The sequence below is a fragment of the Eretmochelys imbricata genome, chromosome 13 (genome assembly GCF_965152235.1).
Source record: "Eretmochelys imbricata isolate rEreImb1 chromosome 13, rEreImb1.hap1, whole genome shotgun sequence".
Taxonomy (NCBI): domain Eukaryota; kingdom Metazoa; phylum Chordata; order Testudines; family Cheloniidae; genus Eretmochelys; species Eretmochelys imbricata.
In genome coordinates this window covers 25,638,686-25,881,208 of record NC_135584.1, presented here as the reverse complement: position 1 = coordinate 25,881,208, position 242,523 = coordinate 25,638,686, and the positions used below count along the sequence as shown (strand labels likewise).

Genomic DNA, 242,523 nt, shown 5'->3' with positions numbered 1-242,523 from the left:
TTGAGCACTCAAGATACCTGCCTTCCATTCCTAGCTCAACCATAGACTTCTTGTGTGACCTTAAGCAAGTTGCTGTAAAATCCAGATAGCACTTCCCTATCTTACTGGGATATTGCAAGGATAAAATCTCTTAATGATGGTGAGGCACTCAGGTACTAAGGTGATGAGGATCACATGTGTGGAGAAAATTTTTTAGGGGACAGCTCCCCACAATGTTTATTCGTATTACAAAATCCTGCATGTATATCACCGTGTATGGTCTGTTACACGACTGTTACTTGAAATGACACGCATTTAATCTGATCAAATGTTTCTTAGCAGGTCCTTATTGAATACAGGACTTGAGGCACTCAAGAAGGAATGTCCTTTAAAATAGAAAATGTGGGGTGAGTCAAAAGGAGTTCTGTCTGTGTCCCAGTTAATTCAATCAGACACCCATGCAATCAATCTGAGGCCTGCAAGGCACATTCCAGCTCCAGAAATCATGCTGCTGGTTGTATCTGCAATTAAAGCAATAACCGGAATATCAATTGGGTCCTAATAACTTGGCCATTATTATATAATATTCCTGCTTTACGAAAGCAACAGCATTAAGCCTAGATCAGTTGTATTTCTCGAGAAAGTGAGCTGGGAATCACTTTAACTGCATCCCAGTGGAATAATATGGGAATAATAAACCGTCCTTGGCTGACCTATATTATGGTTGATTCAACTGAAGATTCTCTTTAGGATGTACTCTGCATCCTCAGGCAGTCATAAAAGAGGCTGATAGAAATTGTTGGGTGGAGAGGGATTGCAGATTTACATCTGAGCTGAAAGCTATGTCCACAGCCACAGACCAGACTTGCATGGTTTGGGTTTGTCTTGACTAGGAAAAGTGCTTGAGTTTGTGTCAGGTTTAGCTCAGATATGCTACTCAGACATGCTAGTCCTCACCTGAATTTGACCTCTTTTCCTAGTAGAGATGCAGGGTAACTGCAAGTGACAAAGTGTTACCTTGCATCTACAAAAGGAAAATGGACAAGTTTAGTTCTGACTGAGCTAGCACATGGCAGCTAAGCCCGGTCCAGACTCAACCACTTTTCCTAGTCAAGACAAACCCTTTAACAGAGAGGTGTCTCTCTGATACCTGAATCCAAATGTCAAACCTTAAGGGCTGATTGGGGATGTGATCTGGCCCTGAAGCATCTAAGTATGCTTTTCAGCTCCAGCAAACCATAATTTGGTGACCAATGAGAGCAGCTGAGCTAGCTCAGAGGGTTTCACATGCATCGCATCTTTGCTGTTGTTAAGGCTTACTAGGTTTGGGGAGGAGAGGGGCCCCATTAAGCTTGCTTTTTGGCCCATAATGGAGCATGCAATATGTTTATAAACTATATGGCTGGAGAGAGAAATGTATATGGTTCTTCCATTGATCTGCTTATATGACACTCATCACCATAATGTCTGAGCACCTCACAGCACTCCTGGGAGGCACGAAGGACACACACAATCTGTGGCAGGCCAAGGAATGGAATCCAGATTTCCTGAGTTCCAGTCTGGCACCTTGGCCATGAGATTATCCTCCCTGTTTTTAGCAGGCCTACCAGTCTAACTCAACAAAATGTCCAACTGGTCTAAATGGTCTTGGGGTTAAATCAGAGGACTAGGAGTCAGGAGAGCTGAGTTTTATTCCTAATTCTGCCAACTGCTTACATTGTGACTTTGGGCAAGACATAGAGTCTCTGTACCTCTGATTCCTGATCTGTTAAATGGAGATGATGACACACATCTGCCTGGTTGATGCTGGGAGTTACTCTCCCACTGTGGGGAGAATCAGGCCCATGTGACCTGTGCGTTACTACTATCGAGCAGAACCCATTTGTCCGCTAGATGGCAGGAAATTTACATCTTTAGCTGCCTGTTCCGCTAACTGCTCTGCTGTCTCACCCTGGGAATTTCTTTCAGCTGGGATCCGACATGCAGTCATTAGAGTAAAAAGATACCCTGGAGTCTGCAGTATTTGCTTAAACTATAGGTCACGCAGTGAGAAGGAAGCTGGCTATACCTCTGCCATACAGATCAATTAAATGGATTAAGAACTGGCTAACTGACAGATCTCAAAAAGGGGATGTCAATGGGGAATCATCATCAAATGGGGGTTTTCTAAGGGAGTTTTGCAGAGATCAGTACTAGGCCTGATGCTAGTCAACATTTTCATTAGTGATCTGGAGTACATATAAAGTCACTGCTGGAAAAATTCATGGATGACACAAAGATTGGTGGAGTGGTAAATAATGAGGAGGACGGGGCAGTCATACAGAGTGATCTGGATCGCTGGGTAAGCTGGGCCCATTCAAACAAAATGCATTTCAGTGCAACGAAAATGCAGAGTTTCCCACCTAGGAACCAGGGCTACAGGCCACACCTACTGAATGCGGGACTGTCTCCTGGAAAGCAGTGACTCGGAAAAAGAATGAGGAAGCAATAGTGGACTAGTAACAGAACATGAGACCCCACTGTGCCGTTGAGGCAAAAAGGGTTAACACGATCCATGGAGGTATGAACAGGGGAGGAGTGAGTGGGAAGAGGGAGGTGATTTTACCTCTGTATCCAGCGGTGGCGAGACCAATGCTGGAATATTACATACAGTTCTGGTGTCTACGTTCTTAAAAGGATGTTGAAAAATTGGGGAGAGTGCAGAAAAGAGCCACAAAGGTGATTCAATGGTTGGAAAAAATGCCTTATAGTGAGAGATGTCAAGAGCTTAGTCTGTTTATTTTATCAAAAAGAAGATTGAAAGGTGACTGGATTACAGTGTAGCAGTACCTTGATGAGAAGGAAACACTGGGGTGCTAAAGGGCTCTAATCTCTCAGCAAAAGGCATATCGAGAACCAATAGCTGAAAGCTGAAGCCGGACAAACTCAAATGAGAAATTAGGCACATTTTTAACAGTGACGCTCATTAATCACTGAAACAAACTCCCAAGGGAAGTGGCAGATTATACAGCACTTGATGTCTTCAAATCAAGATTGAATGACTTTCTGGAGGATGCTTTAGCCAAACACAAGGTATTAAGCTCAATACAGGGATAACTGGGTGAAATTTAATGGCCTGTGTTATAGAGAAGGTCAGTTTAGATAATCTAATGGTCCGGCCTCACCTTAAACTCAATGAATCTATAAAAACAACACTGCTTTCAGGTACTGTTAAAATGCCAAATATAAAAGAAATGAGAAAGCTGATCTTCCTACAGTTTCAGGCAAATTAAAACCATCCCCCTGCATTCTGTGTGATGGCCTCTGTGTGCTGAAGGAGCTGCAATAATACAAACTGGAACATGTCAGAAGCTCTTTGATGATTTAGGATTAAGGGGGGGAAGGACAGAGTGTGCCAAGGCTGCATCGGCCACTTGCCAGGAGCCCAAAGTGTACCTACATTTTACAGTAAACAGGTGCACATAACTAAGATTTTTGCTTCCCTTTGTAGCGTCCTTGAGAGATGAACAGAAAGAGTTTTGTGTTTGAATTCACCAGCCATAAAGTATGTTATGCGTAGGGTGCTCAGCTGTAGAACAAGCTACCTGGGGTGGGAAGGTGAGACAAAACCAAAAATGATCTGTCCTCAGTGCACACTGCTAAATATAGGAATTGCCAGACTGGATCAGATCCAAGGTCCATCTAGCCCAGTATCCTGTCTCTGACAGTGGCTAGTACCAGACGCTGCAGAGGAAGGTGCAAGAACTCCATTGGAGGCAGATGTGTGATAACCTGCCCCTACACAAGTATCATCCTGGTCTCTAATAGATAGATTTAAATGCACCTGTCCACAATGGCTTTCCCACCCGAACAAAGACAAGGTACTTCCAACACTCCCCATAACTGACCCACAGGAACCAAAGCCTCCCAGTCCATGCGAGAAGTGAAGAGCAGAACCCTCTGAGGTCCTCTATAGAGAATGCTATGCAAATCTGAACCCCTGTATTTAACGCCTGGATACTCTGTTGAGGGGCCCTCTATAGATACTGAGGTGCTGAGCACCCAACCTCACCCAGCTGGGATGCTAAACGTCAATACTGCACCATTTGTTTGCTTTCTTTGTGGTTCTTTTTGTCCATCCACCATTTGTTCAGGGGGAGGAAGACAAGGATATAAAAGGCCAGGCCAAACTGTGAACCGGGGCCTGATTTGCCACAGCACAGTGGGATCACACCATTGTCAGAGGAGTTAGACCAGCATAGAACCCCTGGAATGCAGGAGGCCTCAGGCTCCAGGGTATTCTTATGCTCACCTCTTACTCGTGTTCCTGTCTGTCTCAGCATCAGAGAGGCCCTCCAAGCCACCTGCCCATCTTCCCTGCTCTTCTCTGAGCTAGGCACGGTTTAATAACTGATGGGACTGCTCAGGTCTTATGTGCACTGGTCTGTTTTGGGAGCACCCCTTCCCTGCACGTTTGCACACACACACCCCCCCTCAGTTCACTAGCAGTACTGCAGCTCCACCAGAAGCAGCAGCAGTAATAATCCCCAGCTCTTACATTGTGCTTTTCACCTGTAGTGTGGATGGGCCTGAAGTGGCTGCATGAGCTTTACCCCTGTGTCACCTAGGTCTGCCCTGAGCAGGATTTGGCGACATGGTGAAACAAACGCTGGTGACTTCTCTACACTCGTTCTCCCACCTCCCTGGCTACCACCTGTGGAGATGCACAAGCGCTAGTGTAAGGCTCCAGCGTGTGCAGTGCACTGCCTATCAGTAGATCTCGTAGCAGGTCAGTACCATTATCCCCATTTTAGAGATGGGGAAACTGAGGCACTGGGAGGCAAAGTGACTTGCCCACAGTCACCCTGCAGGACAGTAGCAGAGCCAGCAATAGAACCCATTTCTCCTGAGTTCCGGTCCATTGCTCTATCCACTAGCCCACACTGCCTCTCCATGACATTGGCCCATCACCCTCCTGACTCTGGCCTTTCACTACTCTGTATTTTGCAACTGAAGTCAAAGCCGTCAGACTTGTAGCCTGGAGACCAGGGTACCTTCTGTGCAGATCAGAGAGGAAAAGTGGCCCTGTGGGCCCAGTCCTTAAATCCTTACTTCTGTAAAACTCCCCAGGAAGTCCATGGATATGTTGTTGGAGTGATGCCTTTGGTCTTTTCTGGCTGCCCTGGCTTCACGAGAAGCAACAGGATGTCTCAGAATGACCAGTAGGTGTCAGCATTGATTTTCATTTTCCCTATGATGTTTTTAAAGCCAAAAGCTAATGTTATAGAACAACCACAGGACAGAGCTCAAATGTAACCGAGGCTCTGCAGTGGAGAGAGATAAAGTCTGGATCTCTGAGTCGCTGGCCTGAGCCAACGGATAATAATGACTAACCACCCTCTGGCTCTTCCTGCATCAGTCCCCCACACTGCAGAACCATTGACATTTAAGGGCAACATTTCCTGGAACTCCTCAGGCTTGTGTTTCATTGATGCTTCTCCTGGGGGCCGTCCATCTGCAAAGCCTGGCTCATCTTCCAGCCAGGCCTCTTTCATGGGAAAGGATACTGTCGAGCAGAGCACTGAATTGTTTTCATTTGTCATCTGCTTTCCCTCTCCGCAGTTCCTTGTGCTTTGAATGAAGCCGAAAAGAATCTGTTTGCTTTTCTTTAGCAGCAGCTTCACCATATGGGGCATGAGCCATCCAAAGGCTGCCCCCTCGGGCAGCAGTCCTGTCAGACTTCGCAAGGGATTCAGCATCAGGCCTTGTCATTTCCTGGCTAGGAAGCCTCCAAAGAAAACCCAGGGTTTGGCAGGAAGTGGTTGTAGTGAGTCAGTGAGCAGGGCTCTTCCCTGCGATTCAGTCAGCCCTGAATCACTGGCCCTGTGTGCTGGAGATGGTGTCTTTTGTCTGAGACATAAAACACAGGCCCCCATCACTGCTCATTGAAGAGAAAATGGTTTGGTTTTTGTTCGCTTTTTTACACAAGAGTAAAAGTGCTGAGCACAGTGTCCTATCCAAATCCCTATTTATTTAGGTAACTGCATTTTTGCTTCTCTAAAATTCCCCTGGCAGTGTCAAGAGTGCTATACTATTCTCAAAAAGAAAAGATGGACTTGTGGCACCTTAGAGACTAACCAATTTATTTGAGCATGAGCTTTCGTGAGCTACAGCTCACTTCATCGGAAGCTTATGCTCAAATAAATTGGTTAGTCTCTAAGGTGCCACAAGAACGCCTTTTCTTTTTGCGAATACCGACTAACACGGCTGCTACTCTGAACCCATACTATTCTCAAGTATTTGTATCAAGGCAGCACCAAGAAGCCCCAACTGCGAGAGGGTCCTGTTGCACTAAGCACTGCACAGACACATCGTGAGAGGCAGTCCCTACGCCAGAGAGTTTATAGCCTTACAGCTCTGATCCAACAGTGCATGGGTGGGCTTGCGGCAGACAGACAGAGTAGCATTGATGTCAGTTTCAAAGTTGGGGGGGTGGGGGGAAGGAATCTAAAAAACCCCAAACAAACCAAATCTCAATAGCATGTCCCCCTTGGCTCCCCACATTTTTCTTCCGCTCTAATTCTGGTCCTATGAGGCGCTGAGCATCCTCCACTTCCATCAGAGTCAAAGGGAATGGAAAGACCTGCAGCTGGCAGGATCAAAACCAAGAGGCCTGATCCAGCAAAACCACCTGGTGCCATCTCAGTGGCCGTACCCCTCACTGTGGGCGTTTGCAGGATCGGACCCCACATTCCTCACTTTCAAAATGTAACCCAGTCTCTCGGGTTGAACGGCTGGGGCTGCAGCAGAGCAAGCCAGCCAACAGGAAGGGAATGTGGGTGACAAACTGCTGCCATCTGGATCTGAGTCCACTAACCACCAGCTTCGCACACCCTGCCAGTTTCTCTGAGCTGTAAACAGGAGTGTTGGAGCCTGCAGTGCAATGGGAAAACACACCAAAATCAGCTCCACTGGGGCAGGACTTCTTTAGCACTCCCCAAGAGTTGCCTTGGAGGCCTGGACAGCACAGCACTCCTCAGAGGGGACATGGGCCCGTAATAACATTGCACATGGACTGGAAATACATAGCACCAGGACCAAGTTGTCAGAGGCAGATTAAGGTTTCCTGGGGCCCTGAGCCACAGCAAGTGCCCCCCATTCCACATGCAGCCCCATCCCTGTTCCACCCCTTCCGCCCGCGGCCCACCTCTTTCTGCCCCTTCCCCGGGGGTGAGGCCAGCTCCTGTTCCACTGAGGGTCCCCCACATTCTGCCCCCCCCCGCAGACCCCCCCAACCCCCTCTAGTGGTCAGGTCACTACAAGAGGTTTATGAGTAGGCCTGGAAGGATTAGGTTTTTATTGGTAAATGTTGATAAATGTCAATTTCAAAGTGTGCCCAGTGAAAAGATATTTCCATCTATAATAATTGAAATTTACAGATAGGCAAAGTAAGAAAAGTGAGAACCTTGAGAACCTATTAGAGTTTGATTTAAGGATGTTAACTTTGTATATTTTGCCATGTGATGTTGACAATTTGTGTTGTAGTTATAAAGTTTTAACTTTTTTAATCTCAACATCTACTCTCATTAAATAATTATTGTCTAACCTCCTCCCCACATCATTTCCTGCAACTGTGAAAATTTAAATGGATACAAATAAAAAAACTATGAAAAATTATATCGATAAAAATTGGGGGGAAATGCTTAAAAATAAACATCAATATCTATCACAATTATTTTAAAAATGAATTCTGCCAAGCCTGTTTATGAGTCTAGTACTGTCATCAAGCTAACACAGCTGGTCCGTTAACTCAAGCATGAGAAGCTTTCAGATCCAGACATTTCAAACAGGGGCATCAGTGCAGTTTTAGAGGAGTCTATAGCTGAACCAGGTGTTTAGCGCAGCTATTAATGGGGAAACACGTGCACATAAATAAGGTGTATTTATGTACCTCTACGTACTTAAGTAGCATTCTTCACTGTAGTGTCTCTCACTCATTAATGGATTTTATCTTCACATCTGTACAATGCAGGAAAATATTATCCCCTTTGTAGAGATGGGGAAACCGAGGCACAGGTTAGTTTAAGTGATTTGCCCATGGTTTCACAGGAAGTGAGTGGCTGAGCCACAAATGGTACCTGGATCTTCTGAGCCCCAGTCCTGCGCCCTATCCACTAGATCATCGATCCTCTCATAGACCAGCATGAACATGGAGAGCTATATATCGCAAATAAAGACAGGCTGCTGACCTGCTAGGGAGCAGAAAACTTTCTAACAGTCTGCAAAAGCCTTTTCTACACCAGGTTTCTTTGCTCCAGATTTCCCATTGTTAGCCTCAGTGGTTCAACTCCCCTGGAGGTACCAGCAGTTCCAGCACGAATATAGACAAGGTACTGGCAACAGCCAGCATTTTGACCACTGTGTTATGTAATAATGAGAATACCTACCTCTTATACCACACTCTTCATCAATAGATCTCTGAGTGCTTTACAAAGCATCATTGCCATTTTATAGATGGGGAAACTGAGGCACAGAGCAATACAGAGACATGCCCTAGGTCACCCAGAAAGCCAGTGGCAGAACTAGGAAGAGACCCCAGGTCGCTTGAGGCCCCAGGGTCAGATAGGGAGGTCACCCATCTGGTTTTAACATGGACAGTCTTCTTTTTGGGTAGCTTGTCCCCACCCAGTACTCAGATAAAAGTGGACATGGTGTTGTCCGGTATCGGATGGGGGACACCATTTGAAAGAGCACGCTGCTCTGCCGCCCCCACTAGCGTAACTTTGCATGCACTGTGTGTGTGTGAGGTCATGCCACGGGGGAGGGGGTGTCATGCTGGCTGGGGAGGACCCATGTCATTCCTGGAACGTCCGGGAATGTGAGAGTGGCCACCCTAGGCTTAGAGGACTTGGTGCTTTAACTCCCGATAGACACCAGGAATCTTATCTATGGGGAAGCTCGCAGCTACTCCACTCCCAGTGTCTCCCAGCAAGAGTCGCTGCAGGTAACGGAGCCGGAGCACTAGCTGTGGGGCTAATATAAACCTGACCTTTTCTCAACAGCACCTTTACTGTGCAAGGAAACAGCTGGAAGACCCTGCACGCTATCTATACACTGGAAATACCTCTCCGAGCAGCACGTCCTTTTATTTTTGGACTTTTGTTTAAAAGTCCCGTACTAAAAAAACAACCTGAAGTTCTCCTTGCAAGCCCCTTATAAAGGAAGCTGCATCTCCCCCGAGGAGTTGGGCTCTCACTGCAGAGCATTGCTCACCAGGCTGCCTGCAGGCCCTCTGCTGCTTTTTCCGTCAGCATTTCATCTATATAAGGCAGAATCATCTCTTTCCCTGGAGCCCTCTTTCCCCCCCTCCACTCTTGTTCTCATATCCCAAACTCCAGCGTCCCACAGCTGGGCTGCTGCCACAGGCTCGCAGCATTCTTTTGCCTTGTATGGCCAAATCCTTGGGGGTGGGTGGGAACAATTTAGGTAAGCTCCATTCTCCATTGGCTGCCTTTCCCATATGACCCAGCTCCTTCCAGCCAGGGAGATTAAAACAGCTAGTTAATTTCTTCTATTTGCAGGAGTCAGAAACGCCTTTGGGATCTCTGGGTTTTTAACTGTTTCTGACACAGGTAAGAGCTTTTTCCATTGATTCACTTTCCATGTGGTGTGGTTTCCTGGGGGCAGCTAAGGTGTGTCACGGATTAAATCAGAGGGTGCGGGAAGATTCCCAGAAAACTGAGCGCTTACATTTTCCGGTCTCAAGTTAAAAGCTTCCAGCAGTTTTAGGGATGAACGCAAGTTAGTGGACCAAGACCAGAGCTCTGTAGCATCAGAACCTCTCAGGGAAAGAAGTAGGATCCAGTCAAGAACACCCTCTTTGCTGAAATAGACTCTGATATCCTGAAATGGGTTGTGCGAGTACTTGTCCTCCATCACAGGAAGGGGTATTTTGGCAGAGGGTTCCTGGTGCTTTTAGCATTTCACTGCAGAAAAGGAAAGAAAGTTGGAGTCAGATAAGAAGGCTGCCCACTGTGCTGTCAGAAGTTACATGGGAGGAAATGCATCTGTGCCGTGGCTAATTGTTTATCAGTCTAGGGAGCAAATACACATGCATGGAAGGAAATAAACCCCACCTATGTCTGAGTTCTTATACAGCTGGCATGGTCTGGGACGTGGGCAACACCCTGGAGCAGAGCCCTCAGCAGGGGATGGGAACTTGAGGAGTGCAGACACTTTGCTGGTTGTCTTCTCACAATGCCAGTTGCCCGGTAGAGAGATTCACATTCCATGCAGTCCTGTCTGAGCCTGCATGAGAAGGGAAGGAAACCTCCAGATCTGTATTCCAGCTGCTTAACCTCTTACCTTTCCTCAGGCAAGATGTTGAAGCAAGGTGTGCTTTGGGGGGCAGGTGTATGGTCTTGGGTGCTGCCGTGGCGGGGTGTTTGCCTACCAACACCTGTTACGGCAGCAAAGAACCCTGGCAGGCGTCCCCAGGGAGCGAGAACAGGCGGGCGAACCCACGCAGCACCGTCACCGCTGGGATGTGACAGGAGGGAGACAGTGACAGTAACAGGAGGAGCTCTCCACTCTCACAGCAGGGCCCTTACCCTGCGGCGCACTTGGCTCCCCCAGACAGTCCCACTGACATCAGTGGCACTGTGTTTGGGAGTAACTACTTGCCAGAGTAAGTAAAGGCTGCGCAGCCTGGCCCCGTAGCCGTAACAGAGATGAGATGAGCAGGTAGAGCATTGATGACAGAGCAGGACACAGCCGTGGTTACTGAACCGCTGACATGCGGCCTTGGCAGGCGTTGACTGTGCTCTCTCTTGGGGACCGTGGAGCGCTCTATTAGTCAGGGGGGCTTCTCCCAGAAAGCGTCAATCTCATATAAGCAAAACCGGGCCTGGAATCAGAGCTGTTGTGAGCACACTGCAATGCACTGAAACAAGCTGGGCTTTTCCGTCTGCTTCCCTGCTCTGAGCTTGCTGTCGGGGCCTGCCTCTGGGTTTCTTGGGCAAGATTCATTTTTGTCTGGAATGTTGTTTTCTCCCATGTCCTTCTGCAGATGGCACAAGACAAGATCCTGGCAAACATGTATACTGCCCTCTCTCAGGTGATCCCCTAGTGATCTTAGAGATCTCCTTAGTGCTCTATTGAGTGATCTGATGTTAGTGGCGGATTAGCCACTGGGGCAACGGGGCCTTGCCCAGGGGCCCCAGGCATTTGGGGGCCCCTGGAAAAATGGGTGCCCCTGCACCCCGACCCCACTCCCCAGCTGGAGCGCCTGACGGGCGGAGTAGGGCAAGCCCCCAGGCCCTGATTCCATTTCCCCAGCAGGAGCATGCTGGGGGGGGAGGGAGGGAGGAGGGAATGACTGCAGGAGCAAGGGGTGGGGAGGGACCCTAGCTTGCTCTGGCCCAGGGGCCCCACAAAACCCTAGTCCAACCCTGCCTGAAGCAATAAATTCTCTTGCGTAAGAAAAACTTCATTTACCTCCCTTTTGCTCTCTCAACCCTAAAGCCTGATCTACACCTAAAACTTCAGACAATCTAGCTAAGCTGCTTAGGGCTCTGAAAAACATTGCACGCTGAGCAGTGAAGTTAGGTCGACCCAACGTCCTGTGTAGGCACAGGTAGGTCACTGGAAGGATTTTTCCATCAGCTTAGCGACCCCTCCTCGAGGAGGTGGATTTACTGCAGCGACGGGAAAAACCCCTTCGCTCCACGGCAAGTGTCTCGCGGCGTTGCTGCAGCTATGCTGCTGGAGTGCTTGTAGCGTCCACCGCGCCTGGGGTAACTTTTCTCCTGTTCAGACAAAGCCCCTCAGAACCCGAGATCAGGCGGCTTCCTAGTCCCAGGTGCTTTCCACCATCGGGCCCCTTGCTGAGTGTCTGTATTTGCGGAATGTTAGAGGGGTGTTAAAATAGCGTTGAGAAGGCTCTGTAGCATGTAACCCTGGGAGGAAGAGGAGGCAGGGATAGCGTTGGCCAGTGTGCGGTGCCTGTATGAGACAGCTCCAGGAGTGAACAGTCACTGGTTACCAAAGATGGCTGTGTTTCCTTGGGCATTTAAATTCTTTACCCATTGCTGTTGGCATTTTCTGTCGCCAGTGGGAGGAGCTAAATATCTCTCTGTGCTCCCAAATCAGTGCTTAATTTGTACCAGGGCTCTGGGCCTGGCCGGTCACAGCCCCGGCACCTCTGGGCCTGGCCGGTCACAGCCCCGGCACCTCTGGGCCTGGCCGGTCACAGCCCCGGCACCTCTGGGCCTGGCCGGTCACAGCCCCGGCACCTCTGGGCTTGCCGCATCAGTTATGAAAGTAAAAAAGGTTGCTTGAGCCCCGGCACCTCTTTCATTATAAATTAAGCACCGTTCCAAATCAGCCCTCTCTCTCATTTGCCTGGGCCAGGTTCCCCTCCCTGGGCGTAGCCCAGTATTTCTTCAAGGAGGGAATAAAAATCCAAGTTCAGGATCTTCTGCATGGCAAGGACAAGGTCAACAGAAGCCCCTCCCTTAAAACCCAGGGCAAACCGGTTGCCCTCCAGAGCTTTAAAAGGAACATATAAAAGGTTATTTCAGACTGTTCGGAGAGTGGCCAATAGCACACACCCATCCCCCTGCTCCCAGGTACTACACCCAGACCCTCATGAGGTGGGCACAGAAATCCAGCTTTGGTTCTTGGCTCCCAAAGATCTTGCCCAGGAGCTGGCTGCATGAGCGCACAGAAAAGGTAGTCGGGGCCCTTTCCTTCTTTATTCAAAAAGAATTGACCGTAGCGCAGATGCCTCCTGCTCAGCTGGCGCTGCGACTGTGGGGGCTGTTCCTTATGAAACAGGCACAGGAAAAGCCCAGACTGGTCTATTTTGTGCTCAGCTGGAATCCGATTGTGGCATCCCACACAAGGATCGTAGAAGGCGAAGGGTCCCAATAGGCTTTCGTACAGCAAGGATCCCCAAGGGAGGGGGGTGGCAAGGGCAGTGGCGTTGCTGGTGAGGAGTTCCTGTTGATTTCTGGGGTGGCTTCTATCAGGTGACACTCCCCGCAGCAAGGATGATCGGGCCCTCTGAAGACACCGTTTGTGTGGATCATGAAAGAGCCACAGTCACGCTCTGGCAAGCTTTGACTGGTGTATTATTTTATCAGCAACCCCATTAATCTGCCCTGAGTTTCCTTCCCCGAGTGGGGCTGGCAGCCTGCAAGCTGGGGTTAGCGGTATTTTGTACCTTTAAAGTGCTGCCTACACAGTAGTAATTCCTCTACCATCTCCCCGTTTTACTGAGCCACAGAGAGGGGTCACATCCTGACCTGGGGCTACACAACGAGCTGGGATTAGGTTTTTGGGGTCCAGCTGCTCAATCCTGCACTCATCCCATGCATCCACACAGCCTGCTTTGAACACCTTCATCTTCCTACCCTGCCTCCTCCTGATTCTCACTGCATAGTTAGCCTGGGCACTTACCTTGGTGTTGCCCCTAACCCTCTTCTCGTCCACACACAAAACCCTCTTACCCAAGTTCGATGGTGCTTTCAACCTGAGCTAGCTGGCCCGGCGGGGGGTGAGTTAGAGCCTGGGTCCTGCTTTCGCTCAGAGCTGGTAACCCGCCTGCTTTGCAGTGTGGATGCAGGCTAAATCGTTGGAGGGCTGGGTGTGCTCCTGTGCCTTCCCACAATTCCCTGTGTGCCCAGAGGACAGACAGGATCTCCCACAGTTCACTGGGAAAGTGTCAGAGAATGGCTCAGCTCATTGCAGCACAAAGAAATGTGGGAGAGGCCCCCAGAAGCCCTGGCTGACACACACACGGGAGCACAGCACCAGTGAGGACACAGTCGATCCAGACGGACTTTGCAGTGTGGCTGCTCACACCCAGGCCAGGCTAGCCCTGGTGCCAATCACCCAGTGAAGACACTCTCTCAGCGACGCCACGTTGCTGTGGCTGATGTCACAGTCGTTTGCCACAGTGAGGGCAGATTGTGGCATCAGTAGCTGGGGAAGGAGAGGAAACGACTGGTTTAAAAAAAAAAAAAGGCAGGGAATGATGCGGGGGATCATCTTGGTGCCCAAATACCGTCCTAGTTGGGTCTGTGAGAGGTGTCTCACTGGAGCAGTCAGCAAAGCATGATGGGAAAAGAAGCACATCTCATGTGCCCCAGCAGGTCACACGTGGTCCCCACTGCCGATATCTGAAGCTTCAAAGGACAACAGGAATCCCCCACCATGCAGCTTTGGGGATAGTGCTCCCTGCCATCGTGCAACTCAGTGCCCTGCAGCATGACATCTGGTGACCCCTCTGTTACCTGAAGTTACTTGTCATTACACTTTACAACCCTGTTAGAGTGGGTGGCTCAGACCTAGGGCAGCAATGGGGCTTGCTCACTACGGCCGATCTGACAAAATACTGCTTGGTCCTGGTTTTGAACGTTCTGGCCACAAACTTCATTGATCTGCTGAGAGTTTGACTGGGTTTTAGTAAGAGACCAGATTGTTTCCCCCAACACTTAGCCGAAAGTGTCACTTACACTGCAAGAATCTAAGCTTGGGTCATCCCGGTCGTTTGGTTATTTATCCTCACTACCCCATGAAGCCCAGTGGAAAGTTAGCAGAAAACAAACCCTGCCTTCCACTGGCTTTAGATGCCGACTGTCCAGCCTAGCCAGGCGGAAAGGGGCTTTCAGCAGCACGTGGCAGCAGAAAGAGAGGGGCTGTCAGCAGCGACGTGCAGAGTGCTGCATGCAGGCCCCAAACTGCTGGAAGCCCACGGTCAACATTTTCAAAAGGGAGCCCGGCCTGAGGCTCCTTACAGAGGCCTCGTTTCCCAGAAGAGCTGAGAAGCTGCCCACAGAAAAGCAGGTGTTTAAGGTGTTTCACATTGGGCACACAACCTCACTAGCCGCTTGAAAATCTTGACCTATATGCCTATATCTGTGGGCCATCTACACTCCAAGTCTCACGGTAGCAGGGCACAGCTGCCTTGCAGTGCTAGGGGTGCCCATGTTCTAACCTCCCTCTTTGTTTGTAGCACCGATGGGATGACACAGTGATAGGATCAGGGCAGCTTGGTTGGTATTACAGCTCAGTCCAGCTGGGTTGTTAGACTGCACCCCAAACCCACCCTCTCCCATAACTGTGTTGTCCCATCCACTCCACAAATAGAAACTCTGGTAGAATAGACCCCCCGCCCCAAGGCTGTGTCTACATTAGAGGTTTTGCCCTTTGAATTTCCCACCGTTGCAGCCCCAGAGGTGGTAGCAGTGGCTGGCGCCATAGTGTAGGCTAGGCACTGCTTTGATTGACAGTAGAGCTATTCTGAGCTGGGTTAGATGACTTGGTGTTAAATCCACCAGTGGCAGCCACTAGGCCACCTACCCTGGGGCTCTGAGTGTTGCTTGCACTGGTGGAGCTGAGCCAGCGCTGGCAGAAGTGGGAAAGGTTTGCAACATTTCTCTAGTGTAGACAAGGCTTGAGTGGGTCCAGGTCCAACCCCAGCTACCTTCCTCCTCACATCATCAAAGCAGAGGGGGGGAAGCAACTGAATTACTGCTGGTGGCTTTCTTCTCCTCCCCTTCCTACCTTTGTGGGTGTTTGTGATCCTAGAGAGACCTCCACCTTGGCTTCCTAGAGGACCTGTACACCTGACTGCAAATATCAAACCGCTTTCCTGAAAGGGATCTTGTAGCCATTGAGCTACAATATAACCAGGGACGACAGAAAATGGGAGTACACATGGCAGACTCTATAGCCAGGCCTACTGACACAGTGGCTCTCAGAGGTGTGAACTCCCCTGCTCTCTCATTCATCACAATGACACATTAACACTGCAGCCCACTTATTAACTTTACCTCTGAAACACTAAGATTGTTCACCATTAAATTGCTGATCCCCATAGGAGGAATGCTCAGCTCAGGGGCTTGGCAATTTAGACCAGATGTCGCCATCATATTTTGGCCTCCTTGGTGCCTGGTCCACACACTCACCTCCCGCATCCATCCGTCTGTTTTGTTTGTTTAGAGTCACTGTAAGCTTTTTAGGTGCTGTACAAACACAATGCCCCAGCGTCATGGGGCCTCCATCTTGGCTGAGGCCTCTAAGTCTCTCTGCAGTGCAATTAACTATTAACAACCGCAGCAAAGCAATAACGTTGCACATTTGGACTATGCCAGTAAGCAGACACTGAGTATTCAGATAGCTGAGATCTTCACTACTGCTCTTAGAAACTAATTTACAAGCTTTTGAGGCTCTAGCTCCTGGAGTTGGAATGCTCGGTCCTAGTAATATTAGGAGCAACGTCTCCATGGGTTGCTCCAGCGTGGGGCCCTACTATTGAGACAGAGATAACATACTGCAGAGGGAGCGAAGCTCCCACAAAAGAGAAGAGAATGATGGCTAGATACAGTACTTTGGAAGTGCTGCTCACAGAGGAAGCATGGTCAAGCGGATTATGCATAGGGCTGGAGACGTCTGCGTTCTAATCCCACTCAGCTGCTGACATATGGCTTGACCCAAAGGCCACTGAAGTCAGTGGAAAGTCGCCCTTTAACTTCAATGGGTTTTCGATCCTTCCCTACCATTTGGCCGACATGACTTGTCTATTTTCAAGCCTCAAACTGGGCACCCAAAATCAGTGGCGACTTTGGAACAAGTTAGCCTTCCCCTGTCCAGCATTCACACTGGGTGAGAAGGTACTCTATTGTAAATAATACCCCACCAATTACAAGCCCTTCTTCGAAGTCTGGACATCACAGTTGTCCCAGATGATTAGCAAGTGCTGCTTGTACCCACTGGGCACAATACCTGGGATGAGGGCTTTTGTTCAGGTCTGGCTTAGTGGGTGGCATCTACTTCAGTTTTTCCCCATAGTGAATGGGAAGCCACAGGGTTTACGGCTACACCAGTTCATCTGGTCCCCTTAACTCTGCAGCGCAGGGTGTTTGGAAATGACTCAAAAGTCCCTGCTCCCAGACACAGTGCTGGACACTAGGAAAAGAGTCCCCGAGAATATCGGTACAGACACAGTTGGGCGGCATGTGGACATGCCAAAAGAGGGCTGTTGAAAATCTCATTGCTGCATGGATGTGTTGACACAGTCCAAGAACAAGCCAGACAAATGGCACTTCCCTGCCATCACACCCCTCCTGCTTTAGGAAATTGACCCGTTTATGCCATGTGATGCTTAGAACTACTCACCCAGATGGCACCAGGTTTTCAACACCGGTACAGAAGAATGGTCTTCTGCCAATTTCCTGCATGCATGAAGCTGTTTCCAGCACTGGTTCAGGAGAACCCATTATTAATTACCATTGCCAATAGCAGGCTCAACTTCCTAGGGTAGCTGGGATGACAGCGTCCCATTGACTGCAACGGTTTAGATGCTCTGAAGTGCAGTTGAGGTAAGCTACTTGATCTTTCCCTGCTCAGCCACATCATTTATTAGGTGGGTCTGTTTGCAAAAACCCTCCAGGAATTTCATTTAAATAGCTCTATGGAGACTTATGGTGTTGTTTTAAAAAGCTAGAATGTTGTGAGTAAGCCAAGCCAGGCCCAGATATTGAGCATTCTGCCAGGGAACATTTTGGTCTAAGGCCCCTGAGGAACAAAAATCTGTGCCATCAAAACCACGTTCCAGCAACATAACGAGAACCATCAAGCAGGGAAAACAATCCAAGTTGTTCTTTTGTCCCCAAAGCACCAAGGGTGCAGGGTAAATATTTGGATAATGTTAATTCACAAGGTTAGAGCACAACTGGTGTTTATTTTCCTAGCCTTTTGCTACTTTTTGCAGTGTATTTTTAAGGCCTGGTCCAAAGCCCGTCATAGGCAACAGAAGCCTTTCCGGTGACTTCACCAGGCTGTGGATCAGGCCCCAGGTGATTCGTGCATCTCAGCTGAACTCTCCTGTTGGCAGACTGGAGTCTCTGCAGCCATCTGGACCTCCAGTTATTGTTACAGGGACCCAGCATGTCCTGGGTGCTCTCCAAGACATGCAGATTGACACTGTCCGTACCACAAAGCGCCTGACAATCTAACTGGGGCATGACGAGCAGGGGCATCAAGCGTTGGGAAGAGGGTGGGATGAGGAAGGAGGAGATCAGATGTGAACATGTTAGTGCTTCAGTTATGTTATCATCTCCCCGTGGGCCTTGGGGGAGGAGCAAGTGTTCTAGGAGGAATCTGAGTGGACCAAGGTGGCAGCTGGGAGGACTTGGTTACTGTCCCTTATTCATTCTGCGCCATAGATTTGCATGGTGCTAAGGGATGACCGCAGCCAAGGAGTTTGCCACTCAAGGGAGCCCTATTCCTACACCTTTCCTCCCACTGATTAGCACCCGCTTGCCTACTTAGTCCCTCGAGTGCAATGCATTGCTCATTGTAAGTGAGGGCTGCAGAGTCAGGCCCCGTGCTGGGCACCACATCCCGAGGTGACGACAACCAGTGGGGAGGGTGGAATAAGGAAAGGGGAAGGGGTTACCTCCATTTGTGAGCCTCCAGATCGTTAGCAGCAGGAATGCAGGATAGTCTGTAAATGCTACTGCGCTTCCTCCAGCTCGCCCCATGGAGAAGGGCTCCTGGTACACTTCCCGCTGCCCCCCCCCCCCCGCCCCCTGCAGCTCTTGGCATTGTGGGTGAACACATGTCTATAGCAGGAGTGTATTCCCCAGTGCCCAGCCAGAGGGCAGAGAGCTTCTCCTGGGAAGTCACTGTTAGGTGCTCCAAGTCTTCTCCCTGCAGTCAGTGATGTTGCACCGAGAAACATACCCCCACGTCGCAGTGGGCATAGGGCAGCCCCCAGGCCAGAGATGAGCCGGCACCTCTCGGAGGGAAGCTGTGTTACCGGATTGGCACTTAAATGTGTCATTCCTCTGAAAGGGGCTAACTCGCAGTACCATTTCCCTGGTCGGAGCCCTCCCCAGGCTGTCCAAACACTAAGGTCTCTTGTAGCGTTTCCTCAGTCTAGAGCTGGGGCCCGGGGCAATAACGGGTGCTCTTCATGTAGCAGATATAAGGGGCAAGAGCACCAGAGCACGGTGGTAAGAGGCAGGATGAGCAGATTGGTTCAGGGAAGCAGCAGCAGGAGATTGCTGCAGTCACGACAGCCCTGCCCCAATGCAATACTCAGGGGCACCCTAGCCATGTCAGTAGGTACTGGGGTGCAGAGAAGTAACGGCGGTAAAACAGCGGTTGGGGCTCGGAGGCCTGTTGCGCCACGTCGGTGGGGCCGTCTCTGGCTAACGCAGCTCCAGCGAGAGGAGGCTGCTCCCAAAGGATGTTCGTGTGAGGCAAGGGCCAGGCAGCGGGGAGCGCTTTCAGGCTCCGTGGTGTGGTTCACGCCCCTGCACCCTGACTGCCCTCGCGCCCCCCACCAATGCAGCTTCGCTGGGAAAGGGAAGGGGAACAGGAGCCGCGAAAGAAGAAAGAAAGGGGGAAATACACCACAAACGGAGGAGGAGAAAGAAAATAGAATGAGAGAAGAAAAAACAGGAGTGAGGGGCTAGGCAGCGGCAGCTGTGCCACGGCATGGCAGGAAAGGCAAGAGAAGGGTGCCCACGTGCCAGTCCATCACGTGGGGACAGGCTCTCCTGCTCTGGGTGCATCCTGTCCAACCTTGGCTTGCAGACTCTGAGGAGATCCTGGTCCTATGGTTGTCCCAAAGGCCTTGTTAGGTTTGTCCGTAGCAATGCCCCAGTTGCAAAGCGTGGATGGCCTTTCCCAGAACAGCTCACATGAGGTGGCCAAAACAGCCGGGGTGTGTTTTCTGGCACATAGCACTGAGCGACATCGTGCAGCCTAATGCAACATGACATGGTGCCTTAACTGCTTTGTGTCCCATGCCACATAAGCCAGGAATGCAGGTGGGCGTGCTCCCCAGCCTGGCATAGGGGGCACACACCAATCATAACAATACTCTACACTTCCCCCCATGGAGCTCAAAGCACTTTCCAAACAGGCATGAATTCAGCCTCACACCTCCCCCCGCACAGCAGGTGCGTGCTAACATCCACGCTTCACTGATGGAGAAACTGAGGCACAGAGCAATGATGTGACTTGCCCAAGGTCATCGCATGGAAGGCTATAAACAGCATGCAGATCTCCTGACTCCCAGTTCTGTGCTTTAACCACTAGGACATTCTGAACTTGATCAGCCAGCAGGCCTGAGGCACAGATCCATGCACAAGGGGCTCGGAACCAGGAGGCCCCCAGTTCTCATCCTGTCTCTCCTGCTGGTTGTTGAGTTATGCTAGGCAAGTTGCTTGGAAATGTGGGGCTAACCATCCGCATTAACTCTGGGTGCCCCACTTGAGACATCTTAAAGGAAGCAGTCTGGCTTTCAGAGAAGCACCCTAGTCTCCCGCTGAAGACAATGGCAGTTGTGGGTGCACAGCACCTCTGAAAATCAGATCCTTGACAACTCAGTTTGGGCACCCAGAATGAGGGAATGCTTGGAAATATGGGCTCCCGCCTCTGCCTCAGTTTTCCCATCTGCAAAATGGGGGTAAAACGCACTTGCTGCAAAATGGGGTGATGATACCAACCTACTTCCCCAGAGGCGTTGGGAGGACTCAGCTGTGTGAAGCACAATATAAGTGCCTGGTATTATTGCAACTAATCAGTTAGTAACATTACTGGGTTATGGTCTCCTGCGATGACGGTGAGGGAGAGGAAGCAGTTGTGACTCATCAGTGCCATCCTGTGGCAAACATAACAGTGGATTCATCCCTAGCTGTGGGCTGTTACCTGCATGTAGTGAGAGGCTGTCGCAGCCTTAAACTAAGTCTCTACCTCCAGCTGCTATGAGATTGACTGAATGAGCCTCTCCTGGAGCCCTCTTGCTGCATTAGGCAGCTGGGCTTTGAACTTGCTATTGCCGTGGGCCTAGTGTTTGCTCCTGCTGTACAGGCCTAGCAGCCGCCCCAAGGCCTTGTCTACACAAGAATGCTGCACTGGTTAGTAGGTGAATTTGTTTAAAAATTAGGTCAGTTAAATAGGTGCCAGGTGCTGGGTAGATGCTCATGTCCCGGTTTAAGAGTGGCTTACTGCAGTTTAGCTGAAGTCAATAAGGAAGACATGTGCTAAGCGGATATACAACACTCTTAAACTAGCACCAAACCCTTTTCAGTATAACAGAGTCAGTTTAAAACCACACCTGTAACCAAACCACTGCAAGTTTGTGTGCAGACACGAAGGTAGAAACCTCCAGGGGTCAGGAAGTTCCTGTGACCTTTGGGATCATTGACCTTCCCCCACCCCAGCAGCAGAGTAATGAGTTTAAGCTCTTTTGACAGTGCTGTGCAGGTTTCCTTTGCAGCCGAGGACTGAGAGGTTTATGGAGAGGTTGCTTTGTGAGAAGTGCTCACCCACAAATGATAGGGTGTTTGTGTCTTTTATCATGGCCCATGTGAGTTCATTTGGCAGCCACAGTAACTCCCACTCTTGTTACAACAGCCACTGCGGGGTGCTGGTATTCCCTGGCCATGATTCCTGCACCCACCCACAGCTCTCTGTGGAGGTAATGCATAGGCCCCCCGGAATGAAGGATTTTTCCCTGGAGAGGCAGGTGACACCTGTCCTACCTCCCCTGTGCAGGAGCCTGAAAAGGGGCAATGATGATTCGAGTCCCTCAGTTGGCAGGTGAGGTGCAGCCATGTGGGAATCAGTCAGTTAGGGTGGGCTGATGATGGTACCCTGAACTGAGCCCTTGGGCGGTAACTGACCAGGTGAAATGGACCAGGTAGGTGGGGAGTCCATCCAGCAGCAAGATGCGTTGCACCATTAGGGCATACCAAGCAGGTGATGTGACTGGAACTTACCAGAGCAATTAAATCCCTAAGCAGATGATCAGAGGAAGAGCCACAACCAGGCTACAGGGAAAAAATATTCAACTATGTAGCAGACTGCGGACTGTTCACCTACTGAAGATCTGGGGAGAGCAGCCTGTTCCCACCCAGCTGATACAGTAACAGGATAGCGAGTCACGTGACCCGTGCAGGAATGATGGGCAGGCACCTGGCTGGGGGCAATCCCCAGCCAGGGGAGTTGCTAGGAGACTTGCTGGGGTTTAGAAAGCAGGCCTGGCATGATGGTATCAGCAGCCCCCATGGCAAATGCTCAGCAAAGGTGCTGGCATGAAGGGGCCAGGCCTCTCCCCTGCAGGCTGCAATGCCACACCCTGCTTAGGAGCTGGGAGACATAGCGGCTGTTCTCTGAGCTGAGCTCTCATGGCCTTGCTAGGGGAGGGGATGGGGGCAGCGTGAGTGAGCTCAGGGCCAGGTGCTCTGAGATCTGTAACTGTTAACCCTCTCCCTGCCGTGACAGAGCCCACCCATGCAAGAGTGGCTGCTGCTGTCCTGCACGGGGCTGCTGGATATGCTCATTAGGCCATCCTGGGTGTAAATCAGAGCCCCCCCCCGTCCCCTGCCCCAGATTACAGCTCAGTGTGCTGGAACCCCCTAGCCCTAGGTCACAAGCTGCTGCTGCGGGGGTGAGCCCAGCTCGGCAAACGGCTTTCTGGCGAAACAAAGAGGGCAGGGGGCGGGGAGTGGAATGCTAGGAATCTGCAAGGAGCAGATAACCAACTTCCTGCTTGTTCCTAACAGGGCCTGCACTGGGAAGGCAGCCCAGAGCCCAGGTCTTCGTTTGTGAGCCTTTCTTTGTGTGTTTAAAGTGTACAAGGCAAGCAGATCACTGCAAGGCTTTGTGATGGAGGGGAGGATGGCCGGGCTCTTGCCCTGGTATTGGGAACTCTCTGCACATCTATAACCCCTTCCGTGCAAGAATCCTAAAGACGGGGACACTCTGCCTGACCTGAGGGGTTGCCCTTGGGCTCAGGGGACTGGGGTCAGTAACAGGTAGCTCTGCAGCACGCCATCTGCTGGGCCCCCTCTGACCAGGGAGCCCCCCTCTCCCCAGTATCCTGAGAGATGCTTGTCTATTGCACAGGGCTCTTCTGGTTAAGGATGGGCCAAATTCTGCTTTCAGGCACATACACTAGGGGTGGTGGGGTTACACCGAGCTTACACCCGCAGCAAGTGGGGCAAAGTCTGGCACACTCCAAGTGCCCATAGCGTGGAGTCCCTCCCTGGAGGGGCGATGGGGGATTTGTCACATAAGCCCCATGACACTTGAGACTTGATCCAGGACCCTCACAGTCCCTAGCAAGCTGCTCTAGCAGGGGAGGCGGGTCCCCATGGCGGAGCCAGGGGCAGCTCTACCAATTTTGCCGCCCCAAGCAGCCACCGCTGAATCGCCGCCTCCACAACAGCAACGGAGCTGCCGCCGAATTGCCGCCGCGGGACACGGACGGCCTCCCCATTCTAAAAGCCGCCCCGAGCACCTGCTTGGAAAGCTGGTGCCTGGAGCCAGCCCTGGGTGGAGCTGCTGGATGCTCAGCTAGAAGCCTCTCTCTGCAGACTGGGCTAAAGAGAAAGGCCCCAAAGGACAGTTTGGAGTCTGAGACCAGCGGGTACAGCTGGTGGCCTGGTGACTGCACACCAGAAGCGGCTGCAGGGGCAGATCTCGGCCGAGAAGGCTGCTAGCTCGCTTCCTGGAGTATTTTTCTCTTCTCACATTCTTAATGTCTTACATGGAGGGAGCGTGGGTGGGTCAGTGTAAGAGCGGACTCTGGAAAAGGCCTAGAAAAAGGCCAGTGTCGATGCAGGCAGAGGAGCGGCTCCGCCTGTCCATCAGCAGCTGTAGGGCCTAGAGGCGGGCATGCTAGTCCCGGCTCCTCACAGTGCTGTCACCATTAGCCCTGCTCAGCGTCAGCTCAGACGGCCCTGGGGCCTACCGAAAGCAGCGCTGCTACCAGGGCTCGGACTGGTGCTGGTGCAACCACGGGGAAACTTATCTCCAGTTCGCTGCCCTGTAGGAACCTCACATCAGGCTGTGGCTGTTCACGTTCACGGCACACAGAGAAAAAATCATAAATACTCTTGTCGGAAGGTTGCACCGTAGCACGACGTCATTTCTTAGAATTTAGAATCCTAAGGCACACGAACCAAAACCAGAGCGAGACAGCGCAGAGAGCCACCACTCACCTCCACGCTGACTCTCTGCAGACTGCACCAGGAAACCCAGACCACCACATGGCTTCCCTCAGAGACCCCTGGGCTGCAAGCAGGACCCGGAAACCCCTTACAATTTAAAGTGATGTCTTGTCATTTTAACAATTTCCAATACATCACAATAACTAAACTTCCCTGCCACATACAAGAGCAGTGGAGCTCACCCTCTTCCATACCACCCCCCCATGCAACCACAGAAAACAGCTTCAGCCCCACCCCACCCCAGAGCTATGAGGAGACAGATGGTCAGGGGGAACCCCATTTTGCAACACAAAGGGGCATGAGCCGCTGAAATTCACAAGGGACTGTTTTACCTGCCGGGGTCAATGTCGGAATTCAGGGTCTTCTTCGGGGGGGAGGAAACAGGTGTTTGCTCTTGCATCCATGCACCAATTACAGCAAAACTGAATCTAAGGGAGTAGTCACCCCTAGCTTCCCCTACAATCATCACTTTGCAAGGATCACAGGATGATTTACCAGCTAATTAATTAAATCACCCCCCTCCTGTGTGATGAAAGTTAGGGAAATATGATTATCCCCATTTTACAGATGGGGAAACTGTTAAATGACTGGTCTGATTGCAAGGCCAGCAGCCAAATCAGGAACAGAACCCACTTGGCCTGTCTCCCAGCCCTGCCCCTGCTGAAATCACTCAGATAGATTGCTCCACTCCATTCCTGTTGAGTCTGTCTGTTCCCCTGGTTGGTCAGTCTCCTTTCTGCTTTCCCTGTCTCACTCAGGAGGTAGATCACCAGCTGCCAAGATGTCCAGCAAGAGAGCCAAGGCCAAAACCACCAAGAAGCGCCCCCAGCGTGCTACTTCCAATGTCTTTGCCATGTTTGACCAGTCGCAAATCCAGGAGTTCAAGGAGGCTTTCAACATGATTGACCAGAACCGCGATGGCTTCATCGACAAGGAGGATCTGCATGACATGCTGGCGTCTCTAGGTAACAAGTGCCAATCCAACAGGGTGCCTGCACTGGTCAGCTGGTAGGCCACAGGGACTGTGCTTGGGGAACGGGGAGTAGCCCTTTCCTCCTATAGGTATTTGACAGTTACTCTATGTTGAAGGTCTCTGACCTCTTCAGCCCTCTCTTCTGCTTCACCCTCCTATTGAAATAAACGATCCCCTCAGGGAAACTGGCAGCACAGTTCAGTAAAGGCTGGGGCTTGTCTATCCCAGGAACCCTTTGTGCTGGGGAAGCAACACTAACACTGCTCCACCAGTGCAAATCCCTAGTGCAGGTGAGCAACACAGGTGAAAAAAGTGACTTGTCACTTTTCACACTGCTGCAGTGTGTCTGCACAAGGAATCTGTGCTGGTACAGCTACGTTGGTGCAGAGGTAACCTGTAGGTTACCTGTAGGTAACCTGCAGGTACCCTGCAGAGGTAACACTGTCCCTGGGTTGGTGTGTCTTTGGGAATCAAACATGGGACCTCTGGGTCTGAAAGCAGGAGCCTTTACTCCTTGAGCTAACAGAGCAGAATCAAACTGCTATTCACACGATGGCCACTGGGGGGTGACAGCTACCTGTTCGTTGTGGGTTATGTAGGTGAACCGTTGTTCTGCTGCTCCACTTCCAGCACCATCACCCTCTCCAGGGAGAGACCCTCAGGAGTAGGGGTGGGAAAACACTCCAGCCCAATCCCTGTCACAGTCCCCTCTATGCAGGGAAATGTGCCGAGTTCTGGATCCGCACCCAGCTATTGAAATCTATTTGAGGCCACCCCAGGGTGCTGCCCCCCAGGGCCAGACAAAACCTTTTACCCACCCCTTTGGTTGTGTTAGTCCAGCACTCGTGATCTCTCCCTCCCTCTTCCACCGGCGGGGCTGGATGGGATGTGACTCAAAGCTCCGCTCCCTGCCTCCCACGGACCCGAGGCCCGACTGTTTATAGCACAGTCTGAGCCACGGTGGCTCTGAAGACTGTCCCTGGGTTTGGTTTACTCTAGGATCTGCCCTGACTACGTTGGCTCCCTGGTTGTGGCCCAGAGGGGGTCATTGGTCACTGAGGCCAGTCTGGGCTGCAAATCACCTGACTTCCCTTGCAAGAACCCTGAGGCTGAGTGGCAGCACCCTGGGGTGGGGGCCAGTATCTCTGGGGCACAGCAGAGCCCTCATTGGCACAGGGTTTCCCATCCCTGTCCCAAAGAAGTGTGTGTAAATGCAGCCCCCAGGCTATGCTAATACCTTATGGGTCCTGATTCCCGCTTGTTGCTAGCACGGGTCAAGCTGCAGGGCAGACAGGGCTCTGGGCTGTAAAAGAGAAGCCAGGTAGGCTGAAATACAAATATTCTGGCTGTGGTATAGAGCCAGCGCCCTGGAAATCTCACCACATGCTGCAGGGGTCTCTCCCCTCCCAGGGCATATAGAAAGTGGCTGATTATTGTTTACGTTTCTACTGCAGTAGTGTCCAGAGGCCTACAGGTTGGGCCCCCCTGTGGTTGGTGCTGCACAGACAGCTCCCCAAAGAGCTTCCTTCCTATCCCCCTCCCACTGGGTTTTGCCCTTGAATGTCTTCCCCTTCCCCCTTCCTTTGTCCTGTGTTAAGGCCCCCCCCCCCACCAAATATGTGCTAAACCATTCATCCCTATGGACCATCCTTTCAAATCAACCTAACCACGTGGGGGGAGCGTAATAACTGGAGGCTTCTCCTTAAAGTGCCAGCACTGAAATAGTTAATGCAGCTACTTCTCAGTTAGACCCATGTTCGCACCCCTTTGGTGTGGAAGGAGCAGGCCCCACCTCTCAGCTGTTTGTCTGTGGGCAGACGCAGGCCCAGTCAACACTTGAAAAGTTTTACTGGCATGGCTCTGTTGGGCAGAGGCGGGCAGCACACACACGTGTGTTTTTGCCAGCACGGTTATGCCAGTAAAGCTCTAGCATAGTGATAGTGGTATGAGGCTCTTTATGCCGGCTTTGCTGAACTGCAGTAAGCTACACTGGTCTAAGCACTTTAATAACAGTATAATTGCACCCACACTTGGATTTTGGGTTTTTTTTCCCCTTTTACTATAATTAAAGTGGCAAAACATAATGTAGACAAGGCTGCAGGAAAACAGCATTGCCTTGGGCCATGTTCTGAAGGTCTTTGGAAGAGCTAATACTCCTCCTCCTCCCTCCCCCAATTGCTTGCATTCAGCTAACAATAAAGGAAATGCCAATACTCCACAAGAAATCGCAGTGGTGGGTATTTCCAGGACACCGGGTGGGGAGACCTGGGTTTCTATTCCCAGCTCTGCCATCAAGTTGCTGTGTAACCTTGAGCAAATCCCTTCCCTTCTGTACCTCAGTTTCCCCATCTGTAGAAAGGGGACAATGATTCCCCTGCCTCCTTAGTAAACTGCACTGAGATCCATGGGCGAAAAGGTCTGCGTAAGCACAAAGTATTATTACTGTTTGTACCCTATTGCTCATTACTTCTCCGCTCCGCCCGAGCACTAAAGTTCACAGCCACAACAGCCTGAGCCGAAGAGGAAGGAGGGTTATGGGACTGTTTTCTTTGGAGACGCTGCTCTCCAGAGCTTTCGGAAAGGTGTACGTGTGTGACTGAGATTCCCAGCCAGCGCTGCCCTGGCTTGTTTAGCAGGTCAGCCAGCACAAAAAAGGCTCTCTGGGGATAGGAGCAGAGCCCAAGGCTCCAGCTCGTTTTGACTTGCAAGTTTTGCCAAGTTCCCCCACCCAAAGTTCTTTCTGCTTAGCTGCAGGCCAGGTAGATTTCAACCTCCTCTCTCCTCTTTCCTTCCTGCCTCCGCAGTCCCCCCCACTACCCAGGAGGTCTGTCAATTATTGACCTGGCTACCAAACCTGTTCTGAAGTCCTAGTGCAGCCAGGAGGCAGAGCTCCCCCCATTCCCCACCTAACTGCACACAAAAGCGAGGGGAAGAGGGGCTGGGCTCAGACTGTAAAACGTGTGTTTTGAAGCCGGGCACAAAGAGAGCTGTTTGCAGCCGCACCCACCAGAGGGCACTGAGCTGTACAGGCCGGCTCCCGCTGAGGGAAAAGCGGTCTGATGGAATGGGAAGAGCTGAATGAAGGGGTCTGGGTGAGGAATAGATTGTCAGACAAGGTTGCCCCTCTCTCTGGGCAGCAGGCAGGGGCAGACTGGGATTCTCTCCACTCTGCGGGTTAATCAAACTTCCTGGGGGACACGTGTCAGGAATTTAGCTTCCCCGGAGGCCAGCCGTTCCGAATTTGCATGCCAGCGCTCCAGCCCTCAGGCTGTCGGCAGTCGTGCGGTCCATGTCCTTGAGCGGGCTGGCGGGAACCCTTATGGTCCCGTACCTGTGGTGAACCCTGCTGGAAAGCAAGTGGAATGCTGGCACTGCAGGGACACACGTGCTGGCACAATGCAGCCTTCTGATTGTGACAAATGGATGCCCCGGGTGTGTGAACATGGCCGAAGCGAGCCCATTTAGAAGTGAAGACAAATATTCATGAGCACTTCTTTGCACTACTCAGCTGGCCGGGATACTCAGCGAGAAAGGCGAACCCATAATGTTTTCAGAAGGACCTAAGGCCCAGATCCTCATGGGCGTTAGGGAGCTGGGTGCCTTAATACCTTTGAGGATCTGGGCCATTGACTTCCAGTGAGACCCAGGCTGCTGAGTGCCTCAGTCACTTTGGAAGATGGGACTCGGGTGCTTTTGAAGAACTTAAATAGGCCCAATGGCCTGTGATGGGCTATTAGATGGAGTGAGATCTGAGTTACCCAGGAAAGAATTTTCTGTAGTATCTGGCTGATGAATCTTGCCCATGTGCTCAGGGTTTAGCTGATCGCCATATTTGGGGACGGGAAGGAATTTTCCTCCAGGGCAGATTGGAAGAGGCCCTGGAGGTTTTTCGCCTTCCTCTGTAGCATGGGGCACGGGTCACTTGCTGAAGGATTCTCTGCTCCTTGAAGTCTTTAAACTACGATTTGAGGACTTCAATAGCACAGGTGTGAGGTTTTTTTTGTAGGAGTGGTGGGTGAAATTCTGTGGCCTGCGTTGTGCAGGAGGTCAGACTAGATGATCATAATGGTCCCTTCTGACCTAAATATCTATGAATCTATGAACTTACCTGCTGCTTTTGTCCAGTCAGGACACATGGGGTTTAGAACAGGGGGGCCAGAGAAGATACAGACTGGGGGATCCTCCAGATGCACCTGGAATGCAGGCTGAGGGCCAACGGGACCAGCTGCTTAAGCTCCCCGTTTGTCTGACTACCCAGAAAGATCCAGTGAGATCCTGGCCCTTCCATGCTGACATTTCTGACCAGCGAACAGCTGCCTCCCAAAGAGCGAATCATTTCTGCCTCCCAAAGAGCGATTTTGGTGTCCCCGAGCCATGCGCTTGCCTTGGGTTTGGGTCTAATCTAGTGATTAGAACAGGGACCTGGGAATCAGGACTCCTGGGTTCTAGTCCTGGCTCTGTCACTGACTTGCTGGGTGATCTTGGACCAGTTGCTTCACTTCCGTACCTCAGTTTCCCCACCTGTAAAATGGGGAACAATCATTCCCATGTGTCATGAGGCTTTAGTCATGTTTCAAGTACCCACAGCCCCTCAGCTGAGCAGGCATAGGAGTGCAGCGGCTCACCCTGCGCTGGTTCTGTATGGCAGGGAAGAACCCCACTGACGAGTACCTGGAGGGCATGATGAGCGAGGCGCCGGGTCCCATCAACTTCACCATGTTCCTCACCATGTTCGGAGAGAAGCTGAACGGCACCGACCCAGAAGACGTCATCCGCAATGCCTTTGCCTGCTTCGACGAGGACGCGACAGGTATGGTAACGGGGGCCAGGCTGGCTGCTCAGTCAGCCCCACGCCAGCCAGAGATGCTGGGCTGAGCCAGCCAGTGGAGCAGGCAGCATTGCTCCCCCAGTGCCTGGCTCCCAGGCAGAGGTGTGTGGGGCTGGCCAGGGTGGCTGCCTTTAACCCGGGGCTGAGGGCCCAGAAGGGAGAGAGGCTCCTATGTATCATTGAGGATCCGGGCCTAAGCCAGTTTTCTGGGGCCCATCCAATGCCCAGCCCGAAGGAGGAGCCTTTTGCTCTAGTTCAAAAGCCTGGCAAGCTCATAGAGTGGGACCCAGCATCCTTGTCCTCCCTTGGTTTGTCTGCAGAACAAAGGCATGATGCTGCCTTTGCTCAGATCCACCTGGGAAGGGAATAACGGGGGGTCCCGAGAGCTGCGATTGAGGGGCACTGTCCAGGCTGCAGGATCACAGAACCACTGACTCAGAAAATGCTGTCTGCTGAGGGATACCCTTCCTGCAGGGGATGCTGATCCACTGAGCTCCTTCTGAGACTCACGCTCTCCCCTTCAGCCCCTCACGAATCCCCCTGGCAGTGTGAATCCCGGGTGCGGGCACTATCCCACTCTCTGTGGCCTCCAGGGTCGCTTTGCATACTGCGCTGACTGGGAAGAGGCCATCCTGTTCCTAAGGGGCTCAGATTTGAATCTCCGGCCACCTGTTCACGGCAGCTCTCGTCCCATTGCGGTGCCACTGTTAATATTTGCAGCCCAGTGTCCTGGGTCCCTGGAATCGCGACACCATGTAGCAAGGGCTGCCAAATCCTTGGACCAGTCTCTTTAGAAACACCCCGTTCTCCCGGTGCTAGGTCATCCTGGGCTCTCCCTGGCCAGTGCTTCCCAGGAGCCAGTTCAGAGTTCTGTTCCCCGGCTCCATTCGCTCGGGCACTCCAGCTGCATTAACTCCACCTCCTTTATCTTTCCTCTTCCCTGCCATTCATTGCCCCCTTGCAGGTTTCATTCACGAAGACCATTTGCGCGAGCTGCTCACCACCATGGGGGACAGGTTCACAGACGAGGAGGTGGACGAGATGTACCGAGAGGCCCCCATCGACAAGAAAGGCAACTTCAACTACGTGGAGTTCACCCGCATCCTCAAGCACGGAGCCAAAGACAAAGACGACTAGAGCTGAGAGGCGCCCGTCCCACCTTCTGTACACATGCTGTGCCCCTCCTCCCTGAGCACCCGAGCTGCCTCTGGCCCAGAGTCCCAGCAGGCCGACCCCATGGAAAATGCCTTAAAGCACATGACATGAGGTGTTAACCCTGCTCTGCATTAGGGACGAGCTGGCCCCTTCACAAATGCCCCTCCGAGGAGAAGATGAATCTTCACACTCCCGTCCCTCAGCCCTTTGAGCATGTCAACCATTCCTAGCCTCAGTCGATCCTGTTCGCAGCAGGTCAGTCCAGATGGCTCCCATTCCCCCAAAGATCTGACCTCCTGAATTCAAGTGCTGTGTGGAGGAGGTGACCAGAGGAAAGGAGGATAGTTACCATGGGCTCAGCTCACCAGTGCTGTAGCATCTGGCAGTGTGCATATGATCCATGGCCATCCAGAGTGTAAACCCCTGAGGGGGCCTGTTGAGGTTGCTGCCTACCCCCTGGCCATTGACTCTCTTCCCAGCGACGCCACCCCGACTCTCTCCCTTTATTTCAGAGCAGGCTTATACTGGAGCTACAAGTTCTGTTCTTCTAACCCACTGGGAATCCCTCCTTGCCCTGGCCCTGCCTGCCTGGCCCCATTCTGCACTCATAATAATTTGCACTTAGATAGCACCTTTCATCTGAGAATAGCAGAGCACATGGACCCCTGCGTATTTTCCCTGCCACGCTCCAGCCTGTCCTTGCAGTGAGGTGGACCGGGAGGGGTAGGGGTCCCTCTACTGGGTGGTGCTGGTGGTCGTGGTGGTCAGGGCTGCATGGCAGATGGAGCATTCACACAAGGCATTCTGGGGGGTGGCTTTGCCATGCAGAGATCTTGCAATCACACCAGCTAAGGGTGGTCAAACCATTCTGCTGGGGATTAACATTTGTGCATCTAATTAGCCCCTCTCAATGAGGAACAATAAAATCCTGCTCTGCATTTTACCTTGTTGACAATGTTTACCCATAATCCCCAGCAGCTAGCCTGCCATTTCAGAGCTGACTTTCTCCAGCGTTGCAGTCCATAAGACAAGAGCCCTCTCCACATTAAGCCAGTCACAGCTGCTGTCATCAGTATGGGTCTGTCACCCACTGGAATGAACGAATGGAAGTTCCCGATGTGCGCGCTACACTTGGACTCAAGAGACAGCAGAACATGGGATTTGCCAGAATGGATATGAGCCTTGATCCATCCAATCCCAGGTCCTGCCTCCCATCTCGGCCAATATCCAGGGCTTGAGAGGCAGGTGGGACCTACCCAGGACACACCTCACCAGCTGTGCCATGCTGGGTATGTAAAGTAGAAAACTTCCTGCATTCCACTAGACAGCCATTTTTCACCCTGACACACATGCTTTGATCACCCCCCTCTCCTTACACACATACCCTCAGATATTACCCAGCCTGATTCCCAGGGTATATTACGTAACATGCAGCGGATCATAAACCCATATAGACCATCTCCATTCATTTTCCAGCAGTTATTATCCAGTACAAATCCAGATCCTAAGAACATTGACAAGGAAAGAAATATACAACTGCCCCCTCTTTTTAAAAAAAAAAAGTTTCCTATTTGAATAATTGTGTTTTGTGGCTTTAGAATCTGTGATTTAAGGGATTCAGAAAATTGAAATTACTTATAAAATATAAAGGGTATAATACCAATGAGTGCATGTGCACAGTTACCTTCTTTACCAGGTCATCTTCTTGTTTTACGGCACATGGTACATTTCTGTCCTTGATTAACTTGTCCTAAGCAGTCATCTGTAGCATCAGCCGGGTTGGAAGAGCCCGCTCTGATGGGTCATCCACTGCGTCCTCCCAACGCTGTGCCCCAGTTGGCAGCCTCAATCCTGTGCTGTCCTGGAGAGATGGGTCTGCCCATGACTTACACCAACAACGTCAGCTTCACCTCCCCTCATGGCAGCGTGTTCTGTGGCAGAGTTGCTTCTGTACTCTAGCTGTGAACGTCTTCTGAACATTCACCCCACATTTTTGCTCCTGCAGCTTAAGCTGCGAGGTCCACCCTTGTCAACCAATGGAGCTGGTCACTCCCTGTACAACACACAGCCCATTGCAGAGGAGAGGCCGTTTTTAAACACAGGGAGCTGATTTGAAAAGCTGCCAGTTTAAATCAAGAGTCACCAAGGCGTGCTGAAAACTGGCTGTGAGACACAGACCCATCTCTACAGCTATGAGGGTTCCTAAGTGCTGCACCTGCCACCCAGCCAATTAGACGCCTCTATCTTAAGCTCTATTTCAGTGTCCATGGTTTCAGACCTGCTAGAATATTTGCAATAGCAAACGCCTTGTTAATGTCCAACAATGGTCTATAAACTGGATGCTAAGGTGATAGGCACTAGTGTGTCAGCCTGGATGGATGCATGCATGCAGTCCTTAATTTGTAATGAAAAAGCCATTTTTTTACATTCATAACTGATGCAACAAGTCCAGAGATCCTGAGGCTATGAACTGCCAGGCCTAGAGGTGCCGGGTCTCAGCCCTGGCAAGTCCTGGCACAAAGTAAGCACTGGATGCATGCCAGATATATGAACGTAGATAGCCCTGACTGTTTGCCCCACAGGGAGAAGACGCATTCTATCTCCTCTTGCATGACAGTTCCCCATAGTAACAGAGAATACACCCTAACTGTTCTTGCAAACCATAGGGAGATTATTTTCTGGGGCATGGTGAAGCACAGGGCTCACAGGGAATAATCTGACAACAGTGATGATAGAATCCACATGAAAAGCTCTCACTAAACACAGCTGCCTTGAGATGCCAGATCACAGCTTGTGGGCATTGAACTCTAGATCTGGCCTCCTCTGGACCTCTGCTACAAATTGTGGGTGGGTATCCTGAAGGGATGGGAGGCCACAAGTGTTTAGCAGGCAAATGTTCTTTTGCACCTCTTGGTCTTTGCAATAGCAGCATGAGCTCAAGCTGTAAGAAGACAAGAATCAGGTGACGTCAGTAACTCCTGTTAAAATAACTACAGCTCTCTTCCTTTCAGCAATTAAGACCCTGGACCTGCAAGGACTTATGCACATGATGAGTCCCATTAACTTCCCTGGGACAACTAACATGTTAATGGCCTTGCAAGATCTGGACTTAAGTCCCCTTCCACACTACACATCACCAGTTTGTGACCCCAGAGACTTGAAGTGTAGAGAAACCCCAGCTCTGTTTTAACAGCACCTCTGCAGCATGCTGAAGCCTTCAACATGTCCAGAGCTTTGGGTCCCACAAAATGAAGTCATATGGTTGCCAACCTAGGAGACGACAATGTTGTAACTTGGTCTCCTGGCTCAGCTGGAGTTGTGTAGACAGGGTCTAAGGGATGCAACTACAACTTTAGAAACAAAGTTCACTTTACATGCTTGGGGAGCTCCTGGGGGGTCTCCTCCTTTTAACGAAGCAGAGTTGTTCCACGTTAGATTAGCCAGAAACCTGCTGGAGGTTTCAGCACTGCACCTACGCAGATGCTGGAGTGCAGAAGGACGTGTTACCCAGCCTGCAGTGCCATGAGATGCCGGGATGTGGATTAGCCCAAGCACAGAAGTGTCTGCCCAGGACAATCCCCATGGGCATCAACTGAAAGGCACAGGCATTCCCTTGAACAAACACTCCTTCTTTTGACCTGCTCACGAAAGGACCCCGCAGGCTCCCTGGGACTGATTGCTGACTCATGGGCCCAGGTGTGGGGGAGGGGCAGAAAGGGTTCATTTCTGAGAGGTCCTTCCCCACAGGTATCTCTGTGTGAGAGCATGTGCATGAACTCAAGCCTTGCCTATAGTCAGAATTGCACCATTTTAGCTCAATTCCTTTTTTACACTGATTGAGTTAAACTAGCACAAACCCCTTTGGGGGTGCGCTTAGATTGACTTTAGCCTGGTTTATATTGATTTTGATAAATCCCGTCGCTTTCAGGCTATTCCAATTCATGACATTTTTACCTCACATTTCACACGCGTCTTCACCAGCTCCTTGCGTGTGCTTCTCGGGACCCCAACATTTCCAGGGCACAGGAATTCTCCATATCCCTCTCACCACCAATCACTTTGCAAATCTACTTCCAGCTCAATATTGCTCCATTGCACAGCTTGCAAATTTCACCCAGAAGCCCCCCCCCTTAATAACAAAGACTATTGTTTTGTCCTCTCTGCTCAAAGAGACAGGCAGCTGGTCAGAGTGGCCAGGAGTTGGTACACGCTAGACAAGGGGCTGTCTCTTGCTATGGCCCTGCCTACACTACGGGTGCTATTGCAGCACTAAGACTAATGAATACTAAATGCACTGTGGTCCCACCTCCAGAAGCAGCATGGGAGTCTGTGCTGGGCCGTGCACCCTCCTGCTGTGGGACCCTAAACTGGATATTTTGGGGAGGCCACAAAGGGAAAATCAAGATCCTCTTCTTCCCTGATCAGCCCTGCCCCTGCTCCTCCTCCCCCTGGTATCTGTGGCTCCCCACGCTGCTGTGCCCAGAGGGGTAGCAGAAAGCCAAGAGCACAGGAGCAGCCCCAAGGGGGGCCACTAGTGGCTAGAGGTAAAAACTGGCCAGAGAGAACTTTTATTTTTTATTCCTTCACTCTTTCCTCGGCAAATAAGTCCCAGAGCTGAGCGCTTCACTCTCACCTCTTCTCTCGGCAGGGAGTATAACTTGAGCAGAGGGTGGCCCTGAGAACCGGGCAGGCAAGGACTTCGCCACTGAGAGCAGTGCATCTTGTTAGGTCCTGCCTACACTGCGGCCTGTCACAGGACCTGGTTGCAAGAGTTAAATGAGGGACCGTAGCTGTAAATAGTGGGTTGCCAGAACCTAGGTTAAACCCCAGACAACCCCACTCCCACCCAGGTTTCCATATTGTGTCCATCACCCTAACATACATGGGCCTGAATGGTGACAGCTCACTTTACTGGGACGTAGCTAGGTCCTGTGTAACCTACAGTTTTGAAACTGTTGTAACCATGTCCCCAACTCGGGTATAACTGTAGTGCAGATGGAGGCTAGCTATATGTCCTCCTGTCTTCGCTGCTGCATCCAACAGCACCAGATAAGCCCATTAGCTGGAGGTTTGTGCTAAAATTAACAGAGACAGGGAGTTAAAAATATTGATGTTTAAAAATCAGGCATCTGAGCTAAAGACACAGTCAACTGAAAATAACCTCACTTCTGTTGATAGCATTGAGCCCACTGTTGATACAAGTAACCCTTGAAAACCCTTAGAACTGAAAGGGATTAGAAGGAAGAATATTTCTTCCCCCCCCCCCTCCCCCAGTTTGTTTATTTAGTGCATTTGACAGCACTTTGGCCTGGTCTACACTAGAAAAGTTTTGCTACTATAACTATGTTTGTTGAGGGGGTGTGTGATTTTTTTACTGCTACTTATATTGATATAAGCCCTAGTGTGGAAACAGTTATACCAGTATAGTCTTCAACTGAAATAAACTATACTAATATAAGCACTTCAAAGGCATTCGTACAAGGGTATTTTTAGTGCCTTAACTACACTGGTTTAGTTAAAGTGGCAAAAATTTTAGACACGCCCTTTATGTATAGTCAGTTTCACCGTTCCGCTTGTAGGGTAAGTTTCCTTGAGGGAGTGAAAAACACTTATTTAAAAATTAAGAAAATGTGATTGTAAAACCACAACAATTGGTCGGGGCTGCAGAGCTGGTTTAGTACCTGAAATACTTTGAACTCATTTATTAAATTGACTAGATTTCAAGGTGATGCTGTCCCTTTGACACTCTGTTGATATGAACGAGATAATTAACACATCTCAGAGCTACTGTTTTTTAGATTGTCTACATGGAACATAGTCATTCTATTTCCATTCTGGGTTGCACTCAGAAAGCTAGAAATTTAGGCCCAAATTTTACAAAGTATCCCCTGATTTTAGGTGCCTCCGTTTTTGTGTACCCTTGAAGCAGGAATGTGTCAACTTGATTTTATAGAGGGGAAACTGAGGCACAAAGAAGTCAAAGGATTTACAGACGATCACAGTCAGTGCCATAACTGGCAATGGAACACAAATTCCCAGCTCCTAGTTTCTAACGCCTACACCACACTGCCTCCCAGAAACAGCTAATTATAAAGTAACCTAATTCAACTACAGGAGCATCCCAAAGCAGGAAATCTCCTCCCATTCCCTCACTCCACCCAGACACTAGAGTGACAATATTCTCAACCCATGAAACACAACATAAAAGAGTTATATCCTCAGAAAAAACTCCCAGTGGATGAAGATAGCATGAGGATTGGACACTGTTCCATAGTAACTTCTGAGATCACATTTATCCAGGCATAGCTGTCACATACACCAAAACCAAAGCAAATATTTTACAGTCAATCCAAGGGCAGGGTTGGTTCATCCAAAACATTATGTTTTTAATTACAAAGCGCTCACATGGCTTTCTTTAGGCAAATGGTTAATTTACCATCTCCACACAGAAAAAGATCTGCAAGAACAAAGGGATCTCACTAAATTGGATGACTGGACAACAAAGTGGCAAATTAAATTCAGTGATGATAAGCACAAAGTAATGCACATTGGAAAAAAATAATCCCAACTATACATGCAAAATGATGGGGTCTAAATTAGCTGTTGCCACTCAAGAAAGGTCTTGGAGTCATTGTGGATAGTTCTCTGAAAATATCTACTCAATGTGCAGCGGCAGCCAAAAAAGTGAACAGAATGTTAGGGACCATTAGGAAAGGATAGATCAGCAATTCTCAAACTGTGGGTCGAGACACCATTTTAATGGGGTTGCCAGGGCTGGTGTTAGGCTTGCTGGGGCACAGGGCTGAAACACAAGCCCCACTGACCGGGCCCAAAGCCAAAGCCTGAGAGCTTCAGCCCTGGGTGGCAGGGCCCAGGGTTACAGGCCTCCCGCCTAGGGCTGAAGCCCTTGGGCTGCTGCTTTACCCCTGCACCTGCCTACTGGGGGCAGCAGGGCTTGGGCGAGCTCAGGCTTCAATCCCTCATCCTGGGGTCATGTAGTAATTTTTGTTGTCAGAAAGGGGTCATGGGGCAATGAAGTTTGAGAACCCCTGGGATAGATAATATAAAAGGGACAGAAAAGATCATAACACCACTATATAAATCTATGGTCTGCCCATCTTGAATATGGTGTACAGCTCTGGTCACCCCATCTCAAAAACCATATATTATAATTGGAAAGGGTGCAGAGAAGGGCAACAAAAATGATTAGGGGTCTGGAACAGCTTCCATATGACAAGAGATTTAAAAGACTGGGGCCGTTCAGTTTAGAAAAGAGACGACTAAGGGGGGGATACAATGGAGGACTATAAAATCATGATGGGTGCGGAGACAGTGAATCAGGAAGTGTTATTTACCCCTTCACATAACACAAGAACTAGGGGTCACCCAATGAAATGAATAGGCAGCAGGTCTAAAACAAACAAAAGGAAGTATTTCTTCACACAACGCACAGTCAACCTGTGGCATTCATTGTCATGTGATGTGATGGAGGCCAAAAGCATAACTGGGTTCAAAAGAGAATTTGATAACTCCATGGAGGCTAGGTCCATTAAAGGCTATTAACCGAGATGGTCAGGGATGCAACCCCCATGCTCTGAGTGTCCCTAAACCTATGACAGGCAGAAACTGGGACTGGACAACAGGGGTGGATCACTTGAAATTGCCCTGTTCTTTTCATTCCCTCTGAAGCATCTGGCACTGGCCACTGTCAGAAGACAGGATATCGGGTTAGATGAACCACTGACCCAGTATGGTCATTCTTAAGTAGAAAGAGATCAAAAGAGCAGCCTAACCAGCCTCAGAACAGCTTAAAAAACAAAATTTTTCTCAGCTTCTCTGCAGGCTTATACACAGGCGCAATGTAGATTATATGTTACAACAATGCATCACCTTTGAATGTCCCTGGGTGCTTGTAGCCAATCGGAATACAGTAGCACATATGAATTTAGTCCATAGGCTTCCTCTTTAGAACTCATTAACTCTTCAGGTGCTTGATTAAAACATAACGTTCTGCAAAGCACCTTTTTAAGCAGGTTTCCTTGCAAGGGAAACTGCTTTGAAAATGGTAGTGCATGTTTCCCTCTGGGATCTATACAAAATTCACGGACACAGCTAGTCGGGGTGGCTAATGAATGAACTGAAATTATGATGATAATAATAACGTCTAGCTCTTATTAGGCATTGTCTGTACTCAAAGGTTGCACCAGGTTAACAATGAATTTAGTTTGGCCATAGCAACCCCTTCTGTGACACACTTAAATCAGTTTACACCTGGTTTAAATCCATTTAACTTAATTCAGTAAATTAAATTGATTGAAACCAGGTGTAAACTGATTTAACTGTGTCTACATTGGAAGTTTACACCATTTAAACTGCAATGATTTAGGTCAGGCTTGTCTACACTAGAAGGCTTTGCTGCTTTAACAATACTGGTATAGTAAACCAGCAAAACACCTCAAAGCTATGTCTGCACTACAGCCGGAAGGTGTAATTCCCAGCTCCGGTAGATGTACACATGCTAGCTCGGCTCAAGCTACTTCACTAAAAAAAGCCGTGTGGCTGGAGTGACCTGGGTGTCGACTTTGGCTAGCCACCCAAGTGCAACTGAGGGCACGTCTACACTACAAACTTAAGTCGACCTACGTTAGGTTGACTTACAGCCACCACAGTATTCGCTGCGGTGGTTCATGTCCATGCTGCCCTCCTTCTGTTGGTGCGTGTCCTCAGCAGGAGCGCTTCCACTGACTTAAGAGGGGTGGCGGGGGAAGCCTGGGCCTTCAGCTTCGCGTAGCTCCCTGCTGGGAGCCCAGCTGCACTGAGGGAGTGCAGGGAGAAGAAGGAGCTCAGGCAGCAGCTCAGCAGGGAGCCGGGACCCCAGGGGCAGCCCGGCTCCAAGTGGGGAGCCCAGGCAGTGGGCAGCAGCTGGCTGGGAACAGGGAGCCAGGATCCAGGAGCTGGGGAGGGGACAGCTGGGCTCTGGCTGGAGCCCCCCACCTATCCCTGGCTGACAGCCCAAGCGGAGCTGTGAAATTGACAAGAATGACAGCGAACAGCTGATGTAAGTAACTGGCAGCATCTACAGCGACACTGCGTCACCCTACCTGCACCAACATAGGCCCTACGCCTCTCGCGGAGGTGGACTTATTACATCAGTGTAGAAGGGCATTTACATCGGTGGGAGCAGGCCTTAGTGTGGACACTGACATAATTAGGTAGACATAAACTGCCTTACATTGACCTAACTCTGTAGCGTAGACCAGCAGTTCCCAACAGGGGGGCTGCAGGGCCCCGTGGCTAAAATCCAGAGCCTGAGCCCCAGTACCTCCCTCAGGGCTAAAGTCAGGAGCCGTGGGGCTGAAGCCCTGATGCCCAGCACCCTCCGTGGGGCTGAAGCCCCGATCCTCTGCACCCCCCGCTGGGCTAAAGCCAGGAGCCATGGGGCTGAAGCCCTGATCCCCAGCACCCTTTGCGGGGCTGAAGCCCCGATCCTCGGCACCCCCCGCTGGGCTAAAGCCAGGAGCCACGGGGCTGAATTCCAGAGCCCTGGGTGCTGGTGCTCCCAATGCGGCAGAAGCCCTTAGCCCATGGGCTGAGTTGGGGGGACATGGGGGTGTTCCCCCCCCAACTCCATCTCTCCCTGGCCAGGTCGGAGGCAGGAAGCCAGAGCCGGGCAGTGCAGGGCAGCTGCTGCTCTGGTTGGTGCCATGAAGCAGGCACCCGCAGGGTTCCCTTGTCTCCTCCTGGTGCCCCGGGTTGAAACTGCTCCTCAGCTCCCAGCCCCCTTCTCTCCTGCAGCAGCGCAGAGGCAGCCAGTAAGAGCCTCCTGGATGGGGAGACCCAGCTCCATGGCTGGCAGAGCCCCCGGGGAACAGGGACCACAGGGGAGCCCTCCTGGCACACAGCCCCTAATACCCCTCTCCCTGCACCCTGAGCTACCCCCTGCCTGCACACAGCCCCTAGCTACCCCCTCCCTGCACCCTGAGCTACCCCCACTGGCTGCACACAGCCCCTAGCTACCCCCTCCCTGCACCCTGAGCTACCCCCTGCCTGCACACAGCCCCTAGCTACCCCCTCCCTGCACCCTGAGCTACCCCCTGCCTGCACACAGCCCCTAGCTACCCCCTGCCTGCACCCTGAGCTACCCTCCTGCCTGCACACAGCCCCTAGATATCCCCTCCTTGCACCCAGAGCTACCCTCCTACCCCTAGCTACCCCTTCCCTGCACCTTGAGCTACCCCCTGCCTGCATACAGCCCCTAGCTACCCCTCTCCCTGCACCCTGAGCTACCCTCCTGCCTGCACACAGCCTCTAGATACCCCCTCCCTGCACCCTGAGCTACCCCCTACCTGCACACAGCCCCTAGCTACCCCCTCCCTGCACCCTGAGCTACCCCCTGCCCGCACACAGCCCCTAGCTACCCCCCTCCCTGCACCCTGAGCTACCCTCCTGCCTGCACACAGCCCCTAGCTACCCCCTCCCTGCACCCTGAGCTACCCCCTGCCTGCACACAGCCCCTAGCTACCTCCTCCCTGCACCCTGAGCTACCCCCTGCCTGCACACAGCCCCTAGCTACCCCCTCCCTGCACCCTGAGCTACCCCCTGCCTGCACACAGCCCCTAGCTACCCCCTCCCTGCACCCAGAGCTACCCTCCTGCCTCTAGCTACCCCCTCCCTGCACCCTGAGCTACCCCCTGCCTGCACACAGCCCCTGGTTCCCCCCCTCCCTGCACCCTGAGCTACCCCTGCCTGCACCCTGAGCTGTTTTCAAACTTTTTGAGTTGAGCCTCCCACCTTTGAGTTATAATTTTTGGTTTATTCCCCGTCCCCCGCCCCAACCCAGACAGGCTGGGTGGCCTGCTGAGGTGAGTCAGGGGGTGGAGGTCGCACTCCCTCCCTGGACCGTGCCTTGCGGAGCTGGCTCGAGCCCCACTGGCCCCTGCCCACCCAAACTAGAAGTCAAACTACACCTCTGCCTGGGCCCCCGCCCCATGCTGGGCCCTGGTGTTTTTATAGCATGTTGTGGGGGGCCTGAGGAAGAAAAAGGTTGAGGACCCCTGGTGTAGACCAGGTCTGAGATCCTACATACTTACTTGGGGGCTAGCCCAAGCCTCTGCCTGTACCTGCATGGCCACACTGATATTGTTAGCAGGCTAGCTTGAGCAGAGCTGGAAATTACACCTTCCGCTGCAGTGTAGACATACCCCTAATGTGGCCAGGAATTTAAATAAGTTCTACCGGCATCAGGCACCTTTGTACTGGTTTAACTGTGTCTACACTAGGGCTTTTCCCAGTATAACCACGAGGACCAAAGAAACCACGTCCCTACTGACATAGTTATACCAGTAAAATATAAATGTGGACTGCCCCTTAAAGTGCGATTTATGTTTACAGACAAGGCCATAGGTTGGAAATGCCCCACTGGCAGGACTGAGTCGAGGTTCTGAAATACCCTCCAACACAGTGTCTGAATGGTGCTGCAATCCAAGCAGCTCACTGTCAGACTGATTCACCTCTGTTCTGTCCCGCAGTCCCGCTTCAGTCACACAGCTGTGGACGCCTCCTGTGGCCACTGAGCGAGGGTTCCTTTTCTGTGCTCGGTACGGACATGCTCAGCACATCACACCCTTTCATTCGGTTCTCCCACTGCTGTCTGTGAGTCACTGTCCATGCACCCACCGTCTACCTGGAATCCCCTACCTAACCTGATCCACCACAGCTCTGCCCTCTAGCACACTTCCCGAAATTCACTACTGCCAGCAGGGTTACAAGCCTGGGCCCACCCCTCTTAGGAATGGTACCATTACAAATACACTAGTTCTGTAATCTTCCTACTGAGGATGGATGGTCCAGTGGTCAGGACGCTGCTTAGTATATATGGGATTAGTTCGCAGCTTCCTGGGTGACCCTGGGCAAGTCATTTAGCCCTAGTCTACACTACGGGGTTAGATTGAATTTAGTCGCGTTAGGTCGATTTTAAAATGGATGCGTCCACACAACCAACCCTATTCCGTCGACTTAAAGGGCTCTTAAAATGAACTTCTGTACTCCTCCCCGGCGAGGGGAGTAGTGCTAAAATTGACCTTGCTGAGTTGAATTTGGGGTAGTGCGGACGCAAATCAACGGCATTGCCCTCCAGGAGCTATCCCAGAGTGCTCCAATGTGACCGCTCTGGACAGCACTTTGAACTCCGATGCACTAGCCAGGTACACAGGAAAAGCCCTGGGAAATTTTGAATTTCATTTCCTGTTTGGTCAGTGTGGCGAGCTCAGGAGCACAGGTGACCATGCAGTCCCCCCAGAATCGCAAACGAGCTCCATCATGGACCGAGAGGGAGACACTGGATCTGATTGCTGTATGGGGAGAAGAAGCTATGCAGGCCAAACTCCGATCAAAAAGAAGAAATGCAAATATATTTGCCAAAATCTCACAGGGCATGATGGAGAGAGGCTACAACAGGGACACACAGCAGTGCTGCTTGAAAGTCAAGGAGCTCAGGCAAGCCTACCAAAAGACAAAGGAGGCAAACAGGTGCTCCGGGTCAGACCCCCATACATGCCGCTTCTATGATCAGCTGCATGCTATTCTAGGGGGGGACCCTACCACTACCCCACCACAGTCCGTGGACACCTGCAAGGGGGGAGTCTCACGCAACAGGAAGGAAGATTTTGTGGATGAGGAAGAGGAAGAGGAGGAGGAGGAGAAGGAGAATGCACAGCAGGCAAGCGGCGAATCCTTTCTCCCCGGCAGCCAGGACCTTTTCATCACCCTGGAGCCAATACCCTCCGAATCCCTGACCCTGAAGCCGGAGAAGGCAGCTCTGGTAAGTGCACATTTGTAACTACAGTACAGGGTTTAAAAACAACAGTGTTTAATGTCTGATTTGCCCTGAAGAATTGGGATGCATTCGCAGCCAGTACAGCTACTGGAAAAGTCTGTTCACATGTCTGGGGATGGAGCGGGAATCCTCCAAGGACATCTCCATGAAGCTCTCCTGGAGGTACTCTGCAAGCCTTTGCAGAAGGTTTCTGGGGCGGGCTGCCTTATTTCGTCCTCCATGGTAGGACACTTTACCACAGCAAGCCAGTAGCACGTAGTCTGGAATCACTGCAGCTCAAAGCATGGCAGCGAATGGTTCTGGGTTTTGGTCACATTCAAGCAACATTCGGTCTATATCTTTCTGTGTTAGCCTCAGGAGAGAGATATCATTCATGGTCACCTGGTTGAAATAGGGGAATTTTTGTAAGGGAACAGTAAAAGGACCCCATTCATGCTGGGCTGTTTGCGGTTGGCTAAAGGGATCATCCCGGAGAATAGCCATGCGGCGGTGGGAGGGGTGAAGGAATCATCCCAGAGAATAGCCACGTGGTGGGGCGAGGGAGGTGCGTGCTGTGCATCCACCTGAAAACCACAGCCCCTCCTTTTAAATGTGAAACCCAACCCATTGCTTGCTATGGGAAAGGATGGCGCTGCAGTTTGAAACCATTCCCACATGTTATGCGTAAGAAGCCAACCCCGCGTACCCTGTTCCTTACCATGGCTGCCTGGAAACCAAATTCTGTTGCCCAGCCATGTGTGATGTGTCACCATACCGGCAGGCGGTCAATATAAAAGGCAAAATGCAACCTTGTACCTAAAGCACATGTGCTGTCTGCTGTGAATTGCTTGATTCACTGTGAAAGTGTCTCCCTTTTGTTCTCAGAAATGTATCATATTAAAATTTTACTCTCCTTTTTTATCTCCCCCCCAGATGCAAATGTTTCTATGCTCCCCCTAGCATCTCTGTCCCTGAGGTTATTGCAGATTAGAAGGTGAAAAAAACGCACTTGCGATGACATGTTTTCTGAGCTCATGCAGTCCTCCTGGACTGATAGGGCACAGCTGAATGCATGGAGGCATTCAGTGTTAGAGGCCAGGAAAGCATTACGTGAGCATGAAGAGCGGAGGCAGGAGCGTAAAGAGAGGAGGCAGGAGATGATGCTAAGGCTAATGGGGGAGCAAACGGACATGATGAAGCATCTGGAGCAGCTGCAGGAAAGCCAACAGGAGCACAGACCCCCGCTGCACCCATTGTATTACTGCCTGACCTCCTCCCCATGTTCCATATCGTCCTCACCCAGACACCCAAAAACATGGGGGGGAGGCTCCGGGCACCGAGCCACTCCACTCCAGAGGATGGCCCAAGCAACAGAAGGCTGTCATTCAAACGGTTTGATTTGTCCTGTGGCTACAAAAAGCAATGTGGCCTTGTCCTTCCCTCCTCCACCACCCCACCCCACATGGGCTACCTTGTCAGTTATCTCACTTTTTTTTAATGAATAAAGAAAGAATGCATGGTTTCAAAACAATAATTACTTTATTTTGAAGGAAGGAGGGAGGGTGGTTTGGTTACAGGGAATTAAAATCAACCAAGGGGGGCAGGTTTGCATCAAGGAGAAACATACACAATGGTCACATCGTAGCCTGGCCAGTCATGAAACTGGTTTTCAAAGCCTCTCTGATGCGCAGTGCACCCAGCTGTGCTCTTCTAACTGCCCTGGTGTCTGGCTGCTCAAAATTGGACACCAGGCAATTTGCCTCAACCTCCCACCCCGTTATAAACGTCTCCCCCCTACTCTCACAGATATTATGGAGCACACAGCAAGCAGCAATAACAATGGGAATGTTGGTTGCGCTGAGGTCTGACCTAGTCAGCAAACAGTGCCAGCGAGCTTTTAAACGTCCAAAGGCACATTCTACCACTGTAGCTCACAAAAGCTTATGTTCAAATAAATTTGTTAGTCTCTAAGGTGCCACAAGTCCTCTTTTTCTTTCTACCACCATTCTGCACTTGCTCTGCCTATAGTTGAACTGCTCCTTACTACTGTCCAGGCTGCCTGTGTAAGGCTTCATGAGCCATGGGAGCAAGGGGTAGGCTGGGTCCCCAAGGATAACTATTGGCATTTCAACATCCCCAATGGTAATTTTGTGGTCTGGGAAGTAAATCCCTTCTTGCAGCTGCTCAAACAGCCCGGAGTTCCTAAATATGCGAGCATCATGCACCTTTCCCAGCCATCCCACATTGATGTCGGTGAAACGTCCCTTGTGATCCACCAGTGCTTGCAGCACCATTGAGAAGTACCCCTTGCGGTTTATGTACTGGTTGGCAAGGTGATCCAGTGCCAAGATGGGGATATGCGTTCTGTCTATTGCCCCACCACAGTTAGGGAACCCTATTGCAGCAAAGCTATTCAGTATGACCTACACATTTCCCAGAGTCACTACCCTTGATAACAGAACGTCAATGATTGCATTGGCTACTTGGATCACAGCAGCCTCCACAGTAGATTTGCCCACTCCATATTGATTCCCGACTGACCGGCAGCAGTCAGGCATTGCAAGTTTCCAAAGGGCTATCGCCACTTGCTTCTCAACGGCCAGGGCAGCTCTGATCTTGGTATTCCTGTGTTTCAGGGTGGGGGAAAGCAACTCACAGAGTTCCAGGAAAGTGGCCTTACGCATGCGAAAGTTTCACAGCCTCTGTGAATCATCCCATACCTCCAACACTATGTGGTCCCACCAATCCATGCTTGTTTGCCAGGCCCAGAATCGGCATTCCACTGTATCAACCAGCCCCACTGCTGCCATGATGTCCCAATTGCCACAGCCCATGCTTTCAGGAACGTCTGTGTCCATGTCCTCATCAAAAATCCTCCTTGTGCTGGCATCTGTTAGCCCGGTTCTGCATATACTCCAGGATAACACGCAAGGTGTTTACAATGCTCACAACAACAGCGGTGACGGTGAGTTGAGTGGGCTCCATGCTTCCTGTGGTATGGCGTCTGCAGGAGAGCAGGAGAGCACAGTTGCAGCAGAAGCGGTGGATGACGACGGTTAGCAGCACCCAGGAGGACCAGAACAGATCCCCCGAGCTGCAGGAGAGCAGAGTTGCAGCGGAAGAGGTGGATGATGACAGTTAGCAGTTGTAATGCACCATCTGCTGACAGCAGCATCCAGGACACAACAGCAGCAGTGATGGTGAGCTGAGCTGAGTGGGCTCCATGCTTGCCGTGGTATGGTGTCTACACAGAAAAAAAGCATGAAACAATTATCTGCCATTGCTTTCATGGAGGGAGGGGCGACTGACGACATGTACCCAAAACCACCCACGACAATGTTTTTGCCCCATCAGGCATTGGGAGCTTAACCTGGAATTCCAATGGGCGGTGGAGACTGTGGGAACTGTGGGATAGCTACCCACATTGCACTGCTCCATAAGTTGATGCTAGCCACGGTAGTAAGGACGCACTCCGCCTACTTAATGCGCTTAGTGTGGACATACGCAATCGACTGTAAAAAATTGATTTCTAAAAATTGACTTCTATAAAATCAACCTAATTTTGTAGTGTAGACATACCCTTAGGCCTGAGTTTCTGTACTGATTTCACTGTTTTGATTTGGGGCATGATTTTGATCTGGATAGAGTTAAATCAGTACAACCCCTAATGCATTAGCTGCACTAGACTAAAGGGTACTTATATCAGGATAGCTTACTCCTAGACATTTCAGGACATGAGCTTTATATCACATCCCGAACTGACATCTTTATACCAGCCTAAAACGGTGTGCAGATCAGGCCTAAACTGATATCGTTAAAGCAGTACAAAAATAGATGTCTATGGCTCAGTTCCCCACGTGTCTATCAACCAGGATAATAGATAAATGGTCAGGATAAACACAGTAGATTGTGAGTCACTTAGTTACTTTGGTAATGGGGGACCAAGAGGGAGCGTTAGTAATGAAAGCAATTGTATGATCTTATTGCTGTTTCCCTGAGCTTCCCTCTCCAAACTTGCATCCATCTTTTTCTAGAGGTGCTCAGCTCCCATGGTATCCCATGGTATTCCTCCCATGGTATTGCCATGACAGAGACTCGATTAAAGCCTAGGTGGACAGATTGGCTCTCATCTTTTAGACTGTGCACTCTTAGGGCAAGAACATTGTGTCCCTTCTCTGTAATGTGCCCTACACATTCAGGGGGCTTTATAAATAATAATCTCGTTAGGTGTATCTAGAATGGGAAGTTCCACCTCCTATTTTACCAATACCAGTAGCCTCCGTGAGGCTGTAGTGTAGACAGGGTGCATGCATTTCCCCCCTGTGGTATCTAACCCACAGAGCTGTAAAAATGCCCGAGCCCTTTTTGTGTTACTTTTCCCACCGCTGTAACCAGCAATGGATAACGATGGGGTCTGATCTTTTTCCTGGAAAAGATCCTGATGAAAGCCCTTACAATCCAAACCGGGCCCAGAAGTGGAGTCACTTGACTCAAGTCACAGGCACAGGGCTGCCACTCGAGCTCTCCTGACTCCTATATGCAGAACTCCTAGTGCAGTGACTACACCACACCCCACTTACACCTCCCAGCCGCTCTGCCTGTCACTAGTGCTAGCAGCCAATGGGAGCCCAAGAGCATTCTCATTGGCCGATGGCACTGTGACCCACTCCTCAAAGCCCTAGGATGCTGTCATCTTGAAATACCCCTGGCTGTTTACAAGCCAGTCATCAAGGTGGGTTATAAACTGTCTAGGGCGGGGCCAGGTTCCTTTTATGTCCTACCTAGTGCAGAGCATATTGTCTGCACTTAAATAACAACAATAAACAATAATCAAGCTGCCCACACTCCATGCCATCTGCCTCTATTTATTTCAACTAGTTACCATTCCTCCATGCTGTTCATCTCAAACACTCCCCGGGCCCCAGGATTTCTATGGTGTTACTTGATGTGCCCCATTTCCCTCCCTGTACGCTAGTCCTAGCATTCCGATGCCAGCTGGTGTGTACAAAGAACACAGGTGCCAACCTGCCCTTTTCCTGCCAGGTACCCATTACTTTTTAAACACTTTTCTCTTTCTGTCCTCATGTTATAATAAAGACCAGCTGCTCCCAAGGCTTTTCAGAGGGAGCTAAATCTGTGCCCATTTCCCCTCCCAAACACCCCTATTAATTGCCATTCAATGTTTGGCATCTGTGCCAGCCATACGGGCACCCCTGAGGAGTTTATGGAGCGATGCTGCCAAGTTTGGATGGGCTCTTCCTTACCCCTTCAACGCTCTTTTGCCTCTCACCTTTCCACCTCAGGCCTAAAGTCACTCATTAACTCCTCAATCACTTAAGTCTGGAGCCCAATCTCCCCCTACCCTCAGGAGATCAGAAAGCAAACAGGGAGCTCTCAGGGGGCCATGATCTCCCAGCTCCTCAGTACACACAAAATGAATGAGCAAACAGAACCGGGGAAAACATTTGATCAATCCCATCATGGCTGTGGCATGGGAGGAGGCTCTCAGAAAGCTTGGGTAAGTCACTTTGATTCCCATGTCTCTGAACCTCTGGCTGCAAACCTGGTCCAGTTGTCACATGTGGACAGGCCTTCTCATGAGCTTTCTGTCACCCTGGCCCCTGCTGTAGCTGGAGCCAGGAAACGAAGAGGGGTATAAAATGTGGGCCCAGGCAGTGCCGAGAGGCAGAGCTAGGTTAGGGGGAGAGGAGAGGATTTTGGTTCAAGGGGGAATTGTGACCCAGGTTCAGGATTGGATTCAACAGAGCCGAAATGCTGCTAGCTGCTCTTAGGAGATGTCTGCCCCCGAATGGTGGAAATTTCCTGGCTCTAGCTGATCTAGCAAGGTCTCCGCCAAGTCAGATCTTGCAAGGTCAGATTCCCCTGCAACAGTTCTGCTGTCTTGGACCGTTCTGACGAGATTTCAGCCAGATCTGAAACAGAACCAGAAAACAAGCCTTTTCTCTTTGTGGGGCTGCCCTGGACAGGACCGTAACCAGGGCGGGGCAAGTGGGGCAGCCCCCCAGGGCGCAAAGCCGCCGGGGTGGGAAAACGGGGTGCAGTGCAGGCAAATGGGGTCACATGCCCCCTCAGATTTCTGCCTTCCATTTAGCACAGAACTTTTCAAACTGAGGCGTCCCCGACAGTTTAAAAACCATCTCCGCCTGCCAGGAGCTGGTAGATCAGAAGTCGGTTAGAGCTGTGCGGCCCACTTGGATCCCTGGCTCTCCACACTGTGAGAGCTGGTTGGCCCCCTAGCAGCCCTCCCTGTCACGTTCCCTTAGCCGGGCCAACCCTGCACTTCCGGGCACTCCCCTGGCAAGGCAGGTGGCAGAAATCTGAGGTGCGCCCCCAACACGCTCTTGCCTCTCCTTCGACGGCGCCCAGTGCCAGCCAGTGATGCCCCCTGGAGCTGGCCCTGGCCTGGCTGCCGTGAGATGCTCCCCGAGGTGTTCATTTGCTGCTGCCCTGGCACTCCTGGCTCTGCGGCTGTTCCTCAGTCCAGAGGCGACATGTGGGGTGGTCACATGCCCCCTCCTGAACCTTTAAATTGTGTCCCCACACCCCACATCAAGAGTTATTCTTCAGTCAACCTGGCTACCGCCTGTTGAGGGGGGTGGATTAACTACAGTGACGAGAAAGACCCTTCCCCTGCTGAAGCAAGTGTCTTCACTACAGCAGTGCGGCTGCCGCTGCAGTGTAGACACAGTCTAAACGAACAGGACCAACAAAGGGCGGGAGGGGAAACCGAGGCACACAGGTTCAGTGACTGCCTTGCCCAAACTCACACAGCAGGTCAGGGTAGGCTCTCATAGCGGCTGACCTTTTAAATACTGTACAGAGACCTGCTCTCAGTAAATATGCCCAAGTCCTCCCTCCACTACAGCTCTCCACGCCTGTTGCTATCACCAGTGGGGAGTTACGGGTTCCAGTAGGCCCAGAGTGGACAAGAACCTAAGGATGCTGCAGCCCAGCCAGTGTCCCTCTCCAATATCCCTTTTCAGGTGCCCCTTGACCCAGCTGGTTGATTGTTTCTTCAATTGCCTGGTCTTAAGGGCATTCGCATTTCAATGAGCCTCATTAGGCTTTGCACTGAGGTAGACAGGGTGTGGGAGGTGCTATTGTTTACTGGAGACTGTTTTCTGCAAAGCTGGGCTCAAGGCAGTAGCCTGCTGGTTTCATCAGGAGGACCCTGAAGAAGCAGCAACATCCTTTAAAGAAAATCCAGCCTGAAGATTTATATTCTGTGCCACCCTGGAACCCTGGGAAAAGATTGAATCTTCATGGCTCTTTACCAACATGCTTTGGAAAAGACCCTCCTTCTGCCCTCTCCTCTGAACAGGAAACTCTGACATGTCCACTGGTGAACATGCCACTCAGTGAGAGTCTACAGAAGCACAAGCCCTGCCCCAACTCTAGCTCATATTCTCCATCACTCAGTAACAAAGGTGCAGCTCAGCTTGCCTTTGTGACACTCCTTATATTTTCTCATCCGACTGAGATTCCTGTCTTCTTCTCCTTGCCCGTGCAGCACATAGACACCCGGCTTTTGGAGCTGATAATTTTCAAAGGCAGAATTGGCAGCTGGGTGCCTGGGCAACATTTTCAACAGCTCTAAGTGACTTAGGACCCTAAATCCCATTGCAAGTCAATGAGGTATGCGTTAAACATCTCCTTCAAAGTGCCTAGGACCCTGAACTGAATTGTAGGAGTGCCTACAGGGTCCACGTAACGGGTTATTAATAATAAGCAAAAGCTCTCAACCTAGCCACTTTGGGTCAGATTTTTAGAGGTATTTAGGCACCTAAAATGCAGACAGGCCGCCACTGAGATTTTCAAAAGCTTCTTCCTTCCTACCTAGATTTTCCCATCCTACCTTCTGTCAAAAGTTCTGCTGGCTGGAGCTCACATGATTGTGGTAAGGGCTAGGTAGAGCTCAGGAGGCTTTTGCCACGGCTAGTCAGACAGACATCTTTGGGTGGCTGAAAATTTCGCCTCTAATTTTTCTCCAGGTCTGATTCAATTTAGAAAACAAAATAGCTGGGGGAGGGTCGTTTGCATTGTAAGGAGAGTGGTCACTTTGGATAAGCTATTACCAGCAGGAGAGTGAGTTTGTGTGTGTGGTTTTTAGAAAAAGGGGCGGGGGGTGAGAAAACCTGGATTTGTGCTGGAAATGGCCCACCTTGATTATCATACACATTGGAAAGAGAGTGGTCACTTTGGATGGGCTATTACCAGCAGGAGAGTGAGTTTGTGTGGGGGGGGGCGGAGGGTGAGAAAACCTGGATTTGTGCTGGAAATGGCCCAACTTGATTATCATACTCATTGTAAGGAGAGTGATCACTTTAGATAAGCTATTACCAGCAGGAGAGTGGGGTGGGAGGAGGTATTGTTTCATGGTCTCTGTGTATATAATGTCTTCTGCAGTTTCCACAGTACGCATCCGATGAAGTGAGCTGTAGCTCACGAAAGCTCATACTCAAATAAATTGGTTAGTCTCTAAGGTGCCACAAGTCCTCCTTTTCTTTTTGCGAATACAGACTAACACGCCTGCTACTCTGAAACCTGCCAGCTAAAGAGAAAACCAGTGCAGTGATTAGAAACACGGGGCTGTGCCTGCTACAAGAGATGGTTCGGGGGGACTTACGGCCTTGTCCACACACCAAAATTGTGCTGCTTCAGCTACAGGGGTATAGTTACAGCAGTACAATCCCCTGGTGTGGATGCAGTTATACCAGTATAAATGTGCTTATTCACGAAAGTAGCTTTATACCCGTATGATTCTGAGACCTACGGACAGATTTCACAACGCAGGACAGACAGGGGCCGTGAGCGGGACACACTGCAGTGCAGGGTCAAAGGGAAGGAGCTGTGGAACGCCTGCCACAAGGCGCGGGAGGCAAACCACCGCTCCGGTGCCGCACCCAGGAGCTGCCGCTTCTACAAAGAGCTGGACGTGATACTCGGTGGCGACCCCACCTCCACGGCGAAGGCCACTGTGGATACTTCAGTGGCTCACGTGCCAGTCAAGAGTGGACCGAGCCAGGAGGAGGAAATCTTGGACAAGGATGTGGAGGGGGAGGGGACCCAAAGGCAGAGGAAGACTCGGAGGTCAGAGATGCATGCAGCCAGGAGCTCTTCTCTACCCCGGAGGAGGCTAGCCAGTCACAACAGTCGGAGCTTGGTGAAGGGCAAACAGGAGAGGAGGCCCTTGGTAAGTGGCTGTGATTTTGAGAATCGCTGAGGCGAGTTGTCAGAGGCAGGAGGGTTGCAGAAAGCAGGCTCGTGTCTGTATGATGCATGTACCACCTAGTCTGAGCGGTGGAACAGGGTGTTGATGGACTCCCTCACTTCATGGGAATCTGCCTCAGAGATCTCCATGAAACTCTCATGGAGATACTGGGCAATCCACTGCTGCAGGTTCTTTGGCAGAGCTGCTTTGTTTCTTGCCCCATTAAGGGTAACTTTCCCGCACCACTCTGCTGTCACTGGGAGGGGGGGACAGGACCATTGCTGCACACAGGTGAGCCGCATAAGGGCCAGGGCAGAAGCCACAGTCTTGGAGAAGACCCTCCCTTGAATCCCTGCTCACCCTCACCAGCGAGATATCTTCCATAATGAACACAGCCTGTGGAAAATGTGGGGACAGTAATGATTATAAGGCCCCCCCCTACAGTGCAGGCTCTCCCCAAGAGCCGTGTGCCCAGTGTACAGTACGGTCCTGGAACACTGATTTCCCCTGCCCCTGCGGTCACTCACCATTTGAGGGGGTCTTGTGGCTCATGTATGCTTGCCTGGGGTCAGCCAGTTAGTGACAGGTATGTGAATAGTGGCTGTGTTTTAAATCACTGAATCAGTGGTCTATGTGTTGCAAACAATACTGCTTCTGTAAAATGTTGCATTTTGGCTTCACAGATATGACCTTGGGAGCCCAGCCTCCCTCTTTGTTATCGCCAACTGAACTGCTTTACAGAATTAGAAAGCAGCCACAAAGAACTAAAGAGGACTTTCTGCATGAGGTTATGATGCACTCTGTGGCTGAAAAACAAGAACTGAAAGAGTGGTGGGACAGTGAGAAGAGGGACCAAAAGGACAACACGGCATGCAAGAACGAAGTCACGGAGCGGCTCTTAAATGTTATGGTGCGCCAAGTGGACATGCTCCAGGCCCTACTAGCATTGCAAACCAAGCAGCTCCGCACCTGCCCTCCCCTGCAGCTGCTGTCGCAAAACTCTTTCCCATGCGCCCCCCAGACACCGCCAACACACTCTTATCAACCTCCTGGCTCCAGTCTGTACCTGCTGTATTCCACTCCTGCCCATCACAGTCCAGCCCTGCAGACTCCCAGGACCCACTGCACTCAAAACCCATTGCTCTGCAGTTTAGCCCTGCTGAAGTACAGTACCTGCTGCACTGTACTCCAAAGGACAAGGTTGCATATGATACCTGGACATACACAAATTTTAACTGTCCCGGGACACCACCTCCTCCTGGAACCCTCCCTTCCCCCATCCCCCACAGTGTTCGTTTGTTTGTCTCTCTCCTCTGGTTGTTGCTTTTTAATAAAAGAATTGTTTTGGTTTGAAAGCAATCTTTATTCCATTAATTGAAAGCAAACAGAGCCCTGCAAACCAACAGGCAATATTCTTAAACCTTCATAGTGCATCGTCTGCACCAATCACAGTCACCTCCTGGCATTACAAGCACTGCACTCCTGAGGATAGCAACAAATATTAGTGAATTTCAGCTTCAAATTGCTGCCTCAAGGCATCCCTGATCCTTATGGCTCTGCACTGCACCCCTCTAATAGCCCTAGTTTCTGGCTGTTGAAATTCAGCCTCCAGGCACTGACCTCAGCGGTCCAGTCCTCAGTGAAGCTTTGACCCTTCCCTTCACAAATATTATGGAGCGTAGAGCACGCGGCTATAAGCATAGGAATATTGTCATCGGCCAGGTCCAGCCTCCCATACAGGCAGCACCAGCGGGCTTTTAAATGGTCAAAAGCACACTCCACAGTCATTCTGCACGTGCTCATCCTGCTGTTGAACCACTCCTTGCTGCTGTCAAGGTGCCCCGTGTATAGCTTCATAAGCCATGGCATTAAGGCAGAGTCTCTGAGGATCACAATGGGCATTTTGACTTCCCCTACAGTGATCTTCTGGACCGTGAAGAAAGTTCCTGCTTGCAGCTTCCTGAACAGGCCAGTGTTCCGAAAGATGTGTGTGTCATGTACCTTTCCAGACCAGCCTGCGTTAATGTCCACGAAACACCCATGGTGATCCACAAGCACCTGGAGAACCATAGAGAAATACCCCTTCCAATTAATGTACTTGGTGGCCTTGTGCCAGAATTGGAATATGCATCTGTTACCCCTCCGCAGTTCAGGAAGCCCATTTGTGCAAAGCCATCCACAATGTCACGCACGTTGCCCAGAGTCACGGTCTTTCGGAGCAGGATGTAATTAACAGCCCTGACACTTCCGACAACATGAGTCCAATGGTCAACTTTCCCACTCCAAACTGGTTAGCGACCAAGCAGTAGCAGTCTGGAGTATCCAGCTTCCACAGTGCAATTGCCACGTGCTTCTCCAGTGACAGGGCAGCTCTCATTCTCGTGTCCTTGCACCACAGGGCTGGGGCGAGCTCATCGCACAGTCCCATGAATGTGGCTTTCCTCATGCGAAAGTTCTGCAGCCACCGCTCGTCATCCCAGACGTGCATGACGATGTGATCCCACCACTCAGTGCTTGTTTCCCGAGCCCAAAAGCGGCGTTCCACTGTGGTCAGCACAAGCAATTTCGTGTCTAGCTAGTACACGTTGCGAGATCAATGTCGAACTCCTCTTGCCTTTGTAGTTTAAGGAATAACTCCACTGCCACTCATGACGTGTGGGTCAGAGCAAGCAGCATATTGGTCAGCAGTGCCGGATCCGTTCCCGCAGCCCGAAGAGGCAGAGCGCGCAGTGCACAAACCGTTGAAAGATGGCGCCAAATGCGGACGGAAGCACAGGGACTGCTGGGATGCGAAGCAATGCACTGGGACAGGACCCAGGATGCCCCGCGATCCCCTCCGCCTTCCCACAGCTCTGAGAGGCAGAAGAGGAAGAGGTGCTCGGTGGGATAGCTGCCCAGAGTGCACTGCTCCGAATACCGCCGCAAGTGTGAACACGCGATTGCGCAGGCAGCTGACAGTGTGAACACACAACAGCGGTTTCCCTTCAGCGCTCTCTGAGCGGCACCGTAACTGCCGGTGCTGTAACTCTGCCAATGTAGACATACCCTAAGCCAGTGGTTCTCAAAGCCGGTCCGCCGCTTGTTCAGGGAAAGCCCCTGGCGTGTCGGACCGGTTTGTTTACCTGCCGTGTCCGCAGGTTCGGCCGATCGCGGCTCCCACTGGGCTCAGTTCGCCGCTCCAGGCCAACGGGGCTGTGGGAAGGGCGGCCAGCATGTCCCTTGGCCCGCGCTGCTTCCCGCAGCCCGCATTGGCCTGGAGCGGCGAACCACAGCCAGTGGGAGCTGCGATCAGCCGAACCTGCGGACGCGGCAGGTAAACAAACCGGCCGGCCCACCAGGGGCTTTCCCTGCACACCAACCACTGCCCTAAGCTACCGCACTACAGCTGTGCTGCTGTAGCACCGTAGGGTAAAGGCTTCCTATGCTGGCCGAAGGGGTTTTTCCATCACTTTGCTAACCCATCTCTCCGAGAGGCAGTAGCTCGGTCAACAGAAGAAGAGAACAACCACCCCCCACTTGAGAGACAAGCTGTCCTAGTTACAACACAACTTTATGTTTCAGGACTTTACATTTCTAGGGACTTTTTTTTGTGATGTGATGCAACAGCTGGAATTTCCTTCTCTCCCCTCTGCCGGTCACTGCCCATCACCGCCCTCCCTGACTCACTAGGACTCCTCAGGAGAAGGCTTTTGCTATCTTCTGGTTCCCCTTCCAGACCTTCTCCGTGTAGCCCTCAGTGAATCACTCAGCACCTTCCCCACTCCCAGACTGACCAGTCAGCAGCACATTCAGGACAATCAGCTCAGTTTGCACATCCCTAGGCAGCCAAACTCCAGACTAGGGGCCGGGCCTCAATCTTGTTCCCACTGAAACCAATGGCAAAACCCCACTGTCCTCAAAAGTGCATGGTTGGCTTTACATGAGCTGCTGCCCTGAACAAGCTTTGAACCAGACCTTCAGAAACAGCTGCAAGTTTACGGCTTGTCCATTTTCACTCTTTCCCTAATGAGCCCGATCCTGCCAGGTGTTGAGCGCCACAGACGGAGGGGAGCAACATTGTGCGGGATTAGGCCCCAAACCACTGAGGTCAGTCTCACGCTGCTGCTGCTGTGGTCAGCCCCCTCAATCTAAACTGAGCTCTAAACAGCCCGCTACAGTTCTGAGATGTCCCAGTGGCTGTACCATGCAGGGAACTCAGACCATCGCTGGTTCTCTTTTTTGCTGAGTGGCAGGAAGGTGGCAAATGATAATGTAACAAAACCTCTGACCATCCAGGACTTCAACATAGTTGCTATGCTGGCCACTGGACACCTAGTACAAGAGCAGGGATAGAATCCCAGGCCTCCTGGTTCAAAGGGTACAAGCAATTTAGGCCCAGATCCTCAAAGGTATATAGGCACAATGGGAGTTAGGCGCCTGACCCGAAGATCTGGGCCCTAGGCTAAAGGAGAACTTCTGCTTGCATAGCAGAATAGTATTGTGTGGAGATGGTCTTGTATCTTGGTAGATGAGGTTATGACGATCCATGTGTGTAGCCTGTCAAAACATACGTCTTCCTTTGGGCTGCTCTACGCTGGAGAGTTACACTGGCAGAGCTACGTCTCTCAGGTGTGTGAAAAATCCACACCCCTGTGAGATGCAATTAAACCGACCTAACCATGGTACAGACAGGACTAGGTCAACGGAAGAATTCTTCAGTCAATATCTTCGGGAGGTGGGTTAACGACACCGACGAGAGACACCCCTCCACCCCCGCCATCGCTGTAGTAAGTGTCTACACTGAGGTGCTTCAGCAACACAGCTGCAGCGGGGCCACTGTAGCATTTTAAGTGTAGATATGGCCTTAATCTGACTGCTGTCGCAAGGCATAGCAAAACTTGCAGTGATCGCTTCACCTTTGGGTCTCTATTTATTTTTTTATTAAGCTACCATAAGAGAATGCCCATTCAATACTCTGGGGGCCCTTAATAATCTTTTAAAAATATCGCAGTAATTAAACAGACTCAACATTTATCCCAGTAACAAATCAAATAATCCAGGGACAGCATAACTAGAATGAATCAGCCCCTCCACGCCATCACCATCGGAGTGCAACACCAAAGCTCGCCCGTCCTACCCACCTCCTCCTGGGCCAGGGAGAGAATGTGGGCATTGCAGGTCCCGTGATGACTGTCACAGATCTCTGGCCAAAGTGAGATCCAAAGGTCTCATATCCACATTCCATTCCATAATCCTGTCAAACATCCATGGCTAACAAGTGCCTACTCTTGAGTCTTTACAAAAAGAAAATCATCTCCACCCCAGCTTTGCTAATGACTCCCTGCCACTGGTCTTTCTTTTCAAAAGTCCTTTAATTTTAATGCAATCCAGTGATGTACACAGAGCTCTGATTTTCCATGTTAATGGATAAAAAGTGACAAAGCTAACCCCCGAAGGCCAGGTTTTTACTATTCAGTTAAAGAAAAAGGTCTGTTTTTACAGAGAGAGATTTTACTCAACTTTCTTTTGCAAGATTCTGTCCCTGAATTTGTTGTTGAGAAGTTAGGCCTTACTCCTGAAACACAGCAACCTGCTGCTCCACCCAGCTCCCCAGTGACATCAAAAGAGTCGCATGGATTCCCTTGCAGGGTTGGGGCCTTCATAGGCCTAGAGATGAAGGAAGCTGTGTGATGCAGTTTTGCTGCTGTCAGCTTCTCCTGCTTTAAATGCCTTGCTGCTGCAAACAGTTATGCATGGACTTCATTTTAAGCACAGGGGTAATGGTCTTGAAGTCAGGGGGACTGCTGTGGGGCTTAAAATGAAGCATGTGCATTCCTGAATCGGGGCCTGAAGGAGACCGCCTCCTCCCAACCGAGAAGTGATGGGAGGAAAATCTGGGCTGAAAAGTTTGGAGCATGCTTTGGGAAGAAATGCTTTCCATTAAAAACAACCCAATATATACAGCTTGAAAATTGCCCACGATTTGCATAAACTAAGCACCAAAAACACAGGTATTATCGGAACCTTGTGAGCTCCTCCTCTCAAGCTAGTTTACATGGGTTGGCTCCAGTGCAGTTAGTCCGGATTCGCAGGCGCCCGCTAACAATCAGACCTCGTGTGCTTACACTGCTCTTCTGCTGGGTTTTATCTGTATAATGTTCTGCACCGAGGCTTGGGCAGCAGCGGCTACACGAGTGGGCTGGTGGTTCCTCTCTGACAGGCTAGAGGAGGCAACTTGCCCTCTGCATTCTCCAGAGAGAGGGGAGGAGGAGATTCTCTGCCGTGTACCACCCACCCTTCCTCCTCTCCCCTCCCCCACATTTCAGATCTCATGGGGGGCGAACTGCCTGCGGTTGCTTTGCTGCCCCTAAAACTGTGAACCAGCCCTGGGAAGGGGGGATCTGACGTCAAGCCCCAGAGGTGGCTTCCAGCCGGAGCTGTCAGGCAGCGTGTCAGGTATTAAAGACCCAACCAACAGCCCCAGACCCCTCCTCTTTAAAAGCCTCCGCAGGCTACACAAAGGGAGAGGGGGGCAACTCTCCTCCCCGAGCCAGGAGCACCCACCAGCTGCGCGGACTCCCCTCCGGCCCAGAGCTGGACTGAACCCGGGCGGGGACATGAAACCGACGAGGAAAAGTAAGTCTGGGAAGTTGAGTGTCTTTCGGGAAAACTTTGTGCTTGGCGAAGCGTGGCTTGCCCATCCGGCTCCCACGTACTGGTTGCCTGGGGGGGGGGCAGCAACCCCCCCCCATCCTCGTGGTTTGGAGGAAGCCACCAAACTCTGCAGAAACTCCTGCATCGCCCTGAAAAGAAAAGGCACTGGGGGGAGAGGAGGGGAAAAAATACCTTCAAAGCACTGAACTATGGAGAGCGGGGATGGGGGAGGAATCTTTTGTTTGATCACACTTCTTGCAACATTTCAGGAGGACCAGCAAACCTGACCGCATGCCTCCCCCTGCCTTGCTTTCCCCCGAATGAATGATCCTCTTGCACAGCACCCCCCCCTTCCAGGAAAAAAAAACCCACCAGGGTATTTTTTCCTCTTTGCGGATTTTTTATCCCCTCTGGATCTCCAAATCTCTCGCCCCAGCCCCGTCTTAACTCAGCAATCCATGTTTGCGGGGAATTTTTGTTGTTTGCTGAGCTTGTAAAGTGACAGCTGGGGGGGGTTGGAGAAAGGGGGGGTGGAGGTTAGGTGGTGGTGTGTGTGTGTGTGGGGGGGGGGAAACCGCGCAAGTTCCTGTTTCTTTTGGAACAAAGAGAACTCTGTCTAGGCATCTGTCACTCTGGGAAAGAGACAGAGAAACTTTCTCCGTGTCTCTCTGCCTCGCCCTCCGAGCTCTGCTCCCCTCTGGGCGTGTTTTTTTGGTTTTTTGGGGGGGAATCCCCTTTTTTTTTTTTACCGAGGGAGGGGTGCAGCTGGACCCGGGGGAGCCCCTCCCCATGCCATGGAAGGGCCGAGGAGAAAGAGGAGGTCTGGGGGTAAGATCGCAGATGTAACAGGCAGAAAACATGGAGTCCCAGTTTGTTTTGTGTGTGTGTGTGAGAGAGGCAGGGATTTAAAGAAAGGGGGAATTCCCCGCCCCCCGCCTTGCACCCGGATTCAACCCGCAACTTTCCAAACTAGCCAGCCCCCTCCCCGCACCCAGAGCTGGGGGTTCGTTTATAAACTCAGGTTTTGAAGAAAAAGGGGGATTTGATTTTGCTTTGGCTGCTTTTTTTGGTCTCTTACCAAGAGGGGGAACTTTACTTGGGACACGTGATTTCTCCTTTTTGTGTGTGTCTCTTTCTTTTGAATCCAAGCGGAGGAGAGAAGTTTCGGGGGGGGGTCTGAAGGGTCTCGCCGGTCGGGAGCTGCCCGGGCTGGTGTGTCCACTCGCACTCCCTTTGTGCGGGGGGCGCGGCCGCTGGCTGGAGAAGATGTTGGACTTTTGGAAACCCGGCTTTGCAGAGTGTTTGGGGTTTTGCATGTGGAGGGGCTGGGCAGAACTTAGATCAAACCAGCGTGTTTTAAATCTGCTACTGCTATTAACCCCCTGCCCCCTGGGTGTTTTGGATTTCTCCTCGGGCTGGGTCGCGCTTCCCCTGGGCAGCTGGTGGTGGGGGCAGCTCAGGGCCAAAGGGAACCAGCAGACCCTCCTCCATCCCGGCTCAGTTACAGAGCGCCTTGAAGCGGAGCACAGCAGAGGGCCTCTCTGTCTCTCACGTAGCCAGCAGCTCCCCGTGGTCCCTGGGCCACTCAGGGCTGCAGGCAGGAGCCGGCCAGGGATCCATTTGCTTTTCTAATTAGGGAGACAGCTTTGCCATTTTCTCTTCTTGAAGGGAGGAAGGGGCTTGCATGGCAGTGGACTTGAATCTGCTTTGTGGTGTGCGTGCGTGTTGGGGAGCAGAGAGCAACGCCGCGGTTTTGAATGCCATCTCCAGACCAACTCTGCCACATGGCCGGGAAGGGTAATGAGCTAACTGGAGGAATCAACCTTAGGCCAGTTTGAATTTTGCCCATTGGGTTGTGTGTCAATTAACGAAGATGTCTGCAGCTGCACGGGGGAGGGAGAGTAGCAAATGAGCTTGGAGACTTTTTTTTGTTTAAAGCAAACCAAGAAATGACTTTGAGCGTTCTCATGTCTGCGCTCTGCCGAGGGCTAACACGCTCAGGGGGTGACAATGGGCTTCTGTAAACACTTTGCAGGGTAGGCAGAGGGGTTTAGATTTATATTCAAAGTCTTACCTCGAATTATATGCAAGATCAAAGGGTATTTCTTCTAACTGCTGTCACAACTTTGAATTGTGAGGCTGACTAACACAAGTTTGGCACATTCCTTGGAGTCCAGACACTCATAATGCATGGTTGGCTTTGTGTTGTTTTCTTAAAGCGGCCAGTGCTGGGCCCTGATCCTGCAAAAGTTTACAGGTGTGCTTAACTCCTTAATACACTGAGTTGTTCCAGGGGAATGGGAGTGTTAAGCCCATGCTTAGCTTGAAGCACGTGAAATCTGCAGGATCAGGGCCTTGGGGACTAATGTTAGGCTTCTGAACAAATGGTCTGTTGTACAGAGCACCCTGTAACTTCTGTTTATTTCAGATTTTGGCCTCTAAGGGGGTTATATTATAAATGTGAACCAGTTACTGTGGGGAATACAAGGCAATAAACCCCTCTAAAGGAGGAGATGGAGGTGCAGTGCCTTTGAGTTGCTGTTTGGGGTCTGCATGGGACTAGATTGAACATGATGGCTTCATCTTGATCTTTGAGCCACTCTCAGGGTTGGGATTCTGCCCAAAACAGGGCTCAGCTGAGGGACTGCTTGTTAATTTAACCCCTTTGCATCAGGCCATTCACAAAATGGAATGCGGCATAACCTGTGCCTTGTTTTGTTTTCCCTCTGCTAGGCTTTAACCAGGAGCGGTCTGCAGGCAGCTCCACCATGTCAGACAGTGACCTCGGAGAAGATGACGGGACTGCCTCTCTGGACCTGTTGCAGTCGAATAAGAGGAAAAGAAGGGGGAACCTCCCGAAGGAATCAGTGAAGATCCTCCGAGACTGGCTGTATGAGCATAGGTTCAATGCATATCCATCTGAGCAAGAGAAACTCAGTCTGTCTGGACAGACCAACCTCTCTGTGCTGCAGGTGAGAGCTTCTCTCGACCTTTCCTAACCCCCCAAGAGGATGTATTTCTGGTGACCGGAGGGGGTTTAAATGTATGGCACATGGGGGTTGGGACCTGGCCCCGCCTAAAAATATTTGGCAGAAAAGTGCTTTGCATTTGTATTGTGCAAGGAGAACTCGTTTGAAGATCTCCAAGAGCATTGCGTACTCTAATGCTTTAAACGTGGCACCACTCCCGTGAGACAGGTTGTAGGTATTGGGGGGGGCCCATTTTACGGCAGTAAACTGAGGCAGAGAGGTTAAGCAGCAAAGCTATTTTTACATGTACAGCACCTTTCCTCCTGAAAGACCCCAGAGTGATCCATAACCCCAACACCTGCTGCCCAGTTCTGTGGCAGTGGAGTGCAACCACAATGCAAAACTGTAAGGGGGGCGGGGTTGGCCTTTTGGACAGGGTGTAACCTCTACTCTTACAAATATTGCCTTGGGGTCTTATTCCTATTTGTTTATAAGGTTTTTCTAGTGAGTGCTACTGGACTATTGCTCTCATGAGTGCTAAGTTAAAGGGCAGATGCTGCTACCTGTACTCCTATCAAATAGTGCCTTTGAAAAATTGCTGGATTTGCTAGAGGAGACAGGTGAAATGTGATTAGACTTTAGTTGCAGCAGCAGCTCCACTGGAGGGTTGTGCAGTGACACCCACTCGCACCTGGTCTGAATCTGAACCCACTGCATTAGAAGAGGGTGCAGCGCAGCTGGGGAGTTACTGTGGGCAGAGTGCTACTCCAGAGACTCGGATATCAGAATGAGTGTGATGGTTTCGTCCCAGTAACCTAGTCTGGGGAAGCTGGCATGGGGAGCAGCAGCATCCCAGAGCAATTCTCCATCCATCTGTGCAAGGCTGGAAGATTACGATGCCTCTTTTTGAATGTGGGCTGTGCCAGGGGGACCCATGCCTTGGTCACTCCCGCAGGGTCACTGCAGAGTGATTCACATTAGGCACATCTGAAGGCAAATGTTGGCTAGTGCAGGAGGAGGCTGGGGCATTAATGCCTCTTCTGCACTCAGCACTGATTTCTTAGCCATCTTGGGGTGCAGTTCAAGGTGCTGGGTTTGACTGGGTCCCTCCCTGTTCCCTGTCTCCCTGTGTGGTATGATGGCAATTGAGATCAGCTAAGGCATGCTGGCTGCCAGCCCCCAAACTTAAATGGGATGGGGCTGTAGATGGGGAGGGGCCCCAATCCTATGATCCAACAGAGCTAAAGCCCATTGCTGGGTGATATTTAAGCACATTCAGGGCTGACCTGTCTCTGTGGGGCTCTTTCGCCCCACACTTTCCTTTTCTTGCCGTGGAACTCCAGCTCGGACATGTCCCAGCATCATGAGTATTCTCTGGACTGTGACGCTCTGAGAGACTTCCCTCTTCTTGCCCCCTGGAAGGCTTGATTTGTGCATTCTGTGGCAAACCATATCCCTACCGGTGGGGGTGGGGAGGGGGCATTCTGCAAGGTGAGTTTGAGTGCTGCTAGATTGTGGGATGTGCCCACTCCAGCCCTGTCAGTTTGGCCTCTCTAGAGATGTCCTGACAGCACCCGGCTCAGCAGGATCTGGGTGGTGAGGGGCTCTGGGAAGGATCACTCTGTTGGGGCAGAGGCTGAGCTGGCTGCAGCTTCCGTATGCCAGGCCCAGAGAGGCTGGCCTGTGCTACAACCAGTGGTGGACGCAGGTTCTTCCCCCCCCTTCCCTTACCTGTGCTGCAGGATGAGCAGCAGACTACAGGACATTCTGACATGCGAAGCTGCCTATACCCCAATTATGCTGGGGAACACCCCTCCCCTTGCGAATGGTGCGGTCCTAGTCATACCCCTCCCTTGTGTGGAGAATACTCTTGATCACAGCAGGAGTTGTACTGCTAGGTCCTCCCTCCAGCCACGCCACCCCCCCACCCCAACCCTGTAGGACAAAGAGAGAAGAAACCAAAGGGTGGTGATGGGGGTTTTCCTTGTAATGTGGACAGAGTGTAAGTCCCCCACCAGGAATCTGGACAGTGTGCTGCCTTTAATATCCCAACTCTGGTGAAAAGCGCTGGGGATCCTTCATGGCAGCAAGTGATGATTAACTGTGATTTTTGCAGAGTATTTTGAAGATGGCATCTCCAGTAGCATAGGGCTCCTTGGAGCCAGTGTACTGGTGCTGGCTTAGAGGAAAAATGCCACCTGCCAAATAGCCTCCACTCCTTCTGTAGTGCTCTGGTCTTCCTTCCATGTCTCCCAGCTACTTGCCGATAAGGCCTGACCCTGCCGAAGTGGAAGATCAGAAGCCAAGATTATGCTGTTATGCTCTGTCTTGCTGCTGTTCCTATAAAGACTCGGCTAATATTATTTGTTTTAAGAAAGAAAAGGAGGACTTGTGGCACCTTAGAGACTAACCAATTTATTTGAGCATGAGCTTTCGTGAGCCACAGCCCCACTTCATCGGGTGCAAGTGAGCTGTGGCTCACGAAAGCTTATGCTCAAATAAATTGGTTAGTCTCTAAGGTGCCACAAGGACTCCTTTTCTTTTTGCGAATACAGACTAACACGGCTGTTACTCTGAAACCTGTCATTATTTGTTTTCTGTCTCACTTACAACTTGCTGGCGAACAGAACCTAGAAGTTCAAGGTTCTCAAGTCTGAAAGGTGATTTCTGTTGTTGTTGGTTGTTTTTTATTCTTATTTAAAAACTGAAAGGCCAGATTTTTCAAATAAACCAGGTGCCAGTTATCACCTAATTTCAGGGCACGGTCACGTGACTGGATGTCCTAACTGTACATTTGGATGTGCACAGTGACTTGCTTTGCACATGCACTTGTGATAATTGTGTAGGCAGCTTCTGCACAACACTTGGACAATCTGGCCGTGTATTTTGTTACGGCTGACTGACCCACCCCCCCACCCCCTAGCAGCAGGGCAGACATACACTCAGCATGTGACTCTCTCTAAACTTGTCTTCCCTTTCATTTTGGGAACGCTGCAGCTGCTCTGGTGATGCTAGAGAGCTATGGAGCTGGCTCAGTGGTGCTTGGGCCAGTGGCTATCCATTATCTGGTGCAGACAAAGTTGATGATAAGTTTGGGATGTAGGCATAATAATAATACAAAGGGTATCAAATAGTGCATAAGTGCCCCAAAGCAGTGCCTTGTGTACTAACATTGTCACTTCCAGTGGCTCTTCTTCCCCCAGCCTTCCATGGCGGGGGGAGCTCTGAGGCAGCACCCGTCACATTGTGGTGTGATGGCAGTGACTCAGGGTGTGGGGAGGATCTGAGCAAACCTCTCTCTTTGCAATCACAGAGAAAACGAAATGTACTAAGCCCTGAATGCACCCCAGAGGTGGCATTGGAGGTTCAGACTTGACATTTCCATTTGAACCGCTGCCAGTCGCCCAGGCTCTTAGAGTCTCTTAAAAATCGGGTTAAGTACCAGCCACCACCCAGTCCAGTGCATGTGATTATATATTTCTGTCCACCATCTCTCAGAGCAGGGGGCCAGTGGCTGGCAGACAAGGAATGTGAGAGCAGCAGTGCTCGGTCTCCAGGGAAACCAGGAAGCCATGTATCTCAACTTTTTGCAAAGTAGATAAGACTCTTGTGCCTGGTCCCAGGAAACCTGCAGATTCAACAAAAGCTTTGTTGCCTGTGAGTTTGAAATTGACTTAACACCCCCCACCGGCTCCTTCCTTACCCATCCCCCAAACAAACAAACAAATCTAGAGGAACCCAACAGGCCTACTCCATAGAAGCGTGTGTGTACACACACCCCAGCCATCCATAATGGGGCCTGATTCTGAGAGGTACTGAGCACTTGTAACTCCCAGGGACCTCAGTGGGAGCTCTTGCTTTTGGCTTGTCTGGGGCCAGTAGTGTGAAGCGCTGAAACCGTCAGTGATTGCCAAGCTCCCACCTCTCTGTGTGCTGTAATGGTGAATAGCAAAAGAACTGGTGCTAGGGAAACCACTGGCCTTACTTAAAAATAAGCTGGGGGTTACCCTTTAAAGGGGAACGGGGTAGTTAAGGTTGGTCCCTGCGTTAGCTGGTTAGTTACAAAACCTACTGGATACTAATGCTTGCTTAAAGTGTGTTTTGTCTAATCCAAGCCATGCTGTATGGCAGGGGTCCCCAAAGCGCTGCCCGCCGGGCATTTTTGTGCACCTGCAGGACACCCCGCTGCCAAGTGTGGCTGCCAGAGAACCCCCCGGTGGCATTTCAGAGGTGATGCGTCTTAATTGGCTGCGGCATTTTGGCACCCGCCACAGTCTTCTGGGAATACCAATGTGCTATTCCCACTAGAAAGGTTGGGGACCACTGCTGTATGGTGTGAATCCAGGCACACCACAGCCTAGTGCCAGTGTCCAACACACAGAGGGCAGCTGACTAGAAACCGAACATAACCACTCTAATTACCTTGTTAGGGGTCAGATCCTCAGCTGCTGTTACTTAGCAGAGCCCCAGTGATCTCAGAAGTGTGCTGTAGATTTACGTCAGCTGAGGATCTGGCCCTAATCTGTTACCTGCAATTATCCTGGTAAAGCAGAGAGAAAACTCCCCTCTCTAGTTGTGCTATCCACACTGAGTTATATGTATAAAGGAAAACAAACAAGATGAATGGTACAAAGTCAATAGGTTTTTGGTATTTTTTTATTTAAAGGCTTTTTCTGTTGAATACTCTACATCATTGCTTATAGCCTTTAAGAAGTGTGGGTGTTAAATGATGGGTCCCAGTCCTGCTATGACTTAAGTGGGAGCACGGGATAGGATGGGGCCTATGATTTTTGTGACAGTGCCCCTTTAAGAAAATCAGACTAGAATCTAGAGACATTGTCTGATCCTTGAAGCCTTCCACATGCAGAACTTCAGAGAGAGCTCTCACACAGCTTGCAAGATTAGGGCCTGTGTGGCATGAAATAGTGACTTTTGTAAAAGTGTCAGATGCAAACTATTGTCTGAAAGTCACAAAAAAACAGAGCTCTTGATAATAGTGATCCAAGTTGCAGTAACTTTTCTGTCCTTGGCGGTATATTTTGCACAGCTGTTGATTCGGAAGAGATCAGTTGTTTTGCTTCATACTCTTCTAATTGCTTTCTATGTAGAACACAGTGATTTTCATCTAGCTTTTTATTGTTTTAGATCTTGATATACATTGCAGAGCAAATTGAATAAATGGCAGCTGCATTTCCAAGGGGCTTGCTCAGTTAGTGCACATATTTTTGAATGCTCCTTTGAGAGTTCGACCATAATTCTGCTGGTTGGCAAAATAAATGGTAATATGTTAGTACCACTTTTATAGTGCACTGCAGTATTAATTAGATCAAGGGTGGAAAGGGCCATCTTTCTGTAAAGAAATGGAAACCCTAAATAGCAAACAAATCCTTACTACTTCTTCTTAGCTGTAGAGTTGCTATGCACAGTTGACAGCCTCTGCACTTCACCCCAGAGATGGCCATATTTCAGTGGTCCGTGTGAAATGATTCCTACATATATACATTTTGAGAAGTGTGCTGGGATGAAAGGCATCGTATAAATAGACTTGCCAGAATTCAAGTTTTATGGATAATATCGGTTTGTTTTTAAGAACTCTGATCTATTTAAATCTTCACAACGATGGGAAATATGGGGGGGAGACAATTATTCATTGATTGTCGACATTGAGATTGAAAAAGTTAAAGCTTTATAACTGTTAAAAGCCACATTGTCAACATTGTATTAGCAGGCGAGTCTTGGATTGTGATTGCCCTAACAGCAGTCATGTGGAGGAGTGTCTCTTCCATGCCTGAGTGTTGCTGACCTGCATCCAGGCGGGCAAGAATGTTACACTAATCTGCCTGTGTTTGTTTAACAAAGTCCTTGCATTACGTGAGGGAAATCTGTCTCCGGATCTGGGATGTATGGGCCCATTGAGCTAGAGTGAGTCTTATGGCAGGAGTTGGCCATGTACAAATGCTGCATCCTCTACTTCCTATCCATCCTTCTGATCAGATCTGGAGCAAGGGAAAGCATGTTAGGCGTCTTGGAAGACTCCCTTTCAGCTTTGCCCTGGGTTGACTGGGTAGTATGTCAGAGTAGGAGACGTGTTCAGGTGACAAGGACACAGCTGGTCTTTTGGGCCAAACCAGTTGGACCTTACTGCCCCCCTCCTCCTGCTTATTTTGAAGAGGGACATACAGGAAAACTTGTGCAATCTGATTACTGCAGTGAGTGGTTCTCCCAGAATGGTTCAAATGACCTTTGTTCTTACAGGTTTCAGAATGACATGGTTTGCTAAGGGCCAATTGGCATGGATGGCAAAGCTCTCATTGGCTTTGGGAGCAGGACTGGACCCTTGAGCCTCTCCCCACAGTGGGCTCAGAGCCATGTTAGCTGCAGCCATCCTGAACCATTCTTGTCAGCGGGGCTCTAGCTTTGTCTGAGGCAGGGCTACAAGTGTTATAACCGTGTCCTGAATCGCTGCTGTAGAGTTACTGACGGAGGTTAGTCTGCAGCTCGGCCTGTATCAAAGTTTTGCCATGAGCCAGAGTGTAACATGGTCTTTGTAGGGGGGAACCCTAAATCCCTGCCCCTGAGGCAGCAGAGTAACAGCACAAAGAGGCACAGCCTCCCATCTGCCAGGCCAGCTGTGCACGGAGCTGGCCCAGGCCCCAAAGTGGGCTATGCTGGCCAGGAAACAGGTGAATCAGCTCCCCTGAGCAGCCTGGGCCCCCTGGAGCGCTGGCTCCACCTCAGACCTGCCTGGGTCATCAGCAACTCGAAGGGAAGGAGGGCAGATGGCAGCAGCTCAGCCTGCCCTCCCTGAGGGTAGTGCTGAAGGGAAGTTTACACCTCTCTGCTTGAGTTGGGGGAAGTGAAGGATAGGGAGGTGTCATGGCTCTGGCCGGAGGGCAGCCACATCCCTGTCATGGCTGTTCTCTTTCCCTCCGCAAAGAGGCGTTCTTGTCCTGCCTGGCTCCGTGGTGCCTTGGCCTCTCACCCGCAGGACTGCACTGGCAGACGACCTGACTGAGCTGTGTTTTGTCTCCCCAGATCTGTAACTGGTTCATCAACGCCCGGCGACGGCTCCTCCCCGACATGCTGCGCAAGGACGGCAAGGACCCCAACCAGTTCACCATCTCTCGCCGAGGGGGCAAGACCGCAGACGTGGCCCTGCCCCGTGGGGCTGCCACAGGCTCTGGGGGGCCGGTGATGCCTCCTGTGGCTCCTGCTACGGCTGCCACCACCCCCAAGGTGATGTCCATGTCTGTCTGCCCGCAGGTGATCTGCTCCTCCACGCAGCCGCTGGCCAGCAGCCTGACAGTGGTGAGCACCCATGGGGCTGAGCAGGAGAAGCAGGCTCCCTTCCCCAGGACGGAGCCGGACCTCCACCCCAAGCCTCAGCTGAGCACAAGCAGCACCATGGCGCTGCTGGCCAGGACGGACGCGGCCAGCCCCACCAGCGGACTCTTTAACACGCCGCCCCCCACGCCGCCCGAGCTCTTCGGAGAGGACTTCAGCAGCTTCCAGCTGCTGGTGGAGGTGGCTCTGCAGAAGGCGGCTGAGCTGGAATCGCAGCGGCAGAATGGGCAGCTGCCCCCGTTATGGCACACGGAGCCCCAGGCTGCCCCAGTCTCCAAGTAACCTGCTCTGTGTTGGCTCCAGCTGGGTCTGCCCACCCTTCCTGTCTTCTAGGGTTCTGTCGGGTTTGGCCTCTGCCGGCTGAAGGTGTGTTTTTTTTTTTGTTTTGTTTTGTTTTGTTTTTTTCCCCCTATTGTTTTTCTCAGCAGTGAAGATCCTCATCCCAGACATTATACGTCCTTCTCCCACCAGGAGGGAACCCAAGGAGCCTGACGGCATTCGGACCTCCGCAAAGCAGCCCTTGTGGACTGCAGTATCTTCATCTGGGGGGACACATGACCCTTCTCATTGTCACGGTGTTCGGAAGCTGTCAAGCATCCCTTGCACCTTTGATTCCACCCTGGGTTTCTTATATCATGCTGGTGACATCACCTCTCTTCAGGTGCCTAAAGGAGGGAGGCCTGGCTCCTTGGAAGGATCTTAGTGGCTGATGTGGAGCAAGAGCTTTGTAGCTGGCTGACCTCTTACTAGATGACTATTTTGCTGTGTAAAACCTGCTGACTTTATGGGAGAAAAACAGACGAAGTGTCCAGCCAAAACTACATCTAAAGGGGAGAGAAACCGTCTGGGTTTTGAACACCCAGGAGGAAAAGACTTTCCCCTAAACCTCTCTGGCCCACTTCTTTGTTTCTGCCTTGTATATATTTTGTGAACGGAGAGTTTAGTCGCAGAGCCTTGAGCAGCCCTGGAGAGCCTGTGGAAAGGCAAAGATCAAAGTAACTGGAAAACTTAAATCTGTGGCTTTTTTTTTTTTTTCCATTGAAACAAACAAAAACCCCTAATGTTGTTGTTGCCAGTAAAATCTCTGAGGTGCTGTTCAGCAATCTTATATGCTGAAAACATTTCTTGATTGACTCTTTTTCCTTTGGGAAACACTTCACCGTTTCTCGTGCGTTCCTGCTGAAGATGTGCACTTCCTATCATGGAAGGAAGACAGGAATGTACTGATGTCCTGGGAGGATACCGACCAAGAGCAGAGGAAAGGGCATTTGAATGGGGTTGGAGATTAATCTTGACTGTGAAATAACTTGTACTTTTTTTTTCTTTTATAAATACCCTCTTTCCAGCAGAAGAGGGAATCTTTGTGGGCGTGGACTGCCTGCTTGTTCTCTTGCTGTTGTAACATTCGCAGCCTGCATGAGGCATTCCCTGGAAAGCAGAGTCTTGGTGAAGCTAGTGATGTGCTAACAACAAACTGCCTACGTGCAGGTTGGAATCTTCAAACTCTTGCTTTCATCGTGCTGAATGTTGTTCCTGCCATACTGGTGAAGCAATGGTGACCTCCCGTGGCCAGCTGGCTTGTTGCGCAGAGCAGGGTCTCTCATGCGCTTTGAGCCTGCAATCTCTTCTGTGGCCACAACCACAAAAGCAAAACAAAAAACCTACGTAGCCCTGTGAATAGTTGCAGTTGCCAACGGGAGTATAGGGTTGGGGGTGGGGTGGGGTGGCGTGGGCCACAACCTGCACGCGGAGCAGTTATGAATCCAAATAGCTGTGAGTTACAGGCCATGCACCTTTCATTTGAATTGTAACTCTTGGAGCCTGCAGAAATGGGAACAACATGGGTTGAATGAACATCCCCGTGTTTAATATTGCTGTTTCACTGTAAATGTAAGTTAAATAGCGATATATACGTACCTATATATCTATCTTGAGAAACACTAATCCTAGGTTGTTAGCCTAATTATTATGTTGCATGAATAGTGATATTAATGTCAGCAGGATACGACTGGCATCCGTGCCTGATGCTCATGCAGATGGGAACTTGTGGGCAGTGGAAGGAGAGCAGTACATTGTGGGATTTGGGGCGATAAAGGGAAAAGTGGTGGCTTATCAGGGAATTCCCCCCCCCCCCCCATCTTTTTAAATAACCTTTTGCTTAGACCAAAATGGGGCCAGGAGAAGGAGCAATGCAACTTGTAGCAGTTGGGAGAAATCCCTTCCCATGTCCTGTAGATAAGTCAAGAGATCTGACTTCCTGTTACCCTACACCGTGTGTGCGGTCCTTAACAGTGGGTATAAGATGTTCCCATTCTGGTTTGATTAGTGTCTCTCACCCACTGTGTGCTGGTACAAAGGACCACACGTGGTGCAGGGCAGGGAAAGCACCCTGACTCTGTCCTGACAGATTCCTTTCCCAGAGGAGGTAATGCTGCAGTGCACCAGCCTGGGTTTCTATTCGTAGTGATGTTCCCTGCAGAGCTGTGTGGTGTTGGGGGTGGTTTTTTTTTTGTTTGTTTTTTTTTTAAGGGACAAAAGTGATCAATTTAGGCTTTTTTTTTTTTTTTCTCTCTCTTCTACTCTTTCCCCCTTCTTTCCCCCCATGCCGGTCCCATCTGTTCCTGGATGGAGGATGTGAACCTTGCTTTGCTCACAATCTCCTGGCCATCCTAGAAGGGAAAGGCTTTACCATTGGCTTCTTGGGGGGGAGTGGAGAGTTCTCACCTTCTTGTTTTCCTTCCTCTCTGCCCCATTCTAGAGGATCAGACTTCCTGGGACTGGGCTGAGAAGCATTGGGGCTGGTGTATATAATGGCGGGGGGCGGGGAGAGAACTGCAATTCCCACAATGCACTGCTCCATCCAGCATGGGCACCACACAGCGGTATCCTGTTTGGCATCTTGATGGTGAAGCCCCTCCTGGTTGGGCTTGGATGTTTGTGGAGATTGAAGCAACAAAGGGGAGGGAAGAATCCTCTGAATGAAATTTATGGAGCAAAAAACTACTGTAAATAACTTTTTGGGTTTTCTTGTTAAATAAAGGTGTTTTTTTTAAAAAAAAAAAAACATAATGGGTGTGCTGTGTCTTGTTTTCTAGGTTTCTAGCCGCTTATTAAATCCAGTATTTATAAATCAGGGCTAAGGGTAGGCCAGGTGATCCAAAATCTTGTGCTGAACTGCTGCAACTTTAACAAGCAGGATTCAGGGTTAAAATGCAGCTCAGATCTGAAAAGTAACCTAATAAAATGGGCACTGGTCCATATTATCCTCTGTCTTCCATATCAAATGCAGGATATGGACCTTGGACTTCAGGAAAGCAGACTTCTACTCCCTCAGGGAACGGATGGGTAGGATCCCCTGGGGGACTAACATGAAGGGGAAAGGAATCCAGGAGAGCTGGCTGTATTTCAAGGAATCCCTGTTGAGGTTACAGGGACAAACCATCCCGATGAGTCGAAAGAATAGTAAATATGGCAGGCGACCAGCTTGGCTCAACGGTGAAATCCTAGCGGATCTTAAACATAAAAAAGAAGCTCACAAGAAATGGAAGGTTGGACATATGACCAGGGAAGAGTATAAAAATATTGCTCGGGCATGTAGGAATGAAATCAGGAGGGCCAAATCGCACCTGGAGCTGCAGCTAGCAAGAGATGTCAAGAGTAACAAGAAGGGTTTCTTCAGGTATGTTGGCAACAAGAAGAAAGCCAAGGAAAGTGTGGGCCCCTTACTGAATGAGGGAGGCAACCTAGTGACAGAGGATGTGGAAAAAGCTCATGTGCTCAATGCTTTTTTTGCCTCTGTCTTCACTAACAAGGACAGCTCGCAGACTGCTGTGCTGGGCATCACAACATGGGGAGTAGATGGCCAGCCCTCTGTGGAGAAAGAGGTGGTTAGGGACTATTTAGAAAAGCTGGACGTGCACAAGTCCATGGGGCCGGACGAGTTGCATCCGAGAGTGCTAAAGGAATTGGCGACTGTGATTGCAGAGCCATTGGCCATTATCTTTGAAAACTCGTGGCGAACGGGGGAAGTTCCAGATGACTGGAAAAAGGCTAATGTAGTGCCAATCTTTAAAAAAGGGAAGAAGGAGGATCCTGGGAACTACAGGCCAGTCAGCCTCACCTCAGTCCCTGGAAAAATCATGGAGCAGGTCCTCAAAGAATCAATCCTGAAGCACTTACATGAGAGGAAAGTGATCAGGAACAGTCAGCATGGATTCACCAAGGGAAGGTCATGCCTGACTAATCTAATCTAATCGCCTTCTATGATGAGATTACTGGTTCTGTGGGTGAAGGGAAAGCAGTGGATGTATTGTTTCTTGACTTTAGCAAAGCTTTTGACACGGTCTCCCACAGTATTCTTGTCAGCAAGTTAAAGAAGTACGGGCTGGATGAATGCACTATAAGGTGGGTAGAAAGTTGGCTAGATTGTCGGGCTCAACGGGTAGTGATCAATGGCTCTATGTCTAGTTGGCAGCCGGTGTCAAGTGGAGTGCCCCAGGGGTCGGTCCTGGGGCCGGTTTTGTTCAATATCTTCATAAATGATCTGGAGGATGGTGTGGATTGCACTCTCAGCAAATTTGCAGATGATACTAAACTGGGAGGAGTGGTAGATACGCTGGAGGGCAGGGATAGGATACAGAGGGACCTAGACAAATTGGAGGATTGGGCCAAAAGAAATCTGATGAGGTTCAATAAGGATAAGTGCAGGGTCCTGCACTTAGGACCGAAGAACCCAATGCACAGCTGCAGACTAGGGACCGAATGGCTCAGCAGCAGTTCTGCAGAAAAGGACCTAGGGGTGACAGTGGACGAGAAGCTGGATATGAGTCAGCAGTGTGCCCTTGTTGCCAAGAAGGCCAGTGGCATTTTGGGATGTATAAGTAGGGGCATAGCGAGCAGATCAAGGGACGTGATCGTTCCCCTCTATTCGACATTGGTGAGGCCTCATCTGGAGTACTGTGTCCAGTTTTGGGCCCTGCACTACAAGAAGATGTGGATAAATTGGAGCGAGTCCAGCGAAGGGCAACAAAAATGATTAGGGGTCTGGAACACATGACTTATGAGGAGAGGCTGAGGGAACTGGGATTGTTTAGTCTGCAGGAGAGAAGAATGAGGGGGGATTTGATAGCTGCTTTCAACTACCTGAGAGGTGGTTCCAGAGAGGATGGTTCTAGACTATTCTCAGTGGTAGAAGAGGACAGGACAAGGAGTAATGGTCTCAAGTTGCAGTGGGGGAGGTTTAGGTTGGATATTAGGAAAAACTTCTTCACTAGGAGGGTGGTGAAACACTGGAATGCATTACTTAGGGAGGTGGTAGAATCTCCTTCCTTAGAAGTTTTTAAGGTCAGGCTTGACAAAGCCCTGGCTGGGATGATTTAATTGGGGATTGGTCCTGCTTTGAGCAGGGGGTTGGACTAGATGACCTCCTGAGGTCCCTTCCAACCCTGATATTCTATGATTCTATGAAATGTCCTGAATTTGCACCATTCTAACTGCCAGGCCTGCATGCTTCTCCTGGGAGGTGAGCTGGCTTCTTTCCTGGCCTCATTGCCATGGTGGGAAAAGGTCTGGCAGGGGGCCCGTCTTGCTCTTGGTAAGCCTGGTAGAAACCTGTTGCCTCCATTGCTGAAGTAGGAGCCAAAGTGATTAGCTTGCTCGCCTGTGGCTGTGTCCGCTCTCATAGCTAAAGCTGGCAGACCGCCCCCGCCCCCAGGCTCTTGGCAGCTGGGGGTAAGAGGGTTCTATTGTTTGTCGCTCTGCTGTGGCTCTGAATGGCACATGAAGCTACTGGGAGCCAGGAAAAGGGCCTAAAGCGAGCTGAACCTGTGAGTCACTGTGACAATATCATTATCCAGCTCCCTCCAACCCCAGCAACCTCTCTCTGCCCCAGGAACTCCAGGGCTGGGGCCTGGTAGAGAGAGAGGAGAAACAGGCAGTGAGGGCATGCATAGAGCTGCCCTTTTCCCATTCTCCTGTGCAATATCCCAGGTCCCCACTTGCCTTAGAACGCTGCCCACTAGGTCCAGGACAGGGAAGCAGGGTCAGCACTGTTGCTGCTGGAAGATGCCATCTTGGCCCCACAGGGATTGGACCTGGATGTGGCTGGGGTGTAGCCTCAGCCCCCATGCTGGCAGAAATGCAGCACTGCAGCCTCCCACTGAGACAAAAGGGAAATGGTAACAACCTAGCTAGGGTTGGGGTTCTCTTTTCTCTGCTTCCCCCTTTCTGGATGGATGAAGGGGGTTTCCCTTGGCTTTCAGTTACCTGGAACTGACTGATGCCTGGGACAAGGTCAACTGGCTTATAAATACACACCTCCACCACAGGTGTGAGCTCCTACCTGGATAATTTGCCTAGGGGCTTATAGTGAATTAATCTGGACTGCTGCAGAGTGATTTAATCGGTCTTGTTTCTAAGGCAGCTGTGAACCAGCCTATTGTGCATATAACAGCATCCATCCTTCTGTCCTGTGCTGAACTAACAGTGGTGTATAACCCTGGGTTCTGCCCTACATACCTGCCTTGTGCTCCCCGTAGCTCTGTTAGTTCTGGCTGTTCTGGGCCCAGGGCAGATGTGGACAGAGACGGGTGCTTCCCCCTGGAATCTAGTAATCAGCACATGATCATTTTGTTTCTCTCCATCAGCCACAGCCTAAAGGGCCTTTCTCCAGTGGGGAAGAGGCACCTCCCTCATCCTGAAATTAAGAGACAGCAGCATTGACTTTTAGGGCTTGGCTATACAGGGACAGTTGGGACACTTATGCTGATTTAACTAAAGGCATGACGTTAAAGAAGATTAGTTAAATCCCTGTGTGGATGCTCTGATTCAGAATTAAACTGATCTTAATTCAGTTCAGTTTAAGGATTCTTAAAAATCACTAATAATACCTAGGGGTAGCATTGGGGGTGGAGGTTGGGGGGATTCTAGGAGGCTTGTGGGGGCAGAGGCAATGAACGCTTCCAGGGGGAGGGAACTATGTAGCAGATAGGCCAGGGGGGCTCTCCCCACTGGCTCAACATCCCCAAGGTCCTGCAGGAGCAGCATTTTTGATACCCTGGCTGTGATCCAATGCTGGAGCTGAGCGGGCCCTGGAGAGAGATGGCAGTAATAAAGATGGCATGGCGGTGAGTGGAAAGGAAGAGGCGAGAGGACTGAGCACCAGAAGCTGGGGCAGGGGCAAAGGCAGGGCCAGCAGCACTCATTCACCCAGGGATGCAGTCTGGAGCTGAGCTTATGGCTGGCGGGAGAGGCGGCTCTGGGGCAGGACAGAGGAGGAGAAGGACCTGCTGCCTAGGCAGCGATAGCAGGGGGGAAATGATGAACATGTCAGGAATTAAACAAAGCAGAATGGCAGGCTCAGGGCACAGGGTCATGAGGTGCACCTCTCCTTCCTGACCCCCACTGCACCAGGCTTTCCCTGGCTTTAGCCCCTGGAGCCTGGCAGATGTGTTGGCTGGAATGATCTTTCCAGCCGGGGGTGACTTAGCTGTAGGCCTGTAGGGACTGCTTTCTACCGACATGTCACGCCCTGCTCTATACAGCCCCAGAGCATGGGATACAAGCAGCTACATAAGGCAGGGAGGTGTGTAAAAGGCATCCTACAGCCTACCTGCAGACATCTACCGCTCACTTACCCCCACTCCCATGGCAGTGGCTTAGCCTCACTTTAGTGGGAGATCTGTACTGCTGCTTGGAAAACTAGTACCTAATGGTAGGATGACAAATGGGAATGAGGCTATGGAGATAGATATTACCACATCCGCGGTAGAAGCCAAACTTGAACAGCTTAATGGGACTAAATTGGCGGGGGTGGAGGTCAGATAATCTTCATCCAAGAATATTAAAGGAACTGGCACATGAAAATTGCAAGCCCATTAGCAAGAATTTTTAATGAATCTGTAAAGGGGTTGTACTGTATGACTGGAGAATTGCTAACATAGTTCCTATTTTTAAGAAAGGGAAAAAAAAAAAGTGATCCAGGTAACTACAGGCCTGTTAGTTTGACATCTGTAGTATGCAAGATCTTGGAAAAAAAATTGAAGGAGAAAGTAATTAAGGCCATTGAGGTCAATGGTAATTGGGACAAAATACAACATGGTTTTTACAAAAGGTAGATTGTGCCAAATCAACCTGATCGCTTTCTTTGGGAAAGTAACAGATTTTTCAGACAAAGGAAATGCAGTGGATCTAATTTACTGTGATTTCAGTAAGGCATTTGATACAGTTCCACATGGGGAATTATTAGTTAAATTGGAAAAGATGGGGGAGCAATATGAAAATTGAAAGGTGGATAAGGAACTGGTTAAAGGGGAGAGTACAACTGGTCATACTTAAAGGTGAACTGTCAGGCTGGAAGGAGGATACTAGTGGAGTTCCTCAGGGATTGGGTTTGGGACCAATCTTATTTAATCTTTTTATTACTGACCTTGGCAAAAAAGGGGAAATGTGCTAATAAAGTTTGCGGATGCCACAAAGCTAGGAGTTATTGCCAAGACAGAGAGGGACAGGGATATCATACAGGAAGATCTGGATGACTTATAAATTGGAGTAATAGGTTGAAATTTAATAGTGAAACGTGCTAGGTCATGCATTTAGGGATGAATAATAAGAGTTTTTGTTACGAACTGAGGACGGGTCATTTGGCAGTAACAGAGGAGGAGAAGGACCTCGGTGTATTGGTTGATCACAGGATGACTATGAGCCGGCAATGTGATATGGCCGTGAAAAAAGCAAATGCAGTCTTGGGCTGCATCAGGCGAGGTATTTCCAGTAGAGATAAGGCGGTGTTAGTACTGTTATACAAGGCACTGGTGAGACCTCACCTGGAATAGTGTGTGCAGTTCTGGTCTCCCATGTTTAAGAAAGATGAATTCAAACTGGAACAGATACAGAGAAGGGCTACTAGGATGATCCGAGGAATGGAAAACCTGTTTTACGAAAGGAGCCTCAAAGAGTTTTGGCTTGTGTAGCCTAACCAAAAGATGGCTGAGGGAACATATGACTGCGCTCTATAAATATATCAGAGGGATAAATACCAGGGAGGGAAAGGAATTATTTAAGCTCAGTACCAATGTGGACACAAGAACAAATGGATATAATAAACTGGCCATCAGGAAGTTTAGACTTGAAATTAGATGAAGGTTTCTAACCATCAGAGGAGTGAAGGTCTGGAATAGCCTTCCAAGGGGAGCAGTGGAAGCAAAAGACATATCTGGCTTCAAGACGAAGCTTGATAAATTTACGGAGGGGATGGTATGATGGGATAGCCTAATTTTGGCAATTAATTGATCTTTGACTATTAGTGGTAAATATGCCTAATGACCAGTGATGAGACACTAGATAGGGTGGGATCTGAGTTACTACAGAGCATTCTTTCCTGGGTGTCTGCCTGGTGAGTCTTGCCCACATGCTCAGGGTTTAGCTGATTGCCATATTTGGAGTTGGGAAGGAATTTTCCTCCAGGGCAGATTGGCCCTGTAGGGTTTTTCACCTTACTCTGCAGCATGGGGCACGGGGGTGGGGAGGTCACTTGCTGGAGGATTCTCTCCACCTTGAAGTCTTTAAACCACAAGTTGAGGACTTTAATAGCTCAGACATAGGTCAGGGGTTTGTTACAAGAGTGGGCGGGTGAGATTCTGTGGCTGCGTTGTGCAGGAGGTCAGACTAGATGATAATAATGGTCCCTTCTGACCTCAAAGGCTATGAGTCTATGATAGGGGTTCGCAAACTGGGGGTTGGGACCCCCTCAGGGAGTCGCGAGGTTATTACATAGGGGGGTCGCGAGCTGTCAGCCTCCACCCCAAACCCCGCTTTGCCTCCAGCATTTATAATGGTATTAAATATATAAACAATTGTTTTTAATTTATAAGGGGGGGGGGGTTGCACTCAGAGGCTTGCTATGTGAAAGGGGTCACCAGTACAGCAGTTTGAGAACCACTGGTCTATGAGACTTGGCTGGAAAAAATCTCTTGGCGTCCACTGAACATAACATATGTGGTGCACTAGGGGGCAGCGTTCATCTGATCTCAGTCACTGAGCAAGTGGCTGTAATTTATGTTTGTGTTAGAAGGCATTAGCACAGAGGTGGGCAAACTACGGCCTTCAGGCCACATTCAGCCTGTGGGACCATCCTGCCAGGCCCCTGAGCTCCTGGCCCGGGAGGCTAGCCCTCGGCCCCTCCCGCAGCCGCGCTGCCGCGTGGGTAGTGCTCTGGGCGGCCCGGCTACGCGCTCATGCAGGGCAGCGTGGCAGCATGTCTGGCTCCGGCGCAGCTCCCAGACATGCTGCTCTGAGCGGCATGCTACGGGGGCCGGGGGGTTGGCTAAGGGGCAGGGAGTCCTGGGGGCCAGTCAGGGAGCAGGAAGTTGGATGGGGGGGTGCTTTCCTTTTGGCCACGCCCTGTGGCAGGCCTGTTAGTCCATTACCGTGCAGCACTTGAGCAGAGAGCCAAATATGCCAGATTGTAGAGCAGGCTTCTGACATGGCCAAATATCCCACAGTGACCTCGCTTCAGCTGCTACCCTTCTCTTGTGAAATGCCCCAGGCCTTCCAGCTATAAAAGGATAGTGCATTTACAGACTGGGTTGGAAATAATGCCCCTACTGAGTTTATTAAGGTTTCCACGCAGGCATGGCCTTTGTTAGGCCAAAGGACACGTGGTGTTCGTTACATCGATAATAGCAAGGTACGCATACACTCTCATCTGCTATACCCTAGCAACACCATGGTTACAGCACTGGTCAAAATCCAGGCCTGGGCGACACCTTCCCACCATGGCGTGACTCCAGAGGGGGAAGGAAAAGCTCTGACAAAGAACCCCCTAGAAACTCTTGCTTTTTATACACTGTAACAAACAAGGGATGATGTCATTGCTGGTTACTGACCCTTAGCTAAGGCCACATAACACAGCTCAGGAGGGCCGAATCTGTCCTCTGGCCTGGTCAAGACCAAATTAAAGACTGCCCTCTTCCCCCAGGCAAGGGCACAAAATGCAGAGGGGGCCCAACCGCTGCAGCTCCTGCAGCAGGGCAGAATCCCAAAGCCAGAGGCCTGCACAGTAGCAGGGAGGGTGAGCAGGGCATGGGAGCCAAGTGGACAAACTATCTGGCAGAGCAAATACTGTAGGGTAAGTAACTGTTCACTCTTGGTGCCTTGCAAACCATCAGCTCTCTGCTTGGTGGTGGGTGCCAGGGGTCCTAGTTCAAGAAGGATTGCAGCACAGCCCTACCAGAACAGGCCTCTGCTGTGGCCACCTCAGCTAAGGTCTAGCGCTGGGTAAAAGCCTGGACTGAGCTCCAGGGAGCTGCTCTACGGACTTCAGAAACAGGGACATTTTTCAAGCAGGCAGTGGCGTGCGCTCTAACGCTGCAGTGGAGCAAACCTAGCTACTCAGAACAGGCTCTGACCCAGTTTGATCATCTGAGGGTGGGACTGACCTGACCCATCGTCCTGTCTACCACCGCTAGAGACAATGTAGGGGAATGCCTGAAAGGTTTCACCTTCGTACGACAGAGCTCTCTCCCCGGCTCTGCCCCCGGCCCCATCAGATGTGTGAGGGTTAGTGTCCCCCAGGGTTGAGGTAGTAAACTGGGATGAGCAGCAGAGGGGTTGGCGGGCAGGAGGCCCAAGGGTTGGGCGAGCATAGCTGCTTGGGAGCAGTGGTACAGCAGGGGAGGGGGGGGATTGAGCCCTTCCATGTCTTCTCTCTCCTGGGGGTACAGGGGACTGCTCCTGCGGCATCAGCAGGTGTCCCTGAGATACAGCCGCTCCTGCCGAAGAGGTGCGGCACAGGGCGATTGTGCCCCCCACGTTCTCACTGACAATGCCCCACACGCCCCCTTGTAACCTCTCCTGTTATGGAAAGGACTAGGCTTGCCAATTTTGGTTGGACATATTCCTGGAGGTTTCATCACATGATAATCTTTAATTAACGATCGATCTTTAATTCCTGGCGACTCCTGGAGGGTTGGTAATCCTAGAAAAGACTCCAGGTGCAGGTTTGGGGTGAGGAAGTGGGCTAGTTTCAGCCAGTACAGAGTAGAGCTGGTCTGAATCTTCTTTCCCCCTGTGGAAGTGTTTAATGAAAACACAAAAAAACTTTACAATTTCCATGGACTAAAGTCTTAGGCCAAAAGAACAACGGTTTCCATCATGAGCAGCCACTTCCTGCCAAAAAATTCATGGTGTCAAAAACCCAATTTTCTGTTGGACAAACTATTCTGAGGGAAAGTTAAGGTTGCCAGCTTTCTAATCCCTTAAAACCGAATACCCTAGCCCTGCCCCTTCCCCCAGGCCTTGCTCCCTAGAGGGTTCCACCATCTGCTGTCTCTGGGGCTCAGAGCAGAACTGCCCCAGCTAAGGTGTGTGCAGCCCTTCTATAGCCTCTGGTCCCTGAACACTCAGTGCCACCACTGTGAGGTGCTTTAAAGCACCAGCATGGCACTAGGGACAAGCTAGCTCTGGTACTTATGTGGCCCTCACCACCTCACAATCCTTAGTGCATTTACCCTCATGCGCCCCCGGGAGCAAGGGCAGTGCTAATAGCCCCATTGCGCGGGAAACCAAGGCACAGAGAAGCTAAGGGACTTGCGTAGGGTCACACAGACCACTATAGGACTTTTTGTTTTAATGGTGATGGAAAAATTGAACTGAGGCCTCCTGCAGCCCAGGAAAGTGCTCTAACCGGTGGCCCGTTGTGCTACAGGCTGGGATTGGGGTAGCTCAGTAGGGGGTGCTCTGCCTTCAGACTCAGTGCTGACCCCCACACCCCCTCTACCTCTTCACCCTCAAAGTCTGGGACTAGGTAAGCTGTACAGGCGCAAACAATCTCCACCCCTGGGGGGCGGCTGTCCCGCCTCCACAACCCGCTGAAATCCTAGTGTGGCTGAAGCCCCAGGCAAAAATCAGGGTAGTGAGACTCCTGTATCAAAGGGGGATCAGCCCCAAACAGCTTTCAGGCTCCGCTTGCCTAGTGAGACTCAGACTTCACCCTCGTGCTCCTCCTTCCCATGGGCTAGCAGCAGTGGCCACAGCACTCAGCTGTTCGAGTCCTACATGCAAGTATCAGAGCAGTCACAATTCCACCTGGCCTCCGAGTGCCCCCTCGTGGCTGGGTGCAATAATACCAGGTAACCATCTTAGTGTCCCTTCATAGGATCCTTAAAGATGCCAATGCAAGAACTGGGGCGGGGCGGGGGGGGGGAGGGCAATATTACCCCCTAGCTGAGGCTGATTTACTATCCCATGTAGCAAAAATAGTTCTTGAAAGCCCCAACCAGTCCCGGTCTCTCTCATCCAGTGCACACTGACAGTCTCCAACCTCAGTCCAACAACATGCCTCGTACCCCAGCTCCAGCACCTCCTGGGCTTTCCTTACGAAAACTGCCACCCCAGCCCTTCCAGACGGCGTCCTGCCCAGGCTTCCAAAGCTCTGCAAGCTAGGGTCCCCTCATTTCTCTCCTTCAGCCTCCTGGCCCTGCTCCTCCAGCTACTGCTGCCTTGGTTCGTAATTGCCCTCATTACGGTCCTGCTGATGCATCACATGCCGGCCGCAGTCAGCGCACAAGGCAGCTGCTCTGTACAGCGCGATGGCACGTTCGTGCCAGGCCAGCACACAAAGAAATCAGACATTTGCTTTCATCTGCAGGGAACACTGAGGGAGGTGATACCGGGAAGGGTGGGGCGGCAGCTTGACTGACGGAATCAGTGCAGCCTTGGCTTCTGCTTCAAAGGTGGCCATGTTCGAGGGGGCCTTTTAAAATGCTGAATTTGGCAACTGCTCAAGATTTCCAATGAGGCCTTTCTGACAAAGGAAGTGTGTGTCCTAGGCATCGCGGTCATGCAGCCAGCCTCAGCCCCCAGGCATGGAAACTAGGCCGGCCTATGTACCACTTAGGTCCCGCTGAAGTCCTCAAAATAGGGCTGACACGGGATTAAATTGTGCACATGTCCTCTGTCTGGAGGTGAATTTCACCAAAAGTCTGGGACCTCATTCTAGCACACTATGATCTCTTACTGAGGCGAACAAACCTTCATTAGCAGCTGCTCAGAGATTGTGTTGTTATTAAAATACATAGCACCTTAGGGTTTATAAATTACATTTTAGACTATTTGTTTAACCAGATGCTCACACACTCATTATAATCTTACGGTTATTAAATAATCTTTAAGAAAATTTAAAAATTAGGAAAGGCCCAAATTAAGGATGGGCCTGCACAACCTTAACTCTGCTCCCTTGTGAGTATGCATTATGCTACAGCCTTTCATGTTACATGAGCACATATTTTCCCCCCCACAAGCCTCCTGCTTCTTTCAGTGCACAGAATGGACAGTGCTCATATTTCTCTTTATTCTCTTCATTCAGTGGGTGGTCCCAGGTCTTACAGACAGCATGCCATTCAAACCTTGCCTTAAATACAGAATTAGTGATTGCCTCATCTGCTTTGCTACAGTGCTCTATTGGAGTATCTTATGTCTCTCTCCAAACATTAAGGAGCGTGTCTTTACAGCACCCTGCTGAGTGAGGTGGCCTTATTGGTCCCATTTTACACCAGGTGATCTGAGGCACAGAGATGAACTTCACAGTGGTCATAAGTGCAAGCTAATTGTAGAGGTCTAATTTGAGCCACACAGGGCTTGATTTTTCAGCATACTTAGCATTACCTAGCACTTCATATATTCAGCCCAGCCCTCCCGCTGACCTCCGTTACAGCTGTGACTGAGCAGCATGTCTGGAAATCAGGCCCCCCAAGTCTCAAGTCAGACATGCAGAAAACAAATAGTTTGGTTTAAATGACTTGCCCAGAGGGCTGTGGCACATGTAGGGATAGAATCCAGTTCTCCATGGCAGCATTCCAGTGCCTTACTCATAAGACCAGCTTGTCTCTTCCTGTAATTCCCTGCCTCGGTCACTACTCACTCTCCAAGCCTTTGAAGAGTAGTGGGCCCTTGGCGAGGGGAGGGGGGGATGTCTGCGCAGGCTCCCGCTCTGGATCCCTGATTCTCAACCTTTGACCTCATTCCTGTCCCTGTTTTTTTCCCCATTTGGTGTCCCCAGTATTTAGTTGCAGCCTGCATCTAATGGCTCCTCCCCCTCAGTTGGGGGAGGAGGGGCAGGGCTCTAGCTTTGGGCAGGCCTAGACCCAATTATCTCAGTACCTGCAAATAGTGCCAGTTTCTACCCCCAATGAAGCTGGGTATCCTGGGGACAACAGCCTCCTTCCTCCACACCCTGGTCCAGCCTGTGCATGGAATGAGGCAGCAGCTGAATGGAATTAGAGTTGCACGGGCAACCTCAAGTCTGCATCTCCAAGTCCTGAGTGCTTCACTTTGCAGTTTGTTCCTTTGATGTGGCTTTTTTGGCTGAAGGGGGATGGAGGCAGATACAGCTAGTGCTCGGCAGCAAAGGGCAGGAGAGACGCTGGAATCCTGCCTTCCATGCCAGGTTCTGTAGGAAAGTGGGCTCTAGTAGTTAGAGATGGGTCTGCTTCTGTTGTCCCCTCCCCAGCTCCTGCCCTATTCTCTCCTCTGCTGCCCCCCCCCCCCAGGCTCCTGCCTGTCCCCCTTCTGCTGCTCCAGGTTCTCCTTCAGCTTCTATCCCCCTTTGCTCCTAATCTCAAGTCCTACCCATGGTTCACAGCCCCAGCTTCTCTCCTCTCCCCCGTTTGCTCCTGCCCCTTCCTCCCTGTCCTCCTCTTGTACCCTCCCCACTCTTGGTCTCCTGTCCTCCCCCCCTTCCTACTCCACTCCTCATCTCCTGGCCCTGAACCCCATTCATTGCTCAGGTCCCCCCCATTTCTCATCTCTCTCTATTTGAGTCAGGCTGGTTTCTCCTCCCCCACGCTGCCTGGATTCCAGCAAGGGGAGCACTGAGAGCACTGGACAGTCTCCCTGCTCTCTGCTCTGGTTCCTGGGGCCCCATGTCCCACCTGGCTGCTGGGAAGATGGAGGAGCAATTCCAGGGAAAAGTTCTGCTCAGCCCTGGACTGGAGCATGCTGGATCTTCTGAGACTTTAGCTGCCAAACTCTAACCAGGCTCTCTACTGGAAGCTGACACTCTCCCAACCTGCGTGTATAACATTTTGATGACTTAACTGTGAACAGTATCTCTCCTTCCAGTGATTATCAGGGCCAACGGTTCCAGCAGCAGATAACGTTACCTCGGTCTTCCCTGTGCAGGGCTGGAACCTTTGGCTCCAACGAGGCCGCCTGACTACCCTGGAAATTATCCCTCATTTTGGACAGTGGCGTAGCTGCACAACTGCAAGCTCCTACGAGCCAGGAAAAGCTACGAGTGGGAATTTAACAGTGCTTGAAACCTGGGTAGGCTGCACCAGTGCAATTAGCAGCTTTGCCAACTATGCCAAAGCTTTGCCCCAGTATAAATACACTGATGACTGAAGTGGGGGCTAATTCCCTCTGAAGGCAGGCCTAGAGCTCCCCTGGATGCAGCTAAAACCAGTGGGAGTCAGCTGTCGGAATTTTTTGCTAAAACTCCTTAGTATAGACCCAGCCACTGAGGTGGAATGATGGGTTTGCCCGCCAGCTGCCACTGCTGTTTCGCTGGAGCATGGCTAGGTTAGCAGGGCAGCAGCACCCACATTTCTAGCAGAAAAATGTTTGCGGGGGGGGGTGTTTCAGTTTTAAATGGAAGCTTCAAATTGGCCTTACACTGCAGAACGCAACCCAAACGGCAAATCTGCAATCCTCTCCCCAGTCTTCTCCTCTCCCTGAATGAGGCAGGGGTTTTGCATAGGACTCTGCTGTGTTTTTACAATGAGCTTTGTGCCAGTCTCTCTCATGCAAAAACTTGTCAGGGCGGCAGCAGCTCCTGCCATGGCAGGGGACCCAGCGCAGGCCAACCAGAGAGAACAAAGATGGAGAGGGTTGCTAACTTCCTGGCAGATACCCCATGCCTCCTCAGCTGCGATTGTTCTGTTTTTCATGTCTCCCCTCCCTGCACTCTCCCTCCACAGCCACAGGCAAAAGCTCCTGAATGGATTCACAACCCTCCTTGTCTTAAGTGGGGCTTATTTACACTTCCACTAATGGTAATTGAAGGATGAGTTCAAACTCAACCCAGAACAAGCTTACATCCAGCTCAGAACACATTGGTCTCCTTTCTAAATTCTAAGGCTTGGGGGCTGGGATTTTTTGTTGTTGGCATAATCCGGACCCCTTTGCCACCCGCCCCCACAGGTCCCCTCTCTTGCTGAGTGAGAGTTCCAGCTAGCACGCCTCCAGTGAATACAAGCGTGCAAGAGTTTCAAGCCCTAGCACAGGCCAGCAGGAGAGGGCAAGATCTAGGCTGCTGGAATGGGGCCAGGGCTGGCCCAGCTCCCTTGTTTCCAAGGAGCCTAGGCTACTTCTTAGAAGGGAGTTCAGAATAAATTCAAGCTGGCACCGTCTTCTTTAGTTGTACCTGCTGAGTTGTGACACTGATCCTTGAATAATGCACAGTGTTCTTGTGAAGTAGGAGCCTTCGGAAGTAAGTGAAGCCACTCTCCACCCCCAGCGAGAAGGCAGGCAGGTGACAGGGGATAAGCAATGGCAGGAGCAGTAACAACACAGGGCAGAATGTGTGTCATTCACACCTTCCCCACCCCCAGAGAGTCAAAGCCAGTGAGCAACGCTCTATGCCCCTTCCCCATACTTCACCACCCACATGCCTGCAATTTAACACGACTTAGAAACGCAGGGAGAGACCAAGCGTAGGACAGCTAGGAAACGTTCCACTGGCCAAGGGCTGTCCTCTGCAGCTGGGAGCAGGGTAGCCAAGCGAGCAGCAGCCGAGCCCAGCAATGTCGAGACTTCTCAACTGATACATTAGGACCCCGCTGACTCCCTTTCCAAACAAACTCCTGTGAATTATAGGGAGATAATGGCTGGTTAGCTTGGCACACTTCAAGCAGAGGGCCAAGAGCTGATGAGTGAGTTAAGTGAGATGGCTCAGTGTGCTCCCCTTTGAGGGGGACTTCCAGAAGACAACTCTTCCAAGTAGAGAAGCAGGGTACAGGGGCATCCCAGGAGTTAGTGGATGCTGAAGCCTTGAGGCCAGATGAAGCTTAGCTCATTGCTATGGCAGTGAGAGACCGAGAAGGGCATTATGAGAGCAGCAGCCTACAGCCAATATGCACCTGGACTGGCTATGCACCCTTGTTCTACTATAGTAGAACCTCAAAGATACGAACTGGTCGGTCAACCGGACACCATGTGAAACCGGAAGTAAGCATTCAGGCACAAGCAGAGACCCAAAAAAAAAAAAAAAAGCAAACATAGTACTGGCCTATACTGCATCTTAAAGGTAGGTAAATCTGGGCTGCCTGTCCCCACCCCCACGTGCAGGGCAGCCACTGACCCCTACGAGGTGAAGACACTGGGACTGCCAGGCCAAGGCAGCCAGAGCCAGCAGAGCAGGAGAGCGCTAGGGTCTCCACGTTTTTCACCCCTTCCTCCCGCAACCGGGAGGGGGCCCGTGCTGTTTGCACCTCCCCTCCCCCAGGCGGGACAGACAGACCCTGGGTGGGAGACAAGCTTCCAAACTCAGTCTGACTCAGGGAAAGAAGCTGCCTGCAAGGAAGCTGCTGGCGCTGTGGAGGGAGCTCAGCTGGTGCTGAAGCCTGGCCTAGAGTGTCAGCAGCTGGATCTGGAGCCCGAACTGCGCTTCGTTCAGAGTTATGAACATGTCAGTGTTACGGACACAACCTCCATTCCCGAGGTGTTCGTAACACTGAGGTTTTACTGTACGGAACAGCCTCGGCGTACGCCCGGGAGTGCCAAGGTTTAAGGGCTTTGCCGCCCACATTGTTTACTAAGATTGCTTCCATGTAAACAGAGCATTTGTTTCTTAAATGAGTCTGCTTTGGGAGGCCTACTCCCCTCCTGCAGTTGCAGTCCTGTGTCCCCGCCCCACCCGCAGTGTGACAGAGAAGAGCAAAGGCTACGTCTCTTTGGGGTGTGCCTGGCTGCGGAGGAGGAACAAAGACTATTTGAAGGTTGTGTTTGTAGCAATGAAACCACAGGTCAGAACAAAAACAGGACTCTGCAGCTGGAACTGGGAGCAGGGTAGCCTAGAGGAGGACTCCTGACCTGGGCCCATCCGAGGAAGAGGCAGAAAGGAGCCTGGGAAAGCAGTGAAATTGCTGAAGTCCCACAGATTTGTTCTGAACAAACCAACTGCTCCACTCACTATCTTGCAGCTGGGGGATAGACAGCCCCCTCCCAGAGCATTTACTGCTCTAGCATCGAGCTATTGAACCTCAGGAAACACAGCATGGCCTCAGCTCAGCAGCTGAGCAGGCTGGGGATCTTTGCGTCACGCAGAGCTATCCTACAGGCGGCGAGGGGCCCCCTCTGTGCTCTGTCCCTACCCCACCACAGCTTCTGGCAGCCTTCGGAGACGTTCCTTGAGTCTCTTGGTGGGTGACAGAGAACAGGTTCTCGGATAGTCGTCCCTGCCTATTAGCCCCCAAGGGAGGTCATTCCCACGTCTACCAGCCTAATGGTTGGGGATCATGCTTGAAACCTCAGGGAGTTCAGAGCCTGTGGTCAGCAAAGGAGCAGTGCCTCAGGCTGAGTTAGCTGGAGCTGCTGCAGTCCCTGCTGGTACAGACACTACAGAATTACCAGGAGCTCTGCCCGCTGCGAGAGGGTAAATTCCTGCCTCCGTATGCAGCTCGGTCTCTCTCCCCACCCCTGCAGCAGCCCAGCTTGCTCCCTTTCCTTGTGTCTCATCTCTACTTGCTGCTTCTTGGTCTGCCTTCCTCTGGTCACTGTCTGGGGCACACAGTCTTAGAGGGTAAGCTCATCAGTTGTTTAGGCAATACCCCCACTATTAAATAAGCCTGATATAGCCCCGGTCCTCCTCCCCCAGGGATTAACCTCAAGCCCCACAAATCCTTTATTTGCTATATGGTGGAGGGGAAAATGGTGGATAAAGGGATGGACTGTTGCCAAGCAACTATAAATCAGTTGTTCTTCCCTGTTTAGCGATTTCACAAAGGACATTCCTGTCCGGTACCGTTCCAGCAGAATGCATGCCAGAGGTGTCTGTCTTTGGGGTCCTCCGTGGGGCACCATGCTTTCCAAAGGAAGCGTGCATGGGGCGGATAGGCTGCAGCCTGTAAGCTGCTTCTGATGCTCCCTGCTTGGAGCAGCAGTTGTTGAGGGTGGTGGTGGGGGGGCAGGGGAGGGAGTTGAATATTATTTTCATGTACCTGCGTTTGCTACAGATTATCCTCGGTCAGGTTTCAGGAAGAAGCCAAGTGATGGCTCTTCAAATAAGACACAGTTACCTTTTCCGTAACTGGTGTTCTTGGAGATGTGTTGCTCATGTCTATTCCACAATAGGTGTGTGTGCTCGCCCCGTGCACTGGTGGTTTTTCCCCAGCAGTACCCATGGGGGGAGCGCCCCCCACAACCCCTGGAGTGGCGCCTGCCTGGTGCGGTATAAGGGGAGCTGCGCGCTTCCCCCACCCTCAGTTCCTTCTTGCCAGACAACTCCGACGGAGGGGAAGGAGGGTGGGATATAGAATAGACATGAGCAGCACATCTCAAAGAACACCAGTTACGGAAATGGTAACTGTCTTTTCTTCTTCGAGTGATTGCTCATGTGTATTCCACAATAGGTGATTCCAAGCTATATCCGTTGGAGGTGGGTAGGAGTTCACAAGTTCCCAGGACGGAGGACAGCCCTGCCGAACCCAGCGTCGGCCCTGGTTTGGGAAACGATCACATAGCGTGAGGTGAACGCGTGAACTGAAGACCACATGACGGCCCTACAGATATCCTGGATGGGGATGTGGGCCACGAAGGCAGCTGACGAGGACTGAGCCCGAGTCGAGTGGGCCCTCACAATGGGCAGCGGCGGGATCCCCGCCAGCTCGTAACAGGAATGGATGCACGAAGTGATCCGATTGGAAAGCTGCTGAGTGGAAATCGGCTGGCCCCTTGCGCGCTTGGCCGAGGCGACGAACAGTTACAGGGACTTTCTGAATGGCTTGGTCCACTCGAGGTAGAAGGCGAGAGCCCGCCGCACATTGAGCGCGTGGAGACGGCGCTCCTCACTGGATGCATGAGGCTTGGGGCAGAGGACCGGTAGAAAAACGTCCTGACCCATGTGGTAGGCGGAGACCACCTTCGGGAGGAATGCAGGGTGTGGGCAGAGCTGGACCTTGTCTTTATGAAAGGACTATGTACAGCAGCTTGGGCCCTGAGCTCCGAGACTCGCCTGGCCAACGTGATTGTAACCAGGAAGGCCACCTTCCATGAGAGGTGAGACCAGGAGCACGTGGCCAGTGGTTCAAATGGGGGCCCCATGAGACAAGCCAACACCAGGTTTAGGTCCCACTGCGGGACCAGGGGGGTCTAGAATACAGAAAAAGATGGTCCAAATCCTTAAGGAACCGGCCAGTCATAGCATGGGAAAATACCGTGTGCCCCTGCACCGGTGGATGGAAGACTGACAGGGCTGCCAGGTGCACCTTGACTGACGAGGGCGCCAGACCCTGGGATCTCAGGTGGAGGAGGTAATCAAGGATAAGCTGGATCAGGGCGGTCACCGGGGAGATACCCTGGTCTGCCGCCCACCTAGAAAACCAGGACCACTTCGCCAAATAAGTGCGGCGAGTGGAGGGCTGTCTGCTTTCGAGGATGACACGCTGAACCTGCTCTGAGCACGTCCTTTCCTCTCCACCTAGCCACTGAGCAGCGACGCGGCGAGGTGAAAAGCCGCCAGGTTGGGGTGGAGGAGGTAGCCCTGGTCCTGAGAGAGCAGGTCCAGGCGGAGCAGCAACGGCCAAGGCAGAGCTACTGCCAGGCCCGTGAGGGTCCCATACCAATGCTACCTGGGCCATGCCGGGGCAATCAAGAGGACCCGGGCCTTGTTCATCTTTATCTTCTCCAGGACCCTCCTGATTAGAAGGAACAGGGGAAAGGCGTAGAGAAGCTGGCCTGACCAGGACAGGAGAAAGGCATCTGAGATAGCGCCCCTCCCCAGGTCCCCCCTGGAGCAGAACCGGGGGCATCGCCGGTTTTGCTGAGTCGCGAACATGTCCACCTGGGGAGTTTACCAGCTGCGGAAGAGCCAGTGGGCCACTTCTGGGTGGAGGGACCACTCGTGTTGTGAGAAAAAGTCCCTGCTGAAGTGATCTGCCCTCTCATTCTGGGCACCAGGTAGGTGGAAGGCCTTCAGGTAGATGTCGTGGGCTATACAGAAGTTCCACACCCTGAGGGCTTCACGGTAGAGGATTGGGCCCTGCCTTGCCAGTTGACATAGAACATTGAGGCCGTGTTGTCCGTGAGAACCCTGACTACCTTGCCCTCCAGGTGCGAGTGGAGGGCCATACACGCCAGCCGCATTGCCCTGAGCTCCTCAACGTTAATATGTAAGGTCAGGTCTTGAGCCGATCACAGGCCTTGGGTCTGAAAGTTCCCCACATGGGTCCCCCAACCTAGGTCCAATACATCTGACACCAGCTCCAACGACGGGGCCCTGTCCCTGAACGGGATCCCTTGGAGCATATTGTTTGGGATGGACCACCACCACAGGGAGATGATCACAGAGTCTGGCAAGGTGAGGAACTTGTCCATCCTGTCTGTAGCCTGGAAGAACTTCGAGGCCAACCAGAGCTGGAGGGACCTCATCGTGAGTCTGGTGTAATGGACCACGTACGTGCACACCAACATGTGACCCAAGAGTTTTAGGCAAACCCTGGCTGTTGTCACCGGAAACCTCGTGACCAAGTTGATGAGACCTTTCAGGGTCTCGAATCTGTCTGGTGGGAGAGAGGTCCTGGCTGACACTGCATCCAGGAGCACTCCGATAAACTCTATGCGTTGGACCGGGACTAACATGGACTTGGTGTTGTTTACCAACAGGCCCAAGGTGGTGCACATGGACAGGAGTAGCACCACGTGATCCCTCACCTGCAATCAGGAGGTGCCCCTGACAAGCCAATTGTCCAGATAGGGAAATATCTGGACCCCCTGCTGTCTGAGGTAGGCTACCACCACTGGCTTGCATTTTGTAAACACCCTGGGGGCAGTGGACAGACCAAACGGGAGGACCGTGAATTGGTAATGATTCTGTCCCACCACGAAATGGAGGAAGGGCCTGTGCCCCTCGAATACGTGGATGTGGAAGTACACATTCTATAGATCGAGGGCAGCGTACCAGTCCCTGGGATCCAGGGTGGGGATGATGGAGGCCCAGGAGACCATGCGGAACTTGAGCTTCACCATGTACTGGTTCAGACCTCGGAGGTCCAGGATGGGCCTGAGCCCCCCTTTGGCCTTTGGGATAAGAAAATAACAGGAGTAATACCCCTTGCCCATGAACTCCTCGGGCACCGCCTCTATCACTCCTAGACCTAGGAGCTGCCCCACCTCCTGCTTGAGCAGAGCTTCATGTGAGGGTTCCCCTGGGGGGTGGCTGGGCAGGGAGGAAGTAAACTGGAGGGTGTAACCCTGGGAGATGGTGTTGAGGACCCATTGGTCCGAGGTTAGTCGTGACCATCCCGGGAGGAAAGCTCACAACCAATTGGAGAAGGGGAGTTTTATTTGGGGTGGATCCCTGATGAGGACTGCTGGGGTGCCCCTAAGCGTCCCGTCAAAAACGCCTTTTCCCCGCCTGCTTGCCCTTGGAGGACCCAGGCTCGGGGGCAGGCTGAGGCTGCCTCTGAGGGAGTCTCTTATAGTCCCGCTGCTTTTTATGGGCAGCCTCATACTTTGGGAGGGCAGCCTGGATGGGAGTCTGCTGCAGTTTGAACTTAGGTTTTGCCGGAGCCGGGACACAGAGGCCCAGAGTCTGGAGGGTCGCGCAGGAGTCTTTCATGCCGTGCAGCCTTGTATCTGTTTCCTCCGCAAACAGAGCTTTCCCGTCAAATGGGAGATCCTGCATGGAAGACTGTGCCGTGCTGGGACAGCCCAGAGAGCAGGAGCCGTGACGCCCATCCCATGGACACCGTGGAGGCCACTGATCGTGCGGCCGTGTCCGCAGCATCCGAGGCTGCCTGCAGGGACGCCCTAGTGGCCGCTGCCCCTTCCTCCACTAGCACTTTGAACTCCTTCCTATCGCGCTTCTGGAGGGAGTCCCGGTGACTAGTGAAAGCAATGCAGGAGATTTTAATGGGCTGTTTTAAGAAAATGACATTATGTCATGTTGCGGGGGGTGGGGTGGGGTGGAAGGAATCTCCCAGAATAGCTGCAGTCAGAGTTGGCAATTCTAGGTAAGAGGTCAGGCAGATTTTTCTTCTTTAATCTCATACTCACTAGAGTAGAGGGTGTTACACCTCCTCTTGGAGCGTCTGTTTTTGTCCGGTGTTGAAAGGGAGAGACCAGACAAGATGGAGGCACTGGCCTGACAGGAGTAAATAAAGGAAGGCAACCAACTGCTCTGTATCTCAGAGATGACAATCGGGGCCCTAATCCAAGAACTCTCACTGGACTCCCGATTAGTAAGGGCCAGCTTTGCAGAAGAACTCAGAACATTTGGTGCACAATGGACATTGAATTCTTTGGAAAACGTGGCTCCCAGTATTAGGAATAAATTGAGCATAAATAAATTGGAGAATTGGTCTGAAATGAACAAGATGAAATCCAGTAAAGTCCAGTGCAAAGTGCTATACTTCAGAAAGAAAAATCAAATGCACAACTACAAAATGGGGAACCACCATCCAGGCCAGGGGTGAGCAAACTATGGCCCATCAGACCTTTTAATCTGGCCATCGAGCTCTTGCCAGAGAGTGGGGTCGGGGGCTGGCCACGCTCTGCCCATCCAGCGCTCCCCAGCCCCCGACTCACAATTCCTTGATGAGCACCATCTTCCCACACGTAGAGCCACACTGCGCAGGCGTGACCGGCCCTGCTTACCCAGATTTCACCACGCTATTTCTGGAATTGGAACCCCGCCCCTAGGCGGCAGCACACTCAATCCCCAAAGCATCAGCCTCCTTGCTCCAGTGTCCACCCAAACTAGCCAATGATCAAGGCCAGCAGCATCACAGGACACCGCCCCTAATCAAGTCCAATTAGGAGCTGCAAGCTCCTTCATGGACCAATCCCTGAGGCACCACTCCTCCAAGAGACTCACCTCATTACTCATCAGCCAATCATTGCAGCCCAGACCCTCCCAGTCTCCTATGACCCCACTCTCGAAACTGCCCAGGGTCCGTACCTGTCCCAGCTACGGTGCCTCGGCCTGTGGTGGTGGTTGGTATGGCTGCCTTGGTGTCCCTGCTGGCCTAGGAGTCCCCAGTACTGCTCCTGTAGAGCCCTCCCCTCCCCCCACTGTGCCACACCCCATGAGTCCCCCTCCCCCCACCTTGGTAATTTTGTGAGCATTCATGGTCCACCATACAATTTCCATACCCAGTTGTGGCCCTCAGGCCAAAAAGTTTGCCCACCCCTGGTCTAAGCAGTAGTACTGCTGAAGAGCATCTAGGAGGAGCAAATTGAATATGAGCCACATGTGATGTATTTGCCAAAAAAAAAAAAGGCTAATGTCATTCTGGGGTGTATTTACTAGGGTGTTGTATGGAAGATACAGGAGGCAATTGTCCTGCTCTACTTGGTGCTGGTGAGGCCTCACCTGGAATACTGTGTCCGATTCTGGGCACCACACTTAAGATGTGGACAAACTGGAGACAATCCAGAGAAGAGCAACAAAAAGAAGTGATACAAAACCTGACCTATGAGGAAAGGTTAAAAGAAACTGGGCATGTTTAGTCTTGAGACAAGACTGAGTGAGGACCCGATGACCATCTTCAAATATAAAAGGGGTACTTGTGGCACCTTAGAGACTAACCAATTTATTTGAGCATAAGCTTTCGTGAGCTACAGCTCACTTCATCGGATGCATACTGTGGAAAACGTAGAAGATCTTTTTATACACACAAAACATGAAAAAATGCCTCCCCCCACCCCACTCTCCTGCTGGTAATAGCTTATCTAAAGTGATCACTCTCCTTACAATGTGTATGATAATCAAGTTGGGCCGTTTCCAGCACAAATCCAGGGTTTAACAAGAACCTCTGAGGGGAGGGGGTAGGAAAAAACAAGGGGAAATAGGTTACCTTGCATAATGACTTAGCCACTCCCAGTCTCTATTCAAGCCTAAGTTAATTGTATCCAATTTGCAAATGAATTCCAATTCACCAGTCTCTCGCTGGAGTCTGGCTTTGAAGTTTTTTTGTTGTAATATCGCAACTTTCACTGTTGTAATCGCTTAACCAGAGAGATTGAAGTGTTCTCCGACTGGTTTATGAATGTTATAATTCTTGACATCTGATTTGTGTCCATTTATTCTTTTACGTAGAGACTGTCCAGTTTGACCAATGTACATGGCAGAGGGGCATTGCTGGCACATGATGGCATAGATCACATTGGTGGATGTGCAGGTGAACGAGCCTCTGATAGTGTGGCTGATGTTATTAGGCCCTGTGATGGTGTCCCCTGAATAGATATGTGGGCACAGTTGGCAACAGGCTTTGTTGCAAGGATAGGTTCCTGGGTTTGTGTGTATAAAAAGATCTTCTACACTGTCCACAGTATGCATCCGATGAAGTGAGCTGTAGCTCACGAAAGCTTATGCTCAAATAAATTGGTTAGTCTCTAAGGTGCCACAAGTACTCCTTTTCTTTTTGTGAATACAGACTAACACGGCTGTTACTCTGAAATCTTCAAATATGTTAACTATTATGAAGAGGGCTGTGATCAACTGTTCACGTCCACTGAAAGTAGGACAAGTAATCAGTAATCTGCAGCATGGGAAATTCAGGTTAGATATTAGGAAACAAACTTTCTAACAAGGATAGTTAAGCACTGAAAAAGGGATTCCACAAGCTCCCTTGGAAGGCTGTCACTAGAGGTTTTTAGAAACAGGTTGGACAAACGTCTGCCAGGGATGGTCTAGGGGGTTACTTGGTCCTGCCTCAGGACATTGATGGCCCTTCCAGTCCTACATTTCTTGGATTCTGTGTGTATGAACAAATAGAAAAAAAGCAATACTGTTTTAACCTGAAACTCCTCTACCTTGAGAGAGAGAGAGAGAGAGAGAGAGAGAGAGAGAGAGAGAGAAAGAAGCTGTGTTTCTATAGAGGATAGCCATAGCTTGTGGCTCATTTTTAAGCAGCCTCCCTGATTATCCTCTGTCTTTGAATGTCCGACCTTTCGGTTTAAGAAATTTTTCTATCTTAACTGTATTTAATAAAAATCCACCTTCTAGTTTATTTTCACCGTATTACTTGATAAGATCCCCCTCGGTGTGGGAGGACAGATGTAATTACAGGCTCGATGACTTAACTCAGCTACATGTTGCCCTGCCATAAGCAGGAGACAAGGAAGTAAAGGATGGTGCAGGAACTGGTGATTATTAGTGTTGAGACAAAAAGCAAACAACGCTATTTTCAGTTGAAGTTACACTATCACAAAGGAAGGGACCAGCACTCAAAGAAGAAAGGAAGGTTACTTACCTGTCAGTAACTGCAGTTCTTCAAGAGGTGTGGTTCCTGTAGGTATTCACAGTGAGTAGGTATGTGTTTCAAGCACCCAGGACCAGACATTTTTCAATAGCTGGGCCCAGTGGTCTGTACCTGCGCCTTTCACTTCCTTACTCCCTCATCTGAGGGCATGGGGATGGCGCGGACTGACCACCTCTCCAGTTCCTACTTTACCACCAACCTGATAGAATCAGAGCAGAGGAAGGAGGACAGGACATGAATATCCACAGGGACTGCATATCTCTAAGAACTCCACTTACCATAAGGGAAGTAACCTTTTTTTCTTTTTGGAGCCCTGGTCCCCATGGATAATTCACTCTGGGTGACTCCTAAGTTGTATTAATTGAGGCCAGTGGGAGGATGTGCTCTGCACCCCAGTTTGGAGGATTGCTGAACCTTAAGGAAGCATCCCTGGCGAAGCTTAAATCAAGGCATAGTGCCTGGTAAATGAATAGGAGGACTTGTGGCACCTTAGAGGCTAACAAATTTGAGCATAAGCTTTCGTGAGCTACAGGAATGCATCCGATGCAGTGAGCTGTAGCTCACGAAAGCTCATGCTCAAATAAATTGGTTAGTCTCTAAGGTGCCACAAGTCCTCCTTTTCTTTTTGTGGATACAGACTAACACGGCTGCTACTCTGAAACCTGGTAAATGAATGGAGCCCCAGGTGGCTGCTCTACAGCTCTCCAAGAGTGGGGTTCCTTGCAGATGAGCCACAGAGGCAGCCTGAGCTCTGGTACAATGAGCCCTGCCAGACTGAGGGGGGAGGGGATTCCACAAGATCAAAGCAGAGGCGGATGCAGATGGATTGTCAGCTGAGGGCTGAGCCAAAAGTTGAATAATGAAGTCTGTCACTGTGGCAAACCTGTCTTGAGGTAAGTAGCCCGTCTCGTAGAGAGTCTAGATTTGCTCCAAACAATTTTATAGTAGTTGTGGGTGTTAAAGCTGACTTTCCTAGATTTCCCAGAAGCCCCAAGGAGTGACACAGGTCAAGTAAGGTGGTGACTGCTACCTGTACCTCCTGATACAATCGTCCCATGAACAGCCAGTTGTCTAGGTAGAGAAATACAGGGATGCAAAGGTGCATTGCCCTCACAGCCATGATGTTGGTAAAAACCCTCGGGGCCTCTGAAAGGCTGAAGGGGAACACCTTGTTTTGGAAATGCTCTAGGTCCACCGTAAAACCCAGGAATCTCCTGTGCACTGAGTGAAGGTCTATATGAAAATACTGTAGGCATCTTTCAAACTGAGACCTGCAAAAAGTCACCTTTGTTCAGGGAGGGGATTGTGTTGCCGAGGACAACTATCCTAAATCTTGAGGGGCAGATGAAGTCATTCACCTACCTTAGGTCCAGGATGGGTCTCCAGCCCCTCTTCTTTTGGGGGATTAGGAAGTATTTGGAGTTAAAGTCCCTCCCCTTGTAATGAGGAGGTACTGGCTCCCTAGCCCCTAAATGAATTGGAGAGTCCAGCTCCTGTTTGAGAATACTCTTGGCAGAGGAGTCCCTGAATAGGGACAGGGAAATGAGTTTTCGGTGGCATAGGGAAGGAATTTGATCATATTGCTGGATGCAATGATGTCTAAAAACCCATTTGTTTGATGTCAAACTGCCTCATCAGAAGGAAATGTGCCAGGCAGCCTCCAAGAGGTGGGGGAGAGTCATGATGTGTGGATTGGTTGATAGCTCTTGAACATCCCCTTGGTAGACTGCTGAATCTACAGAGGGAATAGTGGTGGGGTGGGTGTGTCTGCCAGACTGCATGCACTGGCATTTTCTCAGTGGGTCATAGGTCCTCTGGTGACACAATGATAGTGTTAAAAAGAAACTCGAGAGGCGGTCGGTCCATGCCACCTCTTATGTCCTTGGTTGCAAACACAAGGCGGTGAAGGCATGGATCAACAGACACTGCTACTGAAAAATTTCTGGTCCTGGGTGCAGCATGCATGTACAGCCACTACGAATACTCACAGGGATCAGCACATGAAAGTCTTTGTAGGATAGTTTAGCCTTCTTGATGTCTTACCATTCTGCGCTGTCCATCATATTTTGACCAAGGGTCTGAGTACACCTCCACCTAATTAGCACTTGTGCTTTTAAAAGCTGGGAATATATTCATATAAACTCCACTCCACCCAGCAATTACCTTCAGCATACTCTGATGTAACTACCTCAATACCATGTGCTTCTGGCATCACTGGGGTTGAAGACAGGGGTGAGATCTTTACACAGGAGAGTGATCACACAGATAGAATTAGACCAGGAACCATAGCCATCCATTCAGCCCCATGGTGAAAGCTGTGGCATAGACAAACTCACTACGTCCCCTAACCCTACCGATTCTGCTAGTACAAAAGGCCAGAGAACAAGAGCCAAGATATACGCACACACTCCTACTGATAAAACAGAAAGGAGCTCCAAGTAATAATGTAATACCATTAGAGTGGCCATGCGCACTGGAAAAAAGCTGATTACCATATCCATATAATTACCAGAGTTTTATTCATTTATTCTAAATGGCATATGTAGAGATTCAGTTTGAACTTGGAGAAGCCTTTCTGTTCTCTAAAGTAGCCGTTCGCAAGTCTACGTAACACCAAGTCTAAAATGCAAGAAATGGACCAGGATCAAGCTGGAAGAGACCTGCATTTTCTAGTCTAAAAACCTCCAAATGCAAGGACACCATCTAGTAGGTCGGCCAGGTCATTTTCACCACTGGGGCACAGTGCTTAGGATGACATTCCATGTATCTAAGCACTCCAGAAGCTTTGAGTCACATTCCACTGACTGTCCTATTTCCACACAGGGAGAGGTTTTCTTAAACCGTGTGGCACAGTCGGTTCTCTAACTCCAGGAGGGCATTAACAAGCACGTATCTGGCAGCAGGGAAGTGAGTTAAGGGCAAAAGAGCAGATGAAGGCATGGAACCTTTGATCCCTCTTTGCCATCCCACCATTATGCCCTGTCCAAGCTTGGCAGACGCGAACAGGTGTAAGACCCAGAGCTTTGCTTGTAGATATATACCAGGTTACACATGCCATCGTTACATTTTAGAAATGCACTTTTTGTTACTGCTAGAGCATTTTTTAAAAAAAATGTATTTGTTGCTGCTTTCGTTTCAGAGCGCACCCAATTTGTAGCGGCATAAGGGAGGGACCTACCAAAGCACACTATGATCACAGAAGCTTGTAGAAGCAGCCTTGAGTGAGTCCCATACGCTACAGCCAAGTAGAGAGCGAGATTATACATCAGAACATACAAGAAAGGGTGTCTAACAAACCATACATCGTATATTACTGTTTCCCTCCCCAAACACATTAAATAAAGACTACCTCTTTAGGCAGTGGGAAGTAACAGGCAGGAGGATACTTTCACCCTTTAAAACAGAGCGCTCTTGTGAAGCCAGTTCTTCAGTCTACACAAAGTAGGAGTGCCCAGTAACCAGACTGCTAGCTTCTTTACCAACAGAAGGGCCCCACTTACACTGACAAGTTTGCTACGGTAGAGAATCACAACAGAGACAATGCCACATCCTCCTTCATATGACTTTCCTCTCCCACAATGCCTAGAAAACTTTTTTGGACCATGGCTAGGCAGATGGTAGGTAGACTACTGCTCATTATACACTGCATCTTCCATTTACCATCACCTTATGCTTCTACCCACTCACAGAATATCAGGGTTGGAAGGGACCTCAGGAGGTCATCTAGTCCAACCCCCTGCTCAAAGCAGGGCCAAATCTCCAATTTTTGCCCCAGATCCCTAAATGGCCCCCTCAAGGATTGAGCTCACAACCCTGGGTTTAGCAGGCCAATGCTCAAACCACTGAGCTATCCCTCCCCCACTTTCTCTATCCCTCCCCCACTTTCTCAAAGCAGGACCAATCCCCAATTTTTGCCCCAGATCCCTAAATGGCCCCCTCAAGGATTGAGCTCACAACCCTGGGTTTAGCAGGCCAATGCTCAAACCATTGAGCTGTTCCAAGGCTGGGTCAGACACTGTTTTGCATGTTATCATAATCAAAGTGAGCAAGCTCTCTACGGAAGGGAATGTACCTCTATGGCACCTAGCGAACTAAGGCCCTGATCCTTGCTTGGGGCTTAAGCGCTACTGTAATACAACCAACATAACAGCAGCTCAGGCCAATTTATAACTTGTTCGGTCACCTGTGCAGACTGCAGCAAACCATTAATCCTCCTGTGTTAGAGTATGACTCCCTGCCATTGTAGGTTTTCCTATGCATATGGACCCACCCTAGGAAGCTGATGCGTAGATTGGAAGTCACAAAGTGCAAGAGACAAAAGCAAAAGGGCACCAGCAAGGTGCCATCTTTTTACTAGTCTACAATGGCAGCAAGGTTCGCATTACAAAGTGTTGGGCATCAGTCTAGATATAAGGCTTCCTGTGGAATTCAAGTCACATTTTAAAAAAACAACCTAGGGAAGATTAACAAACATGGGGCTAGACAGCTTCTTACTTCTGCCCTGGAGCTAAAGTGAAGTAAAGGAGACTAGATCATTGCAGGAAGTTTCGCACAATTCAAGATTTAAGAACAAGATCATGTTAATTGTAGCACTGTATGTACAATTAAAAAAATCACATCCACATACTATTAGATAATTAGAGCTATAGAAACCTCTATTAAGCACAGTTTCAAGAAATAGGCTTTAGGTTTAGGATTTTCATAACCACTATAGATTTCCTGTAATTCCAATCACTTCAGTTGTGGCTGTTTCCTTCGAGAATCTCCTTAGACTACTAAAAACAAGAAGCTCCATCTGTGAAAGGGAAAAATACTCAGCATTATTCCTTCTCCCTCCCATCCACCCCCCAAATTATTAACACTATTGCTATATTATTAGGCTGATCTTAAACTAGAGGTTGGGAACAGTCTTTCCTCTTTTCCCACTACCTTGAGAACAGAGGTTGTACCTACTTTCCATTCGGGGGCTGACTGGGGAAAATGAGAGTGGTCAAGCGGTAAGGACACCTGAAACAGAACTGTTTCTGCACTGAATGGACCAGAACCACTCCCAAGATGAAACAAAGTTGCCCGCCTCCCAGCGTTTATAGTCAAAATGACAAGGATCAGCACAGGGCTGTGGGAGGCACAAGGAGAGAGTTTATTTATTAGGTTTGATGTATTGCTGCCCTTTGAATAAATCAAAATGACTTGAGCCTAGGAGGCCAGCTGGATCGTATCTTCATAACATCTAAAACCAAATTTAATTCCTGGACTCAAGAATAATCGAGGTGGTGATAACATCCCCTTTCATGGTCAGAAGCCTATTTCAATGTCAATGACTGTGCTATTAGCTCTAGATCAGGAGGTAGGTCTGTTGCTACCATGTCACCCTATTAGGGGAAAAAAAATTAATTTGCATGTGCAAATTAAATCTCCCCAACTGTTGACTGGCTCTCAAGGGGTTACGAGGTATGCTGGAGAAATGGGAGACTTAGATTGCATTCAAACCCTTGAACACTGAAATACACTAGTACACAATCACGCACATACAGTACGTCTACAGACCCACAGTCTAGTGCATCAGTTCACAGATATTACAGAGAAGTCACGTCCATGTCGTTTAAACAACTCAGCTGTGCCCTAGACGTTAAGAAGCCCATTAAAAAAACAAAAACCAAGAATATGGTCTTTTTTTTTTTTTTAAAGGGGGGAAATATCAGAGCTATAAACTGAGGTTAGTTTTGAATTTTGTTTTATTTTATCAGCCAACTGTCCTTGCTTTATTAAACCTTATTCCTGCAGGAAAGTAAGGAGATACTGATATAACAAAAGTCTGGCAGAGAGGTATACACTTGCTTCTGATTATCTACCATGGCTTGAGACACTGACAATATATCTTACCCACCATAAACCCATTATACATGCCCTGCTTCACTGTGCCTGGCCAGAACCCAGGGAATATGCTTGGAACTCTTTGGGCAGTAGACCAGGTATGATTGACTGAGGCAGTGTGAATGGTCCCCACGCCATTTAAAGAGGTTTTTCAGCTCAGCAAAACAGGCTGCAGCCCCTAACACTGAGCCCAGAAAACAACTGCTCAACTGCTTTGGGGAGAGTACCCCAGCAGTCTGGGTACCTTTGGAAATGTGATTAAGATGAACTCACATTCTACATGTTCCTAGTTTTAGAATGCTAAGAAACTCTAAAAAGCCTTATTTAAAAAAAAAAAAAATCCAGCAAGTCAACATCTTCTACCCATAAAGTTAAAAGCCAATGCTAGATTTGAGCCACTGTTCATGGTCATTGCAGGCTACGAGATTTATATGGTAGGAGGAGAAATCTTTCATACTATATACGCATAAACACAGTATACAGTGTTCACTTAGATAGGATTTAGGTTTTTATTTTATTTTTTTCTCCTTTTTGATCACCAACACCCTGATTTAAATTCCTCTGGGATTTCCCCCACATGAAACAGACAAGATCTCCCCACTCAAACAACATGATTGCTTAACTTGGGGGCAAGAGTTCCTTTTGGGGAGGGTGGAAAAGAATGCGCTGCTGGCATTCAGTCCCGACTCCAAGAAGCTAAACTGAAAAGGAGGAGTGAGGCAGAAGAAGGAGCTAAAAAGGATCAAAATATTTAGCAACCCCTCCCTCCCCACCAAAAAAAGCACGGGATACAAGGAAAAATAATCTGATTACACACAGGGTATATATTTTTACACACACTTTTACACACATCTAGATATAGTACATGTAAAAATATATGCTATACATACATCCACTCTCACTGAGGTGCTTTTAATACACCACTTGCACGTGTGTATGGGTATGTATACGTGTGTATGCATTAAATATACAGATCCTAGTAAGTGTATATGTGCATATGTACACATACATACAGGTAGGCCGGCTGCCAGCCTGCCATTAGCCACCCTCCCCCTTCTTTTTGTAGAAAACCCAGTCCTCCACCCTGAAATACCCTATCATTACCCTCTTCCTCCCCCTTCAAACAGGTCTCCACTGTGTAGCAACTGCTTTTATAACAAGTGATTCTCAGGAAAATAAAATGTGTAGAAGGGGACAAAATAAGTGTATGTGTGCGTGTGTGTATGTACAGGGGTCACATTGTTCCACCACATCATCCTTCCCGCTCCCATCCTGTGCCTGGAGTGGGGCCCTCTTTCTTTTGGAATCAGACAACGAAGCGCTGCACCCATCACCATCTTATTGCACACATTTGCTTCCAGGCTGCATTAAGGACTCTGCATTACATTCCACAGAGCTTTTCCTCCTTCCGTTTAAAACAAATACATCGATATGTGAACCCTGCTGCCCTGCCCCTGCACTTTGCCCCTCTACCCTCCCCCCCACTAAAGGAAAAAGAAAGAAAGGCTGCTTGCTAGCAGAGTGCAACAACAGTACAGGCTGAACAGATGTTCTCTTCGGGAGCTCTGTGGAAGAGAGGTTATTTCTAACACAGTAAACAAAGCCATGCAAAAAGTGGGAGAGAGGGGGTGGACAGGGTAGAATAAGAGGTAGAAGAAAAAAACCCTAAGGATAAGGAAGAACAGAGCTGAGGAGAAGGAGAAAGAACACAGCATGGCAAGTGCTCAAGGCTTCATTTTTTTGTCGTCCTCTTCTTGTAAACAAGCTAATAATTCTCATTAGATTGAACAAGTAAAAAGATTGAAGTTCCAAGTCTGAGGGGCTGGGGCTTCCAGGAGTCTTTTCAGTCTGTTCAGCAACACCATAGCCAGTGAGAGAAAACAAGAGGGGGAATTTTTGTTCTTGTTGTGTGTGGAATTTTTTTAAAATCTTCATTACTTAAAGCTGAGAGAAAAAAAGCCGAATTGGGAGCCCTTTGCCAGGTTGGCTCAGCGTCTCTAGACTGAATAAATCACACTAAGTTCAGAGAGAATTTTTTTTTCCTCTTTAATGATTTAGAAAAACATGTGTTTCCTTCCTCTTCCCCTTTGCTCAAAGGCGGGTCTGTGCCTCAGGGACGTAGATTTCAATGCTGTCCGCACTCTCCGTGGCAGAATTCTGCCGGACAGAGGCAGCCCGCTTGGCTGCCATGAGACGCTTGCGAGCTTCCTGGCGTTGCTTATCCACAGAGTCAGAGGCTTTGTCCCGGTTCAGTGGGGTTTTGGGCTTGGCTGGCTTCTTTGGCACTGGAGGGGGTGGTTTCTTCTCTTCCTTTAAGAGACAGTAAGAAGACAGACAAAACATAAAATAAAAATGCACATACAAAAGTTCTCTCGCTTCTGAGACAACAAGGAGAGGGAATGGTTTGTGGCCCAAAGGGGGACATGCCTTTCAGCAACGGAGCATCAAGTGAATGAGGAGAAAGGATTCTGGTCCAAGAGACTTCTGTTACATACAGTTTTTACTCTCTGCTTTCCATTTAACAGACAATGCATTTAGTCTCACTCTCTGGTGGCACAGAATCCCACCCCAGGAAGCAGATATGGGTTTGAAGGTTGCTCCTAGGGCTTAATGATGGGTCAGAGCACATTGAGAAGATTAACACAGCTGGACTTTAAGAGGCAGACCTACAGTGTGCAATATAAGCTTTATAATACATAGTGAGCTGCAACTCATGTCCCCCCACATTGCAGAACTGATGTAGGCATAGAAATAAAGCACACACATGGGTTTAAAGTGACATGGTTCTCACAGGTACTGATTACAGCCTATTCAGTAAAAACTGAGCCTCTTTATCCAACATCCATTTAACAAAGAGCCTGTCACCTCCCGCTATGTAAATGTGTGCTATTTACTCATCTACCCTTGACCCCCCCAAACACTTTTCCCCTGAAGGTTTAAGGAGTTTCTAAAACTCATTTTAAATTTATTCTATAGGAATCTTCTTGATGCACCTCACAGGAGATTACATGTAGGGGTAATCTTTTCTGCTTTTGAACATGCAGGAAACATTATTATGATTACATGCATTAAGAAAAGGTAGAGAGTACGCAGCAAGCAGAAGACAGCAGCAGTTTCAGAAATCTAATCCATGAAATGGTAGTTTAAGAACACAGAGCTACAACAGAAGGGCTATTGCTGACTCAGCAGAGTGCACAATAGTTTGGCCACTCTGAACTGCCCCATGCTCACCTTCTTCTCCGGTGTTTCTGCCAGTTGCCAGCTGTTAGCCTTTAGGTGGTAGAGCTCATCAAATTTCATGCTGATGTCTTCAATGGACAACTGCAAGAGATCCCAAAACCCAGCCAGGTCCTGGGCTGTGGGTCTGGGATTGGCATTGGGGTTCTGCAAGGGAGAGGGTATCAACAAGAAAATCAGAAACAGCATGTCACCGAAGTCATGAGATTACAGTAGTCTGTGCTACATTACACTTTTACCCTTTGCAATTCTCAGCTCATGTCGACATCTACTGGCTGGGACTGAAACTGCAGACATTTCTCTAAAGTATCCATAGGAAGAGGACAACCAAAATGTCTCATCTTCACCACACAGTGCATGTTCTCTTCTCTATAGGTTCTTGTACTGTACCCATCAGCATAGTATGAGCACATTCCAACAGTGCAATAAGCAATGTGACTACATATTGGTCCTTTTCCCCCCCACTCTCATTCTCTCTCCAGGAGAGACGTGTGTGCAGTGGAATATCTTGTTTTGATAGGGATTTTCAAAAATATACATGTTGCTATATGTTTACATTACAGAAGACAGACAAAAAATTGTGCCTTGCACTTGGAGTGAAGGTGGTGATGTTTATGCTGTTCCTTAGTACTTGGGGGAGTTCATTCCACAGCTTCTGATCAGCCCCAGAGAAAGTTCTGTCTCCCGTAGACAGACAGATGTCACTTACAATGCCTTGGTCATGGCCAACCCTGACAACATTTTCCACAGGAGAGACCCAGTCTAGAATCCAAGTACATGTTGGTAGCAGGAAGAAAGATGGCTGCTTAGCCTAGTGCTAATCCCGCAGAGCTACCATACCAGAAGTCCTAAGTTTGAGTTCAGAGACCAGAAAATTTGTGGTTTCTTTTTTAGGCATCCAGATGCTATGGTAATACTTGAAATAACAAAACTGGACAAACCATAATCAGACCAAATGGGATAAAGCCTGAGAACCTGAGTGCCACTTGATATACAGAAATGCAAACAAGCTGTTTGTTTCTGCTAGAACTTGGTCAGAAGTAAAACACATTCTCTCTGAAATGGAACTGTGGGAGTTTAACAGTAACCCACAACTGGTTTGAAAGATTCTAAATAGATGACAGAAGTTTCTCCAAACAGCTAGCTGTTCCAAGTGAACTGGAGTTGGGTCCCTGAAGAATCTGAGCTCTACACATGGACCTGGTTTTCAGAGTGCTCAGCACACACATCTGGTGTCAGATTTTTAAAAGATCTCCATACTCAGCATGCACCCAACATGCTGAGCTTTCTAGAAAGTCTGGCCCCTGGATTCTCTGCCAGTGCAAATGTCATTACAGCTATCAGCACAACCAAAAGCAGTCATTCAGCACTACCCCCTATTTTCATGGCCCATAAAACTTTTCCAAGAAATGTCCACTGGGGCTGCAGTTTGACTCATACCTCACCCTGAAGGCTAAATTATTTTCCCCAGAAAGTTTCAATAAAAGCTACTGAGCCCTGACTGAAGTGTTCCTTAAACATCAGAACTGCTTTCACCCTCGGATAAATCTAAAAATACATTTTAAAAATTTTAAGTTGGTCCTGTTGAGACCTAAGCCAGGACAAGCAACTTCGCCACATTTGAAGGAGTCTGAGTCACACACAGCATTTTACAAGCAACTGGAATCAGTACTGTGGGGATGGTTCCATCAGCCATGCAGGGTAAGCGTATTCTGAGAGGGTTTGGGGGCTTTTTATAAACACTTCATTTTTGGCTAACCCTTTGCAGTTCATCTTAAAAAATATTTCAGAATAATAAAATACATGGCTCAAGCAGGCATTCGGAATGCAGAATCTCTCTGCAGCCTACCAGGATTCAAGCCTCGAGCAAATTACAGACAGACATTTGTTTCAATCCTCTCTGATAAATACTCGAGCCAAATTATGCCTCCCAATAGGTGTGTTTGGCTACCACTGATATCAGTGAGAATCACGAGCAGGCATCCCAGGGCAGAACATGGCTTTAATGTTGCACACATACAACAAGAAAATGTGTGAGGTGCCCAAGCTACCCCTCTTCGGTTGCTAAACTGACAGTAAGTGCATGTTAAGAAAGTCAGCCTCCTGTTACCGCATAGCTTGTGAGACCCACTTAGTTTTTATTTTAAAAAGCATCATCCATTTTTAGCACCAGGAAACAGCCCGGTTGTATTATACACAGAGCAGCTTCAGCTTAGCAGTACAGAGCTGTGGTTAGACTACTGCCATTTTACAAAGTTACTTCTACTCACCAAGTTTTGCTCACAGAGGCCCCGGAACTGCTGGAACTTTTGTGACATTAGTAACTGTGCGCTGCCCACTGCGCTGAGGACTTTCCCTAAGACTAAAGAAAGAAAAAGGAATTTGAGACGTTAGATACGAAATAAAAACATCTGAATGTAGCAAACAAGAATTTTTCAAAAAGTTAAGATGCTTCCTAGCATTTATACACATCGGCTTATACTCGTTCTACGAGCAAAATTGTGTTTTACACTCATGTTTTAAACAAGCCATGTCACGAACGATCTATTGTTACAAATGGATGCATTGCCCCTAGGTCTCTGTATACTTTGTTCTCCCTTGTTCTACTGCCAAGAGACCCATCAAGGATGGCAGACAGCCACACTGCCACAAGATTCTGTTTTTGCAGTAGAGTTTTACTGAAGTTCCTAGGCAGAGGAATCATTTTTGGGTATGCTTTACACTGCAAAGAGAGACCTGTGGCAGCAAGTCTCAGAGTCCGGTCAACTGACTTGGGCTCGAGCTACGGGGCTAAAAACAGCAGTGTAGATGTTTGGGGTTTGGGCCGGAGCTACCTGAGCCTAAACATCTACACTGCTATTTTCAGTCCCATAGTGTGAGACCGCAAGTCCAAGTCAGCTGACCCGGATTCTGAGACTCACCTGCTGCAGGTTTTTTGTTTTGAACCATAGACTTGTCCCTAGAAGCCAGTTTGATATCCTCTAGAACCCCTCTTCCCCAATATGTATTTAGAGAAAGTGAATTCCAGAGACCCCTAATTCTACAGAGAAGGGAAGCCGCATTCCAGCTGTGATAGATTGCTTCACTTATTGTCCAATTTGTACACAGTACTATTGGTATCTATAGCGCGATGCTTCCTAAGACAGAGGGCACTAAAATCATTAGATGAGAGCCTACAGCAAGGTTGAATGACAAGCCTTTTAAGGCACAATCTATAGGCGAGCCACCATTGAATGTGCAATGCCCCTGACCTGCAGGCACATGCACTCAGACAGACCTTAACCCACTCTTCCAAAACACAAGAGGATCATGAGGAGGGCAAATCAACCATCTCTTTTCACAGAGAGGTTTAAACATTGAGCAGTTCATAAATATTTAGCAGAACCAAGTGTTGAAGTCCCAGGATTTAAAGACTCTTCCTCAGAGTGCTCGGCGGTGCTCTTAGGTGTGGAAACATTGTCCTCTCTTGCCACCAATAGAAGCGTTTGGGCTTTTTACTACTGGAGGTTCAGCTGAGGACGAAGCAAGAACTCTCAAATGCACTGCAGGATCATATGGCAGTGAGGAACTCAATGACAGATCCTTTACCTATTCATTTTCTGGGCTTTAACTGTTTTTAGTATTTGGGTCTGGTTTGCTGGGCATAAGCTGGACTCTCCAAACACACTTTCAGACTTAGTTCAGCATTAAACAATTTGCTGGGAAATATTTACTAAGGGCTAGATGGACCCCATCCCCTATTACTCCCTTGCTCAAATGAGTAAGGGCTGCTCAGAGCACAGCTCCTGCCATGGGGGGGGAGAGCAAAGCTGGTCCCTTGATAGTGCCCCTGCAAGCAACCAGGTGAGGAAGGTCTAAGAGTAGGAACAGCCCTGCCCTGCTTGTCCAACTTGCCAGCCAGAACAGCTGCCTTGATGTATGGAGGCTGGGGGAGGGGAAATGAAGAGTAAATGGGATGATGTAAGCCATCCCATACCTCCCAAACAACGGAGCAGTGATTTGTGTCTGAGTCACTCCTAGGGCAGTGCAGCTTGTGGCGTTACAACCCAGCCCTAGGTAAAGATCATGCCCACTGTAGCAATACCACCCACATTTACTTTCCTAAGTAACCTCACTCTGTGCCTGCTCCCTGTGATTCTAGAATCAGACTAACACTTATCCCATCTCGTCCCTTCCTGGCCAGCACCACCCCTTTCCTTTGTCAGGGTGTTCCACATGCTAGCAAGTCTCAAGGTATGTCCGCTCTCGCAGAGTTTTTAGCCCCGCAGCCTGAGACAGCTGACTCAGCCCAGACGTGGGTTTTTTATCCCAGTGAAAACCTACCCTCACTGTCAGGAACATTCTCCAGTTTCTCAGCTTCAATTCTTGTTTTCTTAAATTTTATCCCACCACAAGTTTATCAGGCCACTACAAATAAGTTTTCCCCATTCCAGTTACACCCCATGTTCCTCCCGAGTGCCATGCAGTTCTCAACACCCACCTTCTTCAGAGAGATTGTTCTCTTTGGTCTCCTGGTCCATCTGACGGCACCATCCTTCTAACCTTTCTGTTTCTGCCTGCAGCAGTTTCAGAAACCAGTACCCATCCCGCCTGCAGGCTCCTGGTTGTGTTGGTTCTGATGGTGAGTTGGAGGATGTCTCAAGCCAAGGGTCTGGAGGAGGGAGAGAGGAAGGCTCTAGGGCTGGGTCACTACTATCTCCATAGGAGAGATTTCTCTTGAACTGGGAGGGCTTGGCTGGTTGCCTGGTACTGGCATCAACGCTGACGGAGTTGTGGCGCGGGGGACAATCAGCAAGGCTTCTCTCCGACGATTTACAGCTTGAGTGATTCGGTTCCTGTGCATCGGAATCGGCGTCCTGTTTGGAGGACATACTGCGAGAATGGCTGTTTCTGCAGAAAGAGCAGGAGCAAGAGAATGAAGGGGAGCCCTCCAACTGGCTGGATTCACACACTGGTACACAATGCAACGGGTTTGTTTACGGTGCCTGCAGCTGAGCCCTGTTCCCCCTCAGCCCCACCGCCTTAAACACAAATACCCACACCGCACATGCAGACAGCCAAAATTATAAGGCTGCCTGCTTACTGCACTAGGCCATTCAGACGAAATGACTGACGTGCATCTCTAATTACATCTTGGGTTCGGTTTTTATTTCAAGCGCCCATTGATTTAGCTGTTTACATTACAGAGCAAGTACTTTTTTTGATAAAAGTACGTGCTGCTGCTCAGCACAGTTAGTATTGAGACATGGGTCTCAGGTAATTGGCAAAGTGCAGTTTAAAGGGATAAAATAAAAGAGCCTGCGTCTTTCACTTACCGCCACTCGTCCTCTACCTGTACTCCGATGGACTGGAATTTGGTGGTTGGCGTAGGGGGCTCCTCCTTTGCTACCGGCTGAAGGCAGTCAACCTTATTAAACAAAAACAAAAAAACAAACAAACAAACAAAAAACAAACAAAAACTTGCTGCTAGAATTCATGTTAGTAGAACAAGAGAGTTGCAACCACACACACAGAGCATACAGATGCTGTAAACCAATTCAAAGGCTGTTTTAGGATGGATGGCACAATACTGCTAGCCTAAGGAGAAGTCACCAGTGCCCCAATCTGCTGAGGACATTGGAGTTTATCCCTAGCCCTGCAGTAATCAGACAGCCATTCTGGATCTGGCTTTAACAACTGCCACAATAGAAACACGTAGGCGAAGGGTTTTGGTGCCTCAGAGCAGCTGCATGTACAAGGCAGGCAGGCAGATGGCCGTTCTGAGGCTCAAGAGAGGGCAGCAGCCTGACTGTCAAAGTGGCATCCCTAGAACAGGGGCTCTCAAACTTTCTGAAGCCTAGTATCCTCTCATCAACTTTCCCTCTGCCCACCCAAGAACAACATGGAAGCCCTAAGGAGTTAGTTGCAGCGGCAGGTGAAACCCAGGTACTGGAGGTAGGGTAGGTCACAGCATGAGAACCTCAACCTGAGAATAGGGTCGGGGGGAGCAGGTCAAAACGGTCAGACTCTTTAAAAAGGGAATTCTTCCTCTACCCCTCTCCCGCACCATTGTTTGCTCCAACTCCCACTATTTCTGTGGGGAAGAATCAATATCAAAGTGACATTGGATGAAGTGAGCTGTTAGTCTCTAAGGTGCCACAAGTACTCCTTTTCTTTCTGCCAGCTAGATTTCAGCAGCAGAACAATTCACAACCCAATGTAAAGCCTCATGTTGAAGGTACAGTTTGCACTGCCGAACTTCCATGGCATTCAGAATGATTAACTGTGGACAAGATGGTGAGCAAGGACTAACTTGTTTGCTTTGGGTATGGCTTCAACACAGAAGAATTTAACCTGGTTATATCGAGATGCATATTACCTTGGATAAAGGGTTGTTTCTACAGGATGAAGAAAACTGGGAAGCCTGATGCTATAGAAGATGGGTTTTAAACTGCACTTTCAAACCCATAGTCACACCTGCCGAACCCACATGTTTTGCATTTAAACTAGCAAGTGGGAAGGTTACTACTTCAGCATGTCATAACGTGATGTTCAGCAGGCGCTTGTGGATACAACAGATGAACATAAAGCTTAGCCACCTGCATTTGAAAGGTTGTCCACAAGCAAAAGGCAAATAGATTAGTAGTTTTTTTTGTTTTTTTTTTAATTTATTAAACTTCTCCAAAAGAAGCCCTTGCAGGACAAAGCTTGGATACACACTCTTCTCCCTGAGCAGTTTTTACTGGGCTATAAAGCTAGCAACTGGTTTTCATTAGTTTGTATTTTCTGTTTGCTTTCAGCAACAGAAGTTCTCAGAGAACCAACAGGGGTGAAGGAGGGGCACTCCCACAGGTAGACTGCATCAGATCCATGGTGCCATAATCATTACAGCCTCAAACATGCTTACAGTTCTGGAATAGAAGAGTTGGAATTTTAAATGAAGCTTGACAGTATTGACAGTATGCAGACTGACCTGAAAATACAGTCCATGGTGCACAAACTCTAGCATTTGTGCATATGTACTTTTGGCAAGAAGCCCCTTTAAAGAGAATTACCCATTTAACAGAGCTCCATTATTTTATGACATTTTTATTTTGTACTAAACACATTCCTGTTATAGCAACATTTTGTTGTATTTCACCTCTGAGTGCACTGGATGATTGTTCTACAAAATGGTTAATTTCTTTAGCTATTTGGGGGGGTTCAGCTGCATGTTTAGTTACAATACACATGCTAAACAGATAAGTTAAGAACATTTAAGAACATTCTCTGTTACACAACGGAGTACAAACTATTCCATACTTGTATTCCTATAGACGACAGCTTCCTTTTGGGGATATTCTCCACCTTAGGCTCTTCACTTGTCAGAGTTCCTTTGTCACTTTTCAAGGTTGCATTTTTCTGGGGTAACTCTGGAGCATCTCTGGCTGGAGTCACAAGGCTGCCTCTTGTCACACTGGGTGTTCTGGTACTGTCTAAGCTGTCTGAAGAATTACTCAGTCCCGACTGGCTGTTGACGTCGCTCTTGTGGTCCTGGCTATCCAGGTAGGTGTCCTGGGCTGATTCAGTGCTGCTCTGCACGGTGACAGAGATGAACGGCTTTGAGGTGGTCCGAGGTGGGACGGGGGGAGGTGTCTTTTTATATGCCACTAGGCATGATGAACCTGCAACAGCGGAGGTGGGAAGGAGCAAGAGAATGGAATTGAAGAGAATGGGACAGAGATACAGTGAAAGAAAAAGAAAAAGCAGGTCAATTATAATATTCAGGAGAAATCTCCAAGTAGAAATTTGAAGAAATGCAGAAACACCAATCTAATGCCAACAGCTTGCACTGAGTGACCCACACCAAAGCATTTAAAGGGGGGGGAGGGAGAGGGAAGCCAGCACTATCCTGCAATAAAGTTCAAGAGAAACAACATGATGTGAGAGAGGCGGGAAGGTGGAAATGTAGTAAAGAAGATCCTGCCAAACTGCTAGAGTGTTTGACAGGGAAAGGCCACCACAAAGCAGAAGTTCTGTGGAACCCTGATTTTTTTTTTTTTAAATCGTGTTTAATGTCTTGGTAAAGCCAAATCGCTCAGTTCTTTGTTCCCATCAGTTGACAAGTTTCTGTATCCGGACCAGGCTGGCGTTTGTTCCTATAAAAGGGAAAGAGGCCATAAGGGTTTCTTCCAGCAGGCAGTAGCTATAACGGTCACAAAGCACTTTACAAACCCTGAAGGGTTGGTTTTTAATCTTTAAAGGTATTTAGGTGCCTAAAGATGCAGAGATGCCAGGATTTTCAGAAGGGCCTATCTACGCATTTAGGTCCCTAAATACCTTTACAAGTCTGGCTCTGAGTGCACAGTACATTATTTGCCATGACTGATTTGAGAGTTGGAAACAGGTATCCAGCATCTTCCCCAGCATGCAGCTCAGTTCAGGGAACTGAAAGTCATCTTGGATTCACGAGGATAAAACACCACCATCCCACAACACACGCCAGTACAGTGGTTCGGAATAAAGAAGAGTCCTAGAAATAAATTAGTCAGTGGCCATCCACATGTCAGCATTCAGCAAATCCGACATAGTAAAAGACTTAAAAACACAAGACACCCAGGAGATACTGTATGTACCAGTCAGGCTTTGGTATGTCCAAACAAGAGATGTAGGTGTACACTACAACCGCTAGAAGAGAGCCGGAGTCCTTGCAGAACCTCACACAGGAGGCAAGACTACTTTACTGCTCTAACCATTTAGGAGCTTAGACTAGGATTCTGAAGCTGTTAGTAGCCTAGTGTAGACATAACTGTGTGCCTTAGGACGCCCCAAGGTTATAACTTGATCATTTTAACGTGTTAAAGGCACACAGTTATGTCCAAATTCAAATCAGGACAAGGCTTTCATGTTAACAGTCTTCCTAATAGCATCTCTCGCGCACACCCCGGCTGTGACAGTAAAAATCTACTAGCGGTAGTAGGTGTGGGAATTTAACGATCGCTAAGAAACATTTTCCCAAGTCTGAGTACAAGAGGTCCAGCTTTCCACTTCTGCAAACCAAAAGTAACCATGTGCCCATCCTTCAGCCAGTTAGTTTATTCCCACTAAGTCACCCAAACTAAGTGCCGAATGGCACTGAAAGATAGCAACAGGACAATACCAGAGAATTAACCAGTGGGACAGAAATAGCCTAAATCAGCACTCACGCCTTTGCATGGTGGCACCCAGTAAAGATGGGCCAGTGGGCAGCCTTCATTGTGGAGACTGGAGTAGCATGCAGTCAGTATAGGAGAACCTGCATGTTTTGTTTCAAGTGTTTTTAGATACCCTGCTGGAAGGGCAGATTTTATTCTCCAGTCACCTCCTTTAAATTCCTGGCAGTTTCTGTAAACCGGGGTTCTCAAACTTCATCGCACCGTGATTCCCTTGTGACAACAACAATTACTACACGACCTGAGGAGTGGGGACCGAAGCCTTACCCCGCCTGAGCTCTACCACCTCAGGTGGGGCCAAAACCAAAGCCTGAGACCCAGGTGCTGGGTCTTAGGCTTTGGCTTCAGCCCCAGGTTTTGGGGCTCAGGCTTTGACCCTGGGCCCCAGCAAGTCTAATGCCAGTCCTGGAGAACCCATTACAATGGGGTCCTAACCCACTTTGGGGTCCTGACCCACAGTGTGAGAACCGTTGCTGTAGATGATTATGTGACAAACCATTATTTTGCTGTGACCAGGTCTACACTTGAAAAGTTTTGCCAACAATTCTATACTGGCAGAAGTTCCTGCATAGATGCAGCTTACACTGGCAAAGAAGTGCTTTCGCTTAAGTAGCTTACAAGTGAAATAAGCTATACCCACAGAAGTTCTTTTATGCTGCTATAAACTGTGCCTATGCTACGACTTCTTCTGGTATAGAAATATTGTAAGAGAAGTTACACCCCTAACAAATATGGCTATACTGACAAAAGTTTCTAATGCAGACCTGGCCTAAGTTTGGGACAAGCAGAAGCCATCCTGTCGGGCTTTTCCCACCCAGCCTGACAGTAATACTACTATAACCCCTTTCCTAAATACCTGGGTCTCTCCCATGCAGACTCTTCATCCTTCTGGAGCTAGATACAACACTAGTAATACTATTAAAAAAGTTGCTTAAGTTTAACCAGGTACTTTAACTTAGATGAGGTCATCTGCTATCGTAACAGTGGGGTCCTATGACATAGCCTGGATTACAGCAACATTACAATGAGTAGCTCCTGTGTTACTGCTGAGCTGTAAACGTATCCGAAGAGTACTGATCATTTTCTGGCTGCTGTTTCAGCCTACCATGCTTCAGTGTGATTGGGACAGTAAATCAATTACTAGCCTACTGATGTTAATCCTTACTTGTAAGCAAAACAAAAGAGGGTGTTTGACTTCTGCAAACCTGTCACTATTTGTGTACAGAACAGGAACATGCAGGGGAGGGAAACCTGCACTGGGAAAACATTTTATTTGGGAAAAAAGAAAAGGAGTCCTTGTGGCACCTTAGAGACTAACCAATTTATTTGAGCATGAGCTTTCGTGAGCTACAGCTCACTTCATCAGATGCATCTGATAAAGTGAGCTGTAGCTCACGAAAGCTCATGCTCAAATAAATTGGTTAGTCTCTAAGGTGCCACAAGGACTCCTTTTCTTTTTGCGAATACAGACTAACACGGCTGTTACTCTGAAACCTGTCATTTTATTTGGGGTTATCAAAGTAGACAAACATGAGGCCCAGTAGTCCAGCTTCCACAGGCTGCAAGGACACTGTTTTGGGTGCCCTGTAGATTCATTTTGAAGGTTGGTATTTCCTCTCAATCTTGTTCCCAGTGATCACCAAAGGAACTGGTCTTGATGTGTGGGACAGTGAATGCAAGACTTCACAGGGAAAGGAAGTCTATAGAAAGCGAGTAGGAAGATACTCAGAATGCGGACATTAATGGAGAATAAGTAATGCTATAAAGAGATTGTGAATTCAATAGTAAAAGCAGAACAAACAACTGGAAATGAATCAGGGAGTCAAGGGCAACAGAGGATATTCAGGGAAACAATACGATTAAAAGGTAAACATACTCAAGTACTTTGCAGAACCTTAGAACAAGCACTTCCCACCCCTGCAGCAAACGGAGCAAAATCTATGTTGTCAAGCAGAGGCTAAAAGAAAGTAAACTGCAAAGTAAATAGTTAGATCTTAGTCTCTAAGCCAGCATCTTTCCCTCCCTCAATTTATGCTAAATTAAACTACAGCAATTTTAGTCAAGTAAATTTCATAGCTCTGATATTCAGCAACATTTAGAAGACACTGGAGAGCATTTTTTGGAATGGTTAAGTAATTTCACAAATCAAAACAAAGGTGGTGCTTGGTCACTTGCAGAAACATGCCCACTTCATCATGCTTCAAGAAGCGTTTCATGTCAACTGATTAATGGGCCCATCCCAGAAAGGGTGGCTCAATTCTGAACAAGAGAATGCCAGTGGGATCCCCTCCCCACTGCAGACAGTCCCCTCCTCCCTCTTCTCCACCTCCCTGCACACCCTCATCCAGCAAAGTTGTTTCAGCTGCTGCCAGCTCTCCACCCAAAAATGAGCTCACTGCTGTTATATCATCTCAATCTAGCTAGAGCGGAGCATTTACAAAGGAAGAGGACTTACCATCTTTTGGCTGTGTGCGTATAGTGCCTAGCACAACAGCTCTCTGGTGGGAGCCTCTAGGCGCTATGGCAGCACAAATATGAAATGATTTTAAATTGCAGATTGTTTTGCAGCGATAACATAACACTGCGGAACTGTTTACAGGCCAAGTTAATTTCTGTCAGGGAGATGCTGAGTCTGGGGCAAACTGCAAGATAGGACAGTGTAACTAGGACTGGGAATCATGATGCTTAAAGGGTCCTCATCAGCTCTCTGCACTGCTGGCAGAATGTATTAGTTTAAAAAACTAAGAACAGTCCCAGGCAAAGAGCAAGAACAGCGATGAAAATGTTTCTACAGCAAGATTTCTGGTTTGCAGCATTGTAATATTCCCATTCAAAGGTATTTTTTGCTTTTGAGTCCTAGCTAAACAAGTTACTAAAATTCGTAGGCTAGGTCTACACTACAGCCTATGCCGGCATAAATGTCGCTAAGGGGTGTGAATTAACCACCCCCGTGCGACATAAATTACACCAACATAAGTGCTCGTGTGCATAGTGCTATGTTGGCAGGAGAGCTTCTCCCACCAACACAACTTCTGCGACTCATGGAGGTGGGTTTTTTATGCTTATGGGAGAGCTCTTTCTCATCAACAGAGAGGGTCTTCACCAGATGTGGTGCAGCTGAGCTGCAGTGCTGTACATATACACAGGCCTTGGCCACGCTGTAGTTAACAATAGATTGGCGGAAGGGGGTCTTTGGGCTTTTATAGCTTTCCTGACAGAGCTATTTTTAGAATGAAAAACACTCAGAAGTTGACATCTTCTATTTGAATTCATCTGCTGTTTCCAGCCAGTCTTGGCCAATATCTACTGGCTCACCCTCAGCCAATTTTAGTTTTTGCCTTTAAGATTCTGAACACAGTCTATGCCTAACCTTTATAATTTTCTCAATTCCTAAGGGACAGCATGCTGATTGCTTGTTAAAGGCTAAAGTGCATGAGCTCTTTAAAAAAATATCCAACACCACCTAACCAATATTTTCAGAGGTCCTTATTCTTCACAGCACCATTCCATGACTTGCCTGCAACATGCCTTTGTTCAAGGCTAAGCTGCCAGGATCACCACCAGTGTTTTATTTTCTATTTAAATAGATCTAAACTGCTGCTGCTGTAAAGAACACAATAGGCACCGCAGGATGTTAGCTTTGTTGTTCCTGTTTACAGAGCCAGCACAGTCACAGTGGATCACCTGCCCATTTCTCAGTGACTTCAAGGGACAATGGCCATTACTCTGAGTTTTAATTTTTTATTATTTGATTCTTTTAAGAGCACCAAACCCATAATTTGTAAGGTAATACAAAGACTTTCCATGAGTGATTTGTCACTTGGTTTCTTTTCTGCTGTATGCATCCCCCCCATTCAACTCACAAACATCTGAAGGAAACAAAAAAACAAACAAACATACATACATCTAATTTCCTGGTGCACAGACGCCCATCCACTTCCCCTGCCACACAGAACCTGCATGGGGGAAGTAGGTGGGGCTGCACAGAAGGGCCAAGGTCAGGAGGGGGCCAGTACTCATGGGGTACAGCATGGTTCGCTTCTCCTGCATGGGGTGGGGTGGGGAGGAAGTGAGACAGGTAGGGTCTCAGCTGTGGAGACACCCTACCATGGCAGGGAGTGGAAGGCTCTCTCATCTCCTACATGGTGACTACCCAGCCCCCCGGGGGTACTGGGCACCCCTCCTCACCACGGTCACCGAAGGACAATGGGAGAGGCATGTGCACGGGACATGGATCTCCAAAGGGGGACAAGCAAAAAAAGGTTGGGAACCTCTGTACTAGCACAGTGCTACAAGGTCTAAGTTGCAATAAACCAGATGTGAGTTTAAAACGGGCTGCGCCCCACCGGCCTCTCCCCCCACCAAAAAGCTATAGCAAAAAAAAAAAAAATATTTCCAATGAAAATTCTGAACATTCCATGGTTAGGGTTTGCAGCAGCAACCCCGCCCGCCCCACCCCGTGGTCAGTGGTACTAGGTTTGAATCCCCTGCCCCTCATGGCTGTGGAGACGGATTTGAATAGGTGAATCATAGCACCTACCTGAATCTACATACAGACTTGAAACAACTGCTTTAATACATGGCTTCTCGGATTAGGGGGTCAAAGTCCCTAGGGCTCCTGAAACCTACAGGTAATAGGGGAGAAGGGTATAACCACTCTATCCTTTGTGTCTTGCTTAAATGAGAGAGTGGTCACTGTGCCCATTCACCTGCAGCAGTGCGTAATGCCATGCTATATTGTATTTTATAAGCACCGTGCATCCTGAAGGATTGAAGATACATTTATAGTGCATCCCTGACATGAAGCCAGCGCTGTTGGTGGATGATGGCAACAAACTGGCACAGATCAAGGCACAACAGCATGTGCGAGGGAATTTTGGACTTGGAATTTGTAAAAAAGTTGAACGCGCTGTTTTGTTACGTGAGAATATACAAGTCTAGTCACTGAAGCATATTTATATAAACAGTTACACAGAGTTTGTCTAGCTTTTATATAGTGGTTTTCATCTCTAGCTCTCAATGTGCTTTACTAAATAGACAAGTATTCTCATTTTACAGAGAAAAAAAAAACTCAGGCAGATTTAAGCAATTTGTCCAAGGTTACCCAGTAAGCCACTGCCAAAACTAAGAACTGACCCGGACTTATGGGTCTCAGTCCAGTGCCAGCCACTGTATCATATATATTCGCAGGAGGTATGAAGAGACATCTAAGTATCTCCCATTAGCAGGTTCGTTTGTTTGTTTTTTTTTAAATAAAAACTGTCTGGGAGCAAGTTTAGTGTATCTATATTTGTGTGTGGAATGTGTGATGTGCTAAACTTCCTTAGAAATATAACAGAAGTCTGCCACCAAGTCTGCATTGCAAAGATTTTCTACAGTATACGCAGTCAGCCACTCACAGTAGCTTCATCATGCATGTAACCTGCCTCCCTACAGTTGTCTCAGCCTTTACTTGCTGTATCTGCTTGTTTCCTGTTAATTACATGCGGATGATTCAGATCTAGCCTTGCTTGCAAGTCAAATTACAGACTGCACTCCAAGTACTGCTGATTAACAATCTACCTCACAGGGAGCTGAAAGAAGGGAGAAATATATACACAGCTGAAGCCTGTGAGAAAGTCTAGCACTCCTGCTATAGTGTGAACACACTGGGGCTAGAAGAAATGGAGTACTTGTGGCACCTTAAAGACTAAAATTTATTTGAGCATAAGCTTTCGTGAGCTACAGCTCACTTCATTGGATGCATTCAGTGGAAAAATACAGCGGGGAGATTTATATACATAGAGAACATGAAACAATGGGTACCCATATGCTGAAATAAATTGGTTAGTCTCTAAGGTGCCACAAGTACTCCATTTCTTTTTGCGAATACAGACTAACACGGCTGCTACTCTGAAAACTGGGGCTAGAGGCACCCTTAATCTTCTGGCTTTCACCATAAATTTCCAGTACACCAGTGGCACTTGGCTAAGTGGTTGTGCAGAATGAGTTTTAAATTCTGCATCTCTTCCCACTTATGTTTGTTCTAACCATTTACTGATCTTCAATACAGTGACTTTGACATTAAATGGGGGGAGGCCAAAGGAACCAGTGATTGAACAACTCTGAAATTCACAGACCTTTCAAATGTGAGATATGATTTATTTATATATTACCCAAGACCCCACCTATCACCTCATTCTTGCGACATATGGATGTCAAAAAGGTACCTGGGATTCCCCCACCTTACTACACTCTGGGCAGAACTTACTCTCATATACAAAGTTTCAGAGTAGCAGCCGTGTTAGTCTGTATCTGTAAGAAGAAAAGGAGGACTTGTGGCACCTTAGAGACCAACAAATTTATTTGAGCATAAGCTTTCGTGAGCTACAGCTCACTTCACTGGATGTATTCTTATGTACAAGTGATCAACGGCCAGAAGGAGATGGCCCTTCCAATTCTCTTTGACTAGCACTGTAAAATTGTTTCCTCCCCCTCACTCCTACAGCCTCTACTGAGGAAGATGATACATTCTTGCTTCTAAAACAGATGCAAATGAGATGTGGAGCTGGTGTGATTTTTGTCTTTATATGGGCAAAACTGAGACTGTTTGTATATGTTCTTACAAGCCTAGCTAAGATCAAAGATGAAATATTAATCAGCATGTCACTCTAGGCACCACAACTCCCAATTAGAGGTGACAGCAACTCCAGAGAGCGACACAGTAACAGTAAAAGAAAGTGTAGCTAAAGAGTCAACAAGCAGAGCGGGAGAAAAGGAAAAAAACAAACCCAAACACAAAAAACAAGTCCACCCAAACCAAAGAGATTATTAGAGAAGCAGCCTTCCTCCTCCTCCCATCCCTATCTCTTCACATATATAAACTGAAGGTCAGGCTCAAAACAATTCCAAGCAGCAGATGTTACTAAAAGCAACTATGCAAGACACCCAAAGTCCATTTCTTCAAATCCCATTTATTCATTTCCTTGAATTAAATAACTATGGAGAGTGGCTATTTCCACCTTAATAAGATCAGCAACATTATCCCACCTCCTAAGAGGAGTGCATTAAAAAGGGAGGGGCCCAGCTGTCATTTATTTGTAATCTCTCCTCTCACAGACACACAGCACAGTGGGTTTAATTTCCTCTGGGTACACCCACAATAATTACATCAGCCTACAATGTCTTGACCTACATTCTCTGTTGCCAGGGCCTGTATTAGGTTTCTTCTCTGTTACCAACTACCTTGCTTTTCTTTGTAAAGAAGGACATCACTTTCCTCAGCCTTCAATGGAAGAAAAAGAAGAGTGGTTGCCATATATAGGGCCCCATAAACTACACCATGAAGGGAATGTCAGGGGGACAGGCCAAGAAGCTAGCCTAACCTGAATATTATAGAGCTCTGTCATTCCCTCTCCAATATGTTAAGTAGTTAGCACATTTCCTATATGAATATAACAAACCTTTCTAAAACAAGAGCTGCAATACACATAAAAATCTCAGCTTCCCAGCTGGGTAACAGCTCACCAGTGCATGGTGTTAAAACTTATGACACAATAGGTGCGTGTTACATATAGGTTTCCATTCTGCCTGCACCAGTTTTGTAAGTGTCAATACCCTGTCCTAGGTCAAACAGGAAAGCAGATCAGAGGGATAGTGTTTAGGGATCCACCAGCCTGTGACCAATCTGAGTGACTTTATGCAAACACAGCTGTCTCTACCCGTATCACTTACACCACTGCTTCATACTGTATAAACCCAAGAATGTGCTCTCTCTGGAGGGGGACTGGCCCTGTATTATTTGTTTGTACAGCACCTAATACAAGGGGCCTAATCCCCCATCTGGGATCCTTGGGCACTGTTGCAATAGAAATAATAGTGTACACACGCACATAAAATAAACCAAAGCTACTCCAAGTTTACATTTGCCAACCCTGATAGTGTCCTTTTCAAAGGAGAGGACATAGCCCCAGTAAGAGGTTTTCAACAAAAAGTGAAATGTTTTCTTAGAAGTCCAGGAACAAACATAAGGCTGCTCTGAAGGTTGTAAACCCCTCTATTTTCATACTATACCATACAGCTTTCATTCAGGAGGACCCCAATGTAATTCCCAAAAAACAGAAGTCATCTAATCCATGACTGTATGCAGCCACCTATATGAAATACAGTAGTAGCACACAGCAACTATACACAGAGGTTAAAAAAACACTGTACATAAGCAAAACTAAAGATGTGAGGATGGAGAAAGAGCAAAGTCTCTCCCTCCTCCCCCCAGAGTGCCATGGGACCCTCTTGTAAGGACTTAACAGAAGAAACACTCAATTCTTCCTATACTACAGCAAAGCATATACAATTCTCTGAAAAAGAGCACCTTAAAGATTCAAAAACATGTTTTGCACATGCCCTAGGTTCTCTAGGATGTTCCCAATTTGCCATCATGGTTTAAGGGTATTTGAGGTGTAACATCTTGTAAGGGAACAAGCATTTATGTTACTTTCTCTGCAAGAGATTTGTGCTGGGTTTCTGGCATTCACTAATGCCCCCCTAGCTCAGAAGTCTTCCTACCCAACAAGGGCCCGAGCTCTACAAGAACATTTCCCACCTGGTTAAAAAAAGAAGGGTTTTTTTTAAAAAAAAATCAGAACATTTCTAAGAAAATCCAGTATCCAGACATGTGCTTTTAACTGTTAGACACCCACAAACATCAAGGATTTAAAGGAGTGAAGTGTCAGATCATACTACCCATGAGAGCTTCAATTTAAAATATGCTATCCCACACTGCAGGGATTCACACCAATACGTTCATCTCTTTTCAGATGGAATCACAATTTTCTTTGGCAGGGCTGACGAGTGCCCCGTATGTGAAATCTTAGGAGAAACACTGAGGAATGAGATACATACTTAAGTGGCAAGTTAGCTAGCCACAGCCACTCCCAGGCCCATCTGCAGTAACTATTACTGGAACTTCTAGTGGCATTTTAAGTCTGATATTTTCAGTTCCTAACCATCCTTCCAAAAGTAGTTTTCAGTGCAGACTTTAAAGCAAGCTGGGGCAGAGGGATGTAATTCAACTCTCTACCCTAAAGTTAGGCTTAGCAGAATTTGATTTTTAATATTACTATTATATAATATTATATATATTTGACAGACATTGATGTTTATTTTAGGCTTTTTTTCTATTTTTAGAGATTTAAATTTTCACAGTTGTAGGAAATTATGGGGGGAGGATTCAGACAATTTAATGACAGTAGGTACTGATTTAAAAAAAAGTTAACGTTTTATAACAGTGAAAACACCAATTGTCAACATCACATGTCAAAATATACAGAGTGATCATCCTTTAATCAAACTCTAATAAGTTCTCAAGCAGCATTTTCCTTACTTTGCCTATCTACATTTCAATGGTCATCAATGGAAATATTTTTTCAGTGGTTTGTGTGTACGGTTAAACAGACATTTACCAACATTTACTGATAAAAATCTAATACTTCAAAGCCTACCTAAAGGTAACTTTTAGACATGAATCTTCATTTTGGGAAACAGACAGGGCTCTAATTCAGCTGGCATGCGGCAGTACGGCATATTGGCACCTCTCAAGCAGCTACCTTATTCTTCAGAATCTCAGCTTTCATTAAAAAAAACTACGTCTCTAGAAGTTTCAGTTGGAGAAAATCTCAATTGTGAACCAAACAACTGATTCAGCGATGCCTACTCACAGAAGTCTGCAGGAAGCCTGGAATGATATAGTAGAGATGCGATTTAATGTATTAAAAATTGTGAAGTGCTCAGATGCTGTGGTAATGGAACCAGGCAGGTACCTGAAAGTGATAGTACTGCCCCTTTCATCTCAACGAGCTGCTCCATTTTTATTACCTGGTATCAGAATCAGGTGTCCACATTGTTAATTTCATTCCTCAAGCAGAAAGCATGGTGGGTCACAGATCTGCACATTTTACTGGGAATGACTTTTTGGTACCGTGGCATTTAGGAGAGACACCACTAGCATCCCCACAGTAAAAGAGGAAGACCCAGGCTCAACTAGCCTAGCAGCGCCTAAAAGCACACTGAAGCTCCACTGGAGGGGAAGATAGAGCAGCATGATCATATTTTAAACACTTGCACAATTTGAGAACTCACACGGGTGGAATTTGAAAGAGTACCGTACTGCTGTCCCCAATGTGACCCCTGTATGCCTGCTAAAAAATGCTTCACAGACTAGAATCCCCTGGAGCTATGGTCAATAAGCGTACCAGACACACAGTAACCACTGCCAGAAAAATGTTAGCACAGTCCTCTGCCCACAGCAGGTTTTCCAAATTGTAAAAGGTTTGCAGTGTCAAAAGTTCAGCTTGCCCCTAAAGCTAAACTTAAGTGTGCCAACAACTCGATAGTTTGCAGAGGAGGATGGGGAGAGAGGAAAAAAGCAAGGAAGTGAGAGAGTTGAGAGAACCAATTAAAAAAGGACAGCCGTCCTTTAAAAACAGCATCGTCCACGTGACAGAATTAATTCCCTCATTCTAAGGCTGTGCACGGTTTGTTTACTACACAGTTTCTGCTTTACAGACACAACATGAGAGTTTATGCTAATATCTAACTCCCCCCACCCCTTACACACACACCAAAGTGATGCTTTCATTCAGAGCAGTGATGAGCTGGCTCTGTCCCAGCCATGAGTCACCCCGTCACAGAAGGAGGAAGTGATTTATTTGGCTGCCTTGACAGAGGAAGGATGCTGACAAAGGGACCAAGGAGTGTGGACCACTTAGCTAGAAGCCATTAGCACTCATGGGGAACCATACATTACACCTTGAGTGTTATCCAGATAGACATATTACTGTAGTTTGTTTCACTCTTCAATGTTTGTAGTAGTTCACTTGTCTACACGTTTTGGGAAATCTCTTGCTGTTGCAGCTCCAATGACCCCATCACAAATCATCAGCCAGGAATGAACCTAGGGACTTTTAGCACTGAAGTCACAGACCACTATAACCAGACCTAAAGCCATGGTTACACTTGGAGTGCTTTGTCTGGACAGGGACACCATGTGCTATACCAGCAAAGAACTCCTAGTATGGACAACTTACATCAGCAAAACTGTTCTTCCCTGCAAGCAAAATAAGGTACACCAGAAAAAGTGCTGTTTGATCAACAGAGCTATCTCTACACTAGGGGCTTTTGCCAATACAGCTCTGTTGGTCAGGGATCACACCTCTTCATACCCAGGACAGATAGATGTTTGTACTGTAGACAGAATCTAAAGGAGTAACTATTGGCTGGCATCAGTAGACAACTTATCTGGGGACTAGCTAGGGCTGGATTAACCTTTTTTAGCCCCCCCCACTCCCTGAGGCCCCACCCCTGCATGGGCTCGCTCCTCTCCCCCATGCGAGTGGTGGGCGGGGCCTCGAGGGGAAGAGGAGCAAGCGACAGGTGGGAACTTGGAGTGGGGCTCAAGTGGAGCAGGGCCACGGTCTGGGCGCTGGAGTCCCCTCTAAGCGTGGGCCCGGCGCAACTGTAAACCCAGAATTGGGACTAGCCACTAGACTGGGGTGGGGGAGACACACTTGGAACATGGCCAGTTCTACATTTATAAATCAGATCAACTAAACTACATCACACAGGGCTGTGAAAAAGTCTGTGTCCTGTGCACCATACTGAAGCTGACCTAATCCCTTGTGTAGACACGGCTAGATTGACAGAAGCTACCGCCTCTTGGAGATTTGGATTAACTACATTGAATGGAAACCCCCCTTGACTGACATAGGAAGCGTCTACTTTACGGCACTACATTGATACAGCTATAGTGTAGTGTAGACATATCCCATGACAGTAGCCAACATGGAAGTACAAGTATATAGACCGCAACAAGTTTCCAGCACTGACACTGCCATGCTACACAAACATCTCTTAAGAGAGACCAGTGATGGGTTGACATGAGTGTTCCTATCATTGCACCACAGGTGGGAGCAACAGTGAGAAAGTTGTATGCATTATATCATGTTGACAAAGGCACAGATATTGCAGAACAACTCCACTTCGCAGCCCGCTAGTCTAAAGGTGACTATGCAAATTCCAGTCCCCATTCACACCACCACTTTGCCCTCTCACTTTCAAATATGCTTCACAGCAATTTAAAAATATGCCTTCCCTAAAAATACACCTTCCCTAAAAAATATAGGGGCTCTGCAATAAAAAAATCCTTCCCAAAGCAGTCCACTGGGCTGCTCTTTTGTCCAGTGACATATACCAGGAGTCTTTCACCACCACAAAGGCCTTGTACGCACTGAGGACTGTAAGAGTTCTCAGCATTGCTACACTACTGATGTGCACATCAATGAGCGCACTAGTTTTAAAGTGTCTGACAGCATTTTTTACTGCCATGTCATCAGATGTGCTCTGAGCAGTGTTAAATGACGGATGCAAAAGAGCTGGAGGCCAGCCTATGTGAGCATTCAACTTCTGTGGAACTAAAGCTTTTGAACCTTTTTTGGTTGTGAAAGCTTTTAAAGAAATTTGGAAGGTTAGTTTATAGTCCAAGTATAAACTGATGCACTGTCATTTTAAGCTTGCAGATAGTTTTCTCCAAGGAACAGCAGGAATTGTAAGTTTCCCTGCTGCTGCCCAGAACTGGTCTTTTGGCTTTATCACTAGTTATTAGGCAAATGTTAACTTTCACTGACCAAAGCAAGATCACAAGAAGAAAAGTATAATCCCCCTGTTACTCCATTTCCCGTACAAAAAATCCCAAACCAACCCCCTTCCTCCCCCCGACATACACACAGAGGGATTAGCTGGGCAGAATTATGTCACTAGATAAATTTCTTCCTTACCCATGCCAGTGCTTTAAGTCAGTGGTTCTCAATCAGGGGTACGTGTACCCATGGGGTATGCAGAGGTCCTCCAGGGGGTACATCAACTCATCCAGATATTTGCCTAGTTTTACAACAGGCTATATAAAAAGCTCTAGCGAAGTCAGAACAAACGAAAATTTCATACAATGACTTGTTTATGCTATTCAGCGGTTCTCAAACTGTGATCATTTTAATGGGGTTGCCAGGACCAGCGTTAGACTTGCTGGGGCCCAGGGCAGAAAGCCAAAGCCTGAGCCTTGCTGTGTGGGGCTGAAGCTAAAATCAGAGTTTTTAAGTGAAGTGAAATGTGGGATATGAAGGCAAATCACACTTCTGAAAGGTTGAGAGTCACTGCTCTAAATATGGAATTGAAGACCTCACAATTTTATATCCTGCAACATAATCGAAGACAAACACCTGACATTCTTTATGCATTTAATTTTCAAAACACTTACTAAAACTAGCCAGTTAATTGTGTTTACTCCATGCTAATCATTTCAAGACTATCTTGCAGCAGCAGTTCCACCAGTTAGTTATGTGTTGCATAAAAATGCATTGCCTTTTGTTGTTTTAAAATTTGCTGCCTTTTAATTTCATGTAATGCCCTCTTATTCTTATATTACGGGATGGGATGAGGAGCACTCAACAGACCTTTGCTTTACTGCTTATTATTTTAACACTGAAAAGGGAATAAGAGGACAGAAGATCCACACAAAGTAAATAATCCCATTCAAGAAATGCAAGGAGGCTGAAGACCATTGGTAAATTCCAATACAGAGAAGGTCCGGCTTAGGTTAAATTAATGGTGCCCAAACTGTTCTTGTGGTCCCCCCGCCCTCCAGTAATGGAATCTGTCTGCACCTCCCCTCCAAGGGGAGGTACTGCACAGCCAAGCCTTCCTCAGCAGTGGAGCTTGGCCTTGGGTCGGAGCTGGGGGCCAGGCTGGGAGCAGAGTGGGCTGGATGGAGCTCCCTCCTCCCCCTGTTGGGAGCTGGCCTGGGCCCCACTGCACCGAACATTCCTCTGTGCCCCCCTCGGGAGGGTGTGTCCCACAGTTTGGGAACCACTGGGTTAAACAAAGTGACAGAGGAAAACTGAATTTAGTTTGAAATGTATTAATTCTGTGTAAACTACTAAAGACAGGCAGACAGCGCTCACTTTTTTAATTTGCTGGTCTCTTGAGGAGAGAAAGAAAGTAATTCCCCATAAAACTTTTTCACATACAGGTGGATGAGGTTTTTTTTATTTAGAGGTTCAATTATACAAAGATGACTGGGAACACGATTGCTAGACACCAAGGCACAGATGCAACACAATGAAAATCTAGGCTCTGACATCTAAGGAGAGAGCACTTCTCTTGCAAAGGTCCCTCTTCCTCATGTCAGTGGTTGTCCTTCAGCCCACCACTCGCTCAAGACCTTCTGTTCTGTAGCCTTCTTCCCACGGCCCCAGAAGCTTAAGGGAGAGTCCCAATTCTTGCACAGGAAAACATGTTTACACTAGCTTAGTCAGTCAAGCCTTAGCAACTGTGGGAAGTTTCTGAAAAACTGCGAAGTTGCAAAGACTACACTGGTTCAGTTCCACCAATATTTTGAATCTTTGGGACCTCTAGTGTAGATGGGTTACCATTACTTTAAGCCTAAAATTTAACAGCGCTTGGAGCAGATCTACCTGACAGTGCTAAAAAGGCTTGTCAACACAAGGCTCTCAGTGTTATCAGCAGTGGAGCTGAATCAGCGTTAGCAATGGTAGGAAATTTTGTGCAACTGTTTCCCTAGAGTATGCATGGCTTTGTGGAATTGTCTCCATTTGCTGAGAGAACAGAAAATAATTTGGGAAAGCCTGTAATTCTCCAAGCCACTTTAAATAAGTGATCCATCTAAGTTTCTGTTAAACTTTCTGGAAAGAGGCATATAAGGAAAAAGATGAAGAAATTTCTTCTCTTTGTTTATTCAGCACTGAGGTTCCCTACCCACTGTTCCACAAGTATATCCCAGTTCTACCCTTACAGGTAACCTTCCTCTAGACTCTGCCATTTGCTCACAGGTTGCAATTGCAGCTGCTGCGTTTATAGATGGGACCATTCAATAATGTCAATGTGACACATCAGCTACCAAAAGATATTGCAGAACTACTGCCAGAAAACTATGCCAACAGTTCTCCACACCCATATGACTTTAAATTCTTCATAAGCTAAAAATCCAAACCACACCCAGTAACAGAGAGAACATGTGTGTCAGCAAACAATATGAAGGAAAACAATGCAACAGAACCTCTCCACAAGCGAAAAAGGGAAATTCAGCATGTGGAGAACCCCTGCTCTCACCCACCCAATTAAAAAAACCCCAACATTAGTCAAGGCTGTCTGCCTAACAGCAAATGTCCAACTGAACAATCAATGCCCAAAATTTAGGTTTTGCAAGGTTTTTACCGTTCATAAAAGTTTTACGTTTTTGTTTATATTTAAGCCATTTCCCCCATTAAGTGTTTGCAACCCAAGACATGGCAGCATTATACTAGTGCAGAAGAAGTAGAAGCTGACTAGGATATCTTCTTTGCCCAAAGCTGACAGTAGTAAAGTGAGTAGAAAAGCAAATAAAATTAGTAGAAAAGAAAAACTTATAATTAAAAAAAAAAACCACTTTAACAAGCTAGCATGTTAGTTACAAAGGATATAAATAAAATAAAGGGACAACTGCTCACTAGACTGTAGAAACCTACATGATAACCAAAACGCACAACAAACAGAGTTCCCAACTTGCCTGACACACTAGTTCTGACAATTTTTAGGCCTTGAAACTCACGCACTACACCAACACTATAGAAAAGGACAAGCAATACATTTTCAAATGATATGGACTGTTTTTAGCAATGCAACTCCTTACTGTAACAGGAAATTGACCATGTACCTTGGCCCCACAACACCTTGGCAAAGGCTTTGAAAGCTGAGGAAAATGTAGCTACCTCCAACATACACAGCAGAGCACAGCTGGGTTAATTTGGAATATCCCTAATTTCTTAGTAGCATGGTACATAAAGTAGTGGCGCAGAGAAAGCTATAATCTAAGTCTGCTGAGGTTTTCTTGGTGTCCCCCAACTTAGATTTTCTAAGAATTTTAACCAAACATTTTAAAAAACAATGGTTCCTTGTTATTTAGAGTGGGGTAGCACCCAAAGCTTACGAGATGCTTTCTGGAAGTGAGGGGGCAATTTCATTTTACAAAGGAGCCACTGTGCATGCTGTGGCTTACAATGCAGTTTAGAGAACAAACCCCCAAGCATTAATTGGAATTCTAACACATCAGCAGAATACTTATCTGTGACCCAAATGGCCCTGAGCAAGAGACAAGTTTTTCATCTTTACAGCCTGTACTAAAGTCTCTCGTACTAAAGTCTCCACAAATGCCAAACTACTTGCTCACAATTTACAGACTCCCTATAACGTTTTAGGTAAGGACCCAGATCATCACATTTTACAGCAAGTGGAAGCAGCCGAAGAACGTTTGGCATCACATATGCACGCAGTAGTACATTTCCATCCACACCCATATCAAATTGAACCTGCAGCTTACATGAGGCTGGGTGCAGCTGTTTTAGTGCAAACCTTTCCAACAGGGGGAAGGCGGTGTTAGAAGGCTAACACATTTTCACCCCCTTATTTGATTTAGCAGATCTAAAGGAACAAGATTGAAAGATGAGCTCCCTGCCTCACTGCAGTGCTATTTTGTATTTGCTGTTATTCTGAGTTCTTTCTAGGACCTCCCCCATTTTCTTTCTGCCATTATGCATTCAGTGTCTTCTGTCTGACTTGCTAACCATTTGGCCTCCCAGGAGGATTAACAATAAACCACAGAGAAGGGCCATACCAGAAATATTAAAGCATCGGCAGCACTGTGCATATGATGGGTTGGTAGAATTTTACTTTTTATAATTGACAGATAATATAGATGTTTGTTTTTAAGCATTTTATTTTTACCAATTAATTTTGTACAACTTGCACAATTATGAGGTTAAAGAATTTTTTTTATTTGGATCTATTTTCACAGTTTTGGAAACTTACAGAGGTCAGATAATTATTTAACAGCTGAGCTGAGATTCAAAAAGTTAAAGCTTCAAAACCATTAGAACACAAAATGTCAGATTCACATGTCAAAATATACGAAGTAAATATCCTTAAATCAAGCTCTAGTAGGTTCTCAAGCAGCATTTTACTTACTCTGCCTAGCTGTAAATTTTGACTATTATCAGTGGAAAGATTTCTTCATTGTTTTGTACAGTGAAATAGATGTTTACTGACATTTAGCAACAAAAATCTAAATCCCCCAAAACTGTGCACATACTGCTTTTGGCAATTTACATATTCCCACAGAGCAGTCCGTCCCTCTTTCCTGACTTCAAAGAAATACAACAAAGGACTTCCAGCCTTCCCCATATTCTTATTCCAACTGCAGTGTTGCTCCCTTCCCCCCAAATCTTTTAGCTCCAACAGAAAACAGCTGTCTCCAAAACAAAGCCAATGGAATTCCATAGTTATTCTGCAGGGGACTGTGGAAGCTTTTTGCCCAAGACTGTAAAGTGCTGGGGAACAAGAGCAGAGTCTATCAGTAAGCACAGATCTATCCTAATATTATCAATCAATGTTGCTGACTTCGTTTTTCTTGATCTGATCCACAACATTAAAGTGTAATAGGTTAGTAGGACTGGGATTGGGGAAATGGGAAGGAAAAGTACCAGGACTCATTTACAGGGGGGTGAGGGGAAAGGTGCTGAAGAAGAGAGCTCTGGAGGTGGAGAATATTATAAAGTGACTCCAGAAGAAAGAATTCACTGTACAGGTTTTCAGAACTGAACCACTCCGTGCTCCAAGACAACTATGAAGCATCTCTGAAGAAAGCTGCTCATTGGTTGTCCCAGAGAAGGACATATTCTGGGGAAATAAGACTGAAGTAAAATAGCCTTTTGGAGGCTATGAATAAGGCTATGTTTTAATCAGAGTAAATTTTTAATTTTTAGTAAAAGTCATGGACAGGTCGCGGGCAGTAAACAAAATTTCACAGCCTGTGACCTGTCCATGACTTTTACTAAAAATACCAGTGAATAAAATGCCAGGGGGGCGGGGTGGAGGGAGGGGAAGGAGAGCAGAGGAGGTGCTGGGGGAGGGCGGCCTGGCTGCTAGGGGGGAGGGAGCATGCCGTAGCATGCGGCCCAGGACCCTCGCTAGTGCAGGGGGGCTTGGTGGGGCCAGCAGGCTCCCTACCTGGCTCTGTGCCTCCCCGCACCAGCAGAGTTGGGGTGTGTGAGGTGGCAGAGGGTTGGGGCATGCGACAGGGTGAGGTGGGCTCTGGGCAGCGCTTACCTGGTGGGCTCCCGGAAAGTGGAGCCCCTCCCCCTCACTCAGCTGCTAGGTGGAGGCATGGCCAGGCAGCTCTGCATGCTGCCTCTGCGGTTCCTGGGGGGGGGAGGGGGGGCATGCTGTGGGGGCCCAAGACTGCCCCAGCAGCAGCCGGTGCACCTGGTGCAGGTGCTGCCTGAGCTGCCCCTGAGCCAGGTACACTGGCTGTGGCAGAAGTTACAGAGGTCATGGAATCCGTGACAAACTTGCAGCCTTAGCTATGAATATGTATACAGTCTTCATATGGCTAGCAGTCTAGAAACCAACAGCTGAGGGGTGTCAGATCTGAGAAGACCTGTATATATTCTTTATCTATTCTGTTGATCTTTAGTTTTCTCTCTACACCCATCATCAATGTATCCAAGTGCTGTATAACCCATCTGCTTTTCGTAGTAATGCAAGCAATACACAAAAGTCAATGCTTTTTGGCTCGACAGGGCAACAGAAACTCTGTTGATTATAAAGTAAGCCTGAACCCAGTGGCAAACAGTGCCATGACAACAGTACAGCTCTTATTCTAACACACAGGCCATAAAATGAATGCTGAAGCTAATAAAATAGCTAAGATCCGAACTGCTGGTGCCACTCAGATTGGGAACTAGCCTGAAAAATTCTGAAGACAAAACCTGTCACAATGAAGAAAACTAGCAAAAGTCCCAATCCTACAAACAGTCGTGCTGTTGTTGCCATGAAGACCTTCATCAACATAATCTCAGACCTGTGACCAACTGTTAGGACTAATGCTCACCATGTGACAATCTGCCTCTTGCCCTTCTTTCTCTCCACAACCATGCATCCAAGCTGCTGTTAAAGCACTGAGAAACAGGCTTAAGGCTTGAAAATATAGCTCAGTTAAGTTACCCTCCAATCACTCTCCTTCACCATGAGAAAAAAAAGAAACTGTACCTTGCAGACTAGGAACGCAGCACTGTTTCCATAGAGTCTGCTTTGGAGATGAACCAGCTGGGATTTTCAGAAGAGCTTAAGGGAGTCATGTGCTGGACTCCCTTAGTGCATTTTCAAAAGCCCTGAGTGATAGCCTAACCCTGCTTCCAAAGTTGTGATAAAGCTCCCATTGACTTCAATATGGACAGATCAACACTGAAGACTTTTGAAAATGCCACCCTTTGAAAGTCCCAGCCATGACAGACATTTTGAAGACTGCCTGAGGTTGGAGGAATAAAGGAAAATTGTTGGCCCTGAGCATCTCACTTGCTTTCAAGCAGTTAGTCCTGTTCACGCCAATTGTTGCTCAATCGCCAGGCTGGTTTTAGGATGAAAATTCAAAGTCTCAGCAATTTATATTGCCAGTTGGGATGTCAGCCATCTGTTGCAGTGATTTCCAGAGTTACTATCAAGTCTCACAGCATTCACCTGGGGTACCCCAAAGGGATCGGTCTGCTTGAGAGAAGTGTACAGCAGGGGGAAATGAAGGTTTGTCCTTGTCAGGCCAGTTTGATTAAGGATTTAACACATCTTGTTTCTTATCAATCTAGAATACTTATACACTAACAATCGCTGTACTAGTCGAGAACCTGAATCTTTAATGTATTTATCCTCTCTACCGCACAAGGGTTTTATTAAGTGATATTATCTCCATTTTACAGATGGGAAACTGAACCACAGACACACTAAGGCCATGTCTACACTAGCAAGCTTACAGTGGAACAGCTGTACTGATGCGGCTGTGCCGCTGTAAAGTCGCTTGTGTAGCTGCACTATGCCCACAGGAGAGAGCTCTTCCGTCAGCAAAAGAAAATCACCTCAACAAAGGACGGTAGCTATGTTGGCGGAAGAAGCTCTCCCATCAACATGGCACTTCGCACACTCCCACTTATGCCAGCAAAACTTATGTTGTTCAGGGATGTGTGTTTTTTCACAACCCTGAGCGACACAGTTTTGCTGAAATAAGTGGTAGTGTAGAAGTGGAGCAAGTCACTTAGGCCAGGTCACACAGGAAGTCTGAGGGAGTAGGGAATTGGAGCTGGATCTCCTGAGTCGTAGGCTAGTGCCCTAACCATTGGACCATCCTTTCTGTGAGACAATATCAGGAGTTTTATTTACGTCAAATTTCTTAAATTAACAGAAACCTTCAGAGAGAAAAGAACAAACGAATCTCTAGGATCTAGTTGTCACAGCTAGAGTTAAGAGATAATTAAAAAGAAAAATTTGAGTTACCAACCACTGACTAACTGAACAAAGATACACCATAACCGATGGTTAACACTTCAGAATGGTGTCCCTCCTCAGAAGAGAAAAGTTATGCTTAAATCTCAGCCAAGATTAAGGTAGAAAGACCAGTGGGGCAGGAATGAGTCAACCTCAATCACTTGTGTCAACGGACTAGCAGATGTGATTTAAACTTTATTGCAAAAGCAGACTGAGAAGAGACCAATATTTCCAAAAAGAGGAACCCATATGAAGTATTCCTAATCTATTAGGGATAAAATCAAGACTGGAGTGCATGCAATGGGACTTTGTTTTTCTAAGAGGAGAAATTAAGGGGGAAAAAAATCTCCTACCCAGTCACTGACAATCTCCAGCTGAAAAACCCTTTGCAATATTAGTAGTAGAGGGCATTTACCACCAAAGAACATCACTGCGGAGAAATGAATAAACCAGGAGAAAAAAACCTGCAAAGACCATTGTTTGTCTAATTTCTATTGCCTTAGAATCACATGAACCTGCTAAAATGCTGAAGTTGTCTTTTCTTCCACTCTCAGCTACAACTGTATGTTAATTCTTAGCCAGCCAAATGGGCTGGTACATTCCAGGAAACACAAACTGGGTTCCAGATGGTTGTTGCCTAGCAGCAGCCCACATACTTGGTTGCTTAGGGAACGGGTTCCTTGCATTCTCATTACACAGCTGTCTGCTGGAACTGTTACTTTTGTCTGGGAAGATTACTCACTCAGCTACAAGCTGAGGCAGGAATTTCAGTCAGAACATGTCATTGAATAGAGATGTGGCCAGCCAGCAGCTAAACTGAAGCAGTGTTTGGGGGCAGGGTGGATGGCAGTGAAAGTGAGAAAAGATTACTCTTCCTATGTGAAAAATCAAACAATATTCGTAATGTCAAGTTTTTCTTTTTTAAAAAGGCCCACCACCACCAGTAAGAAAATTTGGGACGTTAACAACATAAATTAAAGACAGACTGACCTTCACACAAAAAGTGGCCCTTAAAGGCAGCGTAATTTATTAGTGCCTGCCCCCAGAATGGAGCATTTTTTATAGGACTACGTTTATATACTTAGAGCTAAGTTACGGCTCCCACATGACAGACTGAGAATTAATCCAATTTTTATACAGTGAGTTAGGGGCAGTCTGTTTTCTCCACTGATCGAGAGACGTTATGCATTTCATTACTTTTTGAAATTAATTAATATTTTTAAAGCTTGACACACTAATGCTGTGCCCACTCACACACTGAATTTAACAATTTTATTAAGATGTTAAAATAAAAAAAATGGTACAGAGTTTAATCGTAGAAGTTTCTGGTTATCAGGGAAAAAGGTACAGATTATCAAGGGGTGCAAAGTTCGGTTTAGGATTGGATGGCGTAAAGAATACATAATCTGCAATATCCCCAATTGGAGGTAAAAGGTTAACGGGTCAAAGTACAGACATTGAGATATGAGGGTATGTTCAGTTGTTGAGTACAATGAATGGATATGATGATGAGGATGGATTTACCCTCATTTGGCGAGATTTAATGTTCAGTGAGTTTACTACAGTCCAATCAAGACTACAGTATTTTTTAATTTTGCCATTCTGCTGACAGCTAGTTTAGCCATAGCCAAGATGCATTATTGCTGATTTTGTTAAATCAACAAAGTATTTTGCAGTAACTACACTTAGTAATTAGATAAGCATCAATTTACAAATCATCGACTCCTGGGAATGTTACGATTAGGAAGCCCTGAAAGGTAAAGGCAAAGCACTCCCAGGGTTACATAATCATGAGCTTTCATCAGCTTGCATCATTACAGTCTGTACATTTCCATAAGTCTGCCAGGCCAACATCTTACATCAATACATCTAGAGGAATTTTTGGTGTGCTACCTCCCTCTAAAGTGCCAGCATTGTCTATTGCTCCCTCTTACCATACCACCCAAAAGCAGCTCCATCTCTCCACCATGGACACTCTTCCTTCAGCTGGGAAGTTTACATGCCCTTTAAGGCTACTCTCTCAGAAGTGCTCCCTGTAGAGCCAAATAGCTCCCAAGATACTTACAAGTCTTGGTTGGCCAAATTTGACTTTGGAGGTTTTCCCTACCACATCACACAGCTGATGGGATGCGGCACTGCAATGTGTCCCTACCTCAAAAATAAATGTGAGTCATTCTGCATACAAAACCCACTCAATCCAATACTATTAATCGCTAACATAGTACCTTTCACATGCAGAGGTTACTACTGGGAATATTTTAGAGAACTGGGGATAAAAGAAAGAAGATGTACATAAAGAAACAAATTTAAGAAGCACTAAAGTCTTTGTGCTGATCATTTAGTGAGAAGAGAGCTAAGGACAGTATTAAGCTACACAAGGTAGTGTGCACAGGACAGAAATCCACAGCAGTCTACTGTTGACCACACCTGTGAAAACAAAAATATTTCCTGTTCTCTTTACGGAGTGTTTCTTTTGGGGTGAAGGGAGCAGAAGAACAAGAGTTCTCATTTCTGCAGCAAGACAGCTAAAACCTAAGAACTGGAAAGGTAGGACTACTAGAATAATCAAAAGATTTTCAGAGACGCTCATAACCCCATACCTCTTTCATTCTATCCCTACGATGGCCACTTAACTGTGCTGTAACTATCTTTGTCTCTCTGCCCTTCCCTGCTCTCCAGCACACATGCAGTATTGCTCAGTCCTTGGCTGAAGATGTTACTTAGATACATCACTGCGCACCACACAGCAAGAAATCACACTTGTTTGAAGTGCCTAGAAGTGTGGCAGCATGTGTGAAAAGGGTCACAGATGTTTCCAACAGCAAATGGAGAACAAAATAGTCTAGAGGAGAAGACTTGCACAATTTGTGGTCTTTGTCCTTGTGGATCAGGAAGATGGGGTATGGTTATTAAACAGCCTAGATATTAATATTTATGTGGAAGCAGCTTAAGTACCATTATATATTTCAATATGACAAGAATTCTAGTACCACTCTCCTCTAAAACACAGATCCTGCTTTTCTCTGGAAAAAACATTAAGTCCCCATTCTATCCCCTAAAAGTAATTATAAAAAATCCTTCCCATTCTACTGTCACCACACTGCATTGCTCAGAGGAGGAGCTCAGACACCACAATGATGGAGGCAGAAGTGCCTAGAAAGATTACACCAGAAATGGTCATCTTAAAGGAGGAATACATAATGAAAAAAGGCAAATCAGTAAACTGCTTACTCCGGTGCAGAAAAAAAATGAACTAAATTTACTTTTGTAGATTTTTTTAAAAAACTTTCTAGCAAAAGCTTTCATGAAGACATCTTGCAACAATCTAAACTTAGAAGAAAGTTAGTGATACTGTTCAGTCATGTCAGGTGACTCTGAGGTTAGAGTGTAGGAACCCGGAGCTTGTCTTTCAACCAATGCAACCTTGAAAACTTTACTACAAATGAATAACCAAAATTCAGAGGAAAGTATTGACAGACTGCCAAGAGGTACTGCTATTTGGAACTAAGAGCCAGATTTTTAAATGTATTTCAGTATCTAACTCCATTGATATCACCTTAGAAATCTGGCCCTAAGTTTTCTGTTCTGAATTTCTACTCACTTGATAGGAACAACCACGTTTTTGAAGAGATTCACTCCTTCAACAGTCTGGCCTACGTTTTATTTTGGAGTTACTTCTGAACAGAAAATGACAAGAAGCTACAAAAGATAACATTCAAAGATAGCGTGAGGGCTGAGATCGCTTTCAGTTCAGGGGTCAAAGATCTTAATCATAGAATCCCCTAAAAGAAAAGGAGTACTTGTGGCACCTTAGAGACTAACCAATTTATTTGAGCATGAGCTTTCGTGAGCTACAGCTCACTTCATCAGATGCATACCGTGGAAACTGCAGCAGACTTTATATATACACAGAGAATATGAAACAATACCTCCTCCCACCCCACTGTCCTGCTGGTAATAGCTTATCTGAAGTAATCGTCAGGTTAGGCCATTTCCAGCACAAATCCAGGAAATGGCCTAACCTGACGATTACTTTAGATAAGCTATTACCAGCAGGACAGTGGGGTGGGAGGAGGTATTGTTTCATATTCTCTGTGTATATATAAAGTCTGCTGCAGTTTCCACGTTATGCATCTGATGAAGTGAGCTGTAGCTCACGAAAGCTCATGCTCAAATAAATTGGTTAGTCTCTAAGGTGCCACAAGTACTCCTTTTCTTTTTGCGAATACAGACTAACACGGCTGTTACTCTGAAACCTGTCATAGAATCCCCTTGTTATTCTGTTAGATTACTGACAAGAATTTTTTTTTTTTTATAGTTTAGTTCAGCAGCTCTTACCAGAATGACTGAGTTTGCCTTGGGTTTATGTTCCTTTACATGAAACCTCAGAAGGACTATGAAATATTTGACACTTCCTTTCCATTTTGCATCTAGAATGCAATCTGTATGCATTTTAATACCAGACTGTTTATTAGTTTCTATTGGGCTTGTTTGTGTGAAAGTTACAAGTGCAAACAGTAATAGGATGTAGTAATAGTAGTATCAGCAATTTAAAGCTGGCCTCCACCCTGACTTATCCCTTATGAGAGACAAGTTTCAAGCTATCATGTCCCATTGTTACTTTGAGAAGTGCTTACTGCCCCAGCAGAGATACAGGAGTTGAGCTGACAGAGCCAGTGGTGACCGAAGGAAGAAACGGAGGATGGGAATAAACAGCAGAAGCCACAATTTCAGATTCTGCAGGGAAACTGCAGAAAGATTAAGCATTTATAAAAGAAATAAAGCATTTGAGGTTATGAAGTTACAGTTCCCCTTCCTCTCCTCGCACTTGTTAGTGAACCCTGCAAGAGATGGTGCACAGCCTAACAAGACCTGCAGCAAGTACCCACCACTTTTCAATCAAGTGAGGAACTTGAAGCCTAGATGGAAACATTTCAGTAACAGTTAATCCACTAAAGTCTAAGAAATCCGTGCTCAGCTAGAGTCATGGCATTTAAGACACTGAGCCAGATTCAGCCCTGGTGTAACTATGATAATCTGGACCACTGGCCAAAATTCTGCCGTGGGTGCTTAACAGGTTACAGAGTATATGTTTAGGTGCCTAAATAAGCAGCCTGGTTTTTGGAAGTGGGAGATGATCAGTGTTCAACACTTAATATGGATTTGAGAACTTAACTTTACACGAAGTTAATTTTCTTCCTTCCCTTCTTCCCCATCACCACATTTCCCTAGGATGCACCCTGTGTTCACTTGTTCTTTTACATGAGATTTTTCCCATCGATCCCTCTCCCTTAGATGGAAGTTTTTCTGAAACCTCATCCTGAAATAAAGCAGAAATTCTAGTCTCTCCTGGAAATAATGAGGATGGGAACATGGCTCTTCTTTTAAAAGAACTTCTGTATAAGTCCCCTGACTCTGCATTCATGTGTACACAAGCATGTGCCCTCTACTGATGTGGAGTCACAAGAACTCCCTGTAAGCAGATACTTAATGTATATATAACATTAAAGACAGAGTCCAAACTTAAACTTCAGTCTCTTGCTTTGCAGCCAGATAATGATAGTTACACAGAGACCCCTAGCTGCTGATCTTCACTGCTTTAAAAGATATAGAACGTAACACGACAGTGACTTTGAACTATTACCACACTGTGGGCAGATGTGCACAAAATTTTGTTTTTACAAGTTTCATCAATATTCTACTGGTCCTCGCAATAGTTTTCTTTAACACAATGATTTGTCTAGATGTACGATATACAAATGAATACACTGTCCAAATGAACAGCAACAAGGGTAGCCTTTGGAATTCTTTATAGGGTGTTGAGCCCGTAAGTACAGTTTCAAAGAATGATCTTTTGCCCAATATCTATTTGGGAAAGCTGTGGGATAACCATGGAAATGGACCAATATAGGAGCAGTGTCATCAGTACCTTCTTCCAACCAGAAACTGCGGATATCACTCTGATCACACATGCTCTAGGACCCAAGAGTAATTTTACACAGATTCTTCTGTGAAGCCAACTGTGTTTCCTGGCAAGGAGTCACAGAAATTACTCTCCTCTCCCCACTCTCCTGTTACTCCCAAGTTCTTGGCCCTGAATCCCTGACAGGATGCAAGGTCAGAGGCTGGGTAGGAGATACAGGAAGCCCCTTCCCCAAGGTGAAGACAATAGCTGCCTTCTTTGGAAAGAAAGTTCAAGGATTCAAGCCTGCCCCCACTTCTCTCCTTATGCACATTTGTGGCATACTTGGGGGAGGGGAAGAAGGCAGCCTGCTTCTCATCAGCCAGAGTGATGGAAGGAAACTGGATGGAGGATTTAGGAGGCTGTCATTGAATATTTTAAAAGCCTTCAGCTATTGGTAACTAGAGTTTAGAGTGTGCACTTGTTTTTTTAAAAATGTCAATTATTACAAAATTGTTTTCTGTGAAGGATATAAATTGTACTGCCTCATGAGAGGGACAAGCTCCCAATATACACGGGGAATCTATGGGGTCTACCAGGCACCCCCTTCCACAACCAACTTTCAACCCCACCAACAACTGAAGTGCCAGGTAATCTCACTATGAAAAACCTATTCAAGTGTTTTGCTTCAGGTGGTTTTTGTACGAGAAGTGTGAAAACAGAAACCCAATTGACAATATTCTTAGGCTGTGTCCATACCAGCCTTTTTTAAAACGCCTATTTTTGCGCTATTGAGAGTGTGGCACCAGGTGCAAATGATATGGTGGTTAAAAAAATAATCCCACCACATGTACCATTTGTCGACTAATGCTCCCACTGTTAAAGCTGCATCAGTGGTAATAAGCCAAGGAAATCTGAAAAATGAAGACAATCCGGTGCCTACCCTAGCAGTTTTGAACTTTCCCTTCCATTTGTCCCTCTATTAAGCAGGTTTCCAGACTTAAGAAATGGTGCTCAACTGCAAAAACTGGACAAGTGCAGACCTGCCCTGATATTTGTAATGCTAGATGACATATTGTCCTTCCAGGACAACATTTGTCATCCTAGGAAGAAGAGTTCTCAGCTTTGTTTTGGGTCATTCCCTTTTGCCCTTCACTGACCCTTAGTTACTGAATGGAGTTAAACAATCCACCAGAATCTATTTAACCGATTTGCTTGCCTTTCATTAGGAAGTCTTTTTGCAGCATAGCTAAAAGACAGCCTGTGGTAAAATTTTCAAACATGATTGCTTTTGAAAAATTTTACCCTTGGTCTACAACATTGTTCACTTAGGAATGTAAAATAGTACCTTGTTATACCACATCTCTGCTCTGTGTTTGAGAACTATTTGCTTACATTCAAACAAGTGTATACTATTATTAGCACTGCAGGATCAGACATCACTAGCTGCAGAATCTTTATCACAAACGACAGTGTAAGACAGATAGAAAAAGGGTTGATTTTCACAACACTAGAAGCCAGAGTACTTGTTCAGTTTGTGTGTCAACAAGTTACTCTAAGTACCGTCACAGTCTCATACCAGCTCTCAATGAATGAATGCCTGGAACCTCAATGAAGAGATACATAGAGCAAGTTGTACTGATTTCTATTTGTCTACCTTTCGGCAGGACAGTCATTTCCTGTTCTACAGAGTCACTTTGCACTATAAAGTGAAGCCAATACCCCATGTGTTCCCTAATGCCTCTAAGTTCTGAGGCTGCCTGCTGTATAGCAGGTGACGCTTCCTCCGATTTAAAAACATTTCTCTCTGCTGATTTTAGATTTCTAAACCTTTCATCTCAAGACAAACTACGGGCCAGTTTTTTTGAAGCCAAAATACAATGATTTCTAGAAGGCTTCACTAGTGTCAAGGTTCCTTCCCCACTCTGAACTCTAAGGTACACATGTGGGGACCTGCATGAAAACCCCCTAAGCTTATTTTTAGCAACTTAGGTTAAAACTTCCCCAAGGTACAAACTGTTTTACTTTTTGTCCCTGGACCTTATTGCTGCCACCACCAAGCATCTAACAAAAACAACAGGGAAAGAGCCCACTTGGAAACGTCTTTTCCCTCCAAAATCCCCCCAAGCCCTACACCCCCTTTCCTGGGGAAGGCTTGATAAAAAATCCTCACCAATTTGCATAGGTGAACACAGACCCAAACCCTTGGATCTTAAGAACAATGAAAAAGCAATCAGGTTCCTAAAAGAAGAATTTTAATAGAAGAAAAACTAAAAGAATCACCTCTGTAAAATCAGGATGGTAAATACCTTACAGGGTAATAAAAAAAAAGACACAAAACCAGAAATATACATTCCATTCAGCACAACTTATTTTATCAGCCATTTAAACAAAACAGAATCTAACGCATATCTAACTAGATTGCTTATTAACCCTTTACAGGAGTTAAGATCTGCATTCCTGCTCTGGTAAAAGACAACACAGACAGAGAGAACCCTTTGTTTCCCCCCCTCCAGCTTTGAAAGTATCTTGTCTCCTCATTGGTCATTTTGGGTCAGGTGCCAGCGAGGTTATCTTAGCTTCTTAACCCTTTATAGGTGAAAGGGTTTTTTCCCTGGCCCCATGAGGGATTTAAAGGTGTTTAGCCTTCCCTTTATGACAACTAGAATATGCATTTCCAAGCTACTGCGCACACCAGTGGCTCAGTGTGCAGAGAATGCACAGCTGCTAGCTCAGTTGTCTTCACTATTACTGTGCATTATTGCTTATGGAATCCAACCCATCCCAGTTTCAGAGAAAGCATTCACCTAAGATTCCTGTGACTGCAAAGGAAAGGGAGAGGGGATGCTGCATAGTAAGCCAACAGAACCACAGACTTCAATTCCTTGCCACAGAGGTCCAGGCAATAACCCCCTCAGGTGGAAGGAGGTTTGGGGAGCATGAACAGACCTTGAAATCTTGGGTAAGGAAACCTCCAGGAGTCCCTGAGGGAAAAGCATCTGATGGCCGGCTTTTCTTGGCTACCCATATGATGCCTGCTCAGTGAGGCAGCACAGCTGCTGACCCAATCAATCCCATTCACAAAACCAAATGAGAAAGGAAGTAAAAAAAACAAAAAACCACTTGGACTATTGAAAAGTTTGTTGAAAGCAGCATTTCATAAAATGTTTCAATTTTGACAAAAGCGTGTTTTCCGATGAAAAACTGTCAAAAACTTTTTGACGGTTCCATTTAACTAGTCTAATTTTAGTCCCTTAGATGTTTGATCACAATACACAATGTGGGCCAGCGGTGCATAAGTTAGCAATAGATAAACTCTAAGAAATCAAGTATGCACAGCGCCCGCCCCACTATGTAACACTCTCGCCCTACCTGGAAGCCTCACAACCTAGATATACTAAACTGTAAGATAAACACACATTGGTGACTCCAGTCACTATGACCAGTAATGGAAACAGAACACATTTAGCTTAACGTCTTGACCATAACAAGTTGAGACATTTCAGAAAGTGGTAAGAAAATGTTTTACAAAAGAAATTATTTCCGCAATCTCTAACCAATCCACAGTTGTAAGAGTAATTTGTAAACAGTATAGCAATAAGAGTCAAGTTCACCGCTACCATTCCCATCTCTATTCAGCTCATCCATTATGACATGCAGCAAGTTAAATCACGTTAGTATCTGTGACCTCAGATCACATCACAGGTACCTTGACAGCATGGCTTCTACACTGTGTGGGTAAGCATTATCACAGGGGAGATGGAAATCCTTCTACAATGAAGAGAAGGTAACAAAAAGCCACCCTGCAAACTACTTAACAACTGTGGTGTCCTTTGTCCCTCAACAAGTATCAAAGATCTGCTGTTTGTCTCTAAAAAAGCTGAAGTCAATCACGTACTGTGTCCAACTACTATAGCTGGAATGCAGCCTAACAGATACTTTTCATCAAACAAATAGTTAACAGGTTGAGCGAACCAGTATTTGGTTCTTAAGGATTTTGGGCTTCCTGCCATGTTCTCCTTTAAATGTGATTTCAACAGAAACTTAAAGGGCAGCGAACACGGTTTCCAAAGTAAGTGCAAAGTAACTATTTCAAACCTTCTTCCCCTCCACAGAAGGCCTTAAAACTAGAGTAATAACTTAAACAAATTTAAAAACTTCACACTTTATTTGAACTCCATTGATCCATTTTGTACTCTCTCTCCATCCATCAATTCCCAGCAGTGGGGGAAATAAACAGAAGCTTTGCTGCCCAACCAGCCTCCTGTCTGATTCATTCACTGATGCCACAAGTTTGACATCACAATTGTTTCCATGACGACAGACTGATAGGACTGAATCAAACAGGAAAAGGCAGTTAGAAAGAAAGAAAGCTCTCTTAGGGCACCAAGACCTTGGTAACTGACAGCAATGAGAGAAGATATTACAGAGAGTACATGATAGCTTAATGGTTTCAACAATAAATACATTATATTTAACTTTTGCCCATGTCCTTTACAAAAAAATCAAACCTTGGCTTAACAAAAATAAAACACCCTATAATGGAAACCAGTCATTTTAATTACACCATTAGCTTCAGCCTGACTCCATGAAGAGCAGGTGTCCAGGACCAGGAAGTAGCCATTGTTTTCTCTTAGCTCAAGCCAGGATCCTCTTATTCATAGATATTTAGGTCAGAAGGGACCATTATGATCATCTAGTCTGACCTCCTGCACTCTTTCCATCATAAAGAAAGCACAGGAGAAATATTTTAAAAAAACCCTTTGAGGGTACACAACAGGAACATGAGTACTTGTGGCACCTTAGAGACTAACCAAGTTTTCTTTTTGCGAATACAGACTAACATGGCTGTTACTCTGAAACAGGAAGATGGTTGATTCCACACAGAAGCTCCATGTATACAACAGTTTTGAGTGTAAATCTAAGATGGACACGCTGGACAGATTCTGATCTGGTGTAAATTGGCATGACTTCAACAGAGTTATGCCAATTTATATGAACAGAGAATCTGGCCCATTGACTACTTCTACACTGTTGCAAGCATCTTGTATACAATGCACCGCACCCACACGTAGCACTCTCCGCAAACATTAGTGGGCTTGTGGATTAGAGAGAGTGTTTTCTACATTTTATATTACCTTTGTGTTCCTTCAATGCTATTAAAAGCTAATGTCGTCTTGGGATGCATCAGGAGAGGTATTTCCAGTAGGGATAAGGAGGTTTTAGTACCGTTATATAAGGCACTGGTGAGACCTCACCTGGAGTACTGTGTGCAGTTCTGGTCTCCCATGTTTAAGAAGGATGAATTCAAACTGGAACAGGTACAGAGAAGGGCTACTAGGATGATCCGAGGAATGGAAAACTTGTCTTATGAAAGGAGACTCAGGGAGCTTGGCTTGTTTAGCCTAACTAAAAGAAGGCTGAGGGGAGATATGATTGCTCTCTATAAATATATCAGAGGGATAAATACCAGAGAGGGAGAGGAATTATTTAAACTCAGTACCAATGTGGACACAAGAACAAATGGATATAAACTGGCCACTAGGAAATTTAGATTAGAAATTAGACGAAGGTTTCTAACCATCAGAGGAGTGAAGTTTTGGAATAGCCTTCCGAGGGAAGTAGTGGGGGCAAAAGATCTATCTTGCTTTAAGATTAAACTCGATAAGTTTATGGAGGAGATGGTATGATGGGATAACATGGTTTTGGTAATTAAATATTTATGGTAAATAGGCCCAATGGCCTGTGATGGGTTTTAGATGGGGTAAGATCCAAGTTACCTGGGAAAGAATTTTCTGTAGTATCTGGCTGATGAATCTTGCCCATATGCTCAGGGTTTAGCTGATCGCCATATTTGGGGTCGGGAAGGAATTTTCCTCCAGGGCAGATTGGAAGAGGCCCTGGAGGTTTTTCGCCTTCCTCTGTAGCATGGGGCACGGGTCACTTGCTGGAGGATTCTCTGCTCCTTGAGGTCTTTAAACTACAATTTGAGGACTTCAATAGCACAGATATAGGTGTGAGGTTTTTTTTGTAGGAGTGGTGGGTGAAATTCTGTGGCCTGCGTTGTGCAGGAGGTCAGACTAGATGATCATAATGGTCCCTTCTGACCTAAATATCTATGAATCTATGAATCTATTCTGTGGGTAAAGATTTCAGAGGTGATGAGGCCAGATCAAGCTGAAAGCAGTTAAGTACTGCCTCAGCTGCCCTCAGGTCTGTCCTAAATAGGTGGGGGAAAGGTAGGTAAGCCAAGAGCAGCCAAAGCCTCATGCAGTCAGCTTTACAGGTAGAGCTAATGCCCAGAGCTGGCAAAACCGGTACTGAAGAGTGGGCAGGAATATTCTAGTTTGCACTGGGAGGAACAACTGCATTGGTGTAGTTGCTACTCCAGGAGACTGCCCTGTCAACAAACTAATGCAGAGTCAGGCAACAGTGGATGCGCAGAGCAACAGCAATTCTAAAAGTTGCATGAGCCTGTGCACCTCTGGTAGCAACTGTGTGGGTTAAAAGGATGTTAGGATGCAGTGCCATTTCGCCAGCATAGATTTGGCCCTGTAGAGGAACTGGTGCAGTTCTGCTACACAGGAGGTAGGCCAAGATTTGGGAATCCTAAGCAGAGGATATGAGGCCTCAGAAATACAAGGGAAGGACACATGGCTGTGCCACTACCCTAATCCACATAGTGCACATGCCAATAATGAGGAAGTTTCTCCAACCCGAAGGGAGGACAAGCAGCTCTATTGCTTCAGAGTGGCCAGGGCAAGGCCGAGCAAGGCTAAAAACAAAACCGAATCCAACATCCCACAGAACAGCCTGGCTGCTGAGGGTGCATACTGTGGTCAGGATTTAGGCTACTCTCTTTTCAGACTGTCTACACTACAGATTCAGCAAAGCAGCACTAGTTACATTCAGGGGGTTTTCTAATTTTTTGGATTCATTTTTTTTTTTTAAACAAATTGCTTAAGTATTGCAGAAACAGTTGTGTAAGCCCAAGCTATGTCTTCACTGTGGAGTTAACTTGGATTACCTACATTTGATTTATGCCTCTTCAGTTAGCCCAGCTCACATAATAGCAACCACACTCACTCAAGCTGTCATGTTCAGGGGCATGTGCCATGATTCTGCATGCTGCAATAATCTGAGCTGCCCTGAGGTCTTTCCCTGTGAAACATGGATGAACCTGACTGCCCCTTCTGGGCACGTATGAGGGGAGGGATTTTTCAAGCCACAATCAATACCTGACATTTCTTCCTCAAATACATGTATACATAGATTTTTAGCAGTACAAAAGGAGCCCATCACAACCATCGTCTGAACTATTCTTTACTCTCCTGAAGAGGGACATAAGTGGCAGCGCAGACATAGCCTATGCCAGCAAAGTCTTTGTTGCTCAGGGTTGTGAATATTCCACCCCACGCAGCAACATAAATTAAGCTGGCATAAGTGGTAGTGTGCACAACACTGCGTCGGCAGGAGAACTTCTCCCGCCAACATAGCTTACTGCCGCTCCTTGGGGGTGGATTAATTATGTCAATGGGAGAGCTCTCTCCATTGGCATAGAGCAGCTACATGAGAAATAATACAGCTGCACCACTGTAAGCTCTCTAGTGTAGACATAGCCGAAGTCTACACACAAAACAAGTTTCAGAATACCAAAACAGTTAGGAAATATTGCTGTGACACTGAACATAAGAATGGCCATACTGGGTCAGACCAAAGGTCCATCTAGCCCAATATCATGTCTCCCGACAGCGGCCAATGCCAGGTGTCCCAGAGGAAATGAACAGGTAATCCATTCCCTGTTGCTCATTCCCAGCTTCTGGCAAACAGAGTCTAGGGACACCATCCCTGCCCATCCTGGCTAATAACCATTGATGGACCGATCCTCCATGAATTTATCTAGTTTTTTTTTTTAACCCTGTTAAAAAAAACCTTGTTAACCCTGTTATAGTCTTGGCCTTCAGAACATCCTCTGGCAAGGAGTTCCACAGGCTGACTATGCGTTGTGTGAAAAAATACTTCCTTTTGTTTGTTTTAAACCTGCTGCCTATTAATTTCATTTGGTGCCTCCTAGTTTTTGTGCTAGGAGATAGAATAAATAACACTTCCTTCTTATTTACTTTCTCCGTGCCAGTCATGATTTTATAGACCCCCTTAGTCGTCTCTTTTCCAAGCTGAAAAGTCCCAGTCTTATTAGTCTTTCCTCATACGGAAGCCATTCCATATCCCTAATAATTTTGGTTGCCCTTTTCTGAACCTTTTCCAATTCTAATATATCTTTTTGGAGATGGGGCGACCACATCTGCACTCAGTATTCAAGAAATGGGCATACCATGGATTTACATAGAGGCAATATGATATTTTCTGTCCTATTACCTATCCCTTTCTCAATGATTCCCAACATTCTGTTCACTTTTTTGACTGCTGCTGCACATTGAGTGGATGTTTTCAGAGAACTATCCACAATGACTCCAAGATCTCTTTCTTGAGTGGTAACAGCTAATTTAGACCCCATCATTTTATATGTATAGTTGGGATTGTGTTTTCCAGTGTGCATTACTTTGCATTTATCAACATTGAATTTCATCTGCCATTTTGTTGCCCAGTCACCCAGTTTTGAGAGATCCTTTTATAGCTCTTCACAGTCTGCCTGTGACTTAACTGCTTCCCATATTTTTTATAGTAATATTATGATATGATTGTGTCAATTATAATGTATTTTGTACAAGATAAGGCACGTGAGATATCATTGGAAAGGTCATGATTTGCTGAATATGATTATCTTATTTGTATGCACGTGTCATTTTTCTATCTAAAGTTCGGAATATTGAACTATACATTCTGACTACAAAAGTGTTTGCATCCGGGGAATGCCCACCAGACAAAACGTAATCAGTCTGGCTGGCTAGCTGGGAACTAGTCAATGGACCATTAGGGAAAACAATGGATCTTTGAAGAGGCTAATCTCCCACCTTACTGAGAAGCTTTCCTAGGATGCTACAAACAGCCTTTGACTCATTGCTGCTTTGACACTGCAGGGTCATGTGATCATGTCACCTAGTACTGGACTCCATGACAGAATACCAGTTTGTTTTTTTGGGCCGGGGGAGAGAATCATCCCAAATAAATTTGCTAGTCTCTAAGGTGCCACAAGTTCTCCTAGCTGTTTTTGGAAAACAAAGGATTCCTGCCATATGTAATACCTATTTAGGGCAGGGGAGTGACATGATCAATGGTTGTTCTTCACTGAATCCTTACCCAAGATGACTGCTGTGAACATCTAAGAAACAAAGACAAGGGGGGAGGGAGGGGCGCAGAGAGAGAGAGGTGAGTCCAGGCTGGAAAAGGTGTCTGGCCTGTGAAAGAAATACCTGGAGTTTTAAGCTGCAAGCAAGAACAGCTTGCCTTCAAGAACTTCTGCAATCTGCCTAAAACAACATTTAGGGTGAGAAACCAGTTTCGGTAGTATCTTAAGCTTATATTGCATTTTTGTTTTATTTGCTGGGTAATCTGCTTTGATCTGTTTGCTAACCCTTATAATCACTCAAAATCTATCTTTTTTAGTTAATAAACTTGTTTTAGTTCTCTCTAAAACTAAATTTGTGGAATTCATAACTCGGGGGCAAAAAGCTGTGCTTATCTTCGTCCACACTGAGGGAGGGAACAAGCAAAATTTATGAGCTTACGCTGTACAGTTCTCTGTGCAGCGCAAGATGATACAATTCTGGGTTTACACTCCAGAGGGGGTGTGCACTTGAATGCTGCGCAGTCCTTTAGCTGAGCTTTCTCATGCGGAGCTGATCTCAGCATCTGTGTAAAATTGCAGCTGGGTGTGTCCGCAGGAAGGGGGCTTGAGAGCCTGTCACAGCAGTACAGTGTAAAGGAAACCCAGGCTGGTGGGTCAGGCAAGCTCAGTGGTACCCCAGTACATCAGGTGGCGCCCCGGAGGTGGGTGCAGGTAACTCATCACAAGTACTTCATAGCACTGAGCTGGACACAATTTAACATTCAGGAATCAGGAAAAGCTTATGTGCAAGTGAAAAGTACACAGAGAGGAAAACAGAGAAGTCCGGGTGTTTATTTTTCTCTATCAGCCTCTACAAATTTGTTCTAGGGAAACCAGAAGTAAAGGGATACAGAAGCTATATCCTTTCCTCCCTCATTATTTCATGAGACATTCACAGCCCCTTAGACTCAAGGTGGGAGCACAGACAAACTGAACTGCCAGAAGAAAGCAATCTCAATATAAAGATTACTTCAAAGCTTACAGTTGTCAACATCAGCCTTCATAAACAATTGGCCCAATTCTGTCCTATAACTCAAGAATGCAACTCATTAGCTCAAGTTTTGCTAAATTTAACAACTGTAAATATGCCACAACTTTGCTGACTTCAATGAAGTCATGTCGTACTTACACCCGTGTAACTGAACACAGAATTTTGCTCATTCACTTCAATGGGACATGTAAGCTTATGGGGGAGCAGAATTGGCCTCAGTGCTTTAAAGAAATACCATCAACTTAATAACATCAAATAATAACTTCCTTTGAAGATTTTGTTACCTTATTGCAAGTAACATCAAGATGACTATAGATGAGACAGAAAAAAATATTCTCAAATTTCCAAGCTTGATTACTTTGCATATCTGACAGCCCTTTGTATGTAGTCATTTTCACAATTTTCCCTGTATAGTCTGTTTGTTTGATCTCATCAAAGCTAGTAAGAAAAGTACCAGATACCTTATTCACCACTAGGGTAGGTCTGTTGTTGGTAGCAACAGAATAGTTGGTAGAAACTATTGTTATAGGCAGGTCTCTAGTGTTTGTCACCATGTTACCTAGTCCAACCCAAACTCTCAGTGCAGATGAGTTGCATCAGTGTAATAAGGGACTTGCACTGGTAGGCTTACCCTGGTTTGAAACATTTATGCTGGGGATTTGCACCAGTGGTAAAATGTCTGAGCCCTTCCTGCAGTGTAGCTTCCACCACTACAACAAGTTTATGGGTCTGAGTTTTGCTAGTATAGATAACAGCCTTTGGATCTCTTTACAACAAGAGAAAAAAAATGGGCCAAAAAAGAGAAAGCAAGAGACTACATAACTTGACAGGAGGATACAGAGGCAGGTGTAGTATCCAAAACCACTTCTAATAAACTGGAAAAATTAGTTGCGGTGACAGTGTCCCTTCAAGCTACCAGAGAGGAAAAAATAGCAGAGCAATGTAAGGACAACCACCTAAAAAACCAAACAGACAAATCCCTACTCTTATTGTAAAGATCAAACTAAACAGTGTTTCAACCAATGCATCATGTATTTAATCACATATTTATGAGATTTTAGTAATCACATCACATTGAACAGTATATTGGATTAAAAACGGATTATGGTGCATTTGACAATCTGTAAATGGACATCAACTATTCCAGGCTCAAGAAGAAAAGTTAACAAGAAGAGTCAATGATCAAAGCAGTTTTTAATCCTACATAATTACATTTTTTAAAATTTTCTCTACCACTGTTACTGCTATGTGTAGTCTGCAAGTGACACCACTTACAAGTAAGAAAGCATTTGATAAATCAAAAAACATAGCTCAAAGTAATTTGATATATATTTCACATACAAATAAGATATATGACTGCACTAAAGAAAAAATGTCACAAGACAATTTTAAGGAACTGAATATTATAACCCTTTTGAAACTTCTATAAATGTGATAGAATCCAGATGACAAATTTGGGTTGCCTCACAGGGACAGCAACACACTGTGTTTTTAGAAATATCTGGTTTATGGGATTCACTAAACAAGTTCTTATAAAAAACATCCAGGGAAACCAGTGATAAAGCAACAATACGTCTCAACGCCAACATTCTTAACTCAGTATTCTTGAAGTCCTAATAAATACTTCCTGGCTAAAAGAAGTTTTACCCATAAACATTTACTAACTTCATAGTCTCAACTGCTGCCAACCTAAGAGTTTCACACCTCCCAAGCTACCCTCTTGAAACACAAACACACTCACTACCTATTAGGGTATACCCTTCGGTTTTGCAACCACCACCCACTCTCTCCCTTTTCCCAGGAGTTTTTGCACAGCAACAGCATGCTCCAGATGAGCATGATGCAAACACAGGTAGTGTAGGCACCCGCGCCCACCCCCAACTCATACAGAGAAGTCAAACGGGGAGTAGGCTACCCCCACACCCAGAGGGGTCAAAAGTGGGGTGTGTAGACTCCCAACCCTCCCTTCCCACCCCCGCACAGAGGAGCCGGTGGTGTGTGTAGGCTACTCCCTCCCCACACGCATCGGGGGGGGGCGGGGGGGGGGCAGACGGACATCCGCTACCCCCCTGCACATGCAGAGCGGCGGGCGGGGGAGGGATGTACGCTCCCTCCCCCTGCACGGAGGAGCCGGGTGTGTGTGTCCAGGCTCCCCCTCGGCACATACAGAGGGATCAGGGGTGTTTAGGCTGCCAAACTCTGCCGCCCCCCCCCCCAACGCACAGGGGTCAGGGGAATGGACGCTACCCCCCCCCCCCCCCACGGGCCGGTGGGCGGTGCGGGGGGGAGATGTACGCTTCTTTCCCCCATACACAGAGGCCGGAGGGGCGTGAGGATGTAGCCCCCCCCCCCGGGCCTTCGTTTCTTCCCCCCGCGGGGAGAGGCCGGAGGGAACCCACACGCGCTCTCACCCGCGGTCCGCAGGGCCGCCTCCGGGCCGGAGCGGGGCTGGCTGCGCTCCGCGCCGGGCGAACAGGAACGAGAGGCGGGGCCGGGAGGACCCGGGGGCGGCCTCTGCTCCCCTCCCCGCTCGGGCCCCGGGAAACGGGAGGGGAGGGGAGGGGAGGGGGGGAAGCAGCGAACACGCTGCCGACCTCTCCCCTACTGCCCGCCCCCGCCGCGGGCCAGCCGGAGAGCGCGGGGCCCAAGCGGCGCCGGGCCCGAGCCAGGCAGCCCGTCCCCGGCGGGCGGGGCGCCGCTCACCTCGTTTTGCGGCCTGCTGTAAACTCCCTCCCCGACCCCCGGCCGGAAAGCGCGGAAGGGGGCGGGGGACCCAGGGTCCCGCAAGGGGAGGGCGGAATGTGAGCCGGGCCCGGCGGTGGGAGGGGGGGGGGGGGAAATGGACCTAAGCCCGGGGATGAGGGGAGAGAAAAATCCCACACGCTTTTTTGTGGGGTGGGGGGTGAGAAAATGTAGCCTGGAGAAGCCCCTCCCTCGCGCCTGCACATTTTAGGGACGCTGGCATGAACCCCCGCCCCCAGCACTGCCCCCCTCTATCCGCACAGCCCTGTTGGGACCAGGCAGGAGGGGCCCGGCCGGGGGCAGCAGAGAGGACAGATGGCACAAAATGCCTAGCAGCCAGAGAGGGAGGCAGATGGCAAGGGGTGCCCTTCTCACAGGAGCCCCAGCCCTATGAACAGTACCGCAAGAAGTGGAAGGGGGTTTTGTGGGATATCCACATAGAGCAGGCCCCATTGTACAGCACCTGGCACAACAATCCTGACTGGAGTAAAGCTTAGGGACCCCCGGGGCACGTAAATCAGGCTCAACAGCCACCTCACTGCCGAGGTTCAAGTGAACCCGTTATACACACCTGAGTTGGTCACTGCAGGGATTTATTACACCTCTTATCCAGCTTTTGATATGGTCATACACACTCCCTCCATTTATACAGGGTAGGATCTCATTTTATTCTTTTAATTAGTGGTCAAATATAGCATGACAGTTTTATTGTTCAGGAGCACCAGATGGTAATTGGCTAGTGGAGTATTAATTTTGGGGCCCATAACATACGCCTTTTTAAGTTGTATGTTAAAAGAAATCCTTAAGAGAAACAGTCTGGGTTTGATGAATGACCTATACACCTCTTCATTTTTTGTTCTTGTAACATATATAGGGTTAGAGCTAAAGGCCACTGAAGTCCGGCCGTCAAATATTTACAAGTGTGGCATGCTATATGATGGAGGGGTGTGCTGAAGTTGCAACTGGCATGGTACAGAATGCTTCAGAGGCATCAAGTCAAACATTCTAAGTAAAAAATAGGTATTTTCACAATATAGCCTAAAGACACTACTAGGATATAGCAAGGAAAATGCTAGTTTAAAGGATGTTAACCTATTTTAAGTCCCTATTTTTAACTTTCTAAATGGAAGCATACTCAATGTAGCATAGCAGAAGAATGAATGGTACAATATGTACAATTCCCAGACAAGAGCATTTACTCAGAGTGGGGATTTAATTAACTCATCTATGTTTACAGGGTTATTAGAATGTTGTAGTTGTATAAGCATGAAAACTGGAAATTGTATTACCCATATGGTGCAACTCTAGCGTGTCAACAAAATAAGATATTTGCAGGGAGGCTAGAAGTAGGACAATATTGGTATTTTGAGATGTGTAAGATGCCATCTGTATTTTAGCCAAGACATAAAACCCAAGACTCTGATCACTGTGTGATCAGAGGATTCCCTGGCACTTTTCACAAGAGTTCCCTGGCCAAAATTCCAGCTTGTTCAATTATGATCTGAGAGTCTAGGTATCCTACAGTTTCCATTGGATTTAGTGTCCTTTGTGCACAGAAAGAGTTTACATCAGAAAACAGTCTTAAATATTTGCACAATACACTGTACTTCACTGTGCTTACTACATTAAAATGAAGCGGAAGTTTCGTTCTAGGGCTTGTGTATTTCTTCATTTATCTAGCCATCATGGACATTCATTGATAATGATTCTAAATCCCGAGAGCCATAAAATGAAAAAAAACAACAAAGCACAAGATATGCCATCAGCTAAAGTCTCATTCTTTGGTGCCCTAGTTTCCATTTGGTGATTAGTTAGTGGCCACTTCACGTTTGAGTCTCAGGCCAGTTCCTGGTGGACAGGTATCCACTTCATAAACGGCATGCATTTTGTACCATTGCTTGCAGGCTTAGCAGCAAGGGCAGTCCTACACTTACTTAAAGGTAGTCCTGGTGTTCAGGTAGATGGGCAGGGCAGGAGAGCGGAAATTTGCGCTAACAACATTGCTATACCTGTCCTGTATATAGAGGATTAAGGAGCTCACATATGCAACGATTGCCTCTCCACTTTTACAGAGACCTCACTTGCACAAGCCATTCAAAGTTGTTACTGCATTGGGGAGCCAGAATGCCATCTACTCTGGACAGAGTGGATTGTAAGAGCTTACTTTAGCAGTCTCCACTTAGTAATCAGGAGTGTTTTTTTTGGCCTTGGCATCGCTCGTAAGCATACTGGCACAAGAACAATAAATGTTAACATGCAGTGTAATACTTAATGCCCATAATTAGCTGTGGAAATCTCCATAATCCATGAAGCGATTTTACTGGCACTTTGCAACTATACTTCCCAACAAACATCAGAACCTGGTGCAAAGCATAAAGCTGAGCCTGTTACTATGCATGACCCATGCTGCTCCCCACACAATGGGTTGGCTTGCTGATGAAGCAGCAATGCTAGGTGCCAGTACAATGTGCTGCCATTTGGCAGACCCCAGCTAGTTTCCTTGTGCCCAGGCTTTTGCTCCCAAGAGGCCCTGAACACCTGCAACGTTACTTCAATTAGAGCTGCAAGTGCCAAGAACCTCTCAGAATTAAACCCCAAATTGAAAGAGCTGAGATTGTTGTAGAGGGGGAAGCTCAGAAAGTGCAATCCAGGGTAGATGTGGCTTTAAACCATTTTATGCCTCCTGAGTTCTGGGCCTGCCCAGGCCGCAGCGTAAGATTACAGCAATCCCTGGGGTCGCTGTCAAAGCTTTCCACAGCCTACTGGATACTCCACTCCCAGAATGCTCTAGCTATGGTCCTGCCCATCCCCAGAATCTCCCCTTTTGTCCCTGGTACACTCCTAGAAGCTGCAAGGGATTATGCCAGCTCTATGTTGTCCAGGGAGCTACACTGCTCAGAGTAGCAGCATAAAGGGGACAGAATGCAGACCAGGAGTGAAAGAGATCACACTGGAGGGGACAGGAGTGTTGTGTCAGTCCAGCCAGTAAAGCTGCAGCACTGATGAGCTCCACAGGGCTCTTTACAGGCTTCATGAGCAAGGAGGACATGACTGTGACTCGGGCCTCATGGCTGAGCAGAGGTGGCAAGCTGGGAAGAAGTGAAGTTTCCAACACGGAAAAGATAAGGAGTCCGATCACAGGGTAGCTGGTCCCTGTGAATAGGCCAGGTTCAGTGCCCCTTTGTCTGAGCAGGTGGGGGCAACAGAGACAATTAAAGGAGGCAGGGCTACTTCGTGGGCCTATAAATGCATGTCAGAGGACAGGAAGAGGAGTGATTGGGGCAGGTTGTCCCTGGAGAGAGGAACCACAGAAGAGTGATGCCCAGGAACAAGAGGCCAGGTGTTCTGGGAAGCGGCCCTCTGGCAGGTGTTCCAGAAGGGAAGCAGAGCTGGCTGAATGAGAACTGGCTGAGAGAAGGGAGCTGGCTAAGACTGGGAAGCTGCAAGAAGCAGGATTACTAAAGACCCCTCGGAGGGGAGGCGGTGAAATTCCAGGACAAAGGGTGAGCTGAAGGACTGTTTTAGTCTATTATGGGCTTATATTTGGACAAAGAAACCTACTTAAAAGGAGCCTGGGCATTGCAGTGAGTGTTGTTAAGATGGGGAGAAACCCTGCCATGTCACACATGGTGCAGAATGCAGAAGGGGAGAGCGAGGTGGATCTCTGTTGCCTGGCGAAGAGAGGGAAAACGCAGGCAGGGGGATGCAGAAGCTATCTTTGGCCATGAGGTGGCAGCCCCTCTATTACAGGTCCCCCTAGAAAAGCCCAACTCTTTTCTTACGGGAGGACTAACTCTAAGAAGAGTTTCAGAGTAACAGCCGTGTTAGTCTGTATCCGCAAAAAGAAAAGGAGGACTTGTGGCACCTTAGAGACTAACCAATTTATTTGAGCATAAGCTTTCGTGAGCTACAGCTCACTTCATCCAAAAGCTTATGCTCAAATAAATTGGTTAGTCTCTAAGGTGCCACAAGTCCTCCTTTTCTTTCTAAGAGGAGTCACACACAGTAGTGCACTGTATATTAACACATGAACATAGCAATTACCATACCGTATCAGTGCTCCCTCTAGTCCATCATCCTGTCTCCGACAGTGGCCTTCCCCTGAAGCTTCTGGTACATGAATCTTCATATGGGACAATTATGGAATAACTTGTCTATTGTGGAAAATCTCTTCCCAATCTCAGGCAAGAAGTGGTGGCTTTATGTCCTGAAGTATGAGGATTTACATCCCTTCTAAGTTTGTACAGTGGCTAGCACAATGGGACTGTGAGCCACAACTGGAATCCTTAGGTGCTACCACATAAGTAACCATATAAATGTCTAATCCCTTTTTGAATCCTAAACTCTTGGCCTCACGGATATCTTATGACATTGTGCAAAATCATTTCCTTTCATTAATATTAAGTATGTTGCCTTTCAGTTTCATTAACATCCCCTATTTACCCTCTGTCATAACATGAGGAAAAGGAGTGTCTAATTTACCCTCTCTATACCCTTCATTCTGTATCTCTCTTTCATGTCTCTTCATCTCCTCTCTAAACCAAGAGACCCAGTCTTCCAACTCTCCTCATACAGAAGGCCTTTGCCTTTCTCCAATCTATTTTTTCCAGATCCATTGAGACAGGGCAAGGGGACCAAAGACAGGGGGTAGTTTAATAAGTGAGTTAGCCACCTAGGTGGCTAAATCCTATTGACAGTCAATGAAAACAGGGCTTACGTGATTTAAACATGTAGGTATTCCTGAACACTTTACCTAGTGTTCCAGATGAATGTGCATACCACCAATTGGTATCATGGCATTACAACACTAATTATTTCTATATCCCATTCTTTAGACATCCTAACGCTGTTTGCACTTCGATTTTTTTGAGAATGCCTGTGACTTCCTCAGGCTGTGAAGGTCAATCTAGTCTGAGATTTTTCACCATCCAGCTGGGGACGTAAAGAGAACTGACAGGCTTAACCCACAGAACGCCAACAGGGTAACGAGAATAACTAAGTTCCTGTGTGCACTGGCTGATAAGAGGAAGGAGCAGCAGGGCAGGCAATGGTATTTTGGTTGATGCAGTTCTAAGACAATGCTTCCCTCTGCATCACAGCACAGGCACCAGTGACTCTGAAAAGCCACTGCTACATCATTATCCTTTGTACTGCATTACAGACCAAGGCTAACAGCAAAAATGCAAGGGAAGGAGGGAGAGAGGCAGCAAAACTTTTTGCTATTTCCCTCTGATAACTGCCTCTGAATTATTTAAATGCTTTATAAAGAAGGATTAAGAAAAAAATTGGAGTCAAATCGCTCTCTCCTCCTTAGTGAGTCAATCAAACCTACCCTAAGCCACGAGAAACATCAGTCTTTTCCTAGCCTGAAGTGAAGTCTATTCTGTAAGTGTCAAAAGCTACAAGTGTCACTGTTCTATAGGTCACAGCTTAGATGGCACCACAGGCTCTGTTACTCAGTCTGTGAGCGAGAACCCCAGTGCACTGCTAATGCCTCAGCCTGCATCCAGAGTTATCTCTGGATTGTCAAAATCCTGTCCCTCTCATCCATGAGATGCTGCTGTATCCTTGGGGCTGTGAACTGCACTCATTGGAATGAACATGCAATTCCACTAGGGCAGTGAGTCCCAGACTTCTGTATGCCATGACCCTCTTTGGGCTCACCTCTGTTAACACACTCCCCATGGGTCTGACACAGAGCCCTGCAACGAGACACTACCTGACTACGAATGTTGGCTTCAGATCGGAAAAGAACCCAAGCCCCGGGGTTCAGATCTGGTGGGCTTCTCTCTTCCTACCCATAGGGTTGGCGCAGCAGCAGCTGCGGCCAGCTCACTGTGCCGCGCGTGCTGATGAGTCCCAGTGCCTTTCAGCGTGCAGCACACAGTGCAGCGAGTTGGGGGTGGCCAGGAGCATGCAGCCACCTCTTGCTCATCAGCATGCATGTCTCGGGGTCACCACACCCGTCTGGGAAAGGCTGCACTAGGAAGCTTTAAAGGTAATATGTCCTTTTCAATTAGGACACAGCTATATTAGCTCAGAGCAAAAGCTTTCCTACCTCCTCACCATCCTTGCATTGCAAACCATTCCAATCCATATGGATGTGTGCCATTCTGCTTTCCGCCTCGTCCCCCCCATGGGTCCTGTTATCTCCATATGGCTACCATTGCTGTAGTATCCACGCACTTTGCAATCTTTATTGCATTTATCCTTACATCAGCCCTGTGAGGCAGGACAGTGCTATTACCCCCGTCTGTAAAACGGAGACGTGAGGCAGAGAGGGAGTGACTTGCTCAAGGTCACCCAGGAAGTCTGTAGCAAAAAGGGCACATCTTTTTGGCACATCCTTATTGGCATATTTGAGGGGCCACTCAAGAGGACCGTACGGAGACTTAAATGCAATCATTGGGGACAAAGTGCCTACAAGTCATTAATCTGGCTGATCCCACCAGTCATGACAGCATTCCCACGCTGTGTGGACTTGCAGATGAAACAATTTAAAAAAAACACACACACACCATTTAAGCAAACACATTAAATTTCCACCCCCAATCTGATTTTTTTTTAAATGATGTGAGCCAGGGTACAGGTTGCAGAGAGGAGCCCATTTTTCAGTATCTTCCTGAAGAGCAAACCAGAGTTCATCACTGTCTTGATTACAACCCGTTGTAGAACTTGATCCTGACAGCATGGACTCTAATCTGCTTTCATAGGGAACTGCAATTATACTTATCGATAATTTTGTAAAATCTGCTTTGACAGACCGTGTACTGACAACTTTTCCTGGCAGAAATTAAAGTGGATTTTTCTTCAAGAAGGCCACCCGTCCACACAACCCTAATCCTCCTAGCTCACATATGTTACTGTAACTTGCACTGCACTGAATCCAATTACACAGCCTCAACCCAGGAAAAATCTGCAGCCGTTTAAGAGCAGAAAGCATCAGATGAAAGGGTGTGTATGGGGGGGAGAAGCCTTACTGCAATTTGGTTCTGAAATCTCACCTCTGCAGACAGGTAAATGGGCACTGTCATGAGGAAAATATACCATTCTCCATCATATTAACAATGTGATCCAAACTGCCTGGGTGACATACATTTGAGTGAAGCATGGACAACAGAAAAACCTATGGAAGCCAAGCTGGTGTTACTCCTGGGGGGATTCTGCGTGACTGCACGCCTGCAGAAAACGGGTTCCCCTGCAGAATTCCTGTGCTTCCCTGACAAAAACGGCAGGAAAGCCACACGAGCGGTGCAGGGGGAGACCATGGGCACAGTTTTTTTTTGGGGGGGGGGACTGCCCCCCTCCAAACAGAGGCAAGGCATAGGGGGCACATGGGGTTGTGTGTCACTACCTCCCCCTCATTTCTGCAAGCGCAGAGCTGCCCAGCTGAAGAAGGCTGAGTCTTGACTCTGATGCTGAACTCTGCCTCCTGGATCCTAGTGACAGTTGTGTTCCCCCACTGCCATGCTGGAGCCACATTTATGTACTGACAAATAAAATTTGCAGAATTTTAAAATATTGTGCGCATAATTTTTATTTTTTTTGGTGCATAATTCTCTCAGGAGTACAACTGCAATCTGGAAGTGCCTCACAATTGTTATTTATTCTACGTTAAAAGCAACTTTAAAGTACATTGCTCTGGCGGTATGAACAAGCCAGCAGTGAGCGCCACCAAGCAGCAGGTCTCACATACATTGTGCATGCAGGATTGAAGAAGCAGACAAATAAACTTGGGTTAAATTGTCAGAAATGGCCTTAAAAAAAGCGAGCAAAATTACATGCAAAAAGTGGGTAATGGTTTGTCTAACTATCTGACATGCACCTGGTCACACAAGCTAATGTAAGTTGTGGTTGGATGGTAAAAGGGGAAGGGTATAATGATTTTTGCCCGTTTGTGGACAGCTGAATTTTTTCCCTTTCATGTCCAGAAACTGTGGCTTCAAAATCACAAGTCAACCCTTCTTAAGAAGAATATTGAAGCCACCTGTTGACCTCAGTAGGGACAGGCAGTGTTGCCCTTAGTCAGTGGCTAAATATTACATTTGCAGTGTTCCCCGTATCGCAGAGACTTCTAAGGGCCAGATCCTACGACCCTCACTTACATTTAGCACTTACTCTGCCAACAGTTAAACTGAAAAGAGCAGGACTGCATGGGGAGTCAGGGGGAGGGGTTAGAATCTGTTCCTAATCTGGTTAGAGATCTAGTGGATTTTTGGCATATTGGTGGAAACACACCTGTCTATTAGTGCAGTTTACACAAGCTGAAGATCTGGCTCATTGCTTCCTAAAGGACAGGTGCATTTTCAAGACTCCAAAATTGCATGTTACCTCTTTGTAGGCAGATTTTGGACTGGAAGTCAGGACATCAGAGTTCCATTCTTGCCTCAGTCATAGACTTCCTGTGTGACCTTGGGCAAGCTACTTACAAGTCCGCTTCTCCAACTTGTAAAATAAGGATAATTATACTTCCTCTACCTGAAGGGACATTGTGAGGCTTAACTCATTAGTATTTCAGTGCTTTGGAATTCTGGAATGGAAACAGCTATCGAGATGCAAATAATTGGCAAATTTCCACAGTGCTTTTCAAGCAGAAGGACAGAGTGCTTTACAAACTGACTATAGCAAGGAATAATTCCCTCACCCACCCCGCATACTCCACTCAAGTAGTCAGTCACCTCTTTGGTGGAACATAGTTCCTGCATGACATTGTACAGCAACACCAAATAGTTTAAGAAAGAAATAAAAATCATACACAAGTGACTCTGAAGGCAGAAAGAAAAGGAGTACTTGTGGCACCTTAGAGACTCAAGTACTCCTTTTCTTTTTGCGAATACAGACTAACACGGCTGTTACTCTGAAATCTGAAGGCAGAATTCGCAATTGGTAAATCTGTTACCCCCTCTGGCCAGAGCACTGCTAACAGCCACAAGCACTCAAGGCCTCAACTTTTATGTTTCATCCATCACCCATCCTGCCCCCAAACAAACCAAACCCAAAACAGCACTTCCAACAGCAACCAGGGTCCTCCAGGGAAGAGTGCAACCTAATAAAACAACAATATCCCTTCTGCAGCACCTATATACCCCTAAGAGATCTTTAGTATTAATCTGGTATCCTGCAATATTGACTGGCATGACCCTGCTTAGCTCACGAGATGCACGGAAATCAGAACACACAGCTGGCAAAGCTTTAGCCTAGCTTCGGGCTTCACCATGTCTGAACTAGTCCAATATCTATAGCAGAAGTAGTAAACTAATGCATTTCTTCTTCATGCTGTTGATGAGTCTGGGTATTAGTTCTTGTATTCTACAAATACAAGGAGAGTACAGACAGACATCCTGAAGTAACAAACTCTATAGCATTGTAAAGCTCTCTCAGTTTCTCATGTCCTTTACCTGGGGAAGTACTGTCACCCACCCCTGCAAACAGGAGGCCCTGATAGAAGCAGCATTATGGAATGCCATGCAGGGCATCCCGAACCCAGCAGCAGAGGAGTCGGCATCGCAATGCACAGGTGAGTTGGGGAGACACTGGTGGATTCACCACTCGGCTGACGCTCTTGTTATTCCATCAATGTGACAGTAAGGCCATATGGTGGCCACAAAGCCTTGAGCCGAAAATAGCATACTTGGGGAAAAGGATGCTTTTTGCATAGGCTCTGGCAAGTCTCCCCGGCACACTGCCTGGCTTCTCACCCTGTGCACTGTAGACAATTTATTTCTTGGTCTCTCCTAGTTTGGGGGAGGAATGGGTCAGTTCAGAAGAAAACACAGGATTCCAACCAAAAATGTGAAGTATCTTCTGCTCAGGGACGGGGGTGTGTGTGTGAGAGATCTTAAACTGCTCAAGACACATTTTCATAACATCTCCACCCAGATAATAGGGTAGGAGGGACAAGATTAAGCCTTAGGCTCACTTGCCCATCCATAGTAACTACCCTTGTAAGCAACCTAAGAACGGCCCTACTGGGTCAGACCAAAGGTCCATCTAGCCCAGTATCCTGTCTTCCGACCTGGCCAATGCCAGGTGCCCCGGATGGAATGAACAGGTGATCCCTTCCCTGTCGCTCATTCCTAGTGTCTGGCAAACAGAAGCTAGGGACACCATCCTTGCCCATCCTGGCTAATAGCCATTGATTGACCTATCCTCCATAAATGTATCTAGTTCTTTTTTGAACCCTGTTATAGTCGTGGCCTTCACAACATCCATATATCTCCCTGAAGCAAGATTGTTCAGGGAGATATATGGGCGAGGGGAAAAGAAGAGAAACTAAATCAAAACAGAAGGCAATACAGTCCCATGTGGGATGTACTTAGCCAGCTATCCAAGCCTCATACACCACAGCCCCTTTGTGTGTACAGACTTCATCATGCCTTAGTTATACAGCAAAACACTAATTAGAATAGATGTGCAGAGCCAGAGTGATATCACCCTGGAAGAGTTCTATAGATTGTAACCCTACAATAATCCCACAAACTTCATTTAGGGGATTTAATAGAGACAGTTTCTAAGACCTGTATATAAAGAGCTCATTCTCTTAGTGTCTATAGAAACATACTCAGTTTTTATAGGAGCCTATTGTTTTCATACTGATTGGAGCCAGTCAGACTTTTCCATAAGGGAAACCAGGAACTACTGTCCTCTGCTTTTGTAAAAATATATCCCCCCTTTTTAAACCTTACCTCCTGTGTCAAGTGACAGGAACCCATTTCAGAGGTTTCCCATTCAAAAGAAAACCCGTATTCATTCCAGGTGACCCTGCAGCAGTTACCTTACAAGGGACCCGGCAGGACAGCAACGGCCTGAGCACTAACAGACCCAGCCGCCCCAGCTGGCAGCGGGAGGGCGAAACTCGCCGCGCAACCCAGGCAAAGGCGAGCGAGCACCGCGCATCCGAATGTCATTACTCGGAGCGAGAAAAATCCATCGCGGCCGAGCTTGGGACGGCACAGTACAAATATAGGCCAATGAGCTCACATCCTGCCCGGATCCGGGCGACCAGGGCCGGGTCGGAACATCGCAGGGAAAACACCAACCCGGCCCAGCAGCCCCTCGCTGTTAAGCGCAGAGCCGCGCGGCAAGGCTGGGGTCCGTCCCCCGCCCCCCAAGGCGCCACGCCACACAAAGCAACCCCGCTTCCCCAGCGCCGCTCCAGCCAGCGGAGCGGCTCAGGGTCCAAACCCAAAGCCTCCCGCCTGCGGCGGCGCGTCGCACCCGGGGGCCCGGCCCCCAGCCCCGGGGAACCCCGGCCGGCGAGCCCCGCACTCACATCGCTTGCACAGCTCCAGACACAAAGCCATGGGAGACACAAAGCAGGGGCGGCGGCGGCTCTTCCCTCCTGGGGGGGGCGGCGGACGGGCCACGGCAGCCGAGGGGGGAGTCGCTCTGCTCGCGGGCCCGGGCAAGGCGGGGGGCGGCAGGACAAGGGCAGAGCCGCACGGGCCTGGCTCGCTACCTCCCTTTGCCTCGCCCCGCCGCGGCAGCTGTGCACCGCCCCAGGGCGGGGCTCCGGGGGAGCCGGGATGGCCACGCCCCCGAGCCCGGCGCTGTTGGGGGCGGAGACGTCACGCCGGATCCAGCTGGACTCCCGCACGTGCTCACCGGGCAGTCCGACCTGAGGCCTCCCCCCACCCTCGCTCTGCCCTGGGGCTGGGCTGCCAGTGGGGGTCTCGGGGGGTCCCAGAACAGGGAGCTGGTCCACCGCCTGGTGTGGCAACAAAGCCCCTGGGCTTCAGGGCCCCCAAACACAACCTCCCCCCAAAAAGCACAGGTCCCCTGGTGTCCCCAAGGCAGGGTCAGCTGGTCCCCAACTGTCTGGCTGCTAGATGGGGAACTGGGCTTGGGTGCTCCAGTGGCCTTGCTGCCAGCAGCGCTTAATGTGCGTGTGGGAGAAGGGGGGTGGGGGGTTGTCCTAGACCCAGCAAACCAAAACTAAACGGGGAGCCAGGTGGCCAAGGGGCACGCTTTGATCCCAATTATGGTAGATCCCCCTCCCCCTTTTTTCAGACCACATTCAGCAGTGGCTGCTGGCAGGGGAAATCAGGGATTATGTCACTTCCCCTTCATCTGTATTTATTCCATGCATTACTGGGTCACTGAGAGGTTAATGACTCTGGCCTGGCCCTGCTCTAGGTACTGCTGATATATTAAGAAGGGGAGGACCCCATATTACACACAAACAGCTGAGATCTTACAGTAGTCAGTGAATTACCAGTGCAACATTCTCACCAACAGCTGAACAATCCAGTGGTTAGGGCCCAAACCTAGGACCCAGGAGATTTGTGTTCAATTCCCTGCTCCACCATCAACTTCCTGTGTGACCTTGGGCAAGTCACTTAGCCTCTCTGTGCTTCAGTTCCCCTCTGTAAATAGGGGACAACAGCACTGCCCTGCCTCACGGGGATAGTGTGAAATGCTTTGAGTGCTGTACTAGATAAGAGCTAAGAATTATTACCTACCTAATAGCAGCTGATTGTCCAGCTACCTCCCAAACTGGCGAAAATAAATGGGCTCTGCAGACAGTGTGCCCAGAAAGTTAGCCGTCCTGGGCTCTGTGGGAGCAAAGTCAAGGGGCCTTTATGGCACCTCCCTTCCTTCTCATTTATAACAAAGGGGTCCAGTTCAAGACCCCTGCCAATCTCAGTTGTGCTTTATAGCATGGAGAGAAAGTTGCTCTCCCAGGTTGAAACCATGTAGGGATTTGTAGGTTAAAACCAGCACCACCTGGAAACATTGGCAGCCCATGCAGCTCCCAGAGCACTGGTGTCATATCTTCCTGGTTTGAAATTCCACTTTATAAGTGGGCAGCTGCATTTTGCATTAGCTGCACATTCTCAATGATGTCAAGGTGTAGCATTAAGAGAGCACATTAGAGGAATCTAGCTTCAAAGTAACAAAGGATGGATGATTGTGGTTAAGGTCCCTTCATGAGCAAGAAGAGGATGCATATGGTGAAGAGCACTCCTGGCTCCAACTGACCCCTGGTGGCCCAGAAAGAAATAACCCAGGATCTGAACAAAGGATGCAAATGGCAGATACACTCCTTCAGTCAATGGCACTACAGTAAGCTTCTGCTCTTTTAGGTGCTTCCCCAAACCTACTAACATTATCTCCACTTTATCCAGACTGAATTGTACCCAGCTAATCTTCTCCAAGCCCCAAGCTCACATAGACACTGGATCATTTGTTCCACCGCACTGGCTGGGACAGGAGTGATGGAGACATAGAACAGAGTGTCATCAAGCATACTGAATACACTGCTGCCTGTATCACCTCATTAACTCTCCCAATGTCCTTGTACATATGTTGAACAGGAGGAATGACAAACCGGGCCATTCCGGCACCCCATAGGGGTCACTGATGCCACAGGAGTAAATGCCCAACACTATCTTAAGATAGGAGAGAACCCAACCACTCAAGTAACTCCATCTATATTTGCTGGTGACTACAGGTATTGAGGGCAGGACAGACAAGGAGGGTGACACACAGATATGTCAATAAAACCTCATGATTAGTGGTATCAAAGACAGCAGACAGATCTAGAAAGGACAGCATGGACTCTTGATCATCCTCCATCGTTCAAGGAGATCACCAACCAAATCCCCGCCCTGAATAGTTTACAGTCTACGGCTCAGATCCTAAAATGTATTTAGGCTCCTAACTTCCACTGATTTCAATGGCTGTTAGGAGCCTAAATATCTTTCAGAATCTGGACCAAAGTGTAGGTAAATGTGGACAAAGAAACAGGAGAAAGGGTGAGAAACAATTACTGATTAATTAAATCCTATTAACCTCTCTGATATTCCATCCAGTCCTTAAACTTTGCCCAAACAGGCTCTTCCCAAACTTTTTCACAATGTGGAACATATGTTAATAGACTGTCTTGTGGATCCAACCCTTCACATTCATACGTCTCTCAGATCATCTCCATGGCAACATTTTCTTACATGGAGCAGTCAGATTAGCGCAGTGTTTAGTGGACGTTTAACACTTCAGGGCTGTAAGTCTTGTCCTTTGTGAATAGTGTTAACCCCAGTGTCTGTTTTTTCTCCCCCTTCCATATATTCTGTTACTCTTACCTGGAAACCCGGCAACATGTAACCAGCCAGCTCCCAGTGGATCACTGGCAAGTGCTCCATGAACCCCGGCTTGGGAACCTCTGGCCTTAACTAACTTAGAGTTGACCCCAGATCTCATCAGCTTGGGTACACGGCACCTGGTTACATACACCTCACTCCACAGCCTGGCTGGGCTTATGCCATGGTCTGTGGTGCAGGAAAATACACCCGTAAGTAAGAGAGCGAGGAGGGAGAGAAGCAGCATGGCATCTGGAAGTGGGATACTGCCTGGAACTGGAGCCCACGCTCACGAGAACTGAGGCACTTGCAAGGAGGCTCCGTGCAGACTGGGGAGGGCAGAGGGAGAGTGTCACCGCTCTGCATGCACACACTGACTGAGGTGCAGGACAGTCGTCACGACACACAAACTGGCTTGATGTTCAAGGCGTTCTGTATCACATTTGGGATGGGAAAATGTGCGAAGATGGCTTCCAAAAACAGCCCTTCCTTGGGGGTTCAGTGGGTTTGGGGAGAGAGCGGGACACAGATCACTGCAAACAAAATTGGGAGTTTGGAGGTGAAATTCTGCCAAACAAAAACTGCCTTTCCCACCCCAGCTCTGCAGCCGAGACGAATTGTCCCGGAGCTGCCAGCCAAGCTCAGGCGCACTGAGCTGACAGCTCCAGTGAGTGACAAAGAGCGGGGTGCCATGGTGACAACTTCCTCAGCACGACTCTTCGCCCAGAGAATCTCGCACACACACAAAAGGCTTTTTGGCTGAGGGGCCGCTTCCAAGACCCATTCTTCTCAAGCTGCTCCTTTCCCCACGGATGGGGGAGGGGATATATAATCCCAAGATTTCTCAGTGGGAAGGGCTGAGTTCTGCTGGGGATGGCCCAACTCCCGGCAAGATTTCCTCACTACTCTCCTCTTTTGAGAGACAGGCACAGACTTTTGGGACTCGGTCAGACCTGTATTTCTACTCGTGGCTTTTTGTGCAGGGCCAGATTCAGGTCACACTTGATGCTGGACTTCATGCTCACACTGGGGGTCTGGATTCTGCTCACAGCTGCGGTGGTGTAAATCTAGAGCAACTCCAGTAAGAAGAATAGGGTTACTCCTGGTTTATGGTGGTGTAACTGAGAGCAGGGTCTGGCCTTTCAAGTTCTGGCATAGAGGAAAGTCTTTCTCTAGAGGAGAGACAGACAGACAGGAAAGGAAAGGAAAGTGGAAGTGGCTGGGTCTTTGTGTTCACTGCTTCTCCCTCCCGTGCACCTCCATCCAAGGAGGCCTCCGTCATGGGGGGAGAATTTAGCTTAATTCTCATTTGACTTGACACCACCTGCAGTCACATGTGGCCCTGGTTTTACATTAAACCCTCTGAGATGCAGCCCTGAAACATGAGGTTACAGTTAGGATTGATGGAGTGGGAGGAAGGGAATCCATAAAACAAGCTTCCAGCCCTTCCAGGAACACAATGGCTGACCCGAATCAACCCACACATAAGCCTCGCCCACCCAGGAGCAGAACTGAACCATGAAAACCCAAACAGCCCCCTTGGGAACAGACTCACTAACCACTGGAGTCTGGGACTCCTGGAACAGAGAGTTCCACCTCGGTAGGGTCCAAATCTGGGTGTCTAGCTGCTCCTGTCCTGGCTCTGCTGCAACTGCTCCTGAGAAATGAAAATCTATGTGCTGAGGCTGGTAGGATCCTAGTAGATGGGGAAGGTCTGTTTGATCATCAAGGTAATGCCCTTGCAAGACCAGGTGATTTTCTGACTACACCCATGCCACAGTCTGACCAGGATGGCTGCGACTATGTTCCTAGGCTGCCATGCCAGTGACCATGGTTGTGTGAGCAGCAGCTCTGCCTTGACAAGCTTGTTTACAGGAGGTCTTGCCTGTCATGGGATTCTGGCTCCACAGGTAGTCTGGTTCCCTGGATTGCCCAGGCAGGGAGTGTGTGTACTGCTTGAATTACTTGCTGTTACAATAAGTCCTTGAGAGCTCTGATTTATTTATGACTTTGATTGCACTACTCTCTGCAGAGATGAGCAAACTGGCTTTCGAAGTGAAGAGAAATCAGAGAGTCCATTGGTAACTGCCCCCACTCGACTCAGACACTTCCTATTCAAGGCAGGCATTAGTGAGATAGGATCTGTACTTTGGACATGCTTTCTGATTTCCAGCAATGGAATCATTATTGATGTGTCTGAGCGCGTATCAAAAGCCAAATAGGAAGATGGGCCCAAAGGAGAACCCTGCCTAGGACCCAGCCACCCTTTTCTGAGCTCTGCAGAGGCTCAGATCCAGACCTGAACCACACAACTTTGGATCTGAGTGTGATCCTAGCAGCTCCAGCACCTCACTACAGTTTGCCAAGGAAAACAAAGCACATGTCGATTCAATTGCTTCCTGCCTATGAGACAGGTGCAGATCCTAGAAATTCAGAATGACCCCTGGTGGAGGGATTGTTACATACACAGGGCTCTGTCTGGCTTTTAAAATATCTAACTTGTTCTCTTTCTGAGTCCTTATTGATACTCAGACAGTGACTCATCAGATGGAAAGAAGCAACAGGAAGGCACTGAAGCAAGAGAGAGAAACAGCCCAGCGGGAGAGAGAGGACAGAGCAAGGGAGAGAAAAACACGTGTATGCACGGGACAGACTCACGAAGAGTAACTCCCATTCAGCCTTACGACCCTGGGAGATGCATGCACTCAGCTCCTGCTGAATGAACTGGGAGGTACTTGCATGAATTTCCCAGTACGATCAGACTCTATGAACTTTAGCATTTCATAGCAGGCACATTTGGTTTTCTTAGGTGCCTGTAAGTGCAAAGTACAATCATGGCAGTGCCATAGCAGAGAGGCCCCAAAGTGGAGACACAGAGATGGAAGTTGGGCACAGCTCAGAGGAAGGCTGCACAGAAGCCAGTTGCGGCTCCCTGATTCTGGCAGCCCAGATCTCTTGGCCCCAGTGTACAGCAGAGCAGCACTGGGGCTGCTTTACACAATGCCAGCAGGCCATGGCCCTTAAGGGCCTCTACCCAGTTGAGAAGAGGCAGAGTGCAACTGCGGTGAGGTCAAGTCCCTTCCCACATGACCCCTGCAGGAGGGGGTGGCGTAGGAGCTGGTAGTGCTGGCCCCGCAGTCGCTGAGGAGATCCAGTTGCTTTCCAGCTCCTTTGTGCCACTAAGGCAGTGTAATGAGGCCAGATCACAAGAGAGAATCTGGCACAGGGGGACAGAGAGAAAGACCCATCTACCCACAGCAGCAGGGGGGACACACAGACAGAAAGGATTTGCATGCTGAGAGCAGAGGTAGAATTACATGAGGTAAGTGCAGAAGCCACAAACATGCCCATAAAGGGTGCGCACAGCACCTCGGACCAGCCACCTCCCAAACAGTGTGGAATGGTGCAGGCACAAGCAGCCCCGCGCTCACTGCTGTTAGAAGGTGAAAGGGAAGGCAGCTCATACCACAATCTCGGAGACCAGTTCAAGGGGCACAGCAACAACATGGAACATCACGAGCGGGACCCAGGCCAGCCTGTGACCAGCAGCGGGGAGTGGTGAATAGCAGGCTCGGACTCTGTCCCTGCTGGTAACTGCATTGGTCAGGAGGCAGCATGGCCTGGCGGTAGCAGTCAGGAAGAGACTGAGAGCAGCTCAACAGCACAGTGAGCTGCATCAAAGTGACACGTAAGTGCAACTTACGTGTACTGCAACTGTGAGCCTGGCAAAACAGCCATAAAGGCTACTCTATCTCCAGGCGTGTTAGCCCTGCAGACGCCCTGGAGGCTCCATAAGAATGGCCACATTCACAACGTTTCATCTAGCCCAGTATCCCATCTCAGAGTAGCCAGTTCCAGTGCCTTCAGAGGGAAGGAGCAACACAGGGCAATTTATCCATGATCCATCCCCTGTCCTCCAGTCCTAGCTTCTCACAGTCAGAGGCTTAGGGACATCCAGAACATGGTGTTGTGTCCCTGATCATCCTGGCTAATAGCCATTGATGGACCCACCCATCCTCCATGAACTTATCTCGTTCCATTTTGAACCAGTTATACTTTTGGCCTTCACAACATCCCCTGGCAACAAGTTTCACAGGTTGACAGTGCGTTGTGTGAAAAAGTACTTTCTTATGTTTGTTTTAAACCTGCTGTCTATTCATTTCATTGGGTGATCTCTAGGTTTAGTGCTATGTGAAGGGGTAAACAACACTTCCTTATTCACTTTCTCCACAACATTCATGATTTTATAGATCTCTATCATCACTCCCCTTAGTCATCTCTTTTCTAAGCAGAACAGTCCCAGACTTTGTGATCTCTCCTTGTATAGAAGGCCCTGGGATATTATACTACTGTCTGAGCCTCTGATCCCTCTGTGGCTTCCACTCTCCAGGGGCACCAGTCTCCCATAGTTATAACATCTAACGTAAAGTGTCCCCAGCTGCTTCATTTCCATCCTGTCTGCAATGCGCACACTGCTGGGGCAAACATGCAGTGCTGGCCTGGATCCTGTGGCCACAACCACTTTTCCCTGCGTGTGCTCCTTCTGTGGGCAGCTACTCTGCATGCTGAACTGATACTGTCTGTGCCTGGGGGTGCAATGCAGAGTCCCCTGTTGACTGCAACTTGTTACCATTTGCAGGGGATTCTGTGTAAGTTACACATTTTCCCCCCCACTGCTCCAGACCACGTACCAGCCAGGATGCTGGGGTCCCAGAAACACCCACACGGACACAGAGCGCCAAGGAGAAAACGTTCTCAAATAGAGGTCCAGTCCACACTAAGACTGAAACTGTGATAGCAAAGTGCAGTTCGAACTTGGTTTCACTGACCTGGGGGGACAGAGGTTTTTTTGTTGATGGCTGAAAGCGCCATTTTAACTATGCAACAGAACAATGCTATTGACTTCCTGGGGAAAGGGAGCGTTTAGAGCACAGTTATTGCTAGCCTAGTTTCCACCATCATAGGGAAAGGGCACAAGAGAGAAAAATATACATAAAAATACACACAGATCTCATTCTTCTACACACACAACATGGAACATACAGACCTCTCTGTGTCCCTTATACACACACAGCATGGAACATAAATTGCTCTCTCTCTCTCTCTCGCTCTCTCTCTCACACACACACAAAACCTAATCCCTTTCTGCTGGTATGCCAGAGAAAGGTATTTCTGGAACATGAAATCTAGGTCAACAAGAAGAAGAAAATCTGAAGGGAAAAATAATTTCTCCCTTTGAAGGCTGGCATGGGTCAGCTCTGGTTGATATGAGTAGTAATGGGGCTGCTATGGTCTCTGCTCCTGAGCTTCAGTCTTTCACCGACAGCTGCTGAACTGCGCTCTCTGATGAGTGTGCACAGTACAGCTGTTTCTCACTTTTGATTCCTCAAATGAGAGGGATTAGGGGACCCCCATTATATACCCAGACAGGCCAGGAAGGGAAGATCCCTTAATTCTGCCTCCTGTCACCTCATGGATGCTCAGCAGGCCCCTACATAGCCCAATGCTTCTGGAGCAGGGTCACGAGCACAGACTGGTGGGATCACATCATCATGTGGACCTGGGACCACCAGCAGTGGGCCCAGGAAGAAACTTTCACATGAAGAAAGCTACATTTCTGGAGCTTTATGAGCAGCTTGCTCAGAGCCTCCAGAGTCATGACACACCCGTGAGGGTGGCCTGGCCCATTCAGAAGCAGGTTGCTATAACCATCTCTGGAAGCTGATTACCCCACACTGCTACAGATCCATTGCTAACCAGTTAGGTGCTGGAAAGTTGACTGTGGTGGAGGTTTCTGACGCGTTCAGGCATGTGATTTACCCAGAGGTGGCTGGTATAATCAATATCCTTGAAGTAACTGCTGGTTTTGAGAGAATGGGGTTTCCAAGTTGTGCCAGAGCCCATTGCTTGCCCTTCTCAAGGAGCATGTACACCAAAAAGGGCACTACTCCATTATTATGCAGGCTCTGGTGGACTACAGAGGACGATTTACGGACACCAGGATGGGCTGTCCTGGAAAAAAGAAAAGGAGGACTTGTGGCACCTTAGAGACTAACAAATTTATTTGAGCATAAGCTTTCGTGAGCTACAGCTCACTTCATCGGATGCATACTGTGGAAAATACAGTGGGGAGATTTATATACACAGAGAACATGAAACAATGGGTGTTATCATACACACTGTAACGAGAGTGATCACTTAAGATGAGCTATTACCAGCAGGAGAGTGGGGACGGGACGGGGGATGGGACGGGGACTTTTGTAGTGATAATCAAGGTGGGCCATTTCCAGCAGTTGACAAGAACATCTGAGGAACAGTGGCGGGGGTGGGGGGAGAATAAACATGGGGAAATAGTTTTACTTTGTGTAATGACCCATCCACTCCCAGTCTCTATTCAAGTCTAAGTTAATTGTATCCAGTTTGCAAATTAATTCCAGTTCAGCAGTCTCTCGTTGGAGTCTGTTTTTGAAGGTTTTTTGTTGAAGAATTGCCACTTTTAGGTCTGTAATCGAGTGACCAAAGAGATTGAAGTGTTCTCAGACTGGTTTTTGAATGTTATAATTCTTGACGTCTGATTTGTGTCCATTTATTCTATTACGTAGAGACATTCCAGTTTGACCAATGTACATGGCAGAGGGGCATTGCTGGCTCATGATGGCATATATCACATTGGTGGATGTGCAGGTGAACAATCAATCTCTCTGGTCACTTGATTAGAGACTTAAAAGTGACAATTCTTCAACAAAAAAACTTCAAAAACAGACTCCAACGAGAGACTGCTGAACTGGAATTAATTTGCAAACTGGATACAATTAACTTAGGCTTGAATAGAGACTGGGAGTGGATGGGTCATTACACAAAGTAAAACTATTTCCCCATGTTTATTCTCCCCCCACCCCCGCCACTGTTCCTCAGACGTTCTTGTCAACTGCTGGAAATGGCCCACCTTGATTATCACTATAAAAGGTTCCCCCCCCGCCACAGGCTGGTAATAGATCACCTTAAGTGATCACTCTCCTTACAGTGTGTATGGTAACACCCATTGTTTCATGTTCTCTGTGTATATAAATCTCCCCACTGTATTTTCCACTGAATGCATCCAATGAAGTGAGCTGTAGCTCACGAAAGCTTATGCTCAAATAAATTTGTTAGTCTCTAAGGTGCCACAAGTACTCCTTTTCTTTTTGCGAATACAGACTAACATGGCTGCTACTCTGAAACCTGTCCTGGAAAAGTCGATGATGCCAGGGTTTCCCGGGAGTCTACCTTCATGGACCAGGCCAGGACATTATTCCCACCAAATGATGTTGCCATAAATAGAATTACCCCACTGTTATTCTAGAAGACCCCTCCTTTTGGCTAGGCTTATGAAGCTGTAACCCAGAAGGCCTGGCAAAAGCAGGTTTAATTACTCTCAGTAGGTGTATTTGCCATAGTCCATCAGTGGCTTTTGCTCCTGTGGCAGGAAGGCTGAAGGCATGTGTGTTTCCTTTCTGTCACAGGGCTGGGAGTTCTGAGAGCGGGCAGGTGGGAAGTTCCTTTTGTCCAGGTTCTTTGTGCTGTTTCAGGTGTTTGATGAGGAGATGGAGTCCGTGGAACTGGGATCTCACCTTGTCAGGTAACTGTCAAAGAAAATCTTCCTCCGCCCCCCAGACAGAAACATTCGGCAGCCCTCTCTGAACATGGCTCTCTCTGCTGTTCAGCAGAGGAATATTGGGCATGCAATTGCCCAGCTCTGCTCCTAATGAGAGGGAACTAGGGCTGGGAATGAGAGGGAGCTCTTTGTTATAGCAAAGCATCCAGAATGGCGGTCGGCAGAACTCCTGGCAATTAGCTGAATAGCTTTCACCAGGGCTTTGTTCATCTCACGCTTTGCAAGGCACAGAGACACTGTTTGAGGCTAGATCAAGGGTAGCTCATCATCTCTCTTGCTGGCTGTGAAATGTGAGCTAATTGCCATGTAATGTGCAACTGACACATGCATTTGCAGGAGGAACTGGAGTGGTACATCTGATCAAAGGTGTGATGGCTGCCAAACCTCACCCCCCACTCCCAACACACTCACACACACACACGCCCACGCCCATGCACACACCTACCCAACAGGTGGAAAGCTGCGAGTACTCCATGAAATCAGGCAGGAGGGAGAGCACGCAGGCTTTAATCAGCTGTGGACTGAGGCTCAGTGATGCTGTTCAATTTTAAAGCTTGACTCCCCGACATCACTTATATTCCCTTATCTCCCTCTTTCCCAAATCACCCCCAATCACAGAACCAAGGGCCTTGAGTCAGAGGTGTGAGTGAATGGGCATTTTCATGGCCATCCCTGATACAGCTCTGCTGATGTACACAACACTTCACAGCACACCCATACAGACAGGAGGCCTGCTTCTCCTCCCACCTACACTGGTGCAAAGCAGGGCCATTCCTGGACTCACATCAGTGTCACCCTGGCCCAAGTGAGAGGAGATTTAGGCTCACTCAACTAGTCTAACTCAGCCCAGCAGTGTACACAGATGACAGGTAAGGTTCAGCATGGCATAGACACTGTGCCTGACTCTGAGTCCCATACACTAGTCTTAGTCACTGATTTAGGTTGATACAACCCGGTTAAGAGGAACCTGTCCAAGGCTCTAGTTGCCCCCGCCAGCAGACATAGAAACAAAGCCAATTAATCCGGGGGACCCAGTGCAAGCCTCACCACTGGGAAGCACCACTGTGATGCCCACAGATGTCAGTGGAGTTCATCCTGATATACAGCAGTGCTGAGACCAGTGTCAGGCTCGCTTTGGGGGAGGAGATGGTGCTGGCAGGTTTGAAGGAGGAGAGGCAGCAGGCTGGGCTCACAGGGAGCAGCAAGCTCCAGGCAAACAGAGGGGCATGAGAGAAGGTGGGAAGCTGAGAAGGCGGGAAGCTGAGAAGGCGATAACCTAAGGGGAGCAATAAGGAGAGCAGATGCAGAGATAAGCAGGGCTGGGGGAGGGGTGCAGGCAGGAGTGGAGATGTGCAGGGCCTGGAAGGGGAGCATGCAATGTGGGAAGCAACCCAGCAGCTCCATTAGGGTGACCCGACAACAAATATGAAAAATCGGGACAGAGTGTGGAGGGTAATAGGTGCCCATATAAGAAAAAGCCCCGAAAATTGGGACTGTCCCTATAAAATCGGGACATATGGTCACCCTAAGCCCCATAACCTTCCTCTCTTTATCCCACCCGTCCCTGTTATCTCTTCCAGGGCCCTGTCTCACCTTGATTGGTATCGCCTGTAATCTCTTCGGAGGAGGGACTGTCATTACTCGCTAGGGGAAGTGCTGCGTGCAGCTGCGGAGCGATAGACAAGCGAAGAAGAAGAAGAGAAGCAGGAAAGGGACTGTGCGCGTGTCTCCGTGGGCTAGTGGGCATGGCAGCTGCCAGGCTCGCCCATCACCGCTGTTACTAGGCTGCCCTTCAAGTTCTTCGTTAACAGAAGGGATTGCTGCTGGCTCTCTGTGTTACCATAGTTTGGCATATGTTAATGCAGGGGTCTGGCATTGTTGGCTGTTCTTAGTGTTACTGCAGGATCCCGGGGCTGGAATTACTGTATGCTCCTGCATGGTCCCAGCACTGCTGTAGGTTCTTGTCAATACTGCAGTCTTCTAGTGCTCCTGCATGCTACAGGACCCTGGCTGGCATGACTGCAGGCCTCGGGGATGACCATGCCCCAAGTGCCAGTGGTAGGCCCTCTGGTTATTTCAGGTTTCTGATCCTGCTGTACATGGTCAGGTGCTGTTAGCATCTAGGCATCTCATCCCCTATCCTGTGTTCCCAAAACGCTTCCTTGCATGCTGTCATAAACATTCAGCTAAGGGTAGCATAAAATTCCTTCTTTACCTGTAAGGGGTTAAGAAGCTCAAATAACCTGGTTGGCACCTGATCAAAAGGACCAATAAGGGGAGAAGATACTTTCAACTCTGTGGGGGAAGGGTTTTTTTTGGTCTCTTTGTGTGGGTTCTCTTGGAGCCAGAGAGGGACCAGGGGCAGGAAAAACCATCTCTTAAAACCCTGCCTGAAATGAGATCTAGGATTACAAAAATTGTAAGTAAAGCACGGAAAGGTGTTAGATTATCTTTTGTTTTAGCTTGTGAATTTTCCCTGTGCTAAGAGGGAGGTTTATCCCTGTTTTTTGTAACTTTTAAGTTTTGCCTAGAGGGGAATCCTGTGTTTGGAATCTGATTACCCTGTAAAGTTACCTTCCATCCTGATTTTACAGAGGGCTTCTTTTACTTTTTTTCCCTTTATAATAAAGTTCTGTTTTTTTAAGAATCTGGTTTACCTATTTGGTTGATATATTATTCTCAAGCCTCTCCAGGAAAGGGGGTGAAAGGGCTTGGGGGGATATTTTAGGGAAACAGAAACTTCAAGTGGTCCTTTTCCTGAATCTTTGTCTAACTCACTTGGTGGTGGCAGCAGTATCCATCCAAGGACAAAGAAGGATTTGTGCCTTGGGGAAGTTTTTAACCTAAGCTGGTAGAAATAAGCTTGGGGGTCTTTCATGTGGGTCCCCACATCTGTACCCTAGAGTTCAGAGTGGGGACGGAACCCTGACACACGCCCAGAGCATGTGCTGTGGCCACCACTTGGGAGGACCAGAACTAGCATCTCAGAACAGCCGACTCTCTCCTTTCTGCAAAGCTGAGCAGTGGATGTTGCTGCTTCCCACTGGCAAAGTGACAAGCCAAATCTAGAAACTGAAAAGCCACAAAATCCGGAGCTTCTGTCTGCAGACAACACTGCTGTCTGCCATGCCAAACAACGTGACGCACCGTGAACTTTGTGAGGCAATGGAGAATGACAACAGCAAGTGTGCTGGGGGTGGGTGGGTGAGTGGGGGGACAAAGGAACCAAACCGACTGTGCTCTCCAGTTACCCAGGAACAGCTGAGAGGCATGACCAAGATGCCATTGCGTCAAGGGATTTAAAGAGATACACACACTTTTGGGTGTTCCGAAGGAAGTTGAGATAAAGGTACCAAACTGACCCCTCTCCCACCAACCCACTGGCAAATTAAAACTTTGGGGGAAGTACTCTGGTCACATCATTACCCAAGACATCTGAACGATTTCCGTATTGAAGAGGCAAATGTTGGTGGTAATAATCTGATCTCTCTGCAAATCTCAGTCCTATTATAGCATAGTCCTCTGAAACCTGGGAGTACTCCCTCCCCAGTTTGCCACATCTTCCTGAACATGTAGGGTGGCATTTTCCAAAGGGTGCCCAGTTGGCACCACTGACATCCATAGGAGCAGAGTTAGGCCAACAGTGGGCACTTTTGAAAATATCACCATTAGGTTGTGCTTACTCTGCAAACAGCTGTCAGCCCAGTCTGGGGAAACAGACCTTTCCATTTGGAGTGAGACCTTGGGGGGAGGGGGAGGGTGGTAAGATAGGAAGGTGTGCAATGAATCGTGCTCAAGATCAGTGCTTCCTTGACTAAGAAAAGGCGCACGTTAGTCCTTGTTCTGCTAAGACAGTGATATGACATTGATGCACATACAGGTGTGGTTCCAGCCTATCTCTGTGGCCATGCCGTCTTGAGGAGTGCTTGTCATAAGCTAAAAGCATCAAGATCAGTTACAATCGGAATGGGAGACCTCCTAGCTATACCTAGCAGCTGGTGGTGCCTGTCGTGCAATAAGCATCCTTCCCACGAGTCAGTACTGAATGAATCATCATTCCCCAGCACGGTGCTGGCAGGACAGGCAGGCTGCCTTTTGGATGAGACGTAAAACTGATGCCTTGGTCACTTCCACCCCGCCTTGATAGGGGGCCCATCACTACAGAATCGAAGTGCACTCGTAATCATTAAACATGCCATGACACTTTTTGCAAGACTGCTATTCCTGCTGATCTGGCCGAATTGCAACGTGGCTCATAGCATTCCACCTACCTAAATTCCCACTGTGGTTTCAACTGCATAGAGTGTTCCTCACTTCTTGCCCTACATTATTGGTTTCAGTATTCTTCACTTCCTATCCTAAATTGTCCTGTCCTAAAGAGTTGCTGTGTAGTGTTAACAGTGGCTGTGTATAACCACAGAGCTGGCTGCGTTTCAGTGATAAGTGAAACCATTCCTGTATGTAAAATATACCAAGCCCTTTGGGAGGAAAATTGCCATCTAAGTGCAACATAGTCTGAGCATCACAGCCACTTCCTGTGGACTGCCCGACAACAGAACCATTATTATTATAATCTTCCTGGAATACCTGAGAATTGCCTTTTGCTAATCACAACACAGATCAGAAGTATGTCAGGTCTCTTACATATAACAGGGTAATGGAGCTAATCCTGATTTACACCAAATATACTAGTAATTATAGAGACGGGTCTGTCTGGAACCAATAATGCTGCACCCAAGAGCAGTAAAGATGAGCAAAGGAATTTGGATCTGAACGTATTATTATTTGCTAAGTGACGATGATGAGCCAAGTTCGCGGGGCACTGGGAGTCTGAGGTTTGGGTTGTTTCATTGTTGCCTTGAAGTTTGGAGTTAGATCTGGCTCCCATCTGACCCCCAATTCAGGGATGTTTGTATCCAGGGCTTTGGTTCCAGCCCATCACACAGTGGATAATACATGTATTGAGTATGTAGCACTTCTACAGGCAAAGTTCACCACAGACATGAAGGAACTGGTGCCTGTTCAGCCAGCAGATAAATTCCCTGCTGTCTGATGGTTAAAGGGTATGTCTTCACTATCCACCGGCTTGGCGGGTAGTGATCGATCTATCGGGGATTGATTTATCGCATCTCGTCTAGACACGATAAATCGATCCCTGAATCGACGCCTGTATTCCACCTCGGCAGGAGGAGTAAGCGGAGTCGACGGGGGAGCCGCCACGGTCGACTCGCCGCCGTGAGGACGGCCAGGTAACTCAAACTAAGATACTTCGACTGCAGCTACACGAATAGTGTAGCGGAAGTTGCGTATCTTAGTTCGAACCGCCCCGCAGTGCAGCCCAGGCCAAAGCGACTTTGACAGAGGACTAGCCTCAAAGGTACATAAGGCCCTAACTTCCATTGATCTAGGCCTAAGCTATCACCAGCCACTCCCACCTTTCTTCCTCTAATCTGTCACCTGCTTCTCTGCCTCTTCACTTTGCCAGCTCCCCACATCCTGAGATATGCAAAATGTTCACAACAAACTGGGAAGTTTACCTGCATTTAGTCTACTAGACTCATAGAATTTAAGGCTAGAAGGGACCAACATGATCATCTAGTTCTAGTCTGACCATCAGCACATCACATGCCACAGAACCTCACCCACCCACTCCCACAATAGACCCCTGACCTCAGCCTGAGTCACTGAAATCCTCAAATAATGATTTAAAGACTTTGTGTTACAGAGAATCTACTAGTTATATTAGTTTGGGTTGTGTTGCAAACCCTGCCCAGGTCTGCCACCTTCAAGGCCCTGAGCCCAGCAAACATGGACTGGTTCATGTCTCTGCATAGGAATTCAAGGCTGCACTTGGAGGTTCAAGGGCTTGTTTGGCCTTGAAATTCAGAGTGAGACTCAGAGGGTGCAAAGGCAGGTGGTTCAAAACCTGCTGTTCCCACAATCTCCCTGTGAAGTGGAACCAATGAGTTTTGCAGGGCTCTCTGGTGGCCTTTGTGAAAGGAGAACAATAAGTCTTAGGCCAGGGCCTCGTGGGTAAATGTCCACACCACAAAACCATCCTCATCTCCAGTTAGTGCTAATGGGCCCCCTTGTCAAGAATGCCCTGGCTTGAATGGACCATGGAAGCTGAGCTCCCCCCCCATCACTAAAGGTGGTCCCTCTGGATCACAGCTGGGGCCCATTGGTGGAGTAACATGAGGGATGCTTTCACTGCTGCTGCCCGATCTGTTGCTGGATGAATACAGGGCTTGTCTGAAGGGCTGTCAATCTTTCACCTTTCACTAGCACTATATTCACAAGAAACACTTTAACTGAGCCCTAAGTGTGACCCACACAGAGCTCCTATGGGGAGACCCCACAGGAGTTACCATGCTAGTAACAAATGCCATCTCTCTTCCATTATCACCCAGGAAATGGGGGGCCAAACCTTCTAAACTCTACCCCGTCCATTATCCACATGCTTCTGCATCTTGTTTAAATGCCAGTTCCTTGTAGCCATGAGACTCGCTGAGATCTCACCCCTTGGGAAAACAGACACCTGGGGCAAAATCACTTTCACCCTCTTAGGTCTCAAGGTGAATGCTCTGAGCAAGGTTTCACCCTCTGTCTGCTGCACTAAGCTAGCTCCATGAATGACAGTCAGGCGCACGGGAGAGAGGAGGAGGAGGGAGATAAGGATGATGAAGGATTTAACTTGCTGGCTAGTGTATCCCAACCTGATCCATATACCCAGGTATATTAAGGAATGGACCCCTCCTTCTGGTTTCAAAGTCCGATGGTATACAAAATGGGGGTCATCTATGAAGCTCAGGTACAAGCATCCCCAATTATCAGCAGTGCTTGGAACATCTCTAACTTCAGCTCCTGTATCAATGGGATCCACAACCTCTGTCAATGGCAGGCAATACCCTGCGGTCCCTGACTTAGTACAGCTGCTACTGGCTCAGCCAGAGCCTCACACAGAACAGAGGCTTTCTACAGCCCCGGTTCAATCCCCAGCTGGTGTACAGAGCATGAGGCAAACTCAGCAAGTCTGGCTGTCACGGCAAAGGCTCTGTTAGGTGGCTAAGGACACGTTGGTGTCTGGGCACCCGTTGACGTAGACAGCTCAGTTGCACCAAACAAGGACATCTTGGCTGCACCTAGCACACCCAGCAGCATTGAAGTAACTAACCCCAGACCCGACAGCTCTGTTTCCATTTTGATGCAGCCCCAGGTAGCTAACTTAGTGCTGCCCAATGGGGCAACATTCCAGCAGGGTATCAGACACTAGCTGTTCTTGGCCCTGCAGCTCCCGTCTCATTCGGAGCCTGCTTCCCCAATGCCAAGTCCCAGTGCCAAGGCTCCCCTGCCACCCCAGGCTCCTCCACCACACACACCCCATGGCACTTACTGCTGTTGCTGGGGAGCGTCCTGCTGCCACTGATGCTGCTGGCGGGAGGCGGCGAGAGGGATCGGAGGGAGGCCATGTCTTCTTCCTGGGAACAGCCTGCCTGGATGGCTCGGAGGTAGCTGTGGCTCCGGGAGCGGAAGTAGCTGGGCAGAGGCAGATCCAGCACCTCCACAGCAGCTGATTCGGCTTCACTGTAGGCTGATTCACAGACTGTCTCATACTGGTCGCTCAGCTCTGCCTCCCTTGTCTGCAGGGGAAGAGAGGCAGGGTCAGCTGCCCTCCTATTCAGAACCTGCTCCCTCCCTTCTACCACCTGAAACAACCCTGTCTTGCCCAGTGCATAGCTCTATCAGGGCAGTTTTTATCAAGGTGTTGTATTTATACATGGATTTAATTTTATCTGTAGCAAGGCAGCATGGTGTAGTGGTCAGAGCCAGCGGGGGGACAGGTTCTATGCCAAAATCTTCCATTCACTGGGATTTTTGGCCTGACACAAGTCACCTATTTGCCTGTCTTGCTGGGGTGTTGTGAGACTTAACTCACTGGCGTCTGCAAAGTGCTTTGAGATCCTCAGTGGAAGGTCCCAGGGAAGTTCCACGCATTATGAATTATTGTACAGCACCCTGAATGGCTCAGCAGGGGCATGAAGGGCGTGGGTTACAATTAAATTCCTTGATCAGTGCTCAAAAACCTGCTGAGGTTCCTACCAATTTGCCTTGTGGGGGAGTCCCTTCCTGACCCCAAATCCAGTGATCAGTTTGATCCTGCATCCCTGAGTACCCCTGTAGTGAAGACCTCAGCCAGGCCATCAATGGCTAAATGAATGGCTGTGAATAGTCAGGTAGAAGGCGGGGACCCAGAGACCAGGCAGTGCATCCTCTCTGAAGGCTGCTCCATTCTCTGCTTCCCAATTCATCACTCCAGCTCCATCCCAGCTTCCCCTGCTTCCTGTATGCCCTGGGTCTATCCCAGGCTGGCATTTGCTTGCCCTAGAAGCAGATAATCATGTCAGATTTTAACTAAGGAGGGGTTCAGATGAAATAAGAGCTGGACTGAAATTAATAAACATACCAGTAAAGACAGATAAGTGATTAGTCAAAGAGGTGTTCTGATCTGCTGCAAGAATAATAATTATCTCTCTCTTAGCCCCACCTCTGTAATTTACCTCCACGCCCAACTGTCTGCTCTTTTTCACCCTTTTTCCAATGTCTCCCGGGAGTTATTCAAAGTGCCCCCTACCCTGATCTCCAGGGGTCTAATCAATTTTCATTGGAGCCCCACTGACCTCAGCGGGAGCTGGATCAGAAAGGTTGAGTGGGAGATGAGGCTCTGGGGTGTTCTCACACCTACACTCAGCCACACCCATTCCCTCTCTCACACATACACTCTTGTAGTCTTTCACATGCACAGAAGCACACTCCCAAGTACACACGCAATCTCATGGATGCTGCTTGGCTCCCATCTGAGCTCCAAAGCAAGCTGGGCTGGGAAGATCCAGGCTGGAGATTTGAATGCTGATCATTTTGGCTCAGTCAAATCCAGGACACCATGATCATGCAAGCACCAGACAGTACATGCCCTGCTCATGTCCCGAAGCTTTTATTGTGTCAAACGACTGGCTAAAGGGTTGTGACCAAGGAACACAAAGAGACTTTCTCTGAAGATGCATTAGTGGCTTCAGTGTAGCAAATATTTCACTCCCTGTCCTGACACCAGAGGCTTCTGTAGAACATTTATTGCGTCTCCCCCCATCCCCCCCGCAACATTTCTCTACCCCTCCCTACAGGCCACTCCCTGATACAATTTCTTATGACATGCTGCACCCTCAGACACACGGCCTTTATTAAACTGGTCCAGGGGGAGACATCCATAGAAGGCAACAGAAAAAAACATCCACAGGGGGCGACAGGAAAATGTCAGAGGGACGGTACCTGCTCTCCGTGTGTAAATATCTGTGGGATAAATGAGGACTGTCCAAATATCTGGAAGAAAGAGTTGGAGAAGGTTAAAGCACAAGACCTGGGGCCTTGTTAAACACAGAGTCATTCCACAGGAACTGCAGACAGTGGGGGACAAACAGATGTTCCCCCCGAGAACTGCAGCTGCTACCCTCTCTGTTGCCACCTATCTGGAGACCCCTTGAAGTGTCAGAATAGCAGAATCTGCCCCCTCCTTGCTGGCTGCTAAGATGGCTGCACAGATACAACAAGACAAAGCTCCACGGGACTCTTCCAGGCCACAAAGAAGCCGCTGGACACATTTAGTCGATCATAATACACAGATGCAAATGCTGAAGGCCCAACAACTACCAGTGACTGTAACAAACTGGACAAAATCCCAGCAGACAACCTGCACCGACAGGCCAGCATCCACAGGAACTCTCTGCACACAGGAGTAGAGTCAGGACCATTCCCACAGCTGATTGCAACATGTGCACGAAGGCTCAGCTTCTGGCACCAGCTCAGCCAACACTTCAGATTCTCCCTCCACCCCAAAGCTCTGCCAGATGCAAACCAGCAATCAGATGAGGAGACACTCCATTCTTACCAACTTGTGTCTGCCCTGAGCATTCGCAGCCCATCTGCTGCCTCTGCTCTGGGATCAGCTCAGCTCCACTGGCGCTAGCAAGAGTGGGAGCACTGGTGTAGACAGGGAGAGGGATTTTAATCAGCTTATCACCTAACCCTGCTCAGAACAAGGCTATACAACAGCCTGAGCCTGGTCTATGCCCACACTACCACCACTGAACCAGTGTTACCACAGCATGGCCTGGCCTGCACTAACCCCCCAATATCACAACAACGGTGCCACGACACAACCAATCCTATTCAAAGCCAAACAGTATTTGCTTCACCTTAAAAAGAAAACACACTGCCTGCTGGAGTGAACGCTGCAAAGACACAAAATGCTGGTTCCTCTATTCTAGTCTATTCGTATGTTGTGCCCATTACCACAGGATCTGAGACCCTACTCAGAATATTGTCTCCGGCAGATACCTAACTATAAGACATGGGCCCAAGATGCATCACTGTGAGAATCTGGATTCAGAATCTCCCCACAGTTAAGAGGGGTCAGATCTGGGGCTTTGGTTTGGCCTGTTACACAGATGGGGTCAGCTGCAAAATGTGGATGTTCTGAATTTGGAAAGATTCGGGTCTGGATCATTCTCAGATCAGAACTTGGCTGTCTGTACCCATAGCTAGAAAGGGCTGAACCAGAAACCAAAACCTGCAGAGCCTCAGACTTTAGGGAAGTTTGGATATATATCCAAATCTGCATAAAACTCGGTGACTTGGGCTCATCTCTGTTGGCTAGTTGGCAGCCTTGCAAATCAGCATGACATGAGAGACACTGGAATGGAGAGAAACTGTTGTCTGCTTCACTGGACAAAGTATGAAAAATGCTTTGGGGAGCTCTTAGAAATGGCCAAAGAGAGGAAGAAAAACTGTGCTCAACTTTGGGAGGACAACAGGCAACATCACAAACGGCCTCACAACCTGCCACCGAATCACACATGGCCAGACACACAAGATGGACAGGCTGGGACAAGTCCTGCATTAGCATCAGTGCTTGCTGTCACTTGGGGGGTGGGTCAATGGTCTACGGAATCCCATCACTGCTGCAAAACACATCTCAAGTTCAGAGGGACAAAGTCAGCCCTTGTTTAGGCAGGTGGAACTCCAGTGAAGCAGCAGAGTTACACCAGGGCTGAGTTTGATCAAGACACTTGGTGTGTTCCCTTTGGTAACATTGGTACCCTTTGTCATGCCAATAAAGCTATTGAAATAGAAGTGAATCCCCCCGCACATCTCAGAGATCATTCATACTTAGTGTCTGGATCAACTCCTAGTGAAGGCCAGGGAAAGTCTCCCATTGACTTAATTGAGAGCTGGGGTTGAGATTTTAGACAGTACTCTTAGTCTGAGGTTGAGCACAAGCTAAGTATTCCCTCTGCCCCTGCTGTTCCCACTAGAGATCTGGGTTCAAACATAGGGTATGGCTGTACTGGAGTTGGAAGGTGCAGTCTCCAACTCAGAACCATAGAAGTGTAGGATTGGAAGGTCATTAAGTCCAGTCCCCTGCACTCAAGGCAGGACTCCGTAATAGCTAGACCATTCAGACAGGTGTTTGTCTAACCTGTTCTTAAAACCCTGCAATGACAGAGATTCTACAGCCTCCCTAGGCAATTTCTTCTGGTGCTTAACTATCCTGACACTGAAGTTTTTCCTAATGTCCAGCCTAAACCTCCCTTGCTGCAATTAAAGCCCATTGCTTCTTGTCCCATCCTCAGAAGTTAACAAGAACATTTTTTCTCCCTCCTTGTAACAACCTTGTATGTAGTTGAAAACTTATTATGTCCCCCCTTCAGTCTTCTCTTCTCCAGACTAAACAAACCCAATTTTTTCAATCTTCCCTCATAGGTCATGTTTTCTAGACCTTTAATCATTTTTGTTGCTCTTCTCTGGATTTTCTCCAATTTGTCCACATCTTTCCTGAAATGTGACACCCAGAACTGGACACTGTACTCTAGTTATCAGCATGGAGTAGAGACGAAGAATTAATTCTTGTGTCTTGCTTACAACACTCCTGTTAATACATGCCAGAATGATGTTTGGGTTTTTTTGCAACAGTGTTACACTGTTGACTCATATTTAGCTTGAGATCCACTATGACCCCCAGATCCCTTTCTGCAGTACTGCTTCCTAGGCAGTCATTTCCCATTTTGTATGTGTGCAATTGATTGTTCCTTCCTAAGTGGAGTACTTTGCATTTGTCCTTATTGAATTTTATCCTATTTACTTCAGACCCTTTCTTCAGTTTGTCCAGATCATTTTGAATTTTCTTCCAAAGCGCTTGCAACCCCTCCCAGCTTGGTATTGTCTGCAAACTTTAGAAGCGTACTCTCTACGCCATTATCCAAATCATTGATGAAGATATTGAACAGACATATCCCTGCTAGCTCTGATCTAGCTAGTCCGATAAAAATAGCTGCAGCGACATAAGTGGCAGGAGAGGCTAGCTGCCACAAGGGCAGCCCTGTCCAAGACACTACTAGGTACACACTCAGAGTGGCTAGCCCGTCCCACTGCTCACCCCACCATGGCTGCTCTTCTCTTTTTAAGGCGCAATCTCAATCAGAGCTAATGCAGATATGTCTGCCCGAGCTGCAGTGTAGACATCCCCATAGATTAGTTCACATATGAAATGAGTGTGCTGGTCCCTAGCTAAGTGTCCAGATAGCCAAACACCCAGCACGTTGTTGGTGATCTACAAAGTATGATGAAGATCCAATGAAGTGAGCTGTAGCTCATGAAAGCTTATGCTCAAATAAATTTGTTAGTCTCTAAGATGCCACAAATCCTCCTTTTCTTTTTGCGGATACAGACTAACACAGCTGCTACTCTGAAAAAAGAATAATAATTAACTGTAATAAATACTCCCTGGTGGATAATGTTTGGCATCTATTTAGCATCTTTCCTTGAGGATCTCAAAGTGCTTTACAAAGATCTATCCCCATTTTACAGATAGAGAAACTGAGAGGTAAAGGAACTACAATCCTGAATCTGAACACCTGGATTTGAGTGTTTAGAGTGTTGGCCTGTCTTGCTCTCTGGCACCCACTAGTGACTGGGAACAGAACTCTGATTGCCTGATGTCCAGCCCCAGGCTCGAATCACCACACCAGGCTGCCTTCACCCAGCACATGCTATGGCAAACTTGGCAGTGTGTGAGCAGGGCAGGCTCAGGAGAAGCATGATGTGTGTGTGTCTGTGTGTGCATGTGTGTAGAGAGACACGGTCTGCTGTTACTGATGGAGGCCTGGTGTGACTGGGTAAAACAGTCTGGAAAGGGATAAGGGCTACCTGCCTGTCTAATCTCCAGCAAGGGATTTAAGGGAAGGGGGTGTCCTCTTTCTAAGGGCTGAGATAATGAGTTGTGTCCTGAGGCGAGGGCCTGAAACAGACAGGTCTGCACTACACACTTGGCTGTAGCTAAGTCACTCAAGGGTGTGAAAAATCCACCCTCCTGAAGGACGTAGTTATAGTGACCGTAACTCTCCATGTAGACAGTGCTGTGTAGGTGGGAGAGCTTCTCTCCCCGACACAGCTACCACCTCTCCCGGAGGTGGAGCTGACGGGAGAGCTCTCTCCCCTCCGTTTAGAGCATCTTCACCCGAAGCACGACAGTGGCGTAGCGGCATCAGTGCGGCTGTGCTGATGCAAGTCTGTAGTGCAGACCTGTCCTGAGGCAGAGCACTTACTCTTTCCTGGGCTGGTGAAGGAGCCCACCCATTTAGACCTGGCCTGCACACAAAGTTGCACCAGTTCCAGGGTTTCATTGTGTGCTCAAGGACACCCCGTTAGAACTCAGGCCTCCAGCCATCCCCCCTCTATAGGTGGCGACCCACGTCCCTCTCCCTTCACACTGGGACTTTAAGCTTGCCGTGCCCCTGCAATTCACTGTGCTTATCCCAGCAGGCCTAACCTTGGTCCAGTGGCTGCCGCTCACTCTCTCCCCGGGACAATGACAATGGTTCCTAGCTTTCACAAAGCACAGTACATTTATTTTAGGACAAAAGCATTACAGAGAAAACAGAGAATAAAACAACAGTCTACATGCATGCTGTGCTTACCAGGGGTTACCCAGCTTCCATAGGGAGACCCTAGGAGGCTTCCAGTTTTTCAAACCCTTCCAGCAGGGGTTTGCCCTCTTGGTTACAATCTCATGTCAGTCTGTGGCTCAGAAAGAGCCCCCCACCCCCAGTCAGTTCAGGCTAGCCCTTTTCATCACAAGCTTTTTCTTTGTCTCCTGGTCCTCTTGAACCCAGTCTGAAGCAGTCTCTGCAGTTCTCCCAGTCAATGGTACTTCCCAGGAGAGGGAACAGCTCCAGGGATTTGCAGTAATTAACCCCCACTGATTTTGGTTCCTGGAGGATGTTTGGTAGCCCTCCCTAATGGAGCTAGAATACAACATCTCCCAAAGATATAGATACCATTTCCAGATGCAAAAGTTTATTACTAATCCCGGTGGCTATGGCACCTCGCACATCTCACTATACTAGAAGTTTCCTCACTTCCAAGGTCTCACATCTCTCACAGCGTCAACTGAGTTAAAGCCATGCAGTGCTGTGTGCAGACACTCTTACATCTGTGTAAACTGGGCTCACTTCGGCATAGGCTGCACCTGTTAATTTGCAAGCTAAATGGATATAAACCAGGTTTAAAGTGCTGCACAGTGTTCCCACACAAAGCAGCACTGGTTTAAGTCAATCGCTGCAACATCACACCTTTAGCTAAACCAGTGCAACTCTGTGTGTAGACAAGCCCTGAGCTGGACTGGCAGAGATGTGCAGATGCCAAGGCCTAGGGCAGCATTGTAATGATGGTATTTCATCATTAATGTCCATTTACAGGGCTGTGGTGGGCCCCAGGACTGAAATCCCACTGGGTAGCTGAGTCCGAATTCAGCGGCATTGGCAGAGCTGTGTGGAGGCCCAGGACTGGAACCGGGGGGCTACTACAGATCAGGATTCCAGTGCACTAGCAGAGCTGTTTGCTGGCCTAGCCGGGGGGTTACATGCCTGAATTTGGGTGCGCTGGCAATGCTGAAAGAGAGTAGCTTCCCATCAGCTGCATGCACCCTGCTTGGTTTTGTGGCGCAAAGGAAAATCCCTTCCCATCACCCACCCTACTGTCTCCTTCCGCCTACCAATCCCCTTCCTCTTCCTCTGGGACCACCCCTACCTGCGTCCTGCCTGCCCTGTTGCGGCTGGCTCTGGGTGGAACTGATGCTGCTCACGCTCACCTGGCTGATGCAGCTGGACTCATCGATGTTGTCAGTGAGCTGGTTGTATTCTTCCTCCCAACTTGGGAACTTTGGAGGTAAGAGGATCTCGACAGAGTCCAGGCGGTCCAGGCTCCTGCAGGGCAAAGGGAGAGAGAGACTGAGAGGAAGCCCCAGCCTAGCAGGAGACGAGAGAGGCAGCCGTGGGGGTTGGCAAATAACCCTCAAGGCAACTAGCCAAGCCTTCCATCTGCAGGAAAGGGCAAGTGCTCAGGCAGACGTCACCCTCTGGCACCCTCCGCTGGGCTCATTTATGCAGTGCAAGGAAATCCAGAAGCCAATCAGGCTCCAAGAATGCAGGGCTCAGCCCCATATTCAGTGCTGGGAGGACAGGAGTAGAAGGAAAGCACCTTGCTGAGCTTTTGAGAGCTGCGTGAGGCTTGGCTATGCTGAGTTAGGGCAGACAGACCCATGGCTGGCACAGATGTGAGGCCTTTCAGCGTGCTGAAATGGAAGGGGGGGGGAGAGGATGGATGCCAGACCTCCCTCCCGTCCGTGTCCCTGTCCCCCAAATTAACCAAGCACAGTGATGGGGGTTAGCCTAGGCGCTGACTGCCACTCTGGACTCTCCTCCACTCTTCTGGGGCACAGCATGAACAGCAAGCATCAGACACAAAGGCAGTGTGGGCCAGTGGCTAGGGAGTGAGCCTGGGAGTCAGGGAACCTGGGGTCTTTTCCTAGCTGTGTTACTTCTGGCCTAGGCAAGTCATCTCCCAGCTCTGGGCCTCTTCTTCTGGTCAGAAAAAGGGGGGTTGATGGAAAATGGCTTATTCTATGAAATTCCTGACCACAACTCTTCTGGGCAGGGCCTCACTGTGTGTGTGCAGGGCACCTAGGACAAGGGGGCCGTGAGCTCATCTGGCACTGCGAGGGACTGCTGTAACACACAGGATAAAATGGGCCCACAGTTACCCAACGCCACGCACATTGCTTATCGACGCTCTTTTATGACAGTCTTCTTGCAACTTGTGCCCTGCCCAGGAGACAGGGCTCAGATCCAAGTTTGGATACTGGGAGGTGTTTGCCTACATGAAATGATACTCTGTTGCTTTGATGGGGTAGAGGATGTCATGGACATTCTCGGATCTATCCACCTCTAGCATTATATTGGCTCTCATGATCATTGCATGGGGACACACAGTGTTGCTGACTCTTGTGATTTTGTTGCAAGACTTGCAACATTGGTGGTTTTTCTTAAAGCCCTAGGTTATGAGCTGACCCTTTCAGTTTTCATCTCTAGCCTTTGTGGCTGCAGAGAAAAGCTTGAAAACGTGACCCCTAAAGGCTCCAACACCATGAGGCAAATTCTAAAGACGCCTCCCACCTCATGATTTTGGGGCACTGAGTCATGATTTCTGAATGTTTGGGGTTGGCATTGCTGGACACGCATTGGCTACTCACGAGGATTTCACCCCTCCAATGTGAGAGCTGAACCTAGGAAGGAGCAATCATGAAACAGGGCAACAGCTTATTTATCTGTGTTCATCTCAGTTCCTAGGAAGGAACAAGAGCGGGTGAGGGGAGGGGGAGGGTCCTCCTTTCTGCTTTTCAGGTATGGGATGGGATGTGGTTTGGGGGAGGGCGACTCATTTATGCAGGAGACAGGGAAAACAGCAGGTACAGCAGCATCTCTACTCCTGCCACATACATGCGAGGCCATGTTATACATGTCCTAGGCCATATCCCAGACATGCTAGGCCACACCACAGGTGTGGTAGGCTAATTCAGGTGCTGGTAAATATCTGTTTCAAATTAATTCTGATTTCTCTGAGCCACTGATCCATGATGGATAAATTCCCCTTGCCATACCATATAGACGGTGTTGGAACGAATCTGTGCCTAACCTGGGCAGCCCCTGGGATGATTCAGGAACACTGGGTTATCTCTTAACAACATAAGAACGGCCATACAGGGTCAGACCAAAGGTCCATCTAGCTCAGTATCCTGTCTTCCGACAGTGGCAATGCCAGGTGCCCCAGAGGCAATGAACAGAACAGGTCATCATCAAGTGATCCACGCCCTGTTGCCCATTGCCAGCTTCTGGCAAACAAAGGCTAGGGTGGGACACCCTCCCTACCCATCCTGGCTAACAGCCATTGATGGACCTATCCTCCGTGAACTTATCCAATTCTTTTTTGAACCCTATTATAGTCTTGGCCTTCCCAGCATCCTCTGGCAAAATTGTTCCACAGGGACTCCCTTGGGACGTTGGTTTATACAGACATATACACCTGGGCAGGATAACTCTGGATGGCCACTGGGTGGCAATACTGCTCCACAGAATTGCACCTCAGGCACTGCTGGGCATGCTGAAGCTGCGGGGAAGCGGAAGCGCAGAGGTCCCTCCCCAAACTCATCTTGCTAAGAGACTCTCATGGGCCGTATTTTAAAGGAACGCCTAGTGCCGCTTCTGGATGGCTGATCGTGGGCAGTGCCACGCAGTGACCCCCAGAGCCTGCAATGCAGGACACTCTGCTGCAGGCCTGGGAAAGCGGGCAGCTGGGTTCAACCTGCAGGCCTCTGTGCAGCCACCAGCACGTAACTCAGGGCCTCTTCAAGGATCCAGGAAACAAACTGGGCCTGGACCTGCGCCCACTGGAGTCCATGACCAACCTTGCCATTGAGGGCCCAGTCCAAAGCTCTCTGACATCAACAGGAGTTTTCTCATTGACTCTAATGAGCTTTGGATCTGGCCCCGACGCCCCTCGTCCTGATGTGATCGTTTGTCATGGAGGTCAGCGTAATCCCCTCCCTTCCGGTCAGAGCTCTGATGAATAGCCCAGCCCCCCAGCAGGGTACTTTGGCAAGTCTTTGTGTCCAGCCAACTAATAGAGGTGCTGATGGGCATGAGTAAGGAAGGATCCTGTGGCTGTTTATCCATCACTCTTCACTCATCCTGTTTCCAAACAGATTGCGAGGGAAATGCGCTGGGAATGGAGGCCACAGGGTTTACTTTAGTCCTAGGGTGTAATACTGTCCCCTTACACTGTCTTCGGGCTTGTCAGATGCACCAATAAAAAGTAACAGCAACATTGCCCCCCTCACGGTTCCCCTCCAAAACTCCCCACCACCTACCCAGGCCGACCGCCTACCAGGAGAGAGAGCTGGGCCCAAACTGATGGGTGGTTTACTCAGTCAGTGCTTCCTTAGGCAAATCTCCCACGGAGGGGCTTGCCTGAGTGTGGACAGCAGGGTTTGACTTCACGCTGTGCCCTGGAAGTTAACAGCCTTGGACCAACAGAGGAGGCAAGCTCCAGATGAGGGCTCTGCCCAGGACAGCTCGGCTCAGACAACGGGAACCCGCTGGCTGAGCTCAGGTGGCCTGCAGGGAGAGGTGTCCCTTACCCTCTGCACTACAGTGCTTGCACTGTCATCAAACTGCTGAGACGACTCTGCCCAAGGGGGCTCTCTTCAGCTGTTTGGGGAACACGGATACCTCCCTTTGCTGGAGCAGGAGTAGTGTGACGGGTAGGAGCAGTCAGGAGAATTAGCAGCAGCATTTTGCAAATGCATAGTGCCTTCCACTCCAGGATCCCCATGCACTTGATCCACACTCCCCCCGCCCCCCATAAGGTAGGTCAATACTACTAAGACTATTTTTCCATTGGGGAAACTGAGGCAGAATGTGGGCAAGTGCTTTGCCCAGGATCACACAGTGAGTCTGTAGCAGAGCTGAGATTAGAACCCAGGAGACCTGACTCACTGTTCTGCACCTCCATTCAATCTATCAAGATACTGAGGTTCCTCATCTCCCTATTTCTACTTGGACTCCACCCCTATACCGCAGTACTGCAGGTCAGATCCCCCTTTAGGTTGGCCAAGACTGGAGAGTCAACCCGCTGGTCTTGCTGCAGATAAACAGTCTCGTCCATTGACATTTTCATCAAACACAGGCCAGTTTTAATGGGAAACTCAGGGAAGGTTTCCCCAAAGCTGGTGAGAATCCCTGAATGGGCAGGAGCAGCAGCAGGTGCTATTTATGCTTGTTGGCCAGTCTGGATCTGAATGGCCCACTCCTGATAAATGACAGGACTCTAAACAGGAGGTACCTAAAAATAACTGGAGGTGATGGAAAAGCAAGGCAGAGCAGCCAGCAGATGGCGTTCGGCCTCACACGGTTGCTAAGAGAGGGGTGGATTCCTTTATTCACCAGTTAGTCCCGTGGCAGCCCTTTGCCTGGGTGGGGTGTTTTATTGAGTTTGGATACGTTCAGTTTGTGCCCAGAACCTCCCATTTCTCTTGCCCACTTGGGAATGAGGGAGCAGGGCAAAGGTCAGAAGAACAGAGCTAGGCACAGGACAGAACGTGGGACATGTGACTTTATTCACTCAGGTACAGGCGCTGGAGAGGGAACAGACCCAGGGCTAGTCTACACTAGAAGTGCTACAGCTGTCCCGGTGCAGCTGGGCCACTGTAGCGCGTCTGGTGAAAACGCTCTTCTGCTGGCATAACCACTCCTCCTCCACCAGAGGGGGTAGAGCTGTCCCTGCTGGCGCTTAGGTCGGTGTAACTTATGTCACGCAGGGGGTGGCTTATTCACACCCCGTGTGACACAAATTACACCGACCCAACCCGCAGTGTAGACAAGCCCCTATTCACCCCCCTCTAGTCCAGGCACCTAGGGCCAGTGCACAGGGTCTCTATAGTGCAGTGTAGTCATAGCCGGTCCGGTCCCTGTGATGCCCAGCCCTGAAGAAGAGCTCTGTGGCTCGAAACCTTGTCTCTCCCCCCAACAGAAGCTGGTCCAACAAAAGATATCACTGCCTCCACCTTGTCTCTCTAATGGTCCCTAGAGCACGTTTTCTAGTGCTTTGGCTTACCCACCCCAAGTGATAGGTCTTGCACCGCTCCCCTCGGGACACTCGAGCGCAGCCTGACAGAGCTCACTGCCTGAGAGCCAGGCAACACTTTCCTTGGTTCAGTGTCATCCTGTGCCTCCATATAACTCCTCCCTGCTCCTGGGTGGCCTTACGGAAAGCACCTCTCTTGCCATTCCACTCTTGATCTCGCCTCTGAGTCACGGCATTGCTGAACTCCCCCCAGTTTGTCCTCTTTTTCCTGGGACTGAGGCATGCAGAGATGAATGCGATACCCAAGGGCCGGACGCCCCAGAGCTGTGCAGGGCCTGATTCTCCTCTCCTACATTGCTGTGAATCAGGAGAACCCGTACGGAAGTCACTGGGTTCACAGCGGTGTAGTAAGAGGAGAGCCAAGCCCCTGTTGAGGTGCTGTTACCTCCCTGTTTGGTGACCAGATGCTCTCACAATGCCACCCTCCAAACCGCATTCTTGTTCCCGCTGTATCACGCGGTAAAGCTGCATCTAATTTGCAATCCATTACTGCGCCGAGGTCTCTGCACATTGCTGCTCCCCAGCGCTCCCCACCCTGCTGGCGTCTCTGATTACTTCCCCCCGGACATATTAGCTTGTATTATTCCAAGCCGAATCACATTCGGTTAATTTTCTGTCTCCACGTCTACCCCCTCCTGGTCCCTTTGTGCTCGCTGTCTGTCCTCACTGGAGTTGGCAGTGTCTCCCACTTTTTGTCTCCTCTGTGAATTTCAATCCAGTGCTGTTAAAGGGCTCAGGGAATCAGCACCAGGACAGTTAGTCAGGGGAGAGCACACGGGCTGCTGAGGGAGCAGCTGTTTACAGGGTGTATGTAGCAGCACCTACTCCATATACAGGTGGGACCTTCTTACATCTCACTCTCCCTTGCTACACTCCAGTTGCTTCACTTTCTGTTTGGGTCCCAGATAGCTGGTACCTCCCCACCCCGAATACTTGGCCTTGGCTCCCCTCTCCTGGTCTCATCTTTTCTTGCTGTTGTCCTCCATCCAGCTTGGCAACCCACCCGGTCCCCTATCCCATCCCATGCAAGTTGTTGTGCGTGCCTTTCACTTACAGATGCTCCCCAGAATCCTTCAGATTAGCTGCAGTAGCACATCAAAGGAGGTGAAAAGGGATTCTGGGATCCAAAGGCCGGCATATGAATGTGAACATGTGGCCATGCTGGGAGACACCCTGCTACAAGTCATCTTCCATGTCTAAGCAGCTTCGCCTTGTTTAAGCTTCACTCCTCTTTAAGAGTCAGATCCTCTTAGGTGTAAACCCGTGTAGCTCCACTGAAGGCAAGGTACACTGCCAAAATACACTGCCTCAGGACCTGTCCCTATGTCTTATTCCTACTCTCCGAACCAACACGCCTTGGGGACAGAGATCCTGTGCAATTTCACACACTTAGGGTTAGTTTAGAATCACTGGGGAACAATGCTCCATTCCTCCACCTTATCTTCGTCTTCCCCATTTTTATCCTCCTCTCACTCCCTGCTTCCCAACCTGCCCCTCCCAGGGTGCCCAACCGCTGCCCAAATGAAGGCAGCATTGATAACTTCCCATGAGGCTGAAGGTCACAGTCAGCTGGAAAAAAATGAAGGAGATGGCACCCCGACCCATCTTCAACATGGATTTTGGAAGGCCCAGCATGCAATGCTCCAGGTTAGATGTGGATGCCATTGTCAGAACTCCATGGACCACCCTGGGATTGACCCTGGAGCCCCTGGGTGCAAAGGAGCCCTGAGCTGGTTACCTGTGTGCAGTGCTCTGCTCACTCAGGGACTGTTGGGTGGCCTTGAGGTAACTCTGCCTCCGAGCCGCAGTTTTCGGGGAAGGTTTGGGGCTGGTTTCTGAATCTTCACTGTCGTCGTCCCCCATGGCTTTGATGTAGCTCCCACTCCGCATGCGCCGGCACGGGATCTCGTTGTCTTTGTCCCGAGACAGCGTATTGTTCCACTCTCCCTGAGGCACCTGGAAGAACAATGCAGCACCTGTGTCTAGGAAGGAAGGAAGGAACCTCTGGGGGGAAGAGGAACCTGGGAGTTGGAGGAACTATAGCTGGCCCCTGAAGTCTGGTATCCTGGCTCCAGCCATGGCTAATAGCTGATGCAACAGAGGAATGGAGAAAACCCCTCATACTAATATGCACCTGGCCAGCTATGCTATGTTGTGTATGGGCAAAGCAAGTCCTTCCGGACTCCTAGAGTCATCTCCTTATGGCATGAAGCATGAAGTTTGATGACGCATATCTTAGCATGTAGCATTATACCAGTTAGCCAGCCCCTCCTTAAGCCCAGCTACCCGACTTCCTGAGGCAGAAAATGCTGCAGGCTGGCCCCGCCCTGCAGATGAGATTCACCCTGGTGCAACAGGCCAGCACCTTCTGAGTCCCACCGGAGCCTGATTGAGCTAGTATGGGGTGCAGAGATTGTGCCGGGCCCGCAGCACAAGGGTGAATTGCACCTGGGCAGAAAAAATAGGTTGCTTTTCTGAATACTGCATTTCCTGGCCACTGATTTAATGGAGTGACGCTCTCTTGCTATGGGACTGGGTACAGGGCTGTAGAGATCTTCACCAACAGCCCTGAATTGTCAAGTAAGGCTTGATTCACAGAGCTGTCAGTGGACTAAAACCTGAGATGAGACAGATACAAGGAGAATAAAGGCCATTGGCTTAGGGGGATCTCAATTTCTAATATCCCCTAACAAGCTCACAGATTTCCAGCTGAAAGGCTCAGTTCTACCATCTTAAGGTTGATTAATCCCTTACTAGACAAACAGTCCCACTGAAATCAATGGGGGTAAGGGAGGATGAATTGGTCCTGAGAGCTCCTGATGGCTGTCAAAACCTTCTAATAAGGAAAGCTAGGGGCTTACTAGACAGAGAAGGGTGGTCCTGTGGATAAGGCACTGGCCTTGGACTTAGGACACCTGGGTTCAATTTCCTGCTGTACCACAGGCTTCCTGCATCACCTTGGGCAAGTCACTCTGTGTCTCAGTTCCTCACCTGTAACATTTTCCCCACCCTTTGTCTGTCTCTTTCCTTTAGATTGCAAGCTCTTTGTGGGAGGGACTGTCTCTTACTGTGTGTACTTGCAGCACCCAGGACAATGGGGCTCTAGTGTTATGGGGGGGCTGCTACGTGCTACCACAATGTAAATAAAGAATAGTCTGGACATGGGCCAAGGAGCCAGGGACTCCCGAGTTCGGACTCCAGCTCTTCCTTACGGAAATGTGCGTGACTGTAACCTTCTCAAGCCCTGCAGCATTGCTGCTGCTGGAAGCTGCTGGGTTGGGACCAGCACTGGAGAGTAGTGAAGTGCTGCCATTGGCCTTGGGCAAGTCACTTCACCAGAGCTGGTGATTCCGCCTCTGCAGAAGGGTGAGTCCAATTTACCTACCTCCAGGCTGTGGGGAGGATTAAGCAGTTAATGTTTGCTCAGTGACTAGAAATGCCGAGTGCGGTATCATGGCTAAGTGCTGTCAAACCGAAGGGCTAATCTGAAGCCACTCTCCTTTTCTCGTTTGCATCGTCCAATCCAAAAGCCTAGTTCCAGGAGAATGAGCTTTTCTCTTGAAATCCCCTAGGGATGTTTGTGTGCGCTAATCAATACCTGTGACACAGGAGTTCCCAATGTGGGGCCACAAACAGGTATCGGGGGTCACGGCCACCCCGTCCTCCCCATATTGCTAAACAGGAGGGGAGGATGCTGGGGTGGGGGTCCAAGTACGGGAAGGTTTCAGAGCTGCTGTTTTAACCAAGCGCGGATGCCATTTGCTCGAGCAGCATTGCTACTCTGTTGGCATTTTCTCACTCTGCTTTGTGACCACAAGCAGCCGGGTTCTTAGTCAGGCGGCTTGCCAGGCTCGCTATCTTTTTTCACTGAGAAAAGAGACAACCAGACTGAGTCCTGGAGTGTCCCCTTTGGGTAGCAGGTGGGAATTCAGGAGCCTTATGGAGAGCAACAAGCTTAAGGGGGAAAGAGACCCGAGGTAGGGACACAGGAATTGTCAGAGCAGATCAGTCCAATGGTCCATCTCATTTAGATCGGGTGTCCAAAGACCAGCTGCCTTCGAGAAGAGGGAAGATGCAGGAAAGCTCCAAATGGCCCAGGATGCACTAAGCTGACCTTGTGGCACTGCTGCCTGCCCCTGGCAGTTAGCAAGTGACCTATGCCTGGCGCAGGAGGGTGGAGAGTGTTATGGGGCTGTCATAAATATAAAGGGAAGGATAAACACCTTTAAAATCCCTCCTGGCCAGAGGAAAAACCCTTTCACCCTGTAAAAGGTTAAGAAGCTAGGATAACCTCACTGGCACCTGACCAAAATGACCAATGAGGAGACAAGATATTTTCAAAGCTGGAGGTGGGGAGAAACAAAGGCTCTCTCTACCTGTGTGATGCTTTTGCCGGGGACAGAAAATGGAGTCTTAGAACTTAGTAAGCAATCTAGCTAGATATGCGTTAGATTCTACTTTGTTTAAATGGCTGAGAAAATAAGCTGCGCTGAATGGAATGGATATTCCTGTTTTTGTGTCTTTTTGTAACTGAAGGTTTTGCCTAGAAGGATTCTCTGTGTTTTGAATCTGATTACCCTGTAAGGTATTACCATCCTGCTTTTTACAGAGGTGATTCTTTTACTTTTTTTCAATTAAAATTCTTCTTTTAAGAACCTGATTGCTTTTTCATTGTTCTTAAGATCCCAGGGTTTGGGTCTGTGTTCACCTATGCAAATTGGTGAGGATTTTTATCAAGCCTTCCCCAGGAAAGGGGGTGTAGGGTTTGGGAGGATTTTTTGGGGGGAAAGACGTTTCCAAGTGGGCTCTTTCCCTTCTATATATTTGTTAGACGCTTGGTGGTGGCAGCAATAAAGTCCAAGGGCAAAAGATAAACTAGTTTGTACCTTGGGGAAGTTTTAATCTAAGCTGGTAAAAATAAGCTTAGGGGGTTTTCATGCAGGTCCCCACATCTGTACCTTAGAGTTCAGAGTGGGGAAGGAACCTTGACAGGGGCCAATGTTATGGGGTACTATTATCACTCGTACGCAGTCTAATTCCTGGCGTGTCTCTTTACAGCTGGGCAAAGGGTACCTGGGGCCCAGCACAGTGTGTCAGTGCAGAAGGCTGCATTGGGCCCATATCATTGGGAGGGCTGGGCTGGATAATGTCCCCTGAGGTGCCCCTACAGCTTCTACTGGGGGCTCTGGCTGAAATCCCAGCGAAGTCACTGGCAAAACTCCCATAAAATCCAGCCCGGCCAGGCCCAACTCCCTGAGGGGGTGAATAGGCCCTGGCGGTTATTCCGCGCTGGGTCTCTCCCCATCAGAGAGGCAGAGGCCCAGAGCCAGAGAGACGGCACCATTTGTGCCAGATGAGGTCAAACCTGTGGGGCTTTACAGCGGTGACAAACACCACTGGGGAGTAGAGGCCTCTCCAGGCCCTCACTTTTGGGTGGGGTTTGGTTCCAGGTTTCTTGGCCTTCCTGAGACTCCCTGGCCCTCTCTCTGTCAGTTCCCTGCAAAACCCACTGGCCCACTGGGTTCATCCAGCTGTTTAGTATGTTGCCTCCCGAAGGGGAGGTGATCAGCTGCTGCCACAGCATTGCGCTCTGTGCCGAATCCCTGCTGGAGTCCAGGCTGAGGCTGCCCAACTCCCCACACTTGTGACACACTCAGTGCAAACCTCCAGTGGGGACAGGTTTGTGTGTCACCCACCCCAGCCTCAATTGTTAGCTCAGCGTCAGGAGGTGCTTTGCCTCTGTGACCTGCACTCCAGCTGCGTGCTCCGGCTTGGAGTGTGCGCCTCAGAGCAGGATGGCCGTCCAAACAGACCACAGGGCAGAGAGGCTATTGGGGAGTGGCCACTGTCTCTGGAACATGCTGCTGCTAGCTGCTGCATGTCCCTGGGGATGGCGAGCTGGCTCTGGTGACAGATCACCCTAATAACAGCCCTGTTCTCCTCAAATCACCGCCGGGGTGATTGGCTTTGGCCTTTCCTAATGAAGGTGACAAAAGGCTTCTGGAAGCACTTTTACACCAGCCACCTCCGAGTCACGTCTGACTGGAGATTGGATTTCTCTGCCTGCCTTGTCCTCACCTTGTTAATTGCACGTCAGGAGCACTCACCCGCCTGGCACTGACAGCACTTACGGCGCCAGTGTGCACAGCTCCGGGCCCACCGCGGGGCTGGTGGGTCGGGAGCAGAGGGAGTCCGAGACCCAGCTGGGGAAATGGAAATGCTGCTTTCTAGGCTTGCTACCTGCCCTGGACACACGGTGGGAATGCAAAGCAGAGGAGGGCCCATGCAAAGAGGCAGCTAATCACCCTCCCTGATGGACAAATGCAGGCCCCTGAATGTAGAGACTTGAGGTCCCAACCAAGATCAGAGCTCTATAGTCCTTGGTACATATACACCGTGAGAGATGGTCCCTGCCTCCGAGAGCATCCCAGCTGGGTAAGGCAAAGGCTGGGAGAAAGGAAGGATTGCTGGCCCCACTTTACAGGTGGGAGCTGCAGCACAGAGAGGTTAAAGCCATGATTTTCCAAACTGACTTGTGATTTTGGGTGCTCAACCTAAGACACCTTAAAGAGGCCTGAATTTACAAAGGCAGCTGCTCAGCACTTTCTGAACCCCCTCTAGGATGTACTGGGCTCACACCGTCACAAACCACGGGAAAATCTTGACCTATGTGACTCACCCAGATTCACCCTACAGGTTCAGTGGTAGGGTAGAGACAAGAACTCAGGTCTCCCTATGCCCAGGTCCCTGGTCTAAGCACTACATCATGCTGTGTCAGAATCGGCTGCTAGCTAGGCTTGTGCAGTGCAAGCTAACATGGCCACGTATGAAGCAGGGTGTTGGATATTCTGAGATGCCAACTGCCCCAATATCTCTTTTCTGGGGCAGTCCTTTGCCAAAGCCATGTGAAAAACCATCAGTGCCAGAACACCAACACACTATATTTACCATGAAGCACTGTCCTATCGACAATCTCCATCAACTTCACTGATGAGAAACTAACAGACACGCTGCAGCAACCATCCACTTCTAGCCACGTTGTCTGTCACTTCTCTCCCCCTCTCCCCCCACACTACTCTGTGTCCTGCAAAAGCAGAAATCCAGATGCAAAGTTCAAAGCCATCGTGAGGTGCTCAAACAACCAATTGAGGGGCATCAAAGGCAAAAAGCTCTTTTGATGGAAATCGGTTAAATTTGATGCATCAGAGTGGAACAAACAGTTTTAGTTGTTAGTGACTGCACAAGGCTGATAGAAAGCTCCTGCTCAGATTCCCAGATATCACTCGTTGGCAGAGCGGCAGGTTTTTAAAAGGATTTAGGCACCTCAAGATTCAGCGAGGTGCCAAGTAGGATTTTCAAACACGCCTAGGCACCGCAGGTGGTTTTGAGAATCCCACTGGGCAACTGTCTGCATCCAAATTCCTTTAAACACCTGGCTCACGGCCTCTAAAGCTCTGCTCTCTTGAGACATGGATGAAGATCCAGTCCCAGATCCTCAGCTGACGTAAACGGATGCAGCACCATCGAAACCTACGCTGACTGACAACAGCTGAGAATCTGGCCCCTAGGTGCAGCCTCTGGTGTTAAAGAAAACATGATAAGGAAACAGAACTCCAGTGCCCTAAACCAGCACACACACCTGCGTGGGACAAACAAGACGGTATTCATTGGGGTTCTGTTTCTCTGTTACACCATCTTGTTTTCTGCTTCCATTTCAATATGAAAAGCAGGGCTGATGCTCCTCTCACTTATACTGGAGTAAATCAGGAGTAACTCTCCAGAGGTCAGTGACATAGACTCTGACATAGCCTCTGACATAAACTCATAGACTTAAGATCAGAAGAGACCATCATGATCATCTAGTCTAACCTCCTGCAGGTTGCAGGTCACAGAACCCACCCACTCCTGTAATAGATCTCTAACCTCTGGCTGAGTCACTGATGTCCTCACATCATGATTTAAAGACTTCAACATACAGAGAATCCACCAGTTACACTAGTTTAAGCCTGCAAGTAACCTGTGGCCTGTGCATGAATTAGAGCAGCCTGAAGGGGATGTTCTCCCAGCAGGGGATGATAATGCACACACCACCCAGGGGTGGCTGTGAGGTCTTAGACAGAAGGGTGCTAGGTTTTTTCAAAAATATTAACATTTCTATTGCCCCTCACCTTGTACATACCCCAGCACTGTCTGCAATTTACCACGGGCCCATCCCTGCTCCCACTGCAGTCTGGAGAGGTTTTGCCATTGACAGGAACAGGGGTTCAGTCAGGATCCAGGTATCAGGCAAATCCTGATCCCAGTGACAAGCGGGAGTGGCAAACGCCCATGGACTCCCTGGAGAGCAGGGCCCCATGGGATTTATGGTGTCACCTTAGTTTCTTTTCCACTTCTTTGCCATTATTTGGCTTCCCCTGGACGTGGCTCTCTCTGACCCCTAGACCCCAGAGAGGGGGTCACACAAACGCTATTCTCCCTTGTAAACTGCAGCCTCAGATCTTGACTGCTGGCTGAAACCCTATCCCGGCGCTCGTGACCCTATCCCTGCAGAGCGCGGGGGCAAGTGGACGTGTTCCAGCACCACTACAGCCATTCAGCAGCTGTATTCTGTTTCTCGGGCAAATAGTCCCTCATTCTTAGCCAAAGGATAATGAGTGGAGGGGGGAGGGGGCTTTGAACACTGCAGAGGGCTCCCCTGCCATGAGTCTACCAAAAGCATTCCCTAATCACCCAAACAAACAGAGCGTTAACATAAAGGGAAAGGCAGTGAAGTGGAAAATCCACCTTCCAGGCTGTGGGCATATACAGAAGAGCCACTCTGTGACCATTGCTTCAGCTAGAGCCAGATAGACGGAGGAGTTTTAGGGACAACCAGCAATTCTGAAAGTGCACGTACACCACCCACACAAACATGCGCTCACACACGTGCATCCCCGCCATGTTTCCACACATAGCAGCATGCACACAAACACACGTACGGGTGCAAACATGCATACAGACAAAGGGACGCATCACATATACAATAGCATGCACGTATACGTTCAAAGGAACACATGCCCAGACACAAACACGCATGCATGCAAATATAAGCATGCACATCCGTGTGCACACACACGCATTCAGATGCATACATGTACATGCACCACACACAGGTGAGGAGAATGGCCCAGGCTTCCTGTGAGGAACAAGCAGGAAGACACAAAGAGGGCGCAGCCTGGTTGCGGCGGGCAGGTAGGGTGACCAGGTGTCCGGTTTTCGGCAGGAACACCCGGTCGAAAAGGGACCTTGGTGTCTCTGGTCAGCACCGCCAACTGGGCCATTAAAAGTCCGGTCAGCAGTGCTGTGGAGCCAAGTCGTGCTAGTCCCTACTTGTCCTGGGGCACCGCTCTGCGCCTCGGAAGCAGCCAGCAGGTCCGGCTCCTAGGCGGGGTCAGGCAGAAGGCTCCACGGGTGCGTGCTGCCCTGCTCCGAGCACCGGCTCAGCTGAATTCCTGCATTCTGAATTCCTTGACCTCATCCCCAGCCTGGAGCCCCCTCCTGCACCCCTACCCCTCATTCCCAGTCCCACTCCAGAGCCTTCACTCCCAGCCAGAGCCCTCACCCCCCCCGGCACTCCAACTCCCTGCCCCACTCCAGAGCCCCCTCCTGCATCCTGAATCCCTCATTTCTGGCCTCACCCCAGAACCCGCACCCACATTTAGAGCCCCCCCGCTCCCACACCCCAACCCTCTGCCCCAGCCCAGTGGAAGTGAGTGAGGGTGAGACAGAGCGAGCCACTGAGGGAGGGGGAATGCAGGGAGTGGGGGGGTGGGGCCTTGGGGAAGGGGCAGGGCCTCAGAGAAGGGGCGGGGCTAGGGTGTTCGGTTTTGTGCCAATAGAAAGTTGGCAAGCCAAAGGGCAGGGCTGGGTAGCCACTTGCAGGCCTGCTAAGTGTGGGAGAGGGCAAAGGGCTGCATGACACTAGGGATACTAAAACGAGGCCCCAGGGGCCTAGTGCTTAATGCACCCCAAGGAGATAAACTCCTACACTATGAAGCTGCTGCTTCCATACCAAGGGCCCTGCTATAATGGGGGGATCGGAGGGAACCACAGGAACAAAGTATCAGCCGAATGGTCTCTAAATGGGCTGCTTCTCACCAAGAGTCACCAGGGCCCCTCTTTATCAGGGCCACCTGACTACCCCACCCACACAGCCAAGCATGCCCCTCTCTTAGGCTTTCTGCCACCGCATGGAGGGCAGCCACGGAGCCCCAGCTCTCCCCTGGTAGGGAGAGAAGGAGGACGGACACCTGCTCCCAGCCCCATGCTCCAGTCCCAGACTCTGTCTCTGGGAGGAAGCTTGGCACCTTCTACTCACAAGCAGCTCTCTGTCCAAGGAGAAGCTGACGTGCTTTGTCAGGTCCCACCTTCCCCAGTGGTCAGCTCCCCTCCAGGCTTGGTGGGCTAATGCAGTCCCTATGAGTTTAACCCTTCCTGGCTCAGCTGAGGACAGGATATATCCCCTGGTCAGAGAGTCCGTCAAGCCCTTTGGGATCCTTACTGAGGAATCCTCCGCACTGCCAGCCTACCTCTCAGTCACTACATGCTTTATGCCCGTGGGCAAGCAGGGAGAGGGACTGGCCCAGGGTCATACAGCCAGTCTACAGAAGAGCTCCCCTGGCTCCCGGGCAGTGCTCTAACCCCTGGGCTGTGCACACAGTTGTCTGGGATGCTGGGCATTTGAGTGCTGTGGGAACCATTCTGATGGTCAGGCTGGTTATTCTGGGAGAGCCATACCCAGTAATCCTGGCAACCTGCCATCGTTTCACAAAGGCACGAAGCAAGCTCAATGGGGTGGGGGAGGGGAAGAGGCACATAACTGCCACTGAGCGTTCATAAATAAAAGAGGCTGGAGAAGTGCTGGCTGCAGCTCCTGATTGGCTTGGGAGCTCCCTGCTTCATCTGGGCCCATCGATGTTATCGCGGCCCCAGGGGGCGGGGCACTGAAGCTGCTCATCGACCCGCACTTGCATGCCACCGAGCCCAGACCAACAGCAACACGCAGCCCCTCGCTTTGGACACTTGCAGTCAATGTTCAATGCCTGCTCAGCAGCTTTATGGCTTCCGACGCCTCTCATTGCAGTAAAGCTTCTTCAGTTCCCGCCCCCACGCCCGCCTCCTTCCCCGTACACAGAGTCCTTCTTGTAACGGGACAGCCAGGTGCACAAGAAACACTCTCTACTTACAGTGCTGCAAGATGGGAACCTGCTGCTGCATGCAGTCATGTCAGGGTGGGGGAAACACCCCCCCTCCTAAACACGAAGTAAGAGAGAGGTAGAGCATAGCATAGCTCTAGCCCATAGTATTCTGAGTCACCCCATTAACCCCTTGATGACCACTTTACTACAGTCCTCCTAGCTAGAAGGGGAGGGGAGAGAAGGGGCAACAGGTAGGAATCAGTCATCAGGGACCATCCCTCTGCACCTGGCAACTTATTCGTCACCTCTTCAGTGTGAGGCCGATGACGTAGCTCTCATCCACAGGTCTCACCCAGGGCCCACTCCAGCGCCCATCGGAAGAGTCCCATGGACTTTGATGGGAACCAGATCAGGCACCGGCAGCTGGGTAAAAGCTCTGAAGGGCCAGAGGAACACCTGGCAACATGGCTGTGGAGCTGACCCTCACCCAAAGCCTTTGGGGCTTGAACCCTCAGGAAGACTAGCTTCCTGGTGAGACTTTGAGGCCCTTCTGGCCAGGCTGTGAATGACTCCAGGCCGGGCTCCTAGTGTCTGGGGGCCCTGTGTCCGAGCCTGGCAGCGCAGAGCATAACATGCCGAATTGAAGGGAAAGGGGAGGGTTTAAAAAAATTCAGTGACCTTTTTCAATGCTCAAATCAGGCCTGTGCCAGGGCTCAGGGTAGGGGCTTGGTGTAGCCACACTGTTTCCTGCCCCTCCCCCCAGTAACTGCTCCTTAGTTTTTGGAGCAGATAGCTCAGGATTGAAATTTCTCCTCTGAAGACCCTCTTGAGCCCAAGACCCAGACCTGCACACCCTCGAGCTGTGGGGAAGATTGGCTCTGGGTCTGGACTCTGGAGCCTGACTTTGCTCCTCGGGCCCATTTCCAGTTTTAACCACGACTCCTGCACAGCACAGCTGCCTTCCAGCCTGAGTTCGGGGCACACAGAGCTCCTTTGGGAGCCAGGGTTATGTCACCTCAGTCACCGCACCACTCCCCAGCCACTGGAGGGAGGCACACGAGGGCAGGGCACTCAGTAGCAAACCGGACAGTAGGGTCTGTTTGGATTTTGCACATGTCCTTGACCGAGGATGCTCCTCCCTGCCTTTTGGTGTTCAATGCATGACCTTCTCTGGCTGAGAATGACTAGACGGGGCTCTTGGCACTGCTGCTCACTTAGCTATTCATCTAGGTTACATGGGGGACGTGACCCTCTCCCGCCCACTAGATCTCCCTGAGAGGGCTGTACAGAAATTGGCCGGTTGAGTGCTCAGGGCTTGAAGCAGACTCTTTCTCTGGGTTGGCTTTGCAGAGGGTTATGCTTGGAATTTGCGGTTGGAACTCTAAAAGCCCAAAGGGAAACTCAGCCCAAACCACTAGGCTTTGCCTGGCTTTGGGCAGCAAGTGTGGGGGGGAATGCACATAATCACCAAGTCTCACCTACTGCCATCTGAACCCACACAGATGGCCCAAGGCCACTCCATGCTCAGCCAAGTTTGCCAGTGAACTTACAGAGCACAGTTTGGTAACAGCTTTTGAACTACACCTCTGCTCTGAGCCCCCCTTGGTGTGAGGTCCCGGTCTCTCTCGTGTCAAAGTCAGATTCAGCCCACGAATTTCATTTCCATAGAAAGTGTGGGGAGTAAACCCCCGATCCTAGGCTGATACTACCTAGCAGTTCAAGGAGCAGCCCCTTGGTGCACGCTGGCTGGTGGGATGTGGCCCTGGCTGCTGCTGCTCATACACTTGCAGGGACAGCAATGCCCTGAAACTATCCTGCCAGGTGTAGCCCTAAAGATTCTGTGCCCTGGGCAGCTGCCTATGCAGAGTGGAGTGGGACTAAGGAACCATGTCCCAGCTGCTGCGACTCTAACAGTTTCAGTGGAGCAGCACCAATTTATACCAGCCGAGGATCTGGGCTGGGGACACAGTTGTGGCCACAACCCAGGAGCGGTTCATTATTTATTTCACAAAGTAATGCGTCCTTTTACCCTGAGATCCTCTCGCAGGCCAAACTTCCAGTGAAGCGGTAATAACTTAGGAAGGGCCTGGAAGATCTGGCCAGCTGACTTCAGGAAGGCTGGTGGCTGGGAACCCTGGTGTGTTGGAGTGGTTTCCATTTCTCTCTGTTATTTCATTCTGCTCTCATCTGCACTCTGGCTTTTCCCATGTTGTGTATTTAGTGTTGGGTGGCTTGGAGTATTTTGTGGCTGCCTGTTTAACCTGGTAACACTTTAACACAAAGGAAAACAACTACCGACATTCCTGATCCAATAAATTCCTCAGTAATTTGATTTGCGGGAAGTGGAAAGCAAGACTTGAGGAGCAGGCTGCTTTTCAATAATTAATCGTGCCTTGAACACCACAAACCCACTGCCAGAAGAGCCACTGATACCTCTGTGTTAAAAATGCACTCTGTGATTTACAAACACAGCCCAGCTGATTACGCCCCCAGGCCTAGCCATTTATTTTTATTCCCCTGTCTAAGCATGCGTTAGGTTTTGTGTTCTTAAGTGGAGCCTGTTGAAATATCGACCTGTGTCTAAACATACTTATGCAATGATCCAGCACAATTTGAACCAGAGACCCTGCAACATTAAATTATCAGCTGCTACCACTAGAGGACTAACTGGTGGTAGCAGTAGGCTTTTATCTTTTTATGTGGATTAGCCACTTAGGGAAACACATACCACATAGTGAACCAGTGGTTTATAGTGCTGGTCCTGAACAGGTGTGTCATTGTGGGCACAACTCAGATGCCCCTTTATGGAACATTTGGCTTGTGGTAAATTATTGTCATTGTATTGCAGTAGGACCGAGCAGCAGCCCCACTCCTGCACCCAGCACCCACTGGACTAGATGCTGTACAGACGCAAAACACATCAAGTTAGTTTTAGGGATAGGTGCATCCTAGTGAGCCGAGCATAGAACTGGGTCATTTCCCTGGGAACAAGAGCTTTGCTCTGAAGAGTCACATTTGCAATGGGCCTTGGGCATGAAAAAGATATTGGGCAGGTGCACCTGAATCAGCCGAGGAAGCCACCCCCTTCCAGGCAAGCAATCTTGGGGCACCATGGGCACACATGGCTGCTCCAATGCCCTTTGCAGGTATGCTTTGAAAGGCCGGTGGAGTATTTGACTCAGACTCCACCTGCAGTTGCTGTTTATTCCCCTGGTAACACCTCCACGGGCTGCTCTGTAAATTATGCTGTTATAAAGCGGGAGGGGAGAAATCAGAATGACTTGTGCTGATGGATAGAGTAGCAGGAGTGGATTAATTTTTTGGTCAGACCAAAGCAGTGCCCCAGGGCTAGGGTGACCAGATAGCAAATGTGAAAAATCAAGACAGGGAGTGGAGGGTAATAGGCACCCATATAAGAAACAGCCCTGAATATCGGGACTGTCCCTATAAAATTGAGACATCTGGTCACCCTACCCAGGGCTCACCGAGCCAGAGCCCTCCTTACCAAGTGGAACATCACCCCCAACAGAGAGCAGAAGCAAACCCCAGTGCGGCACCCACCTGCAAGTAATGATAGGCTAAGTCTTGCTGGCAGGACTTGGATTTCAGCAGGGCTTTGTCGATGGTGGCAGAAGCCTTTTGGCACACTTCCCGGGCATGGCTAAGGGTGAGCGTGGACCAGGAGCCCCGTTTGATGTAGTTGGACTCGTTGCTGATGGGGATATTGGTGCAGGGGGTGACCTTGAGGTCGTTATTGCTCTTGGAGGATTTCAGCATGTGCTCACTGATGGTGTTATACGCGTGCATGAAGTACCTAGGCTGGCTGTGGTCAGGTTGCCTGCCCAGGGTCATGAGGCCCATTGGATTGCGATAGCTGCAGGTGTCGCTGTCTAAGTTGTCATCCGAGCTCCACCAGCCTGATATGTTGGACCTGGGCCTGCGTTTGGTCTCGGTGGTCTTTGCCCGGTCTTTGCTCTTGCTCCTTCGGTTCTGCTTCGGGTCCTCCGTGCCCTTCTTGCCATTCACGCTGCCCTTGGTGGGGCCCTCCAGGGACTGCGACTTGGCAAAGAGCTTCTGGACGGAGTGCACCAGGTGTCGGATGCGCCCGGGGCTCTCGCTCCGGTGCTTGGAGTCGCTCCTCTGGAACTGGAGGGTGCTGAAGCCATCCCGGTGGATGGGCAGCTGCTTCTCAAATTGGTCTAAGAGGTTTGCGGGGAGGCGGTTGATCTTAGTGGCTTGGGCATGGCTCGGGAAGGGGTTCTCGTCCGGGACCTCAAAGTGGGAGTTGTAATGGATCCGGGGAAAAGTGCTGCTGTTGGAAATCTGGTTGTTGAGTGGGAGCAGACAGTCACTATGGAGGGAATTCTGGGCTGGAAACCGGGGGTCCACGGGGTAGGAGTCAGTGGGACTGAGGAGGTAAGGGTTCCTGTCTTGGGCTGCATAAAGAGAGTCCTGAGGGGAGTCCAGGTTATCGGAGAGGTGGCGGCTTCTATTATCTCCTAACCCCTTCATGGTCCCGGGGTTTCCTACAGCATCACTTCACGGGTGACACCGAGGAGCCTTCCTGCTAGTTCTCCCTTTGGTCCCTCTCCCTCTGGAGATGATCCTGCAGCCACAGAGACAAGAAACACGCACACATCACTGAAAGGAAAGCTCTCCCCAGGCTCTCTCTATCCCTTTAAGCGTTTCCACCCTGCTCCTTCCCAAAGCATCCGAGCCAGTGCCTTGCAAGTTCTAAAAGCCAAGACAATGAAGGTTATTATAGAGCTGAGAGAGTCAGGAGAGGAGGAGGAGAAAGGGATGGGAGGCAGGACACAACGAGCAGAAGAAGGGAGCAGGAAGAGATGGCACATGGGAGGCTGAGATGTGGAAGAACGGTCAGGCTGAGGTGTTAGGGTTAGAACAGGAAAAAGGGATGATTAACATTCCCTAGCCACATTTAAGAGCCGTATAGACCCCAGAGCTCAAATTCAAACTACTTAATACAAGCAGGCTGCTATTTTTTGGCCTCTGCGTGGCTTCATTTAATAGTACTCGGTCCCCAGCTTAGCAGTTGGACTGTCAGCAAATCATGGGCGCCTGTCCCATTATCTTAGGAGGCTGAATAAAAACCTTCTGTCAAATACTGTGCCCAGGCCTTGCTGGAGTCGAGGGAAATGAGCTGAGGATCAGATTGGCTCTCTGTCATGTGGCCATTTGTGTTTCCGTGGTTACCGGACCTCTTAATGGGGACGATGGACCGGATGTGTGTGTTGCACGGAGCTATGGTAATGTGATGGGATGGCAAACGTCTCTTCTCGGACAAGTGCCCAGGTTTATGTCCATGTTAGCCTGTACCCCTGAGGAAAATGCTGCAACACATATGACCAGAACAGTGGTTTTACTGAGACACTCATGGGCCTGGCCTGAGAAGTCTTTTGTTGTTCAGTCACAGCTTCAAGGTTGAGGTCCCCACTGCCAGGCTAGATCACCATTGCTTGGGCTGCTTTGCTTCAGGGTCAGGGCTATAATTTGCCAGGTTTTCCTGGAAATGAAGACCCTGTTACATTGGGAAACAGAATCAAAAATCCCAGCCGGTAATATGGGCTAGTAGCTGAAGCACAGGCCTGGTAATCGGGACCACTGGGTTCTGCACCCAGCCCTGAAACACACCCGCTGTCTGACTTAAACTCTCCCTCCTCATGCATGGGATCTTGAAAGTGAAACTGATTCAAAGTGGAATTGATTCAGTGGGCAGCAAATTATGAAATAATCATAGCAACTGACTAGCCAGTTTCCCTTGCCATGCTGAGAAAAAATTGTATTAATGCTGAAAAGCAAATGAGATTTTTAATAAGTGTTTCAATGCTCGGTTTCAGAGTAACAGCCGTGTTAGTCTGTATTCGCAAAAAGAAAAGGAGTACTTGTGGCACCTTAGAGACTAACCAATTTATTTGAGCATGAGCTTCATCTTCATGAGATGCATCTGATGAAGTGAGCTGTAGCTCACGAAAGCTCATGCTCAAATAAATTGGTTAGTCTCTAAGGTGCCACAAGTACTCCTTTTCTTTTTGTTTCAATGCTAACACTCAAAGATGGGATTCCTAACATAGCTAAGGAAACTTGTTTATTTAAACGCGCACTGTTAAAACAGCATCCTTTTACCCCTCATTGCTCTCAGAAGAAAGATCTTCTTCAATCAGAGAGAAAGCACCGTACCTTATTCACCAGCTGAGATCAAACTGATCTCTGGCCTCCATTTGAATCCATATGATTCCCACCCAGTGGCAGTCCAGCTGATCCCTCCCCAGGGGGAATCCTGCTGATCATCCCAACAGTGATGCCGTTTGATCCCACTCCTTGGCAACTCCAGCTGACCCCTTGGCAGAGCCAGTTGACCCCCCAGTACTGTAAATTCAGCTGTTCACCCTCTAGTGTGACTCTAGTTGATCCTTGGAGGTGAGGCCGATTGAACACCCCACACAGGCAGATGATCTCACCTCATAGCAAAGATGGTTAAGCCTACCCTATGGCAACGCCAGTCAATCCCTCCCACCTTCAGCCTATTTTAGTGGGCAGGCAGGTGTATTTAATGATCATGTTTGGAGCATTTTGAGCCATAGATTAGAAGCAAACGACCAGTTAAGACTTGTCCCTGCAGTGAAAGTCACTTTACCCCAGCCCTATAAAACAGAGGGTTCTGACATTGCCCGGAGAGCTCACTTGAACCTCAATGGATCTGTCTTTCCAGGGAACCTTGTGTTCAGCCACTAGAGCTGACTGTGGGTGGGGGTGGAGAGAAGATGGGCAGTGTGGCTATACGGAAAACATTCGATGAATGGCCAAGCGTCCATTCCTCTTTCCACTCAGGCACCTTTAAGGAATTGCTTGTGTCACTAATGAAAGATACTGTTACCTGTCTATTTTGCAAGCCTGGAGCCAGCCTGTCACCATATGCAGAGCTGCTTGAGCAGCAAGGGTGGTGCGTTGATGACAACCCAGGCATGGCTTGCAGAAATACAAAAGGTGAGATTATCTTTTATTAGCATCCCTAAAAACCTTGGCTTTCACCAGCTTTCATTTGGCTCCTTTTCCTACCCCATCACATTGTTTTGCAGATTGGTGCGTCAGATGCTCTGGAGCATCTCAGCAGATGGGGACGCTCTCTCATGTGCTGGAAGGGCAATGATAGACCAGGAACAGGAGCATGCTGGAGAAGTGACAGGAAGAGGCAGTGCAGCCTCAGCTCAGACAATTGGATAGGCATAAAGGCCAAGGACAGTTGAGGAGAATAAATTATACAGTCAGGTTGTGGCCCAGCCAAATGGATGTGCCAATGCATATGCATAGAACAGAGAGAATAACAGACGACAGGATCCTACATTAGCAAGAACGTTTTCAGCTATTCATGTTAAGATAATAGCAATCAAATCTCCTGCTGCTCTGGGTGAAAGCTAATTGCTTGAGGCAATCAGAGAAGAATTAATTCCCCTGTGTGTGTGATTGGCCAGGTGCATTATGGGCATGTGACACCTGCCTTCTCCTGAGGTAGCAGGTATTGTCCACAGCCAGAGGTGGGGCAGTGAGCTTGATGGCCCACCCATCCACTCCATGCCCAGGACAACCCAACAGGCCAGTGGCAGAGCCAGGCCGAGAACCCAGGTCTCCTGAGTGCCAGTGCTGAGCTCTATCTTGTAGGACAAGGCTAAAAATAGCATCAGTGGGGTCCTATTATCCAGGGATGGAACTCCACTGACTTCCCTGGAGCTCCAACATTTTACAGCAGCTGAGGATTTGGCCCCTAGCCCCTCGTACAGACTAGGATTTCCCTCTAGCCCAGCTCTTCTGGGGTTTTATTTAACGTCTCAGCCACCTCCCCACATTGCTCACACTCCATTGCCAAACCACTTTTTGTCTGCAAGGCAGCAGATGGCCCAGCCCCTCTGCAGGGAAGATGCCCAACTAGTCTGTTTCCCCATATAAAGCACTTTCCTGGCTTTCTGGGTTTTATGAGGGCTCCTAGCAGACCAATGAGCATGGCTCATCCTGCCAGCCCTCCCACCGCGACCTGGGGACTGCCAAGCCAGTAGGAGGGCCATTCTCCTCCCCCTCCAGGAAGATATATAAAGGGGACTGGGAAACTGGAGGCTAGATCTGAACCTGGGCGTATCCTATGCTGCAAGCAAGCGCATCACACGTAAGCTGCCCTTGTGGAGCATGTTATGAGGCAGGGCAGCCTAATGGTTAGCAGCTAGGATCTTGGAGAATCTTTTGGTTCTAATCCCATCCTGAGTCCCTGGCTCTGTGGGTGACCTTCGGTCAGTCGCTTAAGCTCCTTGGCCTCAGTCAAAGCCAGCTGTACAGCTGGGTAAGAGCAGGAGCCCCACTGACAGACAGCTGCTGCCTAAGTGCAGAGCTTTCCTGAGGAAATAAATCACACACATGTTAGGAGAGGGCAGGAGAAGCACCAATCTATGGTGAACTGAAGCAGAAACTCTGACGGGAATGGGGTGAAATGCACAGCTCTGGCTTTATGACACTCTCCACCAACCGGGGAGGGATGGGTAGCACTAGGGATAGAGAAATGTCAACCTTTAATACAGCATTATTTTACCCCAATTGCTCCCCCCCATGGCTCACAGAAGAAAGATTTTCTTAAATCTTAATATACGGTAGGTGAAGGCTAGGGCTAGGGCTCGTCATTTGCAGTGTGTTTTTTAGAGGCACCAGGAACAGAGAGAGTGAACTGCATGGCAAACTCCCTTATCTGCAACCCATGCGGGCTCTTGCGGCAGAGTTTATCACACCATCTAGCAGTGCGGCATCACATGGCTTTCCCTCTGAACTCATCTCTCTTAGGGGGCACTTCAATGGTGTTGCTCCAGATTCACGTACCCTCCTCCCCTCATGTACCTGAGAATCAAACTTGAGTCATAGTGTTATATAGAGTACATACATACTCCACCCTCCTCATATAATGCGCTAGGCATAGTGTATATTCACTGTGCATGACGTGATGGGGGTATATATACTCTAGCCACATCACACAGCGCATGTAGGCACGGCAGAATTAGGTTTTTTTTAAAATAATTGATGGATAATATTGATGTTTATTTTCAAGCATTTTTTTCCCAATTTTTATCTATTTAAATTTTCATACTTGCAAGACATTGCGGGGGGTGTGGGGGTGTCAGACAGTTATTTAATGACAGGAGACAGATTCAGAAAGTTAGTTTTATAACCATTAAAATCCATGGTCAACGTCACATGTCAAAATATACAAAGGAAATAGCCTTAAATCAAACACTAATACGTTCTTAAGCAGCATTTTTCTTCCCTTTCCATCTGTACGTTTCTATTATCAATCGAAATATTTTTGTTGATTTGTGTGTATACAGTGAAATCAATATTTACTGATAAAACTCTAATCTTTCCAAGGACACGCTCTACCCCCATCACATCGCATATATACACTGTGCGTTATAGCGACATCACGTAGTGCACAGTATAGCGTAATGGCCATGATATACTCACACAGCAATTTTATAGATGTAGCTAGACACACACACAAGGCCAAGTAGAGAGAGGAGTCCGCATGAGACTAAGCTGCTGTTAATTTAACCTTCTTTCAGCCTCCTCGCTGTGCTTGTTACAATATCTTAGACTCACACGCAGAGCAGGAGTGTAATGGACACTCCCCCACACATGACCTCTGTGTCTAACCCAGCGCAAGGGTAAGTGGAGGTGCTGAAGAGAGATGTGCTGCTCCCAGGAGGGGCTAGGTGGCAGGGAAAGTAGTAGCCCTCTCCCTGTTTTAATTTACACCTTGTTCCAGCTCCTTAGCATGTGCCTCCACCAGCTTAGAGTCCTGTCCCGACACCTGGGTGTGAGTAGGGCTGAGAAGGAAGGGAAGGGAGTTGAACTTATCACATGATCTCACGCATCACCTGTGCACTGGGTCTGCTGCCTGCAGGAAACTCTGGGGTCTGGTTCTTCACAACACCAGGCAGGACAGAAATGGCATTACCCTGCCTGTGTCAGAAATTGTTCCCCTCATTCTGCCTCAGATTCTCCTCCCACTTGCTGCTACAGGTTTGCATTGCTCCTTTAAAGCAAGAGCCCAGTCCTGTGTTTCGGGAGATTTCATCCTCCTCCCCAAACTCCATATCTTCAGGTGGGTCCAGCAGGACCGTGCCACCTGGAGCCAATCCCTGGCAGGAATGGGAATCCGGGTTAGGTTTCTGCATCCCCTTTTAAAGGACTGGAAAGCCGTGGGATGCCCAGCAAAGGTACTCCTTAGCTAACACTTTTCACCTGTGATAGTCACAGAGAAATCCTGGACTGGAGTTTTTCAAGCTTGGTCTATCTCAGTGGGTCTCAAACATTTGTACTGGCGACTCCTTTCACAACAGCAAGCCTCTGAGTGTGACTCCCCCTTATACATTAAATTTTTTTTTATATTTAACACTATTAGCAATACTGGAGGTGAAGCGGGGCTTGAGGGTGGAGGCTGACAGCTCGCGACCCCCACGTAATAACCTTGTGACCCTCTGAGAGGTCATGACCCCCAGTTTGAGAACCCCTGGTCTATCTGCATGTAATAGCCACCTACTTGCAGATGCCCCTGCTCCCAGCACAAGGAGGTAGCCAGATCTGCTTTGGAACCAGCATGGGGACCCAAGGGCAAGAGACAGACCAGGCTGTAGGATCCCTTGGGGAGTGAAAGGCTCAGTGCACTTGGTTTCCAGCTCCTCCAGGGGATTTCTGTACTCTGGATGTCCTTGATTTCTCCCTCTCTCGCTCCAGGCCCAGCCCATCTGAGCTGCAGGAATTTTAGGAGCTCAGAGGGATTAGGACTTTACTCCTGATAGTGCAACCTCCAGCCTGATTCCTTGCTGCCCTTGTCCCTGAAGCATAATGAAACAACATAGTCTGCAGCAGGCTGAAATTAAACCCAGCTGCAGCGTGGCCACTCTCCTGCCCAGGAGGACCCAGTTCCACTGTGCCAGGGATGGAAAGGACACATTACCTTTAGTAACTCCTGCTCCAGCCTGGTGGACAGACAAGTTCCCATCTTTCAGGTTCCCCAAAAGAGGACACTGCAGGGGAAAAGGAGGGGGAGCTGGAGGAGGGGGTACAGTTAGGGGTGCTGGAGGTGTGTGTGAGTACTGGGAAGGGTATTTGGCGGCATAGGTGGATTTGGGGGGACATAGGAAGGCATTGCACCCAGGGCTGTCCCTAGCCATTTCGGTGCCCTACACAGCCCCCTGCAGGGGTCTCTGTGGGGCCCCAGGCCTCCACGAGGGGGGGGGAACTGCCCCCCGGCCCCAACCCACTCCACTCTGCTCCCCTGGCTCCCGGCCTTGGGGGGCAGGGGAGACCCACCCTCCAGTACTCACTGGCAGCATAGCTGGGAACCAGGGGAGCGGAGCAGGCTGGGGCTAGGTCGCTCCACTTACCATGTCGTGAGTGCAGGCCCGACCCCTGCAGCAGGCCTCAGGGGAGTAGGGGCGGGGCTGGGGTGGAGCAGGGGGGGGAAGAGGCGGGGTGGGGGTGGAGCAGGGGTGGGGGCTTGGGGAAGGGGTGGAGTGGAAGCGGGGTGGGGACACAGCAGGGGCGGGAAGAGGCGAGGTGGGGCAGAGCAGGGGCGGGGGCCATGGGGAAGAGCCAGAGCAGGGGCTGGAGCAGCATGCAGCTGCGCGCAGGGCACCAGGAAATGTGGTGCCCCAAATTTCCTGGTGCCCTGCGCAGCTGCGTACTTTGCGTATGGGTAGGGATGGCCCTGATTGCACCCCCAAATGTAATGAGTTCTGCAGAGGAGACAGGAGACATGCTGCTGCTTGCGCCCCTGAGGCAGGGAGTCAGAATTTTATTTATTAACAGGAGATTAAGATAAGAAAGGGCTGTTATGATATTTCCTAAAGTTAAATGATCTGTTCCAAGCTTGGTGAAACTGCGGAAAGCAAGTAGCCTAAATGATAGAAAGTAATTGTAGATTTTTCTACAATTGTTTCAATTGTTATATTCAAGAGGTGATAACAAAGTTACTAATATCTTTCTTTGAGACCATAACTGATTTTTTAGACAAAGGAAATGCAGTAGACCTAATCTAGCTGGATGTCAGTAAGGCATTTGATACAGTTCCACATGAGAAATTATTAGTTAAATTGGAGAAGATGGGGATTAACGTGAGAATTGAAAGGTGGATAAAGACCTAGTTAAAGGGAAGACTACAAGAGGTCATACTGAAAGGTGAACTGTCAGGCTATAGGGTGGTTACTAGTGGAGTTCCTCAGTGATCACTCTTGGGACCAATCTTATTTAACATTTTTTATTACTGACGGTGGCACAAAAAGTGGGAGTGTGCTAATAAAATTTGCAGATGACAAAATTGGGAGGTATTGCCAATATGGAGGAGGACCAGAATATCATACAAGAAGATCTGGATGACCTTGTAAACTGGAGTAATAGAAATGGGATGATATTTAATAGTGCAAAGTCCAAAGTCATGCATTTATGGACTAACAACAAGAATTTTTGCTATAAGCTGGGGACTTATCAGTTGGAAGTGACAGAGGAGGAGATAGAGTTGGGCGTAATGGTTGATCACAGGATGAGTATGAGCCGTCAATGTGATGTGGCTGTGAAAAAGGCTAATGCAGTTCTAGGTTGTAACAGCCGAGGTGTTTCCAGTAGAGACAGAGAAGTGTTAGTACCATTATACAAGGCACTGGTGAGACCTCATCTGGAGTATTGTGTGCAATTCTTGTCTTCCATGTTTAAGAAAGATGAATTCAAACTGGAACAGGTGCAGAGAAGGGCTACTAGGATGATCTGAGGAATGGAAAACCTATCTCATGAGAGGAGACTCAGAGACCTTGGCTTGTTTAGCCTAATTCAAAGAAGGCTGAGGGGAGATATGATTGCTCTCTATAAATACATGAGAGGGATAAATCCAGGGAGGGAAAATACCAGTGGGGGCAAAAATCTAACTGGTTTCAAGACTGAGCTTGATAAGTTTACGGAGGGGATGGTAGGATGAGACTGCCTACAATGGCACTTGGCCCATCAGCAACTACCTGTAGCAAAACCCCACAATGGCTGGAGATGGGTCACTAGATGGGGAGGGCTCGAAGTTACTACAGAGAATTATTTCCTAGGTATCTTCTTGGTGGGTCTTGCCCACATGCTCACGGTCTAACTGATCATCATATTTGGGGTCAGATTGGCAGAGTTTTTTCACCTTCTTCTGCAGCATGGGGTCACTTGCAGGTTTAAACTAGTGTAAATGGTGAATTCTCTGTAACTTGAACTCTTTAAACCTTGATCTGAGGACTTCAGTTACTCAGCCAGAGTTTAGGGGTCTATTACTGCAGAGAGTGGGTGAGGTTCTGTGGCCTGCAATGTTCAAGAGGTCAGACTAGATGATCATAATAGTCCTTTCTGACTTTAGTAAGAGTATCTAAGTAAGAATATACATTACAATTTTAAACCTAACCAGTGTCCCATAAGTGACTTGCCACAAAAAGTCAGAACATGTTAGTATAAAAGCTGAGTGGGTCTAATATTTCTTTAATTTTCTTTCTTGATATAGAAATTAGATACAATGCTCCTGTCAGATATTTTTAAGTTATTATCTGAAAAAACACTACAGTTTTCAGTTGCCTAAGTAGCCCCTGGAATCACAGCTGAAGTTGCCTCCCCCCAAATCTAAAATGGCACCCCTGTGGGCAGGCACAGAATTTCTCTCCCCCCCATGGCCCTGTTGGCCTGTCCAAAGCCACACACCCAAATACAGAAGTCAAACTACGCCTATGTTTGGCGGGTCCTGGAGGGGATACCTGGAGCCTCACTCTTGAGGTGGGGCACTGTTGCTCCTTGTCACAGTGGCAGGGCAGCTGGCGCAGGCCCAGGACACAGCACCAGCTGTCCATCAGTGCCTTCCTAGGGGACCCTCTCCCCAGGTCAGGGCGCTGAGGCCTTGGTGGGCAGGATCTAGCAACTGTAGGTAGTGGAGGGACCAATCGGGGCACAGAGCCAGCTCTTTCTGAGCTGCAACGTCTGCACCACAAATTCCCAGACATTTCTTCTCATTTGAGAAATCCACCAGAGCAGAGGATCACAAAAGAGGAAATGTCCAGGAAAACCCAGAAGTAGGGTAACCCCCTGGAGAGACTCCAGTTCAGCACCTGACCATGGGGCAAGGATGTCACATCCACACCAGAGGGAAACTACATCCCTCCATGTCCCTGTGACAGGGACCTGTCCTCCAGCATGGCCTCAGCTCCTTCGTGGTGCCTGCAGTCATTCGCTCAGACCCAGCACGCTCACTTATTAACGCCTTTCACAGAACATAAACACCCTCCTCCTTAGCCCCTCAAAGACAGTGCTTCTTCTGGCCCTGGGGCTAACGGTGAAAGCATCCTCTGCTGCATTCAGGAGACCCCAGTCCTTCCCCCAGAGTGGGGTTCCAAAACAGACTTACAGTCCTGCCCGGGGCTTGGTTACAATTTAGGCCAGTCATAGTTCTCAGTCAGCTTCTTCCCTGCAAGCCCCTTCTATCCAATCCTTTCGCTCACCAGCCTGGAGAGGCTAGCAGCCAGCTATGTTCTGCTAGCCTCTAGGAGCCCCTCTCTCTATGAGCACCTCCCGCCAAGTGACCATTGGTCAGCTTTTATCAGACTCAGGTGCTCATTAGTCAGTTAGCTGTCACCCAGGCAGTTGTTTGCTTACAGGTGGGCCAGAGGGATTTCTGGGGCCTGACGCCCCTTAAAGGGGTCCATCCCCCTTGACAGTCCCCCTGTGCTGCTGGAGAAGCAAAGCTCTGATTTTTTTTACTGTTACATTGTTTCTATTAGTGCTCTTGATGTTTGCTGGACGGATCACCCTGGAGATCTCAGGCCTACGCTCACACTAGGAGCAGAGACAGAGCTAGCTTCCTCCAGGTGGTCCTGCTGTCATGCCTTAGTTCTGATATGGGGAGATTGTAGTAGTAGGGTTTTATGTTTGTATTTTGTATAATTTAGAATGAAGGATAAAGAATAATAAGATATTAATGTAGCATGTATTAAATGTATTAATGTATGATTTGACTATATCCTGCCAGCCACCCTTTTTGAATAGCAGAAAGGAATGGCCTACACGTGATCAACCTAGCTGGCCACTAGATTGATCCAGACTCTGGACGGGTAACTATAACATCGACTGGTGGGAGAGAGTGTATGTGTGAGATTGAATGCATACGCTAAATTGCTGTGTCTTCAATAAACGCGGCATGTTGCCTTTTCCCCTGAAAAAGATCCCATGTGCTTCTTATAAGCATAACAAGATCACCTCTGGTGGGGAGAGGCTAATTCAATCCCCATGGCCCATTCTGTCCTTGGCCTCTATGCTGACTAGTGCTGGGGGGATGGTGGGTTTTGTGATGTGGACACCTGGCAACCTGGAACTGAACTGAGACTCTCAACTATCTCACAGCCTAGTGGATGTCTACTCTGTAATGTAAACCTGTGGCTCCAACACTCAAAGGCCAATTGAAACAGGCTCAGCTTCAGGCTGGAGCCCGGGCTCTGAGACCCCATGGGGGGCCCCGAACATCAGCCTGAGCCCCACGAGCCCATGTCAATTGACCCGGGCACCAAGTGTCCGTGCCATGGGTCTTCTATTGCAGCGTAGATGTACCCCTAGAGCCTAGAGATGGAAAAGGCTGATTGGGCTCTATCTAGTGCGTGCCAGGGGCCAATGGCTGCTTGTTCCCAGCAGTGAGTGTTTCATTAAGATGACTCAGGCAATGAGATTTCTACTAAAGATCAACCAGCAGCTATTAGGTGGCTATGACTTTTAGTCTCTGCTGCGCACTGGGTGGAGTTGGGCCGCACTGTGGAAGCCTGCTTGTCCCTTTACCAGTGCCTTGAGCCATCCAGCCATCCCAAGCTCTTATTTTTAAGGGGCCAGTGCTTTGGAAAGTCCCTTCCTGCCCTCTGAGCACAGCAAACTCAGGACACGGGAATGGGACATGTGAACTCCTGTGGAGCAAATGTTTCACTCCATTATCACTCCATCTGAGCTGAGCAGCTGCAGTCACTTCCTGCCATGGAGAAGGGGGCAGGATGGTGGGGTTTGTTTCCTTTCAGTCTCCCGAGAGGATCTCGGCCCCATCTCCATCAGGGGCGGTTTCCACCTGCATTCTGGAACACATCAGCAGGGATGAAGTGAGGTAAGATGCAGCAGCAGTCTGGCCAAGGGGAGAAGCAACTGAACGTACCTATTCACGAGAGGGACAAGTGACGGCAGGTCACTGAGTCTGGGCAGCCCCCAACTGGCTCCCTGTGGGGAGGGCTGTTCAGCACCGTAGCTGGGGAAAAGAGGGCACTATGGCTTGTTTTGTGACCTGGCCTAGCCAGGCCTAGCCAGCTGCTCCTTTCCTGGCTCAGTATGGATGTGACCAGTGACTGTACCTGAAACTCTGGAGTGAATTAATTATTAATGAAAGTGAGGGGGCCATGTGATATGTTTGCCACCTCCCCCAGCTCTGCTAATGCCCCCCAGTCCTGACCTGCAGCCCCACCTCCCCCAGCTCTGCCAATGCTCCCCAGTCCTGACTTGCAGCCCCACCTCCCCCAGCTCTGCCAATTTACCTCCCTCCTGACCCCCAGCTCTCCCAATACTCCTCACTCTGGACCCACAGCCCCCTGACCTGCAGGGGGCCCTGGGTGTGCACATGGTTTTAGAGGGATCCGCTAGGTCAGATAGCTGCATAATAGTTCAGCAAAGGGTGGCAGGTGAGGTCTCTACCGAAAGCCAGTACCCCCTAGTCATCATAAGCATTGTGAGATATATGTATGGATAATATTTATGGAGTTATGTATCTACACTGAAATTATCTCCTGAAGGTCTTGGCGTTAAGGCAAGTCACCAGGAGGTGATGTACCTCAGAGATCTTCCTTTCAGGCAGGAGGTAACTGACATCGCTCTCCCTGTCTGGCTGTCTGCATGTTGTCTGCCTCACACCGTTTGTCTTTTGCATACTGAGCCCGTCGCTGACTGAGAGATTGCAAAGTATCTCTCGGTGCCCTGGTTATGAATAAAGACAAAAGGTGGTCTGGTATAACTTGGAATGCAAAGAGACATACTGAGTCCTTCACCTAGGAGGCAAACTGACAGAGTGCTTTGGGGGCACAAAGGGAGGGTCATAGCCAGCCTAGCTGTAAACCACTGCAAGGATCTGGGGTGAGCAAGGCTTTACTAGACATGAGATTATCTTGTCAATTAAGTCCAGGCTCTAGAATGCGTGTGATGGTTTGATTTTATAGGAACCATTTGTTTCCAATGCTCCTATCTGCCATTACTCGACTCCCTCAGCTTTGTTAAATACGCCTCAACTTGATTTCACTCTAAACAAATCCAAGCGCCATGTGTTAGGTGGAGCAGTGACCTGAGGTGGCCCTGGGAAGCTGTGCTGAGCCGCTTCCTTGACAGAGCGGATTGGTGAACGCTGCAAGTGTCCAGGGATCAGGCACTGATACACCAGAGGACACTCGGCAGGCTCGAGGGATGGAGGGGGGCTGTCACTAACCTGCGGAGGGACAGCAGGGCCTGTCAGGCCTACGGGGGAGGGCTTGTGCTGTGTGTGGCTGGTGGTAACAGGGAGCTGACCCCTGGCAGGCACAGACCAGGCTTCCTCATGCTAAGGGCAGATGGTAGCGAGGTGCCTCTCTGCCCTGGTGCCCCCGGGTACTGCCCTGGTACTGTCCTCCTACCACATGCGGGGTTTTAATACATTACTCTTCCGTAGCACTGCCAACCCCGGGGCCCTGTGTGCACCCAGCACTGGTACAGCATGCGTGGGTAGTGGAGTGGGAGCTTTCCCAGTCCGCAGCAGAAGGAGCAGTGCTGTGTTCCCAAACAGAGCTTTGAGCCAGGTGAGGGTCAGAAACATACATATTCTTGTGAGACTTCCAGCTGGAGCTCACTGGCTCTAGGGGAAGCAGATAAAGTTCAGATCCAAGTCAGTCACAGCCCTTGCTGCCAGTCACAGCCACAGCCCCTCTCTGTCAGTCACAACTGCAGCTCAGCACTGTCAGCCGCAGCCCCTCACTGCTGGTCACAACTGCAGCCCCTCATTGTCAGCTGCAGCCCCTCACTGTCAGCCGCAGCCACAGCCCCTCACTGCTGGTCACAACCTCAGCCCAGCACCGTCAGCCGCAGCCCCTCGCTGTCAGTCACAACTGCAGCTCAGCACTGTCAGCCGCAGCCCCTCGCTGTCAGTCACAACTGCAGCCCCTCACTGTCAGCCGCAGCCACAGCCCCTCACTGCTGGTCACAACCTCAGCCCAGCACCGTCAGCCGCAGCCCCTCGCTGTCAGTCACAACTGCAGCCCCTCACTGTCAGCCGCAGCCACAGCCCCTCACTGCTGGTCACAACCTCAGCCCAGCACCGTCAGCTGCAGCCCCTCACTGTCAGTCACAGCCACAGCCCCTCACTGCTGGTCACAACTGCAGCCCAGCACCGTCAGCTGCAGCCCCTCGCTGTCATTCACAACCACAACCCCTCACTGTCAGCTGCAGCCTCAACTCCATTCTTGAGCTGAATTTTGATTCTTTTACTTTCTGTCTGCCCACAGACTGCTCTCCAGACATTCACGGGTCAGCACCCATCTCATGCATGGAACTCCTTCCAAGGGTCCAGCTTACCCAGCAAAGAGGCGTGATGTGTTTGAAGCTGCTAGGCAGAGGACGGGAGGATACATGGTGAAGAATCAGAGCAATCCCCCTCACCCTGCCCTCACTGACAGCCTGTCCTGAACTGCACCTGCCTGCCCTGGAACACTTTCCGCAGCACCAACTGCCTAGCAGAAGATGGGGTTCAAAGAGGGGCCTGGCTATCCCGTCCCCACTGGGGTTGCTGAGAACTGCAGCAGGGGCTGCACTGGCTCTCTCAGCCTCCTGTTCATAGATTCATCTATTCCAAAGCCAGAAGGGATCACTGAGATCATCTAGTCTGATCTCCTGTATAACACAGGCCAGAGACCTGCCCCCAAATAATTCCCAGAGCAGAGCTTTTAGAAAAACAGCCAATCTTGATTTTAAAATTGCCAGTGATCGAGACTCCACCACAACCCTTGGTAAGTTGTTCCAATGGTTAATTACCCTCACTGTTAAAAATTTACACTTTATTTCCAGTCTGAATTGGTCTAGTTTAACTGCCAGCCATTGGATCATGTTATACTTTTCTCTGTTAGGATGGAGAGCCCAGTATTAAATATTTGTTCCCCATGTAGATACTTATAGTCTGTAATCAAGCCACCCCTTAACCTTCATTTTGTTAAACTAAGCAGATTGAGCTCCTTGATCTATCACTATACGACATGTTTTCTAATCCTTTAAGCATTCTTGTGGCTCCTCTCTGACCCCTCTCCAATTAGTCAACACCCTTCTCAAATTGTGGGCACCAGAACTGAACACAGGATCCCAGCAGCAGTCGCACCAGTGCCAAATACAGAGGGAAAAAATAACCTCTCTATTCCTACTCAAAATTCCCCTCTTTATGCGTCCCAGACTAATATTAGCCCTTTCTGCCACAGCGTCACATTGGAAGCTCCTGTTTAGCTGGTTATCCATCACAAGCCCTCCAAATCTTTTTCAAAGTTGCTGCTGCCTACATAGGTATGGCCTACATTCCTTCTTCTTAGATGTGTACATTTATATTTAGCCCTATTAAAACACATATTGTTTGCTTGCACCCAGCTTACCAAGTGATCCAAGTCACTCTGTAGTAGTGACCTGTCCTCTTCATTATTCCCCCCCCCGCCAACTTCTGTGTCATCTGCAAACTTTATCAGTGATAATTTTATGTTTTCTTCCAGGTCATCGATAAAAAAAGTTCACTAGCGTTGTGCCAAGAACCGATGATCCCCGCAGGACCCCACTAGAAACACACACATTTGATGAAAAGTCTCCATTTAGGTACATTTTGAGACCTATCAGTTAGCCAACCTTTAATCCATTCAATGTGGACCATGTTCATGTTATATTGTTCTAGGTTTTTAGTCAAAATGTCATGTGGTACCAAGTCCAGCTAGTCTAAGCAGCCTCTTTAATGAGACTGATTCCACAATCACATCCAGTTGGGCAGGGGGTGGGGGACAACAGCCAAGCTACAGAGCAAGCACTATTCAGCCCAGCAGGGTTGGGAAAGCAGAGCTTGGGAGATTGTCCTGGAGGAGCTTTTGCTCACTTGGGCAGGAGATCAGGCTCTGGGGTGCACTCAGACCCACACTCAGATCAACCCATTCCCTCTCTCTCACACACACTCTTCTTCTCTTTCATATGCACAGAGGCACACTGCAAAATACATACACAATCTCCCTTTGGCACTCTCATTACTCTGGGAGACTTCTGCGCCACTGCGCATGTGCAGAATTCATGTCCCCCGCAGATTTTTCTCTCTGCAGAAAATACATTCTGTCAGAAAGGTGCTGCAATTATGCCTTTCTCCCACCAGGGGCTGTTCTGGCACCAGAACAGAGGGCAACTGGCTCACTGGTCACAGCAGGCAGCAACTGATAGGGAGGAGGGGAGGCTGCATTCCTCACAGTGCCCTACATGTGGGGCCAGGTAAGGAGGCTTGGGATATCAGGGGGATGGACAGACTGGGACACATGGGGATGTTGGGGGGGTCACATAGACTGGGGTTCAGAAGGGCTAGTCAGTGGGACAGACTGGGGCAGGGGCTGAATGGGATTGAGGTTGCAGGGACACCAGGGGTGGGGTATGGGTGCAGGGCCAAAGGGGAATGGGTGACAGGGGTGCGGAAGTGGCTGAGTGGGGGGTGCAAGTGCACATGGTGACAGGGGAGGGGAGTACAGGGACACATGGGAACAGGGGGAGGGGGTGCAGGGACATATGGGGCCAAAGAGGTGGGGGTGCATGGGAGAACAAGGGATTATTTAGTTAGTTGGCCATTTAAAAAAAACTAAAAAGAAAATTTGCTTTGGATCACAAACAAAAACAAAAATTGTCAAAATTTTCAGTGACTCAAGAAGTTAAAAAAATGGCTTTGGGTCCAATGAAATATTTGGTTTTTGACTCTGAGGATTTTAAAACATTTTCAAATCAAAATGACAGGACATTTCAAAGCAAAAAGTTGTTTCAAACCAAAACAAATCAAACCTTTCTGACTTTTTAAAAATTTTGTTTTAAAAACAAGCAACGCGGCGAAACCGACACAAATTCAGGAAATGTTTGGGTGGTGCCAAAGCTGCATTTTTTTTATTTAAAAAGTTTTGCCCCATAATTTTTGCCCAGCTCTAGTGGGGAGGAGACAGCTTCCTCCCCTGCCTGTGGGGTGAGAACAGATGGGCCAGGTACACCAGGGACCCGTGGACCACCTAGCAAAGCCCAGCCACTCTCTAAGTACACATCAACCTACCCCTCCAGAGATCCACCAGAGAGCACGGCTTTGTGGCATTCAGCTGGCTGCAGTTCCCCAATAGGGTTCCTTCTGCTGTCTGGCCCCTCAGCTCTACTCAACCCCATAGTCCTGCACAGGGCCGATGGCTCAAGCAGGGCTGACATTGAGAACGAAATGAAGAACTCTCTGTACTGAGCTCCCACTACAATTATATAAGCATTAAGAACATAATCGAAAGCGCTAGCCAGATCTATATATTTATTGGCTATAACAGGACCTGATTGCAATTGAGCAGCTTCCATAATATTGCCCTGGAGGATATTCCCTAAGGGAAACTTAATGCAGATGTTGATTTGCCTCTAATGGGATTTCTCTTGATATTGACAGTAAATGTGCTTTTTATGATCCAGCGAAAAGGAATCAATATTTCAGGCAGAAATCTGCTGATTAGTATTGTGAGAGACTTTAGTTGTTGCATGTTTAGCCAATACATGAGCCATATAGCACAATATTAGCTCCACTTGCTGTTGTCCGTCTGCCACAGGCACTGCGTCTCAGTATTAAATAAAACAGTAACAGCCTTAAATTAAGACTCAGGGCAGCAGTGGGAAAGAGAACTGGGTAAGGACGAGAAAGAAGGAAAGGCTCAGCTGCAATATGGAAAGGAATGTAGAGGCACAGAGCTGATGTTCCAGCTGGCAGAAGCTGCGGCAAAAATTTTTGGGCAAAACTTTTTCAATCAAAAAATGCAGCTTTGACACCCAAACATTATCCACTGATAATGCGGTAAAGGGACACAGGTGTGGGGAGGGGGCAGTGCTTGCCAGGTGAGGGGGGGCAGAGGGAAGGTGAGGCCGGTGCAGTGGGCTGGAGGGTTAGAACTAAGCTTGGCAGAATTTTGATTTTTACTTTGTTACAATTTTGATGAATAAGAAGCATCAAGGTTTAGTTTTAAATTTTGTTATCAATTTAAATGTTCAGTTACAGGAAATTATGGGCGTGTCAGACAATGAGGGGGGTCAGGCAATAGTTAATTACAGTAGATGTTGCAATTCAGAAAGCTAAAGCTTCATAACCATTCAAACACAAATGATCAAATGTCAAAAATATACGAAGGAAGCATCCTCAAATCAAAACTCTGATAAGTTCTCAAGCTGCATTTTTCTTACTTTGCCCATCGATTATCATGAATAGAAATATTTTTCTGCTGGTTTGTGTGTGTGCATGGTGCAATCGATACTTACTGACATAGACTGGTACAAATCTAATTCTTCTGGGCCTAGTTATACAAGGAGGGCAATTTTGAAATGAACGGGGAGCCAGTGGCTCTGGCCAGAGTCCCTAGCTGGCTCTCTAACTCAGGCTGAAACCCTGGAATGATGCTCAGAAAGCAACGGAACCACATCTGATTTCTGGCAGAGATTACAAGTCAGCTCCCCCTACACTGTCGGCGTTGCTATACACTACGGTTTTGCTTTCTCCTTAGGGAGGCGGCCCACCCCCCACCCTGAGCCTGCTCACAGCAACTTCCTAGGACAGGATCCTTCCCACACGCGTGAGGGGCTGTTGGTGGAAGTGTCAAGACACACTCACCCAGCCAGCACAGGAGCTCCGACCGACAGTCTCCTGCTCTCTCTCTGCACTGGCTATGGCTGCATTGCAATTGGAGGGGTGACGCAGCAGGTGGAGATCTCCCTGAGCTAGCTTCGACCTAGCAGCTCGGGTACCCATAGCGCTTGGCAGCACGGGCTTCAGCGTAGACTAGCTGCCCGAGTAACACCCAGCACCCTGGGCAGGCTTGGACAGTCCCCGCTGAAGCCCAGGCTGCTGCAGCTGCACTGCTACCAGCTCCTGCGCTAGCCGGATCAAAGCTAGTTCAAGTCTGTCTACACGCTGCACTCACACCTCAGGCTGCGGCACAGGCAAACCCTCAGAGTCTCGCTCTTATACAGCAGCCATTCCTGCAGCGAGGGCCTTTGGGCTCGGTTACAAGCTGAGTGCCCTCATTCAGGACCCCAAATACAGTGTTGCTTGCCATAAGAGGGCACTCGAGCTGGAGCCGTTTTATTCCCACAGTCTGTCTGTCACTGTGAACTGCTGGTTTTTATTCTTGTGATAGCCATGGGAATTGCGGGATACAATAAAGCCTTTGAATACATCCAAATCCTTCACCTTTGCTGTACACAAAGGAAAGAGAGACTAGATGCCAGGGAAGCCATTCATTCTAATGGAGACTGATCAGATGTGGGGACAATGTCTGCTCTTCCTTAGGCTGGTGCAGCCCCAGAGGAGTCAGCCCTAGCAGCAGGGAGGGCAGAAATAAAAGGATTAATCTTCCGGCCTGGCTGAGCTAATCCAAACCAGGTCTGTATAGCGTCATGTGAGAACATTCCAGCTGACAGGGGTTTGCCTGCCAGGTAAGCAGAGTGGATTAGCAAAGCAGGGCTGAGTACTGAAGGCCCTAGCGGACTCGCAGGAGACTACAAGAGCAGCTACTTACTTCACAGAGGAAGGGTACTGAGAAAGGAGAGCACCATCATCAGGCCCAGCTGCTGCAGGGCTGGGAAGGCCATTGAGCACCTCTTGCACTCATAACCTCCCTAAGCCCTCAAGAACAGCACTTAGTAGAGGACACCTGGCTGACTGACGGGCTGTTCCTTTAGTCACTGAGGCATTGTCTCTCGCACAAGCTCACAGGAGGGGTTTGTGTGTTCACACTGGGAATAAACTCTTGGCTCAGAGTCAGTTACAAAGCTCTTTGCTTGGCCCTTACGTCAACCAGCGCCTGCTCAGTTCCTGCAGGCATTTGCATATCCCCAACACGAGGCAATTCTAAGAGAATATTCAATGCAATCTCTGAGCACCCAAGAGGGTGATAACATTGATGCAGGCCATTTAAATGTGTATACTCATATACCTTCCCATCCACGCCAGAGGCAGGTTGGAAAGAAATTGACGGCACCCAGGCCCCACTCACAATCCCAGAATAACTGCACACCTCTAGCAAATAGTCAGCAATGCTGGCATGCAGTCCACTGCCATTAGGGTTCAGAGTTAACACACCACTGAGATGAATGGAGTGGCTCAGACTTTACTTAGTGCTACTGTTAGAAAGTTTGGGCCCAGTTACGGGTTAGCAATTTGGACTCTTTTTGGAATTTGCACAGTACAATGACTTCAGTGGGAGTTGCAGCACCTTGCAGGACTGGACTCTATATGTGCATGTATATATATATCTGTAATGTCCTTAAAGGCAATTGTAAGTTCTGCAGGCTGCTGGTGCCCCCAGCAATATGTCTGTGTGGCCTGCTGCTGGCTCACTCCTACCCCTGACATCTCCCTCCCTTCCCAGTCCAGTCGCCCCTGACTCGGGCAGGCTGCTGGGAAGAGCAGCAGTGAGTTGAGAGCCTGGCAGAAGGAAGGACCAAATGGGACATGCGTGCAAAATCCAAATGCAATAACCAAATCAAGAACTATGGGGAGGCAGCAGGGTTTATTTCTGCAGCTTGTGCAGCAGCTCTCTCCAACTCAATTTCCTGCGGTGGGAGAAGGAGGTTCTGCAGCCAGGACCATCTGGTCAGTGGGCCCTGCTGTGTCTTTGGGATGCAAAGCTTTGGCAGCATTTCCCTCCTCCATTCCTCCTTCCCCCCAGCTGGCCCTTTAACCTGGATATAATTCCCTCTCCCCCCTTGGCCAGTGCTAGCATTTCTTTTTCAGCAAGGAAAATGGAATTTGTCATTGATAAAAGGCCCACTGAGCTACAATGCCTCTGATGGCACATGGGCCCTGCCCAGCCACCGCTACTCCTCCTGACTGAAGAGGCTCATGGCATGTGGCATGACAGGACGTCTCTGTTTGGAAGGATCCCACGCCCCCCCTTGGATTCCCTTGGCACAGTGACTCATTTTATGAAGCAGAGATCCCAAGGAGGCAGTGGACTAACCAGCAACCTAATCAGTTGTTGAGAAGCCAGCACACGTCTCACTAGCAATGCTTGAACCGCTCTGCTGTCTCTCTCGCCTGTAACAGACTGGGGCTAATTAAACAGACGGCTTCAAGCAAGCAAAAGTCCCTATGATGTACCTGTTTTTGCTGCCTGGGGACTCTTCCAGCGAGCAGAAAGGGCCCCAATGTAGCCCATGAACATGAAGTCTAAAACAGCAACTCCTTAGCTGCTGGATTAAACACTACCCAAAACACACCTAGAAACCTTTTCACCCATAAATGAGGAAGAAGCAAATCCGGAGGCTCTTACTCAGTAAGGACTGAGTCAAAATGAATAAGGAGTCTAAATACATGCTCCTGGCATCTGGAAGAGCTTGCCAGCCCTTGTCCAATCCCGTAATAATTCCACCACTTTAAAATCATCTGGTACTTATTTTTAAAGTGTCCTGCAATGTAATTCAGGACCAGGGGTCAGACAGCTAGTCAGATTTTTTTTTTAATCAGGCTTGTGAGGCATGCAGAAAGCTGAGCCTTTCATCTAGGCACATCAGCTTTCAGATGTGTATGAGGATGCCTGGCTAGGGACATGTCTGTATGTGTGTGGGGCGGGGTGGTGGGGAGGACGGGAATGTCCACGCGGCTGGATGAGGATGGGGTGGGTGAGTGGAGGTGTACTTGTGGTTTTGAGGGTGTCTGACTGTAATGGGCTGTGTGGCTGGATGCGGCTAAGTGCATATGTAGAGGGATGCATGCATGGGTGTAGTTTTGTGGGTGAGTTGCAGAGGGCTGCTGGATGTTGTGTTTCTGTGTGCGTGAGTGTTTCCAGAGGTCTGTGGAGGGGCTAAGGATAAGAACATCTGTGAGTACGTATGCGTAAGTCATAGTCACGTCACCACTCCATTCCTCAGTTTCCCCAGCTGTAAAATGGGGAGAACACTAATGATCTCCGCTGTAAAGCGCTTTGAGGTCTATGGATGACTAGTGCTATGTCAGTATTACTGTTACTATTATTGATGTAAGGTGCAGACTTTCCTGGGAATTGGTGAGGCTCAGGACCACACAGGATTGGGCTCCAACTATACCACCAGCTGCATGAGTTTGGTGCTTTGGAGAGCTCGGCTGGGCAGGTGGTCCAGTCCTAGCCCTGCAGTGTTCTGTGGCTTTCTGGGCTGGGGAGGTGGACGCTGCTCTTGGCTACTTGCAGGCTGGGGATCAAATCTGCATGGTAGTGGGGACAGTTTAGCTGCAAAGGTTTTACTGGAATAACTCTCTGACAGGACTTCATATTTCAGCCCTTTGCTTTTCACCTCTGTTGTTTTCCTGAGGTTAATTGAGGACTTCAGACTGGCTGGGCCAATACCTAGGGGAGCCAGCCGAGCATCCTTACACCACACATAAACACTCATCACAAGTCTCCCAGGCAGTGCACCCTTGGCCTATCTCTTGACCCCACATTCTGTGCTGTGAACACAGCAGGCTGCACCAGGACGGAGAGCTGAGTGTGCTCCGGATCCCTGCCCCTATGTGGAAAAACTTGGACTTCAGAAAGTTTTCAGCTTCCCTGCAGCCTTCCGAAGTGGATCTTATTCTGAGCCATTATCTTCCCATGTCTGCCTGTGCCTCTGTCCTTCCCTCTCTGCCCCACCCCTTCCCTGGCTGTCTGTATGACACTATGTCCCTCTTCCCTCTGTATACCTTTTTCTCAGCTCTTGTCTTTCATTCTCTTTGGTTTGATGATGTTCCTGGGTGCTGGTGGCTGAGTTTTATTGGCAGCCTCTGGGTTTTGCTCCATGCAGAAATACCATTAAGCACGAACACGGCCATGTTCTGAAAGAGCTGTGCAAAGCAGCTGTTTGCCTTGGCATTCCCAATAGATTAGCTCCTGGTAAAATGGAAAGGCTGCAGGGGGGACCTGGCATTTAGTCTCTTTGGCAGCTCTTCAGTGTCTTATGTGAAGTCAGGTAGGGTGCCCAGGTACCATGGCTAGTGCCACATAAATAATCTAATGCACCATGGTACCATTGGGTCCCCATGAAGACAATGAGGAAAAATGAACATAATCTAAATCCATGAACAATCTGGTCTCCTTAACAGGGGGCAGTCACCAATTCGGGATGTGTGTGCACACTGTACTGGCCGTGCCTTGGTCTCATATGCCCATAATTGCCCGGAGGTAGCCATGCCGAAATCCTCCATTTGGACTGCTACCACGAGGGGGCGGCTTTTATATATAGCAACCTGGCAGCATATTAATAAATAGCCAGATAAGGAACAAACAACTTGCCAACTGGCATAAGGAACACTACCCACCCTGACCCCCCAAAATTAAAAAGACCACATGCGGTGGCATAGGTGACGTAGGTCTGCCTACACGAATGATTTCAAGGCTCCCCAAATTAGCCTAGAACACTGCGCAGAATTCAATGAGGCTGCAGCCTGCTTCCACGGCAATAAATTAATGATGAGTCAAAGAGTTCAGAATCTAATCACAGGGATAAAAATAGAAAATGTCTAACTTATAACAATTCATTATACAACAGGTTTTCCTCCAGCCGCTCATTATCTTGCTGTACAGTTCCCCCTAGCATCCGGGGCGTTTTCTCTTGTTTTTGTGTGTGTGTGTGAGATGTTGTGAGGACTAAAAATATAACTGGGTTCAGAAAAAGAATGGGATAAGTTCCTGGAGGATAGGTCCATCGATAACTATTAGCCCAGATGGTCAGGGACGCAAGCCCATGCTTGGGGCAACCCTAAAACCTCTGACTGTCCGAAACCGGGAGTGGAAGATGGGTGGAACCATTCCAAAACTGCCCTGTTCTATACACTCCCCCTGAAGCACTAGTATGGGTCACTGCCAGAAGACAGGACACGGGACTAGATGGCCCATGGTCTGACCCAGTATGGCAGCTCTTATGTTCTTATGAAACTCCTTTGCTTTGCTACTTTTTAAAATCAACACAGATTCCTTCTAGGCATGACATCCTGCTCAGCAGCAATGGATTTAAGAAGCAAGATGTGGCATTTGTTTCACAATCACACGTGGTTTTTTGTGGGGAGGGGCTGGGGAAAGGCAACAAGAGCAGCTACAAATAAACCAGATAGCTATGCTCGTGGGAGGCAGAGACGGGGTGCTATGCAGGCTGACAAAAGGCATCAGGCCGTTGGTAGCTCCCTTCCAGCCCTGTGGAGAAGGCACAAAGTCACACCGGTGAGGGACAAGGACAATGCAGGATGTTACAACCCGTGCTGGGGTAACACAGGTCGGCTGGCTGGGACGCAGAGTCCTGGGCTTGAAGGCCACCAGGACCATTATGATCATCTTGTCTGACCACCTGCACAACATAGGACAGAGAACCTCCCCCTCCCCCTCTGAGGCTCAGGCCCTCAAAGTACGAGACTGATGCACTACCATCTGCGCTAAGGAGGCATGGGGGGGGGGAGAGATAGACGATCTCTGCCTCCTCCCCCCTCCCCACTCACATGCTCCGAGGCGGGGAGCAGCCATGCAACACCTGCTGATCCCGGCCTGCTCAAACCCAAGGCAGCCAGACAGGGATATAAGAGGATTTCTTACTTCCCCTTGCCCCCCAGCGGGGGGGCAAGGGCAGACTGTGCTGATGATTTAAATGCCCTAGAGGTTTTGTGTCATAGTGATATTTTGTTGTGCTTATTAAAGCTGTCCACACAATTTGAATGGTGAGTCCCGCAGGAGGGCAAGTTTCCCCTATATTGGAATTGGAAAAGGTTCAGAAAAGGGCAACAAAATGATTAGGGGTAGGGATCAGCTGCCGTATAAAGTGAGATTAATAAGACTGGGACTTTTCAGCTTGGAAAAGAGACTACTAAGGGGGAATATGACAGAGGTCTATAAAATCATGACCGGTGTGGAGAAAGTAAATAAGGAAGTATTATTTACTCCTCATAACACATGAACTAGGGGTCACCAAATGAAATTAATAGGCAGGAGGTTTAAAACAGACAAAAGGAGGTTTAAAACAGACAAAACACACAGTCAACCTGTGGAACTCTTTGCCAGAGGATGTTGTGAAGGCCAAGACTATAACAGGGTTCAAAAAAGAACTAGATAAATTCATGGAGGATAGGTCCATCAATGGCTATTAGCCAAGATGGGCAGGGATGGTGTCCCTAGCCTCTGTTTGCCAGAAGCTGGGAATGGGCGACAGGGGGATGGATCACTTGATGATGACCTGTTCTGTTCATTCCCCCTGGGGCACTTGGCATTGGCCACTGTCAGAGACAGGATACTGGGCTAGATGGACCTTTGGTCTGACCCACTATGGCTGTTCTTACATTCTTATGTTCAGTGTACCTCACCGCTAACCCGGCAGAGATTACCTTGAGGAGAGCCTCGATTTCCCCTCCACCCGCTAACATTGGCTAAAATGTAACTTTCCCTGTCTACACTAGGGGTTTAAAACATCACAGTGAAATTATCTCCCATGCAGAGGTCTAAACACCACTCAAGTCCCCACAATAGGGCCCACCTGGAACTTAAAGTGGCGCACTGGCCTTCCGCACATTGCATTTCATCCTTTGTGAAAGGGTGGCTCAGTGCCCAAAAGCCATTCAAGCTTGGACTGCCAATTGCAATCAATTGTGGTGGTGGTGACTTTGACTGATACCATCATGTAGGATGGAAAGAATAATCTTGGATCTTTAGGAGCTTAAGTGCCACCAAAGCTGGTTGCTGTGGAAATACGTGGTTGCAATCTGACAAAGGATTTTGACTTCAGGTGTTGAGAAAGCTGCAGGAGCAGATGAACTCTTAAGAAAGGGGGAACCTATTTTCATACAAATGTCTCTGGTAATAAAATAAAATCTGAGGGAACAAAAAAGCCAGAAATGATCCTATCTATTTGATTGTCCCTAAATAGCATGTTTCTCAAAGTTCCCCAGGAGATGTCATCTCCTCTGGAGGGGGGAACATGTTAAGTAGGTCAGATCAGAACAGAGAGGGGAAAAAAAGGAGATATGAAAAAAGAGATTTGAAAATGAAAGACGGAGCACTGATGAACTGGAGAGGAAGGGTTGTGTGAGACCTACAACACTGTTAAACTTGGAAACTTAACTAGGCTCTCCAGCACATCAAAGGACACACCAGCAATAGGTCAGCTACAAACTCCTGTGTATTTAATTGCTCAGAAGAATCAGTAATGAAAGAAGTCAGGACTGGAACTGATTTTAACTGGTTGGTATAATTCCATAAGCCTTGAGGTAGACTGTTCAAATGGATGGCATACACTCTGCAAAACCACACGGAACTCTGGTCCAGAACAAACGGAAGACTCAAAGCACTCAACATGTGTCTGTTTTGAGTGTGCGGAGCTTCCATGACCATGCGAAGGATGTTTTTCTTGCATCAGCAGAATATTCACTGAAGTTGGGCATGATTTTTTTGCACTGTTGGGATGCCCTGGTTTGTGGTGCGTTCTGAACATCAGATTTCAAACTGGGGTGGGTAGCCTGGCTGGATTTGATCTGCTGACTGGCTGAATTTGCCCGTAATGGGGTGGTAGGGCTCCTAGATCCACTTTCTTAGAATTGCACATAAAACTTCTGGGTGATTCCTGTTGACTCATTGTGGCAGGTGAGGCTTGTGATCACCACTTGTGATATAAAAGGTGGGAGTAGGGCTCTGGGGAGAAGGAAGTAGGAAGCTAGGACAGGAGAAGTCCTGGAGGGAAACCTCTGAGACAGCTAAACTCAGGCTGAGGGCTGAGTTGTGTTATGGTTACTGAGCCACCAGTAAAGCCAAAGCCTAGGAAGGAGGGTTGGGACACTGGTTCAGGGTCTGCATGTTCCTCTGCAGCCAGGGTGCAGAGTCAGCCCATTCATCTACCCCAGGTGTTCAGGAAGGTTAGCAGAAGACACTATGAAGTGTTTTTTCAGAAGCAGTGGCTCCGTTCTACATGCTTTCCCTGAACCAGTGAGACATACACATATCAGCTCTGGATCTGCTCTCATGTACGTGGTACGATGCTGTTGATGTCAGTGGGGCCACTCCTGACTTACCCAGGGGGAAATGAGCAGCGAATCGGGCCCAATGTCTCTGGTATTTTCCAGGGACCTGAGCAAGGAGATTTCACTAGCAAGCCCTTTGTGAGTGCTTACTAAGTGGTGCAGCAATGTGCACTAAAGTGCACCATGTTGTATATTACCGGGCCTGTGCAGACCCTGCTGGTGCACCATGTTAACGTGCCCTGGGAAACTTTTCGCTTGCACCAGCAGGGTCTGCATGGGCCAGTTAGTGAGCAGCATGCTGGTGTACTTCAGACTTGGCAGCCCTCTAGTGCACACTGCTGTACTGCATGGAGAAGCCTCCAGTTCCCAGATTGCTAGACCTCGCTGCCTGTGACTGGGAAGCACTATCCAGCTTTGCAGAGGTTTGCTGTGGTTGCTAGACTGCCCTTGTGGCTCCTTCAGGCTCCACCCATCCATCCACCCTGCACATCTCAGCCCTGTGTCCCCACCCGCAAGGGAAAGCAAAGTCAGTTCATTTCCCCTAGCTAGTAGCTTCATAACTGATGATGCGACTAGTTTCCCTGTTTCTCCATGGGCATTGCCTTTTTACTGCTGCGGATCTGATGCTAGCTAACCTCATTAGGGATGCAGAATGGGGCCCACAGTTTTGGGATAGATTTTATGTTATGGCATGAGTCTTGTTTTCACAAGGGTCCCTGTGAGAGGGGAAGCGGGCACGGAAAATCTATACAGCATTATTCATAGCTAATAGAAGCAAATTCTAATCAATCACAGAGCCTGCCTTCCAGCAGCCTCTGGTGCGCTCAGATGCTGTGGAGAACTTCCTTTGTCTCAAACTAGGTCAGCACACAGATGCCACATTGCTAGAGCAATTTATAATAGATTTCAGGACTTTATGATAGTGACTGGTGATTTACATAGTTCCTCAGCTAGAGGAAGGGAAGGTCGCTACTGAAACACATTTCAGCCTCCCATTTCCACAGCTCCCCGCATAACCCCAGTCCTGCCTTCCCTGGTACCAGCACCAAGCCAGGCAGGTTGCAACAGCTCCCTCTCCCCGACCCTTCTGCTGTTTCTGACGGAATAGCTCAAACTGCAGACCTGGGCCATACTGTACCTCTCACGTCTCGCTGAGCTTCAGGGACAGACCTGACTCAGCATCCAGCACTCTTCCGACTCCTCTGCGTTCCAGAGATGTCCTGCATGAAGATCTAGGATTCGAAGAGAAAAGGGAGAAATGTCATTACATGTAAGAGAACGTGGTGGCATTTCCTCTCTGTACCGTCCGGGCCTGACCACCTGCTGATGTCAGTCTGTGTAAATCTACTGACTTCCATGGCGCTACGCTGATTGACACCAGGCTGAGAATCGGTCCCTCTTTATTTACAGCCCAACCAAAAACACATGGAAAATGCTGAAAAACATCCTGTGAAAAGGTGTGTGTGGGTGAGGGGGGGTCGGGCTCACATGGTACCTGTAAGGAAGATGGCTGCTGAGTCCCAGGCCACTGCACTCCCCATGTATTGATTTGTCTCTAGTAATTATGTTCCTAGCAAATTGGCAATAAGCTTCTGTCAAACAGGTTTAAATTAATCCCCTGGATAAACTTCAAGCTGTTGACTATGGATTCCAATATGAAAATGAAAGGCAACAAAAGACCTCAGCCTGCGTCATCGCAGCAGCTGAAGGGGGAAACTGCAAGGCCACAGCAGAACCTAGCCCAGGCCCTGGAAGAATTCCTCACAGACCAACTGGATTCAATCTCCAAAGATATTCATGTGCTCTCTAAAGATGTATATGATATAAAATCCCAAATGGCTCACTTAGAAAGTAAGCTACAAAAGATGGCTATTGAAACCAGGGAACTTAAAGAAGAAACTGGCTCATTAAAGCTTAGACTAGACAAACCGGAAGAAAAACACGATGACTTAGAAAACAGATCTTGAAGAAACAACCTTCGCCTCTTGGGCTTTGCTGAGGGTCTAGAGGAGGAGATTATCAGCTTCTTCAGAAGCTGCTCCCTGACATATTTAAATTGAACACCCAGCTGCCCCTAGTGGATATTGAAAGGGCTCATCTAATGCCTCACACTAGAAGGCAGGAGTCTGGCCGGCCCAGACCCATCATCTTCAAGCTGCTGATGTTCAGTAATAAAGTAATGTTAATGAATGCTGCCAGAAAAGCTGAAACCTCTATGCACAAAGGCCACAACATTTCTCTTTTTCCTGACTTCTCAGCTGAGCTTAACAAAAAGAGGGCTGCATTCAATAGCATAAAGCAAATCCTGAGGGGAACTAATGTCAGATACAGCATCAAGTCCCCATCCACCTTCACTATGGATTTAGCAGGCACCACAAGATTTTGCAAAACGTGCCTCTAATGCTTGGTAGACACTTGAAAGACTGAGACCAAAAATAGCAGAATGGTTTCTTCATCATGAAAAGCAAACCACAGCGAATTTAAACATCAGTTTGTTTTCCTATGTATCCTGGTAGATATGGTAATATTCACTTATATAATCTTCTAGTAGATAACCAGCTAGATTGAACTCTTCTGTTAATCTCCTTTGGAACTAAGCAATAACAATAACTGTATATCACTGCAATGCCTAGAGTAATAGTATGACACTAAGCTGGGGTTTACAGCACCGTCTACTGACTGAAGTATTATCTACACTAAGCATCACAACTTGCACTGCTAGACGGAATCTCTTCACCAGCTCTGCCTCTGAGGGATTGTGTTAGAGACATGGAAGCTAAGATACCCCAAAGAGCGTGACTATACATGTTTCTCTACACTACATTCATCTTACTCCAGAATTGACTTTTTTGTTGTGCCTTCAGAACTGATTCAAGCATGCCTAGAAGCAGCTATTAATAATATGTTAATTTCAGATCATGCTCCAATGATACTTACCATCAACACTGGTTATACCTCATTAATATCTTCTAGGTGGAAGCTAAACACTGTGCTACTAAAAGGTGCAAAGCTTTGTTCCACAATTCTCAGATACCGTCTTTTGGGAAGCTCTGAAAGCTACCATAAGGGGTGAATGCTTAAAGAATGCCTCCCGAAAGAAGATAGAAAGACTCAAATTACTAGATTCTCTGCACACAGAAATAGATGAGTTGCAGAGACAGCGTAAAATTGACCCAAACAATGAAAACCACCTAC

General features: G+C 48.7%; 3 protein-coding genes across 4 annotated transcripts; 2 read left to right on the top strand and 1 right to left on the bottom strand.

Annotated features, from left to right (window-relative positions):
• The first annotated feature begins 9,476 nt into the window (after positions 1-9,476).
• MYL9 (myosin light chain 9) lies at positions 9,477-32,618 on the top strand. The gene is made up of 4 exons (XM_077832233.1): positions 9,477-9,590; positions 24,755-24,961; positions 29,618-29,779; positions 30,762-32,618. Exons 2-4 carry the CDS (start codon positions 24,778-24,780, stop codon positions 30,932-30,934), a joined length of 519 nt encoding a protein of 172 aa, XP_077688359.1. The 5' UTR covers positions 9,477-9,590; positions 24,755-24,777; the 3' UTR covers positions 30,935-32,618.
• A 27,333-nt stretch (positions 32,619-59,951) lies between these two features.
• TGIF2 (TGFB induced factor homeobox 2) lies at positions 59,952-70,226 on the top strand. Its single transcript, XM_077832366.1, is given in 4 exon segments — positions 59,952-59,974; positions 59,976-60,007; positions 62,365-62,603; positions 69,636-70,226. Coding segments are annotated over 4 exon segments (885 nt in total).
• Positions 70,227-104,095: 33,869 nt separating this feature from the next.
• DLGAP4 (DLG associated protein 4) lies at positions 104,096-212,537 on the bottom strand. 2 transcript variants are annotated; one of them, XM_077831686.1, is made up of 11 exons: positions 211,572-212,537; positions 198,572-198,789; positions 191,945-192,059; positions 186,070-186,120; positions 184,139-184,385; positions 113,813-114,174; positions 111,847-111,938; positions 111,012-111,421; positions 108,802-108,893; positions 106,526-106,678; positions 104,096-105,604 (listed from the first exon to the last, which is right to left on the bottom strand). In XM_077831686.1, exons 1-11 carry the CDS (start codon positions 212,520-212,522, stop codon positions 105,386-105,388), a joined length of 2,910 nt encoding a protein of 969 aa, XP_077687812.1. In that variant the 5' UTR covers positions 212,523-212,537; the 3' UTR covers positions 104,096-105,385. The 2 variants fall into 2 exon arrangements, with proteins under 2 accessions (XP_077687812.1, XP_077687813.1); XM_077831687.1 differs by lacking the exons at positions 184,139-184,385; positions 186,070-186,120; positions 191,945-192,059; positions 198,572-198,789; positions 211,572-212,537 and adding an exon at positions 166,286-166,442.
• Between the last annotated feature and the right edge of the window lie 29,986 nt (positions 212,538-242,523).

Excerpts from the sequence above, each read along its gene's own strand:
- MYL9 (XM_077832233.1), top strand. The coding sequence starts at position 24,778 with ATGTCCAGCAAGAGAGCCAAGGCCAAAACCACCAAGAAGCGCCCCCAG. Across the intron at positions 24,962-29,617 it reads TGACATGCTGGCGTCTCTAG|GGAAGAACCCCACTGACGAG; the intron begins GTAACAAGTGCC and ends TCTGTATGGCAG. Across the intron at positions 29,780-30,761 it reads CTTCGACGAGGACGCGACAG|GTTTCATTCACGAAGACCAT; the intron begins GTATGGTAACGG and ends GCCCCCTTGCAG.
- DLGAP4 (XM_077831686.1), bottom strand. The coding sequence starts at position 212,522 with ATGAAGGGGTTAGGAGATAATAGAAGCCGCCACCTCTCCGATAACCTG. Across the intron at positions 198,790-211,571 it reads TAGCCTATCATTACTTGCAG|GTGCCTCAGGGAGAGTGGAA; the intron begins GTGGGTGCCGCA and ends TTGTTCTTCCAG. Across the intron at positions 192,060-198,571 it reads GAGCAGAGCACTGCACACAG|GAGCCTGGACCGCCTGGACT; the intron begins GTAACCAGCTCA and ends TTTGCCCTGCAG.